Source organism: Mesocricetus auratus, unplaced genomic scaffold (genome assembly GCF_017639785.1).
Source record: "Mesocricetus auratus isolate SY011 unplaced genomic scaffold, BCM_Maur_2.0 Super-Scaffold_100022, whole genome shotgun sequence".
NCBI lineage: Eukaryota > Metazoa > Chordata > Mammalia > Rodentia > Cricetidae > Mesocricetus > Mesocricetus auratus.
This window is the reverse complement of record NW_024429203.1, coordinates 16,480,396-16,768,753: the sequence shown is the minus strand read 5'-3', so window position 1 is coordinate 16,768,753 and position 288,358 is coordinate 16,480,396. Positions and strand designations below refer to the sequence as shown.

Sequence of the window (288,358 nt, the reverse complement as noted above, 5' to 3'; positions counted from 1 at the left end):
TCAGGAGGCAGAGGCAGGTGGATCTCTGTGAGTTCCAGGCTGGGCTGGACCGATAGCCTCCAAAACAATACAGAGAAACCCTGTCTCGAAAAACCAAAAAAATAAGAAAGAATATTGGATGCTTGCCTTTCTGGGTATAAGTTGTATCAGTATAGTATTTTCTAGTTCCACCCACTTACCTAAAATTTTCATGATTTTCTTTTTCTCTACAGTAGAGTAGTTTTCCATGTGTATACGTACCACATTTCTGTTATTCATCTATCAGTTGAAAGGCATTGAGGTTGTTTTCGTTCCCTAGTTATTATAAGTAGAACGGCAATGAACACAGTCAAGAAGAGATCTGTGAGGTAAGATGTCCAATCTTTTGACCATATGCCAAAAAGGGATACACCTAGGTCCTATGGTAGATTCAGCTTTACCTTTGATAATTCTCCACATTGATTACCACAGGGATTTATCCAATTTGCAACTCTAACAACCATCAGTAATGTTTCATCTTTCTCGGAAATCATGGACAGCACTTGCTTCTGTTGTTTTCTTGATCCTAACCATTCTGACGGGAGTAAGACAAAATTTCCAAATAACTTTAATTTCCATTCCCATGATTGCCAAGGAAAATCTACATATTTCTCAGCCATCTTTATTACTTCTTTTGAGATCTCTCTGTTCAGATCCATGGCCCATTAGTGGTAGGAGTTTGTCAACTGTCGGCCTTCATGCCTGAGCAAGTGGAGTACTACTCAGAAAGTCTTTTCCTTCCTACACCTCTCTCTTATGGAGTACACCTATGTACTCTTCAAGCTATTTAAGCAATTAAGGTTTCATAGTGAAGTCTTTGATCCATTTAGAATTTTTGTACAGGATGATAGTTATGAAACTAGCTTTATTCGTCTACATGTGGACATCCAGTTTTCCCCAGTACCATTTGTTGAAGAGCTTGTCTTTGCTCCAGTGTATATTTTTGACAAGTTTGTCAAATATCGGGCTATACTCAGGTTTGGATTTTCTTGTCTATTCCACTAATTTAAATGTCAGTTGGTTTGGTGTTTTATTTTGCTTTGTTTTGTTGCCAGTACCATGTTGTTTTATTGCTAAAGCTCTATAACACTGCTTGAAACCTAATCTGGTAATCCCTCTAGCATTGTTCTTTCTTCTCAGAATTTCTTTGACTATCTTTGATCCCTTATGGTTCCATATTAATTCTAGGATATTTTTGCTATTTTTGTGAAGAATGTCTTGGGATTTTGCAGTGAATCTGTAGATTGCCTTTGGCTGGATGGTCATTTTCACAATATGAGTTCTACCAATCCTTGAGTGTGGGGAGTTTTTTCATCTTCTCATGTCTTCATCAAGTCCCTTCTTCAGATGTGTAAAATTTTAATTGTAAAGGTCTTTTGTCTTCTTGGTTAGGCTCATTCCTAGATATTTTAATATTTGGAGGTTATTGTGATTGGGAGTGTTTCTATAATCTCTTTCTCAGCATGTTTGTTATCAGTATGTAGAAAGACTTCTGATTTTTGTACGAATTTTGATTTTGTATCTATCACTTTCTTTAAAATGTAGAACATTTCCAGAAGTTTTCTGATAGAACTTTTTGGGATCTTTTATGTACAATATCAACTACAAATAGAAATCATTTGACTTTTTCTTTTCCTATTTGTATCATTTTACCTCCTTTTTTTCATGATTGTCGCTATTCTGGTAATTTTCCATTTTGTATTTCTGTCTCTTCATCCCTAGCTCTACCTCCCATCGTTAGTGTTTTTTGTTTTGTTTTGTTTTGTTTTATCCTCACCTGTGAAGATTCTGCCAGTGCCTTGTGACTTGTTTGAAATTCAGTCCATTGCCCCTTCTTTCGCTCCTTCTTTCTTCCTTTCTTTCCTTCCTTCCTTCTTCATTTGTGCCAAAAACAAGTGGAACTGAGTCAAATTGGTTGTTTCTTCTCTTCTTCTGTTTATTTTTTATTTCATTTGCTCTTCTTTTCCTGGTTTCCAAAGATAGAAACTTAGATAATTATTGTCTGATCTTTCTCCTTTTCTAATATCTGTGTGTAGTGCTATGCTTTCCTATAAGTATTTTTGTTGTTTTGTTTTGAATTTTTAAGACAGGATTTCTCTTTCTAGTCTTAGCTATTCTGGACTTCACTCAATAGACCAGACTGACCTTGAACTCGGAGATTTGCCTACCTCTACCTCTCAAATCCTGGGACTAAAGCTGTGTGCCACCACCATCAGGCCCTGTAAGCATTTAATAGTTTCTTAACATTTTTTAAATTTTTATTTAATTAAAGCTATGTTTAAATGTTGGGATAGTTTTCTCTTGTCTACACTTTACACCATTTTTTTTTAATCTCCACATGTGCTTATATTTCCAATTACCATTCTGTTGATTTCTAGTTTAACCATGGACTGAAAATAGACATTGTATGATTTCTAATTTTGAAAATCTGTGATGTTATTGTGATAATGCTCAACTTTACAGAATTTATAGTCACCAGGCAACAGACCTCTGGGCATGGCTGAGAGGTGATCTTAATTACATTCATTGAGATGGGAGGCCCTAACCATTGTGGATGGCACCATTTTCTGTCTAGGATCCTGGACTATATCAGCGGACAAATATTGTGAAAAGCAGCACATATTTCTTCCTCTCTGCTTTCAAATTAGAATGCAGTGGTGACTATTTGTTTCAAGCTCCTGCTATCTTTCTGGTCATGATGGATTATACCCTTCAACTGAAAAGCTTATTGAGCCTTTCCTCCTTTAAATTGCTTTTATCAGAATATTTTATCACAGCAATAAAAATTAACTAAGACATGGGCTGGAGAGATGGCTCAGTTGTTAAGAGCACTGGCTGTTCTTCCAGAGGTACTAAGTTCAGTTCCCAGCAACCAGCTACATGGTGGCTCACAGCCATCTGTAATGAGATCTGGTGCCCTCTTCTGGCCTGCAGACATACAAACACTGTATACATAATAAATAAATAAACGAATCTTTTTTAGAAATTAACCAAGACCAAAATTTGGTACTTAGAGGTGAAACTGTTGCTGGGATAAACCTTATCATCTATATCTTACACCATTGAAACTATTCTGTGACAAAAGCGTAGAAATATTTGCAACTTAGGGTTAGAAAGACCCTTGAATGCTGGAAGTCAAGGTTAATAGGGCGATGCTGGTGGGAACTTGAAAAATGATGAGAAAAACAAAGGAAATGGTAGCCTGGCTCATGCGGTTTCAGAATAGAATATGAATTCAATCAAGAAGTGGGTTGGGGTCATTTGTGTAATATTTTAGTTAACAATCTGGTTTCATTTTGCCTGTATCATGAGAACCTAGTTGAAGTTGAGCTATAATATAATGGAATAATTTTTTGTGGAAGAAATTTAAAAACAGGAGAGTATTCAGATTGTTACTGAAAAACAGCTCCAACTATTATAGGCACCACTAAGAGAAACCTCTTTCATTGCACTGAAGCGAATAAGAAAAGTATCCTGAGGTCAAAACTCCACTTTGCAGAGGCTCCATGTTTGGAAATCCAAATTCATCTAAAGGAAGAAACCCTCCAATGAATTGGTTCACTATTCCTCAAAGTAACTTCCTTGGAAAGTTATTTCCCTTGGGTAAGCACACAAAATACATAAAGTGTATGTTGAAGAATCCAAGCTGCACCTCAAGTTTACACAAAAAAATTAGCAGTGCATCCACACAAGAGTGGTTTTGAAAGCATGAAAGATGCAAGATTGGAGGCGCAACGAAAAGCCACTAAAATGTGGCATGGTTGGAGTTCCTGCAAAGAGGGCTTGAGAAGCCACTGCTGAGAGCACGGAGAGTTCATCAAGGAGGGCTGCAAGTGTGGACTACAGTTGACCTAAATGAGAGGCTGTGCTTGCTGCAGGTGGCAGGGCTGGAGGATTGGGGTTGACTAAGCCTTTTGGAGCTCAGCTGATTCCATCACAATGCTAGACATGGGCTAGTCTTCTCTCTGCAGAATTCTGGACTACTTTAGGTCATACAGACTCCCTGCTGTACTCTGAGTCTTTCATTGTGGAATAGAAATGTTTACCCTGTGCCATTATATGTTGGTACATCATTTGCCTTTTGTTTTATTTGAGATCATGTTAAGGTCTTTTGACCTTATGGAGGTTGGGATGGGGAGATGGTGGGGGTAATGGGAGGGAGAGGGAACTGGGATTGATATGTAAAATAAGATTGTTTTTTTAATTTAAATTAAAATTTTAATTTAAAAAAGATCTTTTGACCTTTGAGTGTTGGTACTCTCAATAGGTATGGGAACTTTTCATATTGGACTGTACATTTTATATTATAAAGTTATCATGAGCCTATAAAGGTCAGAAGGCTGTGACTTAAAAGTGGTGTGTTTGGGTATGGTCCATAAAAAGTAAAGTTAGGATGGTTAATATTAATTATTAACTTGATGGAATATAGACTCACCTGGGAGAAAGGCCTCTGAGCATTTTTTAAGGAATTACCTTGATTGTGTTAATTGATGTGGAAAAACTTGACCACTAAGACCTTGAACTGTATAAATTGAGAAAGATTAAGAGCTGAAGTTTACATTCATCAATGTTCAGTGTTGTGTGATATCTTGGTCACATTCTGACAATAAAGTTTGTTTTGAATCAGAGGGTGGAGCTAGCCACTTGCTGACCAAAATTAACCATAGAGGTTTTGGAAAACTGGGGACAGACAGGAGACAGGAAGTAGTAAGGCGAAGTTAAGAGGGGATCCCCGCCTTTTTGGATGGAGGAAGGAAAGAGACAGAAGGTAAATGGTGGCTTCTCCACTGCTTCTCTGATAAAGCAAACTTTGTTGTCAGAATGCAATCAAAATATCAAACAACATCTAGATTTCAGTTGTGACTATCTGGTTTAAACTCTGGCCACATTGGCTTCCCTGTCATGATAGACTTCAACTATGAGCCAGAATAAGCTCTTTCTCCCTTGAACACACAACAGAGGGAGCAAAAAAACTAAGTTCTGTCACTGAGAATTTGGTCTTTCATTTGTTTTCTTTATTGAGCAAAGCCCATAAATTGTTTCTATCAGAAATACATCACTTGTAATAAAAGCAAATTAGAAAGATGAGGAAGGCATAAACATAGGCCCAAAGACAAACAACATTACAGTATTAATTTAAAGTGAGCCAATGCATTACACAAAATGAAATAATGTGTGAAAGTGCAAGAAGCTCAGAATTTGAAAATATCATAAATTACAAATAACTCATAAAAACCTATTAGAAATACAGGAGAAAGTTTAAATTAAGATAAAACAGGAGTGACAGAAAAAAATAAGGACAAGAGTTAACACTGGAGGAAATACAAACTGAAAAGAAAATGTTTATGAAATAGGTTTATAAATAAATAATTCAAATGTTAGGATAAAAAAGATCTAGTTGACACAAAGTATAAATCTCAAAAAGCAAACTATTTTTAAACCAAGGGATACAGCAAATAACAGTACTTTTCCTGGTGTACATAAATCAAAATGAAATATGCAGAGGAAACATCCTACCCATGAGCAATATCCCAGAATGAATAATAAAACATAGCCCAGTGATGCTAGTGGGCATTTTTTAATTTCAGAAAGGAGGAAGCACAGAAAAGAGGAAGAGAGAAGGATGGAGGAAAAGGGAAAGAAGAAGAAGAAACTTGGAGGGGATGAGTGGAGAGAGCACCCCTCGTTCTGTTTGAAAAGATGTAGGTTGATAATGAATCCAGGAACGATGATACTCCAGCATCAAGTGTGTGTTCCTGAAACATCATTTCACCACTAGGCGAAAAAAGAAGGCAAGTTTCTTAGAGAAATTGTTAATCTTCAATTAAAAGAATAAAAAGTATAAGAATTACAATGTCTTGTCACATCAGACAGCAAGGGAAGCATTAGCAAAATGCTACCGCTGTGTCAGAAAGTATAAATGGATAGCACTGGAAGAAACCATCCTGAGTGAGGTAACCCAGTCACAAAAAGACACACATGGTATGTACTCATTCATAAATGGATTTTAGACATAAATGGATAGTGCCAGTCTGCACTTCCACTGACAGAGAGTCTGGGAAACAGGAAAGAACCTAAAAGATATGCATGGTACCCAAGAGAAGAGATATGAGGCAAGATCCTCTGAACAGATGGGGAACACGGCGAGGGGTGGGGGGAGTGAGAGCTGGGAAATAGAGAGGGGGAGAAAAGGAGGAGAGAGTAGGTCATGGGGGAACAGGAAGGTTGAGTTGGGGGGTAGGATAGGGGGAAGAGGGAATCATAGGTTAGAACACAGATCAGGCACCATTGTGACCTCTAGTGATCTAAAGGGATGACACCAATTGGCAAGCTAAGCAATAGTGGAGAGACCACCTCAAATGCCCATTCCTGATAATGAACTTGATGTCTATAACCATCCTGGAGCCTTCATCCAGTGACTGATGGAAGCAGAGGCAAACATCCACAGTTAAACACTGAACTGAACCCAAGGAACCCAGTGACAGAGAGAGAGGAGCGATGAGCAAATTGGCAAAGAATGGGCTGGCAAAACCAGCAGAGACAGCTGATCTGAACAGGGGAGAGCTCTTGGCCCCCAGACCGACAGCTGGGAGGCCAGCATGGGACAGATCCAGACCCCCTGAATGTGAGAGTCAGTGAGGAGGCCTGGACAACCTATGGGGCCCTGAGCAGTGGATCAGTGTTTATCCCTCGACTTCGTGTGTCCATAACACAAAGAGGGATGCTCTCTCAGCCTGGACTCTTAGGGGGAGTGCCTGGACCCTACCCTGAGTGAAATGACAGACTCTGGATATCCCCTATTGGAAGGAATTGGCAATAGGGTGGGAGGATGGGGGGGGATGGTGGGGGGATGCGGGAGGAGGGGAGGGAGAGGAAACTGGGATTGACATGTAAAACAAGCTATTTAAAAATAAAAAAAGAACCTGAAGAGGGTTTCAAATGCAAAGAATTAAAAAACACATTAATAAAAGCAAAACAATGTAACCGATCAAACCACATAAAGTATGTTTAAACTATGTGTCTGTAATTAAACTAAAGAGAAATAACAGGTCAGATGTGATAGCAGAAAATCAAACCATGTTCTGAAAATTAGAAAATGAAGGTGATGTCAGTGGGAAGGTTTTGTTTCTTTGTTTTAATTAACTTGCAAATCACCAGGTGTCTGAGTTATGGTTTCTACTGCTGCAGTGGAGCACCATGACCAAAAGCAAGCTGCAGAGGAAAGGGTTTATCTGCTTATCCTTCCACATTGCTGCTCATCACCAGAGGAAGTCAGGACAGGAACTCAAACAGAGAAGGCACCTGGAGGCAGGAGCTGATGCACAGGCCATGGAGGGGTGCTGCTTACCAGCTTGCTCCCCGTGGCTTGCTCAGCCTAGGGATGGCATCACCCACAGTGGGCTGGGTCCTCCCCCATTGATCACTAATTAAGAAAGTGCCTTACAACTGGATCTTGCAAAATCATTTTCTCAATTCAGATTCCCTCTATGATGAGTCTAGCTTGTGTTACGCTGATGTAAAAGCAGCCAGTATTGTAGGTTGCCTTGTGACACTTTCATAACTACTTAGTTTTGGTTGAGCCTGTCCCACACTCCTCTCACCATAGCCCCCATTATGACTTAAGCCTCTCTCCCCCAGGATTCTCCATTCTGCTTTTACATTGTGTGTGCTCTATTACCTTCTCCTTTGAACCCTCTTTTTCCCACTCATGATTGTCTCTACTCTCACTACAACATAAATGCACATACATAGAACCCTCAGAGTCTGTCATTGTAAGCCTGAGTTATCACCTTATTTGATACAATATTCTACAGGCTCACCTATTTTCCTGTAAATATTCATCATTTTATTTACAGATTAATAAAATTCAACTTCCAATTTTATAATTTCATTTTTACTTACAAATAGCTGAATAAAATTCCATTGTGTATGCATACTGCGCTGGTAGATCCAAGAACCCAATCAGGCTGGCTAAATAACACAGCACAAAACAAAAACATGTAGGAAAAAGTAAAGTTAAGGCAAGAGAAAGGAATGAAATCAGCTGAGCACTAGTGACACACACCTTTAATCTTAGCACTCAGGAGGCAGAAATGGGCAGTTCTCTGTGAGTTCGAGGCCAGCCTGGTCTACAAAGCAAGGTCCAGTGTAGAGTATAGCCTTCCTTGCCAGACTAGTTCCAGAGCCGCATTAGACCCAAATGAATACACAGGACGCTATTTTAATTATTAAGCTGTTGGCCATTTGCTTGTTTCTTACTGGCTAGCTCTGACTTAAGTATTTAATCCATAATTGTTAATATAAGTATTTCTCTTACCAGAGAAAAGGTTCCGGACCTCTTATTCCTATGGCGGCTACATGATGTCTGACTCTGCCTCTGCCTCTCTTTCCCAGAATGCTCCTTGACTCCTAGTCCCACCTATCTTGCTTCCCTATTGGCCAACAATGCTTTATTGACATATACTCAGGACTTCCCCATCTGTCCAGGACAACTAGGACTGGTACACTTGGAAAGCCTGTCTCAGAGGAGAAAAAAAAATGAATGAAATCAATGAACTGTCTGTATCCTGGAAGAGAGAATGCACTATTGCTTTGAAAGTTGGTAAATTCAGTAAAGCAGCTGAGAAGGTCCAACATTGGATCTCCCTGTATTGTTTAGCATAGCTACAGATAATCTGCAGTTATCATAAAGTAAAGACTTCAACTTAAAACTCTGCAATATCAATATCTTCATAGTTATTATGCTGTATATATTTTTAAATTATTATTAGTATGTGGGGGTGTAGGTATGGGCTTAGGCATCCATAGAGTCCAGAAGAGGGTGTCAGATACCCTGAAGCTGGAATTACAGGGAGTTATGAACCACCCAACACAAATGCTAAGAACCAAAATCAGGTCCTCTGGTATCAACAGGCAAGGGAGGATTGACCTTCTTTACAAGTTTAGCATTCTTTTACTAAACTACCAAGTTTGTCTTAGTAAAATCTTTTGAGTTTGTTTTTAAAACACCTTGAGGTAGTTATTTCAAAACTAGTTCATGGTGTATCATACATGATGAATTGGTAGTGACATGCAACAAACATCATGGCAGTAAGTATGGGTGATATTGCTGTCAGTGGCTTGAGGTAGCTGTGAACACCAGGATGATAGTGATAATCACAGAAGTGAAATAGCTCTTGAAACTGAATTATTCCAATGCTCAAATTACTTTCTGAATTTCCATCAAGACACCTCTACCTCAAAGAGGGAAATTAACACAAAGGGGTGGAGAGCATAATACACAGAGCAGGTACAAGCCAAGACTAATTGTTCCTTTAGAGAGGACCCTAGTCCCCATGTGACTCCTCCCAGGAGATTTTTCTGTATATACCTCTGTAAACAGGACCCCAGCTCCCCAGTCATGATGATTCCTTTTTCCTAATGGTGCCAGGCCCTTTGAGTAAATTTAGCACTAGACATAAATCCATATATACTATCTGTTTTCAGCATTTGTTAATTGCTGAGATCAAAGACATCCCTGAAAGTTTCCAAGGGGGCTGACTGTCATTTCCCATCCACAAAGGTATTTAATTACACACTTGAATAACTTTTTAAGAAAAATCTTTCTTCAATAGTCTCATCTTTTTATACAGTGTGTTTCTAACCATACATTTGTTTTCCTTCTCCAAGTACCTTGTTCTGTGTGTGCTGTGTTGTCTTCGATGACAATCCTGAGCCTCTACAGGTTTGATAACCACAGAGGCCATAGTAATGACAACTCACAGGAAACATATGGAGGTTAGTTGTGTTTTTATATAATTAGAAGACTACAGAAGTGAGATTTTTCAATCCAGGCTGTGTAGGCTCTCCTAGTCAAGGGTTCTGTCTTTTCTACAGCACTGAGTGAATGATGTCCACTCTGTCCTTCATAGATCAAAGCAGTCTAATCTGGAATAATGGTCATTCATAGTGGATTTTAAATATTTCATATTGCTTCTAGAAGCAGGATTTGACTCAAAAGGACTGTGTGGGATTTCCTAAAACCATATATATCTAGAAAATAGTTGATCTTTAATAACAAATGAAATATTAAAAGATCATCTTAAAATAAACCTAAATTCACTACCAGTAATAATTTAACATAAAAACTTTAATAAGCTGGGTGTTGGTAGCACATGCCTTTAATCCCAGCACTCGGGAGGCAGAAGCAGGCAGATCTCTGTGAGTTCCAGGACAGCCTGTTCTACAGAGCAAGTTCCAGGACAGCCTCTAAAACAATACAGAGAAACCCTGTCTCAAAAAACAAAAAAACCTTTAATTAGCAGCACCGATTTTCTTGTCTTCAGACCACAAACTAAGGACTTAAAGATTTGTTCTTAAAACCTGAAAAAAAAGTCAGATTAAAGGAACAAAACAGGTTTCAAATCCTATACAGAGATTTACAAATTGCTTTATTTTAGACATGTGATGCATAGATTTGACACATTAACAATAAACTTGGAGGCACTAGTAATGCACAGGTGTCAAGTTAAGGAAAGAAACCAAAGCACTTCCCCCTTGGTGTCATTTAACCAAAAGGGAGCCCAGACTTGAGATACCTTGATCTTCTTATGTCTCCATCATTTGCATCTATTGTATAAGCCTGAATCTGCACCTGCCTGAAAGCAGTCTTGTGAAACTGTCCCTGCAAGGCTATGTCTATGTCTGTGTCTGTATGTCTGCCACTAACAAAAGGGCTTTGCTCTCTTTTATTGAACAGCACAGAAACATCACATGGGGGAGGAATGAGAGATACTTTACAAAAATCTTTAACAGAGTTTTATATGGGAATATCTTGCTGACTACAACTGACCCAAACAGCAAACATTGTTTTCAGTTAGTTGGTCAGTCAGTCAGTCAATCAGTCAGTTTTATTTTACATCCTGCAGTTTCCCCTCCCTCCTCTCCTCCGAGCCCCTCTGCCCACCTCATCTACTCTTCCTCACTTTATGTTCAGGAAAGGGTAGGTTTCCCATAAGTATCTATAAAACACGGCATATCAAGTTTCAGTAAGACTAAGCACCTCCCCATGTATTAATGCTGGGCAAGGCCAACCAATGTGAGAAGTAGGATCCCAAAAGCCAGATAACCTGTCAGAGACAGCCCCTTCTCCCATTCCTAGGAGCCCAAGAGGACAAAGCTACACAACTGTAACATATATGCAGAGTGCCTAGGTCAGCCCCATGATGGCTCCCTGGTTGTCAGTTAAGTATCTGTGAGCCCCTATGAGGCCTGGTTAGTTGATTCTGTGAGTTTTCTTGTGAAATCCTCTGGCTCCTACAATCCTTTCTCCCCCTCTTCTGTAGGGTTCCCTGAGTTCCACCTAATATTTGGTTGTTGGTCTCTGCCTGTTTCCATGAGTCACTGGATGAAATTTCTCTGATGTCTATTGGGCTAGTCACCAATCCCAGCACATCCTGTAGGACAGACTATAGGTTGAAGGTTGTGTGGCTGGATTTGTGTCCCAATCCCTCCACTGACAGTCTTGCTTAGTCATAAGAGATGGCAGCTCAGGCTACATATCTGCTATTGCTGAGTCTTACCTGGAGTCATCCTTGTAGATTCTAAAAGTTTCCCTTTACTAGGTTTCTATCTCAGGAATAACAAGATTATATAGCTAACACTATGTTGTTGGGGTGTTCAGGGGACTTCTGTTTCATCTCATTTTGTTTGAGTTATTTTGTCTAATTGGAGGTTTTGTTTGTATTGATTTTGGGAGGTTGGCAGTTTTCTGTTTGCTTTTGGTTGATTTTTGGGAATGTAGGAAGGACGGATCTGTGAGGAGGTGGTGGAGGGGAAAACATGATCATAATATATTGTATGAAATAAAAATGTTAAATTAAAGAAAAGATTACAGCTATGCATTAACTTAAGTTGTAAAAGCTGCTTACATGGAAGTAAGTGAAACTGATTGCTACCTTGTTCTCTTAAAGGCAGATTAAACAAGAAGGGTGAGGGTAATAGGATAGCAGTCCTAAGTCTTAAGTGACCTCAAGGCAATTATTATTAACTCTGGCTGTGGGGTCACTGAAAAGTTCCGATCTCTGAGAATGTAAGGAATATTTTATCATAATACGTTGTCATAACATGCAATGCAAATATACAAAAATTCCTACTAACCCTGTGTTTTAAATAAGAAACTATATGTATATTCATGTATTTTGTGGATATTTTTCTTCTTTGGTATTTTTCTTTATTGTTTTGTCATTGTTCATCTGAATCTCTAATAAGTACGATACATGTGTGGCACTTTTGATTTTTAAAGGTGCAATAATTTTTTTTCAATATCCTTCATATAGCTCCAAAATCTGATAAATTAATTTTAACAAATGATGAAGTGATTCACAAAGAGAAGATAAAGAAAACAAGAGAGTTTAGCAGATACAGAAAAGACCAGGAGTAATGTCCTTCAACTGACTCTTAATTGCATCCCTTATGATTGGTTGTATTATATGAGAGGAGAAACTTTTTCTCTCTTTTTTGTTTTTTTTTTTCAAAACAGGATTTCTTTATGCAGCCTGGCTATCCTGGAACTCACTCTGTAAACTAGGCTGGTCTTGAACTCACAGAGATACACTTATCTCTGCCTTCCTTGTGTTGGGATTAAAATCATCTATTTTTAATTAAAAAATTAAAAACCTGGGTAATTTCAGATAATATGTAAATTTTAGTGTTTCAATTTTCTAAGAAATGGCAAACTGCTATCCAGCTGTCCTCTTCTTCTATGCACATCCTAAGATGTGGAGGGCACAACCTGCCCATGTCACACATTTCTTAAAGGGCAGGGTGCGCTCCAAGGCTTCACATAAGGGGCAAAGGAAGAAACCAGAGACAGCAGAAGTGAGTTAAATTCCAAGTCTCTCTGGCACATCAGTTTACTCAAAAGTCCTTTGTCACTCATATTTAACCCAGGACTTTTAGGATTTATACCACTGATCTCTGGTAGGCATGTACAACTGTGCAACATGCCCAACGTTTTTAAATTAAAAAAAAAGGAATACATTTTCCAACACTAGAGGTAATTTGTGGAATAATGTATCCAGCAATATTGATGGATGCTTCCTACAGACATGTTTATAACCTCAGTAATTGCCATTAGAAGTATGAGGATGCCATGTTTTGGATGCTGTTACTTTCTGAAACTAATAATAACCATAAGTTACCTGTGGAGCACTCACTGGAAATAATACTATGGGCTCTGGAAATGTGGACAGAATCCAGGCATCAGTGTTTTCTAAATGCTCCAAGGGGTCATGCAAAGCAGGTGACACTGGGACCACAGCCTAAGAACCTCAAGGCTTTTGAGTCACTGAGACCACTAGATGACAACTCCCATTTTCATAGAAACATAATACTTAACTGAGATTTCAATTGCTTCTTTGTTTTGTGGAACAGAGTTTTACTGTGTAGTCCTGGCTGTACTCAAAACTCGTAGCAATCCTCCTGCCTCCACCTCCTCAGTGCTGGGATTTTATGTGTGACCCATCTTGCTCAACTTTTGAGTGAATATTTTTGAATGTCATTTGCCCCATGATACTTCCACAATCGACTTTTAAATGGATGTTATGGTTTCAGATACAGAACTTGACTTGCAACTCAATAAGAGAGGAATAACTACCAAGTCATCCTATTAGGGCACCTATTTCAAATACTTATAAATTGAGTAGACGAGGCTTGAGAGATGTCTCAGTAGTTCAGAGCACTTCCTGCTCTTGCAGGGAGCACAGGTTCCTTTCCCAGCACCAACATGGCTGCTCACAAATGCCTCTTCTGACCTCCACAGACTCCTGCATGCTCATGACTCACATACATACACTCAGGCAAACACACATGCACGTAACTATTTAAAGGAAATGGCAGAGATGCAGCTATGAACTATGAAGATGCCATTGATTAGTTACAGAGTTGAGAAACAACAACATGCCTAGAGAAACAGCTGAAACACATTCCTGGCCTCCAACATGAATTGTCTGATTTAACGCCTAGCACATGCAACCTAGTAATTTGTATAAGGAGGTAACTGCTGGTCCAGAACCGCAGCTCTGAGGCATTTATGAAACTGGTAAGAAATTCAGGCCTTCCCCTATGGCTCTCAGCTTCAAAACCTGTGAAACCCTAGGCTAGCTCTGACAGCAAAGAGCAGCGGTGTGGAGAAGATGCATCTGCCATAATCAGAGTTGCCCAGCAAGTGTCAAATGCAGAAAAGCAGTTGTTCCAAGTAGGACAAGGACAGACCCTCACAAGATCCTTCTCTCCCACCCCACAGGACTCCTACCCAGACACAATGACTGCACAAAATCACTCCATGGTGACAGAGTTCATCCTCAAGGGACTAACTAACAGGCCAGAGCTCCAGCTGCCCCTCTTCCTCCTCTTCCTGGGGATCTACATGGTCACCATGGTGGGAAACCTGGGCATGATCACCTTGATTGGACTCAACAGACAGCTTCACACTCCCATGTACTTCTTCCTCAGCAACTTGTCACTCGTGGATCTCTGCTACTCCTCTGTCATCACCCCCAAAATGCTCACCAACTTTGTGTCCCGAAGAAACCTCATCTCCTATGCAGGGTGCATGTCTCAGCTCTACTTCTTCCTTGTTTTCGTCATTGCTGAGTGTTACATGCTCACTGTGATGGCCTATGACCGCTATGTGGCCATCTGCCACCCCTTGCTTTACAACATCATCATGTCTCCTGTCCTCTGCTCCCTGTTGGTGGCTTTTGTCTATGCCATGGGAATCATTGGCTCAACCATAGAAACTGGCCTCATGCTAAAACTACACTATTGTGAGGACCTCATCAGCCACTACTTTTGTGACATTCTCCCCCTCATGAAGCTCTCCTGCTCTAGTACCTATGATGTGGAGATGACTGTCTTCTTTTTAGCTGGGTTCAATATTGTAGTCACGAGCTTAACAGTACTCATTTCCTATGCATTCATCCTGTCCAGCATCCTTCGCATCAGCTCCACTGAGGGCAGGTCTAAAGCCTTCAGCACCTGCAGCTCCCACTTTGCAGCTGTGGGCTTGTTTTATGGATCTACAGCGTTCATGTATTTAAAGCCTTCCACTGCCAGTTCCCTGGCCCAGGAGAATGTAGCTTCTGTGTTCTACACCACGGTCATCCCCATGCTCAACCCCCTGATCTACAGCTTGAGGAACAAGGAGGTGAAGGCTGCCCTGGACAAAACACTGAGGAGAAAACTCTTATGATGTAAATGTTAATCTTTCTCCATATAGGAATAAGTGATTATACACACCTGTATGATAACCTCTACAAGTCTACACAACTGTGAAGATAAAACAATCATTTCCTTGTATGGTTAAGTATGTGTTTCTTCTACTTATTTTCTCTAGCTCTCATTTCCATTTGCTGATTTTTAAAGTCTGTAGTTATTTGAAAAAAAATGGCTCCCAAAGGGAGTGGCACTATTAGGAGGTGTGGCTTTGTTGGAGTTCCTGTGGCCTTGTTAGAGGAAGTGTGTCACTGTGGGATGGGCTTTGAGGTCTCATATATGCTCAAGCCATACCCAGTGTCTCAGTTCACTTCCTGTTGCCTTCATAACAAGATGTAAATCTTTCAACTCCTTCTCTAGCACCATGTCTGCCTGCATGCCATCATGTCTCACCATGATGGCAATGGACTGTACTGTAGAACAATCTTTTTGTACATTGTGGATATGTATTACACCCATTGGTTAATAAAGAGCTGACTGGTCAATAGCTGGACAGCAAAAGGGGAGGTAGGACTTGCAGAGGGGGGGTTGTGGAAAAGAGAGTATGAGGAAGAAGAAGGGCAGACTCAGGGGAGTCAACAGGAGATGCAGAAAGAAGCAAGATGAACATGCCATGCTGAAAAAAGGTACTGCCATGTGGCAGAGTGTAGATAAGAAATATGGGTTAAGGTACAAAAGCTAGTTAGTAACAAGCCTACGCTATTAGCCAAGCATTTATAATGAATATTAAGTCTCTGTGAGGTTATTTGGGAGACCTCTGGTGGAAGAGAATTGACTGGCAGTCCTGACTGAAAAAAAAAAAAAGCTCTACCTACAAATGGCATCCAACATGGCACTGTGTATTTCCACATGGGACCTGAGAAACCTTTTTAAAAGATTCCAAACACACAAAAATGGAGCCAAATGTGGCTTTCTAGTTCTGCAGTCTCTCATGTGGGCTGAGGTACAGAAATGAATCTCCTGGCCACTGCCTGGGGGAAGCACACCATGAGTTAAGCTGCTCTGTCATTTAAGTTTTGCCCATACAGACAGAAAATATTACAGATACATAGTAAAGTTGGCTCAGATGGGGAAAAAAACTCTAAACAAGTAAAGAGGTAATAGTGTGTTTAAAAATGTGTGTAGGGCTAAGAAAGAAAAAAATGATTATAAACAGTCATAGAAAAAATTTATAAAAAAAATAATAAACCACGTAGAGATGGGAAATATACAGGGAGTCTGGATCCTGTATTGTGTTGTATTGACTTTAAAATTTTTTATTATTGATGAGCAAACAACAGCTTCTGAGAGACATTAGATTATGGAAAGTGCCAAATTAAACCAGCCTATATATTTTTAAAATGTCTTAACTTCAAAATTTAAGTCAAAAATGTATTATATTTGATGAGAGAATATACTTTTATTTCCACAGGGAATGAGAGGTTATGAATTCATTACAGGTTGATGTGGATCAGGTTTAATCGGGGAATACCCCCTGAACATACTGACTATAGACTTAAAGAAGTAAATCTAGAAAAACTATAAAACAAGTAACATATTTTACCTGATCAAACATGAAACAAAAAATTATCTTTGACTGACTTGCATACAGTACATAGTCTATACTTGTATTAATACATATTGTATGTTACCTTTGAAAGCTTATGGATTTTCAGAACATGGGGACCAGACACCAATAAAAGCAAATGGCCCAGGTGATCCAGCCTCTCAGAATGCCTCTGTTACAATTTCCTCAGAGTTCTGCATCCAGAACAGCTTCAAAGATGCTGCCTGAGATGATCCAGCCACAAACACTACTCCATCCAAAACGTAACCATTACCCTCAATTTTCTCAGGGTCCTCCAAATATGCCAGTGCCCCCCAACAACAGAAAGCAGTCTAGAGAAAACAATGTCCACATTCCCAAGAGATGAATTATGGGTATTTGTTGGTCATAATAAAAAAAAACTAAACAAAAGAGTTGAATTGAAAGATCTCTTTCAGAAGGAAAAAGGGTTTTATAACATAGAAATGGTGAAATAAAATGGTAGATTGTTGACACTACTTTAATACAAAAGCAACTATTAATCTCAAAATATTTTACATTGGTGTGGATTTTAGTTTACTGATACAAATTTAAAGTTATGGTTTATACTATGTATGTTTCTAGTCTTGTTTGGGGGTATTGTGCTTATGCAGCTTATTTTAACATGTAATGTATAATTAAGAAATAAAGGTTTGTAGTTAGTCATCTATAATCAAACTTGTAATCATATTAAGTATGTTTCAAGGTTAAACAGATATATTTCGATAGCTTGTCTTCAATAACTTCAAAGACCTACAGAAAATGGCATTTAGAATGTGTAATAATCTAAGGCTTTTCATGACCGTGAGACATGTCTGCAACTGATAGCAACAATTTTCTTCAGAAGAGGATGGTAGGCATTCAAGCAACTTTTATGGAGTTTGCTTTCTTTATGGCAAGAGCTACGCATGTGAACAAAGAAACTGCCCTTTTCTGACAGTTTACTGTCCAAACTGAACCACCAGGATACACAGAAGGTGATTGGAGCTGGGCGGTGGTGGCACATGCCTTTAATCCCAGCACTCGGGAGGCAGAGGGAGGTAGATCTCTGTGAGTTCAAGGCCAGGCTGCCTCCAAAACAATACAGAGAAACCTTGTCTCGTAAAACCAAAAAAAAAAGTGAAAGACAAGGTAGGATTCCCTCCTTCTCAGATACGTCTATCAGATATACGAGGCCTGTAGGCCAAAGATGGATGCCCCAACAATACAGAAGAACCTAGGATGACTGTCCAGGCAGCCAGATGTCCCTGTTATTAGGTTACATTTCACCCTTTTGAAGTCTTTGATGGAGTTAAACGTATAGTGTTTTTTAGTTTTGATAAAATATAAATTAGGTATAAAACTTTAAACTCACAAAGACAATAGAGTATTTTCTCTAAATTTGTCAAATGCAAATGAACTGAATATTGTAACTGTAATTCTTACTTGATAGCTATTTCTGTTGTATATAATTTTACTATGTTAAAGTTTTAAAAAGACCTTCCTTTTTCATTAGACAAAAAGGGGGAAAGGCTATAGAACAATCTTTTGTACACTATGGGTATTTATTACTCTCATTGGTTAATAAAGGGCTGACTGGCCAAAAGCTGGCAGCAAAAGTTCAAGCAGGACTTGGAGGTGGGGGGTGGGGGAGAAGGGCAGAATCAGGGAAGTCACCAGGAGATGCAGAGAGAAGCAGGATGAATATGCCGTGCTGTAAAAATGTACCCCCTTGTGACAGAACATGAATAAGTGTTAACTTAAGTTTTAAAAGCTAGTTAGTAACAAGCCTAAGCTATTGGCTGAGCATTTATTTGGGAGTTGCCTGGTGGGATATAGCTGACCGGCAGTCACAACGAAAAGCTCCAACTACAGGACTGAATCCGTGAACTGTAAATGAGCCAGCTGATGAAATGTTTTCCTTTATAAGAGTTGTCATCAAGAGACAGCTTCCTGAATATAGCACCAGTAGCACAGACACTGAGATCAACAATTAATAAATGGGACCTCCTGAAACTGAGAAGCTTCTGTAAGGCAAAGGACACAGTCAGCAAGACAAAAAGGCAGCCCACAGAATGGGAAAAAATATTCACTAACCCCACATCTGACAGAGGGTTGATCTCCAAAATTTACAAAGAACTCAAGAAGCAAGTCTCCAAAACACAAAAGGATCCAATTAAAAAGTGGGCTACAGAACTAAATAGAGAGTTCTCAATAGAGGACTCTAAAATGGCTGAGAGGAACTTGAGAAAGTGCTCAACATCCCTAGCCATCCAGGAAATGCAAATCAAAACAACTCTGATATACCATCTTACTCCTGTCAGAATGGCTAAAATCAAAAACACCAAGGACTGTTTATGCTGGAGAGGTTGTGGAGAAAGGGGAACATTCCTCCACTGCTGGTGGGAGTGCCAACTCGTACAGCCACTTTGGAAATCAGTATGGAGATTTCTCAGAATAAGCATACCACAAGACCCAGCAATTCTACTCTTAGGCATATATCCAAAAGATGCACATTCAAACAACAAGAACATCTGTTCCACTGTGTTCATAGCAGCATTATTTGTAATAGCCAAAACTTGGAAGCAACCTAGATGCCCCTCAACTGAAGAGAGGATAGAGAAAATGTGGCACATTTACACAATGGAGTACTACTCGGCAGAAAAAAAAATGGAATCCTGAAATTTGCAGGCAAATGGATGGCACTAGAAGAAACCATCCTGAGTGAGGTAACCCAGTCACAAAAAGAGAAACATGGTATGTACTCTCTCATATATGGATTTTAGACATAGATCTGAGGAGTGCCAGCCTACAATCCCACAGCCAGAGAGTCTGGGGAACAGAACCTTCATCCAATGGCTGATGGAAAAAGAGTCAGACACCCACAGCTAAACACTGAGCTGAACTCAAGTGACGGAGAGGAAGGACTAATGAACAAAGGGGTTAAGACTGGGCTGGTTTAACCCCCAGAAATAGCTGACCTGACAAGGGTTAGCTCTTGAATCCCAGACTGATGGCTGGGAATCCAGCATGGGACTGATCAAGACCCGCTGAATGTGGATGTCAGTGAGGAGGCCTAGGCAATCTATTGGGCCTTGGGTAGTAGATCAGTATTAATCCCTGGCATACAAATGGACTTTGGGTGCCCATCCAACAATGAGAGATGCACTCTCAGCATGGACTCTTGGGGGAGGGTCTAGGCCCTGCTCTGGATGAAATGACAGACTATGGACATCCCCATGGAGGGCCTCACCCTCCCTGAGGAAATGTGGGGCATTGGGGGGGTTGGTGGGAGGGCATGGGAGAAGGGGAGGGAAAGGGAAAGGGAAAGGGACCTGGAATTGGCATGTGAAGCAACCTTGTTTCGAATTTAAATTTAAATTAAAAAAATAATAATAAAGATTTAGATTTGAAATGTCCACCACCGGCTATGTGCTAAGAGCTTAGTGAACAGTTGATCAGCTTTGAAGACATGACTGGGGCTCTAACTTCATGAGCAAACTAGTCTACTGATAGACACTGATGGCATCAGTATCTGTGAAATAAATAACAGAAAGATGCAATGAGGCTGCCTGCTAAGTGTGAAAAACCCAAACTTGCTGACGATTATCCCAGGCCAGATTCCACAGGCTGAATGTAGATGAGCAGCTACCACTAAGGGAGGTTTGCATGAGCTAATGGTGGAGAAAAGTAATGGACCACAACAATGCGAGCATCATGAAGTCTCTGCAGCTGTAAGAATCTTTCGGTAGGCATAAAATCCCAAACAGCACAGCAGCAACAATAGGGAAAAGAGGCAGAAAGGGATCAGATTAAACCAAAAAGGGCATAAAGTCAGGAGAGCCCAAACACTGACACATCGTCAATACTTCACAGAAATTACACCAGGGAGTTCTATAGGTATGATCAGAAAAATAGTATTTTCATATAGAAGTTAACGACAAAAATTAATCAAGATGAAATTTCATTTAAAACACTTACAGGAAAGCGAATAGTCCCCTACAGGAAACATAAAGCAAGGCACAAGAATACACATCAATGACTCTCATACATTCTTTCAAAATGATCTAAAACATCCTATGAAACTATCACAACTCAGGAAGGGACCAGAAAACCTTGCATCAGGAAAATTACAAAGCAAATAATAGAATTCAGGAAATGATTAAAGACTGTGAGCATGTTGATGCCTGAGGACTGCACAGAGCTGGGCCTGCCCCCTCACCAGCTACACTGCTCCACTCCAGAGAGCCGCCCTGCACCTCACATGGACAGCACAGCAGAGCTGGCCTTGGTGACCTGAGCTTGGGAAAGCTGGCCCCACCCCTTACCAGCTTTGGCACTCAAGTGAGCTGGCCCCGCCCCTCACCAAGGCAGTGCTGGAGAGCTGGTTCAGTGGTGTGGGTACTGGAGAGCTGGCCCTGAAGCATGAGTTCAGGAGAGTCGATCAGTCCCGCCCCTTGGCAGTTGCTGTAGGCAGGAAAGCTGACCCTGGTATCATGGGCACAGAAGAGCAGATGGGCTGACCAACTCAACCACCAGCCAGGTCTAGATCCAGGGCTTTGAGTTGGCCTATCCCAACCTCTACCCCGTCTAAGAGCTACTGGACCCCGTGAAAGGGCTGTTCCTGCAGAACCAAAGCTGCCGCATTTCCATGACGCAGGCCAACAACAGGATATCTGAGAGCAGTCCCGGTGAGGATCCAGTATTGATAGTGGAGCAGAAGCCAGAGGCCTCGAGCCAGACACGCCTCGTTGCAATGAGCATTTGCAAGGAAATCTGTTCAGGCAAAAGGGTCTACTGGTTGACATACCATAACACACCACAGCTTACATGATGAGATTTTTTTCACTTTTATTTTTTGTTATTTTTACTTTCTATTTTCTTGGGTGGCGGGGGGGGGGGGGGGGGTTGTTGCAAGGCAGATATGGAGAGACAGGGAGATAAGTGGGAATGGGGTGCATGATGTGGAATTCACAAAGAATCAATAAAAAGATTTTTTTAAAAGGCGACTATGAGCAAATTAATTTTAGCTACAAACATTGATCAAGAAGTAACAGAAAATAAATAAAATGTGTGTTAGAAGAGACTCAAAACGGAGTCAGAGGAGTAGGTGAGTGACCTTCCAGCCAGCTGGGACTGCCCCACTCCCTGGGTCCTATTTCCCTAAGATGCTTTTCTGAAACCTCAGCCCCCCAACTCATCATCCTCAATAGCCAGCGCTTCCCCCCAACTCCAGCAGACTTCAGCGGCTCAGGTACATACCACATGGGTCAGAAGAACAAAGACACCCTCCTCCAAGATCCTCCCCAAAGAACACCAACAACTAGGCACCAAGTATTTAGATATCTCAGCCTATGAGGCACCATTCTCATTTAAACACCCATGTTTTATTCCCAATTCCTGAAGTGAGTATGTATGGAAAATATAAGATAAAGACAAATCCTTTTGACTTCAAATAATGAAGAAATTTATTTTAAAACTTAATGTCATTGATAGCCAAGATATTGCTAAAATATACTTTAGTATTTTCTAATATTTTATTTGAAATAGAATTATGTCATGTCCTCACTTTTCATACTTCTTTCAGTTCCTTCCAAGAATCCTCCATCAAGCCCTGCCATGTTCCCACTCTCAAACTGATAGCCTGTTTTTCTTTACTTTTATATACATGCAAATATATGCATATATGTATATAAAAAAGAAAAACCAAGAATGAAGTAAAGAGATTTTATGGGGAAACAGTAAAATAGAAACTGGGCAAAAGGAGAACAAATTAAATCCAAACAAAGAGAACAAACACAAGATAAAAGATAAATTCGACAAACACACACATGAACACACACACACATATATATACACACACACATAAATATATACACACATATATATATACTCTAATAGAGAAGGAAAAGGAAAAAGAAAACAAGAACAAAAGCAAGAAAAATCATACATCACATAAGAAACTTACCCCAAACAGAAGAGCAAAATATATCCTGGTAAAGCTATTGGACACTTTTATGGAAAGAAAGCAGTGATGATTTGAGAACTGTAGTCCTAAATTTCCCAATTCTGTCAGAAAAGATCTGAAAACAATGATGACTCCAGAAGCAATAATCTAGTCTAGAATCTACTTTGTGTTTCTGAACTTTGGTTTCCTCGCTAAAGAAAGCAAATTTCTAAAGAAGTGGTTGGCTCCTGGTCTGAAGTGAAAAGCATGAGATGAACCAGAGCATCCTTCATACCAGACAGTCAAAAAAAGTGTGTGTGTGTGTGTGTGTGTGTGTGTGTGTGTGTGTGTGTGTCCTCTTTGAAGTAAGTTTCAGCTACTACTGAGATTCCAAACCCTATTGGCTTTTTTTCCTGCACATTCCAATTAACTGCTTACACTCTGATCCTTCGGTAGACTCTGCATTTGGGGGATATTAGTGAAAGTGGTTACTCTTAGAATATGGTCTACCCTCTCTAAAGTGTTGCTATCTGCCTGGACTATAGATTGTCTTCTCTGACCTCTGTGCCCCTTATACTTCTGTAACCTGTCATTCATTTCACCAATTGTATATTGTCAAAACCTATTTGAAACAGTCTAAAACACAGTCATGAGAAGGATGGGCATTACCATCAAATGCACGGCATCTTTAAAATGGGAAGCACAGTTCAGAGCTAAAGATTTCACTCAAAAAAAAAAAACAGAAGGAAACTGGGTATAACAAGTTGGGCAGAGCCACAGGGGCTCTATCCTTACTCTAAACAACAAAATGAAATAAGAGGCCTACTATATCTAAACAAATGCAATGCTAATTACATGAGCTCTCCTCTCTTTCCTTGTGCCCCATTTGTGGGAGTTAAGCACAGCGCTCGTGGGGGACATTCAGAACTCTCCTTAGTACTCTGGGCTTTTCCATTCTTTCTCTGAAGGCCTCCTGTACAATGTGGCCACTCCTCAATGCAGCAGGAGAGTCTACATTTCCTTTCCCTTCTCTTTACTGGAGATTTGTAGTAAGACAGCTCCAATATGAATTAGACACTGAGCAAATTTTATTGCCTTGGGCCACTGATATAACCAGACATAGCATGTAAGTATGTATACCAGTAAATGGCTATAAACAGCTCTAAAATTTCCAATCAAAAAGAGCTAGACAAAAGGTGCAGTAGTTTCAATAAATGCGCAACTATTGTGTCATTCTAAGTATTAAATTTTTATTTTATTTAATTTAAAATGGATAAAGGACATCGAACACTGTGTTTTCAGGACCTATAACACCAATATAATCAAGACAGATGCTCAATTGGTAGGCAGATCAATAGTTTTCTCTATTTATTGCATTTTACTTTGGGGGGGAAGGACACATACATGTGCTAAGATCAGAGGACTACTTGTAAGAATTGATTCTCTCCTTCACCCATATGGGTTCCAGGGATCAGACTCTAGGTGTCAACTTTGGTGGCAAACACTTTTAGCCAAAGAGCCATCTCCATGGCTCTGATGAACCATTTTCAAACTTTAGCCAGAATCAGATTGAAGCTCATGAGATAAAGGAGCTGGAATATATTCCACTGCTGTTCATTTACTAGAGCAAACGATTGAAGATTAAGAGCTTGCATTATTATATAGCCCATGTTGCCACTCATCTTGAGGGATTCCTGGCTTGGCTTCCCAAGTGCTGGAGAAGTTGCATATCTACTGAGCTGTGGGTGACATTAATGCTGCTGAGCTGGGCCCATGCTTGGACAAGCATGACTTTAGATGAAGAGTGTCTATTCAACCACTGCAAGGGATCCAGAATGTTTTAGGTTTATCTGCTTCCCCAGGAAACCCTCCAGCCTCCTAGTTTAAGAAGCATAAGCATCCTTTCCAAGCAGGGTGTTGGAAGAATGGTTCCTGTAAAGAGCAGTGAGAAAAAAAGTTTGGTCTGCCATCAGTAAGGTATGTTTCTAGAATATAACATCAGCGTTCACAGTGCACCCATGGAGTAGGATCAAGAAAAGCCCTCCCTAGATATCCAATGAGATTTGTAAAGCTGCCATGTGAGAGATAGCGATTTAAGAAATAGACACTGATAGGGGTCTCAACAAACACATTTAAGCCAAAAGAATAAGAACTTTCCCATATCAAATCCATGTCCCATTGTCCAAAATATGTAATCGGATGAGTATTCACCAGAAAAACTCTATTTAATCATTTTAATTGTTTCCGGAATTATTTACTGTATGTGTGTGAGTGTTTTGCCTGAAGAATGTATATATGTGCACCATGTATATGCCTGATATCCTCAAAAATAAGAAGAAGGCATAAGATCCCCTGGAACTGGAGCTACTGATGACTGTGAACTTCATGTAGGTGCACGGACTCAAACCTGGGTCCTCTGCTAGAGCAACAAGTACTCTTAACACACTGCACAATCTCTCCCTTAGTCTTTTTTTTTTAAGTAGTTTTATGTGTCAGAAAAACTGAACAGAAAGCAGAGTTCCACATACTCCCCTCCTCAAGTTTCTTTTTACTAAAATCTTAGTGGAGTACAACTTAAAGCATGATACCATCTGGGCATGGTGACCCACACCTGTAATCCCAGCATTAGGGAGGCAGAGTCAGGCAGATCTCTGTGAATTTGAATTGAGTCTGTAGCCAGTCTGGTCTACAAAGTGAGTTCCAGGACAGCTAAGGCTATTACAAGGACAAATCCTGTCTCAAAAAAAAAAAAAGCAAACAAACAAACAAACGTGTGTGCATATGTGTGTTATATGTGCGTGTATATCAAAGCAAATTATTATTTCACCATACAGTTTATATGAGAGAGAAACAGTTGTAATATGAGGATTGGAAGGTAAGCAAGCCAAAATGTGACATTTTAAATAAAGGCTACAACTAGCCTGTTAATGCGTGTCAATTTTTGGAGATCTAGAGCTTTAGTTTCACATGTGGAACCTAGATAGAATAGAGTTAGGGACAGAGGTCATGTCACCTCCATCAACACTCTCATGAGCCAACAGATAAAGAAGAGAAGCCCTGAATTAATTAAATGAACAGACTTTCCATTTCAGAGAGATTGTGAAAACACAGGCTGGCCTCCATTTTAGCCCTGGGTGGAACAAGATAAGGAAAAAATCTTATCCCTAGAGAATCCCTGAGCAAATATAACATTCATGAGTGTATGGACCGGAAATTTATACACTCTGACTTGCAAAATACCATGCAAACACCTTTCACAATGAGAACATAGAGTTATTTCTTTTTTTCCAGAATATAACTTGATTTTTATTTTTTCCTTTTTTATTTAAATTAGAAACAAGCTTGTTTTACATGTCAATCCCAGTTCCCTCTCCCTCCCCTTCTCCCCTGTCCCCACTGACCCCCTATCCCATCCCCTTTCTGTTCCCCAGAGAGGGTAAGGCCTTTCATGGGGGATCTTCAAAGTCTGTCAATAGAGAAATCTGAAATGGCTGAAAGACACATAAGAAAGTGTTCAACATCCTTAGGGAAATGCAACTCAAAACAACTCTGAGACACCATCTTACTCCTGTCAGAATGGCTAAAATAAAAAACACCAATGACAGTTTATGCTAGAGAGAATGTGGAGAAAGGGAAACACTCCTCCACTGCTGGTGGGAGTGCCAACTCACACAGCCACTTTGGAAATCAGTATGGTGGTTCCTGAGGGAAATGGGAATCAGTCTAACAAGAACCAACAATTCCACTCTTAGGCATATACCCAAAAGATGCACATTTATACAACAAGGACATCTGTTCAACTATGTTCATAGCAGCACTATTTGTAATAGCCAGAACCTGAAAGTAACCTAAATGCCCCTCAACTGAAGAATGGATGGAGAAAATGTGGTACATTTACACAATGGAGTACTACTCAGCAGAAAAAAACAATGGAATCTTGAAATTTGCAGGCAAATGGATGGCACTAGAGGAAACCATCCTGAGTGAGGCAACCCAGTCACAAAAAGACAAACATGGAATGTGCTCACTCATTTATGGATTTTAGACATAGAGCAAAGGATTACCGGCCTGCAATCCACACTGACAGAGAAGCTAGGAAACAAGGAGGACCCTAAGAGAGGCATAAATGGTCCCCCAGAGAAGGGGAAAGCGACAAGATCCCCATAGAGTTATTTCTAGCAGTGAAATATATGTGTGGTAACTGCTCCAAGGAGAAGCTCGGGTTTGTGTGAAAATATCATCCGGAGGCACCTGACCTGGGTTTCTGAAGATCAGGAGTAGCCTCCCTCAGAAGCAGGATTCGGAGACCTAAAGGCTTGTGTGGCAGAGTTGGAGTGTGGTTTTCCACACCCCCACCCGCTTCTCTGTCAGGAGAACTGGTGCCTAGTTGCACCAGGTAATAGAGCCTGAGAAATGTCTCCATATACCCTCTGTGATCGGTGCACAAGGATACTCAGCCTCCACCAACTAATGCTCCCATTCAGAAATATTCTATGAAAGCAGTATAAAGAATAGAGGATAATTTTGAGTCTACAGCAGACAAAAACAAACTGGCAACTAATAGCGATGAAGTATGTCGTACGGTGATATCAGGTGGATGGGGGCAATGATCATTCTTTCACCCTCATGCCTTCAGCCTTACTTGTGACCTTAGCTGCGGTTCTAGCTGCCTAGCTTCCTTGGATGCTCATCATTTTGCAAATCTGGTTTCTTAACTCTCTCTGCAGTTCTGTGAAGCACCCTATACCTTTAAAAAAAATCCCAACCTGATGATTTCACCAGGGTCAGATTTCATGTTTTGAGACTAAGAGACATCACTCCAGAAAGGAGGTTAAGAAAAGCAGGAGGGAGTGGGGAAGACATTAAAGAAACCGTCAGCATCCATGAAATGTACCTTGGAGAAGAAGAGAGCTGCATTGTAGATAACAAGGGAGTACTTTGGTGAGGACCAATACAGAAGTCCATACCTCCTGGTCTGCTAACAATCCCAGCTAGGTAAGAAGTCCTTCTGATTCCCTAAAAGTATGCCAATAATTCTGCACACACACATAATTTACAGCAAGTTATGAATAGCTACTATAAATGAAATATGTTTGTTCTGGAAGCAAAGGCCAGAGCATGCAACCGTTCATCAAGAGTCAACGGCAGGCAAAGGTTCAAGGCTTTCACAAAGTAGCTAATGCTCATTTGGGTAATGTTATGGGGTCCAACAAAAGCCTTTCCTAAGAAATGTATATAAAGTGAGCGATGAACTGTTCCTTATATTAATGTGTGCATATATGTCATGTAAATGTGTGCATATGAACGTCATATAAGAGACTGACCTTTAACCCATAACAGTCATGGGTTACGCATGGAAACGCAAATACTAACTAAACCTGTGCTAAATGCATCAATTATGATGGTGAACTTAGCTCTATCACACGAACCTCCGGGGAACATTCTCAAATAACAAGCAAACAGTAGACATCATTGCCCAACTACAGAATACAGTAAGTGTTCTGAATGAGTGTAAAGCAGGCTGAGCTTAGCTAGTGTATTTAATAGATTGGAGGGACTAAACATGTTTAATTACTGATGTTTTCAACTTATAATGTGTTTATTGTAATATAGCACCATCATAAGTTAAGGTGACATTTGCACTATGATTCCTAAATAATCAGCAGAATCCTAAGTGACCAGGAGAAGATGAATGAGAAATTTCCGGGTAGAGAAAATACCATAAATTTCTATGGAGCCACAGGAAATTCCATTGTATTTAGGAAAAGGTGGGCAACATAATGGACAACTCATTGAACAGTTGAAAGAGTGAAACGGCAAAAGTCCTCCAAAGGCCTACGTACAGGCTTGCTCGCCAGGAAGACACCTTTGTGACTCGGAGAAAGATCTAAGAGTTTGGGCCTACTAAAAGGCCTTTGAGTCCCTGAGGAAATGGAAGCGCCTGGACTCTTTCTTCTCCTGTCTCCCCCTGGCTGTGAGCTGCAGTTTTGCTCCTCCGTTCACTCCTGCTGTGGTGGGCTGCCTCTCCACAGGCCCAGAATAGCAGGGCCAAAGGTCATGGCCCGAAGAACCACAACTGTGGCCAGGATAAACCTTTTCTTCATAGTTAGCTTTTTGTTCCGGTGACAGAAAGCAAACACTTGCCCTTGCTGTCTCTCGGCATCAGTAGTCAGCGCCACTGCTCCCTCTGAGAGTCCACAGGAGATCAAAAGGAAAGCGTTCTCTCATTTGTCACCCTCGGAGGCCACTGAAGAGCAGGCACTCCACTGACCCAGGCTGCTTTGGGCTGATTCACGGTTGGACATCTTCTGCCTGCAGCCTGTTCCCTTCCTGCCTCACGCTCAGTAAATGAGTTCAGCCTGCGCTGCATCTGAGATTTAAGAACCCTCCGATTCTACAAGTACTGCGGGAAGTAGTTAAGAACCTTAACGAACGTCTTAAAATGGTCTCCCCTTTGACTCAGACATCCCTTGATCTGTGCCTGGGGTGTCCCCTGCAGTTTGGATGAATACACAGAATGTGTCCCATTTCGAAGAGCAACCACACAACCAGCAGCCAAAGATATGCAATGGCCTATGTAGAAATCCGGAGATTTCTATCTCTCCTCGTGTCCCTGCAGAAGGTGAGAGACTGTGGCCTTTCTGTCCACACAGGAGGACACAGTACTCCACTCACACTTTCCCTCCCACACAGAAACTCGGGGGAGAATAATGCCTCCTGTCTCCCTTCCCCATGCAGAATATGGTGCAGGGTTGGTGCCAAGTGGGAGTCTTCATGGAGGCCTCGATAGGACCCTTGTAACATCCCTTGTGCATGAGGCAACGGGGAAGGACTTCAGCATCCTCCACGTGACAAAGCCACGGTTTCAAGCACCATTTTCAGCTAGATTCTACAGAGCTATGCACACCTACTGAGGTGCTTACTTTACTCCACAGCTGCAGACACTGCCTTGAAGTGGAAAATGCATTGATTCTGCCGCTGCTTTTGAGGAGCAGTTCTATGCCGGTTATAGTTGGGAGGAAGGACTCGTACCGTAACCGGGCAATAACCTCTCTTGCATGGAAGCGCACACTGGGACGCATACTCAAGTGAGCCATCCTTTCTCGCTCAGTGAATGCCCTCACAATCAGCAATTCTAAGCAGAAGGAAAAGTAAAGATTGAATAATGTCATTGTAATTTTTTCCTCTGGTTGTTTTCTGCAGTTTCCCTCTAAATTGTAATTTTCATTGAAGTGTATTTTAATGCTTGCTAGGATTTACCTTTTAAAACAAATGTGCATTTATTCATGAGTGTATGTACACTCGTATGTGCATTAAAAACAAGGGATTAAGCAGCACAGGCCTGAACACCATTGCCTGCCCCTGTAGGATGACCCCCTTCTGCTACTGCCACCTGGTGGCAGCATACCTAAACTTCAAAGAAACAAATGCAATTCACTCAGTCTCCCTTTAGTCCAAAACAACTAAAAATAGCAATTTCTAAACTGAAAAGCCAGAGGTTTAATGTAAACATATATTCAAGAGAGTCATACTGTGAAATGAGATATGAAGAGAAATAATAAGCAAGATGAATTATTTAAGAGTTAGCATCAGCAAAACCCTGTAGAACCCTCCTACCATATAAGTTAAAAACACATATTTTTAAGTGATCTTGAGATAAAAGTAGTCTACATGGATACTGAGAAGTTACAGGTTTTTAATTTTAAAAATCCCGGTATTAGGTTCAGGACACGTCCCTATGAGTTATTAACCAGATAAATCCCACACACTCCAAAAATACAGCCTGTTTCTATTTGCTGCCACAATAATTAGACGGTAAGAGCTTGTAGCTGAAGATACCATACACCTCAGTGTCAGGAGACAGAACTCAAGCTAGAACTGATCTTAAAGGTGAAAGATTCTGACATCATTCAGAGGGGCAAAAGTTCTCTACACACTTTGAAAATCCCAAGTCAAGCAACAAACGGAACTGGGAGCTCCTAATTTTGTTTTTCAGACGCCCAGGCGTGGCTTCTTTAAATTCCATTCAATTGGTGTGTATGTACGCAATAAACTATTAATCAACCATTAAGAAGCACAAAAGCATGAGGCTGGGAAGATGCCTCAGTGGCCAAGAGTGCTGGCTGCTCTTCCAGAGGAGCTGGTGCGAATCCTAGTGGCTCACAACTCTCTGCAACTCCAGTTCCAGGTTTTTCAACACACTCTTCTGACCTCTTAGGTACCAGGTACAGATGTGGTGTACATACACGCATGCAAGCAAAAACTCTTATGCACATAAAATAGAAATAAATCATGTTTTAAAGAAGCACAAAGTTTACTTCACTTGCAGGAAAACAGAGGGAACTGAAGATCATCATGTAAAGCAAACTAAGGCGGATTCAGAAGAACAAACGTCACATGCTTTCTCTCACATGCGGAGAGGAGGGGTAGCTGTTTTGGAAGAGGAAAAAGAACAAGAGAGAGGGATGGCAGGTGAACATGACAAGGCATACCGTGCACCCGAGTGAAAATGTCACACAATGCATTCTAATGAAAAAGTAGAAGTAAACAAGTCATCATGTACTCAGATTCCAGGAGCAATAAAATCCATTCCTTCAAGTACAATACAGTCAGAATGTGACTATTTAGACAAATCACTTGCCCTTTTGTATGGGAGAACTTATTTTAATAATATACTTATGATAAAATTAACAAAAACCTCACATAGTGGTACACATAGTGGGAGGCTGAGGCAGGGGGATTTCTATGAATTCAAAGGCAGCCTGGAACTAAGCAAGGACCAACAGTAACTACTGAGCAAGAATCATCTCCCTCAACAAACCAGCTAGCAACTGGCATTTTAGTCAAATCAATTACTATCTCCTTGAATAAATTTAAATCCAGTCAAATGGACTCAAGCTTGAGGACAGTTAAAAGTTGTCACTTCTCCCCTTAGAGAAAAAAATGGGAGTCACAACACAAAAGCCAAGGCCCGCTTCTCTCCCCAGAGGCTCGTTTATATTCGACTCTGCACGGACACACAGGTCGGCTGTGCTTCTCTGCACTACGAGCCTCCACAGTAGCTGCCTTGTTTGCAGGGCTTGTTTGAGTTTCCTTTTTTTAAAGTGGTGGGGGAGGGACAGGAGAGGCAATGGGTGGTTTGCTTGCATTTATGTCTGTTCACCAGTGGCTGCAGAGACCAGAAAAGGGTGTTGGATCCCCTGGAGCCAGAGCGACAGCCAGTTGTGAGCCACCGTGTGGGTGTTGGGGACCAGACCTTGGCCCTCTGCAAGAGCACCACGTGTTCTCAACTGCTGAGCCGTCTCTCCAGCACGTTGTTTCACTTAGAATGTGACTACATTTTTTTCAGAGTCATTAATAAGCCTTAATCCCTTTTCTCTGCCCCACTGCACAGAAGTTACACATAGAGGAAAACAATTCATTATGACAAAGTTCAAATAAGTCCCACAAGGCTAATTCTCCTCAGGACTCGAGAAAATCCTCTGGGATTCATTAAAAGTTGACTTTTCTCTAATAACCTTCGAGTATTCTGTGCTGGCTGAAGCAACACTAGGGAAAGCTCCTGAGTTGATGTCGCCACAGAGACTGTTACCATGGAGACTTCATTTCAAACGTGTTTCAATTTTATTAGAACACACGCTAGTGTTATTTTTTCAATTATTTTTATTCTTACTGGGATAAAAGTCACATAACATAAAATTCCACCATTTTAAACATTTTAGAGTTTTCATCTGCAGGCTTTTAGTACGTTTTGGTAAACACTATTTACAAAACATTACACCATCCCTGCCCCACGCCCCCAAAAAAAACTGTGCCTGTAATGCAGCCATCCCCTGCTCCCTATTACCGCCAGTGGCCTGAACCTATTGTGGATGCTTCATCTAAATGATCTTGAAGCCTCTGTGGCTTTATGCTGGCTTCTCTGACTTAGCATAATGATTTCTTCCTTTTTATTTTTTCTCTCAACAGGGTGTCATATAGACCAGGCTGGCCTAGAACTGTCCACGTAGCAAGGTTGGCCTTGAACTCCTGATCCTCTTGATCCCGCTTGCCAAGTGCTGAGGTTACAGGCGTCTGTCACCATGTTTGACTTTGCTCCTTTTCGTAGCTGAATCCCATCCCATTGCATCTTATTTGTCCATTTATTAGTTCTTGGTCATGTGAGTTGTTTCCATTTTTAAACTGCTATAAGTAATGCTGTTTGAAAGTTAGCCAAAGATAAGGGCTCAGGACCTACTCAGGCCTCTTGTGAGCAGTATTCAGTCTAAGTGTGCCTGAGGCCTTCTGGGCAGACAAGATGACTAAGCTGGAAAAACCACCTGCCAGGCAAGCCTCAAGGCCTGAGTTCAATCCCCAGAACCAACTTAACAGTGGAAAAAGAAAAGCAACTCCACAGAATTATCCTCTGACCTCCATACTTTCATTTGTGTGTGCACACATGCATACACATGCCTGGGCAGTGGTGACACACGCCTTTAACCCCAGCACTCTGGAGGCAGAGGCAGACGGGTCTCTGAGTTCAAGGCCAGTCTGAGCTACAGAATGAGCTCCAGGGTAGCAAAGGCTACACAGAGAAACCTTAAAATAAAATAAATGAATGAAATTAGCAATGGCCATAGCCTTCTAGTCTCTCACGGTCACACAAAGCTTTGTGACGTACTGATTTACCGGAGTGTCATATTCTCCGTTCTCTCTCCTCTGTCGTCTAGTCAGTGTGCCCTTCATCCCTGTCATTATACCTTGCTTCAGGCTGCAACTAATACAGCCTTTAATGGCTTTCAAGTCCCCCTCCCTGCCCCCATTCTACAGGGTCATCTCAGCCCTGGGATAACTTCAGGCAACCCTCTCATGCACGTGCAATGGAACACTACTCACTTTTGAACACGAACCCAGAAGACACTATGCAAAGTGGACTAAGCGATGTGCAGAAAGAGGAAGATTCTTGAGGCCTCTCGTGTATGCGGAATATAAGGAGAAATTAACGGTGTGGGGACAGAGTGGAACAGGGCAGTGTCACTGGAGGTGGGAGAGGCCTGCAACAGGGACACATAGGTCAAAGGGCACAAACTTGCCGAGATATAAGATGAACAAATGTAAAGAAACAGTGTGCATCACAAAGACTGCAGCTAATAACTGTGTATTGTACAATGAAATTCTACTCGAAGACCGCAGCTAATAACTGTGTATTGTAAGTAAGAATTTGGGTGTTTTTACAATACACACAAAAAATACGTGAGATGACAGGTGTCTTAATTTGCTTACTGTAGTAGTCAATTCACAATGTATAAATAAATAATCATCTCCTTAATGGGTTATAAGGATGCAATCGGATAAAAGTAATGTGTAATGGTCTGTAACACGGCAGTGTGAATATAGTTGGAAATAATCAATTGCTTATTTTAAGATCATCGACAGCATGAGGAATGTTTCCCACACAGAGACTTGCTGTGTCTGAAGTGATATCCACCCTCCTGACCCAATCGTCACATTGCTACATGTACTGAGACAGCCAGAGTACCCCATAAATACAGGATATTACAGAATGCCAATGAAATGCATATTTTATTTGGGGTTTGTGTGTGTGTGTGTGTGTGGTGTGTGTGTCTGTATGTGAATGTGTGTGTAGTGTGTATGTAGTATGTGTATGTAGTGTGTGTGTTTGTGGTGTGTGTGTGTAGTGTGTGTGTAGTGTGTGTATGTGTGTGTGGTGTGTGTATGTAGTGTGTGTATAGTGTGTGTGTATGTGTATGTAGTGTGTGTAGTGTGTGTGCAATGTGTGTGCAATGTGTGTAGTGTGTATGTGTGTGTAGTGTGTATGTGTGTGTAGTATGTGTGTGTGTGTGTGTGTGTTCATGTGTGCAGGTGCCTGCATGTTAACACGTGCATGTGAAGGTTAGAGGACAACTTTGCGTATCCATCCCCACATCCCAATGAGGCATGGTGTCTTTCATTGTTTGCTGCTCCAAGTGACAGTCTAGCTAACTGGGGAACTTCCGGAGATTGTCTGGTCTTGGCCTGCCATCTCATAGTGGGAGCAGGGGATTACACACAGGAATTATAGACAGGCCCTACCCTGACCAGCTTTTACAGAGGTTCTGAGCTCTCAAACTCAGGTCCCTTTACTCGGATAGCACTTTACCCACTCAATCATTTCTCCACTCCTAAACAGACTTTTTAAAAGATTTTGATTGAACCACAGAGAGGAACAAAAGTTATGCCCTGGCAAGTTAGTTGGCTAAGGAAATGCAAGTATTACAAAATATTACATTTATTGCAATATTGTACATTTATTGTAAGGTAGTACTGTAATGTTACAATGTTGCAAAATAGCCATCTCCTTGAATGGAAGGAAACATGCTGTTCACCTTGAATTCCTATAACTCAAAGCTTTCACCCTTCTTTAGGAGCTCTGTTGTGCTCTCTGCCAGATACTTGTGCCAGGAATGTGGGCTGCTGTCTCCAAGACTGCTGCCAATGAGTTGCAATAGGAGAGGTATCCAGGAGAAGATGAAAGCCACGATGCTCTCTTCCTGAGAAACTGTGTGTTCCTTGGTCACTGCAAGGTCTGTCTTAGTGCTCTGAGTTCCACAAAGCAGGTTTTGTTTTTTTGTTGTTGTTTTTTTGTTTTGTTTTGTTTTTTGCAGGAGACTATCTTCTCTTTAAAGATTTGCTATGTTCTCTAACACTACATTTTCAAGTAACCTCTGTGGGAATATCCTTTAGATTTTCTTTCAGTATTCACTGTTACTTGAACATGGAGTAATAAAACTCATTCCCTTATCTTCCTATTATCTGCCGGAGGATACAAACTGAGAACTTAAGATACAGAGGTTAGAAAATGAACTCCAGGCAAGATGATTCTGGAAAAAATGATGTCTGATTGGAAATCTTGCTCCTCCAGACACGTGGTATCAATAATGCAGCCATAACACACTTGCCTGCCTATCTGTCCTTATTAAATCAAGTTAAACATGAATGCTAATTTCCTGCATGTTTTCCCACAGTGCCACACAAAGTAGGTTTTGATTTTATCAGTCTGTGCCTTGTGGGTAGAGGGAGGCATTCTGCGTCCCCTCTGCAGCCCTGCTTGTAGACACTGCTCTAGAACCACCCATTTTCCCTCCCTGTTCTCAGATATTTGTCATCTGGGTGGCAAGTAGAATTGTCTGATATATCCTATCTCAGCCCTCACATGCCAGTGGCTGAGAAATTATTTGTTGAGCGTGAAATGAACACGGTGGCCAAAATCTCTGGCAAATAATGTCATCAAAATGCCCGTGTTAAAAACAGCTCACATTTGCAAGAAGCACTGTGGAATATGTAAAAAGATATGGTCCCTGGCCTCTGGGGATGATATCAGCTGGAAATACCATTTGCACACACACACACACACACACACACACTACACCACTGAGGTGGAAAGTTGGGCTGTACCCAACATCTGGGAACCCAGCATGCTCTAGGTGATATACATTGGTTTGGGCTAGGTATATGTTCTTGCATTTCCCCCTTTGTCGTGATGTTTCCATATTGGTGTGTTAGGGAATAAAACCATGGGACAGAAATGAAAATGTTTTGAGGCGATAAGTACAGGTCACACTTGCCACCACTACCTACCTACCTACTTAGCTAACTATGGAATCCTGGCCTGGCCTTTATTAGCTAATCATGTTGGGAACCTTGATAAAATTAAGGCTTTCTCCCTAAGAGCAGACTGGGCTAAGTTAGTGTCATGGTGCTCTGGCAAGTCTCCTGCCACTAGAGCCACCCCAGGAGGACAATAAGTTAGGTGGCCTCCCGGAAATAGAGATCCTGATCAAGTATGTATCAGACAGAGACAAGGAATAGGGGTGATGGGGTGGGAGAAGAATGAGGGGGAGATGGGAGAGTGTGTGTCCTACTGTGAACCAGCATGACAGGTGTCCTGAGCTCTGGGGCTTCTCTGGTGATTCCTCATCCCTTCTCACTTGTGATAGACAGACACACAGGAAGTCCCTTCCCTCCTTGCTACATGCATGCCCCTGCCCACATCCACTTTACTGCCTATTAGCTATGCAAATGAGGAAAACTCTCCTGAAGTCTCAGCTCGTGGTAAACACTCAGTAACCGGTTGGGCAGCAACATGGGAAGTATTTGATAATGGAGTGAGGATGCCACCTTTCCCAGGATGGGATCCGCTACTCCAGGTCCACTGACCAGAAGCCAGGAAAGCCTTGCCTGTACTATTTTGTTTGTTTGCTTTTTAGTTTTAAGTTAAAGTCTCCTGTAGCCCAGGCTGGCCTCGAACTTCTGATCCTCCTGTCTCCATGTCTCTCAATGCCGATGTTGTAGCCTGAGGAGGAGAGTGAGAACTAATTGTGTCTTTAGCAAGTCCCTTGGCTATGGAGGGCACACAGCCTACAGTAATGGCTAAGCAGTTGTTTCTTTAACAGAAATGTCCGTTAAAGAAAGCCTAGCCTACCTCTGTCTCTTGCCTAAGTTATCTGTATTGAGCACCTGAATAGGACATTCCCTGTGCTTTGACTCTCTCAAGGGGTGTTTGCTGATTGATTAAGAGGCACAACTGCCCTTGGGCTGCCTCATCAATGCAGCACACAAAAATGCAACCTTTGTGTGTATGAGTGTGCATGTTCATGAACATGTGTATGAGTATGTGTGTGCATGTATGAGTGTGTGTGTTCATGAATGTGTATGAGTGTGTGTGTTCGTGAGCATGTGTATGTGTATGTGTGTTCAATGACTGTGTGTATATGTGTATGTGTGTGTATAAGTGTATGTGTTCATGACTGTGTGTATGTGTGTGTATAAGTGTGTGTGTTCATGAATGTGTGTATAAGTATGTGTGTTCATGGCTCTGTGTGTGTGTGTGTATAAGTGTGTGTGTTCATGAATGTGTGTATGTGTGTAGGCCACAAAACAATCTCAGCTGATGTTTTATTGAAGTCCTATCCCCTTTGGTAGATTTTCTTTTTGTTTGTTTGAGGCAAAGTCTGTCCTTGACCTGGATATCCTCAGGGATAATCTGGTCTCTATACTTGCTGCCACATCTGACTTGTTTAAAATTGCCTTTATTAGCTGGGTGATGGTGGCACATGTCTTTAATCCCAGCACTTGAGAGAAAGAGGCAGTCAAATCTCTGAGTTAGAGGCCAGCCTAGTCTACAGAGAAAGTTCCAGAACAGCCAGGAACTTACCTCGGAAAAAAAACTAAATAAATTAATAGTAAAAATAGATTAAAAACAATAAATAAAATCACATCTATCTATCTATCTGTCTGTTGGCGGGAGGAGACATTAGTGGAGGTCAGAAGACAACTGGTGGAAATTAGTTCTCTTCCTATCATGTGTGTCTCAGGTTATCAGCCAGTGCTTCTACTGACTGAGTGCCTCACCAGCTCATGCCTATCTTCTTCCCTCCCTCCCTCCCTCCCTCCCCCTCTCCCCTTCCTTCCCCCTCCCTTCCTCTTTTCCTCCCTCCCTTCATCTCTCCCTCCCTCCCTTCCCTTCCCTTCCTTCATCCCTCCCTCCCTTCCTTTCTACAGGTACTTGGGGATCAAACTCAGTGCTCATGCTTGTAAGCCAAACAGTTTAGTCTCTGGGGAACCTTGCCAGCCATATCAAGTCCATTCATTTATCTTTCAACAAATACTACGAGGGACAGACTATGCTGCCCTTGCCGGGCGCTGGGGTTGTACTGGTGGGCAGGACAGTCCAGCCACATCCTCCTGGGACTCCCAGTCTAATGGGAGGAAGACATGCAGAGAGTCAGTCATGAATCTGGGAAGAGTTACACAGGGAAAGTACATGATGTCTGCAGAGAGACCACCTGGGGACCTGGTCCGGTCTGGAAGGCAGAAGCAACCTGGACCAGGGTGTGGCACTGGAGCTGAGACAGACGGATGCTCAGCAGAGGGTGAGGTCCAAGGGCTGCAAGCGAGGACAGCTAGGGCTTTCCAGGTGAGGGAGCACTGAGCATATTCTGCATTCCACTGGCACTCACACAGGCCTGTGTGTGTTGGCACAGTGTCCGCCCTGGGGCTCTCAGTGAAGTAGGAGATACACGCTGGCCTCTGGATGCCGATAACTGTGGTGAGAGGGACTTTATTCTGGCTGGGCAGGGGTGCTTCCCTGTAAGAGGGAAAGGCATGTGCAGAGGTGAAGAGGAGAGCACCCTGGGCATTTTGGTTAGAGGTTAGGGCTACTCAGTCCTCTAGACTGACTGATGTTCCAGGTGGCGCCTACCCTCTCCTCTGACTCCTCTCATCTCCCCCAATGGCTATGAGGTTACAACCAAAAGGAAACTGTCTGAGCAAATGCTGACACAGGCATTTTGAAGTGAGCTGGGAGTGCCCTGCTGGGCCTGGCTGGGCCTGCACCTCCCTCATTCTCCCAGGCAGGACCCAGCCATCCACACAGATGAGGGCAATTGATTGCTTAAGGAGGTTCCCTTCCCTGCCTCAGTGCTCTGAGCCTGCTCTTGCCCACTCTCCCTGGCTTCCCTGTTCTAGCTGAACCTGTAGCTGTCTGAGAGTCAGAACACCCCTTCCAGGAGAAAGCCCCAGGCCCACTTAACAGCAGTTTCCCTCAGCCTGTCTAATTAACTTCGGCACTGTATCTGCAGTCAGATAAAATGCTCATTTCACACCACACTCACTTTTTACATTTATTTTAGAAACAATCTTATTTTACATATCAATCCCAGTTCCCTCTCCCTCCCATCCTCCCTTTGTGTTGCTTAATGTTCAGCTGATAAAAATGAATATGGTGACATCATTTGGATTTTTATCAGCTGAACATTAAGCAACACTATGCGATCTATCCCTGGTTTAATTTACATACTGACAGACCTACAAAGCGAGTTAGCCACGGTGACTTCGAAGCAAATAAGCCCAACCAGCATCAAACAGGGCTCTCAAAATGAAATATTGATTTGTGAGGCTGACAGGAAAAGAGGGCTGGAGAGAAGGCAGGAAGAAGCAAGCATCGGAGGGCTTGCTTCCCTTGAAGAACAATTACCACTGTAGTCACTGCTAGGTCCCCCAAAGGCTAAGCAGAAGGGCCACCTGGGGTCTGTGACCTAGGGAATCCTTGGGAGCATAGGCCCCAGTCTATGTAGTTCCCTAGAAATGGTATCTCTACACCTTGTCATCTGCTACTTCCCAAGTAGAAGAATGCTCTCCTTAGCAAAGTGCTACATGCGTGTACACTGGTGCGCATGTGTACACCATGAAGCAATGGTGTATCTCACTTCTGGAACTTCACTCTTACTGTTTCTCTAGTAAAGCATTCCTCCTCCCTAGTTGGTCGGCAGCCTTAGGTATCATCTTCCCCAGGAGGCATTCCCTGATTCCTTGCCCTCAAAAATGTGGACTCTGAACAAACAACAAGGTCTGGGTCTATATTGTGCTAACCCCACCCCCCACTCTCTTTAACAGTCTACGCTGTGCACATTCATCTTTGTTCCACTAGGTACCAGCTCCTTGCAGGAGAGAGTTTAGATTTGGGATAGCAGAAGTTTTTGAGAGTGGGAGGAATTACCTTAGGAAAAAAAGAATTGAGGGTCTGGGGTGTAGCTCAGGAGACAGGGTGCCAGCCTAGCATGCAAGAAGTCCTGGGTTTAATTTCCAGCTGTAATACCAGTACTCTTGCTGAGGAATTCCTGAGGATCAGAAGTTCAAGGTTGTCCTTGGACAGATATGGAGTTAAGACCAAGATGAACTACATGAGACCTTCCAACAAAACAAATGAAAAACATCTAACATTTTTATGTATCACAGAACAGTGTAACTACTAGAAAATGTTACTAGAAACACTCTGATTGAAAGATCTTTAAATTTAAGATTTATCAGCTTTGAAGTGTAAATGAGCAGGATGTGACCCCTTTGAGAAATAGAAATTTTAAAAATGAACCATGCAGACAGCCTATGGTATTAAAAAGTAATATGCTAAAATCACTGTAAGTTTTAACAACATATTGAAGATGGCAGGATATTGAGTAGATTTGAATGGAAAGTGTTCTGTCTTGAGAGAGGGAGGGAGACACAGAGAGAGAGAGAGAGAGAGAGAGAGAGAGAGAGAGAGAGAGAGAGAGAGAGAGAGAGAGAGAGGGTGGTAAAAAGTGAACAAAACTAGTGTCCTGAGAATTTCAGGTCATCAAATGGCCTTGTTGCACAAATCTGATGACTTGATTTAGATGCCAGAACCTATATTAAGGTTGCAGGAAATAACTGACTCCACACAGTTGTCCTGTGGCATCCACACGGTAACAATACGTAAACTTGTAAGAAGTGAGAGAAGGGAATTAAGAATATAATCGAAGGAATGGCTGTTTTCCAAATTTGGTAAAGGATACAAACTTACAGTCCCAAGCACCTCAACATATCCCAAGTTGGGTAATTACAAAGAAAACCACATCTAGGCACACCATAGTCAAGCTCTCTGAAATCGAAAGATAAAGAGAAAATCTTTGAAGAAACCAGAGAAGACAGGTTGAATACAAGAAAACACCATGAGATCAAGATTTACATCTCCCAACTGTCAACAAAAGCTGGGAGAGGATAAGATGGAGTTACTAAAGTATAAGCAAAAAATAATACACTGTCAACTCAAAACTTCTGTCTTCAAAAACAAAGGCAGTTGTTTTATATTATACTGTCCTAGTTAGTTTTTATTGTCAGTATGGCATAACATATATCACCTGAGAAGACAGAACCTCAGGTTGAATAATTTTCTTCATCAGATGGGCCTGTGGCCATGTCTGTAAGGGATTGTTTTGACTGACAACATAGGAAGTCCCAGCCCACAATGGGCAGTACCATTCCCTAGGCAGATGGGTAGCTGAGAGCTAGGGAGTGAGCCAGAGAGTGAGCCAGCAAGCAGAGCTGCTCCATGGTTTGTGCTTCAGGTTCCTGCTTTGAGTTCCTTCCCTGTTCCCTCAAGATGGATCATGCCCTGAAAGTATAAGACAGGATTAACCCTTTCCTCCCCAAGCTGCTTTTGGTCAGAATGTTTGATTGCAGCCAGAGAAAAGTAGTTAGAGTGATACCCCCAAGGAGATTTATGCTAAGAGATAAGATAAAGAAATTCATCCATCAGAATGATGGGGTGGTAGCTCAGATCTCCAGAGAGGATGAAGGAATGCTACAAAGACTACTTTTAAAAAGTTAGCTGTCATTAATCTTTCCCAATGGATACTAACTTTATACATCATAGCTGTATTTTACCCTAGGCTATTAAACCCTAAACTTAGAAAAATAAAAAATAAAAAAAGAGATTTTTTTACAGAAAATAAAACTTGGATATATTACCTAGCTATGTGACCATGCACAAAAAGTTAACTTCTCTGTGGTTCTGTTTTTCCATTTATAAAATAGAAAGATATATTAAACTTAAGTTCCCTTTGGTCCACATATATCATAATCCTAAATATTTTATGACACTTATTAGGAAGTAGACATGTGTGTACCACAATGTATATGTGGGGGTCAGAGGACAACTTGCAGAAGTCTGTTTACTTTTTCTACCATGTGTATCCTAGGTATTGAACTCATGTCATCAGACTTGGCTGCAAGTGCTTTTACTCACTGAGACATCTTGTTGACCTACCTACTATGAGTCTACAGTAGCTGTATATTAGAAATAGCCTCCATTTATTTAATATTTTTTAGTTTATCCTTATATATCAGACAAATGCAATGCAAAAGCTCACTCAAGAGCTGGTGAATCTCAGAAGGGTCCTAGACCCACCCCATACCTTTCTGCGCCTCATCATCAGACAATAACTCATAGTACACGCCCACAGACCACATGATCCAAGGAGATAGACAGCAATGCCTGCCCTTTGCCAAGCTTGGTACAGGGGAAGATGAGGTGCTTTTGCTATCTTGATTGTCGGGCGACTTTTCACATGTGTGAGACATTGATGTTGGACACTAGTCTCATAGTCATCTTCAGCACAGATGAACTGCCACTACACCACATCAGAACATGCTTGGCCAAGTGCAGAAGCTCACTGCTCACATCCAGCCGGGTGAAGATCATGCACAGAGGGAACTGGAACTCCCCTACCCCTGTTTCCCCCTCCCACATCTCCCCTCCTTCCGGGGTCAAGAGCAGTACATTAGTTATTCTGTGAGTGTGTGGCTCACCTTGGGAAAACCTCTCAGAACCTTCAAAAACCTTTCTGGTGGTCTGCCACAGAGAAAGACTCATGCCAGGCTAGACCCTAAGGCTTGTTGGCCACCAAGTTCTGCCAGCTTGCCGGAGGTGGAGTGGCCATCCTCAATGCCGATGCTCTGTGACATTTCAGACGTATAACCTTTCCCTGCCATTTCCCCTGTGACTTGGCTGCACTCAGCAGGCACTGCAAAGTTCTGGAGTTAGTACCTGCAGACACAGCCCTGTGAAGACCTGGGTTACAGCCACTCTGTGACAGGGACTTCCCACAGCCACTGAAGGTGTTATGCAAGACTTCCCCGGTTCTGCAGAGGAGATTGTAACTCCTCACTGCACAGCCAAGGACTGGCATCCTTTAGGAAGGGCCAAGCATCTCCCGGTTCTCACGATGACCAGAGTGTGTGTACTGGGCTCAGAGCAGCCTCAACATGAAGCAGTTGTCAGCCCCATCCATCCTTGTCCCCCCTTCTCTATGTGAAGCCACTGAGGTCCTGATGGGCAGAGGGACCTGCCTGCACAGACAGGCTTTTCCTAAGAGCTTGGTGGCTTTAGGAAGGTGGCCGTAGGCTACAGTGGAGGGGAGGAGAAAGACTATAAGGAGAGGGGGTAGGAGAAGGCATAGGTGCTGAAACCCCAAGAATCACACTCTGCTCCTGCATCCTGCCAAGGTCAGAACACATGATCAAGGGCCATCACGGGATGATGCAAGGATCAAGGGATAAGGAAGGGCACATTGTGTGGTAGACACTACAAGAGTGACAGTCACAAAGTCTTCACCATTATTTCTAACTTTACAGAGGAGCACCTGCCCTAAGAAGACATTAAGTTCCTTTAGTCCCTGTGATTCTGCCTGGGTGGGAATTGTCTCCTCAAGTGGCTCACATGGCTTTCTCCCTTTCCCCCTGCAGGGACTAAGCAAAAGGCAATCAGCTGAAGCATCTAGCTTCCACATTCAGAGGAAAACCCAGACCTGATGAGGCATAAGGGGTGTGTGTGTGTGTGTGTGTGTGTGTGTGTGTGTGTGTGTGTGTGTGTGTGTGTGTGTGTGTGTGATGAATCTGGTGGCTATTTCTTTTGCTCTTTACTTTGAAAACACCACTCACCTGCTGTTGACAAACAGCCTTTGTCTTTTGTGGATATTTCTGTGTCTACAGAGATGAAAATCTTTGCCCAGATTCAATAAGGCAGGAAATCAATGAAGGTTTTCATTTTCTGTTCAGCCCCCAAAGACAAGATGCCAAGATGCTGACAGAAGCCTAAGTAAAGACAGGGAGAGACGCCTGAGAGCTTCTGTCTGAGTTCTGTGTTCTACAAATCAGGAAAGAATGACCTTACCTGCACTGCTGCATGATGTCAAAACCAAATGTTTCCACTTCATTTTATTGAAATGTTTTAAAAGTCATACCTTTCTTTTTTTATTTTATTTTCCAGTTTAAATTTAGATAAGAAACAAGGTTGCTTCACAAGTCAGTTCCAGGTCCCTCTCCCTTTCCCTCCCCTCCTCCCGTGCCCTCCCCCCTACCCCCCCCCGTTATCCCCTCATTCTGATTAATATGGACGAATTCAACAAAAGAAAGACACCTTAATCTTTTAAAGACGGTCTTGACCAAACCTAACAGTTTGGGTATTAAATGGCTACATTGAAATACTTCTTTCCCTATTCATTTCTAAGCCCAGGCCATAAATCACCCTTATGAACACAATGACCTGTGTCTGTGACAATCTGTCATTTGGATAATGTCACCTGGTCAGGTGTGCGGTAATTTATGCCTCAAATTAGGATTCAAGTTGTCTGCAATATCCTGTTTCATCTGCACGCCCAGAACAGCAACTCCTCTGGACCAAAAATGCATGCCCAGGGCAGGAGGGAGCCTTGCCATTCTGATATTAAATTGTTTATTAATATGGAATTATATAGCAAGTCTGATACCCTTGTAATAAACATTCTAGAACTCAACAGACTTCTCTTACCCTGGTCAGCTGTATATTCCATCAGGCCTTTGGGAAGGCACCATTTGAAGAACAAAAGTGACTGGGGAAGAACAAGCAAGAGCCCAGTCTAAGTCCCAGCCACAGAGGAAGGCCACCTCTTCATTTGCCTTTGGAAACAGCAGCATAGTGTCTTGACACATCTGTCCCCTGGTCATGCTCCAGGCAACACCCAATGTTTTAGGCCCCTCTTCCTCACTTGCCTTTGTTCCCCTCATCTTACAAGGGTACAACTTCACCAATAGAATTCTTTTTCCAAAAACAGGAGCCAATAAGCTCACCATCCTTGAGGGAGAAAAGCTTGGTACTTAATATTTCCAGAAAGTTCAAGTTTCATTTTCAACCTAAGGAATGGAGGTATAATTGTGGAACTCAATTGTCTCCACAGACAAGATGGAAACAGTATCCTGCAGGGACACCACACCAGAGGGGCCGAGGAGGTAGCTTCAGAGTAGCATCAGCTGGCTACTGATTTCACAGTATCCACACAGAGAGGTACCAGAATCCTGCACGAATTTAGGGGCCCTAGAGGAGATTAAGCTTGGCTTAAAATCTCTTGGGCTATAAATTAATAAGAATTTTAATAAAATGGAAAGCATAGCCCTGGGCCTGCTGCAGTAGCTCTCTAGGTTGCTGGCATTCTATCAGCCAATCGTATAATCTTCTTTGGTGTTAAGGTAAGTGAAAACCATGTGGGCCAAAGAAAATTTCAGAGACAGAACCTGTGAGAACATCACCAGTTCTCCAGGAGGCCTTCAGGACTTCAGAAAGACCTGAACACGAGGTCTTTCAGTACCAAAAACCTGTGCCCAACTGTCTTCATATGACAAAGCCATTTTTACATGCAGTTAACAATCAAGACAACCAGAGATTTCACCCCTAATGAGCAGGAAGGGTGAAGCCAGGTCCCCCGATTCCCACTGCAGTCACTGGTGTTATGTTCTATTCTGCTTATTGTTCTCAACCCCAACCTTGTAGATGGCTTGCCTGTGATATCAATTCACCTCCAAAAGCTAGAAAAGTTATTAAAACAGCTTTCCTTCCAAAATTTCAGGACTGGAGAGATAGATCAGTCTGTAAGTGCTTGCTATGCAAAGGTGAAGACCTGAGTTTGGTTCCTGGGACAGACACTGTGCTTGTAATTCCAGGACTAGGGAGGCAGAGACAGGCAGCTCTCTGGAGCTCAGTGAGTAGAGTGAAAGACTCTCTACTTCTTGGTCTATTTTCATTAGAAAGACTCAAGTCCTATGAGAGTCAAGAAACAATACCAAGAATGGTACCAAATGCTTATTTCCTCTCTTAGATCTCTTTGAAGATGCCTAGGGATAGGCCTGTTTTTATGGTTATTTCCAATGACCACAGCTGATACGTCTTTATTTTTTCCCCAATACATGACATTCAACTGCAAGTATCATCTATGATTGTGTTCCTTTTAGCCAGCACATGCTGGTGTTAATGTCAAACATGGGAAATGGCTGTCCCTATCTGGGACAACAGCAAGACTTGAAGTATCATTCATGGTTCCCATTGGCCCATGCTTCTTTTAACGTGGACCAAGAGAAGAGGAAGTCCATCCTGATCTTTACTTTGGGTACTCACGACAGATTGAGAAGAGAGCTGAAGTGTGGCCCCAGCTGTACTAACCTCTCTGGTCTTTCTTTCTTTTTTCCATAGTTTCCTCTTCCCCACATGTCCCTGAGTGATGGTCACACTGGCTGCCTGGATCAGCAGACTGGAGTCACGCATTCCCTGCTTTCGGTAGCACTAAACACATCCTCTAGAGCAAAGCTCCCTTCTGCTCTGCCCTCATTCTCTCAGATCTCCAGAAAGGCTTGGATGCACAAGCCCTGTGGAGACTCCAGATATACCATTTTTAGAGTCAAACTCATGACCTTGTTGCATACCCTACTTCCTCCTGAATGTCCACCTCAGCTGGAGACACATCCCTCCCATCTTAGCTGGAAAATCATGGGGGACAAGCTGCCTTGATATGACATGAAGATGGTTCATGTTTCTTGGTCATGGAGTTATCCAAGGTTTATGTGCTAATGAATTTCCTATCAGTCCCACCCACACCAACCTTCCTACCAAAGCCATCCTGGGTCAGGCCCTATGGGTGTCTCAGTTAGCAAAGGCAATAGATGTATGCTAGAATTCACTACAGTTAATGACACTACGAAAAAGTGAATCTGACTTTCCAACTGAAAAAAATCCATCAGTGGCTCTCTGTCTTCATGCCCATGTCCTAAGTTCCCAGCCTTGCTTGACCTCTAAGAATACCACTAGCCTCATCTTTTTCCTTTCTGCTCTAGATGGAGACCAGAACAGAGCACAGATACCAGCAGCCTTAGCAGTCTTGGTTTTCCTCTTCCTATTTAATATTTTATTTTTAATTCTGTATATGTATGCGGTGTGTGTGTGTGTGTGTGTGTGTGTGTGTGTGTGTGTGTATAAGTATGGCCACCTGAGTGTAGATGCCCATGGAGACCAGAAAGGGGCATCAGTTCCCCTGGAGCTGGACTTAACAGGTGGTTATGAGCCTATGTGACATGGATGCTGAGAACCTAACTTGGGTCCTCCAGAAGAACAGTAAAGGCTCTTAATATCCGAGCCACTTCTCCATCCCCTTGATCTTGTTTTCCTACTTGGAGCACCTGTCCCTAAAATTCATCCTTGTTACTTTCCTATCCCATATTCATATCTGACAATTCATCATCTTAGGAAAAAAATCTTAAGTAAAGAAAAAAATCAGGCTATGTTTGAGGTGATCCCAGATGTGGGTTGGGGCTTGGCAAATACAAGCTCCTTCCCAGCTGGGGCCACAGCAATTGCCATGCCAAACCGGTGCACGTATATCAATCAATGCGCCCTGCATGCTTCCAGCCTCACCCCTCCTTGTACACACCAGTGTAGGCTTAGCAGAAGACACTGCAAGTCCAACACATGAAAAACAAAAGCCAAGAGAACCAACGCCTCCTTCTGGTCCTTCCATGGATGCCTGCCACAAGCAGAGAGATGTGCCCATCCCACGCCATGTCTCACCTCTCACCCTGGCCTATGGCCTTGCCCTTGGCCTCCCTGCTAACCTCAATGATAGTGCCCCCCTCTAGATAGCTGGCTGAGGGTGCAGTCTTCGTTGTCTCCATTTGCTTTGGAGTCAGATGGAGCCCAACTAAGCAAGTTAGTATCTGTCTCTTGATGCCAAAAAATAAAAAATAAAAAAAAAACCCTTAGTCTGGGAAGTAACCAAGATGTTGGCTTTGTACAAAGAAACAAGGTATTGTGAAGTTCTGCCTGAAGGACTGACTTTCTCCTCCACCTGTGGGCTCTCGATGCCAGTACGGGAGCCAGCAGAAAGCATGTTCAAAATGTTTGAGATGCAGCCTCATGAATCAGTAGCCTTGATCTCATCTTGGAGATGGAACCAAGGAGCCTTCCAACAGAGATGTTGTGCTCACTCCTATGTTGATCACTGAGACATTCCAGCACCCTCACAGGCTTCAGGATGACCTAGGCTCATGCTCTATTCATCCTCAAGACTGCTGTCCTTCTATCCCAACACCCAGCACATGGTTCATCTAGTCCCAGACCCCATAGGCCAGCCATCTAACAATAACCCTATGAACCAGGTGTCATGTGCTTATCGTTGACTGAGGATTAGCCCCCATCTGCCAGGGTAAGTCCAGCTTCTGCCTGGAGGGTCCCAACTTCTCACTTCAAAGGTTACACACAAGTAACTAGACCTAACCTTGTCGTGGCTGGTGTTTTCCTCTAACTGGCTGCAAAGCATTAAGCATCTGATGGGGACAGAGTTACCTAGCTGTTTCTAAAACCAATATGTCTGGCAGGGGGAAGAAGAAGCATTTGGGTCCTTGCCCTACTGGCCAGGGCTTTCTGACCATGCAGAAAGTCAACAGCTCTTTGATGCTGGTTGTCAGCTTTGGAGTCAGACCCTTGTGGTCCAGGGATGTTATATTGTGTCTGTACAGGGTCAGAGGTGATCTGAAACCTCAGACCTGAAGGCCTATCTGGAAATTTCCGGTAGAAAAAAGCACGGCAGGGTTCACCCCTACCCCATCCCACATTATATTTCCCATGCTCCCTTACAGCCAGGTTGGAACTTTCTCCTGTCCTAGTCAATGCCATTTAACCACAATCACTACAAAAAGCTTTAGGGACGTGCAGCTGTCATTTAGGACATGGGATGCTTTTCTTCCCTGTTGCAAGGGAGTACTTAATTTCCTACCTGGTCATCCTGGAAAGCCCTCCCTCAACATAAGCCCATGCAGTGTTCCATGCCAGGCATCATGGAAACAGTATAGCCTCCCTTTAATGAACATATGGACCAAGCTTAAACATTATTACGTTGTTGAAGATGATAACTACAGAGACTTATTGACTATGTCTCAGTCTGGTTTCTATTTGCATTTTTTAATTTAATTTACCAAGTTAACCTAAAAATAAAGTTTCAGCTAAGCATCTTTCTTAGAAATATTTGGAACCAGAAGTGTCTCAGATTTTGGATTTTTTCTGAGCATTTTGGAAATTTTGAATGTTTTATCAATAGGTGGGTATTGGTATCAATCCCAATATAGGATTGGGCCCAAGTCTAAATATGAAACTCATTTATTTTTCAAATACCTTTTAATCATAAAGATTTTATTTTTAATTATATGTAAACCTGTGTGAGAGTGTGGACTTGCGCCTGTGAGTACAGGAGGGCAATTTAACACAAGGCTTTACGTAACTTCCTACATGAAACCAAGTATAGTGTCGTGGACACCTTTCCTACTTGTTATGTCACTGCTTAGAAAGACTTGGGTTCTGAGCATCTCCTGGGAATCAGGGAGAGATCCGTTGAATCTGTAGAGTGTCTCTGCCATTCCAGAGAAAGCCATGCACCATGATGTGAGACTGGCCTCTAGGAAAGCCCTGAGCTCACACAGGGGTGATGGAAAAATTATCCCAGGGCTGGGAACTGGCCTAGGAAGCAAAGCACTAGCTACACAGGGGTGAGGACTGAATTTGGATCCCCAGAAATCATAAACAGGACCTGTAGCATGTATCTGTCATCACATCTCTCCTACGTGAGATGAGAGGTGGAGACAAGAGGGTCCCCAGAGGCTTTCAGACTATCTAGACCAGAGTCCTCAGCACCCACTAAGACACCCTGCTTTAAACACTGGATGGGTCTCTACTGTTAAGACAGTAAATGGGACTATGCTGCTTGGTTCTCACCAGCCACAGCTTTTGATAGGCCTGAAGAGCATCGATTAACACTGGGAATATGATGAAGTCAGCAGATAAATAAGATACAGAGAGAAATCACCTCCCAGGCATACATCTGAGGCCATGGCCACCATCACTGTACACTTCTCCTCTCAAGGGGAGAGCCTTCCAATGCCTCTCTTACCACTCAAGGGCTTCCCTCTCAGCTGTGACACTCAACGCCATCCTCTTTGTGCAGGTCTCCCTTACACCAGGCAGTCGCTTGCTATGATTTGAGGTCTGGCGTCAGATCTCCTAACAGAATTTCCTGAGGAGTGGCTGGCACCCACCACTGATTTAGAGAACCGATGACTTGTTTTTTAAAAAGAAGTAAAAAAGTTTTTAGCTATTATCAAAATATTAGCAGGACAAACAAACCAGAGTTTAGGAAAGTCTCTCCTCTGCAGGAGGAGCGAAGCAGGAGGATGTACAAGGCCTCTGGGACCAGACACACTGGGTTTGCATCCCAAGTTTAGAATTCACTGACCTGAGGAATGGCTTCACCGGTTGTGCCTCAGCTTCTTCTCGGGCCAGGATGCATGTGTGTGTATGGACAAGGAACGTACCCCACCATAGGTATTAAACCTAGGTCCTCACACTCGCAAAGCAGGTACTTTAGTGATGGGGCCGCCCTCTCAGCCTCCAATCATCTCATTTAGTTAATCATCAAGGAAGCCAGTTACCCAACACGGCGAGAACTTACCTCAGGAACAGCAGCCAACCCTCTTAGACCCAGAGCATTGTGGGCCAAGGTGATGTGGAGGACATTGTAGCAAAGGGGTTACAGCAGTACGACAAATGCCAGCCTAGCAGTTTGTCACATCCCCCTTTGCCAAACCACCTCAATCACAGAAGCTAAAAGATAGATGTAGTCAGGGGAGGGGGATGAATATTGTAAAAGAAATATGAAGAAACAATTGTGTGTGATTCCCTGTTGGTCCAGTAGAGTCTTACCAGGCCAATATGTTTCCCCAGAGCGCTCCCAAAGCAGCTGTTTAAAGTGAGAGGGAGAATTGCACAGACTTTTACTGGATCCTGAGGTTGGAGCCTTAAGTAGAGTCACAATCATACCATATGTCTATTTGTGTAACTGTTCAATTATGGGGATGACAGCAGGGACACAGATCTTAAGGAGCTTTTGATGCCATGGTGCTTCACGACAGCCTGTATTTTGTTTGTTTGTTTGTTTGTTTGTTTTGGTTACTGTTATCATGAGGCTTCACATAGGCCTTCTCCCTCTGCTGTCCAATTACCTGGGGCTCTCTTCCGACAGGATGAGAGCAAGATGAAGTCTTTGTGCCTTGAATCCTGGGCATTGCAAAAAGCTGCTTTTGCTGACTGTCTTCAGGACTAGTGTGTTTTCAGTCCTTTGTCTCCATGCTGGGATCTATCCATCCCTATGAATACTGGCCTCTTAGGTACAATTCTTACAACTGACAGTTTGGAAGATGAAGCAATCTCTTCAGTGTAGCACAAGAGTGACAGAGCTGGGATTGGCACCAGGTGATCTGATCTTCCCGAAGCAGGACTACCAGGAGAGCCATACATGTCATGGTAAAGTAAACATACATCATAAAGAAGACAAGAAATCTAACTGATTTACCATTAAGAAAAAAACATGGGCCTGGAGAGGTGCGTAATCACTTGTTATCTTTGGCTCGGCAGGTCCCATCGCCCTTTTCAGCCCCAAAGAAACACATGGATGCTCTGTTAGTTATAAAGCTGTTGGCTATTGGCTTGGGTTTCTAATTGGCTAGCTCTGTCTTAATTATTAAGCCATCTCTATTAATCTAAGTATTTCCAGGTGGTCTTATCTTACCAGGATATGCTGGACTCGCAACTCCTTTGCCTGCAACATGATGACTGCTCAGCTTCTACGAAAAGAGAGCAATTTCCTGTTTGTCCCTGATTACCCTGATTCTGCCCAGCTACATCACTTCCTGTCTGGCCAATCAGCCAATCAGTGTTTCATTCATTAACCAAAAAGAGAAGCATATACATAGAAGAACACTCCCCATCAATCACTTGCCATGCAAGCATGAGAGCTTCAGTTTGAATCTGCAGCACTCACATTGAAAGCCAGATGTGGCCACATGCAAACAGCCCTATGGCCCCAGTGCTGTGGGGTTCTGAGGCATGAGGATTACTGGGCTTGCTAGATGCCAGCCTAGCTCCAGACTCAGAGAGAAACCTTTTCTGAAGAGAATATGATAGAGAGTGATAGAGTAAAGCACCTGGCGTCCTCCTGTGGCAAAATTGAATAAGCGCGCACACACACACACATACACACACACATATATGCATACATACACCACACATACACACTCAGAGATACACACATGCTATACACAAAGCATTCCTCTTCGAAGACATATGTGTAATCTCAATTAAAGAGGTATTTCACTTCATTTTTCTCTGCTCCTCATTCCTTAAATATGGGTGCTTTTAAGGTAATGTTTACTTTCAGTGGTATATAAAAGGATTAGTACTCTAGTACATTTTGATGAATTATAAGAACCTGTGATTGTAAATCTCACTCAACTCTGGCTTTTTCTTTCCTCTTTCTTTCTTTCTTTCCTTCCTTCCTCCCTACCTCCCTGTTCACATGTCCTTCCTTCCTTCTTTCCTTCCTTCACTGTTTTTCTCAGGAAGTATCTCTTATAAGCTTGGTTAGCCTTAAACTCCTGATTCTCCTGCCTCTGCCTCCCAAGTGCTACAACTACAGGCATGCCTAACTAGGAAAAAGATGTAAAACAACACTGCAATGTTCAGTTGCTTTTTACGTTCATTTGGAGGAACATCACCAATGACTGCTTGCCAGAAATTCCAAGTCTGCAAACTCAGACATGATCCTCCTTTCTGCACACCAAGGACATCATCTGGGAATGGCTCAGAGCATATTAGAATATGCATGGAAACCATGCTTGGGAATCAGAGTGACTTTGGTCCCAACCGTGGCTCTGCCACTGCCAAGGCAACTGTCAGTGATGAATCTGTGTACACTTTTCTCTGGATGTGAAGTCTTTTACCTAACATTAAGATAATAAGGCACATCCCAAAGGTCGCTAATAAAGCCATTTCTGATCCCCTAATTTAAAGTATCACACTCATATTACAATGTGAACTTCTCATCTTCACCACCATGAATAGAACCCTAAAGAGTCTTTCCTAGGGTATGAGGGCTATATGTGAAATTAAACAAAATAATGTCCTCTAATTCATTTGTGTGTGTATGTGTGCATACATGTTCACGAATGTTAAGGCCAATGGTTGACATCTAATGTCTTTCTCAATTGCTCTCCATCTTCTGTTTTGAGACAGGGTGTCTCACTGAACCTGTAGCTCTCCACTTAGCCAACCAATGAATACCGGGAACCCTCCTGTCTTCACCACCCTGATTCTGGGACTACAGGTGTGCGTTTCCATACCAGGCTTTTTACACGGTTGCCAGGGATCCACACTTGGGTCCTCATGGCTCTGCGGCAAGCACTCTATTGACTGAACCATCTCTCTAGCCCACAATTCTGTATTGTAAAATATAAATTATAAATAGTGTATACAATTTTTCTTTAGGAAAATAAGGCATATGAACCCAGAGGGAAATCTCTGGAAATGGTAGCATGAAGTAGTTAAGAATGTTCATAATTTGGATAGGAGTGTGATGGTTTTTATTTCTTGTTTTTTACACATATTTATCATTTTACATGCATGACAATTGCTTTTGCTATTTTAAATTCTTAAAAAATGCAAGGATATCTTATTGAAATGTGTTGTATTCATCTTAGATTAGGTCATACAATGTCACTGTGTTCAACTTGCCAGTAACTACCATGTCTGAGTTTAATTTTTTTATTTTTAAATTTGTTGCTTATGCTTTTAATGTCTAATCATAAAAAAGCCTGCCAAACACAAGGACATCCCAAACTGTCCCACAGTGGCTGCACCATTTTATATTCCCATCAGCAATGTATGAAAGTTCTCCCTTCACACACTGGTGACTGCAAGATAAATTAGCATAGGGGTGGAAAAAGGAAATACATTACAGTGTTTGTTCAAAATTAAATTCAATGAGCAATTTAAAATACTGCTACTATTAGTCCTCTGGTAGATGTATACATCCAAAGGAAATTAAACCAGCATATTGAAGAAATGTCTGCATTTCCAGCCTATTCACAGTAGCTAAGACAGGAAATCAACTTAGGTGTACATGGATGGATGGATGGATGGATGGATGGATGGATGGATGGATGGATGAGAAAATGTGGTATATACTCTCACTGATATTTGTTATTACCCATCCTTTTTTTTGTTTCAATTGCATGCGATTGCTCATGGAGGCCAGCAAAACTCAGATCCCCTGGAACTAAAGTCACAGGCAATTCTGAGCAGCTCACATGAGTGCTGGGAATCTAATTGAGGTCTTCTGAAAGAGCAATATATGTAGACTACTGAGCCATTTTTCCAGCCTGCCATTCCTTTTTATTATAAGCATGTTACTGAATGCAAAGTGGTATCTCAACATGAGTTCACTTTATAAATTCCAAATAGCTAATGGTATTTAGCATCTTTCCATATGCTTATTTGAAATATAAACCCCTTCTTTGGGGAAATGTCTGAGTTTGTCCATTTTTAGTTCTATTATTTTTAGCATCAAATCTAAAAATTCGCTGCCAAATCCAAGGTCAGGAAAATAGTGATGCTATCTTCTCAGTTTCATAGCTTCAAAATGATTTCTTTTTAAAAATAAAACCTCAACCTACCTTTTTGTTTCAAGTGCCTCAACAATCTTCTTGGCATCCACAAATAATTACTATCAACAGTGAGCCTTGAAGGGCTGAAAAGAGTGGTAAACCAATATAGTGCTCTGAGAACCGAAGCTTAAACACGAAAGTGGAGAGGCAGTGAGAGTGGCTGACACTTTTCAGGAAGGAAGGGACATGACAAGGAAGTGAAGGACAGCCAGACTTCTTGAGACCACAATACAAAGGACAGAGAGAAGAGGGGGACCCAGTTCCCTAGTTAAATCAGTTTCCTTTTGTTCTGAGAATGCTGTGTGCTGTATCTATTTACACATTTTAATGCTGCCCTCGTCTGAACTTTGCTGAGCTCCTCTGAACACAGAAGGAACGCTCTCGATCGCATCCTCTCTTCTTGGCATCCTTATCATATGAGGACAAACTATGTTCCAAGAGAAATTTGCCCAATTTTTTTAAAATACAAAATACATGATTGATTCTTCTCCAGGAGAACACTGTGCCCAGCCTAGTCTCAGATGCTGGCGTTTCAACAATCCTGGGGTTTGAGCCCAACACTCAATTTGTTGGATCCAATTTCATATGCAAAGTAAACTCAGCTACTGGCATACACATGCAAAGTGCTGAATCTCACTTCTCTTCATATTTTCTTCCATTTTCAATGTAAATGTACCCACAAATATAAATACAATTTTCATAAGCACACTGTTGGGAAAACACACGAGTTGTGGGTGTGTACAGTTCCTTGTTCTTTATTATTTTCTTTCTTCGGTGACATGTGACCAGATGAGGCACCTACAGCAGTTTCTTCATGGCTTCCTAATGCTTACATCTGTGTGACAGCAATGAAAGTAGCCAAGTCCCATCGATATTTCTATGCACAGTCTGTTTGGGTACACACTGTATGTGCTGTGCTGTGTGTGTGTGTGTGTGTGTGTGTGTGTGTGTGTGTGTGTGTGTGTACAAAGCAAGCAGGGACCAAACCCAATTGTCATCATAGATTAATCCCTCAGTATGTCTTCTCTAACACAGCCTCTAAATTACTGATAAACTTTGTGTTGTAGAATAACACAATCTTGTGCTGAGAATAGCATGTCTTGCTGCACTTCTTCCCTGTAGTTGCTGGACCAAAGATTACATGCTGACTGACAACCAGTGTCATCACATATTGTCAGGTCAGCTTTCTAATTAGTTGCAGCATTTATTTTCCTTTGTGTTTTCTTTATTTTTTATGTATACAGTTGTTTTTCCTGCATGCAAGTCTGTGTGCCACATGTGCACCTGGTACCCTTGGAATCCAGAAGAGCACATTGGATTACCTGAGACTGGAGTTACAGGAAGTTGTGAACTCTAAGGTGGGAGCTGGGAATTGAACTTGCGTCCTCTAGAAGGTCAACCAGTGTTCCTAACCAGTGAGCCATTACTCCAGCACAAGTTATAGTATTTGTAAAGGGGATGATTGGATCAACAGTAGACATTGAAACTTATACTAAAACTATCCTATTTTGATTTAGTCTTGATTGATTCCTTCTCTTATGCAGTCCTTAATCAGTAGTCCTTAATGTCTTATCAATTATCTTCCCAGCATCTTCATTTCACATAGGGCAAATCCAGAGTCCTCAGCAGTAGCTCTGGGCTTTTTCTGTGTCTTATGCATTCATGCTTCTCTTCACTTCTGCTCACTTCAGAAAAGACTGGGAACCACGCAGTAAGATAGCTAGTCCTGTGCCAAGGGCCACATGTAAGGAAGTGAGGCATTTCACCAGTCACAGAGGCCTTCTGCCAAAAGCCATGTGAGTGAGTCATCTGGGATATGACTCTTCCAATACCAGTTCAGCCCTCAGGGTGAACAAAGCCAATCTCTCTTTTTTCTTTTCCTATTTGATAATCCAACATTGTAGAATTTATTTTATTTAGCTATTTGATAACTAACCACATTTATATGTGACTTTGATACTTTTACATCTCAGAACTATTCATTGTCTTGATGATGATGATGTTTGTAGGACTCCAGATTGAACAACAGTATGTATGATAGTTTCACATCTTTAACATATTAAGTAAAGTCAGTGTAGAATGAATACATGAAGCAAAACCAAGAGCTCATAGAAAGATTAAAGCAAAAGCGTAAGGAAAGTCCAAAGACTGTAGTGGTAAGAGCTAAAGAATTTGTCAACTTACAACTAGTGATAGGTATTATACAAATTATTTTAAATTCTTTTATTTCTTGTTCATTTATTTATTTTACATCCTGATCACAGCCCCCCACCCCCTATCCTCCCTTCCAACCCCTCCCCCCATCACTCCCACCTCCCAACCCCTCCTCTTCTGTCTCCATCTAGGAAAGCACATGTGTCTATGAGTATCCCCTAAACATGTCATATCAAGTTACAGTAAGACCAAGCAGCTCCCCATGTGTTAAGACTGGGCAAGGCATCCCAGTATGAAGACTAGGGTCCCAAAAGTCAGTATAAAAGAGTCAGAAAACAGCCCCCGTTCCCGCTGTCAGAAGTTCCACAATAGGACCAAACTACAAAACAGTAACATATATGCAGAGTCTATGTCAGTCCCAAGCAGGCTCCCTGGTTGTTGGTTCAGCCTCTGTGAGCTCCTATGATCCTAGGTTAGTTGATCCTCTGAGCCTTCTGGTGGTGTCCTTACCCTCCTTTCTCCTCCCCCTCCACAGGATTCCCAAACTCCACCTCATGTTTGCCTGTGGGCCTCTGCATCTGCCTAAAGCCAATCTCTTGAATGTAACCTTGTGAGCAATCTAGCTCCCAAATTCTTGAGCTATGGAAAGTGGAAATGGTACATTCACTGTTTAAAGCTATTAAGTAATTTATTTCACAGAAATAGTTAATGCACATATAAAAAGATACTTAAATTCATTAACTATCAAAAGAAATGCAAATTAAAAATAAATTACTATAAGCCAGTAACCTTAGAAGACATAGGGATTTAGTCTCCTAACTAAATTCTTCTGTAAGACCATAATGGGAAGTGTATATATCACCAGGAATTTTTATTCTGGGTGAAGCTTCTGCTTCTGGGCAGCAATTCATCATTGGCTTTGGTTCAAGAAGGCCTCTGTCAGGGAAAAAAATGAGCCATCAAAGGCTTAAGTTGTTGTTACAGGGGTGGAATGACAGATGGAAACTTGAGGAGCTTCAAACACATGGTCGGTTTTCCCCATGGGACATTTGCAGGATGCTGGCAATGTGTGAACTGACTACTGTGCAGAACCCTATGCAAAGTGAAAGCCCCTCCACCCTGCTGTGTGAAACGCCTTCCACCCTGCTCAGGAAGCAAAGGCAGTCCTGAAGCCAGGGATAGCCCTAAGCTCTCTCCCGCAAACTCATTGCCCTTCGAAAAACTAGGGCTACTTTTTGAAACCACCTATAATTAGAAGCTAAGAAGCTGAAAGAAAATCCTCTCAAGGGAGTAAAAATTTCTCAGTTTTTAAAGTTGACAGACATGTCAGTCAAAAGCCTGGAGAGACCATACTCCAGAATGTGGCAAACTAATGCAGACTGTCTTAAGGCCTCTTCAACACTGGCCTGACAGGGCCTGTTCCTGAGTAGGTAGTGACCAGCATCTCCAGTTGTGTGCCTAACAGAAGAAACATGACCTGCCTCTGGTGACAGACTAGCTAGAGCATCTGTGATTCTGTGGGTTTTTTCATACACAGTGTCCAGCATAGACTTAAAATTAAAATTCAGAAATGCAAAGAGTGAGGCCATATGACAACCTTGCTCAGCTTTCTCTCTCTGTAATGGATAACAGCTATGATCAACTTATAAAGAAAAAGAAAGGTTACTTTGGCTCACCATTTGTGGACATTTCCATCTATGAATGAATGACCCCATTACTTTTGGTCTTTAAGACGCATCATGTCTAGAATCTGTGGTAGACTGTTTGCCTTGTGGTCATAAAGGGGCGTGGAGGGAACAGACCAAGAGGAAGAGATCAGGCCCCTGCAATCCCCCTTAAGGGTGGCGCCTGATAACTTCCTACTAGGCCCACTTCTTAAGTTTATACCTCCATAGTTATACAATAACAAGAATCAAGTTTTTTACATGTGGACCTGTGACACACTCTAGATAAAACCATAACATCAGTAAACAAAAGAATAGACAGTAAAAGTGAATCCATAGATTGCCTATATTCTGGAGTTATTGATAAACAATAAAATAATTCTAATTAATATGGTCAATAATTTTTAATTATGTAAGTGTGGAGAGTTCCCATAAGCAAATATTAGCTGTAAAATAAAGGATAACTATGCTACACTCCACAGACCCAGAGAGACTAGGTAACTAAGAGAGTTGGGGTGAGGGGAGCATTCAGATTTCCTTGGGAAGGCGAAGTTGAGATTTTGTGAGTGGACTGTGGGTGAGTGAGGATGAGAACATGAGCTATCAGGTTGGGGGGAGCAGAGAGGGAGAATGCTAAAAGAGGCTACTGGAAAGGGGGCATTTCAGGGTCTGGTAAAAACCTGGCACAAGGAAATCTCCCAGGAACTACAAGGATGACCCCAGTTAAGACTCCTAGCAATAGCAGATCCATAGCCTGAATGAAAATCTCCTGTGACCAGGCAAGACTTCAAGTGAAAGAATTGGGACTCCAACCCAGCCACATAACCTTCAACCTAAAATCAGTTCTGCCTATGGGATGTGCAATGGTAAGGGTAGCTTAGAGATTGAGGGAATGGCCAATCAATGACCAGTCTAGCCAGGAGAATAAGCCTACCCCTGACACTGCCTGGAGCACCAGGACCCACTGGCTGGATGACTCAGAGACCTAGGATAGAACCAAACATGACTGAAGGGGGAAAAATGTCAATGTTAAAATGCCAAAAGATACTCTACCATACTTATAGATTGGTGCCTGGCCCAGTTGTCATCAAAGAGGCTTCATTCAGCAACTGATGGAAGCAGATGCAGAGACCCACGGGCAAGCATTCGGCAGACCTTGGGAAATCATGAAGAAGAGGGGAGAAAGAATTGTAAGAGCCAGAGGGGTCAAGAACACCACAAGGAAATCCACAGAATCAACTAACCTCGGATCATGGAGGCTCACAGAGACTGAACCAACAACCAGGAAGCCTGCATGGGACTGACCTAGGCTCTCTGCATATATGTTACCATTGTGTAGCTTGGTCTTCTTGTGAGACTCCTAACAGCAGGAACGGGGGCTGTTTTCTGACTCTTTTATACTGACTTTTGGGACCCTAGTCTTCATACTGGGATGCCTTGCCCAGTCTTAACACATGGGGAGGTATTTGGTCTTACTGCAACTTGATATGCCATGGTTTGTTGAGATCCATGGGAGACCTGCCCTTTCCTGAACAGAAATGGAAGAGGACTGGATTGGGGTGGGGAAGGATAGAGGGAGGGTGAGTGAGATGTTGGGAGGAGAGGAGGGAGGGGAAAATGCAGCTGGGATATGAAATAAAGAAGTAAAATAAATAAAATATTTAAAGATTATAATTAAAAAAGTATGGAGAGTTCCACTGGAAAACCATGGTCTCCAAAACAGAATTAAAAGGGGTTTTTCTGGTTATAAAAATGGCTCTAATCTTAACAGAAAGTAAATTACAGGAATATGTGAATGTATCAAGTTCCATGTATACATTTAAACTTTGTACATCCAATGGTATGTAAAATTTACCTCAAAGTAAATAAAATGTAAATAAACACAAATTTAATGATGTACATGCTGAAGTATTCAGAGAAATAGAATGTTTGCAATTTATTTTGAAATAAATATTTTAAAAGATGGCTTGGTGGGTACAGGATTGATAGATGAGTAACAAAACATGCAAATAAAAAAATTAAAGATGGCAGGAATTCTTTCAGCCTTGCTGTATATGTCAAATTATATAACAAAATATTGATATGAGTATGCTATTAATAGTATGGCAATAAAGTTGGCTTTGGGATAAGAAATGGATAATTTCCTCAGTTTTTTTCATTTCTCCAATATGGTTTAAAGTAGTATATGAATTTCTTGACAGTCCTTCAAAATGTGAGGCCTAGTCCCTCTTGGTTACAAGCTGAATTCAATTGCCTCCTTCTAGTAAACAAACAAAAATACAGAAGCATCAGGTAAATACACACGTGAAAAATAATATACCTTGACGTCCATTCCAACCCTATGTATTTCTAGATGGACTCCAGGCACAAAGAGAAATAGGATGCAAAAATATATTAGAGAACACTTGAGGATTTTTTTTCTTAATGCTGGAATAACTGATAGGCTACTACATAGAGCACATAACGTACTTTCAGTTCTGTTTTGGGTTTTTTTTTTTTTTTGGTTTTTTGTTTTTTGGGTATTTTTTGGGTATTTGTTTTGTTTTGTTTTGTTTTGTTTTTTTACGAGACAGGGTTTCTCTGTATTGTTTTGGAGGCTGTCGGTCCAGCCTGGCCTCGACTGTTTTGTTCTTTTAAGATGTAGCTTGGGGCCCTTTTCCTCCTACTGGGTTGCCTCATCCAGCCTTGATGGTTTGTGCTTGGTCTTACTGTGTTCAGCTGATCTCCCTGGGAGGCCTGTTCTTTTCTGAAGGGAGGAGGAGTGGATCTGGAGGAGAGAGGAGGTAGGGGCACTGGGAGGAGTGGAGGGAGGGGAAACTGTTGTCAGGGTGTATTGGATGAGAGAAGAATAAATAAAAAATAAAATTTAAATGTAGTAGAATGAGAATTTCAAGACATCAGAAAAGAAAATGCAACCAATGGACAACAAGAGAACATTGAATAAAACATATTTCTCAAAATAGTTTCAGAGTATTAAAATATAGAAAACCCAACTGAAACAAGCAACCAAACTCTTAAGCACACACTTCATAAATAACTGGCATCTAAGTGACGGACTAGTCATCAAAGAAATTTCAAGTTAAAACCACAATGTATTACATTCCAAAATGTCTTAAAATTTTTTTCATTGAAAAAAAATAACACTGACAGAGAGGGGTGTGCCTCTTAGGATTCTCAGACACTGTGGGTGAATGTATGAACACCCACTTGGAAAAATACAAAGGTGAGTATATGCATGGCATTGTGACCAGCAGTCCTCTTCTAAGGATATATCCAAAGTAAGTACACACATATGCCCGTCACAAGATGCATATTACAAGGTTCACAGAAACATCATTTCAATGGTCAGAACCTGGAAACTCAAATGACTATCAGTCTATGAAAGCGTAGATATATATACATTTCTACAATAAGATTGGATAGATATCGGATTCACATAACAAAATACCTTTGGATGAATCTCAAAGGTATTTTTAACTGTGAATCCAAATACCAAGAAATTCATAGAATTTCATGAATATAGAGTACAAAAACAAGCAACAAGCTGGATAATTTCCATAGACATAGGAGTCACATTTGGCAGCAAATAAATCTTTTCCCTCTAAGCCATCTCAGAATACAAAGTAAGAGCTATTCTTTCTTTTTTATGGGGTGGGGAAAGGGATGGAGGTTACAGAGAGTGGTTGAACCCAGGGCCTCACAAAAGCTAGGCAACTGTTTTACCACTGAGCTATACCCCTGGCCCTTCATCTTTAAGGTATTAAAGTCGCGAAACTAATCTATGCTACTAGAAGTGAACTTAGGGAAAGTGAGAACTATTAGAAGAAACATATTGAAGTATCTGAGGAGTCAAATGTTCTGCTTCTTGTTCAGATAAAACATTATTGATGGGGGATATCCTTCTGTTCGCATGTTTCTCTTATTGGTTGATGTATAAAACGCTGATTGTCCAGTAGCCAAGCAGGAAGAATAGGCGGGGCTACGAGATAAGGAGAATTCTGGGGAGAGGACACACAGTCTCGAGGTGGACTCCATGCAGCCCCCCAAGGAGTAACACGCTGGAGCCTTCTACAGTAAGATAAGGCCATGTAGAAATACAGATTAAGTCTGGGTACCCGGGGCCGCCATTCCCTCACTTGGCGCCTTCGCCTTCTAACATTTGTGCCAGAACCGAAAAGGAGCCTGCAGTTACTTGGTGAGGAGAGGTGGCGAACCACACCTGCCGAGATGTCTATCGGTGTGCCGATTAAAGTCTTGCACGAGGCTGAGGGCCACATTGTGATATGTGAGACCAACACTGTGAGGTCTATCAAGGGAAGCTCACTGAAGCAGAGGACAACATGAACTGCCAGATGTTCAACGTCACAGTCACCAACAGAGATGGCCGAGTGGCACAGCTGGAGCAGGTGTGCATACGTGGCAGCAAGATCTGACTTTGCCTGACAGGCTGAAAGCCGCACCCATGTTAAAGAGTATGAAAAATAAGCATCAAGGTCCGGGCCTCGCCAAGGGAAAGCTGCTATCCTGATGGCCCAAGTGGCTGAAAGAGGAAGAGGACATGGAATGGGGCGTGGAAGCGTCTCCCAAAAGCGAAGATACCTTTCTCTATGGAAGAGAGCTTTGTCCTTTTTCTCCTCTTAGGTTATCATAGATTGGAGGAAGGTTACATGTGCACATGTCGTAGGTTTTCTTTTGATGTTCCTCTTTGTATCGGAGAAACTGTTAAACTTAATAAAATTGGTTGCTTTGTGGTTTAAAAAAAAAAAAGAAATACAGCCTGGCGGTGGTGGCGCACACCTTTAATCCCAGCACTCGGGAGGCAGTGGCAGTGGATCTCTGTGAGTTTGAGACCAGCCTGGTCTACAAGAGCTAGTTCCAGGACAGCCTCCAAAGCCACAGAGAAACCCTGTCTCAAAAAAAAAGAAAGGAAAAAAAGAAAGAAAGGAAGAAAGAAAGAAAGAAAGAAAGAAAGAAAGAAAGAAGGAAAGAAAGAAAGAAGGAAAGAAGGAAAAGAAAACAAACAAATACATAGATTAATAGTTATGAGTTAAGGGTTAATAATTAAACAGAGCGAGTCTGTTAAAAGCCTAAGCCATCAGAAAAAGGGTTTATAAATAATATAAGTCTCTAAACCACTGGGAAATCAGTTTATAGTTTATAAATAATATAAGTCTCTGTGTGTTTATTTGGAGCAAAGTGGTTGTGGGGCCAGGCAGGACAGAAACTCTGATTACACATTACCAAACTGCACATGTAAGCATGTTACATGTATATATAGTATACCTCAAAAATACAAATAAAGACTATATGTGTATAACATATACCATAAATACTGACAAAAATGCATATAATTAAAAGATACAAAAATGAGAATCCAGAAAGGATAGTGGAGGACAGAAAAAAAGCATTCCTTTTGCAGTCTAGATACCTAAATCATTAGCATTCATGGGGCAACTCTAAATTAAGGTGAACCCCTAACCAGTGAGATGGGGGAAAGGCTGGCCCAATCTAAACATCTGTGACAACAGAAATAAAAGTGTTTATAGAGACTCATATACTACATATATCTAAAAAATGAAAAACTACCAACAAGCTAACAGGTTGTTGTACATGTTCTACCTACCTAGCTTCACACAGACAGACACACACACACACACACTTCATAAGGATCACCAATGTTAGGTTCAATTTAGAATCATTGTATTATCCCAGGTCTCTATCCCAGTACAGCAAAGTTCCACACTAAAGGAGGGGGGCTCACAATTGCATGCTTGGGCATGTCAGGACTTTCAAACTCCAACCATACTTACTAAGTAGCTGTTCCTTAGACCTTGAGTATAATATACCCACACAGTCAGACCTTCAGAAGGTGTGCCTGAGCCTGAGGAAAGGGCCCTGGAAGCAAGCCAAGGCCTGTGGGTAAGCAGTTTGAATAGCACACAGGCTCTGCATAACACATAGTGGGTGCATCCCATCAGTCCACATGCTCCTTACCCCCAGAGATAACACAGCCAAAGAAAGCCAAAAGGAGGCTACTTAAGGGCCTTCATTTCCACGTTTAAGGGCAAAACTATACACAAGATTGTCTTGTTCCCCAACCCAACCACATATCAACTTGACTGATACTTGTACTAGCCCACTTGCTGTTAGGATGACAAAATAACCACATACAATCAACTTAAAGGGAAGAAAGGTTGAGACAGGGGTAGAGATCATCGCACCTGAGGCCTCCTCACTGCAAAAGGGATAACACAAAGGGAGGGTATGTTTACTTAGCTCATTGTTCCAGAATCAGCCATCACTTTGCTCTGTAGTATTGGGCCTGTGGTGCCACAGTGACTCGTGGCAGAAGTACACAGGGAAATAAAAAAAAAAAAAAAAAAAACCTGCTTGCTTCATGGTGGCCAGGAAGCAAGGGCAAGACAAAGGGCCTGAGGATTCCAATGCCCCCATCAAGGACGTGCCCAGTGTCCTTTTAATTGCTCCACCTCTACTCCAGAGTGTCACGGGCTGGTGGTCAAGCCCTTCCAACCTGGGCCTGCGAACAGTTGCCAAAATGTAGGGCATACCCTGTGCTCTTTACAATTTAGCTAGTGTGTTCTCATACACACATCCAAGGCCCGTGGTTTCTGACAGACTGAACCCTGAGAGAAGAGAAAACTTAGACAAAACAACTTGTCTGAAAGAATACAGTTGAAAAATAAGCACTGTTGGATCTCCAGGGATAACTTTTCCTTCCAAAGTTCAAAGGTCATGCTCTTCCCACTACTCCACACTGTACTGTCAGGCCTCCCTCAGTTTCCTAAGGAAAGGGCAAGCTCATCAGAGCTGAAAGTTGTAAATACACCATTGAAGGAAGACCAGAGTGGAGGAAGGACAGTTAACATCAAATACAGGACAGTTTCTTGGAAGAAGTCTGGCCCTTAAGCAAAACTCATCACTGGGACAAAGCCTGCTCTATAGGGGTAACTATCCTCACTGAATGCTGGGGGCTCCGTTCCCATCCCAAACCACAAAATGAGAGCCTTCAACACATTTAAGCAATCTCCACCCAAATTCCACACCAATTACATGGGGGGCTGAGCACACGGTTCCTCCTTCTCTCGACCACTCGGCCGAAAATACCATATTAATCAGAGGGCAGAATAAAGCCACAGGGCTTAGTCTGCTGGGAGACAACCCAGGCAAGCAGCCTGGCACCAGCCACACGTGAAGCCTGACCCTCCTCCAGTGAGGACCCACCGAGGCTACGCCTCCCTCCAATTGCCAGAGTGCCTGGCTCAGAGCCTGGACAGTTTTGCAGAGAACCATTGCCTGGTCCTAAGCATAGACGTGTGAGACCGGGGCTGTGGCACTGTCGGCTACAAACTAGCTGTGTGAAACTGTCACCGCTTCACCCCACTTTCCCCGGACTGCTAAGGGTAGCAGCGTCCTCTGCACCCCATAGCTCGGCAGCAGCATGTCTCTCGCACACACAGCTGCAGAGTATATGCTCTCTGATGCCCTGCTGCCTGACCGCCGGGGCTCTCGCCTCAAAGGACTGCGGCTGGAATTGCCCCTGGACAAGATCCTCAAGTTCGTTACGGTGGGCTTCCCCTTGCTGCTGATGTCTCTGGCTTTTGCCCAGGAGTTCTCATCAGGTAAGAGAGACCCGACTTCATTCCACTGTCCACTGAGTGAGAGCCAGCTCCTGTCTTAAGTAGGTTTCATGGCTTTGGGCTGGACTGGATTCCCGAGAGGCAGGTCAGGAGTGAGTCTAGGGCGCTGGCAAAACAGAAGCAGAACCTGCTGCTCTCTACTACCTTGAAAAGCTTACAATGAAAAATAATTAATTGCAGTGAACCCAACAGCAGGAGGGGAGGGTGTACGAGCAAGGGGAGGGTGGAGAGCGTGAAGGAGAATGTGCTCAACATGCTATATACCTGAAACTAAAAAATAAAATAGAAATTTAAAATAACAATTAGTTGTCACTTTAGCAGTCACACATTTTATGTCAAATCAATGATATAACTATCACTTTGGCTTCCATAGATAGGAAACATTGGGACTTTAATCTTTTCAGAACTTGAAATCCCTTCCTCTTAGCCCACTGAGAACAAACTTTTTCCCCTGAGCTCTCTTCCCACCCCCAATGGCAGAGTTAATGCAGCCTTGCTCAGAATTGCTCAACAAACCCCAGTTCCTTCTACATGACCCTAGACATAAACAGACACCAGCACACGCATGTTTGCAGTGTTGTAGTCACTGGATTCCCGCAGAAAGCCTGCTGCTCCCTACTACAGTCAGCTGGGCCCCTCAATTTCTCACTGCAGTTCCTGGGGTGTTCCTCCTCTCCGCTTCTTCACCCGCAAGATTGAGAACAGGAAGCTAGATCCTCTCGTCCAAGCCCATTTTCCTTCCCATGTAGGAATTCAGTCCTTAGTCATCTGCCTTTTACAAACCAAAAGAGCCATCTTCTAATCTGGGTATGGTGCACACACCTGTAGTCCCAGCATTCTGGGGCCTGAGGCAGGAGGGTGACAAGTTTGAAGTCAGCCTGAGCCACATAGTGAGACTGTCTTGAAACAAAACAAGGCTGACAAGATACCTCAGCAGGTAAAGGCACTTGCTGCCCCAGTCCATACATGGTGGAACTATGGGGGGAAGACAGAAGCAATTTCTCCTACAGGTCGTCTGCTGGCCTCCGTGAGTGTGTCTCAGCCTATGCACACACATGACGAACACGTGTAATAATTTCAGAAGTGTTTTTAAAGGACTTCATCTCTCTTGAATGGAAATGTCACTATCAAACATCAAGATTTTTGGTGGTAAACTGCCAAGTACAAGGAGTCCCTGGTGGCTTCCTGTGTGGAAGCCTGGGAGAACTTGAAATAAAAGTCCTGTCAGACCTAAAAGACCAAGTCAGCTCATTGGTAGCACAGGCCTAACTGTGTGTGCTATTCCATCATGACCTGTCCTCCCATGACACAGCAGTACAGGGCCCAGAAAGCTGAAACTCGGGAAGAAGGCAAGGCCTGCCAACCATGGAAAGTTACCAAGTCATAAGGATGCTCCCTCCCCCGGAAAATTCTTGAATGCTTGGTTTCCCTCTGCTAGAACCAAGGCTGCCTCAGAGCTATGCTCCTTTTGCAGGGTCTCCGATCAGCTGCTTCTCTCCCGGCAACTTCAGTGTCAGGCAGGCTGCCTATGTGGACAGCTGCTGCTGGGACTCCCTGGCTCACCATAAACTGGACGAGGCTGGCCAGCAGAAGGTGAAGTCTCTCTGGCCTCACAAGGTAAAACAGACACAGGCCTTATCGGAATGGCTTCCTGGCTCGGGAGTCGGGGGTAGACTGAACCACCGTGCTCCCTCCCACTGCACCCCACCCCTGCCCACTATGCTCCCTGCCACCTCGCTCTGTCCCTGCCCATTCATTCTGGCCAATGGCATTCATAGTCCATGGATTCTTCAAATGCCTGCTGAGCTCAGGTTTCCAACTTTCAGCTGAGTGGTAGTTTTGTGCCTGTGGCTGAGGCTCATTGACAAGCAGTTTCAGATGGTAAACTTCATTGGAAAGAAACTCAAGTGTCAGTATCTAGTCCCAAAGAGAGGTTCATTTCTTAATTCGAGGGGAGGGCTAGAATACAGCTGCCGTCCAGCCTGACTGCTAGCCCTCTGGGAACTCTGCCGAGGCCCCTATTATTTAGAGCTCGCTCAGTGTAGATCCCAGCATTTCCTACTTCACTCCTCCCTCCCTCAGGGTAGTTCTCCTGCTTATAGTGGACCCAAGCATCGAGTGGTTTAGTCTCTCCAGAGACAAAACTTCAAGTCTTCCTTTGGGAACAGGAAAGGGTGGTTGCTTGAATGTTGTACATTGTAGGAAAATCTGCAGGGTGGCAATTCACACCGCCTTTTCAGTGTCCTGCTTCAAACCAACTTATTCCCTTGTTGATTTTTTTTGTTTCACTGTGTTCACTGTGTCCCTAATTCCTGAGTCTTTCTGGTTCAGAGTTGCAGACAGTTTGTTCTTGCCTGGACTCCCTGCCTTTCCCCACACCGTGTCCTGCATCAGGCAGTTCACTTTCAAAATTTTGCTGCTCTTGCCTCCTCATCATCTCCCATTCGCTTTGTCCTTACATTTTGTCTTTGTTCTTCCTTGTCACCCTAGAAGACAAACCAGATGGCTAGTGGAGAAAGTTCAGGACGCCTCTGTCACTGGCAGGTCAGCAGACTGATGAGGAGACTCATGTTAGGAAAGGTCAAAATGCCTGACCATCAGCGTCTCCAGAAAGCTCTCAAAACCCAGATTCTCTGGCTCCACCCCATTCCCAGTAACACACTCTGTAGAAGTGAAGGCCTTATTTGAGGTGATGTTATGTCTTGAATAGGAGTAAAATGGTTATAATTTCACCTGAGGCCCAAGTTTACCCATTCTAGTCCTTTTTGTAGATCACAAAACATTCAGACATACGATGGACGGACAGACAGACACACACGTACACCAGATGTACCCTCCATCTTTTCCTCTAAACTTGGCACTACAAACACAAAGCAATTCAGAAGAAGCTTCAGGTCAAGGGGTCACCAGGAGGATAAGCTCATAGCCTCCCATCCTGGCTCCATATCCTCACTCTTCTGCCCGCTGAGTGTGTGGTACTGTGTGGGTGCCGCAGCGTCCCCCACTGTAGAACAGACATGGGAATGGCACCCCACCCATAGCATGCTCGTGAAAAACAAGTGGAATAAAGTGGAATAATGCACCACGGGCTCCTCTGAGGGCTGTTGGCTCATAGACACATCACCCTTGGTGTTCTCCATGAATGTGTGCCTATCTTCATGTGAGGGGGTGGAGAGTCTTTACAAGTACCAGTGTAGCTAAGAAGACAAGATCTACACATCCCTAAAGGTCCTTTCCATTATCTGCAAACCTGAAACGACTCCCAGAGAATTCCAAGAGAGTGTCAGGTGGTGTCATTCAACATTGCTGAGGATTCAGAGACTAGAAAAGACCAGCATAGGACAGGATACATAGAAGAAACAACGTTTTCTCTCCCCTGGGACATCAGGAGCATAATTTCAGGCTAGATGCTCAGTCTGCACTGTTGTGGCAGAGGAGGCAGAAATCTTCCTACCAGATGCTCCCTGTCCTCCATTCCTTTTCTGTTTCCATTCTTTCTCTTCTCCTTGGAGGCCCAGACAGACCCATAGGTCAGAAAACCCATAGACCATGGATCTGGGTGACACGGAGCTATGATGTCTCTGCCAGGCTCACTGTATTATTCCACGTGGGCAGAGAGCTTTGAGTGGTCAACTATGTACACTCTCTTCCATTCCAAAGTTGGAATAGGAGAGCAGTGGATATCCCACTTAGCTGTCATTCAAGGCCCAGCACCCTGGGCTCCCTCCTCAGCCTTCTGTTCCTTGCAGGCCCTCCCCTACTCTTTACTGGCCCTGGCTGTGGCCATGTATCTGCCAGTGCTGCTGTGGCAATATGCAGCCGTGCCAGCCCTCAGCTCTGACCTGCTGTTCATCATCAGTGAGCTGGACAAGTCCTACAATCGCTCCATTCGCCTGGTACAGCACATGTTGAAGATCCGGCAGAAGAGTTCCGACCCCCACGTCTTCTGGGATGAGCTGGAGAAGTGAGTTGCCTGTTCTAAGTTTTTCTAAAGAACTCTGTGGAGCATTAAACTGATACCCATGCATGATCATCCTTATATTTTCTCTATGCCATCCTTCTCAAGAGAGCGAAGTACTCAGTTCATCCTTTATTCCTGGAGGGGATGACCTTCTCATGCCTGTAGAGAAAAGAGGACTCTGACTCTAGTTTACTGATGAAAACACTGAGCTACAGGGATGACTAGCTCTAAAATATTATTCTGTATACTATTCTCTTGCTCAGAGACCTCAGTTAACTCCCCCATGCTTAGCAAAAGTGTTGAAAATCTCAAATATCTCTCCAAGGCCTCAAGTATGTCAGCTAGTTTTCAAACTTCTACTTACAATTTGAGTATTCCTAATCTCCAAATTGAGCAATGCTCCAAAATCCAATTTTTTTTAAAAAAAGTAGCATTGGTAAAGTAGTTCAATTATTCCAAAACAAAGCTATAAAACTCACCAAAATCTGAAAGACTCCCAGACCCCAAGGGTCTGGACAACAGAAATCTTCTATTTTGCCTAAGTTTCCCCCTGATCCTTGAGCAAATTGTTGGTGGAGTTAGTCATTTGTCTATCTAAGTACCAGGCTTACATAGTGTGTCCGTCTGTATGCGTGTGTGTGCACACATGCAAGTGCAGGTGTTCAGGAGAGGGGGCAAAGGAAACAAAACTATACTTCCAATGTGGGCTAAGCGTCTATTGAAGGAAGGCAGACAGCAAGTAAGCAGAATACACACATAAAATTCGTTTTAGTAGCTGACAAACATTATGAAGGAAGAAAAGGTAACAGAGGGGAAGAGAGCTGGAAAGCTAAGAGATAAGAATGGTGCAGTTTTTAGCAGAGCAGCGATGGTGCACGTTTTAATCCCAGCACTCGGCAGGCCGAGGCAGGGGGATCTCTGTGAGTTCCAGGCCAAAACCCCCCATAAAAAAATGATGGGACCATTTTTTAAATGAGCATGGCCAGTGGACACCAGTAAAAGGGGACTTCGGCTAAGATTTGTGGCTGTATATTCTGTCTCATGCTCATGTGTATGCTATGTCCTCTTAAAAAAGTTCCCCTCTACCATTTTGGAACCCATATTAAGCCAATATTCTCTCTCATGGTTTCTGAACACTCTAACTTCCAGTTACTCCATCCCCCAAGCTTCACAACTGCTACAGCTCACCTGCCTTATGTGCATTTAGCAACAAGTATCCATTTTACTGCAGATGGCACATCTTAACTGCTCTTCCCCTCAAGGTAGAGCCGTTCTTACCTGTACCTCACCAGCATGACTCTCAACAATGAGTTAACTATTAATTTGTACAAAACGAATGGACTGGCCTCAAAGTCATACTCAGAACACAGAATTCCATTGTTTATATTCCCAATCATAAGTTTATAGCTTTGTAGATGGTACTTCAGCTTTGAGCTCCAGTTAACCTTGCTGGGCAGGAACTCACTTGGACTGTGCCCATTCATAGTGTATTGATCGCCCCTAGATTTAAGACACTGTATTTAATATTTGGAGAACGGAGGCATATTCACACACCTCCTCTTTGGGAAGAATTGAGGTTATGATTAAGGAGGGTATATGGATTTTCATGGATACCAAAAACATCATGCTTGGGGCTGGAGAGACAGATCAGCAGTTATAAGCACTAGCTGCTCTTGCAGAAGACTGGAGTTTGATTCTTAGCACTCACATGGCTGCTCACATCTGTAACTCCAGTCCCAAAGTTACACGGACAGATGTGCAGGCTAACCACCCATGTGTGCAACATAAAAATAAAGGTTAAAAAATTAATGTTGTATAGATACACGGACCTGCTAGTCTCTCATATTAATTTTGGGGTGTGGTTCTAAACGATGCTTCCTAACAGTACCTTCTTTCTTCCCCTGCCCAGGGCCCGGAAAGAACGGTACTTTGAATTCCCCTTGCTAGAGCGGTACCTGGCATGCAAGCAGCGCTCCCATTCGTTAGTGGCCACCTACCTCCTGAGGAACTCCCTCTTACTCCTCTTCACCTCGGCCACTTACCTATACCTTGGCCACTTCCACTTAGACGTCTTCTTCCAAGAAGAATTCAGCTGCTCCATCAAGACAGGGCTGCTACATGCTGAGACCCATGTGCCAGATCTGATCACCTGCAGGCTGACCTCCCTGTCTGTGTTCCAGATTGTTAGTCTCTCCAGTGCAATAATATACACCATACTGGTTCCGGTGATAATATACAACATTACACGGCTGTGCCGGTGGGACAAACGACTCCTCTCCATCTATGAGATGCTCCCAGCTTTTGATCTCCTCAGTAGAAAGATGCTGGGATGCCCCATCAATGACCTCAATGTGATCCTTCTTTTCCTCCGAGCTAACATTTCTGAGCTCATCTCTTTTAGCTGGCTGAATGTCTTGTGTGTGTTGAAAGACACAACCACCCAGAAACACAACATCGACACAGTGGTGGATTTTATGACCTTATTGGCTGGGCTAGAACCCTCAAAACCTAAACATCTCGCCCAACAGGCGTATGATGAACACCCATAGTTAAGAAAGGAACCATGGGGAGATAAGTTTTGTATAAAGTAATTCTCCTTCTTCACAAGCTATACAGAGTAAAAGACCAAAACAAATGATGATGATGATGATGATATCCACTTGAAATTAATAAGGATGGACTTGGCTTAATGTCCTGTATTTATAAGAAGATAGAATCAATGCATGAAAATTCAAAAGTCTAGAAGTGTCAAAGAACTGAAAAATTAGGTACAGAGTATTCTGAGAACAGTAAACTGAATGACTAAATTGAAATTAAGTCTAGACATAAAAGCTATTTATGGAAGAAAATTCTTATAATACCCACTAACTCTAAAAGTCATACTTGCCTCACCCCAATAAGCAGGTAGAAAAATTTAGTAAGAGACTAATAAGGAGGTGAAACCCCTAGACACACCTTGATTTTGCCTGTTCATCTTGCCCTGTAGTCATCTTCAGCCTTGTCAAGCCTTCCATGGCCTTCAAAGTGAGACAATAATTTCAACTCGTAATCTGCTCTTGGGATGTAAGGACAGAAATATAGGCCATGAGCGGAACCTTTTAAGAGGCAAATACACTTTTTAATATATAAACTGAAACTTCTTTTCCACAAGGTCTCAGATTGTGGACTATGAACATTTTCACAAGGTTTAATAGTTCAAGGGATACTACCCCTTCACTTACAGCCGACAACTGAAGGCTAGTAGGTTGCTGTCAAGCCTGATGACCTGCATTCAATCATTCAGTCATTGGGGCCCAAATAGTAGAAGGAGAGAACCAACTCCTGCAAGTTAGCTTCTGATATCCACATGCAAATCAATAAAAAATGAGTAAAATGAATAAATGAATAAATAAATGTTAAACATAAAAGTCACATTGATCCATGTGTGCACATTCTCTGATCCACTACTCTACCCTCACATCTAACTGCCAAAGCTTTCCTCTGATTCCATAGACCGTGGTCTACCCATAGTACCACGTTGTCTCTTAATGAATATTTTTTACTCTGTGTGTTATGTATTTCTTGAGAGAATTTTTACATAAGCCATTTAGATCCCTCTTACTATAGGTAAGTAGAAAAGTCATGTTGCTTCTGAGAAATTGTGGCCTTGGCCACAAAGATGTGTGTCACACAAATAAATAAAAAGTCAAACAACATACATGTAATTGTGCAAAAGACAATATAACCAGAGCTGGAACAGTTAAAACACATTTGAATGATGCTTTCAGGACTGAGGAGATAGCTCACAGGGAACAATTCTTACTGCGCAAGTATTAGACATTAATTTCAGATCAACATCTCTCACCTGAAAAGCCAGGTGAGGCAGTGCACACCTATAACCCCAGCACTGGGGAGCCAAGGCAGGCAGATTCCTAGAACTCAATGGCCAGCCAGTCTAGCCACTACGGCTCCAGACTCAGGGAGAAAAAAATTCTCAAAAAGTAAGATAGAAAAGCAACTGGAGAAGACACTGAGAAAATCAATCCCCATCCTCCCTGTGTATCTACACAGGTAAATGTGCTCTCACACCCAGGTGAACACACACACAAATACACATACACACCAAAAAATAAAAAATAAAACAAGACAGTGCTTTCAAAGAAGCCATAACTCTTTAAAAGATGGTAATAAATAACCACAAAGAAACATTGTATTCAGTGTGGCCTAACCTTTATGAGACTATCAGACACATACGCTAAAATGTTAACTCATTCAAAGAGGCAGCATTATGGGTTTCTTGGGGGGCTTTTTGTTGTTTTTGTTTGGTTTTAGTTGTGGTGGTTTCTTGTTTGTTTTGTTTGTGTTTGTTTTGGAGGTCAAAAGTTTAATATGAACAGGATCAAGCTCAAAATAAAGGGTTTCTTTTGTTTTTGTTTTTTCAAAGATTTGCTTTTCTTTTAACTTTTAATTGCCTTGAGTTTAGTTATTATGGGGGACAGGCTTGCTCATGTGAGTGCAAGTGCTCATGTAGGATCCCCTAGAGCTGGATTAGAATTACAGATGTTTGTGAGCCAAAGGAGGCAGTGACTGCGAACTAAACTTGGGTCCTCTCTTATTCATTCATTTATTCATTTATTTATTTATTCAGGAGCGATAGAAATCAAACCCCGGACCCTTCACTTACTAGACAAGTGTTCTACCACTGAGTTAGACCCTAGACCATGGATTAAAAAAAAAAAAAACTCCCTAAACTGGATACTATTGTCGATGCCATGTAGTACTAGAATTTGGGAGAGACAGGAGGACAAGGAATTCAGGATTATCTTCCCCTACATAATGAGTTTAAAGATCCCATTCTCTAAAAGCCAACAAATAAATAATACCGTCTTGATTTACAAAATGTGCAAGGAAAGTGTGTTAATTGTAAAAGAGGAAGTCTTTAATGAAGCAGAAACAATAAACATGGTTGTGTATATTCTACTGAAGTCCATTGACCAAAACAGCCTGCAGATTAAAAATGGAGGCTGGGAGTTTCCTCCTGGATGACAGGAAAAAGATGAATAATACAAAGTCAGATCTCAGAGTCCTAACAGAATGAAACATAGCTAGACAGCAAATCCAGCAATTAAAAATAACGTTTTGTTTTTGTTTTGTAGTAAAAATCAAGCACGATTTCTTTCAGGTCCCCAGATAACATTTCAGTACATATTTTCTGAGACAGTGCATTCTGTAGACTGTCATAATTTTGACAGCTTCCAAAACCAGAACTACGGGCTGCCTTAGGTACATTTGTGAAGGCAAATGGCACCTAGAGCTTCCAGAACCAAATCTACAGGGCTACCTTAGGTACATTTGTAAAGGTAAACGGCACCTGGAGCTGCACCATTAGACACAATTACTTCCACCAAAAGCAGCTTGTAACCTGGGCAGTTACAGGAGAATATCTACAAGCTTTTTCTCTGTGTTAAAACCCATTTTGTCGCAGGATGGTGGTGGCACACGCCTTTAATCTCAGGAGGCAAGAGGCAGGTGGATCTCTGTGAGTTCAAGGCCAGTTTGGTTTACAGAGTGAGTTCCAGGACAACCAGAGCTACACAGAGAAACCCTATCTTGAAAAACAAAATAAACAAAATCCATTTTGTCAAAACTGCAACTTTTTTTTTACAGCGTTCAGAGACAAAGTACCTGGGTCACTTACTGAATTGTTTTTATTAATTTTTCTTTAGTAATTCAATGAACTGGCTAATTATGTAACATCTTTCTGAACTTTCATGTACAATCTTAAATGTCTTTATTTTGATAATTTTAACAACAATTCCCTTCTGTATCAGGACACTAGTTTGGAAATCCCACCCATCTCATTACTTATATAGTTTTGAGAGATAAAAAAAAAAAAACACTGAACAAGAGGCTCAGCCAACTAGTTTTGTGGCACTACTAAAAGAATGTAAGTCTGCTGTCGGGTCTAGAGTCATCTTGCACTTAAATATTTGCCCATCCTTCAACTGACCCTAGTTATAAAGATTAAACGATTTTTAAAAATGGGGGTATGTGCATAGAAACACTCTTGGTTTCATTCAAAAACCACTGAAGGCCGACTTCATGCTCTAACATTTTACTAAAGCCGCTAACTACATCCCACGCTTTGGGACAATCAAGGTCTTTTTCTCTGTCTGGGAGCTGAGTTCCAGCCCTCATACTCAAGTCTCCTAAAACCCAATAAAGCCTGCTCAGAGCAACTGGGAAAAGCAGGTGTTGCCTGGCACCCGCCTGAGCGCAGCGAGTACGGGTTTTGTCTGAGGGTTTAGGGTTTTTGCATTCGGGTGTGTCTTCTTCTGTTTACTAAGCACGCTAATACCCGGGGAAGACCTCAGCGTCTCCCTGCTACCCCGAGCCACACCCCTCCACCCAGCCCTCCTCTAGGCCCGGACCACCCGCAGCTCCCGAACCCGGAAGTTATACGTGTCTGTATTGTTGCGCAACTTCCGGCGGGGCTCCTTTGGTTACCGACGCGGAAGTGCCTGGGAACGCCGGTTGGTTCTACGTCCCCTCCATGCCCCCCGCGGCCCGAAGCCCCCGAGCTGGGGTGGCATCATGAGCCTGCTGGGCGACCTGGCTTCCGAGCCGCGCACCCCGCTGTCCCACAAGGCCAGGATGAAAAAGCTCCCGAAGAAGAGCCAGAACGAGAAGTACCGCTTGAAGTACCTGCGGCTGCGCAAAGCGGCCAAGGCCACGGTGTTTGTGAGTCTGGGTTCGGCCGCTCTCCCCCTGGAGACTGCTTTCCCCCCCACAGTATCCGTCCAGCGTTAGTTCCATCACGTACTGGCCCCCTATCCTTGCATTAGTTGTCATTTCTCTAGCCCCGTCTACTCCCCTGTAAATGAGGACTGCAGAGAGTGCTCCGCCAGTAAGCTGCCATCGTCACCTTCTTGCTGCGTTTCATTTTCTAGATGAGCCAAGCAGTTAAGTGTCATTTAAGGCAAGAACACTGAAGCCCTGACAGGTGGTTTGCCCCGACTCCAACGTGAATGTCCTGATTAAAGTTTTATTTACACTACACAGCCTGTTTCCTAAGTACACCCCAACCCCAACGCTATGGCTGATGCCTTGCTTAAACAGGCCTCTGAGTCTTTCAGAGATGCCCGGGTTGCAGCTCCTTTTGACGAGGCTTCTAAGGTGTTTCTGCCTTCCCTCTACCAAGTACTGGGAGTGGAACTCATCACATAAGGAAGTCACACCGCAGCCTGTTGCTGAGGTGTGTCGCCACTTCCTGCCTTAATTGCAGGGGTTTCAGATTTAGTGAATGAACTGCCTTGCCAACCAAAACCTATTAGCGTCTGATAACTCTAATAATTAGACTATTCTTGGTTTAACCAGAGTCACCTCAGTGCTTGGAAATAGGTTTACACATTCCAAATGCTCCCACACATCTGAATCGGTGGTTTAACTCTTCTTTCTACAAAATTTCAGTTAAACATATTAGGCCTTCTGGATGCATCAGGGAAAGTTTTGACGTTAAAGCTGGCATTTCTAAAACATTAACATTTGTGTGTGTGTTGGACAAAAATAAGAAAAGTAAATCAAGATACGCAACACCTCATTTACCATTCGTTCCCTTTTGTCACTTCATGTCAGAGTTGCCTAATGCTTAAAATTTGTTCCTTAAGGATGATGGTTCTTATAAGAATATGAAAATCTTGTGAAGCCAGAGGATGTTTTGAACATTGAAATGGCAGTTCCACCTATGAAAGCTCCCAAATGGGCATTTCCTTCAGAATTGATTTTTTTTTCTTTTTGGTTTTTACAAGACAGGGTTTCTCTGTATTGTTTTGGAGGCTGTCGGTCCAGCCCGGCCTCGAACTCACAGAGATCCGCCTGCCTCTGCCTCCCAAGTGCTGGGATTAAAGGCGTGCTCGACCACCGCCCGGCCCAGAATTGATTTTAAGATAGACTGAGTCATAAGTAAAGGATGATGATACTAGAGATTTTACACATTATTTAACTTCTCATCCTTTTTCTCTCTAAGGTATTGTCCTATAAAATACTCTGGATTAGATGGTCCTTGTCTAGGTCAAGACTGTTGAGCATGGCTAGTCCTTAGAAATTTGATAAGTTCAGGTCTAAGTAGTATATCCTTTCCTCTGCCAAAGGCTACACTAATTGGAGTGACCACATACCTCGATTTGCCTGGTGTATGTATGCCAACCCCAGTGTGCACATTTTTCTGGCATATGTGTTGAAAGTACCTTTGTTCATTGAAAGGTGTCCCTTCATTGGATAAGAAACTATGTAATTACTCTGCCTGCAGTAGAACCCAAACAGTTTGCCTACAGGTTATTTTAAAGAAATTCCTTTTTATTATTAATGTGTGTGTGGTACCAAGCACATGTAGAGGTTAGCAGACAGCTGTCAGGAGGCATTTCTCTCCTTCCACTATGGGTTCTGGGGATCAAATGCAAGTTGTTTGGCATGGAAGATGTCTTTCCCTGCTGAGCAATCTCCCAGTCCTGTAAAGATGTACTGATAGCTTGTGCACAGAGTAGAATAGCATTTCCCTTTTCTTCTGAAAGCACAGAGGGGTTTTGTTAGTTTGAGATACAGATCTTGTTCCCAGAAAATAGCTTCATTTTTAAATTCGTTTTATGTGATTACAGTTCATTTTTTTCTTAAAGGAAAATGCCGCTGTTTGTGATGAAATTGCTCGTCTTGAGGAAAAATTTCTTAAAGCAAAAGAAGAAAGAAGGTAAGCTAGCTTCATTTTGTTGTTGTTGGTGGTGATTGATATGGAGTAGTTTTTTTTGTTTTTGTTTTTTGTTTGTTTTTTCATCAATTGATTCTTGCACATTGCATAACCCCTTGGCCACTTGAGAAACTCCAAGCCTGTGGTGTTTCACATCCAGGTTGGGCTCTGATGACAACACAGTTCTTCCTCTCTTCTTCCTGTCAGAGCCTTCTTGCTCCACGTAACAAGTTATCTTATTATCACTTCCCAATTTTGAAAACCAAGGGGTAAAAAAATGCTGCTTCTCATTCTACAAATATTGAGTCTGTATTTCCCTATGCAAAGCACAGTGGGTATGTGGGTACCTCTAATTCATATGAATACCCTCCAGACCCTAAGGCCTTCCACTCTGAAAGAGCCCTGCTGGTGCATGAAGCTCTAGTCATTATCTTGAGTTCTTGAGCATTGATTACCCTCTGGCACATCATTGTGACCCTATTGTGTGAGTGTGATGATCTTTGTTTGGCATTCTGTAATTCCCAGTACTTAGGAAAGTAATAAATTGAAGAGAAAAAAAGACCTTCATGCCTCCTCCCTTCTTCCCTGTCCCTCCTCAGATACCTGCTGAAGAAGCTCCTCCAGCTTCAGGCTCTGACAGAAGGGGAACCACAGGCTCCCGCCCCTTCCCACAGCTCCAGTTTGCCCCTGGCTTATGGTGTGGCCGGCTCTGTGGGAACTATCCAGGCAGCTGGACCCAGCGCTGGGGCCGAGGAACCCTTTGGGAAGAAATCCAAGAAGGAGAAAAAAGAAAAGGGCAAGGAGAACAACAAACTGGAAGGTATCTTAAGAAGACATTGCCTCCGTGGCTCTACTGATGTCCAAGCCCTGGTAGACTAACTGGCACACGGGGCCTCCTGTGTTTCCTAAAGCCCCTTGAGAAGCCCGCATGTTATTGGAGCCACTTAGGCCTGATAGATGGGGAGAAGCAGCCTGGGGCCTCCGCCCATCTTATGCCTGGGCAGTCACTTGACTGCACTCACCACACCCCTTCCTACAGGCAGGGTGGCCTTCTGAGCACACTGCTAGCTCAGCAATTCCTGGTTGCACAGTTGAAGAATACTTTACAATGGAAGACTTTTTAGCACTGCAGTGCTTATATTATGTCAGTAAGCAAGTTAGATATTTGGGCTGTGGGGGACAAGCCCCATATGGCTATTTAGTGAATACAAATGGTATCTCAGTTACAGTGAGTGGCTCAACTAGTGATTTTTCAGTTTTACAATTTTATGAAAGCAGGATACATTAAGTTAAAATTGGACTCTGAATTTTGATCTTTTCTTAAGATAGTGATGCTCTGGTATTAACTAATGGCATCAAGCCATATCTCTATGCAGACACACACTTGTAGAAATACTTAATACTCCACAGTGTACTCAGTTGCCATGATATTTGTTAAGTTAGATTTATTATGTGCATTAACTTACAGTATTTTCAACTTATGATGGTTTTATGGTATAAAATGCCATCATAAAGAGCATTTTTCTGCCTTTATCATTCACATGTAAATTTCCCCTCCCCTTGTCCATGGAAGGGACCTGAAGTGGGTGACCCCAGATTTACGTTTCAGTTCTGAAGAAAACATCCAAGAAAAAGAAAATGGAGGGAGGTGCTCGCAAGCTGGTTCGGTCCATTGCCCTGGATCCCTCAGGACGGCCTGTGTTCCCCATCGGACTAGGGGGTCTAACAGTATATAGCCTGGGGGAGGTGAGTGAGACCAGCACATAGACAGGATAATCAGAACCGTGGGAGTGGGGTTGAGCCTTCCCTGTTCCCACTGGCAGCAACCCTTTGCTGACCCATACCAGCCCCAGAAACTCTCTAGGCCCTACGAAACCAGGTCAGTTTTGTCTGCTCACAGCCATCACTTTCTGTTTGATTTGTCACTCTTGGCAGTCCCAAAGTGGCTCTAACGGCTACCATAATAAAGCCATAAGTGACCTCAACTCCGGATTGGGGAATCTTTTGTAGATCATCACCAACCGACCTGGCTTCCATGATGAGAGTGCCATCTACCCTGTGGGCTACTGCAGTACTCGAGTGTTTGCCAGCATGAAGTACCCAGACCAGAAGTGTCTGTATACCTGTCAGGTCAAGGATGGTGGTGTGCAGCCTCAGGTACTCATGCCAGTATGATTATTTTCCTTCTTCTTGTTCAGTTTTTTTTTTTCCTTTCTGTTTTGAGAACCTCCTTTTATCCTTAGCTTTTTAACTGTGTACTTATTCTGACACACTATAAGATACCTTGTAATCTCTGTTTGTACAACACCAAGATGCAGAAAAACTGGCAAGCTCTGTCACAGCTGTAGGGCTGGGTATTTGCTCTGGGATACAAATTTGTATTTAATTTGCTAGGTGCTATCTTTTCCCTTAAGCCATGGTAATTTTACCACTCATACCATTACTGTTTGAGACTAAAACAAGCTGGCTTAGGTTAAGTGCAACTTCATTCAGAGACGATATTTGATATCTTGTGGCTTCAACTAAGATACGAAGACCCTCAGGCAAAAGCAGTTTCAGAGTTCCTTGTTTCACTTTCTGATAGAGCTGCCAATCAAGAGACGTGAGCTGGAGGCTTAGCAAGGACACTTGAGTAGGAGAACCTGAGCCTGCCTAACTGGGTGGGGAACTGTATCACTGTCGGAGTCTGACACCATCTTAACCCCAGAGCGTGCTCCACAGAAAGTGCTAGTAGGCAGGGTTACCACTGTGCAGTGTACCACGTTCTCAATATCTTGTAAATGCAGTGCACATCCATTCAGGGTCTCAGTAGAATGTTAATGAAAATCACAACATGATTCTTAATTTCCTCTGAGAGATAAAATGCTAAAAGAAAAAAGAAAAATGTAATGTTTTTAGGTCACTAATCAAACAAGATTCTATTTTTAAGTATAATAGGATTTATTTATGATAAAATTTTGCTTGAATTTTTCCCCCCAACATCAGGTGACTTTAGTTTGATAATATCCAATATTAGCAAAGATGAAGAAAAATAAATACGCAGTAAAAACTGGGGAAGTATCCTTTGGCCAAGAATATTTCTAGGTACCCTTACGTTTCCCAGAGAAATAGAGGTAACAGAACAATGTATCTCGTTTCTGTAAAGTGCCGTTTGTATTTGAACTTGGACTATAAATAGAAGGGTATGGAGCAAGTTCAGTGCTGGCCAAAAGTCAAGCAAGATGTAAAGCATCGAAAGTCACAATTTTCTGTTTACTTGGGTGTGATTTTTAGCAACATTGTAAGACGCTTTTGTGTCCATCTGGCATGTGCGGCAGCTTCAGCTCTAGAGCCTGGGACTGACTGACTGTAGGAATCCTACAACTCTACTTCTCCCCCTTGCAAATTGACCTCATTGTTCCTGTCATTCTCAGTTTGAAATTGTTCCTGAAGATGACCCCCAGAATACCATCGTCGGTTCTTCTGCCGATGCCTGTTATGAAGAACTGGTCAGGACCATCAGTGCTGCAACGTAAGTTGGCCACCAGCTTGAGGCCACACTAAAGGGGTCACTGTTGGCACAGCTGAGACCTTTTCTTTCTCAGTGCCTTATAGAAGCCTAAGCTATGTCCTTCAGGCTAGCCTCGGAGTATATCAGGAAAGTTCAAGTGTGGTGTGTGTTCATACCACGATCCCATTTTCAAGCCTGTCGTCATCTCCCCCTAAGCTCAAGTTAAAGTCTCTCCTTTGCTTAGGGGGAAACTGATGCCTAACCTACTCTCATGTGGTGCTGAGTTCTTCGGGTTTTCTCATCCAGTCATCCACAACCTGATTCAGAGCTGTCCAGAAGCCCAAAACTGTGTCAAGTAAGTGTGAACAAACCATTGCTAGACGCTCAGTTGCCAGCGGACCAGTGTCCTACACTGGCAATCACGTCTTTGTTCGTGTGTGCGTTTCTGCGTCAGAGGTATGCTTGCTCCGTCACCGTGTCCACAGCATTGACCCACTTACCCATCTAGACCGGTGAGCGGGAGCCCATTACCCAGTGTGCTGCATGCTAGGTTGATTGCTCCATATCCAGAATGTTTGATGAAACGTGCTTCAGATGTGATTTATTGGTGGTCATTTTGGGTTTTATATGTGGGCCAGGCATGGTGGTACACACCTCAAGTTCCTATACTCAGAAGACAGAGGCAGGCAGATCTCTTGAGGTTCTGGTCTTTAGATCAAGTTTGGACAGGGGGTGACTTTATATACACAAGAGGTAACTTGGGGGCAAAACTAAATCCAAACAGGAAATCCAGTTGTTTCCTGTTCACATTACACATATACCCTGTACAGTTTTTATATAATATTTTCAGTGCACCTTCATTTTAACTGTGACCATTCCATGAGGTGTGGAATTTCCCATCTATGGCTTTTCATGGTTACATAAAATGTTTTGGAAATACTTTGAATTCTCAAATTAAGGCTGCTCAATTTGTGCCATTTTGTGTGTGTACCATGGAGCACTGTCACCTGTCACCAGAGGCTTGCCTGCTCAAGTTTGGGTTGTCTCTCTTAACTGATGCTTTTTAGATATATAGTGGGGAAGACCTAATGGTGGAAAAAATGAATCTATTTGATAGGCAGGGTTATGGATAACAGACAGCTCTCAAGAATGATTCCCTTCGGTCCACAGTTACCAGTGGGTGAAGTCTGATGCATGCAAACCCAGCAAGCGGCAGCTGTCCCAGGAACTGACAGAGAATGACGCAGCTATGAGCCTTGACGCCTTTGAGACACAGACCTTTGATGATGACCATGAGGACTCCATTCTGCCAGGTATCTTTTAACTTTGCCTTTTTGGTTTGAGAACCGACCATCTTTAGACTGTGGTACCCTCATCACACACTGGTGGGCAGTGAGCCGCATGCTTCACTGAGCCAGCCATAGAGAGTGCAGAGTGAGGGGGATGGGAAGCGTGCCTGGGGCCCCCATGTCACTCACAGAACCTGTCCAGAGACTTCAGTGTCTCATTCTGTCACTTAAGTCACAGAACAGAAGTGGTAGGGTTTGCTGAACAGGGAATAAAACTTAAGGTGAAGTCAAAGGTCAGTGGTGGCTTTTGGCCCTACCTATGTTGCCTGGTTTATTTCCCATAAGCGGAAAGTGGTCAGGGCTCAGGAGTTTAGGTTCATAATGGTTTATATGTATGACAATTCACTACATCTTTTCATTTTCTTTCCTTTGTTAAATAAATACCTGTCTGTTTATTTTACCAACCCAGGGCAAAATAGGATTGATTTTTACAAGTATAAGGAATTTAAGAGGCTGTGTATTCCGCCAAGGCAGTCATGAGATTCCAAGGCAGTGGTGCAATTAAGGAATTGTTTTTTCCAGGGTCTCTGGACCTGCCTGAGCTTCAGCATGAAGCCTTTGTGTCATCTTACCAGCCAGAGTTCCTGACGCACGAACCCTTGGTGGACACTGACCTACAGCACCTGAAGTCTCCCTCACAGTGTAGCCCAATGCAGTCTTCAGACTGAAGAGGGGAAGAGGCCGCTTCCTTCTCATCATGAGCTTTTGACCTAAACTAAAACTTACTCTATGTGGAAGAAGGCAGCAGTCGAGAAGGAGGGATGATATTAACACACTTCACCGTGGATGTTCCCGTGCTGACAGTGTACCCTGGGATAAGCTTCAGTTGCTTTTATTTTTAGTAATAAATATCTCTTGACAGTTCTGCTTATTTTTAATCTTCTTGTAGTCAGAATATGACCATGTTTGCTTAGCTCTCCCTGAAGTGAACCTCCATAAACCTACATCTGTTTGGGCTGCTATGATAAAATACCATACACTAGGTAGCTTATAAACAAGTTTATTTCTCAGTTTGGGAGCCTGGGAAGTCAGAGTTCAAGATGCCTGGTTCCTAGCTGTCTTGCTATGACTACATGTGGAAGGGAGTCACCAGGTCCCTTTTATAGGGGACTAGTTCTATGCAGAGCCATTTTGACCTACTCTCCTCCCTAAGGCTGTAACTATAACATCACTTAGGGATTCGGATTAACAAAGTAAGTTCATGGCAGCTGCTGATTCATGAAGTAAACAGAGTCTAACAACACGCTACACTAAATTCTAATTCTAGTCAGGAATGTCAGGAATATTATGCCACCAGGCCCTGTAACCCAGGCCCCAGCTTTATTTTCTTGTCAGTCAGTAGGACAAGTTCTCTGCTTATCTTCAAACTGGGAACTCATATTTGTTCATCTTTGTTGTCAAATTTTGCACTCCTTTTGAGGGAATAAAGTCCTCTAACTCAATTCCTTATTAAAGAATTCACTTGTACGCAATGTTAACACAAATTCAGATAAGACACAGTTGAGGATTAGTTCCCTTCCTCCATACAGACTCATTGTCGTTTCATTTTGACCATACTCTACACAACTGGACCTTCTAGGCCCTACATACAGCTTTAAAGGTGGTGGGAGGGGGGTCTGTACCACCTCCTGCATCATGCACCACACTAACTTGGGCCCAAGTTCATAGCTTCCTATCTACCAGGCTGAAAGAGGAGAGAACACCAGTAACACACGGTCTTGTTTTTGTCAAGTTATTACAGCATGCTCCTTTTATCATACAAAAATACTGGTGCATTGGATTACAGCCTGAGTAAAGGCAAACTAAACATTTCATTTTTAAACCAAGCATGGTGGTACACACCTTTAATCCCAAAAAGGAAAGGCAGGTAGATTTGTGGGTTCAAAGCCAGCCAAGACTAGGAGTGAGATCCTATCTCCAAAGAAATTTTTACAACAAGGTGGATTAACACAAGTTCATAACTTTTGAACTACAAACTTTAATCCACTAACTGCATAAATTTAAGAAGTTGCTGGGTATAGCGGCCCATGTCTTCAATCCTTGCACTTCAGAGGTAGGATCTCTTGAGTTCAAGGGCAGCCTGATTTACACAGTTCCAGGACAGCCAGAGCTACATAGTGAGACCTTATCTCAAAAAGAAAAAAAACAAAAATTTTGAAAGTCAACATCTACATCTTTTCAAAATAAAATAATTTGAATAAATTCACATCCCACTAAAATATATCAGACATGAAAAGTTAGTTTCAACTATAGTTTATATGTATTTATATATGATATATATGTAAATCATGCAAATATGTAATATGTATATATGATAATAAAATATATGGTATATATAACATAATTATATATCATATGAAATACAAGCCAGGCTTCTCTTTGAGTGATGACTCAGGGCTGTTTTTTGGGGGTTTTTTGTTTGTTTTGGGGGGGTGTTTTGGTTTGGTTTGGTTTTTCGAGACAGGGTTTCTCTATGCCTTTGGAGGCTATCCTGGAACTAGCTCTTGTAGATGGTTTTTACTGACACTCTCCTTTAAGTTTCAGACAGTTAAAATTATTCTCATTTGGGGAAATACACAATCCTCACCCAATGTTTTGGACTTTTCAAACACTAAAAATGTGATTCATCCTTGGCTTCATTACTGCATACATTACCTGAGACAAAGTTTGTACTGTATGTACCAATTATTGGTGTTAAAAGACACTGGGTTGGGGTTCTAGTAGCCTCCACATTAGAGCAACATGGGCATGTGTGCCAGTGATGAACCAGCCTAACTTCATTTTAAGTATAGAAGCCACTTTGTTATAAGGTCAGAGTAAGTTCATTTCTGTTTGCTGCAATTCAACCTTGACCATGCTCTAGCCTGTTTCTGGAATTTGACTCACACCCTGAATATATTCTGATAAGATGTTCTACCAAATAATTTTTGAAATGTTCGGCTAAATTTCCTCTGGAAATCCCCCAATCCTTGAAAACCCCCTAGTCTTATAGATTTTTTAGACTATATAAGCCTTTCCATCTCCTGTGTTGATGCTGTTTTCTCTATTTCCCCTATTTAGGGAGACAGCCCTGTCTGATATAAAATAAAGCTTGTGTAATTGAACCAAAGAATTTGGGTGGTAGTCCTTATTCTCATTTGGTGGGATTAACACCAGGGTTTGGCAGAGGGACAGGAAGGTAGATTTGACTTTTTCATGGGAACTGATGGTTACGGAGCTTTTGTTCTCATATGGCCAGATGCAGAGAGGTCAAAGTGTGGGCATTGGGAATTAAATGCAGGCTAGAAATCCACACAAGTCAACAGCCCTTGCAGAATGTATAGTTTGGGGTTTTGGTTTTGGTTTTTTGGTTTGGTTTGGTTTGGTTTAGTTTTTAACCAAATAAACTCCTGACACAACATCTTTCTCGCTGCTTTGAATGGCACAGAGCCCCACAGTGATGAGCAATACTCACTGCTTACGTTCCCACTCCTCACATCAAAGAACAAAAGCGCTATGTACAGATGACACTTGTACTCCTTTCCCATGCTTCAAGACCCTTGTAAGTCTCTAACAATTTGACTATATATACAGACACATCATTAATTATAATACTTTTATTTCCAATATCTTTATGGAGGTGTTCAAGAGTGTTTCTCTAGATAATTCTGACTGTCCTGGAACTCACTCTGTAGACCAGCTGGCCTTGAACTCAAAGATCTGCCTGTCTCTGCCTCTCAAGTGCTGACATTAAAGGTGTGGGCATCATACTTGGCTTATAATTTCTAGTAGATGCAATTTTCAGAGCTGCCATCTGTCTGTCATCAAATGGTAAATTGCATGATCGCCTTTGCCTCACCTGTACTCGTTCTATAAGTTTACCATGTAGCTTTCCTGTCAGCCTAAATTCTTTCCTCAATGGGGATTAGCCTTAGTTGAACTTCTATCTCTCAGGGACCTGAGACTTTAAGGACCTATTTGCCCCAAGTGCATCTACTTTCATGTGTTCCTATGCCTGTGATTTCTCCACCCTTTGGGCTCTCGCTCTTTATTCCTTAAGGCCAGTGCTTTGCACCTGCCAAAGTGCCTAAACATAGGACTGATTGTCTCGAAGATTCATTTTAGAATAAGATTTGGGCTGAAAACAGATAGTTTGGGGGAACTCAATGAGGATACAAATATGTGGTGTGTCTAAGGTTACCTGAAATATCTTGTCATGGGGTAGGAACATCTGATAAAAGATTCTGCTCCCTAGATGGAAACTTCATAGCATTCCATAGCCATTTTGGGGGTTTTGTAAAGAACACATGAAGCACCAGTCTCCGGGACCTTTAAAATCTCTTGCAAGCCTGAGAGTTCAGCTTTGAATGAAGGGCAGAAATAGGGCATTCCATTCCCTCTACCAGGGAAGTGGGTGAGGCCCAATGTTGTAGTTAGGAATTAGATCAGCACAGAGCTTGAGCTAACTAGAGGACAAAGATGAGCATCTCAAGTGTCTGTCAGCCAGTGCTCATCTCAGAATTCAGGAACAGTCATAGGCCATCTGGGAGCTATTCAATGAGGCTTCTATTACTTGCCGTCATCATTTAAACTCCTAAATGTCCAAATCTAAAGAAGTTGCCCTTGTAAAGAAGCGCCTGATGCCCCTGTCCTAAGTCTGGGGACCTGCTGTGTGATAACAGCAATGAAGGGAGGAGCTGGCAAGGTACTGCTAGGGTGGTAAATGGCACATTGCTTATAGTCACAGGGCCATGTGGTCCAGGCATAGCGAACACCAACTACGGTGCCAAGACAAGCATTGACACCCAAGAGCAGGGTCTTGGTAGAAAAACTGTTCACAGGAGCTGGAAGCCATTTGCACTGATGGTCATTGCAACAGGAGATCTAATAAGAGAAAAAAAGAATGGCCAGGCAAGTTAGAAGGGTCTACCAAAAAAACTGGGAACTGCTCTTTCAGGCATACTAGAAAGGAGGGAAAATAAGGCCACTCTGAGCCAAAGACCAGTTTCCTACAGTAATCAGAACCTGGACCAGATGGGTCTGTTGACAGAGCCACAGTAAATAATAAATGTTCATGTAGACTAAAGGTATAGCTTGGTAGAAGAGCACATGCCTAGCATGTACAGGGCCCTGGGCTTGATCCCAGCACCAAAAAGAAAGTTTAATGTCCAAGTGATCAAATAACTGAAATCAATTAAAAACTATTAACTTTCCAGAGAGACAAGGAAAAATAGTCAAGCACTCAGAGACTGGACCCCCAAACATTCTCCAGTTGACCCTTCCCTCCAGATGCCAAAGCCAGCACCAATGTGTGAGCTACCAACCCAGCTGTGGCTCTCTGGCACTCCCAGAGGAGGTACTCAGGAAGGACAGGTCACAAAGCAACCTTGGCAGCTGAACTGTGGGCATTAGAAAGCAGTCCAGAGAAGACAAGTGACCCAGACCCTAAAGGTGAAATTCTACCCTAACTCCAACCGTGGCTTCAGGGCTGGGTGAAAGGCAGACCACCAGCCGACAACGGGGAGAGTAAAGATCTCTCCACAGTCTCTAAATTCACCTCAAACCCATCAGACACTGACCAGGCGTCTGAGGTATGTGGACTCCTGGGAGCTGCAGCTCTAAACTCCTGCATAAAGGGTACCTGTCACTGTTATCATCTCCTGCAGTGTCCTCCCCTCACAAGCCACCTCCCAGCCTAGTATCCTCAGGATGCCCAAAGCCAGCCGTCTAGGAATGTCTCTCCTCTCAACTATAAGCGAGTCTAATTCATCTCTTTAATCAGTGACCCCAATTCTACAGAAGTGATCCCTGCTGGATAGTGGAAGAAAGTGGACTGCCTACATTCATTCATACTAAGCTGGAAATCACCAAGCTTAAGATTTTCAAGAGAAACGCTAAACTCTAAGAACTTCAGACTTTAGCAGCATGCAACAACAACAAAAAGACAGCTAAGGTTTAGGGGGGTTATTTTAGAGCAATGATCATTTAACAGATAAAGTACGAATAAGGCCATTCCCTGAACCAAGGTGACTGAGAAAGGAAATAGGAAAGGAATATGGTTTATTAGGGGTGAATTTTCCCTTCCCTGGTTGCTCTATCAAACTTATGTCCATACCAATGAGTCAGCGGTTGTCCATTTGTCCCTCTGAGGTAAGTTCAGCCCCACCCCAGCCAACCAGCAGCTGTTTCATCATCCCACTGCGGTGATGGGAAGGGCCTCAGTGGGGTAAGTCGTCCGTGTTGTTCCCCCCCCACCCACCCCCACTCCTCACCCCCAACCCCACTATTCTCACCTCAAATGACTTGTTATCTTGCCTCTGCACCTGGATTTCCTGGTCATACATAAGGTTGAGCAACCCATTGTGAGCCAAGAGTTCTATCTTCTTAGGTAGTGGTCCTTGAAAGGTCAAATTTGTCTCACCATAAGCCAGAGCTCGAGCCCCCAAGTGCAGCCGGTAGGCCACAGTCTGTTTATCGCGCGGGTGGATGCTGCAGCATAAAGAACACGCGGAGAGCGATGGGATGATGGGATTGAGCTCCACAATAACCACATGTTATACGGCAGAGAGTATTCAAATCACTCGAGAGGGGATAAAATGAAAAATTCTTCAAAGGTGCACTTACTTTTATCTTATGTGCATGTATGTTTTGCCTGCATGTATGTCTGTGTATCACATGCACACGTGGTGCCCATGGTGGCCAGAAGAAAGTGTCACATCCTCTAGAACTGGAGGGACAGATAATTATGAGCCACCATATGGGTTCTTGGAACCATACTGGGATCCTCTGGAAAAGAGGCAAGTGTTCCTAACCACTGAGGTATCTCTCTAGTCCCTAAAACATTTTTTTTTAAAGAGGAAGGAGGGACAAGCAGCGGTGGCGCACGCCTTTAATCCCAGCACTTGGGAGGCAGACACAGTCGGATCTCAGTGAGTTCAAGGTCAGCCTGGTCTGCAGAGTGAATTCCAGGACAGGCTCCAAAGCTACAGAGAAACCCTGTCTCAAAAAACAAAAAAAGGAAGACGAGGAGGAAAGAATTTCTGGGTGTGGAGGCCCATGCCTGTACAGCAGCACTTATGAGGCAGAGGCAGAAAGACCACAAGTCCAGGCCAGTCTAGTCAACACAGTGAGAACCTGTCTCAAAATGCTAAGAAAAAAAAAAAAAAACAAGAAGAAAAAAAGAGAGGAGAGGAAAAGAAGAGAAGAAAAAGAATAAAGTTGGGTGACATCAGTAGTCAGTGGCCAGTGACCTTAGGACCAACAGTTAGTGATAGAGAGAGATGAAGCTCTGACCTTCAGCAGTGGCCTAGCAGGAAGAAAAGGAGAGAGAAGGGTTGGACTATTGGTTGCCGCTTAGTTATACTACGCATCAGCCTTCTACGCTGGGATGGGATGGGCTGCAAAACCCCGCCTAGGGCAGCTATCATCTATTGCCTGCCACTGAAAGCCATCCTTCACCTCATCAGATGTTCATCATTTGGGTCTGTCTGCCTTTTATTTGTCATTCAACAAATATTATCAAGTTTCTTCTATGATCTAAAGGTCATGCTTCAGACTCCATTTCCTATTTGAAATCCTATCTCCTACAGCTAGTATGTAATAACTCATTGGTGCGGGCAACGAAAATGCCACCTTTCCCTCCCATGGCCTACGCTCACTAAAGGTGATTATATCCATGATTTAGTTAGTGATCCAATGTAAGCAAAAATGACTTGTGTGGTATGGTCTGTGTTGTCTTGACACAAGCCAGAGTCATTTTAGAAGCAGGAACCTCAAGTGAGAAAATGCTCCCACCAGATTGGCCTGTGGGAAAGTGGTGGTGCACTTTCTCGGTTGATAATTGGTATGGGAGGGTTCAGCCCTTTGTGGGCAGTGCCACCCTGCCCTGGTGGCTCTGGCTTCTGTAAGAAAGCAGGCTGAACAAGTCACAGTGAACAAGCCAATCAGCAACATTCCTCCATGGCCTCTACATCAGCTCCTGCCTCCAGGTTCCTGCCCGCTTCAGTAACTATCCTGACTTCCTTTGAGGATGGACTGTGATGTAGAACTGTATGCTGAAATAAATGATTTCCTTTCTAAGCAGTTTTGATCATGGTGTTTTATAACAGCAACAGAAACTTTCACTAATACACATGGTTTCCAGATGACAGCACTTACTTCCCAATGTAAGACTTAAAAGTAACGATGGAAGGAAGATAAACTTGGAGACTCATTTCTTCAGAGATGGTACTAGGGCTTGGGACACAATAGATAAGCACTCCACTACTAAGCTACATCCCAGGTCTTTGGAGACTTTTGCTCTAGATCTGTGAACAACTCTAAATAGCAAAGTCTATTGATGAGCATGAGCATGACATAAGTTTTTGTTGTATCAAAGCACTGAGGTAGGTGGCAAGGGCGTCTTGTTTGGTTGATTGGTCAGGGTTTCTGTATTTGGGGAGGGTGCTTGGTTTGGATTATTGCAGCACATCCCAGTAGAGATGATACATAGTATGTGTAAGCTCCAACCCATAGTCCAATCCATCCCATAACAAGTAAACATCACAGTGAAAGACAGCAGGCAGGAACATTCACTGCTAAAGCAAAGTTGAAGAGGCAAGCATACCTGCCAAAAGGTGAGTCCCGATCACAGAGATCCATAGCGACAGCCATGAAAGTATTGGGCATCTTCAGGTTAGGGACAAAGCCAAAGTCTGCTGTTTGATGCCAGCGGATCTCAGGAAATCCATAATCTGACATGTTCGTTGATACATATGAAGACAGCTAGAAAAGAAATATGCTGTAGTTTTTTGCTGCACTGGACCCCTGGATGCATCTGACCCACACTGGTCACTGGATGCCGCTCACCCACACTGCTCACTGGATGCCGCTCACCCACACTGCTCACTGGATGCTTCTCATTGACACTGCTCACTGGATGCTGCTCACCCACACTGCTCACTGGATGCTTCTCACCCACACTGCTCACTGGATGCTTCTCACCCACACTGCTCACTGGATGCATCTGACCCACACTGCTCACTGGATGCCGCTCACCCACACTGCTCACTGGATACTTCTCATTGACACTGCTCACTGGATGCATCTGACCCACACTGCTCACTGGATGCTTCTCACCCACACTGCTCACTGGATGCTGCTCACCCACACTGCTCACTGGATGCCGCTCACCGACACTGGTCACTGGATGCTTCTCACCCACACTGCTCACTGGATGCTGCTCACCCACACTGATCACTGGATGCTGCTCACCGACACTGCTCACTAGATACTTCTCATTGACACTGCTCACTGGATGCTGCTCACCCACACTGCTCACTGGATGCTGCTCACCGACACTGCTCACTGGATGCTTCTCACCCACACTGCTCACTGGATGCTGCTCACCCACACTGCTCACTGGATGCTGCTCACCCACACTGCTCACTGGATGCTTCTCACCCACACTGCTCACTGGATGCTTCTCACCCACACTGCTCACTGGATGCTGCTCACCCACACTGCTCACTGGATGCTTCTCATTGACACTGCTCACTGGATGCTGCTCACCCACACTGCTCACTGGATGCTTCTCACCCACACTGCTCACTGGATGCTGCTCACCCACACTGCTCACTGGATGCTTCTCATTGACACTGCTCACTGGATGCTTCTCACCCACACTGCTCACTGGATGCTGCTCACCCACACTGCTCACTGGATGCTGCTCACCCACACTGCTCACTAGATACTTCTCATTGACACTGCTCACTGGATGCTGCTCACCGACACTGCTCACTGGATGCTGCTCACCGACACTGCTCACTAGATGCTTCTCACCCACACTGCTCACTGGATGCTGCTCACCCACACTGCTCACTGGATGCTTCTCATTGACACTGCTCACTGGATGCTGCTCACCCACACTGCTCACTGGATGCTTCTCACCCACACTGCTCACTGGATGCTGCTCACCCACACTGCTCACTGGATGCCGCTCACCGACACTGGTCACTGGATGCTTCTCACCCACACTGCTCACTGGATGCTGCTCACCCACACTGCTCACTGGATGCATCTGACCCACACTGGTCACTGGATGCTTCTCACCCACACTGCTCACTGGATGCTTCTCATTGACACTGCTCACTGGATGCTGCTCACCCACACTGCTCACTGGATGCTTCTCACCCACACTGCTCACTGGATGCTGCTCACCCACACTGCTCACTGGATGCTGCTCACCCACACTGCTCACTGGATGCTTCTCATTGACACTGCTCACTGGATGCTGCTCACCCACACTGCTCACTGGATGCTTCTCACCCACACTGCTCACTGGATGCTGCTCACCCACACTGCTCATTTAATCAGGTATTTTCTGAACATCTCATTCTGTTCAGGCAGGACCTTTCCAAAGATGGACAGCAAAGTCTCCAACAGCCACACGGCATTTTTTTTTCCAATGTATTGTGAGTCTTATTCTTCCTCCCAATCAATCCAGACTCTACACTGTGGTTTGCTGATCAACAGAATGTGGACAAATTTTTATGCAGTTTCTGAGTCTTTGCCCAGAGCCCTTTGCCTATGGCTTTGCCTTCTTAAAATCACGCATTGGCCATGGGAGGGAAAAAAAATGTCCAGCTACTCTGCTGGAGAGATTGGAAATAGAGGAGGCTTTGGACAAATTATGGAGACAGCTAGAAATAGCAGCTGAGGTGCCAGCCATGTGAATTCTAGATCCTGTAGTCAAATTATGGCCACACAAGCAACACCCAGGACAGAGATGAACCATCCCAACATAGCTTAGCCTAGCCAGCCTGTGGAATATAAATAGACACAATAATGTTTTAAGCTACTGAGCTGGGGTAATTTGTTACAAAGCCACAGGGAACTGACAGGTGAGTATGCCCTATAGGGCTGGCACTACAGAGAAGCAAAAGAGAATCCACCCTGTATATGGCAAATTGCAAAAAGACTCCAAGTCTTCACCCCTTCTCATAGCCACACCTCTTGAATGTGACGCTGCAGTTCCCCCTATTACAAGAAACAGTATAATTGTCAACCTGTTGATTCTGAGTTCAGTCACGAGGCTTGCTTTGGCATTTTTAGGAGCTGAGATTAATGTGTGCCTAGCCTAGGTTTCAGGAGACCTTACCTGGTTCTTCCAGTGATTCTGTACTTCAGGTACCACCTAGAGGAATGTGACTTGGCTAGCCTACTGCTCACTAGACAGGGATGAGAGCGGTGGACAGAGCTGTCCATCTAACAGCTCTGCTTCCACTGGAGCTGAGGCCTGGCTAAGCCAAAGAGCACTGTGGGGCCAGAGAGGCCTAGACAAGATCATCCAACCCCAGGTTCCTGGGGTATGCGAACTATAACATAAAGGTTATTCTGAGTCATGGGATTTGGAAGTGGTTTGTGACAAAGCAGTAGCTACCTAGTACAAGTACTTTACAGCTTTGCTGGAGGGACAGATCTGAGCATAACATCATAATGGTAACATGCAGCCACATAAAATAGTATGGATGGAAAGCCAAATTAGTGGTACAGCAATTTGAGTGTGCATTTCAAACAGACAGCGATTACTATTGTACAAAGACATAGTCTCATAAAATATTTAGGAGTTTAAAAAAAAAACAGAAAGGCAAAGAACATATGAGAGGCCATCCAAGGGGCCCTGCTTGGATGAAGAAGAATTGCTGTCTGAGGAGTGGGTGCAGACCACCTGCATGGAGTTTCTGATGGAAAGGCAAGCTGGGGAAGACAGCTGGCCAAGGGTGGGGACACGGTTGATACTTGCTTCTGTGAACAATGAGAGCCACTTGGGATGTGGTAGCTACACAGCCCTGTGGCTCAAACCCTCTGAACTGAGAACTGGAAACCGCTCAGCCTTAAAGGGATTTCAGTTCAATGGACGCTGCTGGCACTGCTGACATAGGAAAGGCAAGTGGTGGAGACATCATGGTGGCCGCAGAGAAACTGACAGCCCATCAAGTGTTATGGTATCTGCTGCCCTCCTTAGCACTGAATACCCACAAAAGTACACATTCAAGACCTGGTCCCCAGTGAGTGCCGCTAAAGAGATGGAAGAATCCCTAAGAGATGGGGCCTAGTGGAAGGAAGATAGGTCATTGGGAAGTGATTTCAAAATGGGTATTAAAACGCCAGTCTCTTTCCCTAACCACTTCCTCCAGGTACCACAACGTGAACAGGCTCCTCTGACACATGATCCCACAACGGTGACAAGGCCAACTAGACACAGTCTGGAGTCTCTGACCAAAACCAGCCTTTCTTCCTTTTAGGTTGAGTTGTCATTATGATGGCACACACAGACAGACAGACACACACAGACAGACAGACAGACAGACAGACACACACACACACACACACACACACAAGCCAGACCTACCTAGAGGAGTAATAATGGGAATGGGATGCTCAGAAATGAAACAAACCAACAGGACCAGGCAGCCAACTGGACACAGGGCCCAAGAGAAAGGATTAAGGGCTAGGTTAGAATCAGAAACATTAGGATTATCTTCTTGGGACCTAGGGCAACTCACCAAAGACAACCAGAATGTGTGGAAAGGACTGTTCCAGAAAGAGCCTGTGAAGAGTCAACAGCTGGCACAGTGTCAGTCAGTCTGTCTACTTATTCTCTGAATGAATGCTTCCTTGATTCAGGCAGCAACCTCACCAAGAAGATGGAGTATGGAACAAGACACAAAGTGATATTTTTTTTTACAAGATTACATTCCAGAGGAGAGGACATGACGATAAACAAAATAAGATAAATGTGATAACTTACTTCATCCTCATGAAAATAATAAGTATACTGGAAATATATACATATATATTAATATTATGAAAAGAGTGAGTTCCGAGGCTGAAGGCTGAACAAAAACAGCAGCGTAAGAGAGCAAGCTATGTGGGTATCCAAGCATGTCAGGGGGAACCCTAAGATAACATACACTAACCCATATCCTTATACGACATTACACGTTTGGTGGTGGGGGCCCGGAGCTTGTTTCTAACCCGCAGACTGGGGTAATGGGATGTCATTCCTATGATTGCATCCTGTCACATGGCAAAGAATGCATTTGTAGATGTAATATCGATAATCAGTTGACTTCACATTCACCAAAAGGGAAGGAATCTTGGTGAGTCCAACCAAGTCAGGTGTGCCCTATCAGAGCAAACTTGCCCTCCAGGGATTTGACTGCCATAAGTCCCAGAGAAGCTTCAAGGGAATTCATTTTGCCAATGATCACAGGAGCTTAGATGAGAACCCCAAGTCTCAGAGGAGACTCCAGCTCTGCCTGGCACCAGGGTCCTCCTAAGCCAACTGTGCCAGGCTCACTCTACACGGGAACTGGGAGATAATAAATAAATATATGTTGGATGGCTTTAAGCTGCTAAATATAGTATTATGCAGCAAGAGAAAATAGAGTAGAGAAAATACTTCCCAGGCAGGAGAAAAAGAAAGTGTCAGGAATTAAAGTCAAAGTATGCCTTAGTATACTTAAGGAAAAAAGTGACCCAGCCTGTATGGAACAGGCAGAGAGCATTAGGAAGTGAGGCCAGGGGTGATGGGAGCAGAGCATACATGACCTTCTTGGCATTAGCTGCAAGTCAATGGGGGAGGGGGCGAGGAGAGGCACACAGGAACCCTGTCTGATATACTGAGAATATCCTAAAGAGGAAGAGTCAACATGGAAACAAGAAGGAAGGCTTTTGATGGGAGACAGTAAGTCCATGGAGCGTCTCTGGCTAGTGAAGGAGCAGTTGGGGTAATCAAGAAGTGCTCTAGACCCCATACAGTGAGCAGCAAATGGACTAACTGCTTCATGCTGGAAGTTGATATGCTCCATCGCTGCGAAGCACAGGGGCGCCCGGGAGACACTTTACCTAGCCGAGGTACTGAGTGCCAACGATTGCTGAGTGCCTAACCATAAACTCGATGCTTACACCAATCCCTCAAAAGTCCAGGGTGCTTCGAGGAAGAAAGGGAGGAAATAATGTAAGAGTCCAAGGAAGGGTACACCTTCAGAGGTGTGAACCACTAACTTCTAGATATAGCATGGTTAGCACACTCAAACTCACAACAGCTGTGATTACCTGCACAAGATCTATACAAGACTGGGCTTGTCAACACTCGGTCATGAAAAGGGGAGGGGCATGTAGAGCCCCCACCCCCAACCCTCCCTGAGGATTTGTATGCAGCCAAAGGTTGATGAGAGAGGGAGAGACATTTCCTCCAGTGGTGTAGCTACTGGTAAGGTGTCCATGCTCCTGTAAACAACCTTCACCCGTGATCCTACACTAGGGCGGACACACACACACACACACACGTACGCACGGGTGCGCACACACGAAAGTAGAAGAGGAGCAACCTGGAAAGAGGAGGAAGATTAACAGGAGATGGAGAGAGGAATAAGAGAGAGCAATGGGGTAAGTATAGTCAAATTGCTTATGTGTGTGAAGAAAAATGTCCTAATGAAACCTGTCACTACATATAGCTACTATATAGTAACAAAAGATCACATAAAAAGAAAGAAGATGCCTTAGTATCACTGTGACACACATGTTCCTGCTGATTTTTTTCTTTCTGAGTTTTCTGGTATTTTCTGATGATTTAGACAGCATCTCATTCTCAACCCTAGTTCCTGCCAATGAAAGTCATCAGCCTCCTCTGTCTCTCTCTCTCTGTCTGTCTCTCTCTGTCTCTGTCTCTGTCTCTGTCTCTGTCTCTGTCTCTCTCTCTCTCTCTCTCTCTCTCTCTCTCTCTCTCTAATCATGATCTAACAATAAGTCAGGCCACAGGTTGGCCAGCATCCAAATTGTTGTCTGACTCTATTTCAAAATGCCTGACCCCACCAGAGAAGCTCCATTCTAGACAAACTGTCCCACCCAGTCTCACTCACCACACTGCCCAGAATGAAAGAAAAAAAACTGACATCATCCCTATACACAAGTCGGGATGAAACTCTTGAGGATGTTTTCTACTTCTTGAGTGATGAAAGAGAGACAGAGAGAGAGAGAGAGGGAGAGAGAGAGACCACATGCATGTATATGCACATGCACCTGTACACACACACACTCACACACACACACACAGAGCCTAATGAATCCTCCAATTTCATTCAATGCAAAGATTGCAAATGGAACCACATTCACCAGCCAGTGTCATAATGGAAACAAAATAACAAAGCCACTGGAAACAGCCTTAAAGCTCAACAGGCAGACAGACCTGCTACAATCAGCCCCCCCAGGCAAAGGCCTTTCTTTCTTCAAAATGGCAGTCAGCTGGGAATTCCAATCGTCTGGTTTCACAGACGGCACTACTGCACACTGGCCACGTGGGGGCACCATCATACTCCACACCCAAATGAAATGCTTGTGTTTTTCCCAGTCTGAAGCCCAGTGAAGCGTGGTTCAGTCTCCCGTGGTGCTTCTTACAAATACAGAGGCTAATGAGGACATAGAACTGCCAAACAAAAAACCCACAAAACTGGTCACATTCGGAAGATGTTCCAAGTAACAGGGAAGTTTACAATCTGTTCCTCCAAGGTCCCCCTTGGAGGCCCAGTCTCCAGATCTTTCTCTCATGCTTCCAGCCTCCTCTCTTCCAGTAACTCGAGTCCCCCACCAGCTCTGGTCTCCTCCACAGGGCTCCAGGCCTGGATCTGTGACTGTGCTCACCATTGGGTTACTTCATCTTTCCTAACAAGACAGCTACCCTTTCAGATGTCCTGACTTAGCACAAAAATAATAAATGCTAACATCCAGCATGTTTTCATACAGACCAAGTTATGCACTACTTAAAAAAACAGATGTCTGACAAACTGTTCAACATCTCAAGGAGTGTCATGGCAGAGTTGGAATCCGAGGCGTCTAACTCTAGACCCAGGCGCTAAAGCACTATGTTGGGGTGTCACGTTTACTGTTTCCCTTTGAATTCACATACTTATCTAAATACATGTGATGATATTACAAGTAATGGCATGTTTTTGCTGGTGATAAAGTTAAGGCTAAGGGGCAAGGGACTTCTATAAACTAAAATCTGAGAGAAAAGATCAGATGCCACGTTTATGAATGCCCCGTGCGTATTTTCATTTGAATTAGAGTCACCTTCGAACAACCAAGTTCACAGGCTGAGAGAGAAATAGTAATACAGAACCGGGTACGAACATAAAAAAGAAAACAATCAGTAAGCCATGTTAGGTGAAAGGAAGTTAATAAAAACCTTTTCTCAAAAACAGTGTTTGGGGGCTGGGGAAGCGGCTGTGGGGGTAAAGTCTTCAGATCCACAGAACCTGCATAGCCCGCAGAAAGTCAGGCTCAGCAGCAAACATCTGTAACTCCAGCATTTCCACAACAAGAGAGGAAGCAGAGACAATAAAGCCCCCAGAAGCTTGCAGACCCACTCACCTGGTGTATAGGCATCAGGACCCTGTCTTAGAGTACAAAGTGAGGACTGTCACTTGTCCTCTGACTTCTGTATGCACAGTGTGGAATACACAGAAACACACACCACAACACAAACACACAGAGACAAACGTCTTCTCAAGGAAGGTATGGCAAAAGAAGACAAGGCACCAGAGACGGAAGGGCAGTGAGAAGAAAGTATCTATGGTTCACAGGGTGACATCTGAACCGAGACAGCGGCCATTCCACTGATGACTGGACCTTCTTTTCAGAGAACTTAATCGTGTGATTTCCTAGTTCATAAAAGCCAGAACTACCACTCCGCTAAAAAGTCTAGGCATTTAGATAGGTTGAGAACACACTTTTGATCAACTTGACCCACATGTTTATTCCTTTTATCTAAGGGTGAAGGCAGAGTATTTCTGACTAGCTTCCTCTAACAGAAAACGTGGCTTCTTCTCGTGACAATGTTTTCATTTTGTGTTGTAAGCCATTATTTAAAGAGTGTCAATCAACTACATACTAGAAACACAAAACTGACCCCAAAAACATAGCCATCCATACAACCACATGTAAAAAAAAACAAGAGTGTAAGCGATTTCTTAGTAGAAATGCATTATCTAGGAAAAGGGCATCTAGCCCAGACTCTAAATAGTCACAAATAGTTTCCTAAAATCCAGGCTGAGAACCAACTAGGAACATGTAAAAAAGAAAAATTATTTCAAACGAGGAGTGTGTGTGATGCTTGGAAGTCAGAGACTATGGTAAATTCTAAATGTCTACAGGATAACAGCAAATCAGGAAGACGGGGAAGTGAGCATGGTTGGTTGATTGATCAGTTTGTAAGGAGGCCTAGTGAGGCAGCAGAGTCAGCCTTACCAGGAGAGGAAACACGCAGCATGGGACAGTCCACACTCTCACACATAGTTGCTAAAGGTACACATTTACACAAAGTCATAATTTTAACAAGAAATGGGAATGTGGACAAAGTCTTTGGGGGCATATCTTTTGACCCAGCTGTTTCATTTCTGGGAATTTATCCTAGGGTAGTAATTAAGCTACAAGAAATCTGCTTTCAGGAAAATAACACAGTTTGTAAAAGCAAAATAAGAGAAACCACTCAGTACCTGCCCATTGAGAACTCGTTTAAATATCTTCCAAAGTATCCATATTTCAGAATAGCCTGTAATCATGCCAAGTTATGTTGAAGAATATTGCCTATTGGCATGAAAATGCTTATAATATTCTATGAAGAGAATCAAAAACTATACAAAAACAGAAGTATGCTTTTTTTTCTTGACGTCTCAATCATTTTAGCTTTATGGTGGTGGTAGTTGGGATTTTTTTGTTTGGTTTTTGTTTGGGTGCTTGTTTCTTCTTTTAAAGTTTCTCCAGTAAAACTGGAATGCTTTTATAATAAGAAATACTAGTTGTTTATTGACATCTTTAAATGTTAATCATCTAGTAAATTCACATGAATTAAGGGCTATATACAGCTTGGAGTTAGCACACACTGTGAAAACAAAAGTGGGGATGCCAATTCCTGGACAGAGATCTGCATAGCACACACCTTCCACACACTGCACACATGTTCATGAACGGACTTCCTCTGAACACATACCTGCACAAACCCAAACGGGAAGAAACGCTCTGTCTGCCCCTGGGAGCCATAATGGAAGGTCTGGCGCCAGTCATCAATGAGTGCAGGGAACATGCATGAGTACAGGTCCCTGTTATAATTCGCATTGTTCTCCCCTAAAAAAAAAAAGTCACCAAAATTTGGTGTAGATTTTTTAAATGCCCTACATTCTTCTCCTCCCTACCTCCATGCCCTGAGGTAGTGGCCTTGGAACTCTCAAGACTGGTATCGTCACTTGCTTTGCCAGAGGTATCAGCAAGCAAGATGCAAGCAGAAACTTCAAAAGAGCCTCAGCTTTGGGCGTGGCTCTCTCTATGTTCCTGGGACTCTGGGACCATAATGGAAATGAAATATAAGTGTGAGCCAGCCTGCTGAAGGACAGGTCACCTGAGAATCTCAAGGCCCAGCATACAGTCCCCAGTCAATGGTTATGACAGACAGGCCAGCCTAGGTCCTCTGGCCACCAGATAACTTAGCAGGTAGGCAAGGACAAATAAGAGACCCCAGACAAAACTAGCTGAAGCATCACAGACAGGAGAACCACTCTGCTAACCCAGAGAAGAGAGAGCTAAATAAAAGCATAAAGTCACTGGGCTTTGAAGCCATTAACTTCTTGGGGCACTTTGTTACCCTGCAAAAGCTAATTGGCACATGGAGAAAGGCAAGCTCACCCTGGTACCATACCACCCCTTTCAAAGTCATGTTGCACAGTGGATGGATCATGGCATTCCAGAGGACAGAGTGTGTTACAGGTCTAGTCACAGAAGGCAGTGGAACAAACCTGAAATCAGAAAGATGACCAAGGCCACCAGATCACAAGACAGTCAGCCTACCCACGTTCACTTGGACAACTCTCAGGTGAAAACAGCACAGAGGAATCCAGTCCATTGCATGTCACTTGAAAATATGGGAACCATCTTGGAATTTTACCTCCAGGCTCTTCTGAGTCAGTTTTGTGTGAGTCCACAGTGAGCCGTGCCAGTTTCCAGATAGAGCCATTGAGGTGAGAGGGAGGGGTGATTGACAGGCAATAAATTCAGCTAACTGCTACTCAGGAGACAGATGCTTAGACTAGCTTAAGTGTCTCCCTTTTGTGAGCAATGCCATGATTATCTTCCATATAGCTAAACCAATGTGTACATGCTTAATTCTTTTTTACAAGACAAACTCCCTGCAATGGCATTACTGAGTCAAAAAGAATATAATTTTTAAACTTTGGATATGGTCCCAAATTTCTCTGTGCATTTGACTTTGCAGTCGCTCTATTTGAGAATGCCCATTTTTCCACACCGTTTGCGTTTTCACTCCCGCTCCTCAGAGATCTGAAGGACCTGGCTTTTTTAAACCCGAGTAGATAAGACTCTCCCTCCTACTCTACTAAAGGCCATTCTTTCTGTCCACACTTAATGTCTCCACCCCACTTACACCCAGGCAAGCCTATATCCAAATATCCAAACTGTACTAAGAGAAAGCTCTCCTCCTCCCCAACACCCCCCCTTCCCTTCCTAGACAGAATGAGACAGTGCCCACAAAAGTGGGGTGCAAACCATTGATCTCCACTTGCATACAGTTTCGGTTGTGCTGTGTTTTGTTTTTAACTAACTCATTCTTTCTCTCCCCCAATATTCTTCCCACCCAACTTTTCCCAAGCAAGCTTTCATACTCTGCATACTACAATATTTTTAAGTACATATTTAGACATTCTCTCCTGTCTGGCTGTTTACTCTTGAGCATGAGAGCACCGTGGTCAGGAGGCGCCCAGGCACTGGGGCCAGATTAGCCTACTTATTAGCCCTATCCACGAGCTAGTTATTGATCCTCTGTGGGACCCCACGTCTTTAACCGTGGAACATCAGCGGTATAGACATTTGGGAGGCACTTTCAAGAACTAGATGAACTAGTGCGTGTACAGTACCCTCCCTATTTAAGCTGTCAGCAAGGACTGAGCCAGTGTCGTTACTGGGTTAAATGCTCAGAATCCCCTCTTGACATGTACCCAGATGGCTACAGTGCTCACGGCAACAGCATGTGGCCTGTGCATGGATAAACTCTACACACTCAGGACAAATGTGGACATTCAGTGTACACTTACCTCCCCAAAGGACACAAGGACCCCTCACTCTTACACTCATTCCTCACGGGCTTTATCTCGGGCTGAAGAACTCTCTCGTCCCTTGTATTAGGGACTCCACAGGCTTTCAGTGTCCTTCTAGATGACCAGACTTCAATGGGTGTCCCACCCCAACTGGAGGAGACCAGCCCAATGGGATACTGCAGAGTATCATACAGGTAACGGCCAAAGAGCCAGCATACTGCTGACATGTACGTGAAATTTCCATGGCCCAAGTTTCCTGTGCAGAGAAAGAGTTACAGGGAAAGGCATGAGAAAAGCAAAGGAATACAAGCTGGAGCTGTTAGATCAGTCAAGGTGAGAGCAGTGGCCATGAGCCAGCCCCGGGCTCCTTTCTTAGACTTTCAGAAGCAGGGTAAGATGTGGGGCAGAGACAGCATTCAGTCAAGGATGAACCATGGCGAAGGGGGTAGGGGGGCAGACCTACAGTAACAACCACAGTTTGTTTCTCTTGATTGCACTTCAGTTTCTTTGGTTTTTTCAATTGCTCAAAATGTCTTTTCCCACAACAAGGAAACAGAGCTCTCAGGCTGCCATGAAGGCAAAGGAAACAACTGTGTTACATTTATGCAATCAGAGTTTCGAGGTACCCTAGACTCTCAGGCACCTTGGAATCCAGGAATATTCCTCTTCCTCAGAAGGTAAGTGGTCCAAAAACCCATCAGGTCCCTTTTCCAGCCCTTGCCTGCCGTTCCTCTTGTCCAGCCATTCATGTAAAGCAGGCAGCCAGTAGGGAAGAGATGAGCTGTATTTTTTTTTCTGGGTGATTTTTATGACCAATCCCAAGATATTGCCACATAAGTGCCGAGAAACCCAGCAGAAAAAGGAGGCACAGAAGCCATTACCAGCTTTGCTCTGCCACCAGTCAAATCTGGTTTTTCTGTTCCTACTGCGCAGTAGCCAACAGAAGCTGGGATATGTGAGCTCCATAGTAGAGGAAGCTGATGGGGGGGGGGCGTCCAAAACACACACAGCAGCAGGATTGATTCAATCAGTACTTAGGAAAAGCTACCATAGATGAGGCGCTGGTTCAGTGCTGTAAAGGACTCAAACCCAACAACCGATGGTGCAAAAGCAGAAAATCAAATCAATTTCAGATGAGTTAGAATTGATCGAGTACCTACTATGTGCCAGGAGCTACCCAACAGTTGAGACACAGCAGCAATGAAAGAGCTGCAAAGAACATCTCCTAATCTCTAAAGCTTACTGAATGTGTCGAGTGATTAGCTAAATAAAATGACAAAATGCAGTGTGGTAAGAGGTACAAAGAAGTCTTAGGCAGAGTTAACAACAAAGAAAAAATATCAAATGAGTTCGTAATAAGTTCATTTTTTAAAAGCCTGGTTTAGGGGCTGCAGAGGTGGCTCAGCAGTTAAGAGCACTAGCTGATCTTCTAGAGGACCCAGGTTCAATTCCCAGAGCCCACATGGTTGCTCACTCCTGTCTGTAACTCAAGTTCCAGGACTTCTGACACCCTCACACAGACATACATGCAGGCAAAACACCAATGAGCATAAAATGAAGTATATTTTTTAAAGCCTGGTTTGGACCGACTTCCTCCCCTCTCTGTGCAACCCCGCCAAGTCACTTCCTGCAATAATTCTCTGTGTTTCCCTCTATAGTGGTCTAAATGACATTGGCCCCCACAGGAGTGTCTATCTGAATTTTTAGTCATCAGTTAGCTGAACTGTTTGACAAAGATTAGGAGATGTAGCCTTGGCTGGGCAGTGGTGGCACACACCTTTAATCCCAGCACTCAGGAGGCAGAGGCAGGTGGATCTCTGTGAGTTCCAAGGAGTGGACTTTGAGGTTTCAAAAGCCCATGCCAAACCTATTCTCATTCTCTCCCTCCCTCCCTCCCTCCCTCCCTCCCTCCCTCCCTCCCTCCCTCCCTCCCTCCCTCCCTCCCTCCCTCTCTCTCTCCCAAATCAGATCAAATTTTCTGCAATGCAGTCAGAGGGATGTGGGAAGAGAAAAAGGGAGAAATTGTAAATCTAAGAGAGACCTGGCCCACCCTTCCCTTCTCACCCACCCCTGAGGGCTGCATTGTCTCCTTCAGGTTGCTACGGAGATGCCACTTAGCTCAGTTTCTGATTGCAAACACTACTACATTCCAACCCCACTTCCTTGTCTGCTCCCTTTTCTGGTAGAGTTGATTCGTTTATTTTGTCTCCCCCATCATACGTGACCCATGATATCCGAATCTCTTCTGTCTTGAGATCTGAGGTATCATATACCATCCAAACCTGGGCTTTGGATAACATATACCAAGAGCCCTTTGAGCAAAGGATTCATCCAAACATCACAGGAATCCACTCAGTTCTAAAATTCTCTCAACAACAGAATCCCAATACTGTGAGAATAGATAGCACCCCACACTTAGCATTTTTATAACAATTGTTTATTAACTGGAGGTGTGGGGGGTGGCGGGGACAGGGCCAGTTACACCCTTCCACCATGTTGGGTCCTAAGGGATCAAACTCAGGTTGTCAGGCATATAAAGAAGCTCTCTTACCCACTGAGTCATCTCCACAGCCCCTAAGCACCAGATAGTATGTAATTTACTAATTACTGGATGCCTGTAATTTTTCACAGTAGACTACAGGCACATGAGGTCAGGTGTTTTTACCTGTGCCATTCACCGATAATACCCAAAGCACTTAAAACAGTGCCTAGCATATAGCGGGCACTCAGGGGTTTGGTGAATATACTAATACCTGAAAAGGAAGGAACAGATAATGTCTCTGAGATAACGCATATACACAGTAAGAGAGAAAGGGCCTAGAAAGAACACGGAGACCACATTTGAAAGAAAGGATTAAAGAAGCAGTGAATGGGGAGGGGGTGTTAGAAAGAAGAATTACCACACAGGTTAGGAACATGCAGAAGCTAAGCTCAGGGGGCAACAGTGCCCAGTGTTGCAGAGGTCACTGAGTTCATAATGAGAGAAGTAACCTTGAGGTGAACAAATTGTTGAGGTAGAAGAACCAAATGGGAGGACTAAAGAATGAGCAGTGTTGCTGGGCAATGGTGGCCCACACCTTTAGTCCCAGCACTCGGGAGGCAGAGGCAGGTAAGGGAATCTTGGAGTTCGAGGCCAGGCTTGTCTACAAAGGGAGTTCAAGGATAGCCAGGGCTCCACAGAGAAACCCTGTCTCGAAAAAAACAAAACAAAACAAGAGTGAAACATGTCAAGGCAGTGAAAAGAATGAAAACAAAAGACACTATAGAAAGTATAAAGCAACAGAAAGTGATGCAGCTTCATGAGAAGGATGCTGGTTGCCTTTGGCTTTGTTTTATTTTGTGAGAATAAAGAACAAGGCTAAACCCTGTCTGTTATACTCTGTGTCCTTGGACTAGTGCAGAGCTTGTGGCCGAGGAGACAGAGGTATGAAATAAGGACTCTGTGTTGAATGGAGAGAAGGGGCAGGATAAAACCTGATGAAAGAAGGCTCTGGAGGAAGCTGGCTGGAGCAGACCCAGTCACTCTGAAAGGTAAGCTGTCCCCAGACACAGGCATGCGGTGGGGGATAGGGAGAGTTACCATGACGGAGGAAGACGCTGACCCGCCTCATGTTGAACAGCATCAGTACTGTCCTAAAGTAAAAGATACCCTTTCCTGAACACCAGGGAAGACTCAGGGCAGATACTTGAGAAGAAACATGAAACCATGATCACCAGGAATGGGATGGAATCCCAGTAGAAATAAAAGGCTAGTTCTGTAACAACAGGCAGAACCAAACTGGGGGTTCTGCTTAAGCCACTAACCCATTCCCTAGAGATGTGCAGGTTGAAGCACTCACATACCTGCAGTGGGCTTGGACCATGACAGGTCAACATTATCAAGGTCCTCCAGCTCCTCCTCTGCCTGGACGAGGGAGACAGAGAAGATGCGCACAGACTGGTAGGCAGCAGCATCAGAGAACTCCTTCGAGGCGTTGAAGACCTAGAAAGATCAGAGAGTCAGTTAACCTGGCAGATGGCAAACTGGCTTGCAGCTTCTCAGTAAACACTTCTTCCAGTCCTCTGAGCTCCTCCTGACACTTGGATATACTGAGACTAGATAAATAACCAAATCACTGATGGGCTGGACCAAAAACACCGCATCCATTCTGACCAACAGAGACCATGATGATTCATGTTTCAGGAGACAGTTCACTATCAATGAAACCTGAAATCCTCCACAGTAAGTCTACACTGGACAAGAAGAGCTGTGTAGGGATGAGGCTAAAGAACACTACAGATTATATCATTATGTTTTCCACCCATGGTTCTGGGGGCTGGACCTAGAGCCTAGTGCAAGCCAGCTAAACCTATCACCAATCTACACCTCCCATCCCGTAGATTACTCTAATTTGAAACTAAACGCTTGTTCCCTCTGGTAACTGGCATCTGACAACACAAAGCATCTGAATTAATTTCTTTTAACAATGGTGTTTAGGGAGTGCCTGTGGAGACAACAGAGACCATGACTTATGTAATCTATATACCATATATAAAAAAAACCAGATTACCGAGAAACACACGTGAGAAATGACTGTGGAAACTAGGCTATTCTCATCTTGGTCCTGGGGAGTAGTCACCAAGGAAAAGGCTGGCAAGAGAGGGAATCTGAAAAGCGCTGCCCAGGGGAAGGTTCAGGAGAGTCCCAAGGAACTTAAAAAAAGCAATGTGTCTACCCAAAGATACCGCATTTCCCCAAACCACTTCGCAAACCCTCATGGCACAGTGATCTGGTGTTATTCTGGGCAAGCTGTCCGTACCATGTTGAGTGGTTTACTCGTTAGGCCTGTTAAGCCTCATTCCTCTACATCTTAGGAGCACCCTATTTCCTTCCACCTTGGTCTCTTGCACTGTTGTTGGGTTATTGTTTTGGGTTTTGCCTTAGGGTTTCTATTGCTGTGATGAAACACAATGGCCAAAAAGCAAGTTCTTATAGAACCCAGGACCAGCAGCCCAGGGATGGCACCACCCACCGTGGGCTGGGTCCTCCCCCACTGATCACAAAATGAGAAATGCCTTACAGCTGCATCTCAAGGAGACATTTCCTCAGCTGCGGCTCCTTCCTCTGAAGACTCCAGCTTATGTCAAGTTGACACACAAAACCAGCCATTACAGGTTTTGCTGTTGTTTCCTCTATGTTAGAAAGAAAGGATGGGCAGTATCTTGGTTTGCTTTTGTACTTGTGTACGTGTCTGCTCTTGAGTTCTCTCCATCCCCCAGAGCAGTCCAGCTTCTCCCAAAACAAAGGACCAACAGGATCATCAGGAAGGCCAGTAACCACTCGCCTCAGGGAACAGGCTCCCCAGCTGAGTCCGGCTGCCACAGCAAGGCACAGAGGCCAGGGTACTTTGCATTGGCCCACAGCCACAGCCACAGATACAGCAGCTGCTTCGCTTTCCCTCCCACCCACCGCAGAGAACACAGCTGGCCTTGCAGCCCACGGTCCAGGAGAAGCGAAAGGCTAACGCCGCCGCCGGGGCGCCCCCACGGCATCTCACTGAAAAGTGCTGCCCCTAGAAGAACCTCTGGGTTGACCACTGTGCTGGCTGCGGCCAACAGCATAAGTAGATGCAAAGGAAATCGCTCTTGGGTCACTGTGGGAGCCACAGCCTGATGTGCCTCCTGGGTGGCAGCAACTCCAGCCTGTCGGGGTCTCTATACTCAGGGCAGACATTACACAGGGTCTCAGGAAAATGCCATGGAAGTCCTGATCTGTCTTCAAGATCTTAGCTAGCAGGATTAATGGAAAATAGTTGGCAAAGAGAAACAAGTTGATGCGCTCACAGTGTACTTTGGCAAGGAAATTATTTTTCAGCAGTAAGTACCTGTAAAAAGTCACCTCCTTTGAAATTCAGTTCTGCACTGAGCACGAAGCATCGTATGTTGCTTCCATGGAAACAGTGGATGAAGCTGCTTTCATTCTCTCCACCCACACTAGCTTCCGCACTGCCTGGGAACGCAAGCAGCTCACAGCAATGGGACGCCAGCTTGGGGAAGCAGGGTGGGAGAACATGCTACTTGTCTCTCAGCCCCATTGCTGAGTCTGCCTGAGTAGTGCCAGGGCAGTGGAGTCAGGGGCCTGGCATCCTCCTGTATTGTTACCAGACCGTGGAACTCGATCCAAAACATTAGCTGGAAGGCTTCCATCTTTTCTCGCATTTGCCAGAACTGGAAAGCCGGGTGTTGACATAAATGGGGATGGGGAAAATTCCTGCTATACCTGGTGACAATTACGTCTGAAATTGGCCCCCTTTCTCAATCCCACTGCCTTTTTGATGGAAGCATTTCCTCTGGGATATTGGCAGCAAATTTAGGAATAAAGAGATTTCAGGAAGATTTTCATTTAAATGACACTCGGTTTCCCCGCTGATGAAAGGGAAGCTTTACTCCATCTGCTGAGATGAGACTTCATCTCATCAAACATCTCTGTGTAATTATTTCCCTACCAAGTATTTAAATGAGGATGTAAATGAATACCAAGGTATTTGAAGTCATTACCGCTGCCTGGGCTGAGGGAGAGCACCGCTGTCTCTCCAGGGACCAGACCAGTCCCCATCAAAGCAGCTGCTCACCAGTGTTCATTTTGTAACCTTTATACCACATTCTTGAATTAATGAAGATACGTCAAGAATCTATTTCCCTCCGAGGCTCTAAGCATGGGGTCTGAGAGGGGGAACAAGACATGTGTGTGAGTGTGTATGTGACCGTGTGCAAATGTAGACATGTGTACATGCCCACACTCACACATGTGGCAGACAGACATCTAGTAACTGACATAGAAGAATTTGGAGATTTAGAACCTTGTTTTCACTTCTACAGTATCATTCCCAAGGTTGAGGTAATGACTGTATATAAGCCATCCACCAGACTGCTAAGAGTCTCCTATTGGAATGTGGTCCCATCCCTCTCTTCTGTATATTTAATTTCTCTATATGTAAATAAGAAAGAGGGGCGTGCCAAGTGATTGAAAATTTGGGCTTCTTGTCTGATACTGGCCATCTTTTCCTGAGCCTCACTAGAAATATCTGAGTCTTAAGACCTACCCTGAGGTGACAGATGAACATTTAGACTTTTCTCCATTTATAAACATCTCACTCGGTGTTATAAATAACATTCAGCTTTAAAATTCCTTTTTACCCTAACAAGATGGGCATACAATCTGCCATTTCCTTCTTTGAATGTGAAGAGGGGTAGGTTATAGTGAGAATCTTACCTCCTCAAAAAGGCACATGGAGGGAAGAGAGGCAGACCCTGTGCTTGTGTGCACTGGGAATCTGTACAGAGAAAGGAGCAAAAGCATACAGGGGAGCCATGTAATGCACCCTTCCTATCAAAAACAAGCTTCTGCAAACTGTTAAGAGACTGGAAGATGTGGCTTTTGGTATTATCGCACCTAAAATGCTGCCTTGCAAATTAAGTGCACCATTGAAAGAGAGAAAGAGGGGGGGGAGAGAGAGGGGAAGAGAGAGGAGAGAGAGAGAGAGAGAGAGAGAGAGAGAGAGAGAGAGAGAGAGAGAGAGAGAGAGGGAGAGGGAGAGAGAGAATTAACACATATATGTTTCAGATAGAATCCTCATCTCTGCCCCCCTCTGCCTCAGAGCTCTCAGCCCTGAGTTAATTCAGAAGATGCTCAAGAGAAAATTCCAGGCAGAAAAAAAAAATGTGTTTACACTTAGCAATCAAGATCTGATTTAGCTTGACAGAAAATGGGATGGGATCCCTTGGCATAGTCTGCTATTGAGAAAGTTACTATATAGATACAAACAGATCTGGTCCATGCCTTTCTGTGAAAACACAGAAGTACAATTAAAGCATGATGGAAAGCACTGCCTTCCCTAATGACTTAACAGCAATTCCACTTCTGCACAAAACCATGCCTTCTATTAGGATAAAACCTCACCTCTGTGTCCATTCAAACATGCCAACAAGGTCCAGGCCAAGTTCAGCTTAATAGGTATTTCCATTCAAAATACTTTCATACATTTAATTAAGGCAGGACGTAAGAGTTCACAAAATACTGATTAGAAAAATTTATATACAAGAAGTTAGATTTTTGATTTAGTAATCATGGGTAAAATGGAGTAGGTATGTCAGTCTTTTGAATAGCGTTGTTTAGCAATACGTTTTCTTTAAAAAGGAACAATGAAACTATAAAGAATAAACACTGGCTGGGCGGTGGTGGCGCACGCCTTTAATCCCAGCACTTGGGAGGCAAAGGCAGGTGGATCTCTGTGAGTTCGAGGCCGGGCTGGTCTACAGAGCTAGTTCCAGGACAGCCAGGGCTACACAAAGAAACCCTGCCTCAAAAATAAATAAATACATACATAAAAGTTTTAAAGTATATAAAAGTACTCAAGCTTATATTTTTTAATGATTTGTTTTATTTTATGTGCATTGGTGTTTTGCCTGCATGTGTATCTGTTGGATTTGCTGAAACAGGAGTTACAGACAGTTGTGAGCTGGCATGTAGGTGCTGGAGGGGAACTGAAGCAAGGTCTTCTTGAAGAACAGTCAGTGCTCTTAACCACTAAATCATCTCTCCATCTAGTTTATACTTTTATCAAAGAGAGAACTGAAAGGAAAACATAGCTTGGCTGTACAGATTCCTACACCTCAAACTTAAATATTTCTCAAAAACAAAGATAGTCGAGAAAGGCAAGAAGAGATAAATCAACTAGAACAGGCAATTAGTTTGGAGGGCAGACCTAGGGATAGCAGTGACCTTCAATCTCTTCAAAGAGAAAACTGAGTATATAAGCACAATTAGTGCCAACCAATAACTACCAATTTAATCCACAGCTTACTTCTTCAGGTTTCTAAATGAAATTCTTTAATATGAAAGCACTCAGATTAGATCTTACACATGATAAGAATTAGTAGACAGAAACAGCCTTCCTTTTCCTTGTCACTATTTTTCCTTCTTTCCCCTCCTCTCCATTATCGTCGACATTTACTGTCTCCAAATTACCTGTAACACAGTCATCTGCATGTTACTCTGCCCACTGCACAGCCAGACATCTCCAAATAAGACATCGTGAACCTTTAGGGTGAGATTCATAGCCCCCAAAGTCTGTTGTGCCATCACTTCGAAGGGTCCCCCGGGCTTCATAGGATCCAGTACCACCATCCAGGTGTTGGAGGGGGCTGAAACAACAGACTCCAAGGAATTAGACATCCAATCACCTAAAATGAAGCTAAACCCCGAACACACTCCATCTGTGGCTATTCCCAGGCTCTGTGACAAACTGTACTCAAAGCTATAGAGATTGGCCAAATTCCAGGCCAGGGGGATGGAGCTGTCGAGAACAGCAGCCCTCTTATACTTAATCTGTACCAATCCTTGCTAATTTTTATCTAAGGCGTTTACAAGAAAGACTAGTTACCCAGTTATAATCCTAAATTAGGAGAGACAAAAATACACATAGATTAAAATTCAAGGACCGTTAGTTAAAATTTTTTTAAAAACCATAAAATAGAAATTCTCATTACACTACCCAACTGTCAATATTACCATAATCTAATCTTTCTGATTTACATGGCACCCTGCACTAACTTGCAATTATCCAACCAAATGTGAGCAGAGGCTAAGAACCACTTCCCTTTACTAAGCAGGCTCATCCTTGTCATCCACCACTACCTCCTCTCACACTGCTAACAAGTATTAACCCTGCCAGTGGCACCGGGCTCCTCCCATTAACAAGCAGGTGTATGGAGAAACCGACCATCAACAAGTAGTGGGGAGCATATAAACTCATCTCTGTGATGAGTTAACCTGCCCAGTTGAGTATTTCAGAATGACATACGAGACTTGAGGAGAAGCTATGAAACACCCTATTTTAGAAATCCGTAACTTGCTCCCTGGAAACCACACCTTCCACACCCTTCTTCTCAGCCATTGGATCGCTGCTGTCAGCGTCATACTCAGAGATTTAAGGGAAATGTCTTCCAAACGGTAAAAGTATGCAAAAGGAGAAAAAGGAAGAACCAGCAAACATGGAAAATGCAGAACGGGGAAATCCAAACGTAGAAAAGGCAGAGAAAGCAACATTGTAACATGCAAATGTCAAACGTAAACTGGCTTATCAGTTGCCATCAGGTGAATCTAAATTCAAAGGGAAAGAAAGGAGAGATCTGGCATCAGAGCATTGTAAAGTTATTCCCCTAGTCTATGAGAGGAAATAATTACATAAATACCACCCAAATGCCTACTCCATGCTGGTCACTGTCCCAGATTCTCTCTAGCCAGAGGCAACTAAGCAGAAGCCGATGCACACTGGGAAATTAGGAAAAACCGAAGCCATAAAAGGTTGCTTAGAATGCTGGAGGAAATGCCTAATGTTTGGCCCTCTGGAAAGCAAAACCAGCCGAGCTTGCTGCTCACCTCCAGGAGGTCAGCTAAGCCCAGGACCACGTGCTCACTATTGTATTTTTCTGACCAATAGCCAGGCATCAGCATATAAAAAGCATAATTCAACCTAAACCAGAAAAATCACTGTTTTGGAAACAGTGGGCAGCTAGTACAGATTGTGTCGCACAGGTGTGATGTGCTCCGTATGGCTCACACTTCTGAACAGGCAGACGTTCCAATCTGTCCTAATACAGGCTTGCCAAGGTCTTTCCAGGCTTCCCGCACTGACACAACTCCCTGAGGCTCTGTCCTGCCACCAACACTGCTCATGTGTGCTGACAGGGTCAACTGCCAGAAAACCCAACTCGGGACTATGTCTTAGGCTTCTACTATCATCCAAGCATTCAGAGGGAGTAACTGGGTATTTTCCCTTAGCTTTTCGGGACACATGGCTGGTGACAAAAACAAAAAGCCATAAAAAAACCTCCTCTGCCCAGCACTCCCAACAAGTGTCAGCATCTACAGTGGTTTGAATAAGATTACCCCTCATAGGCTCATATGCTTGAAAGCTTAGGGAGAGAGACATTAGGTGGGCCTTGTTGAAGGAATTGTGTCCCTGGGAATGGGCTTTGGTGTTTCAGATGCTCAAGCCAGGCCCAGTAGCTCTCTGTTCCTGCTGCCTGCCTATCCAGATGTACAACTCAGCTCCTTCTCCAGCACCATGTCTGCCTGTGGGCCACCATGCTTCCTGGATGATAATAATGGACTAAACCTCTGAACCTGTAAGCCAACCCTAGTTAAATGTTTTCCTTCCTAAGAATTGCCACAGTCATGGTGTCTCTTCACAACAATAGAAATTCTCACAAAGACATGTCCAACAACAAAAACACAGGAAGAAGAATTGGCAAAAACAACACCACGGTCTCACTACTGCCAGAAAATGAATGGACTACAGGTAGGGCCTACAACCTGAGGAAAACCGAACCTGGTGACTGAGCACTGATCTCAGCATCTTTTGTACAGGAGAACATTGCCTTCGACTTCTCAAAAGCCTCCTTCTCGGCCAGCTATCCCAAGATCTTTGGATTTCTAGTGTTTTTCCTCTCTCATTTAAGAAAAGAAGAAGAAGCCCCGACACTATGGGCGACAAAGCAGGAGAAACTTGGCACGCTGCAGAGAGTTCGCTGATGAGCACACCCATTCAAGAGACCACTCACACACATGACAGGATCTCTTCCTGTGCGTACACTGTCTGCAGGAAGGGTGCAGCACCTGAGATGTCTTAGACCAAGGGTGGAATTCTAAAGTCAGAAGCCACCACATTTCACAAGGAGAAATGACTAGTCCTTGGATTGTCAGTTCAGAACAGGGTGGCTGATGGGGAGCAGGCCACAGGCCACTTACTAGTTTTTACAATGTTAACACATCAAGTCTTCTAGGATGGGTCCAGATGGTAAATCTGAGCCAGAAACCATAATTCATCCAACATCCAATGGGCTTTCTGCTGATTCTTGGCCATCTGAGCCAAAGTTGCTTTGGTCTTGCCTTCTGGACAACAGTCATTTGCTACCTTGTTACCTCTTGTGGCAGTCTGGACCCAGGATCCTCTAGGTTTTCATTTTCAATGCATTAAGATGTCTGTTTGCTTACATTCTTTCTTTTACCATCTAGGAAGACTAATCTCTTTGCTTCCTACTTAGCCTGCATACATTTGACCAAGCACTCCATCAAACAAATGACAAAAATAAACTCCAACCCTGGGCTACACTGAGAAGAAATCCATGAAAATTGATGAGGGTTTTATGTTTTCATGTGTAACAGCATATTTGGCGGCTTGCCCCTGACTACTGATCTGAATATTACAGCCAAGGGCATATGCAAAGAAAGAGCTCTCTCTTTCCCTTTTCTCTCTATCTTTCCCAGATAATTCCAGCCTCAGGATGGAAACCACAATCAAAAGAACAAAATGAAAGTAATTTGTGTAGAGACATGATTAATCATACAGTGTTTTCTTCTTTACTAATCACATCAGATGTTAGTGAATTTTCAGGTTATTGTGCCCAATCCCAAGAAGGGGGGCAGGATACCCAAAGAAGGCCTTTATCTTCCCAAGAGAAAACCTAGGGCTAAAAGAAACGGCTGTCTTCACTTCTCCACACAGAACTTGGACTCTCTGTCAGCTGCAACATGACGCTGTGGCTTTTAAATGTGGCTAAAAGGCAAATAAGACATTACTACCTAAGCCATCCCGTACTACCTACATTTCATCTGTCGCTTAAAATTCAAGTCTACCATCACCAAATAAGAACAAAACAAAAACTAAACACTTTATGTCAATAAAACTGCTTATGAAAACTACATAAGCTATATAGCATGTTGTGGCAGACATACCTTAAGATGTGTTCTAAAGTTACAGGCTTGTATTATCCTCTCCCCTCCAGAGCAAACAGAATCTGTGACTCGCTTTCAACCAATAGTTCTAGTCTCTCTTGAGACTAGGTTATATTATAAGAAGGAGGAAAGTTTATCTCATCTCAGTCAGAATGTCCATCATTAAGAAAACAAATGACTGGAGAGATGGCTCAGAGGTTAAGAGCACTGATTCCTCTTCCAGAAGTCCTGAGTTCAATTCCCAGCAACCACATGATGGTCCACAGCCATTTATAATGAGAACTGGTGCTCTCTACTGGCATGCAAGCAGAACGCTATATACATAATAAATAAATATTTAAAAAAAAGAAAAGAAAACAAATGACAACAAATTCTGGTGAGGAATCTTTGTGGACTGCTAATGGAAATATAAACTGGTTAAGTATCTTTGAAAATAATACACTCTAGACAGGCGATGGTGGTGCACTTTTAATCCCAGCACTTGAGAGGCAGACGCAGGTGGATCTCGGAATTTGAGGCCAGTCTGGTTCTCAGAGTGAGTTCCAGGACAGCCAGGACTACACAAAGAAACCAAAAAAAAAAAAAAAAAAAAAGAAAAGAAAATACACACAAAAAATCAAAAATAGAATGACCATGATCTAGCTATGCCTGCAGGTGAGTTCCAGGGTATATACCTAAAAGAAGATGAATTGGGGCTGGAGAGATGGCTCAGAAGTTAAGAGCACTGGCTGCTCTTCCAGAGGTACCTGAGTTCAATTCCCAGCAACCACATGGTGGCTCACATCCATCTATAATGAGATATGGTGCTGTCTTCAGGTGTGTGCATACATAATAAATAAATGTTTTTTTAAAAAAAGAAGATGAATTGGCATATCACAGGGATAAACTTGTACATCTGTGTTTCTGAGGCACTATTCACAATAGCAAAGATAAGAAATCAGCCAAGATATCATCAATAGATGAAGAAAATGTGCTATGTACCTACATACAATAGATTTTTATTCAGACATAAAAAGAATGAAATTATATCATTTGTAAGAAAATGAATAAAATTAGAAAGCATCATATTAAGCAAAATAAACCAGACAAGGACAAATAATATATATTTAAATAAAATACATTTAACATAGTAATTATATATGTATATAGATATGTGAGACATGAAAGCAGAAAAGACTATTTAGAGGCAGAAAGAGATAAGCAGTTAGAGGCAGGGGGTGGAAGATGGGTAGGGGAAAGAACATGAGCAAAGCACAATGATAGGTATATATAAAATGGCAATAATTAAACCCATTGTCTCATAGGCTTTCAAAAAGTACCTGGAGATAAAGCTCAGTTGACAGAGTACTTACCTAGCATGTACACAGCTCCGGATTCACTCCCCACAACTACATAAGCCAGGTGTGGTGGTTCATGCCTATGATCCCACTCTTTAGGACAGTGGTTCTCAACCTTCTAAATGCTGCAACCCTCAGTACAATTCCTCATGTCATGGTGACCCCCAACCATAAAATTATTTCTGTTGCCACTTCATACCTGTAATTTTGCTACTGTGATGAATCATAATGTAAATATCTGATATTTTTGATGGTCTTAGGTGACCCCTGTGGAAGTGTCATTCAACCCCCAAAGGGGTCACAGCTCACAGATTGCTGCTTTAGGACACAGAGGCAGAAGGACCAGAAGTTCAATGTAATTCTCAGCTACATAACGTATTTGAGGACAGACTAGGCAGAAGTCGCAGGGAGTCTCAGAAGCCTTCACTTTCAGTCTATCTCACGAATCACAGAGGGGCTGGAGAGATGCTCAGCAGTTACGAGAGCATGCTGCTTGTGTAGAGGGTCTGAGCTTGGTCCCCAGAATCCACTCTTGCACATCTTTATCCCTTACACAGAGACGCCTTTATTCTCACCTTGAACCTTCATCCTCACAGCCACACTCTCTCAAGCCCTCATCGTGAATATCTGCATATCATAAGGGCCTGTTAACAACTCTACCAACCCTATCTGATGGCTGTCAAACCCCTTCTGTCTGCTTGTGTACTTTTATTGCTTAAAATCTATAGATCCAGGGTTTATGTGCTTTAGCAAAGACGAGCCTCCATACTGTCCCATGGCCTGTCATCCACCACCAGCCACCTAGCCCAGTATTCTAGACCAATGCAATTAGATGGCGCTTCTCCGGTGTTACACATGTACTCCTGCCTCTGTGCCTATACCCAGGATGTTCCTGCTACTGAATCTGTGCTTCCTCTTTCAAGACCAGTCTTAAACTAAGCTCATTAGCCTACTGCCATGCTAAGCTCCCACACACACTGCTCTTCCTTACTGAGGCATATATCTCACATAGCTAGAACTGCTCTTCATTTTCCTGCCTCCTCTAGCCTTCCGGCCTCATTAAGGAAGAGACTGAATCAGTTTTATGCATCATTTTATCACCAGTACCTTTGCACGGTATATGGCACATAGTAGCTTCTCAATAAATATTTGAATATCTGAGTAAATGATAGTAACAGTAACAATAATGACCACACAAGTTAATGTGCCGAGCACTGTTCCAACTATTTTATATGTGTATTTTATATGTGTTTACTCATTTACTCCTCACTGTAATCCACTAAGAAATACTACCACTTCTACTTTATACATGGAAAACATACTGTCACTAAGATATTTGATCATATGCCCAAATTATATACCCATAAATGAGTCAGAATCATAACCTAGATGGTGAACTCCAGAGACAGTTATTTGCTAGATCTCCAATTTTACTCTTTCTTTTAATGTTAAGACTTTTTAAAAAAATGTGTGTGTGTGTGTGTGTGTGTGTGTGTGTGTGTGTGTGTGTGTGTGTGTGTGTGTGTGTGAATGTACACCGTGTATATGCAGGTGCCTGGAGTAACCAGAAGAGGGCATCAGATCCCCCAGAACTGGAGTTTACAAGGAGTTACGAGTCATGCAGTGTGACTGCTGGAAACTGAATCCAGGTCCTCTGAAGGAACAGCAAAAGCTCTTACCCACTGAGCAATCTCTCTTGAGTCTAGAATGACTGTCTCTCTGGCATGAAAAATTCAGCACAAATATGATCTTCTGTGGCAGCTTTCCCATAGCAACCAGGCTGAGGGAGATGTCTCTCTTCCTTATCTCATAGAACTCGACACATAATTTACCAGTGTTCATCAAACTTCTGCATAATTTGTTCTGTTCAACAAGGTACTTAGCAAAAGGGACTTTTGCTATATATTTGTTATTATACTCAAATAACTTTTACAGATGGATGGATGGATGGAAGGATGGACGGACGGACGGACGGACAGACGGACGGATGGATGGACAGCCTGAGCTAGAGCTATAAGCATTTATTTTCAAATAATCCAGCAGGTGGCAGAAGAAGACAACAACTGAGCAGAGAATGGGCGGCCTTACCGTTCACACTGGTCACTTTCTTCATGATGGTGTCCTGACCTTGGCACTGACCTTGGCACAAGGTCACTGTCACTGTGGCTCCAGGTGTACCAAAGCCCCAGATCACCGCTCCTGAAGGCTCCTTCTGCAGCACCATGTAATTATCAATATATGAGGCAAAGCGAAAACCAATACCTAAAAATGTTGGCAAACACTTAGGAGAATATCATCAGGGAGACTGAGCATCAAGAGATCTGGTAAAACAGGAAGCAACACACAGTCCCTATACAAAAGAATATGAATCTACTCAAGCCTTGTAATCTTCCAAAACTGGGTCTTGTTACTCTTAACTAGATAGCAACATAATAAGAACAGTTTCCAACAATATGCATCACAGCATAACATGATCATTAAGGTAAACTCAGGACCCAGGAAGCAACCAATGAACATACTCTCCTCCCCTCCCCTGCGTAGCTCCTGGTCAACCCCACACCGCACACCCTTGCTCTAAAACTTGGCTCTAACACTTAACTTTTCTTTCTCACATCACTAAAATGAACCGTCCATGTACCTCACAGATGGTGTTTATAAGAAAAACAAATCACTTCCTTCCCCGACTCTCCCTCACTGTGCCCACTCCTAGTAGCTAGTAGGGAATAGAAGGGCAATGCCTATATCCAACACAATTCTCTAACTCCGTGCCCATCTTTCTCTCCTCCTTTCCACCCTACCATTGCCAAATCCCTTCAAATCATTTCTCTTAGTGCTTACTGTTGGTATTTTGTCATTGTTGTCTGGTTTGCTTTTTTTGGTTTTTGATGACCCGTCATACCACTCTAATGACCGTGACAAGTCTCCCTTCCTGGTAAGTGCAGATAAATTCAGGACACAAAAATAAGATCATGGAGAGACAGAAGGTTAAAAAAATCTCAGTGAAAAGGTCTTGTCACCATTTTACAGGCAGAAGAAAGAGGAGGCATACTTGCATACTGAATTCTGTGCTAAGAGTCACTAACAAGACTGAATAAGAATTCACTTTAACGAGATCACTTCTATTTTTAATTCATAGCCTATATCGAAGTACTTTTTAAATAACAAGCATTGATCCACATGATCCCAGTGAGCTCACAGAAATTTAACTAGGAAAATCATAAAACTTGCATCCCAATTTGTCTCAAAAGGAAAGATTTTTTTAAAAATCCTCCAAACAAAATAATTTACAAAATTAAGGGTGTTCTGTTTTTTGTTTTTGTGTCTTTTTTAATAAAAGTGATAGGCAGGAAGGAGAATTAGAATTAACAAAGCTGACATTTTCTTCCCTGGAAGCTACAAAAGATGGCAGGCTCCTTAGGCTATACTTAACAGGGCAGTAGAGCTAATGGGGGTCTCCTCACAAGCTTGAGGAGTAGCAGACTAGTCCCTAAAAATCCTCAGCTCTCTTTCTCTCAGGAGTTCGTTTGATCATGAAGCCTACACGACAATCAAAGTTCATCCAGAAGGCTTACCAAGCTCAAGATGAATGTATCATGAGCAAAATACTCTGGGACCACAACATCCCAGAATTGCATAAGCAGGTTGGCAGCCTGCTGGGGGAATCGGGAGGCACATGTGTGGGAGGGCCCTGTCTTGGATAGATACAGAACAAAAGCTGAAAGCAAAGGCATAAATAAGAGCTAAGTAGAGAGAAGGCTGGAGTTGGGAATGGAGTGAAGGAAATGTTGCTTACATATTGGAGTATGCAGCCAGTAGTCCATGGGCTGGGGAATGCCTTTTCCAGCCAGTCTGTGTTTGCTAACACACATTTATAGAACCTCTTTGTGAATGGCTCTATGGTGAGCAAAAGAATTTTAGAGGTGGAAAATACCTTTATAATAATAGTATAAGCATGTTATTTACTGATCAAGAAATATAAATACATTACTCATCAAGGGATTAGGAACCAAATAGATGAAACAGTTTTTAAGACTAGTTAGAACAGCTGTGAATTCAGCAAATATCTGTTTATTGATACCTACTGTATGCCAGGCACTATTTTGCACACCGAGGCTATAACAGTGGAGAGAAAATACTACCCATAATAGATAAAAATTCTTCTGCCAGGGATTTTACAATCTACTAGGCACTTATGCATCTGACAGAGTGATGAAGATACTTGAGACAGTATTTTCTTTGGCCTTGGAAGGTAGTTTACGGCAGAACTGGAATCCATGTCATCTAATTCCAAAGGTACTATAATTTCGTTTTTGTTTCAGCTAGATAGTGATGATAATGCAAAGAAAAACGATATACTCTATCCTTACCAAGCTCACACTCTAAGCTGAGCAGTGAAACACGGAGCATTGGACAGAAAAGAACCGCATAAACAACTAGGCATATTCAAATGGGAACTTTTTAAGGTGATGGATTTCTCCCTTCATTTGGGAATTGAAATGGAAAATAAGAATGAGTTAGTAGACTAACAAAAATTTTAGGATAGTGGTGACTTCTGATGGGAACTCAACAGATGCACTAATGAGGAGTACTAATGGCAGTATCAATAAAAACACAGTGTTGTAGTTCTCAAACAGCGTGGTGAGTTCATAGGTACTTCCATTGTTAGATGTAACTTTTTATTACAAAAGGAAAGTGTTAAGAGAAAACTGTTAGGCTATGCAAGGAAGAAGAAAGGGAGAGAAATCTGCAGCTGAATGTCAAGAGCTAATCAAGGTCATGCAATATTACCCAAAGGAAATAAAACAGTGATATTAAATTTGACAGGCCTTAAGGGAAAAACTAAAAAAAATTTTTTAAAGTAGCTTTACTGTCTTTACCTTTTCCCTACCTCCTATGATAGGTTCTAAAGGTCATGAGAGGGATGAGAAAGGGGGAATGACCACTGGCTTTGAAACTCTGAAAACATATTGATGGGCTGGATCTGGGTCTGTCTGGTGCTTGAGCAGAAGACAATCATGCCATTTCTTCTCACCTCGACCTTCAAGAAGTCCAAATTCCTAGCATTCTAGCCAAGAGCTCTGCCACTGAGCTATAATCCCATCCCCCCAAATTTCATTTATTGACAGTCTTTGAGGTCCAGTCTTTCAGTGATCCAAAGAAGAAAGGGGTGGGTAGATCCTGCATTATCACTCTGCATTATCATACTTTGAATGAACAGACAGATTCCTATCTTCTGGTATCTCCTTGCTGTGGGGCAATGTCCAGCCCGGGTTAGTCAGATGACAAGCTCTGACCTGCAGAATGGCCAGTGTGACTTTACCCCTTCCCCAGTGTGATGAGCCTTAGCCCTCCACCAATCTCTCTAAGCTGCACCAAAATTCAGAGCTGAACCTTAAATTATTCTAAGCTAGTGAGGGGGTTGAATTTCTTAGCCCTAATAACCACTTAAACTAGTAAAATTTAATTCCCTCAAGGCACCCATCCCGATAGAAGCCCTCCCCAAGGGCACCACTGAGGGGGCAGGTGCTGAAGTATTTTGGATGACTCAGTCACCTGTTTCCAAATATTATCTAACTAGCTTCGCCCCCTTCTCTCGGAGATCTCCTGAAGGCTTCGGTCTGGGCACAGTGGAGCCTCCCTAATTTGAAAAACCGAAGTCTCTCTCTGCCCCTATGCTGTAAATGAAGGGCGGTGAGTGGGGGATAAAGACATCAGACACCCAGCAGTACCTACACGCCAGGCCTAGGGGGGAACGAACGGTTCTGACTCACACCAGACCTTGAGAGGGAACGAGAGCCAAGATTCTGCAGGAGATCTGAAAGGTCAGAGTCCCGCAGAGCAGTGTCACCTCACCTGCACTTCTGCTGGCTCGAACGATTACGAGCAGCAGCAGGCCAAACACAGACCCCAGGGAAACCATACTTGCGGAAATCCGTGTCCTCCCGCTAGACTCTGGAAGGAGCCCTAGGCAAGGGCGGGGGCGGATGCGGGGGCGGGACGGGGGCGTGATCTGTGAGTGGTGGGCGGGGACTGGGCGGAGCCACACAGCGGGCCCCACCCTCGAGCCTTCAGTGCGCCAAACCTTCCGCTGCTCAGCACAAGGCTCTTCCGGGCCGCCGTAGCTGAAGAAAAAAAAAACGGTTACCCAGCAACGAGATAAAACAACTGGAACCATCCGCACCAGCTTGAAGAGAAAGAAGAGGTGAGGCAGTTTCCCCATTCCCCCCTCTAACGTGGAGGCTTCGCCTTTTCCGTCGTGTGTCCTAGTCTCTCGGCATCCCCGACACACCGGGGACTCCTGGAGTAGATAGGGAGCCCGGAAAGCCCTTTCTTCGCGAATCTGGAACGTTAGGTCGTCGACGTCCCGCCCACGGTTTGACCTGTCCTCCCGTCTACGGCCCGCACTCCCCCCGCCCAATTGAGGGCTTTCACACCCCTCGAAGATTCAATATTTAATCACCTGTTTCCGCCCAAAAGAGAAAGGAATACTCTCCACAGGTCAGGCCTCGCTAAACCTCGAGTCCTCCAGCCTAGGCCCCTCCCAGAGACCCTTCGTGCCTCTCAGGGTACCAAGTGTAATCACGAAGCAGCCCTTACTCAGTGATCCAGGCGCTCTTTGTTACCCACCTATAAGCCAGCCCTTGAGTTACACAATAGAAGGACCAACAAAAGCAGAAAATAAGACGCCCCAGATTTCAAAGGCTTCCGAAACCACGGCCTCTTTCCGAGCCCCATCCCAGAATACAGCGGCGCTTGAAGACATAGGCCGTACTGCAGAAGTGGGGCTGAAAAAGAAAGTGAAATATTATTCAACAATAATGATTTCTAGAACCAAGACTAGTTTTTTTTGTTTTGGTTTTTTTTTTTTTTTTTTTTTTTTGCTTGTTTCGTTGGTTTTGTTTGGTTTGTGGGTTTTTTTTTTTTTTTTTCCCAGACAAGGTTTCTTTGTATAGCCCTGGATGTCCTGGGGCTTGCCCTGTAGACCAGGCAAGCCTAGAACTCATAGATCCACCTGCCTCTGGCTCTGAAATGCTGGGATTAGAGGAATGCTCCATCGTGCCCTGCTAACCAGTTTGCTTTTTAATTTTAAGCGTTAGTTTCTTCTCAGCAATGTAAAAAGGCTTATACTGGCTTCTCAGCAACCATTGTCTTTTAAATTAGTTCGAGCTAACAAAAACAACCCTCACCTTTTAAAGACAGGAAGATGAAGTACTTAATATCTAGTGAAAACTGTGGTTGTCTAACTTTAAAAAACAATTGATTTGCCCAAATTCGTGGATCTGCATTTGTAATGCTATAATTCTTTGGCCACGGTGTCCCACACTTTAATCCCGGCACTTGGAAGACATATAAGTAGGTCGATCTCTGAGTTAGAGAACAGACTGGTCTAAATAGTGAGTCCCAGGACAGCGATGGCAATGTAAAGATACCTACCCTGTCTCAAAAGGAAAAACAAAGCGAAACAAAAACCAATGATTCACGATAGAATTCAAAACTCTGGGAGAAATGGGAGACATGGTAGAAGTCAATTTTGTTTTCATTTATCGAGTGGCATGTGTGCAGAGGTGTAATTCTGGGGACACAGCCTGCCAATGGAAGCGCAAAGGACAGTTGTGACAGTCATTTCTCTCCCTCCACAATGTGGGTTACAGGGATTTCATTCCAGTCTACCTTTACCTACTGAGACAGATTGCTATCAGGCCTAAATTGTATGAACTTTTCTTTGTAAAGCCCAAAATATGTATGTCTGAGAAATAATTTGAGTTGTGACTGTGAATTGCTTTTGTCGTAACTGTGATTATATAATTTAAACTAGACACATTAAAATTAGATACTTTTTTACTGAATCTTCAGGTACCATAGGCAATTCTTTCCAAGGAGATGTCGATTCCTTTCTCCAACACCCACTACCGAATTCCACAAGGATTTGGAAATCTTCTTGAAGGGCTGACACGGGAGATTCTGAGGGAGCAACCAGACAATATACCAGCTTTTGCCGCAGCGTATTTTGAAAACCTTCTAGAAAAAAGAGAGAGTAAGCTCTTTTTAAAAAAAATAGGAATTTTTAACTAAACTAAGCATTCTGTTATGGTAAAACTTATGATTGAGGAATATACCTATCTTCAGCCTGTGACCTCCACACATATGCAAACACAGGTACACACACACACACACACACTCACACACACACACACACACACACACACGAACACCAAAACACATTCATACACAAAAAAGAAAACAGTAACAACAACAAACAGCAAAAACTTAAGATCATGTACATTGTCCAGAAAACCTTTATGAAGCAAGTGCTTTCAAATACAGTTCTTGCTATTTGAAACAGTATGGGCCAGTTCACTCCGCAAGCCAGGCGCAGGCCTTTAATTCCAGCACTTGAGAGAGGCAGAAACAGGCAGATCTTAGTGAGTTCAAGGTCAGCCTGGTCTACAGAGTGATGTCTAGGACAGCCAGGGCTACACAGAGAAACCCTGTCTGGAAAAACAAACAAAAAACCAGGCCATTCTCACTGTATTTCTCATATACGTGGTGTGGAAGGAGGAAGACCTGTTCTATGCATCCCTGCTAGCTGATTGCCTGTTCTTCCTGAAAGGATAATTTGCAGTTTTCTTTAAATCTTGAGTCTTCTCATTTATAAGTGTTATAAAAATAATTCAACGCTCCTTAGATTAAATAAATTGGTTCTCGCTGCAGTATATGAAACTGTTCTTCAACGAAGGCACAGAAACAAACTGCTTTGGCAAGTGAGTTGCCAGCTAGGGAAGGTAATTTACATTCTATGTACTCTCCAGGTCCCATCCTGCAGAGACTAAAGTTCGTGCTAATAGTAACTATTTGATTTCAAGCCAAAGTGAAGCTCCTATACTTCCATTCATAAATACAGTTTCCAAATCCCAACCTTGAAGATTGGTGATGAGGGAGTGATTACAATCATGTTTGTACTGAAAACCATCGTGTTATATAAGTTTTGTTATCATTACTTTGGGCAAAGGAGATTAGAAGTAGCCCCAAGTAAATAGGCATTCCTTTGTAAATCATTTTACTGAGAGAGGAAACCCAGATCAGGGCTGGAATCTAAACCACGCCCGTACACACTGAACAATTCCACCCCCGTCCCTTAGGATCCTACCTTTGAAGAACTGGAAATTTCACCCATTTCCTGACTACTGCTGGTCTGTCCCATATCTAGTCGTGGTGAATATTTGCTGCAAAGTCTACATCATTAGCGGGGAAAGACTATTAAGATCGTTGGATACGAGTACTAGTTTTGTAAACATGAATTTTATTATTACAACATGAATTTTGCAAACTCATGCAGTAAAATCCTTCGGTCATTAGTTTAATTTTAGAACTCAGGAACATACCATTAAAAAATATTTGAGTCATTGTTACCAGGTCACAGTAATAAAAACAATTGATGATGATAAACAATGACTAAAAACCATTTGATAAAAACTTAACCACCACGCCCACTTCCACCTATGTGAACTTCACATGAATTCCCAACTGATGCAGTGTAAGAATTTAGCCTTCCCAAGCAAAGGCAAAATAAGTCATTGTGATTTCTAGTCTGATCTCCCATACTGCAAGATTTCCCTTGTCACCATTTTTCACAGGTAGTTTTCCTCTCCATTCTTTGTGATGGGAAACCTGTTAATAAACAATGTAAATGGTGTGTCAAATCAGTAGGAGAATATGGACTTCTTAAATTATACTGAAATAAGAATAGAAAAACAGAAGAGCATCAGTTCTTTATATCATACATACATATAAATTACAAATTGACTCAAAATTTAAATATGAAAAAACCCATATAGATGCTAAAAGAAAATATAATTCATCAATTAAGAAAACATCTTGCTTGCTAAGTTGCCTTCTTTGTTTAAAACCCAAATGCAACAAGGGAACAGATTGATAGAATTGACAGCATAAAAAGTAAAATTGTATGTGACAAAGCAGCATGAAGAAAACAAAAACACAAATAACAAACTGAGAAAAAATTGCTTGCAATTTACATTCCAGTAAGTTAATAAACCTAATAAAGAGCTTGTAAAAATAGTGTGTTCTAACACATTTATACCAACAAACAGTTCACACAAAGTAAACACAAATAGCCTTTAACATGAAAATTTTGTCAAACTGGGCCATAATAACAATTCAAATCATAGTTTCACTCAACTGGAGATAGAGAGATGGTTTGTGGGTAAAGAACACTTACTGCTCTTCCAGAGGACCCAAGTTCAGATAGCAGTGCCCACTCCTGGCCGCTCACATCTGCCTGTATCTACAGTTCCATGGAATCTGACTTCCTCTTTGTTTCCATAGGCACACACACAAATACACATAAAGAAAAATAGAAGAAATTACACTCAACTACCAACAACCACACCTGCATCATACGGTTAGAGAGGCAAGAGTTTGACAGTATGGTTTGTAGATATGGCTAAAAGACATAAGCCCTATACCCATTCCTACTAGAGATGTAAAATAAAACCTAAAGGAAAGGAATTCTGCAGTATCTGCCAGAATTCCATATTTATTTAACCTGCATCCCAGAAGTTCCACTTCTATGCTTTTTATTATAGTATTATTTGTGAAAACAACCCAAATATTTGAGGGGGTGTTTTAACTTTGTACTGGCCCAACAACAAAGCAAATCCATCTTTAATTAATCCTTCTAAAATTGTGAACCAAAATGAATTGTGAACTCCTCTTTTAAGTTGATCTGTCACAGGTATTGGTGACAGTGTTCAAGGCAGACCAATACATAGAGATATTCTTGAAACTTTGTAACTGTATATTAAAGAATAAATCAAGTAAACATGCTGCTGTTACTGGGAATAAAATTTGGAGTGTAAGAAAAAATAATTTTATACATAGTTTAATAAAAATCCTGTAATCTTGAACTTGAATTTAGAAATCCCAATGTGATCTTAAAATGGAGGCAGCTCAGAGAGTGAAGGCACCTCGTGAAAACCCAGAAGACTGAAGGTCATCTCCAAGACCCTCATGGTGGAAGAACAGGGCTCCTGAAATTTGTCATCTGACTTCCAATCATGTGCCATATCATGTTCTTGCCCATAGAGGTATAGAGACATGCACTCACAAACGCACAGATGCACACACGGTTTTACAGTGTACTTTTTAATGGAAGTAGTTTCTGGCTCCATACATTTAGAAACCTCAAAATCATGACTAACCAAATGTTAGTGGATATATATCCCCTATGTCATCATGTCTGAATAGCATTTCCCATGAACCAGACTTGCAGTGAGTTCTATACACATGGGATAAATAATGTAAGACTGGGCTTTCCATCTAGGAAACAAGCTCCTCATGATTTCTGGGGTTGCTAGAGGAGAATCCAAGCACTTGAATAAGCCACCACTGACCAAATAGTGAACAAAGAGAAAATCGAGTAAAGTAATAAAACTCCATGGACCAGCATTCACCCAAGTTACTAAATGTTTGTGAGTTCATAATGCTCAAATCAGACACAGAACTCATCATTATCAGGCCACCTAGGAAGGTTCTGGGAGCCAGGATGATTATTCTGAAAGCTGGTAAAGGAATCAAACCTGTAACTTTCCTTTTTTGTAAGAGCCATATTTCAGGGTAACCAAATGGTTGGCTGTTTTCTTTCTTGAGTCCACCTCAAAATAAGTACTGATTAATTTAGAACATTATCATCTTGTACCCCTAAATAAGTTAAGGACCAATCATCAGGAGCCCATAAAATTTATTTAAAAGCTAGAGAGAGCAGGATATGACTTATCTTCTGAGATTAAGTAGCACTATCAATGAGTATTTTTGCCAAAACAATCAAACCTAAATCAGATGAAGCCTGCAAATCGAACTACCAGTCTACAGGGAATTCAAGGGCAAGTGACCCTGTTAAAATCCCCTGTGGAGACAGTCAGAAATATCTGCACTGGAAAATTCCAAGGGAAAACTGGCCCAATTTCATCAACAAACAATTTGCACAGAAAAAATGATGGTGAATTTTCCACTACAAATTCTTTAAAAGGCAAAACAAAAGACATTGTGTGTCCATTTTGAGCCTCTGATATGACCAAGCTAAATAACTATATTAGACAGTGGGGACAATTTTGGATAGTTGGCTAGATACAGGATGATTGTAAGGAGCTGTTAATATTTTAGATGTGACAATGGTACATGCTTATATTTTAAAGTCTATTTTAGAGATACAAATTTAAGTATCTGTAGATTAAATTAATATGGTGCTTGGAGCTGGTCTGAAAACTAACCAGAAGAAAATGTGTAGGTAAAATGATTTGATCGCTGTAGTCTCTAGGTGATACACACATGGGCTTGCTAAGAGAATCCTACTTTTGGAGTTTGAAATTCGTCATGATAGCAAATTAAATTATCTTGGATGGAAATGCTTGTTGTTGATGGTAGCTGTCTACATAGTGTGTGTCATTTGAAAACCCTCCCTGTTTTTCACTTTTCCAGTCTCCTTACCATATTTCTCGTGCTTTTATGCATGTTTTATGTGTCTATTTATTTAAAATATTGACATTTGTTCTTTCTCTCCCATTTCCTTATGAGTAAATGTCCCTTAAAGACTCATTCAGTGTTAAACTAGTCATCATATATTTAGTAATTATTTGTGGAGCTGGAGAGATGACTCAGAGGTTAAGAGCACTGATTACTCTTCCAGGGGTCCTGAGTTCAATTCCCAGCAACCACATGGTGGCTCACAACCATCTACAATTTAATCTGGTGCCCTCTTCTGACATGTAGGCAGAATACTGTATATATAATAAATAAATAAATCTTTGAAAAAATAATAGTAATTATTTGTGCCTGAGGCACTGGAATGTTCAATGTCAGGAAGATTTTAAGCTGTCAGTAAAGAACCTATGATTTGAAACAAGAATCTTGTGTTCCTGTTATTGTTCTTGATTTACTATAATGAACACAAAATAAGTATAAAACTATTTTTGTTATTTAGAGACCAGCTTTGATCCAGCAGAATGGGGGGCTAAGCTAGAGGACCGCTTCTATAACAACCACGCATTCAAGGTATAGTCCTATGAATCTGCCAGATGTGGCTATATTTTTTCTATTCATAAAAGAAATTGTTATGGTCTCCCCAATTTTTGAGAAGTGTGACAAGCATTATTAAAAACTTAACAGAACATCTTTATAATGAGAACTCTTCTCAATGATCTGAATTGAGTACTGATACTTAGGATGAATTTAAAGATGGCGAACGGGAGAAGGAGCTTGATCAACACACAGTTACTCCCCTCCCTGTTATTCTTTAAACTTTATTGAACATCACAAAAGAAAACCATTAGTCCAACTTCTTCATTTCCCTGGTACAAAAGGATTACTTTGGTGTGTGTGTGTGTGTGTGTGTGTGTGTGTGTGTGTGTGTGTGTGTGTGTGTGCCCGCCTTTAATCTCAGGACTCGAGGCAGAGGCAGGCAGATTTCTGAGTTCTAGGCCAGCCTGATGTACAGAGCAAGTTCCAGGACAACCAGGGCTACACAGACAAACCCTGTCTCAAAACAGCAATAGCAACAACCACAAAAGACAATAAATTAAAAAATTTTAGAGTACTAGTACTATTCTAGACAGCCTGGGAAATACCATTTTCTCAGATGTAGACTCAAGCGACATTGACAACCTCCAGGTTTTAATGTTCTCCAGTAGATTTGGAGAATGTTTTTGTAGAAGCTGTTACTTTGCACTCAAAAGTGAATTTCTATCCATTTACTCCTGCATGTATGAGGTGGTTCCTTTTATTTCTAGTTTTACCAGATTATCTTTATCAGATTATTGTTTTTGATTGAAATGAAAGAGATAATGTTGGAAATGTTATGTCCTTGTGTCACATAGAAATTCAAGGAGTTTCTTTTACTTTGGGTTTTCAGGGTTTTAAGTTATTCATTTACATATCCTCAGTTTCCGGTTTTCTGTGTTAGAGTTTCTTTCTGAGGCAGCGAGTGAGCAGTGTCTCCTTTATAGAAGACTGGACTACTTATGTCAGGACAGGCTGAGCTGACTCCTTCTTTGTACATATATCTTTTCCCAAAGTGAAACTGACTTCCTCCGTTTCACATAGTATTGTATATTAATTGCACAAATTAATGGTTGACATTTATATGCATGCACATAAGGTGCTTTGATCATGTTTATCCTCTGTTACCATCTCTTCCCAAATCCCCTTCTCTTCTGCAATAATGACTTAGTCTTTAATGTATAATTGTCACTAAAGTCAACCTGGCTTCCTACTAAGTAATACACTGACTGCTGTTTTATTGCTATTGTAGAGACTATAAATTTCTTTTTCATACTGTCCTCAAGATTTATTACCAAACCTTCAGTGTGAGGCAGTGATTTGTTCCCTCAGTTTTCATTCCTTTTTTTCCAATACAAATTCTTGTTTTAAAAAAAAACAAACTTATATATCTTTAATTCCTCATGCTTCTCAATACTGTAACTTCCAGTTTCTCTTATGCAGCTTGGTCTGTCCAGAGTTTGCTATCTTCAAAACAATGCCTTTATGGCCCTCTCTTTTCTTTCTAGGACCAAGAACAAACTGAGAAATGTGAACAAGAAATGGCCAAGTCATCAGGAAGAGAAGAAACACCAGTTACAGCCTTTGTATGTAGTATTTTTCATTTACTTTTGTATTCCTACACACAATGGCATTACTAAGTTCAAAGTTGTGTACAAAATATATATCAGCATACCAGTTATTATTGAAATTAGAATCATGCTTTCTAGATGGTTAACATCAGTGATAAGCTGGCAGATTATTTTCATAAACCCATTCTTCCCTTTAAAAATCTAGATCAGACAATCTTTCCATGGGAAAGAGGCAGACAGATCAACTTGGAACCTTATCTCATCTTTCAAATTAATATTCTCCTTTGGGCAAAGGTTAGAGATAATTAAAGGAAAACAATTACATACCACCAAATAAAATGGCCTTACACAGTATGACTTACTCATGTTCCCTGCAAGTTCTTCTATAGAAATGCTTGCCTGCCTTGATATTCTACATCCAAGCCACACTCAAATAGGAAACTCCACCCACAAAGATACTACCTATCTCTATTCAGTGGTGTGCTAAAGCCATTACTTGGAGATAATTGTGTATAATGCAACAAACATCAATTTGATAACTTAAAACCAGTCATCTAAGTGTATTGAGACTAAGATAAACACTACAAACCAGAACTTTGGTGCTATTTAGGAGGGCGATATTTTTTGGTTCTATTATTTCTCTGTAGAGCCAGTTAAACATTTACCAGAACATCACTGCCTATATTCTTCATAGTCCAAACTACGGAAAACCAGGCTTTCCCTGGTAGTGGTGGCAGCAGCACAAGCCTTTAATCCCAGCATTTGAGAGACAGATCCCTGTGAGTTTAAGGCCAGACTGCTCTACAGAGCTAGTTCTAGGACAGCCAAGGTTACACAAAGTAACCCTGTCTCAAAAAAAGGAGGAGGAGGAGGAGGAGGAAGAGGATCAGGTTTTGTGTAAAAGAATTGATTCTGTACGATTTTAGAGTTCAAACCTTTGAGTTCTTTTTCGTGTCCTAGTATCTCAGTTAGCAATTTTGATACCTAAAATGAACATACCCTACTGAGATACAACCTTTCCTTACATTATTTAACTATTCTAGAATAATACTGATACAATCCAATTAGTCTAACAGTGGCATCAGATGTAATAGGAATTCAGGGATATAGAAAGACAGAAACATTTCCTTATTTTTCTTATAGATGCTCTTTTATAAGCTGTTATAAGTTTGTGTTACTGTTTCATTGATTTTTGACTTAATAGTAATTCACTTGCCCATATTAGAGAATCATCTCAAAGAATTTTATGCCAGTCTATTTGTACTTAAAGTTTAAGAGCTAAACTTAGCCGGGTGGTGGTGGCGCACGCCTTTAATCCCAGTACTTGGGAGGCAGAGACAGGAGGATCTCTGTGAGTTCAAGACCAGCCTGGTCTACATGAGTTAGTTCTAGAACAGCCTCCAAAGCCATGGAGAAACTCGGTCTTGGAAAAAAAATTTTAAGAGATTAACTTAACTCATTGTAATGGAGGGGATTGAACAGCTCAAAGATCCGTCAATTGTTTACTGAATGACTAAATCTCTGGTGAGTGATATCAGTACAATGGAACACAGTGGCTATGTCCCTCCCATTAAAACTGAACAAAATTATATATGAAATAATAGCAAAGCAAAGAGAATCCGAATATGTTGGTTCATGGGGAAAGTAGCTGTAGAGCACTCCAATTAGTATGGCTTTGTCTTAAAATGAAAAACAAATGTGTCTCATGTAAATGGACTCATAAATAGAGAAATATACACAGAGACACATAACCTACAATAATGGTTACTTTTTAGGAGCAATATCAGGGGAAGTGAAAATGTTTCAACTTTTCACTACAAGTGATAACTTGAGGTTTTTTAATGTGTGCTTATCATCTTTGTAACTTAACAAAGAAATATTAAGGGCCATATATATTTTCATTTCATATATTCATACATTTAGGATCCATGAATTTTGCCATCTATACCTAAATTTAAAAGCAAAAGAAGAAACCGTATGTCCCTGTTTAGCCAACTCTGATAAGTCCAATATTAATAAACTGACTTTCTCTTTGATGTTCCACCTTAAATGTGTGATTTTGACTGTCTAAACATTTAGAAATTAGAATTAACATTTTTATCCATCTTACATAATCACAATTACTTCAAGACAGCACATGTACTGATGTTAACACTGACACAGTACTTCAAGGATTCTTTCTTGCTTCCCCACCCTAAACACAATGTTATTTCTCAGGCAACTTTAAATAGGTGCTGTCTGGGAACAAGAGAAAAGAAGCTGGCAATGATCTTGTATTAAGACATATTAAAGAGTGGCAAGCTGAATGCCTGCTCTTTAGGCATTCAGCCTTTGGTACACACACAATGTGATAATGTCTAAAATCCCCCCAGGAAGCAACAGCCCTCAAATGGTTGCATTTGTAAATCAGTTAAATCTATACATTCATTTCTGCGGCATCAAAAAAAGCAGCATTCTGGAAATGTCTCTCACTTTGTCTCCTCTCAATGAAGGAGGAGTCTGCTGAGGAAGAAAGAGAAAAGGAAGAGTTCGCTGCTCTCAAAATCCAGTCAGCCTTCCGGGGACATGTAGCCAGAGAAGAGGTAAAGAAAATGAAGTCAGACAAAGGCGACCAAGAGAAAGAAGAGGACAACGAGTGAGGACACTGGCTTTACCCCCAGGAAACATGAGAAAGTCATCAAATCCATCAGTGTTGCGATTGTCATTTTTTCTCAGTAAGGAAATGTGATGTTGTGGAATAACATTTGTTGCTGTTGTGAAAATCTGTCATGAGCATTTGTTTAATAAACATGCCATTGAAGCACACCCTTTGAATTTCCCTGGGAACAGGGTTGACTCTTCTTTTCCCCAGCCTGGGTCTAAACACCTGGAATTGAGCTTCGCAGTACCTGAGGCTCCAGACCTCGGGTTACGTGGTCTGATAGCTGCGAGTAAAGCTGCTCTGCTAACCCTGGAATCTGAGCTTCATGTTTCTCCTCTGCTGATAACTTCGCTTCCTTTGAAACACACTCTGCTTTCTGTTTTTTTCTTGGTGATGGTGGTAATGACCCTGAACCCTGACTGAGCTATGTACTGAGCCCTAAGGTTTTTTAATGGTTTGAGTTGTTATAAAGGTAATAGGATTGTACCTTCCCCAGTGATGTTCAGTTGCCATAGCAAGCAATCACTCACTGAAAAGGTATGGGTCATCATCTTCACATGCTGGACTAGTGGTAAATATTTGCTGCATCAGCCACACAACCTATAGTTTTTGTTTGCTTTGTCTTCTTGAGACAACTTGAGTCTATAGCCATCCCTAAAAGTCTCTTTTGCTGATTACTATTACTCCAACCACTAGACACTGATGGCCCTCTTAAACCCAAGCACAGGGCTCCTTTTTAATATTCACCTGTGCATGTCATCCAGTCTCATGACTGCATAAACCTCTCCGTGTAATTACCAGAACTTGCTTCCCTCCAACTCTAACCTTGTATAGCCAACTGCCTACCTATCATTCCTATTGGGATGTAAGGTTTCTCAAAACAAACTTGCAGAACAACTCCTGATATTGCCACATCTAGGCTGTAGTTCTCTTGGTGTTTTCCTCCTGAGAAAATAGTGTTCTATGTAGTCTGGAGAATGATCTATGATAGCTATACTTTCAGTTTGAATAAGTGAGTTTATTAAGTATATATGTCTAACATAAAAGAATAAATAGGGGTAGATGATAGAGGTAGATAGACAGACAGGAAGGCAAGCAGGCATGCAGACATTGAATGCTTAAAACCCCTAGCAGAAATCAACTAGTAAGTCCCATTGAGGCAGCCAGCTAGAGTTCCTGGTAGAGAGAATCCTGGGCAAGAGCAGTGTCCCCTCTGGTGAGGCTTCTAAGTGAAATCACAAAGTGCAACAGATACAGATGGCATCATCAAATTGGGCATTCACTCCATCCAGCAGAAACCAACTAGAGAAATTGAGGCTGTCAGTTGGAGTTCCTAGTTGAGCTTCCTGTCCATGGATGAGATTTTCCATTGGTGAACTTCTTCTGGTTTCTCCCTACATGGTGGGACAAAGAGTAGTAACATCCACTGGAGATACTTTGCCTTCTATCTAGCTGGTTTCAAGGGAAAGGTTTTACTTGTGGGCTGTTTTGAGATTCTCTTCTCTCCCTGTCACATAGTTATGTGGCAGCCCATTCTCAGACAAGGGATACTTTTTCTGTCTTATTTTTGTTTTTTGGAGACATGTTCTCACGATGTAGCTCTAGCTGTCTGGAACTCACTATATAGACCTATATAGAGCAGGCAGGCCTTGAACTCACATAGATTCACTTGCCACTGCCTCCAGAGTGCTGGGACTAAAGGCGTGCACCCCTACACTTGGTTTGGAGGACACTTTTGAGACAGACATGTATGAAAATGGAGGGCGGGGCAACCAGCTTCCAGGGCTAGCTTCTCATTGACTTCAAACAACACGTGATAACTTGCTAACATAATGTACATTGCAAATTGCCACTCTATTCTTCCATTCTTCCTGTCCCAAATCTCCATATTCACCCTTAACTTATCACTTTTCCCCCATCAAATCTGTGGGGTCTACCTATAAAGTATACCCAGAAGCTAAACACATCTCACCACTCCCATTGTAGCAGATTGATTCTAGTTCCTATCATCTCTTTACTCCACTAGTTTTAATATCAAGGCATACCATGTGCTCTAATCTCAGAGTCACCAGTGCCTTTGCTGAAAACCCCAGACAAGCCCTTCCCATGATGGCTGCAGAAGCAAAAGCAGGAAGACCACAGGCAAATATTTCAAGTGTTTGCACTTGTCACTCGTTCTCTATCCCATTGACCAAAGAAAGTCATTTGGCCAAATACAAAGTCAAAAGGATAACCCCTTGCCTATTTGCAGCATAGCAAAAAGACTCTTATGCAAAACACTTCTAGTTTAGGGTAGGGAGTAATGGAGACCAATTTAACTTAACGATAGTCTGCTTTTTCTGGGTTATAATTGCATCCTCCCCACATGCAAAATACATGCACTCTTGATCCTAACCCCCCAAAAGGTCCATTAAATCTTTAAAGCCTAGGAGCCTATGATCTCTACCAGGTCCAGGTATGCCTTTTCCTGATCGAGGAAACTTTAAATTTAAAAAAAAAAAAAGCAAATAGCAGTCACAATGATGGAATTCTACTGAATAATCAGGTTCCTGTGTAAGGTGAAAGGTAGAACACCGTTTTATGAATAGACACCTGATCTGTCCCCTGTTCCTGGATCCTGTGTTTTCCTCCAGTATTTGCAAAGGACAAAGGGGTTTCTCAAGCAGCTTCCTGTTTGTAGGAAATCGATGCGCCAAGGGGCTGTTTGTAACTTACATGGGTTTTTCTCTCTTCCAGTTGAAGTTAATACTTAAATGACTTCTTGGCTTTCTTATTTTTGTTTTGTACGTATGGGTGTTTTGCATGCATGTATGTATGTGCACCAACTGTGTGTCTGATGCCTTTGAAGGACAGAAAAGATGCCCTGAAAATGGAATTAGAGATGGCTGTGAGCTGCCACATAAGTGCTCAAAATGGGACCTGTGTCCTTTGCTGAGATGTCTCTCCAGGCCTGGTGGTAATACCTGTGCCAATAAAATTATCTTTAAAATTAGTGACGTTCCTATGTATTTGACTACCGTCAACTCTATGTACTAAAAACTGGAACATCTTATTTTTTCTTTTAAGATTTTCAAGAATTGAAACCAAATTTCAATAAAACTCTTGTCTGCAATATCTAACTAATCTCTCTGCTTCTACTCTGTCTTCGAATTCTCTACACACACACACACACACACACACACACACACACACACACACAATGATTTAATTACAGAGTCTCAGAAGGGTATGCCATTAGTAAGAAGGAGAATCAGGAAATCCAGTCATCTAATTCAGTCAGAATCTGAAGACTGAAGAGAACCAGGTGTAATTAATGTAATTAGTCCAAGGTCAAAGGCCTGACATCAGGAAAGTGCCTGTGCTGTAAGTCCTGGAGTTCCAAAGGTCTCAGCCCAGGAGCTCTGGTGTCTAAGGCCAAAAGAAGATGGATTACCCCAGCTCTATGAGAGAGAATTCACTCTTCCTTTGCACTTTCATTCTGTGGAGGCCCTGTGGTGAGGATATACCTACCTCCCTTAGTATGCTTGCTGATTTACATGCTGAGCACCACTAGAAAAAACCATAAATATGTTTGGATGAGCTGTCTGGGCATTCCTTAACCCAGTCAAATGTGTACACAAAATTACACATGCATCCACCCCCAAAACCTCCGGCCCTATGAAATGTCCCTCTGCTTAGACCCTCAATGGCTTCTCATTACACCGAGAGTACTAGCTGAAAACACCATAATAGTCCACAAAGGCCTTTGCAGATCTGCTTATTTCCAGCCCCACTTTGTTTATTCACTGGGATCCAGACACACTGACATCAGCATCTTCCTCAGACATTCTAGGCTTGCTTTCATCTTAGGGATTTTGTGTGTGTTGTTCCCTGAATCTCTGCGGAATGCTTTTTACCAGATACCATCTCAGTTCAGGTCTTTACTCAGGCAATGAAAGAGACCTTCTCTTGGAATAGCTTTAATAAATAAATAAATAATAAAGTAAAACCCTTTTGACTTTTGAAAAATCTTAGGGTTTCTACTACTGTGAAAGGATGCCATGACCTCAGCAACTCTCATAAGGAAAATACTTAATTGAGGGGGCTCAGTTTCAGTACATTATGGCAGGGAGCACAGTGGCATGTAGGTAGTAGCTGAGAGTCCTTTCAGGCAACAGGAAGTAGACTGAGACACTGGAAGGTACCCTGAGTATAGGAAACCTCAAAGCCCGCCCCCACAGTGACACACTTCCTCCATACTCATTCCAACACAACCACATCTCCTAATAGTGCCACTCCTTATGAGATGGAGGGGGGCAATTGCAGTCAAATTACCACACCTTCCTTTTTCAGTTTATCTTGTTGGTTCTAAACATCACCCAGTATATCTTAGAGAAGTGGTAAGAATAAAAGGAAAATGCTAAGATAATAGGTGAAAGGTTAACATATAGAAATTTGGGTAGGCTTCCATGATTTTTTTTTCAGTCAATTAAAAACCAAAGGCTTTTTTTATTTTCTCAGGACCACTCCCCAAGGATAGTGAGGCCTTCTATGGGGGATCATCAAAGTCTGTCACATCATTTGGGTGAGGGTGTAGGCTGCTTTCTGTGTATCTGGGCTGAAATAGTATCCCTCCATAGGGAATGGGCTCCCAAAGTCCATTTTATGCTAGGGATAAATACTGGTTCCATTGCTAGAGGTCCCATAGACTGCCCAAGCCTCCTAACTGGCACCCACATTCAGAGGGTTTGGTTGGGTTCAATGCTGGTTCCCCAACTGTCTGGCTGGGGTCTGTGAGCTCCCACTTGGTCAGGTCAGCTGTTTCTGTAGGTTTCTCCAGCACAGTCTTGACTCCTTTGCTCATCTCTCCTCCCTCTCTACAACTGGATTCCAGGAGTATGGTTCAGTACATAGCTGTGGGTGCCTGCTTCTGCTTCCATCAGCTACTGGATGAAAGCTGTATGATGGCAATTAAGGTAGTCATCAATCTCATTATCAGGGAAGGACATCAAAGGCAGCCTCTCCACTACTGCCTAGATTCTTAGTGGGAGTCATCCTTGTGGATCTCTGGACATTTCCCTAGTTCCAGATTTCTCTTTAAGCCTATAATGGCTCCCTCTATTAAGGCATCAGTTTTCTTACTCTCCTCTATTCCTCCCCTGACTCAGTCTTCCTGATCCTTCATGTCCTCTTCCCCCCTTCTCTCCCATGATTTTTTAAAATTGTCAACTTGACACAATCTATAATCACCTAGAAGAGAGTCTCAGTAAGGGACTGTCTAGATTTGGCTGGCTTGTGAGTATATCTGTAGGGGTTTGTCTTAATTGCACTAATTGATGTAAAACACATATCCACTCTAGGCAGGACCATTCAATTAGGTTTGGGTACTGGACTGTATGAGTGGAGAGAATGAGGCTGGGGAGAAGGCTTAGAGCACATACAGCTCTTATAGAAGACCTGAGTTTAGTTCCTAGCACCCACATCAGGCAGCTCACAACCGTTACTCCAGCCAGCTCTAGCTCCAGGGGATCCCAGACCCTTTTCTGACCTTTGCAGGCACATGTACTCCTGTGCACATTCCAACTCAGAGGCACACATCTACACATAATTTTAAAATAAATGGTTTTAAGAGCGCAGAAAACAAGCTGAGTAGTAAGCGTGCAGCATCCATCCGTCTGCTGGTGATTATGGACGTCATGTGACCAGCTGTTTCTGCCACCCTGCCTTCCCTGTCATGGTGAACTGCATCCTGGGACTGTGAGTTAAAACAAACCCTCTCTTGTGCCAAAGTTAATTTTTGTTGGTATTGTATCCCAGCAGCAGAAAGGAAAGTAAGACACCTGCCACATAAATTGTGCTGCTGATGGTACTTATTAAAGTTGCAAACACAGGAGAGGCTCAATAAGACTTGAGCTTAAAAAAAAGAAAAAGAAGAACCATGTAAAGGGGAGGAACTTAAATTATTTAGAAACATTGTATGTTGTGCAAGAAATCAGCACCCACAGGTTCATAGGGAGTGGCACTATTAGGAGGTGTGGCCTTGTTGGAGTAGGTGTGGCCTTATTGGAGGAAGTGTGTCACTGGGGGAGGGTTTTGAGGTTTCAAGTACACAAGCCAGGCCCAGTGACACACACTCTTCCTGCCGCCTGCCAATCCAGATGTAGAACTCTCAGCTTCCTCTCCAGCACCATGTCTGCCTGTGTGCTACCACACCTTCCACCATGATGAAAATGGACTAAACCTCTAAACTGTAAGCCAGCCCCAATTAAACGTTTTCCTTTATAAGAGGTTCTGCAGTCATGGTGTGTCTTCACAGCAAAGAAACCCTAGCTAAGACACACAAAGTATGCGCTGTAGAAAGAAGTTCAAAGGCTATCAACATGAATTTTTCATTAAATATTACTGGCAGTGTACCTGAACAAATGGAGCCACCTTTCCAATAAATAAAATCCAGAACACCCTAGAGAGCCCTGTTCTTTTGTAGTGTGATATGGAGCTTAGTCACTGTATCTCTGAAACAGAAATTAACCAGGATAAGCTCCTAAACTGTTGCTGCGATTCTGCCTCTGTTCATATTATAGCATGCACTTTTTCTTCTTTCTTTTTTTTTTTTTTTTTTTTTTTTTTTTTTGGTTTTTACGAGACAGGGTTTCTCTGTATTGTTTTGGAGGCTGTCAGTCCAGCCCAGCCTCGAACTCACAGAGATCCGCCTGCCTCTGCCTCCCGAGTGCTGGGATTAAAGGCGTGCGCCACCACTGCCTGGCTACTTTTTCTATCCTTAAGAAAACTGAAAAAAGGTTCTGCTACTTAATTCCTCTTAGTTAACCCATTATTTTCTATCAAATCAACTTGATTTGTAACATTTAAAAAAAACAAATGTGGGATGTTGTTGGCTGGTCTGTGGTTGGTTGGACTGTAGTTGGTTGGTCTATGGTTAGTCAATCTGTGGTTGGTCAGTCTGTGGTTGATTGGGCTGTGATTGATTGGTCTGTGGCTGGTTGGTTGGTTAGATGAGTGGTTAGTTGACTAGTCATTAGAATTCCAAAAATTCCAAATAGTGATAATGCTATAGATTGAATTGCAACCAACCCCTATTGAAACATCAAATCCCTAATTGCCTGGATCATAAGATTTGATCATAAAACCTTTGAGAAGTAATTAGAATTAACAAGTTCATGAGGACAGGGTCCTTCTTTTCTCCTTAGTGCTACTTGATGCCAGCCTTCAGAACTATGAGCTAAATACACTCCTTTATTAGTGCATATCAGATGTTCTAAAAAAAGAAAATGAACTAAGATAGTCAGACTCAACCAGGGGTGATTTCCTACTTCAAGAGACATCTATCAATATCTGAGACATTTTCTTTATAACATCTCAGGGCAGGGAGGAAGAGGGTTATAAATATCTGAGGTAGACGCCCAGAATGCTTTCTGAACATTGTACAACACTCGGGTTAGATGCACCACCACCATAAAAAAATTATCCAGTCCAAATGTCTATAGTTTAAAGGTGGAAACCCCATGAATTTAGTGTTATGAATGTCATGCAGTTCCAAGGGAGAACTACATTTCAGATAAAACTGACCAAGCAGGAAGTAGGGACAAAAGAAACATACCATGTCTGTTTGTTTAGTGATTATGTTAACAACATACTGAAGAAAACTAAAATCATTGGACTTCGACTTGTTAACACAAATTTCCTCATTTTAAACATTTTCAGTAATCTATAGCAGACTGGAAACTCCTGTGCTATAAGTCCTAGGCAACGGAATAGAAAGGAGATATGGAGATAGAAAGCAAAATGTGCAAAGATATGAACCATCAGCTAAAGACAGCAACTAGATCTGGGTGTGCACAGAAACACAGCCAGCCACAGCCTGCCTGGATCCACCACCTGGGAAACACAGGACTGAAGTTGGCAGAGGATGAACAAGACATAGTAAGTCAGGACTTTTCCTAAGAAAACATGGACATTCCCTAAAAGATGAGACATGCATTCACAAAATGAGCACAGAGAGGAGAGGCAGGGGTGAAGGAAACAGAAAAAAAGCACAAGCCATACAGAAATATTTGATAAATGTGATCATATGAAAATTTGACTTTCATATATTAAAAAAGGAAACGCCATAAGCAAGGTAAAAAACAACAACAACAACAGAATGAGAAGAGATATTTTCAATTCAAACTGCATAAAATTAACAAAAAAACTAGTGTACAGAATACAAACTACATGAATAAAGACTACATGGAAAGAATGAATACTAAACTTGTGGCATTGATTATGGTAGCAGAGGAACAAGAGAAATCAGGATACGAGCAGATCACAGAAGCACACATATAAAGTGTTTTGTTTCTCTTTTTTAAAAGATTTATTATTTTTAATTGTGTGTATGTATGGGTGAGGGTTATGTGCACATGAGTGTAGGTACCCACAAAGGCTAGAGCCGTTCATCAGATCTCCTAGATCTGGAGTTATAGGCAGTTCTGAGACACCCAACATGAGAGCTGGGAATCCAGCTCTGGCCTTCAGCAAGAGAAGTACTTGCTCTTACAGGCAAGTAATCTCTGTAGCCCCTGTTTTATTTCTTTTTTTAAAATAAAATGAAATAAGCTGGTTATAGTGCCATACACCTGTATTTCCAGCACTCACAAAGGCTGAAGCAGGCAGAATGTCAATTGGAGGACAGCCTACCAAATTAACTAAAATGGTGTTGAGCAATAATGAGCGAGTCTGGGTGGTGGGAACATGAATTGTTATAACTTCCATTCTTATCTATATACTTCAAATATGTTTCAGGAAATAAAAAGTGGTAAAAATGCCTACAAGTCAATAAGAAGAAAAAATAGAAAACTGGGCAAAATGAAAGAACAGAAAAAGGAGATTTAAATCTAGTGAACATATGGAGAAATGATGTTAAGGCTCCCTAGCAAGGAAATATCAATTCAAACCAGGTACAATGAGGCATGCCTGTAAGCCAGAACTGGGGAGGCTAAGGCAGGATGATCAGGAGTTCAAAGTCGTCCTTAGCAATATCGTAAGTTCAAGGCCAGCCTCAGCTAAATGAAACACAGATTTATGGTGGCTCAGTGGGTAAGAGAACCTCATGTTCTTGCAAAAGACACAGGTTCAGTTCCCAGCACCCATATGGCAGCTCCCAATAATCTATAAGTCCATTTTGAGGGCCTCTAATAGCCTCTTCTGGCTTCTGTAACATCAAGCATAAACATGGTGGATATGCATACAGGCAAACAAAAGATTAATACACATAAAAATAAACTTTTTAAAAAGGAAAGAAACTCACTATCAAAAAGGAGAACACATGCCAGGCGGTGGTGGCACACGCCTTTAATCCCAGCACTCTGGAGGCAGAGGCAGGCGGATCTCTGTGAGTTTGAGGCCAGGCTGGACCAACAGCCTCCAAAACAATACAGAGAAACCCTGTCTCATAAAACCAAAAAAAAAAAAAAAGAGAGAGAGAGAGAACACAGATCACACCTCCCTTGTGGTTTGCTTAATGAACTATGCTTCCAAGAAAGAGAGAAAGGGGGAAAAGGAAGGGAGAGGTGTATCCAGACTTTCTTCAGACTGCCAACACCCAAATAATGACACAGAGACTTCTTACTAAGTATGAAAGCTTGACTTTAGCTTAGGCTTGTTCCCAACTAGCTCTAAAAACTTAAATTAACCCATTAATATTAATCTACATTCTGCCACATGGCTCATTACCTCTCCTTCATACTGTATGGCTGACCTGCTCCACACCTCACTAGTGAATCCCATCTTTCTTGTAGCCAAAGTTCCTGTCTCTCCCCGGAAGTCCCTCCTAGCTTTTCCTGCCTAGCTATTGGCTGTTAATCTCTTTATTAAACCAATCAGAAGGTGCCTTGGTAAAGACACATTTTCATAGTGTACAAAAAGATCATCCCACAACAGAGAGGTGCCATACAAATTTTCATGTACAGCCTGGAAAAAAGTTTAATTTCCCATAAATTGATGTCATGAACAAGAACTCATTTATACTGTTCTTCAGGATGAGAGTTGCCAAACTTTTGACAAAATTTATGATGAGCATACTAGGGGGGCTTTAAGGAAGCCAGCTGTATGAGTCACTGTTCAATTGCTGTGAAGAGACACCATGACCAAGGCATCTCATAAAAGGAAGCCTTTAATTGGGGGGACTTGCTTACAATTTCAGAAGCTTAATCCATTATCATCATAGCAGAAAACATGGCAGCAGGCAGGTGTGGTGCTGGAAAAGTAGCTGAGAGATACATCCTGCTCCACAAACAGACGGAGAAAGAAAGGCTGGGCCTGGCATGGGCTTTTGAAACCTCAAAACTCATTCCCAGTGACACACTTCCTCCAACAAGGCCATGCCTCTTAAACCCCGCCCCAAAGAGTGCCGCTTTCTGGTGACTAAGTATTCAAGTATATAAGCCTGTGGAGACCTTTCTTATTCAAACTGCCACACCAACATAACATCCTCCTAATCCTAAACTGAACCAACTGAGGAGGAAAACAATGGCCCTCACAGGCTCTTATATTTGAGTGCGTGGTCCCCAACTGGTGGAACTATTTGGAAAGGAGTAGGAGGTGTGGCCTTGTTGGAGGAGGTGTGTCGCCAGGAACAGGCACTGAGGTTTTAAAAGCCCACACCATTCCTGTTAGAGCTCTCTGCGTCATACTTGTGGATCAAGATGTAAGCCCTAGATGGGTGGTGGCGCACGCCTTTAATCTCAGCACTTGGGAGGCAGAGGCAGGTGGGTCTCTGTGAGTTCGAGAACAGCCTGGTCTACAAGAGCTAGTTCTAGGGCAGCCTCCAAAGCCACAGAGAAACTCAGTCTCGCAAAAAAAAAAAAGACGTAAGCCCTCAGCTACTGCTTCAGCACCATGCCTGCCCAGCTGCTGCCATGTTCTTTACCATGATAGTCATGGATTCTAACCCTCTGCAACCATGAGCCCCAAATTAAGTTGCCTTGGCCATGGTGTTTTGTGAGCAATAGAAAAGTGACTGTGACAAGCCCTTTTTTTGTTCTTTTTTTTTTACTTTTTAAAAAGGTGTGTGTGTGTGTGTGTGTGTGTGTGTGTGTGTGTGTGTGCCTCACACTGCTGAGTAGAGGTCAGAGGACAACCTGTGGGAGTTAGTTTTCTCCCTCCACAATATAGGGCTCCAGACATTGAACTCAAGTCATCAGGTTTGGTGGCAAGTGCCCCTACCTACTGAGCCATCTCCCTGGCCCAAGATGCTTAGAAACAAAATGTTTAGATGGAGCTCCAACTGGATTTGATATGTCATCAGTATTTCCCAGTAATAAACCATGAGACTCCATTCCCCTATGTGAGTACAGATGTCGCTGGGCTTTGTGTCTCCTTGTCTTGCGGGGGGGGGGGTTGGGGGAGTATGAGAATTGGTTTTGTAGGGAGGCAAAATGCATGAAAATCCTGAGTGTCCAGATTTAGTAAGCCATCTTCTCAGCTTCAAGGCCACTGTCACTGGCTCTGTGACGCAGGGGCTGCTCTCTGCACACCACATGTCTCCTTTGCTTGCTGGACCTCTTCTAGGCTCTGACAATAAGACGCCCTCAGAAGAGACTACAAGGCCACAGGGGCTATGCATACCTCCCATCTGCTTCCTGTTTGCTTCCTGTGCCTGACAGTGCCACCACCAGCAGCAGCTCAGCCTAGAAAGCACGTACATCCAGTTTGCAACACTCAGCCATCCGCCAGGACCTTCAGATGCCCAAACTTCAGCTCCAGGAGAACCCTTTCCTAAGCAAGTTTTAGTAATTCCAACTTCTTTGTCCTTTTATACCAAGAATTGACAAATAACTGCTTCCAGCCATGTTTGTCTCTGTAACAGCTATTGTCACCACAGCATTCTCAGTCATGTGACAACAATTCTGTGCACCTGGTTAATAATTCTTAATATTGAAGTCTATAGCAAATAGCAATTTCTGAGTCCCAGTAAGACTGTGATTAACTTAAATGAAACTCAAAATAGCAGATTTTGTTTTAACTTGCACATTGAGATAGACAATTGAGCATGTGCACCTAATTCTCTGTCCTCCATAAATGTCATTATTTTAAAAGCTAAGCCTGGTTTGCACAACAGAAAAAAGAACAACACCAACACTTTCTGAAAGCAGGAAACCAGATTTATCTAGCAGAACAGGGACGCCTGAATCTCAGACCCTTGGTGGGGAAGTCTGAGAAACAGTTTGTGCCACAAAGTTCACAAAAGGGACTAGTAGGTGTCAGGTGTCAGAGCAAGAAGTAAAAGGCGGGGGAGGGGATGGCCATTTTTAGAAATGGATAATCGAGGCTGTTGGAAAGCCAGTTCTGCTCCTTGACTCTTTTTCCTGTGTTTACTCCTTGCCCTGACAGACAGCAGGAGTTTACAATCCCAAGAGTAGCATGATCTCTGAACTAGGGGACAAGATGCAGACCTTATAAAGACAGGAAGGCCATGCCCAGTGTCTTCATTAGGGTTTCTACTGCTGTGAAGAGACAGTATGACAATAGCAACTCTTGGAAAGGAAAACATTTCACTGGGACTGGCTAAACAGTTTAGTCGTTTAGTTGATTGTCATCATGGCAGGAAGCATGGTGGCATGTGGGCAGTCATGGTGCCAGAGAATAGCTGTGAGTTCTATATCCCAATCCACAGGCAGCAGGGAGAGAGAGCCACCAGGCCTGACTGGGACATTGGGAACCTCCAAGCCCATCCCCAGTGACTCATGTCCTCCAACAAGGCCACATGTCCTAATCCTTTCAAATTATGCCATTTCCTATGAACCTGTTTCATTCAGACAACCACACCCAGAGAAAGTGAGCTCATTCAAGAGCTCTGTACAGATGCTTCCCAGCTCCCTTCCTCCCCAGAGGAGATACTATGGTGTCCCTGGGCAGGAGAGATGGTGCAGTGATAAAGGCACTCACTCTTCTTGTAGGGGACCACTTTGCTTCCCAGCAACTACTTTAAGTGGCTCACAACCACCTGTGATTCCAGCTCCAGGAGATCCTATGTTCTTTTCCAGGCACTTACAGGTAATACAGTACACACACACACACACACACACACACCGTTGTCAAAAGGCCCTTTCCTGAAAAGCTAACCTAAGGGAACAAGGGGAAGAAAGAAGGGAGAGGATTTTTTAAAAATCTACATTTTGAGAAGGGAGGTGAAAGATGGTTCAGTGGCCAAGCGTGTCCTGGCGCTTTTCCAGGGGACCCCAGTTCAGTTCCCAGTGCCTACATCATGGGGCCCACTACCACCACCTGTAACTCTAGCCTCAGGGGGATCCAACATGTCTGGCCTCCAGGAGTCCCTTTACTTATGAGCCCATACCCCCCCACACACACAATAACAGCAATAAAAAAGAAAAAAATTGAAGAACAGAAAAATGGAAGAGGATACATTATGGAGGGCTGGTGAGATGGCTGAGTGGGCAACGGCACTTGCCACAAAGCCTGACAGCCCGGGTTCAACCCCTCTGACCCGGGCAGTGGAAGGAGAGAACTGACTCTCAGATGCTGTCCTTTGACCTCCACATGTGTGTCATGGCACGCACATGCCATGTATAACACACATGCACAACAAAGAGAAGTGTGAGTTTTCTAAATGAATAATTCAAGAAATAGTTGCAGAGTCGCCTCTATAAATTGTCTAGAATAATGGATAAATGCAGATCCACTGCAAGTAACATGCTATAAATTAGTGAAATCTGACTAAGGCAAAAAGAAAATCGTGCTTGTTTCCAGGGATAGAGAAAAATTAATGGTTTACACACAAAAGCCAAGTAAACAGGCCGGGGGGAGGGGAGGTAAGCGGGCAGATCTCTGAGTCCCAGGTCAGCCTGGTCTACAGATTGAGTTCCAGGGCAACTGGGGCTACATAGAGAAACTCTGTCTTGAAAAAAAAAAAGACTGCTTTGACAACATCTCCCTAGTCCACTGGAAATTCCTTCACATTTCTGCAAAGAATCACCTCCAGCCAGGAATCTGCACCCCACCAAACTATCTCATAACCATGAAAGCAAAACAGGCATTTCCAGAAATGCAAAGATCATTAAATGTTTTCTATTTTCCCTTCCAAATCTTCATCCTGCCTCAGTTGCTATGAAGAGGTGAGCTGTACTAATGGAGTCCTTGGAAAGCAGGGGGCAAGGTGGTGTTGATTGTTCTGTTGGCTATGACTCTGGTTTCTATGGATCCAGCATCTATCAACAAAGGCCATAACTCTGTCCAAGCATCCTTTCCTATAACTACTCTCTCTATGTCCTAGAAACTTCTCCCCCTCAGTCTTTTAGCTCAGTCTGTACTGTCTGCCCCATCCCTTTGTTTACTCTGGTTCATTAGGTTATTGTGACACTAACACTGCAAAGACACTGTGTGTTTCTATAATCTCCAGGTCCAGGTCCACTAGAGCTTGCTTGAGTCAGATGAGCTCAGCTAGACATCATTACTTCAAGCTTTAACACCTAGAACAACCACGTTTTGCACTGTACATAATGTGTGGTCGGAGTTACTCTGTTCCTAGGTCTTTCATCCTCCTTGGCAGCCATATTTCTCTAATGACTGTGGCAGAGTCTCATGAGCACAAATGAGTACAGATGTTCCTGGACTTACAATGGGTTATGTCCAATATATCCATCGAAGTTGAAAATATCATAAATGGAATGACCCTGATATCCCTAGTCTACTGAGCATCACAGTTCAATTCACCTACCTTAAATGTGCTCAGAAGCCTCATATTAGCCTAAAGTTAGGGAAATCATCATCCTAAAACCTGTTCTACAGTCAAAGGTTGGATAGCTCACAACTTGCTCTTATGAAAAAATTAAAATGCAAGCACCACAGTATGCTGCAGGGACTCAGTTACTGACCTCACTATCATCGCGTGACCAACAGGAACCTGCAACTGACTGCTGTATTGTATCACAAAGAGCTAGCCTGGGAAAATAGGAATTTCTGCTGAATCTGTGTCGCTTTCACACCATCGTACAGTTGACCATTTGTAAGTCAAATCACCACAAAGCAGGGGCTATGTTAGTTTTCTTTCTCATCACTGTCATCAATTTACTTGATGTGGAGTAAACTTACGGGAGAAAATGTTTGTCTTAGCTCACAGTTTCAGATTTCAGTATTTCAAAGCAGAGAAAGCACGGCAGAGTGCATGGCTTTGTGAGTGTGTGAAAGGTTCCTCATTTCATGGAAGGCGAGGCAACAGAGCAGTCAGAATAAGGTACTTGTCTGTAATCTTCAGGGGCCCGCCGCTAATGACCTACTTCACCAGCTTGGTCCCCCCTTCCTAAGGGTTCCACAACCTCCCAAGATAGGACCACCTACTGAAGAACAAGTATTCAAAACAAGAGCCCATGCAGAACATTTTACATTCAAATAAAAATAGGAATTATCTACCTGTGTATCTCTTAGACCTTAAATTAGAAACAGCATGGTCTCACATCTCACCACCCACCTTTGGCCTCAAAAAATCCTATGGCCAATACAAAAGATACAATCTACCCACACTGAGGACATGAGAGGGTATGGAAGCAGAGAGATCTGAAGAATTAAAGTCCATTGTTCTGGGGATGCAGAGAGATGCTCAAGAGTTAAAGAGAGCTTGCTGTTCTTTTAGAGGGCCAGTTTGCCTCCAGAATCTACACCAGGCAGCTTACAACCATTTGTAACTCCAATTCCAGAGGATCCAATGTCCTCTTCTAAACTCCACAGGCACTCTCACACACACACACATACATACATACATGCATACATACATACATACAGACATACACACACACAGAAATAAAACATACAAATATGTTTAAATCAGTTGGGATTGGAAAGATGGCTTAGTGTTTAAGAGCACTTTCTGCTCTTGCAGGGGACCCAATTTATTTCACACATGGTGGCTTATAATTGTCTATAACTCCAGTTACAGGGAATATGATGTACTCTTCTGGCCTCCAAGGGCAGCAGGTACATACATACAATACATATACATACATACATACATATCAGCAAAACATCTATACACATAAAATAAATCTTTAAAGAAAATAAAGTCTATTACTCAATCTGCCACCCCTGCTTACATCTTTATAAATATTTCCTTTATTAAATCCATCTCAATTACCCCTATTTGAGTGTGCCATATGTTGCCTTCCTGGCTGCAGATAGATGCAGGGATAGGTACCAGGAGGGGCTCAAGAAAACACACTCTCAAAATAGTAGTCTGATATTTTGTTGCTCTCATGTATTTGAGAAGTACACAGCCACTCTCCTCACCAGGAGAAAGTAGAACGCTGTCAACCCAAGGTACTCGGTAAAATAACAGTGACAGCCTATCACTGGTGGCAGCATGGAGCGAATTCAGGTGGAGGGCAACAGAAATAAAGTGACTATGGTACTTAGTTGCCATGGTAACAATAGTGATTGTAGAGACTATAGTCAGCTGATGGCTTCTGATGGCTCTAAGGACTGCAAACGAGGGAAAAAAATATATCAAGTGACTTAAATGCACAACTCAGAATCTGACAGGAAGTCAGCAGTCTCCATGATATCTTTAAAAGAAACCATCTTCTTTGGTCATTGAGCTGATATAAATGAGGGTCAAGACTAAAATTTGTTTTAATAATTGCAGGGTTAAAAATTTTTTAAACAAAATAGTGAAAGACTGGAAAGCTGGTGGTAAATCCAGTCTAAAAGAAAGAATCTGAAGAGATACTTGTGTTCCTTTCTCTGGCATTCAGACCACAAAAACAATATCCCCAAGAAATTACAATTTTCCCAGGAATCTCATACTAGGAAAAGAATGAAGCCTAATGCCAGCCAGAGGAAGAAACTGTCTCCTAGAAGGAAAATAGATTTTAAACTGTTCTGGCATACCTGGCTGGGCCTACTTAGCTATTCATACCTTGGCTCCACTACTTAAACCTCATGCCAGGGCCCCGAAGACAGACTAGGAGGGCTGCCGGCCATCCTTGCCCCTTTCCCCCATGTATAAATTATATAGGTTTCCTTTTTCTGCTTTTCTCTATTTCTTGTTTGTTTAATTGGTCTATTGAGAACAGAGGGCCAAACCTGCTTCATTTATAAGCTCTGACTGACTCAGGCTGCAAACAGTATGACAATTAAACGATAAGGCACTTGGTTAGCATGGGGAAGGTTCTGCATTAGATCCGCACCGTTGGGAGGAAATACCTCAAAATCTCCAGCTTAAGTTTCCCACAATAAGCTAATTGTACTAATGGGAAAGAATGAGACCTTGGGATATTGGACAGAGTCATACAGACACAAGTAAGACCAGAATCTGAGATGAAAATCACCCTAAATCTCCAACAGGAGGTTATGGCTGCTCATTTGCAATACATTTAAAAATTCTGAAGACCATACCTTAGAAAAGTGCCATAATGAAATGTGATTTTCCTAAATATCTACTTCCAGGTCATCCATTGCTTCCAAACCCACAAGGACAAATCTTGGTATAACTCTAATCAAGCAAGCGAAAATCATGTATGATAACTTCAAGTCACTGAAGAAAGAAATTGAAGAAGGTATCAGATGATGGAACGATTTCTCATAGTAAGTGTGGTCATCCTACCAAAGCCAATATACAGATTCAACACAATCCCCATCAAAATTCCAATACAATTCTTCACAGACCTTGAAAGAACAAATTTCAGTTTCATAAAGAAACACACACACACACACACACACACACAAATAGCTAAATCTATCCCAAATAATACAAGAACTGCAGAAATTATCACCATCCCCAATTTTAAGTTGTACTGTAGAACCATAGCAATAGAAATAGCATGGCAGTGGTACAAAAGCAGACATGTTGATCAATGGAATCAAATTGAAGACCCAGACCTAAGTCCACACAGGTATGGATGCCTTGTTTTTTTGTTTTTGTTTTTTTGTTTGTTTGTTTGTTTTTGATTTTACAAGACAGGGTTTCTCTGTATTGTTTTGGAGGCTGTCGGTCCAGCCTGGCCTCGAACTCACAGAGATCCACCTGCCTCTGCCTCCCGAGTGCTGGGATTAAAGGCGTGTGCCACCACCGCCCAGCTGGATGCCTTGTTTTAAAAAAAAAAAAGAAGCCAGAAATACACACACTGGAAAAAAGATAATTTCGCCAGTAAAATGGTGCTGGTCAAAATGGACAACTGCATGTAGAAGAACCCAAATAGATACACACTTAGCACACTGTATAAAACTAACTGCAAATGAACCAAAGACCTCAGCATAAAACCAGATGCACTGAACCAGATAAAAGAGAAAGTAAAGAAAAGCCTTAAACTCATTGGCACATGAAAAGATTTTGTGAACAGACGCAAATAGCACAGGCACTAAGATCAACAATTAATAAATGGGACCTCATGAATCTGAGAAGCTTCTGCATGACAAAAGACACTGTCATTCAAAGTGGCAGCCTACAGAATGGGAAATAATTTTTTACCATCTACAAATTCAGTAGAGGGCTAATACCCAAAGTATATAAAGAAATAAAAAAAACTAAATATCAAGAAAACAAATAAGCCAATCTAAAAATGGGGGTATATATCTATACAGAATTCTCAACAGAGAAATTTCAAATACCTATGGAACACTTAAAGAAATGCTCAACATCCTTAGGAAAGAAATGTTCAACATCTTTAGGCACCTGGAAAATGCAAATTAAAACTACTTTGAGGTTTCACCCTACACCTGTTAGAGTGGCTAAGATCAATAAAACAAGTGCTGGTGAGGATGTAGAGTAAGAGTACTCATCCATTGCTGGTGAAAGTGCAAACTTGTGCAGTCACTGTGGAAATCAGTGTGGCAGTTCTTCAGGAAGATGGAAATAGATCTTCCTCAAGATCCAGCTGTACAATGCTTGAGCATATACCCAAAGGATACTTCATCCTTTCAGAGAGACACTTGTTCAACCATGTTTATTACTCTTACATTCATAATAGGCAGAAATTGGAAATAACCTAGATGTCCCTCAACAGAAAAGTAGGTAAAGAAAATGTGGTACATTTATACAGTTGAGTATTACTCATCTGCTTAAAAACATGAAATCAGTTGGGCATTGGTGGTGCACACCTTTAATCCCAGCACTCAGGAGGCAGAGGCAGGTGGATCTCTGTGAGTTTGAGGCCAGCCTGGTCTACAGAACAAGTTCCAGGACAGCCTCCAAAGCAATACAGAGAAATCCTATCTGGAAAAAAAACAAAAAAAAGAGAGAGAAAACATGAAATCATAAAATCTATCATAAAATAAATCAAATTTAAAAAGCCATTCTGAATGAGATATCCCAGACCCAGAAAGACAAATATAGTATGTATTCACTTATATGTGAATATTAGCTATTAAGTCAACGATGAGCTACATCCTGTAGAATCATAGAGTTTAGACATACAGTAAGGGACAAGGGGTGACAGAGAGATCTTGTTAGGAAAGGAGGAAAGAGTAGATAGTTATGGATGGATGGGGGATAGAATGAAAGGACCAAGTGGGGAGGGGAAGAGGAGAGGAGGAAAAGGATGGGAAGACTGAGAAAGACAGATAAAATTAATGGCCATTTGAGGGGTAGCATTGCAGTCTAATACAGTAGAATCTTCCTAAAATATATACATATATGAAGGATATCTAAATGAAATAACCAAATAACGGGAGAGACAGAGCCCCAACTATATATCTCCTGTCATCAAATGAACATTCTAGTCCCAGGATTCAGTTACATCTAATTGAGTCCTTAGTCAAAGGGGTCCTATGAGAATCCCCAAACAACCTAGCCTGTTGCCAAGACTATAGGTTGCTCTCCACAAACTGACACCAAGCCCCCATTGCTAAAGACATTCAACATGGAGACGTCAAGCTGGTTCCTACATAGAGCTTCACTCCTACGTTCTAGCATCTTTGGTACAGGAAGATAGTCTAGATGCCACCAAAAGAGAAACATAAACACCATTCCAGCCACAAACACGTTAATCTACAATGATGTCCTGCCTCTAAGATATACGAGAGCAATGATCAGCCATCATCAGAGAAGCTTCCTCCTGCAGCAGATGAGAACAAAACAGAGACCCCAGACAGACTTTATGAAAAGAGTAAGAAACCTTGGAACACTCAGCCCTAAGTGGGATGTCTCCATAAAAATCCTCCCCCTCAGAGCTCATGGAACCCTGAAGAAGAGAGAGTGTAAAAGTCAGAGGGGATGGAAGACACAAGGAAAATAAGGCCCTTTAAATTAAAAAAAAAAAGCTTACATGGACTCACACAGACTGAGGTAGCATTCACAGGCCCTGCACTAACCCTCACCAGGTCCTTTGCAAATATATATGGTTTCCAGTTTACTGTTTTGATAGGATTCCTGAGTGTGCACACAAGTGGGTCTCTGCTTCTTGTACCTTCTCTTGGGCTCTTTTGTTTGTTTTGTTCAATTTTGATGTGCCAGCTTTTGCTTTATCTTACTGTATTTCATCTTATTATTATCCCTTAGAAGCCTGTTTGTTTTCTAATTAGAGACAGGAAGGAAGTGGATCTAGATAGGAGAAGTGGAGAGAAGTAGACAGTGGAAACCATAATTAGGATATATTATGAAAGGAAAAATCTTTTTTCAGTAAAAGGGGAGAAAAGAAAACACGCATGCTTAAAAAATAAGAAAAGAAAGAAAGAAGGAAGTTGAACTGATTCTAAAAATAAAACCTGAAATGCCATCTTGGTTGACTAATGAAAGGATCCTTCTTAAAAGCAGGTCCCACCAGGCAGTGGTGGTGCACACCTTGAATTCCTACTCTTGGGAGGCAGAGGCAAAAGAATCTCTGAATTTGAGACCAGCCTGGTCTACAGAGTGAGTTTCAGGACAGCCAGGGCTACTCAGAGAGACCCCATCATGTGGGAAAATAAACAGGCTCAAGATGGAGTTTTGGTCTAAAATCAGTGGTATTTATATTTCTTTTGTGATTTCTGGCCCCAGAATGTATATTTTGAGCCAATTTTTAGTAGTAGGAGACTCCTATATAGATTCCACGATTCATAGAGTGGGGTCTATTATGACCTGAAGCTCTTAGAATCATCCCAGCCCAACCCAGTCTCCTTTACTAATGTAGTAACTCAAGGCCACCGTCGTAGGGGATCTCAGACTATCCTACTTAGTGATGATTACACACAGGTAGAGTTGAGATTCCAACCACATTTCTGCTTAGTCTCCTTAGTGACTCTTTCAGCCTCCACAAACTTTGTAGAAAATTCACTTCCAAGAGGCATCTTTGATGACTGATTCTGGATGCATTAACTTTGTGGAAGCTGGAATGTGGGTAGTAGCTTAACAAAATCTTTTTCCTATCAGTCCTATCACCAAAGATAATCAGAAACAACTTCTTGTAGCAAAGAGAGAAGTATGCTACCCTTCATACCTCAGCCTACCCTAAGATAGTCTAGAGATACCCTGAGTGACTCAAAATGCTTGAGAACATTGCGTTGGTTTACTTATATCGGTAAAGATCCAAAACATCAAAGTTCATGTCACGATACAGTTTCTAACATAAAGAGCAAATGATTACTCACCATATGGCTCCTTGTCCATCACTTATCCAACCTTCGTGCCGGCTTAACTCAAACTGTATGGGCTTTTTTTCTTTCTTTTCTCCTCCTCCAGGCGGCTGCTGAGATTTATAGTTTGCCTGCTCTGGGGTCTCTCCTTTAAAGTCTAATAAAATTGTCCACTTTGAATAGACTTTATTTTGCTTGGGGGGAAGTGGGGAGGCAAATGGTTCCATCTAGAAAAGGAAAAAGAATAGATAAGCAGGCTGTCTCTGAAGACTTTAGAAGCAACGTGATGTGTGACATATGTGAAAATTTGCTTTCACCCTTTGCTTTGGAAACTCCTATGGGGTTGCCAGTTCCAAGTGGGATCCAGAATAAGGACATTTTTTTTTGCCAAAGATGCAGGCATGCTCTCCTGCCACCCTTATGTGTAGCAGACACCACAGTTTACACAGACAGAGATCAGAAGAGGCAGGGCAGTCTCTGCCATGGATGTTCTGACCAGCCATAGTGAAGGGAAGCTTCCGAGTGAAGGAAGTGGTGTGGGACCATGTGCCGGAAGGAAGTCAGTCATGGACATGACATCAGACAATAACCTGAAATGAGGAAAAGGGATTTAACATCCCTCTGGAAACACAGTGTGGTGGCCGTGGCCACCTTCCGCCTGATATATCTGAGGATCGTTTATTTTATGTTTTGAAAATTTGTTTTGGTTTTTTGAAACAGTGTCTCACAGGCTAGCCTTGAACTCATGGCAATTCTCCTGCCTCAGCCTTGAAACTGTTAGGATTTTGGGTGTGAGCTACAATGCCCAGCTATTTAACTTATTTTTAATTATCCCTAGAAACATGAAACTATACATAGTTATGGGCTATCACGTAATTTTTCAAGATAAGTAAACATAGTATAATGTTTAAGTCAGGATAAACTTTGCTCTCAAACATTCAACAATTATGATGACAATATTTAAAACTAGTATTTTGGGGAGTTTTTTTGGGTTTTGGTTTTTTGTGTTTTGGTTTGGTTTTTAGTTTTTTACTGCGTAGCTCTGGCTGTCCTGGAACTCACTCTGTAGACCAGGCTGGCCTCTAACTCAGAGATCTGTCTGCCTCTGCTGCCTGGATGTTTCTTTTGCCCAGGTGTGGGGATTAAAGGCATGTACCACCACTGCCCACTTCAAAATTAGTATTTTAAAAGACATTTCCTACTCCAAAACAACTACAGTTCCCTGAAAGACAGACTTCCTTGTAGGAGCAGGATTTGGATGTCTAGAGCTGGCTTCGAAGAATCTTTTTCTTTTAATATGTATTTGTTTATTCATTTGCTTTATGTATATGTGTATATGAGTATTCACTTGCCTGCACATATGTGCATCTACACAGGGGCCAGAAGAGAATGTTGGATGGATCCTTTGGAATTGGATATATAGATGGTTGTGAGCTGGCTTGTGTGTGCTGGGAATCAAACCTGAGTCCTCTGGAAGAGTAGTCAGTTCTCTTGACCACTGAGCTATATCTCCAGGCCCCTAAGACTCCTTTTTATTGGTCCCCAAATCAGCACTTAGAGGTCAGAGAAAGGGGAGAGACAGATGTCCAGCCTCTGCCTGTGGCCAAGTTGAAAAAGTGGCACCACGCACCCACCTTCCTGATGTTTGTGAACAGATGGGAACACCTATGTTTGCCCCCCCCCCATGTACTGAATCCTGTTCCCCATGAGATGGCATTTTAGCTCGGGGTCTTTAGAGGCAGTTCAACCCTGAGGGTGATTCCCTCATGGGGAGACCTTATCAGAATAGAAGCCTGGTAAGCCATGCCTGTAGTCCCAACACTGGGAAGCAGAAACAGGAGGATCACTCACAAGTTTAAGGCCAGCCTGGGCTACATAGTGAGCTTCAGGCTGATGTGGGCTTCACAGTGAGACCTTGTCTCAAAGCAAAAACAAAAGCAAATAGAGCTGACTTGTGCTCTGTGTCACCTCATCACCATGGGAGAGTACACGGAGAAGACTGTAGTCTGTACACCAGGAAAACAGCCCTCTCTGGGGACACTGGGTTAGCTAGTACCTGGATCTTGGTCTTTCAACCTCCGGAACTGCTAGACATAAACAGCTGTCATTTAAGCCATCAGTCTCCAGTGTATCAGTGATAGCATGGGCAGCCATCAGTCTCCAGTGTATCAGTGATAGCATGGGCAGCCATCAGTCTCCAGTGTATCAGTGATAGCATGGGCAGCCATCAGCCTCCAGTGTATCAGTGATAGCATGGGCAGCCATCAGCCTCCAGTGTATCAGTGATAGCATGGGCAGCCATCAGCCTCCAGTGTATCAGTGATAGCATGGGCAGCCATCAGCCTCCAGTGTATCAGTGATAGCATGGGCAGCCATCAGTCTCCAGTGTATCAGTGATAGCATGGGCAGCCATCAGCCTCCAGTGTATCAGTGATAGCATGGGCAGCCATCAGTCTCCAGTGTATCAGTGATAGCATGGGCAGCCATCAGTCTCCAGTGTATCAGTGATAGCATGGGCAGCCATCAGTCTCCAGTGTATCAGTGATAGCATGGGCAGCCATCAGCCTCCAGTGTATCAGTGATAGCATGGGCAGCCATCAGTCTCCAGTGTATCAGTGATAGCATGGGCAGCCATCAGTCTCCAGTGTATCAGTGATAGCATGGGCAGCCATCAGTCTCCAGTGTATCAGTGGTAGCATGGGCAGCCATCAGTCTCCAGTGTATCAGTGATAGCATGGGCAGCACCGGCAAATAGACAGTGGATTGTGAGTGTGCTTTCTTGGAAACCTGGTTTTATTCTGCTGGTTTTTAAGATAAATATGTAATTATTAAATTTTGGGAATTTCATACATGCATTTGATCATATCCATCCTCTCCTGGATGCACTTCCACTCAGACATACTTCCCCTAACTCCTGCCCCCTGAATTTCTTCTCTATTTTTTTAAGTAGCCCACTGATCACTGATTCCAATTTGTGTTACTCATAAACCCATGAATATAGGGCCACACACTGGAACATGGTTTACCTATCAGAGACCGCACCATTAAATAAAATTGACTATTCCTCCCCCAGAAGCCATCAGGTGTCAGTAGCTTCTCAACTAAGGGGAGGGGCTTGTCAGTTCTTACCCTGTCCATGCTGGAGTATTGACCAGCTTGATTTTGAACAGGTCTTATATAAGCAACTACAACTGCTGTGAGTTCAGGAGCATAGCAGTCCTGTCATGTCCAAAAGGAATCATTTCACTCTACCGCTCCCTACAATCTTCCTGCCTCCTTTTTCACAGTATTTTCTGAGCCTTGTGGGGAGAAGGGGTGAGTTAGAGGTCTTACGTGTGGCTGAATACTCGACAGGCATTTATTCTCTACATTTTGAGCAGTTGTGAGTTTTTGCACTAATGACCATTCATTGCACAAAGAAACTGCAATAACCAATCTACTGATATAGAGATGCAAATGTGGATGGTTAGTTTGATGCTATGCTCATTCAGCAAAATAATAGTAATAGTTTTACCCCTGGATACTAGCCATGGATTTCTAGGCAGATTTACAGTATCGGACACAAATTTCCTCCTGAAGAGCAGGCCTTATATCCAATCACAAATCAGTTGGTTGGCCCCATAATATTCACACCACTGTGGCACCCAGGAGCATATCTTGTCATGCTTGTCATTATAATTCACAACTCGGTAAGATTTGTGATGACTTTTGTACTCCAACAGCCGGCAAAGCTGCTTCAGAGAGGAAGTTTCCTGGTCAATATCAGCTTGATTTCTCATTGTCCTGTGTTGTGGGGTATTTGTACACTGTGTGAAGATATATTGCTGTGATTGGTTTAATAAAGAACTGAATGGCCAACAGCTAGGCAGGAAGTATAGGCGGGACTTCCAGGCTGAGAGAGGAAGTAGTAGGAGATAATTCAGGCACAGAGGAGACTAAACAAGACATGGAGGGGGGGAACCCAGATTACAGAATGAGAGAAATGTAAAAAGCCACAAGGCAAAGTGTAGATTGATATAAATGGGTTAATTTAAGTTATAAGAGCTAGTGGAACAAGCCTAAGCTAAGACCTAGCTTTCATAATTAAGAAGTCTCTATGTTGTTATTTGTAAGTTGGATGCCAACAACAAAACTTACTACAGTACTCTGGCCATGTTTTATGCTGCCTTTAACAGCAAGATCTTACCATCTGACTCAGGATGGCAATCAAAAGCAATAATAATAGTCTGTATTATTAGGAGGGGTGTCTCTAGGGTACCCCTGACCAACAACTGGAGGTATGCTGATCCACACATGGCACTAGCCTTTTTGTTTGGCATCCTATGACTTGACGCACAAACTGAAGTCCATGTACCCTATGGCTTCAGCTGTCATCTCCACCTCTCCAAGAAATGTGTTAACAGTGATTCTCTGACCAGCCGAGCCTGTGGTGGCTAAGAAGAAAAGGGCACAGTAAAACTTCAGAACAGTTAGCAGCCTTTGGAGTGGGAAAGCAGGAAGGAGTGTGGTCTGGTTGCAATGCGGAGGCCCAGGCAGCAAGAGCGTGGTGCTTGTACCGTTTCCCAAAGGAGGGAGAGTAGCAACCATGTTCCCAGGCCCTCCTTACAGAGCTGCTGCATGGACTGAAAAGTGTGCAGAGCTCAAGCAGAGGCCAGCTGCAGCGGGGGCATCAACAGTCAGACCATCCCGGAGCCAAGGTGGCAGAGGCACCCACACTCGAGTGCACGCCCTTCTGGGACTGCGATGACACCCCAGGGAGTTCTAGGCAGCATAATGATTTGTTGCTCCCTAACCACACAGTTGTCATTGGTGGCAGCAGTGGTGTTATTGTTGTGGGTTAGTGCTTGGCAGCCTCCAGGCGCTGTGCTAGCTGACTCTCAACAGCGGTTCTCAGCAGCTCTCTGCCAACCCCTGGGCACAGCCTCCCCAGCACCTAAGTCCAAGGCAGCCTGGCCTCCTCCTCCTCTTCCTCCTCCTCCTCACCCTCCTCCAGCACCCAGGCAGTGCACAACCAGAGAGGGGGCAGACAAGATGCTGAGGTACTAATTGTATTAATGAAAATGGCAAACACACATCCTTTCCATCTGGCAGCACAAAGGAGAGGCTGTTGGGGATGCAATTACCCACTACAGGAGAGAGTAAAATATTTGTCAGGTTTAGCAATAAAATTAATATCCCCCAATTACTAGAGCCTCACTAATGAGATGAATACAAATTGCCTTCCTTAGTTGCAAGAAGAAGAACCTGTCACATAAAATCCAAAGTGTCACGTTTTGTTTTGCTTTTTCTAAACCTGGGAATCTCTGCCACTAAGACAGGCATTTTGCGTGCCTGATAATTCAGAATAGAGAAGCTAGAGATGACGCTTTGGAGGCTGCTGGAGTCCCTATCATCATAAAAGAGGGCTCACAACTGGCCACATCTCCAAGACAAGATGGCTGAGGACTGCAGCACCGTGGCCCACCTAGCCACTCTCCCCACTCTGTCTCCCAGGTCTCCTGCAGTCGGTGCTACAGTAGCCCATTTTCCATCAGATAATGCAATTTCCGACATATTTTTCCTTTGTGAAATTTGTATATAGCAAAAGCTGGGTTTGCTTTGAGCAGAGCATATGCTTCGTATTTATTGAAATAAGTTTCCTAGTTCCTTAGCATTCTGTTCACTGATATTCCGTATGTTAAAAATATCTCTGCTTTTCCCCTGATACTCAGTAGTAGGCAGCCACAGTTTTCCTCTATAGTTTTTCTGGGCAGAAACCAGAACATGTTCTCTCCAGCCCGAGGGAGTTTTCTATACCTTGGCAGAGCCTGACCTGATTTCCCACCCATGAAGAGAAATACGATTTTCTTACTTTCCACCAGTTTCACAGGCAGCTTTATTCCTGGGAGCGAGTACCTCTGTTTCCGAGTGGAAAAATCAAACACCTTGCTTCTCACTATGGAAGTCTAGAATTTTAAATCCCTGATGCATGCATAGAATGTGTTTGTGCAGGAGGTAAAGAGAAAGAAATCTAAAGTCCAGTGCTTTTGAGACGTCGGGAGATGTGGTGAGCTCAGCGGGTTCACACTTCCCAGAAGGGGTGTGCTGATTCTCTGGGGACCTTACAACCTAAGCCCATTGGTAGGCTGTCTCCGAGATTTCCCAGAGGTCCAATGCAGAGCCCCTATAGATGCAGGAGCCACAATCTCAGCAATGGGACATTGACTTTTACAACTCCAGCAACAAGGAAACTGCGAACCTACTCACTGTAATAGAAACTAGAGTTAAAATGGCAGGATCAAAATCCAAACTCACAGCTCTGTGTACAAGACGGAAAGACAGTCAGGCATAGACTGGGGTGGAGGGGGTGTGGAGTCATAACTAAGAGAAAAGAACAAATTCCTTGGAAGAGATTTCGGTGAAATCTGCTGGAACACACACACACACACACACACACACACACACACACACACACACACTCCTACCTCCTCAAAATCTACTCAAAAGAATCCTTGCAACCCTGCTGTCTTGATCAAGTGAAGGCGCTGTCCAGAGTAGGGTCAATGCTTGACAGGTTCTCTTCCTAGACCCAGCCTCAGAGAGAACCCTGAAGCTGATGGAACATCCACTTTCTGTTTTACTCTTTTGTCAATTGACTAGCCATAATTTGACGTATCCTTTGGCATGTAAACAATTTCAGCAAATGTCTATTGTGTGTACACTGTGCTGGAGATACACAGATGAAAAACAAGACAGAGAATTGACACGCCCAGATCAACCCATCAAAGCTGATTCAGCCGGTTATAAAAGCAAAGCCATTTTTATGTGGGAAAGAATTGTAATCACAGTTCCATCTTGGGCTACCTGGAAAATAGCATTCCCTGCCTTGGCAATAGCAGTTGAATCTCCCACCTGGTCTGTGAGCAGCTGCAACCACAAGTAAGAAGTGTAGAAAGCAATATTTGTTGAGTGCCTATTGTATGTCTGGCTATACTGTTTTTTTTCACATAGATATTTGAAATAAACTCGTGGCTCTCCTTTACCAGCTGAAGAGGCCAATACTCAGGAACTAGGGAAGTTGTCTAAGACCACATAGTTGATAACCTAAAATCTGAGTCAGTCTACAGACACTACAAGTCCTTATTCCTTCTAGTTATCAGACGATCATCTCCATTTGAGGCTTTGGCCAGGATGGATGAGGCAGAACAGGGAAAGAAGAACTGAAGACACTCTCAGGTGCCGTGGGGATGTCCACTGGGAAGTGAAGCATGCAGCTATACATAGAGAGATCACACATAGGCCAGTGGCTCTGAAACCAAACTCTGGATACACCAGTTTTCCTGATTCATTTATTTTATCTACCCCTGGAACCTATAGGAGCAACTGTGTGCCCAAATCTCCAGTATCCAGTTGGAACTAAACCCTTTTCTCCCTGGTGTTTTCTAGGTGAGATGCTGTAGGAGTACTTCAGAAGCAAGCCAGGGTGTGAGTAATGAAGGAATTACTTATGTAACAGGGATCCACACCATCTAGGGTACACAGACCTCTCTGGGAATCAAGGAGAGCCCGAATCTTTTCTAAGTTTCTATCCCAAGTCCATTCACATTTGGGTTTGGCCTCTTGAGCAGGTCATGGTCATCTTCTCCAGTGTCCTGGACAAAGAAGTGGCCTTCCTTCCTTTTCTCCAGGACAGAACCCCCCAAGGCGTGCCAAGAACAACCACCGATGCTCTTGTCATTACTCCCAGCTAATGCCTCTTTCGATTTCACATTCTCGCTTTTACATGGCACCTCTCTGGGCTCGTGCCCACTCCTAGTTTCTCTCTCAAATGTCTTCAGCCTTTTTGGAAGTGCCTAAGATGACTGTTTTTTTCCCCAGGGGCCCAGCAAGGTTATCATGGCTTCTAATTATCAAGCTGTGAGCAGAGGAGGGATGTCAGCAGCTTCTACTTAAGATGAAATGTCTCAGCCTGGAACCCTGTTCTCCAATTCCTCCTCCGCTGCTAACTACTTCTGTGTCCTGAGAGATTCACTTACCTCTCTTGACCTCAGTTTCTCCCTTCGTGGCAGGGAATTAAACCAGATGTCTTAGAGAGTCTTTGCAGTTTCCTGGTGTTGGTTTCTTTACTTAGGAACCTGAGCTGCCTTACATCTTCTTTCATTCCATCACTTCGGAAATAACAAAGCTCTGTGGGTCGATCGCAGTGGACCACAGAAGCAGGCACACAAACCCAGGCCCCTTCCCAGCATCCTTCTAGCCACTCACTGAGTAAGGCCTCTTCCAGCAAGTTCTCTGAGGGATTTGGCTCCAGCCACCCAACTGGGGAGGTTATCAAGGTTATCACTAGGGCACTGCTCTCTGACACCTGCTCCTTACCCTGCACCTTCTTCTCGCCACACTTGGTCCTCTGCCAATCCAGGTTCTAGGAGGTTTCTTCTGCCCAGCAGGTGGCTGCCTACTAATCAGTCCTTCCCAGAAGTTAGAGGAGGCCAGCTGGAAGAGGAGACTTGCTCCTCACCCCAACCGCCCGCATCTCAGCCACAGGACAGTTTCGCTCTGCTCCGCACGCCCTGCGTGGGCTGGCTCCTGTTGCTAGGAGAACCTGACCATTTACATTTCCTGCTGTTTTTATTTTAGATTAGCAGCCACACTGCTGCAAGAACACGGGGTATTTTAAGAGAGACAGAAAAAGAAAGGGTGAAGGGAGAACCTAATGTGAGCCCTCCTTCTCAACGTACTCCCAAATGCATGGACCAAAGCGATAACCACACCAGAACCCAGCCCAGCCACCCTCTTGCCTCCTCTTTTTGTCCCCTTAACAGCATCACAGACCAGTTCTGACACCTTTCCCAGAACCTTCCAGCCACACGGGAACATAATAGCATAGTTTTCATCCAGGAAACGCAGATATCAAACCTTGAGATCCACCTAACACACACAGTACCAGTTTCCTCTTGTTAAAAAAAATCAACCAAATAGAAACAGTCTGAGATCCCAAGCACCTGATGTCCAGGCACACTTGGGCTTTCTCCTTCGCCCTGGTTGCTTCTCTCCCTGGTCTCCCCAGAGACATGTGTGACTTTTCCTGCGAGTTGTCACAAAAACTTGTGTTACCCTCCTAGGCTACCTTGTAACCTAAAATCCCAGGTCCGTATTCCACTGCCTTTTCATGAAACCGATAGTTGAGTCTTCTGTCTCCGTGCTTCTAGAAGCTGATGTCTAAGTCACTTTTCATGCTAGCTCCTTTCTTGCTCTTGTAACGTCTTACTCATAGTAGGTGTTCCTTAACACTTTTTAAACTTCAATGGGATAGTTTTTGTTTTATCATATATACAATCATATATGTATTTGGTTTTTCAAGACAGGGTTTCTCTGTGTAATAGCCTTGGCTGTCCTAGAACTAGCTCTGTAGACCAAACTGAACCCAAACTCACAGAGATCCACCCCCCTCTGCCTCCAAAGTGCTGGGATCAAAGGCATGCGCCACTACCACCTAACCATCTTATTGTATTTTGTTGTGTCATGTTTTAATATTATCTCTTAGAAGCCTATTCTTCTCTAATGAAAGACAGTAGTGGAGTGGATCTGGATGGGAAGGGAGGTGGGGAGGAACTGGGAGGAGTGGAAGGAGGGAAGCTGTAATCAGGATATTGTGTGAGAAAAGAACCTGTTTTCAATAAAAATAAACCGGGCAGTGATGGTGCATGCCTTTAATCCCAACATTCAGGAGGCAGAGGCCGGAGGATCCAGAACAGCCAGGGCTACACAGAGAAACCCTGTCTCAAAACTCCAAACAAAAAATTCTAATAAAAAATAAATAAATAAACTTTACCCATCCCCACCAGGCACACACAAACCAAGCCCCACTAAGAAGTGTGTACCATGAAAACTTCTCCCTTCTCTACCACTAGAGAGTGCTCTCCCTGGGGAGGAAGAGATTTTGAACAACATGATGAAGATATGATACCATCAGAGAGTTGCAAGAAGGCTCCTAAGATAGGGTCTGGGGAGAGAGCATAGGGGAGAGTAACTAAGGACGGCTTTTTAGAGCATACCCTTGGAGACGGACTGAGAGTCCACTCCAGATGTCTGCTGGAGTCAGACAGACTGGCTAGGAGAAAGAGCCTGCACCGAGCACACCCCTCCCTGCGGTCCTAACCAGACAGACTTTCAATTCACCCTCCCACGTCTTTCCCAATTGTAGCTTTTCCGAGGAGGGAGAAATGTCTTCTCTTCCTTTGTCCATCTGTTCCAGATGTAGGGAGCAAAGTGCTGCTAGAATGATGGTAATTATTAGGGACCAAACAGCCATTTCTAGATACAAACCACAAAGCCCCCTGCCGAGCTACGCTCCTCAGCGAATTAAGCACCTCTTTTGTTCTTATCGTTATTATTGCCATTGTTATGTGACAGTTTCATACATGTATAATGTATTCCGTTCACTGTCAAGCTCCCCATTATACTCTTCTATCCCTCTCCCACTCCCACTGAACCCCCTCCTCTTCCTAGCAAGTCCTTCTATCTCCAAGGCCTTTTGTTGTTCTCTCTCACGTGTGACCCAGTGAGATTAATTAGGGTTGCTTTCGTGATCGAGAATAGGGGGTGATTTACTAAAGCATGGACAATTTACTAATGGCTACACCAATGCAGAAAATGATTCCCCCTCCCTCAGCATGTGATAAAGACTCCTCGGCTGTCGGTAGGACCTCTCATATCCGTGGTGGAATGTTGACAGCTCCTATCTTGTACGGATCTTGCACAGGTAATAAATCAGAGCCTCTGTGAGTTCATGAGTCAATGGCCATGTCATGCCCAGAGGACAGTGTTTCACAGTGTTCCGCTACATCCTCTAGCTCTTACATTCTTTCCATCCCCCTTAAAATGTTTCCGGAGTCTTGGGATTTATGGTTATATAGATGTCCTATTTAGGACTGAACTCTCAACAGTCACTTATTCTCAGGAAGTCTATGAGTTATGAGTCTCTACATTAACCATTGTTTACTTCCATCAGAAGCTACTCTGGCCAAGACAGACAGCAGCACCAATCTATGGGTACAAATGAAGCTATTTGGAAAGTGATTTGACAACATGTCCATTAGCAAAACAACAATCATAGGTTGACTGCTAAGACCTATGACCTCTTCAGTCCTGGACTTGGACTTTAGAACTATTTTAAAGTTATAGGTATGAGTTCTCTCAAATACAATTTGAAAAAAAAAAGCAGTTGATAACATGCATAACAGTCATGCCACTGTTGTATTAGGGAACATATCTGGCCTGGCAAGTTGATACTGTAGTTTCCAGGGTTCATAGCTAAGTAAGACAAACATTTCCTTTGTAAGCCTCCTTTCAAATAACCAAATCAGCCGGGCGGTGGTGGTGCACGCCTTTAATCCCAGCACTCGGGAGGCAGAGGCAGGCGGATCTCTGTGAGTTCGAGGCCAGGCTGGACCGACAGCCTCCAAAACAATACAGAGAAACCCTGTCTCATAAAAACCAATAATAATAATAATAATAATAATAATAATAATTAATCAAATAACCAAATCCTGGTCAAAAACTAGCCCTGCCAGCCTCACTTAGGACAACCAGCTTCAAAAGCCCAATTGTGAGCTTAGGAGAAACTGATGGGACTTGAACCAAAGCAGCCAGTTGAAGGCCAAGGGCCTCCCTCCCAAGTCTTTTCTGGGGACTTGGAGTTGGAATCCTCCTAACATCTCTCTCCCCAGCATCTTTTCTGAGGCAGAGGATAGCAGAAACTTCTGGTCATTTACACTTGCTTCTCCTTTTGCTCTTCATTAACAAAAACACCAGTTTTATGTAGAGCTGCATGTAGTCAGCTAGACGATTGTACTTCCCGATCTGTCTTGTAGGTTTCTGTTACTTCCACCAGTAAGTTCAAAGAGAATTTCTAAGGAAACTCATTCACCCGTTTACCTGCTTCTCTGGCCCATCTCTATTTCCTCTTCCTGCCTAGAATACAGAGTTTCAACCGGGGCTGCAGCATCATCTTACACATGGGTGCCTCTTCCGGTAAGTGTTACATGTGAGAATGACACTAGATATACCAGCCCTACTAGAAATCCACAACTGTCTCCAACTACCTACCTATGAGCACAGGAGCAGTTTTGCAAGCAGTTTCCAGAGTCTGGTAAACCATCAAAGTGATGCTTGAAGTTCATGCTCAGAACCTCACCTTACTCCAGAATATACAGGTTTCGGGAATGTGCTCTGGACTTTGCCAAGATGTCTTTTGGTCATGAGACTCTACTGGGTACACTGGCACTCCTGGTCTACTGCAGAAGGATGCTGGGTTCCAAATATTGACCATTTATATAGTTTGTATAGTTTCAAATATTGACCTGTTTATATAGACCATTCCTGTTGCTTAGCTAATTATTCTGTTGTTGTTTGTGGGTTTTGCTATATTGGGTATTAACCTAGGGCCTCTTGCGTGCTAAGCAAGTACTTTACCTCTGAGCTACAGCCACTGTCCTCTTTTGAATTTTTATTTTGATACAGAATCTCACAAAGCTAAATAAGGTGGCCTTGAACATATATGATCCCCCTGCCTCAGCCTCCCAAGTAGTTTGGTTATAGGCCTGAGCCATCAAGTCTGGGTGTATGTTGTTATTTTTTTTAATCATAAGAGCTTTGTATAAAGAAAACAAATAAAGAAATTATCTTATAAAAGTGAAAGGAGAGCCGGAAAGTGGTGGTGCACGCCTTTGATCCCAGCACCCAGGAGGCAGAGGCAGGTGGATCTCTGTGAATTTGAGGTCAGCCTGGTCTACAGAGCGAGTTCCAGGACAATCACAAAAACCTGCAGAGAAACCCTGTCTCGGACACAATAAAATAAAAAGTTAAAGGAGCCGCTACTATCCTGACTCCTCAGATCACTGTTGTTAGAACTATTCTGGAACCATGTCCTTTGTAATCAGTCAAGCCCTACCTGCTCTCTCAAATGCCAGCACCCAGACCATCCCTGTCTCGTGACCCTCACCACCGCATCTCCTGCTTCCTTTCCCTCTGCAGCTATTCTCTCTGGGCTGCCAATCCCATTCCAGAGTTACTTTATACCTGTAAGGAAATTAGCATTTATGTTGGGACAGAAAGTGACACTGTTCAGTTCTCACTGTCATTCTGCTCTTAATTAATATTTAACCTCAGAGAGATTGTGTAGCAGACGGAAGTGGCTGATGGGAGAACAAAACCCTGCCTGGCTCTCCTTGTCAACACTCCCTCCCCCACTTCCAACTTCTCTTCTTGCGTGGAAGGGTTCTGAAGGACCCAGAGGCCCGGGGGGAAATGGAGAGGAGTACCAGGAGCACTCTGAGGACCCTCAACTGCACTTGTGGTGGATTACTCCCCCAGATCTCACAGAGTGCCAATTCTTCTACCACTAAGTGAGAACAGCTGGTACCCAGCACCTGTCTCTCAATGCCCAGAGCTAGACCCAGGCCTGGCACACGCCTAAGGATGAAGAGATAAGCAGGGGGGAAAGAGAAGCAAGGCAAATGTGCCCCTCAACAGATTATATTTAATGCACTATTTTTAGTTGCCTTCAATCCCTCGGGGCTGTCAGGGCGGTTGCAGCCCCACTCCCCCGGGAGAGGAAATGACAGGCATTATTACCCAGCCCAGGAACACTGGTGCAGTGCATGCGTGGTGGGTGGGGGAGGTGCTGCCTTGCCAGCTCCAAAATTTGGGAACTTAACTTCCAACGGGAAATCGAGGACACAGAGAGGCAGCCACAGGACCACCTCCCCCGTTTGCAGCCAGCCAGCCAGATCAGCCCCGCGTACTTGTCCACTGGGCCCAGACCAGGAGTGTGGGAGTCTCTTCAGTCCTCAAGTTGTCTCAAAAAGTAGGTTATACAACATCCTTCACTGCCAAGTTCTTCCTGCTCTCTAATCTTAGCCCTGCCTCCGGTCTAAGCCCAGTTCCCTTTGCTCCACATGCAGAGGCAAGGGAGGACAGCTGGCCATCATCCCCCAGCCAAAGCCCTTCTTTGTCTCCAAGAAAATGATTCAGTTTCCTCTCAGCCCTCTCCTCTCCAACCTGAGTCATCCGAAGTCTTTAACCTTTCCACGTGTCATTTTTTTTTTAGCTCTTCTCCTTGTCGCTTCTCTAACCCTGCCTCGAATATGTCCCCAAGTTGCTCCTGGGAACCTGAAGAGACCCTAGACTTCCCTCAGGGAGCACCAGAGCTTAAATGGAGACACTTGTTACACGGCGTCCTGGAGAGGTTCTCTAATTGCCGTGGTTATCCTGTCTCTCCACAAGATCAGCGGCTCCACGGAGGCTGCACCTCCTCACCTGGTTCTTGCAGTCTCTCTCACCTCCTCTGCACCCAGCTGAGTGCAAGGCTTATAACATGGGGCACATAAATTTTCATGATGTCTGATTTGAAATGAGGTGCACACGGAAAATTTTGGGCAAGGTACTTATAATATACCGATAAATTATTACAGATGCTTTTCAGCCCCAGTTACTACTATTGTGGTGCACACTGGACAGACCTTTGGAGAATGCTTACATTTTTAACTTACAGAATTGGAAACTATGTAAACCATAGCAGCATATGACATTCATTCGATAAATATTTATTGAACTCCTACCATATGTCAGGCACTGTGCTGAATGCTGGAGTGTGGGAATGAAAGGCCAAACTCTGCTTCTGCAGGCATTGACAGCCTCCATGGGGGGGGGTACAATGATCAAACAGTGTAAGAAATGAAGTGCCAGGGGACACTGAGAAGCAAAGATATGGCCGTGGCCCTGTATCCTAATGATTCCATCTTGCTAGAAATTGATGGAGATGGCTTTAACTGCCCATCTTTTCCTGGGGTTGACCCACTGTCTCCCTAACTCCACGTGGTCCTGGAGTTTTTGTCAGAATGGTGGGTGCTGTAGTTTGGATCCTGAATGCTTTCTGAAGGCCCATGAGTATTAGAGTTTTGATCTCCAGTCAGGGGCATTTTTGAGAGACCAGTAGTTTCTTCCTAGTGGGAGGAAGTCAGGTCTCTGGATGCACCCTCTTGGAGGGACTAATAGGATCCTGACCCTTTCCTCTCTCTGTTTCCTTGCCCCCATGGGGTGAATGGGCTCTTCTACCACACAATGGCCACCACAATGCACGTCCCTACCACAGACCCAAAGCCACAGGGCCAAGCAAGCATGGTCTGAAACCTTTGAAGCAGCTAAAAGCCATTTCTCCTTATGACTGTCTTGGTACTTTGTCATAGTGACAGAAAGCCGACTAATATAATGGGCAAATGCCCAAGGAGTACTTAGGGCCCTTCCACAAAATATATGAATAGACAGAAAGATAGTCTCTTTTCTTTTAAAGGTTAGAATGTCAGCAACTGTCTTTCTTATACTATACCTATCTAAGGGCATAGCCAGCAGGAGCCTCTGAGGGAACCCTTGCTGAAAGATGGGGAGAAATATGAAAGACCCAACATCATTCCAAGCCATGGGTCCAGCCATCTCATCCCAGCTAAGCATCCTAATAAATGCCTAGTTTTGTTTAGATTTGTTACTCTAGGGCAATAGTTCTCAGCCTTCCTCATGCTGCGACCCTTTAATACAGTTCTTCATGTCATGGTGACCCCCAACCATACAATTATTTTTGTTGCTACTTCATACCTGCAATGTTGCTACTGTTATGAATCGTAATGTAAATATCTGATACGCAGGATATCTAAGTTGTGACCCCAGGCGATTGTGCCCACAAGTTAGAACCACTGTTCTAGAAGGAAGCACACTCTTCAAAATACCCTTGATGACAAGGTGGCCTCTCCTAGAGGGGAGCAAGGGGTTGAAAAGTTTCCTGATGTGCAAATGATCTCTGACGCTATGATGTAGAGGTTAAGGAGAAATTGTCAAGGCAGTAGAGATGAGCAGATCTAAGTGACTGGAATTAAAGGGAACACTAGGTTTGCTACCCATCTCCTGTATGCCCTTCCTCAATCTACTTAGCCATTGCTTCCCCTTGAGGCCTTGCCTATGAATATATTCCCTTCATTGGATTATCTTGAGCATGAGATGACCTGATATACTAAGATGAGCAGACATTCTTTAATCACTGTCTAACACCTTTCCACTGTGGGACAGTGCTCTCCCTCCAACTCCATGCAAAATGTTCTGGAAGACACTGCAGGTAGTGCAATCCATCTGACCACATGGGCTAGTCAATTATAAAATTCCGTCTCCATTACCACAAGGGTTGACGTAGGCAAGGCAAGGATCCCCATCTAAACCTGAGAGACCTCTCCATGGAGTTTTAAATGACTATTGATGAAATCAGTATTGAAGAATTATATTTCCTCTTGGATCCCAAGTTTATAATGACTTCAGTATAAAGTGGTCAGTAGTCAGAGGTCCAGGGTAGGTGCTGGCAACAAAAGAAGGCAAAGGTGACAGTCACAGAGAAAGAGGTAGTGATGGTGTTTTGCACTGCTATGCTAGTTACTCCTTCACAGCCCTCCATGTGGTGTGGCAAAGAAGGCTGCTGGAATGCCCAGCCCTTAGAGGTAAAGGACAGTGCATTGGTGTGATGGCTCAGCGGGTGAAGGTGCTTGCCACCACACCTGGTGAATTGTCCCGAATTAGATCCCTGGATTTGACCCTGACTACTCCCCACATGGTAGAAGGCCTGAGCCTATTCTAACAGGTTGTTCTCTGACCCATTCACATGTGCCATAAAGGAAAGTCCCTTTCTCCAGTTGGGCATGATGGCACACGCCTTTATTCCCAGCTCTCAGGAGGCAGAAGCAGGGAGATCTATGAGTTCAAGGCCCATCTGGTCTACAAAGCAAGTTCCAGAACATCCAGAGCTACACAGAGAAACAGTGTCTCAGAAACAAGACAAAACAAAAAGTCCCTTTCTTAGGGCTGGAGAGATGACACAGAGTTTAAGAGACTTGCTGCTCTTCCAGAAGACCTGGGTTCGATCCCCAAACCCCCCACAGCCACCTATGTGGGGGCTCAAAGTTCTAGGGGATCTGATACCCTGTTCTTTACCAGGCATGTACATTGTGTGCATACATACATGCAAGCAAAACACTCATGCACATAAAATAAAAATGTTTAAATCATTTAAAAAGATATTTCTCTATAATCCATCTATATGATATATTGTTACATATTGTATCCACATATTATAATATACTATTATATTATTTCATATATATATATACACATATATGAAAATTTGGTCTCTGAGCACCCTTTCACAGGCATTTACCCATTTTGCTAAGCAGCTTCCCATTGTTATAGCAGAACAGCTGAAATAGTTGGTCGTAAGGAAGAAAGGTTTCTGGCTCACAGTTTCAGATGCTGCAGCTCATGCTGGCTTGGTCCTGTTGCTTTAGGCTACTGGTGACACCATACTTAATGGTAGAAGTGTGTGGTGAAGGGGGTCGGTTCACCTCATGGTGGTTGGATTGCTCACGAAACTCAACCTGGGCCCTTCCAGAGATTGGATGATTATGCTAAGATAAATTGGATTCTATCCCTTCTATCCAAAAGAGTCTTGATGGACGCAACATGGATGCACAGAATAAGCAGATGGAATCTAATAAATGTTCATAATAAGGCAGACGGATCCCTGTGAATCTGAAGCCAGCCTGGTCTACAAAGCGAGTTCCAGGACAGCTAGGACTGTTACACAGAGAAACTCTATCATGAAAAACCAAAATAAATAAATCCATAGATATAATTATTGTAATAATATGTTAAAATAACAAAATAATAATTTAAAATAAATACTCATAATAAATATTTGGCACACGAAGTGCTCCCAAAAATGGTTTGAGACCTTCTACACTCACAGAATCTATGCTTTAACTTAAGGTAAACTTAGAAGCCCATGTGCCCATGCATGCATGCAGGGTGCATGTTGGTTTATAATTAACGATAATGACGGTGCCAAAAATAATAATAAACAAGAAAGAAGCAAAAAGAAGCACACCCCCTTCCGGTGTCCCAGAAGTCTCAGTTCACCTATATAAGCCAGTCCTATCTAGCAGTCAAAGGTAGTGTCCATTTCAAAGGCAACAAGTCCACATAGCGAGTCTCTATCATTGTGGCGTTTAATTGCCCCTTCCGAATATTGGAATAACTAGATTGTTGGCTGTATATGGATTATCAAGTACTCTCATTGCCTGAAGAACTGAGAAGGTTAGAAAAAACAGTGGCTGTGCTCTGCACCAACATCATTCTGCCTTCAATCTGTCTCCTCCCAAAGCTAACCTTAAAAAGGCTCTGGTTTTATTTAAAGAAGTAGCAGACAGACCTGATATCTGGCTAGGGATAAAATGCTCAAAGCCATTTCTCTTAAGGGACACCTCTTAATTGCTGGCAGTTCTAATTGTAGCAAGCTTGTGTCCCAGACACAAAACATCTGGGAGAGGTTATAGATGCTATAGGAATAATGAGACACTGGGAGACAAGGCTTTGAGTGTGACTTGCAGAAATGGAGTGCTCACCTCAAATTCTATGATGATTCCTTTAACAACGCAAAACTAAACTAGAACAACCAATTAGAACAAGGCTGCATGAGGCTGCATGCATGAACTCCGTCTGAATTGCTAGTTGTCCCTGGGATTTTCAGAGACCACCATCAAAGAATCACTAGACCTGACCTGCACATGTGGACCCCATCCCATGAAAACAATAGGTGCACTGTCGTGATCTGACACCTCTTAGCATACTGTAATGTATCAGGGGTACACTTCATGCCTTGTACCCCGTGGAACAGGATGTGTTGCATCCTTTTTTAAGGACCAAACTTCTCATTTTTTCTCTTTCAAAGAATATATACAATATAAGACTGTGTAAACCCAGTCTGCAAGGAGACTAAAGGACTGTTGAAACATTAGTGAAATCTCTTGGTGTCTCAGGGTCAGAAGGAAACATGGTTTTGCCTAGCATGTCTTCTCTCTAAGCAGCAGGAACATTCCCACTAACAACCCAATCCAGAAACAAGTCATGTTCAGCTCTCCTCACACTCACCCCACTCCAACACACAACCCAGTGAAAGAAAAGCAAAAAAGTAACACAAATACATCAACCCAAACAATATGAATGCATACACTTCGATGTTCTGAAAGAACAGCTGAATAACAAAAGCTTAAGTTTAATAATCTCTTATCTCTCAGGGCTCTAGTCTGAACAAAACCTGCACAAAATACAGAATCAAGAAAATAAATTCACTTCCCAAGGTTGTACAGTAAGGGTGTGTTAGCTAGATAAAAGTATTATTTTTACATATGGAAATACATTGGCTCAAATAATCAAATTCCTACCACGAGCCCATCCCAAGGCAGTGTGAAATGCCTTTCATTCTGGGTAGTGCCCATAAGGAAGCTACAGTGACTGAGTTCTAAGTGTTTACCTCTCTCATGGCCATATTACACAGTGGCTGATGCAAACAACCCTGTTACTATGTCCTTCCTCCTAAAGCTCAAGGGTAAGGGATGTTTCTATACCAACGGGTTTACTGTGACAAGCACTTGTGACATTTCAGCAAAATGATTTGTGTGGATTCAAAGACATCCTTGGTAGGCGTTAGTTCCAGTATGCCTAATAATCAGTAGTCACACCTTAGTCTTTAGTCACCGAACAGGATGCTGGCTTGTCCTAGGAGGCAGAAGCCATTGCATTGTAATGCTTAGTTTTTATCAACTTGACACAAACTAGAATCACCTAGGAAAAGGAAACCTCAACTGAATGTGAGGAAGTGCCTCCATCAGACTGGCCTGTGGCCATGTCTCTGGGGGAATTTTCTTGATTGATTATTGATATGGGAAGGCCAAGCCCACAGTGGGTGGTACCACCCTCAAACAAGTAGTCCTGGGTTCTATGAGAAAGCAGCCTGAGCGAGTCAGTAAGCAGCACCCCTCCCAATTCTGTCTCAGGCTTGAACTCCTACACCAACTTCCCTCAATGACAGACAGTAAACCATGGGATGAAATAAGCTTCTTCCTTCCCAAATTGCCTTTTGGTAGTGGTGTTATCCTAGCAACGGAGAGCAAACTAGGCACCCATTAATATATGAACTTACTCAAGGAATATGGGATTGGTAACATCTCTCTAGTCCTGACTTTTTAAAAATAAAGATAAAGGTTTCTGAGATTATCACTGGAAAGAGACTCTTGAACTCTGAGGCAAGATTCTCTTGTGGGACACTCTTAGGCTCACTGCTTCCAAACTGGCTGCCTCACCTTGGCCTCTCTTGTGCAATACCTGAGATACAATTCTACCTTGAACATCCCTGGTCATAGGTGACATGCTGTTGGAATGCTTAGCCAAGCAAAAAAAAAGGGGGATATTAAAACTAAAATAAATATTAAACCAAGTCAAGGGTACAAACATGGCTTCTTCCTGGCTTTCAGGCCTTGACATTTTTTTATCTGCCATGCTCCCATGAAGCGGCCAGCTCAATAAGGACATCTGAGAAACACATCTGCATGTGTTGGCTCATCAGAATGGAAACCTGCAACCATACTGCAGAGCCATGAAAATATGTCTCCTTCAGAAAAGCTTGCCTTCTTAATTTTTTTGTTCGTTTGTTTTGTTTTTTGTTTCAGTTTTTTGAGACAGGGTTTCTCTGTGTAGCCTTTCCTGTCCTGGAACTTGATCTGTAGACCAGGCTAGCCTCAAACTCAGAGATCCACCTGCTTTTGCCTCCTGAATACTGGGATTAAAGATGTGTACCACCACCTGGCTCTTATTTCATCTTTTTTAAATATGTATTCATTTTATGTGTATGAGTGTTTTGCCTGCATATATGTATATGTACAACATGTATGTAGTGTCACCAGATGTCAGAAGAGGACATCAGATCCCTTAGAACTGAAGTTACCAATGACTGTGAGCTTCCATGTGGGTGCTGGGAACCGAATTTGGTTCCTCTGCAAGAGCAGCAAGTGTTCTTTTTATTGAAGAGGTACTGGACCTCCAACAGAACCATGTGTCACTTCCAGTAATGTCATGTCTGATTACTGCAATGGTCAGTAATGTAAATCTTCCTTCCTCTTGACATATACTCATTAATTTCAACCTTTATTAATTCAATGATTAGGAAAATATTTATTGAGTATCTACTATATCCCATACAGTGTGCTAAAGCTACAATGATCAGTTCTAATTTTTCCTTATTGTTTTACTTTTTTTTTTTTTGGTTTTTACGACACAGGGTTTCTCTGTATTGTTTTGGAGGCTGTCAGTCCAGCCCAGCCTCGAACTCACAGAGATCCACCTGCCTCTGCCTCCCGAGTGCTGGGATTAAAGGCATGCACCACCACCGCCCGGCTTGTTTTACATCTTATATTTTCCCTAAAATATATATATATATATATGACAAATGAAAATTGTATATATTCAAGTATACAATGGGATGATTTGGTATATGTGTACTGTTGGCTAATTTTATGTCAACTTAACACAAGCTATAGCCATCTGAGAGGAAGGAACCTCAACTAAGGAAATGCCACCATAATATCAGGCTGTAGGCAAGCCTGTAGGGCCTTTTCTTCATTAGTGACTGACGTGGGGGAGCCCAGCCCATTGTGGGTGGTGCCATCCCTGGGCTGGTGGTCCTGGGCTCTATAAGAAAGCAGGCTGAGCAAGCCATGGTAAACAAGCCAGTAAACAGCACTCCTCCATGGCCCCTGCATCGACTCCTGCCTCCAGGTTCCTGCCCTTTGAGCTCCTGCCCTGACTCCCTTCAATAATGGGCTATGATGTAAAAGTTTAAGCCAAATGAACTCTTTCTTCCCCAACTTACTTCCTATCATGGTGTTTCATCATAGCAATAGTAAACCTAACTAAGATATGTACATTATAAAATGATTACCACAATCAAATTAACTCAACCCACACACAGTTTATTGGTGTCTGTGTGGTGTATATTTGAGTGTCACTCTCTTAGGAAATGTCACCATGTTGCATTGGGTCCCCAGAATTTGACCTCTTTCCCTATAGAACTCATAATTTAATAATCATAAGTTTCAAAAATAAGCACTAAAGAGGCCTTATATTTCATACACATATCGTTGAACATTTACAAATAAAATAATAATAAAAATTTTGAGACATAAATTCAAAGTTTGGTGATGAGTTGAAAATTACTGATTATGAAGGATGGGCACAGAGGAGTTCATTATATACTACATGACTAGCTTTTGTATAAGTAAAAATCAAAGGCTTTTTTCAAGTATTACAAAAAGGCAACAAATTCTAACTGACCAGTAAACCGCATATTTATAGACCGAAGCATATGATCAGAACAACCACTCCAAGTTAACGGGACCATCACCATGGTGATGCACAGGGCTGCAACACTGACCACATTGACACAGGCCAGGGAATGCTTATTCTGGGTGATTTTCAGAGGATCCTCATCTCATGGACGAGTTGCCTCCAGGCTGCCCTGAGCTAGACAGCAACATCAGAGTGGTCAGAACCCTCATTTGGAAAAGTAGATTCACCGTTGCTCGAACCAAGATTGTTTTGTTTTTACCTATCAAGCTAAGTGACAAAAGGAGCAAAGGTCCTTACATGGACTATGGGAATGATATGAAAATTATAACTCGTTAAGTCTTTCTGTAAAAATTTAAATTTCAATTAAAAGGCTGCTGTGAATGCAGCCCCATAGACAGAGTGCTTTCCTAGCAAGCACAAATCCATGGGCTCCATCTGCAGGACCAACCACATAAACTAGGTTCAGTAGCACATGCCTGTAAAGCTAGCACTCCGAAGGTAAAAGCAGAAGCCCCAGCAGTTTAGGCTCTGTGGCTATCTATAGCAAGTTCGAGCCCAGCCAAGTCTACACACATGAGACTCTGTCTTTAAAAAAAAAAAATTAGTTACAACAAACATGTGTCTGAACCTCTGACTGATGAGGCTATTTTTAGGCTGGTTCAGAAGCTTATTATTCAAATAATATCAGCAATTAAAATGTTCGTGTTGGGTAAATGTTCCAGGAAATGTGTTAGCCCAGCAGGTACACACACTGGTCATCCAGCTGAAACTTTTACTGATGCAATAAGCAGGAAGCAAACTGCCGGGCAGTGGTGGCGCACGCCTTTAATCCCAGCACTCGGGAGGCAGAGGCAGGCGGATCTCTGTGAGTTCGAGGCCGGGCTGGACCGACAGCCTCCAAAACATTACAGAGAAACCCTGTCTCGTAAAAACCAAAAAAAAAAAAAAAAAAAAAAAAAAAAAAGCAGGAAGCAAACTGAAGGAAGGGAAGAAGAAATCTCTAAATAACGGGGAGGCTGAACACTGGGGTAACAGGCACGATTTGGTGTGCTCCTCATGGTCTAGACATGCTCCAGTATAAATGGCACTGAGACACTGAACTTCAAACATAAAACCCCTGAGCACAGAGATGGAGATCAAGATTTCCATCATCAAGGGTCCTCCAACCAGAGGCAGAGATGTTGTGAGTTCAGTGACATGAAATGAACATTGTGGCTCACAACATGTGCCCCTCCCTCCAATGTCCTCTGCTCTCTCTCAACCCTCTCTCTTCACTTTCGTAAGTCCAAACCTTGCTCCAAGTCAGCCTCATTCAGAATGTCTTTGTGATCATCCAAATTCTCAAATCCCATAATAATTACTATCTGTGTCATCCTTTTGTACCCATCCTTTATTACCTTTATTTTAGGCACAAGAAGTAAGAGAGACGTTGATAGGACTAACTTTTTAATCATACGCAACACCACTCACCACATCAAACCCAATATGATGTGAGAGGTTGTAGAACGGTAAGAATGCACATGTCAGAGTGCTGTGTTCGTAGATACTTACTGACATTATGTCTTCCCCCAATGACTTTCTAACTCAGTTTTGAGACAGGGTCTCTCACTAGACCTGGATTTCACTGATTAGGTAGGCTAACTGGACAATGAGCTCTAGGCATCTATCCGTCTCTCCCCTCCCCAGCACCCACCTTTTACAGTAAGGCTGGGATCCTCGTGTTTGCAAGACCTGCACCATCTCCCTCATCCTATACGGTGCTTTTGGGAAGAAAACCAATGTGCTGCAGCCCCAGGTTCATATCACACTGGAGACCTGATGCCACGCAAATAGGGCATTTCACACTATCCTGGCCCCAGAAAAAGGATTATAATGCTAGTGCATCTTAAAAGTGCCACACTGGGGTGATGCCCATGGAAACCCTTTGAACACACTAATTGGATTTAGTTTCAGTATTCACTCATCACTCTTGGTTCTTTCTCTGCCCGAGTCTGACCTGAATATCCACTGGGAATTCCAGGGGCTCGAGTCCCTAATACAAAATGACATATTCGGGGCTGGGAAGATGGCTCAACCGTTACAAGCATGGACTGCTTTTACAGAGAACCTAAGTTTGGTTCCCAGTACTCCTATCAGGTGCCATACTCACAATTGCCTGTAACTCCAGCTGCTGAGGGATCTAACACCCTCTTCTGGTCTCCATGGGCGCCTGCATTCATTTGCACATACCCACACAGAGACCTATACATACACACATAAAAAATTGTTTAAATAATTTAGAAGTCGTTTAAAATTACATGTATGCATGTAACCTATACAGATCCTTCTGTATATTTTAAACTTTCTCTAGCTTATGCATAAGACTTAATTCAATGTAAATGTTATGTAAATGATTCTTATACTGTATTATGGAATGATGACAAGAAAGGAAGTCTGAACGGTGTAGATGAGTTTATTTTTCCTGAATATTTTCAGTCTGCAGTTAGCTGAGTCCATACCTTCAGACCCATAGACATGGAGGGTGAACTACATATTATACAGTTCTAGACTGTGTCCCTGTAGCATTCTTCACAGATCAAGTTCAGGAAATATTTACTATTCTTGATGATGTTGTGGACTGTAAGGCAGCTGGTGATGAACAGGGACTGATGATAAAGATGACTTCATGGTCACCTACAGTCCAGCAACCCTGAATTGTCAGTTTGAACACCATGTGCCCTCTTCCTCTCCCTTCTTTGTGACATGTGGGTTAAGGGTGGAAAGAGCCCTCCAGTCTGGCACAGGCCCCTTTAAAAATGTACCCAGGCTCCTCCTCTGCCAACCAGGTTGCTAAAAATACGGCTACAGCAAAAGCTGAAATATTTGCAGAGAAAACTGAATTTCCTGCTACCCCCACTCCCTCCACTCAAATGGGTAAAACCCTGACCTTAGAAGCCCCAGCGCAGCTCTGCCGAAGGCACAAGCCTCCAGTTTTCCCACCCCTTCTTATTATGGAGTCTCTCTGTGGGTTTGAGCGGGGATGTTATGTTCAGAGAGGGCCCACTCCCAGGAGGGGAAGCCACAAGTATTGGCAAATAGATCATCACATGACGCCTCAGCGCTTTTTTCCCCCTTGCTTACTAGGGCCAATCATCTGCAAACTCCTCTCCACCTGTCCCAGGAAGGGTGTGTACTGGACCACAGAGACTCTACACTCATTTATGTTTTAGCCTTTCAATGGGCTAACCATCTCTTCTGCCAGCCTTACCTTCTAGTCTTTATCTCTGCAATCCTTTCTGGCTCCAGCCCAGGGCCATAGCTCACCCTGACTCACTGCCTAGCCTGGCCTTTCTGGAACTCTCCTTTCCAGGTCTGCAGTCCTTACCTTCAGCCGCTGTGGGAGCTGGCAAATGGGCAGGGGAGTTGAAACTGGAAGAGTTAAGTATGTGGCCTGGGCCATAAGTAGTTCTCTAAAACTTGACCTCTGACACCAGGCCCTAAGGTTAAGCAGGCCATGGAAGGAAGCATGACCTGACACCACTTTGCCAAAGACCAGACTCACGCAGTCACACACAAGGGCCTCAGACTGCATCTGTCTCCAAGCTCTCCTAGAGAGCCACAGGTAACAGCCCCATCAGCTCACCTTGCTCACAAAGTTCAGGCTCCTTGTCCAGAAGAGGGGCTTCCTAAGAGCCTCAATGTGTGCTCCAAGGCAGTGAGGGAGTCCAACCGGAAGAAGTGGTGGATGTCACAGTGCCACAGCCTGCTCAGGGTGTTTCTGGAGATATATGAGCAGCCAGTGCTGCATGCCTTCGAGTCTGCATGTATGTGTCACTCGCCTCTGTGTGTTTGTACTGTGAATGTGTCTGTCTTCTCATTCTGGGCTCTGCCTTCCTCTCCGTCTGTCTTTTCCTCACCTTGAAGTCTGCCCATCCCCCAGGCCAAGCACTGAGGCCAGTTCTGTGTGGGCACTTCAAGTGGGCTGTTGCTGAAATGGTTGTTTTCTGGATGGAACTGACAGTTGCTGTATCTGGTATCCCATGGGTCTGCCAGTGTTCAGACACTCTCACCCCACACAAAGGTGTCTTACAGGAGGAAGGGAGGGAGGTGCTGTGTAGGAGTTGGAAGAGGGGGATAAAGACACCCCTCCTTTCAGTTCTGACCAGCAGGAAGAAGGGCCCAGAGGCAGCAGAGCCTGCAGAGCGATGTTGCCTAGCAACTCGGGAGACTTCACTGCAAACTCACCAAATCCCAGCTTCCTCAGCTCTAATTTGGGAAAAGCAGAGTCCAGATCTGATATCCTCTCTGACCCTCAGGTTCCCCCTTCCCTCTCCCTCTGGATTCTGGAGTAAAAGAACCGGGGAAGTTGGCAAAACCAGGGGCTCCAGATGTGTTTGTCATTTAGGCAAGGTCCTGAGTTCCTAGGACATCCTGCCGTTTGGTGGAGGTGGGGGACTAAAACGTGCCAGAGACAGATTGGGGAACAGATTTGCTGTTACAGGGGTGGGTGGGTCCCAAACATGCTGGGAGAGACACCCCTACACCCCAACCCTGGAATCCCAGCCAGCCTCCATCTCAGCTTAGAGCCCCAAACTGGCTAATCCTGTCCCCAACCTGAGTGGACATTGGCCTATCCCTCCTATTCATTCTCCCCTTAGGAAGGAGAGCCATGGCTCAAACACTCAGTGAAATGGGCATCCAACAGCCCCACTGTTGTGGCTGGCCTGTGACAGTGTTGCAGCTCTGCTACTTGGGGTGCCCTGACCTGCTCAGGACCAAAGGGTGTTTCTTCCTGTCTGCTCTAAAACCATAGCCTTCCTTCCTTCCCTGTAGTCTCAGAGACCTTAGCTGAGGAGGACTTGAGTTTTCTCAGACATGTTCCAACTACCTGAATAACATGCAACACAGTCAGCTATACTACCTTGGAAGTTAAGTGACCACAAAAAGAGCAAATCGTCTACCTCAGACGTCCCTTCCACATCTCTGCTTCCCAGCCTCTCCCCAACCCACATCCTTCCCCAGCATGGGCTCAAGGGACCAATACTAGTGATAACCCCACAGTGCTCGAGTTGACAGCATCTTTTTTCTTCCAAAGAGCAAGCGAGAGGGTGGCTAAGCTTTGCCTTATTTTGAGACAATGAATCAAAAGGTAATGAAGTCTAGTGTGTGGAATGGAATAGGATGGATGGGTGTGCTAAGTCTGCACCGCTGTATAGGTGCATTCAAAATGGGTGCTGGGCATAAGTGATTTTATTTGATGCAGACGGGTAGAAGGAGAGATCACAGACCATGAATAGATACAAAATAGGTACCTGGTCAGTGATGACTGCAGACACTTAGAACTCATCAAAGCACTGAGAACAAATGACTGTTGAATGCCCAGCAATAGATGTGTGTGTGTGTGTGTGTGTGTGTGTGTGTGTGTGTGTGTGTGTACATATACAATCAACCCTTCTAAGGCTCAGAAAACATCGTGGAAAGGGGGTGGGAAGAATGTAAGAACCAGAAGAAGGTATGGAATTCTGACTTCCAGGAATGACTTGACTTTTGAACTTGTAGCAGCTAGGTTACCTGTACAAGACATGCTCGAGATTGGGCCCATCAACACTCTGTCATAGAAAGGGGGAGGAGCTCATGAGGTCCCATTTCTCCCTTAAGATTTATAGGCAGTTAATGGTTGGTGAGGTACCCGGAGAAACATTTTTTTCAGTGGTGAGTCACTAGTAAGATGCCTACCTACGTTCCTGTAAACAAACCCTCACCCACGCTCCTGTAAACAATCCTAACAAAATTCATTGGGTTCCTCCCCCCGCAAAAAAAAAGACATGATAATAAAAGGAATACTTGTGGAAAGAAAAGATGGGGATTATCAGAAGAGGGGAAAAAGAGGGTAACCAGGTGAAAATTATTTAAATACATTATGCACACATATGAAAAAGTCATTATGAAACCCAACTATTACGTAGAATCAATATATACAATGTTTTAAATAAAATTAAAAAAAAGAAAAGAAGTATTTCATGCAGATTTTGCCAGTAGCGGGAATGCAGATATTTTGTCTGTGTGCTAGTGCCCAATCTCAAAGCAGGAAGTTTGCAATTAACCTGGGCCTCAAAGGGTGTGTGTACAAGGCCCGTGTGGTTGTTTTTGCATATTGTGTCTGCTGTGTCTGTATGTGGGAAGACAGGCACACTTCACAGAGCCGGGGAGTATGTATGGATGCGTGAGGCTTGAGGCTTGAAGCGTCTGAGTCGCTATGTACCCTTCCTGCTGCTGTGTGTATAAACAGCTTTCTACGGGGCCAGAGTGGTGAGGGCAGTTTCTTTGCAGTTTGTGGAGCTTTTCTTTGCAGAGAGGGGAGATAGAGCAATGTTTGGGACTCTGGGTTGTGAAAGTATAGGGAGGCGGATGGGGTGCGTGGTTTTCTATCTATGAGCGGTAAAGCGTGCTGCGCCCAGATGTGTGTTTCTGCCCTGGATGTTGGGAGCCTTGTGCCCAATCCGACATACATCTGCCTGGCAGTCTGTGGTTTAGAGCAGAGGGATTGAATTTGGAAGATGGGGTGTGTAGGAGGAATGGATGGAAGAGTGTAGGCGGAGGGATTGGGGCACCAAAGCGAGCAAGGCGGAGAGAGCGGAGAGAGGGAGTGGTCCTCGCTCCAGCTCTTCCCGCCCACCCTACTAAAAGTGCGTCCTGATTGGCTTCGAGGCCGCAGGGCTCAGGTTACATTCGCAAGAGTTGCAGAGCGCGGGAGACCGGACCCGAGAGAGAGGTTGGTTCTGCCAGGGTTCTGATTCTGGTCGGGGAGTGCGGGACAGCCCCTGAGCTGCTACCCAGTATCGTACAGATCCACCCCCACTCTGCGCCAGGCTCCACCCCAGCCAAGGACCCCCAACACCGGCATGGACTGCTGCACGGTAAGTCCATGCTTGAACTCAGCTTGGTCTGGGACAAGGGGCACCCCGACAACCCCTGGAGGGTGAGAGAGGGGTGGAAGAGGGTACGGAAGACCTAGGAGTCATGTGGGGAAGGAGGATGCTGAAATATTGTATTGGGTGGTGGAAGACGCCTGTCTGATCCGAGCCAAGCCCCAGGGGAAAATGCTCCCCAGCTTGCGGGGGCGTCTGAGAGCCCAGGCCAGGCAGTCTAGGTTGGATCGGGAGCTGAGCAGAGCTTTCCTGCAGGAAAGCTGCAGGTTAGGCGACAGGTGGAACTTCTCCCAGGGAGACACTGGAAACTATTGCTGGTGAGCAAGTCCTTTCCCTTGGTATTTTTTGGCCCACGCCATTTCCTATCCCGTTGCTGCCGTCGTGGGACCGAGGCAAGATCTTCACGACCTTCGAATGATTGTCTAGCCCTTACACGGCTAAGGCGGGGAGAATATACCTGGTCGCGGTGGTGATGGGCCGCCAAGAGCCTAGTCAGTGTGGTTCTGGGGAGGAGCTGGCCCGGCCCCCAACGCCTTCTCTTTTGAAAGGTGCTGGGTGAGTGACCGTGAGAGAGCCCTGCTGGCGAGGGGAAGAAGTGTGTGTCAGCGCCCACACGGAAACTCGATGCTGCAAGTGCCTAACGCCAAAACAGGTCCTGTTAAAAGGACTTGTATGACCGTGCCCAGCATAGGACCAGGCTCCTGGCTGGGTAAAAGAGCAGAGTGACCAGACCTATATAAAACGTGCTTATTCTTAACTCCTGTCTGTGGAGAAAGACGACTCCACACTCCTGGTATTCCCTTTCTGTCAGCCTGGCTAAAAATGCCAGAAGGTACTTAAGGAGGGCCCCCCCACCCTTCACCCTCAGTGTGCAAAAAATAAATAAATGAGTTTGGAAGAAAGGAGTAGCCCAATTCTTTAAGAGGTGAGACTTTCTGGTGTCTGGGTGCCAAAAGGCAGCGAGAATTTAGGGGCAAGCCGTGGTTGAAAATTGAAATAACAGCTGCCAGTTCTGCGAGGCAGGTCTTTCACAGTTGTACAAACGGAGGTCTAGAGATGTGGTTTTTCCCAGGTAGGCATCTTTGACAAGTGTGGAGCCCTGTCCTCTCAAAAGGCTGTCCTCTGATCCCTCTATGAAGGATACTGTTTTCTATTCCAGTAAATGCTCGTAGCCAGTGTAGACCAGAAAAACTGAAAAAGAAGCATGCCAATCACATAAGTCACGCCCCTCAAAGAAAACTGACAGACGGTTCCAGGGAAGCTGTTTGTCGTTCTCTAAAGAACAATTTGATTGCTTATTTATTTACTTACTTATTTTTTTGGTGCTGGGGATTGAACTCTGGACCTTCTGTGTGCTAAATATACACTCTGCTTCTGAGCTACACACCGAGCCCAGGAACCACTTTTTGACTGTGAAAGAAGAAATGCAGGTCTTCAGTCTTGATTGAGGAAGAGCTCCTCATCCCCAGCAGTGTTTTATTAAGAAAAGAAAATAAATAGATGGCAGATTATGAGCTATGAGTCAGTGGGGGGGAGGGGTAACTGCTGAGCAAGAAAGAATAGGATGAGAAGGCAAGAAGGATGGGGAAGAGTCCGGAGACATGGTCCAGGGAAGACATGAGTGAGTGAAGACTGGGAAGCTTGGAGAGGGATGGAGTTTCCTTCCTTTGGGATCTGCAGTGTGACAAGGGTGAGCTGTGGGGCTCCATCCTGCGAGCCCTGCCTGCCCCTGCTAGTGTTTGTAAATATCCAGGAAGCCACTGATACATGGCAAGTAGATAGCCACATAGTACATAAATGATGCTGCTAGATAATAACTGAGGGTGTGCTTGACATGACTGACATCAGTATCCCCTAAGAAGAGCAGCTACCCACCCAGTAGGGCTACCAGAGGCAGTGAATGCCCCGGATTCTGGGACACCTCCTCCAATGGACCCTGACACAGAGTCCTCTGTGTTCATGTCCCAAGTCCAGTGGACCAAAGAGCCGGACAATGGCCAGTGTCCATCTGAGTCTGTGGTGATGGAGGGAAGCAGGAGGAGGGGGCAAAGGCAAGAAGGGTAGAGGGCTGGGGAAGGAGAGATGGACAAGCAGGCACCTTCCTGCCCTGTGCTGTAGAGAGCAGTGCTCCTCTTTATGTCTTTCTCTGGGGCTCTCCTCCATGACCAACCCACCTGATGTCTGGGAAGAATCTAGTCTTTCCTTACTTGGCCCCCAACCCCTCGGTAAGCAAGCTTGGACAGAAATGGGGACGAAGAAAGCAAATCTGTCCTTTTTTCAGGGAATGTTTTTAAAAGAGCTACTATTCAGTGTTCCAGTGGCTGATTGACATAGCCAACATACCTGACTTTCCTGCGTTCATTTAATAGGAAAAGGAAAAGAAATCTGTTTTGATGTCTCACTCCTTTCTTCCTTTTCTTATTTTATTTTATTTGTAGTCTAGTTGACTCCATACCAGTTAACAGCATAGAAGTGACTGCCTACCCCAGGCAGTGGGTGACAGTACAAGCCTCTGGACCAGATCATTTCACTATTTTTTTGCCATGCAACCTGGGAAGTTATAAAATGTCTCTGAGGTTATTTCTTCACTTCTAAAATGGGGATTACATAGTATAAAGTGTGCCAAGTGCTTAGCACAAGGCCTGACACAGAACGGGTCAGCAGACAGGCATAGTTCTTAAAGCTGCTCAGCGGTTGGCCTGGCCGGGTGGTGGTGACGCAGGTCTTTAATCCCAGCATTCGGGAGACAGAGACAGGGGTATCTCTGTGATTTCGAGGCCAGCCTGGTCTACAGAGCGAGTTCCAGGACAGTCTTCAAAGCTACAGAGAAATCCTGTCTCAAAAACAAACAAACAAAACCCCAGCTGTTCAGATTTGGGAAACTAAAGGATACCATTCGCCTGAGCTAAGCTCTACTTGGCACTGAAGAAAACAAGAGTGTCAGAAGCAAAGTGATGTGCCCATCCATGGCTCCTCTGTTTTTGGCAAGTGAGTTCACCCACCCCAGATGTCCCCAGTTCATTCAGAGCCCCTCAGCACAGATGAGCACCAACCAGTCTTGGTTTCAGGAATCAAGACCAATGAGCAGACTTTGGGTTCTTTTCCCTTTTCCCTCCAGTTCTGCTTATGGGCAACCATGAGCATCCTGTCCTAAGGAATCAACCTGATGGAGCAGACTCAAGTGAGGGGCAGCATAGCCTTAGGCTAGGCCCTGTGGGGGCGGCTTTGCTTGATTTTGACTGAGGTTGATGGCCATAAGGTCAAGCCTTAGGGTGGTTGGAGACAAATACTCCTTTGGCACTCAACCCCCCAATGTCCACAGTGTCTATCACTGCCAAGGTCAAGGAGAGAGAATCTGGAATAGGTTTTTATGCTTGTTGTCCTCTTTCAAGATGTGCGTCCATTTCCTGAGACCATTCCAAGAAAGACTTGTACTCAGAGAATTGGAAACCTGAAGGAGTTGACTTGAATTTTATGTGAAGATAAGATGTCATGAAGAGTCCCAGAGCTAAGAAAGACAAAAGACAAAGGATGTTTTAGGCCTATCCATCTGCATTCAGACCAGCCTCTTGGCAATTCCTTAAAATTGTGTTTAAATCGATTGAGAAGCATCTTGAGCACAAATTAAGGAACTCTGAGGCCCAGGAAATGAGGACAGCTGGGAAAACATGATGAGAGGGAGTCATTTGTAAACTTGGGCTTGGGCTTGGACTTCTGGAGTAGACAGCTAAGCTTACAGGCTGGGAATGGTAATTCACACCTATATTCCCAACACTCAAGAAGCAGAGGCAGGAGAACCATGGGAAGTTCAAGACTAGCCTGGCCAACACAGCAAATTGTATGTCACCCAAGGCTACATGATGAGTCCTTGTCTCAGAAAATAAATTAAAATGTAAAAAGTATGTCCCGAGGGCCAATCAGTCAAGGGCAGAGGACACTGAATCCTTACCAATACCCTGCCCATTTCTGACAAACAGATAGTTGATGGTCAAGATGAGGCAGAAGGAAAGCTAACTTACAGTGTGAAGTCTTGGCCACCTGATGTGAGGAGAGAGAGACGGAGAGAATAGTGAGCACTCTTGGTCAAGAAATAAAGACAAAATCCCAGAAGCCAGAGGAGGCCCATCAAGAGAAAATGCCCTTCTGACATCATAGCAACATCTTCTCCCCAGGTATATTACTGATGCTGCAGTGTTAAGTCTCTGGAATTGATATCACCAACCTCCTTGTCCTTTCTTTAATCTTGTTTTGTCTGGAGTGGGGTGGCGTGTGTGTGTTTGAGAGAGGATCTCATGTAGCCCAGGATGGCCTCCGATTCCTGATCTTCCTTCCTTGGGCTTCATAGCTCCAAAGAACAGGCATCTGCTACCATGTCTGGTTTTAATCCTTTCTATTCCCACGTAGAGCAGGGTGACAGAAGAACAGAAATTGAACATGAAAACATGCCCACAGCATTCTGTAGGTAGAGGCAGTAAGATTGTGAGTACAAGGCTTGTCTGGGACACAAGTCATTTGCTAAAGGAATATAATTAAGTGGTAACCATTGCCCATCATGCACAAGGCCCTAGATTTGGTCTCAGCTCTCTGATAAACAGCAGGAATAAGAGAAAGTAAAAGAAAGGGAAGAGAAGGAACATTGGCTTTAATTACATCACACATTCCTTAATGATGGAATATGTTCTGAGAAATGTGTTTAGACAACTTCATAATGGTGCAAGCATTACAGGGTATATTTACAAAGCTAAGATGGTTTTGGCATCACTAGTTGAAATGATCATGTAGGACTGCCATCATATATAGTATGTATCATTGACTAAACCATCGCATAGCACATGACATATTATTAGGAAAAGCTGTGCAAGGTTGTTGTTATAGGACCACTTTGGACTTACATAATCATTTTACATCACCTTATTGTTTTTCAAGACAATCAGAGCATAGCTATTGTTTGCTGATCAATAGATTATGCCACTGGATGCCATGCAATTTACTCTTCTGCAGAACCCGTAGAGGTGATTATATCATCCTCATTTCCTCAAATGAACCAGTTAAGCCTGGGGATGCTCAGATAACTCCCCCAAACCACACCAATACAGCAAAGAGTACAACTTAGCTATGCAGCTGGTTGCATTTCCTTTCTTAGGCATTAAAATAAACTCTAGAACTTGACATCCAAGGTTCAAATCTACCAGCTACTGATAAGTGCCTGGGACCCCAGGTAGGTTTTGTTTTGCTTTGCTTTGCTTTTGACATTCTAATCATCAATGACATCATGATAAACTCAAATAAGAATGAAAGAGTGAGCTGGGCAGTGGTGGCACTGGCCTTTAATCCCAGCACTCAGAGGCAGAGACAGGTGGGTCTCAGTGAGTTCCAGGACAGCCAGGACTATTTCACAGAGAAACCCTGTCTCAAAAGAACTAAAATGCCCGGAAAACACAGCTGTTGGTCCTGGGGCAAGGTAAGCTTCAATGCTTCAGTGTAGCCATTGGCCTAACTCTTTCCTTCCCATGAGGACACTGACTAAAGGACTTCTTGTCTTATGTTTCCTTTTCTGTTACTGTTTTTTACCTCTTTCTGGTGTTTGAGTTCAACTTGGGGCACAGTAGGAAATGGTAAGCTCAGTGGAAACACAGATTCCAGGCCTCTCTGACTGAATCAAGGAGCAGTGGCCCATCTTCTGAAATTCTTGAGCTCTGGTGCAGTACTATGGGGTGGGAGGGCAGCTCTGTAGCAGATATTCGTGTCCACTCCCTGGGGAATCCTGTACACAGAAAGGCCCTTCTGAGCTGGAGGCATCTTCTCAGAGCAAAGGGTGGTCACTTTCAGAAGCGCCGGCTGCTCTTTCTCTGCCCTTCCAGATTCACCGGTCATTCAACTCCGCAGCCCCCTGAAACTAAAGGTTACTTTCAGCAGGGTTAGCTGACTTTCTCCTTTCTCCACCCTGCCGTGCACCTCTTCCTGTGTCCGCCTGGCCCTGAACCTTCTCGGTGGCTAGGAGATGTGCTCGCTCGTCTGCCCCCTCCGGGGCTTCCCGCTCTGCTTCTCCCACCGCCCTCGAGGTCCCCCCTGAGTCCTCCTGGGCTCTAGTCTTACCCCACGCCCTCATAATCTGGGCCTTATCAGCCTTAAGAACCCCTGTTCCATCCTCAGGAGAGCGCCTGCTCCAAACCAGACGACGATATTCTAGACATCCCGCTGGATGATCCGGGAGCCAACGCCGCTGCAGCCAAAATCCAGGCGAGTTTCCGGGGCCACATGGCGAGGAAGAAGATAAAGAGCGGAGAGTGCGGCCGGAAGGGACCGGGACCCGGGGGACCGGGCGGAGCTGGGGGCGCCCGGGGAGGCGCGGGCGGCGGCCCCAGCGGAGACTAGGCCAGGTGAGGCTGGCTGGAGAGCACGGCAGGCAAGAGGCTGTCGTTTTCCAGACCTACTCGGGAAAAACTGGGAGTGTCTAAGGTTGGGATGGGAGTAGAAGAACGCGAAGGGAGTCAAGGGTGGGGACCTGGGACACCGAGACAGCTGGGTGAGAGAAGGCCTAGGATGCTGACTTGCCTAGCTAACACTCACCGGTCTGTCTCTCTCCCTCTTTTATGCCTCACCTTGGACCGAAGAACTGAACGTTTTCGAAGGTAATTAATAAGACTCCAAAGCTGCAGAGTGTACAGTGCTCGGTGGGAGAAATGACCCAGTTGCTCAGTCTTTCTCTCTGCTTGCCCTCAACCCCTCCCTGCCAAGGAACATAACTTTGAAGACCCTCTGGTATGTCCAGACGCCTGAGGCTGCAGCAGAGACACACTTGAACCAACACAGACACGCAGTCGGTCACCCTCATTTGGCTGCACAAGCGCAGCCGAGGGCCCTAAGCACACACACACACAGAGGCTGACTCACGTACATGCCCCGGGGCTCATTGCAGCTCAGTGAGTTGGGGAGGGGGGCTGGGTGACACTCCCCGAAAGGGAGGGGGGAGATGACGCTAGCAGAGGGCAGATTCTCAGACATTCTCTCTCCTTAGTTCCAGAGGACAGATGATGCCGCGTCCCCTTCGCAGTGACAAGACTTTCCTACTGTGTTTGTGACCCCCTCCTTCCCACCAACCAGCCAGCTTCAGGAGCCCTCCCCCCGCCACCACCCGCCCCGCCGCGTCCTAGAGACTCCCTTGGCTTCGTCGCGGCGTTGCCAAGTCCGTACCCTTTTAGTTAGCTCTCCAGTCTAACGTGGTCCCCTTTCGCCTTTTCTCCCCACCCTCGTCCCAAACCCCATACTCGCAAAATTGTCCTTTTGCTTCACGCCCACCTGTCCCTGCGCCCAGCATGCAGCTCTGCCTCCGCAGCCTCGGTGCGCTTCGCTGCGCCTGCTGCAGAGGGCGCCCGATGCGTCGCCCAAGTACTCTCGGGAGAGGGGGTGGGGGGGAGAAGAAATGCAACCTCCAGGTCCTTTCGTTCTATGGGCAACGAAAGTGGGCGCCCCGCGTCTTTGTGCCGTTTCCACCCTAGCCTAGCCTCAACCCCTTAAACCCGGGGCCAGGAAAGAGGGGAAGAGGGTTTTCATGGTGTCTAACGATGCCCCTTGCTCTGATGGGAAGGGAAGTCCTATCCCACACCTGCCTGTCACCCCTTTTCCTTCTGAGAGCACCCCCTCCCGCTCTCCTTTGTTTATGCAAAAGCCTCCGAGCGCCTGGAGACTCAGTAGGAGGAGTCTTCCGCAGCCCTGCCCCCAGATAGCCCCTACCCCGCTGGGCTCCTGGGGTTGTGGCTGGAAGGTTTTTAATCTCTGCGTGTGCATGTTACCACACTGGGTTGGAATGTGAACAATAAAGAGGATTGTCCAAGTGTTCAGAGGGTGCAGGGTGGGAGACGGGAGGGAATGGGAAGTGAGGGGCGGGGTTTGCATAAATCCACTAACGGGAGCCAAAACAAATGGGATAGCAGGACGGGAGGTGTGCAAATACACCTAGGTTGAAACCTATCCTTTAGACCCAGCTGAACTTCCTGATTGCAGCATCATCTCTGGGATTTCAAACCCATTTCTTCCCTGACTGAGTCACAGAGAGGAATTCACCACACCAGTAACAAGAAGGCAGTAACATGGTACCCAACAGCTTTAATCATTAACACTCCCCATCATCACCCTCAGGGATCAGAAGTCAGACAACCATAGAGAGTTTGGATTTGGTCGTCACCGTGCTGGTGGATGGAGTCTTCTCCAGGAGTTTCTTGCTGTAATCGGCCCTCATAGAAGCTGGCTCAGCAACCCCAGGAGCAGTGGCATCCTCCCTGAAGGATACAAGCAAAGACATACAGAGGCTAGAAACATCCTCTAACCCAGGAACATTTAGATTTTGCTGTCCTGAGAATCATCTGCAGAACTTTGTCCAGGCCCCGTCTCCACACACACACACACACACACACACACACACACACACACACACACTTTGCCTTGGGAGGCACAGAACATGGCCTAAGTCTGAGTATTTAAAAAAGTTCCTGGAAGATTTCTCCAGGTCATCTGAGGGCCACATTTTAAGAACTGTCCTGAGAGTTGAGAAGATGGCTCAGTGAGTTAAGTGTCCCATTTTTAAGTAGAAGACCTTAAAGTTCACTGAACCCCAGAATCCTTGTAAAATAAGTCAGGCACAAGTTGTAATCCCAGAACTGAAAAGAGGGTGACAGGTGGATCTCTGGGGCTCACTTGCCATCTAGCTTACTTGGTCAGCTCCAGAGCAGTGAAAATGACTCCAAATATTTGTCCTCAGACTTCCACATGGGTGACAGAGCACATATGCCCCTCCACACCGGTACAACAAGAACACACAATAAATTAAAAAATAAGGTGGACAACCTTCTTAGAAAGGCCAGGGTATCTTCTGGCCATATACTTGCACACTGACCTGCACAAACAAACACACGTGTACATATAGCCACAAAAATGAAAAAAGAACTAGTACTTGGGAGCAGAAACATGAGGGTCTATGTGAGTTTGAAACCAGCATAATCTACAGAGAAAATTCCAGGACAGCCAAGGCTACCTAGTAGGACTGTATCTAAGGAAAAGAGAAATGCTATACCAATCCCTGTTCTGACCCCATGCCTTGTAGCAAAAGTGTCAAGTATATAACAAAGAGAGCTTTGGCCTTTGTGGTTGCCCTACCCAGAATAACTCATCTCAGAACAAACGCAACTCCTGGCATCTACGATCCTCTTACCTCCAGTACCTCTATATGACACACACACACACATACATACATACATACATACATACACACACACACACATTCAGTGAGGTGTGTGTATATACTATACACATTAAGACAGAAAGAAGCCAGGCAGTGGTGGCACAAAGCCTTTAATCCCTGCACTTGGGAGGCAGAAGCAGGTGGATCTCTGTGAGTTCCAGGCCAGTCTGGTCTCCAGAGCGAGTTCCGGGAGAGCCAGGGCTACAGGGAGAAAACTCTGCCTTCCAAACAAAAAGGACAAAACAGAAAGAAAACACATTTTCATTGTGGAGAGGAGGATCAGGGCAGTCCTGCATGCTGAGCCATTCCTACCCTAGATTGTGAACCAGTCCCTCCACCCTGTCCCAGAGCTAAGCACCAGCTCCCTCCCTTAAATGCTTTTAGTGACATCAGCTTGAAACCGGAAGACATCCACTTTGAGCCCAAGATCTTTCATTCTCTGCACCACCCCCAGCTCCCCTGCTCACCGAAGGTCACTGCCCCCATATGTCTCCTTGGGCTCCTTTTTCCTCTCTTTCTGGAACCTGATCAGGCAGAATGCAGCGACGGACAGCAGCAGCACACCCAGGAGCACCCCAATCAGAGTCCCGGCCACTCGGCCTTCAGATGAGTCTAGGGACACACGACCCTCAGAGTTGTTGCAGAAGTTTTTGGCCCACCCTCAGGCAATGTCACATAGTCTCCCCAAACCAAGCCTTTCAGGGCCTCTACCCAGCATCCCCTACCAGTCACTGAGAGGTTCAGCTCACAGGAGGCACTGCCCATCTGGTTGCTGGCCACACAGCGGTAGGTGCCAGAAGAGGTCAGGGAGAGATTGGTGAGAATGAGCTGGCCAGACACTTCATCTAGAGAGTGAGAAGGAAGTACACTACCAAGCATTCAACTCACAGTCAGCCCATACTACTACTACAAAAGCTCAGTGTACTTAGTCCTTAAAATAATCTACCAAGAAAGGTCTAAGCCCATTTGATCGGTGGGAATCCTGGCTCCAAACAGGAGTTATTTGAGAAGACACAGAGAGGAACTCCAAAGCCACTGCAACTTCTGCGCGCTTGCCACACCGCACACAGCTGCCTTCTCCCGGAGGAGGGACTGCATATACAGGAAGGTAATAATAGGAAGTGGGTGCTTACTAGATGAGCTCAGATCCTGGACGTTAGCAAAAGTCTTAATAACTAGACTCCATCCTCTAGAATAACTAAGCTGATCCAACTGCTTTTCTGAGCTCTGCTGTCTCATAAGGCAGAGAACACTTAGGAAATGATCTAGGGGAGGAGACTTGCTGGACAAAGGGGTTTACAGGGATGGTAGCTACAGAACAAAACAGGGCAGGATGTATCTGGAACCAACAAAAGGAAGCTAAGGCTGCAAAGAAATCCACCATGTGTAACCCAGTTCATGCTACACTCTAGTTTCCTCTCTTGCAAGTTTGGAAGCAATTCGTGAGCCTTAAGGTATCTCCAGTGACGCCAGGCAGTCAGTGGTGGTGCACACCTTTAGTCCCAGCACTTGGGAGGCAGAGGCAGGTAGATCTCAGTGAGTTCGAGGCCAGCTGGGATTGTTACACAGAGAAACCTGTCTCTAAAAACAAAAACAAAAATTCTTCAATGACTAGACAGGTAGGAACTGTAAGACTTCCCTGTCTCCTGCTCTCTTCCAGGCTATAAGGACATTTAGAAGTATTTCCCAAGCACCAGGAAGACAGACAGGAAGGCATCAATACAAGGAAGGAGGAGGGAAAGAGTCTTAGTCATGAACTGATATGGGTGGGGCATGGGGTTTGGAGACCTGACCTTAGGTCTCCAGGCCCATCTTCCAATGCCCTGCTCTCTCACCTTGAACCATGCTACCAGGAGGAGGTGTAGGAGAAGATCCAAGACGTTCCCAGTTGTACACCGGCTTGGGCGCTCCCTCAGAGGAGCTGCATCTCAGTGCAACAGAACCCCCCACGGAGGTTTGTCCGCTGTGGCTGCATGAAGGGTGACTGGGGGGCACTGCAAATCCATAGAAGAACCTCAGTGGTCCTCTAACCCCAGAACTGATGAGTTCAACATTCCCCGTTTGAACACCTCTGCCAAGTCGTGATGTGAACCTCAGAAGTGACTTCCACTCCTGGGAACTCTGAGTCTTAGAAAAGTCTTGCCCCCGCTGAGCCCAAACACGTTGTTAATAAAACATCCACCGACCGGTTTCAGTTCTTGCCAACTGGGGCCCACAAAGGGAAATTACAATTTCTCCTCCAGGTGAAAGCCTATCAGATATTTGAGTATACAGGACACACATCATATCATAGGCCTTCTCTTTTTCATATAAACATCCCTGTCTCTTTCAACACTTCTTACTGCTCAGCTCTGAACACACTCTGATTTCTGGTGAGGTGGAAGCTGGGAACACAATGTGGTACTTGATTAGAGAGGCTCTGCTCCTCTAATGGCCCCTTCCCTTCTTTGTCAGGGACACTGGGAGGGACAGTTCACAATAGGAAGTTCCTGAATGAATGATAGAGATAGTAGAGTCTGACTCAACCTCCCCCCATCACTTGTATGACTGGTTCTGTTTCTCTCCTTTTCTCTCTGTGCGTTTCTCTCTGCCTGTGTTTGTCTGTGTTTCTCTCTGTCTCTATCTCTCTCTCCAACACGTTGATACTAGACCCTGAGATAGTGTGGGGTGGAGTTGGCGCATGACCATCTAGATTAAAAGTCTTGGGAAGGAGACCATCGTTGGTGGCACACGCCTTTAATCCCAGCACACAGGAGGCAGGCAGATCTGTGAGTTCAAGGCCAGCCTGGTCTACAAAGCAAGTTCCAGGACAGGTTCCAAAGCTACACAGAGAAACCCTGTCTCCAAGAACAATAAGAGAAAAAAAAAGTCTTGGAGAGGGGTAATTTTTTTTCTTGAGGTTCCCTGTGCAGCTGGGTAATTACTAGGGCTGCAATTTAGAACTGAGGGGGTCTGGTCAGGGTCAATGCACACTTACAGGGTAGGAGGGTGGCTATTGCATCCCCAACATGCCTTACCTAGCACAGTAAGGTTGATTAACCCCAACCCATTGGTGTAGAAATCGGGTGGGTTGTTAACGTTGCAGAGGTAGGTGCCAGTGTCTGAGGGGCGGAGGTCAGTCAGTTTCAGGGTAGCTACTCCTCCTGTCGGGGGGTTGTGGAGAAGGCTGGCCCGATCTGCTTTAGAGCCCGTGGGGTACAGGTGGTCATTGGTGAAGTACAGAATCTGAGAAGAGACCCAAGGCATTCATGTCTCCTATGTATACTACACTATCAATCACACCACTTGGGTTCAGTGACTTCACTAACTGAAACGGGTTATGTTTGCCTAGGGGAGTCGGACACACGCGCTGTAGGAAAGGAGAATGTAGGGTCAAAGTAGTTGAAGCCCCAGAACGCGAACGTTCTCCCCACCCTCCATCCTGGGTGAGTTCTCTGCCCCTGGCCAACCCCAGCAGGCACAGCGGCCCTCCACTCACAGGAAGAGAAGCAGAAACAGGCTTCCCAGGAGGCACAAAGCTCCACTCCAAGGCGAAGTTGTCTCCCACCGACGTGCTGTAACTGCAGCTCAGCTCCGCTGTCTTGCCCTTTGGCATGCTCAGTGGCTCGGTGGGCACAGTCACCTCCACGGCTAGCCCTGGGACTGAGGACCCCAACCCCACTGATGTGGTGGGTCTGTCCCACACTAGCGTGGTCGTTTAGAAACTGGGCCTTCCCTTGCTACGGGTGCAACCCCCTCCTTCAATTCAACCCTTCTCTCCTGAAACTTGAGGTTTCCGGGAGGGAGGAGCCCACAGCCCAGCCCGATTTTTGTGGGTAAAAGGTCCAGGACTGGGCCAGGTATGTGGATGTATTGACAAAAGGAAACAAGAAAGGGCTCTGCAGTGGTAAATCCTTAGATGGTGAGAGAGGCTGGCCAGCTTGTCTCCCTGCTCGTCCCTCCCCGCCTTCAATGCCCCCTTCCCAGCCTGGCACAATGGCTCCTGGCCTAAAGGACTGAGCGAGCCAGGGAGGTCCGGCCCTGCCCCCAGCTCGCTCTCGCCTTGGTTAGGCCCTCCCGGCCTCTCCTCACCGCTCAGGCACACGAAGCCCATCAAGGATCCACAGAGGAAAGTCCCCACCGGGGCCCAGGCCATGACCACGACCGTCTCCTGGTCCTGTCGTCTGTTGGTCTGGAGGGTGTAAGGCTCTTGGAACGCCGGAAAGGCAGCCACCTTGTGCTGGGCAGGAGAGAGACTGGCTATCTCAGAGCAAACAAGGGCAGAGGCGGGCACCCTCAGGGAAGGGAAACGCTCCTCCCTCATTCTTCTTCCTCCCTAATTTCCCCCTAGTTTCTGAAGCTTTCAGGTCTTGGAGAAGGATCTGGGCTTGGGGAGAGCACCCTAAAGACAGGATTCAGACTTGGAACTCTGTAAGGAAAGTTTCTTCATCAGGAAGCAGGAAAGAAGGCATTCTGACGCCCACCGACAGATGATGTCACCCCGGGGGCCGTAGACAGCAAGCATGCATCTCTGGGAGCTAAGCTGTCCTGGACTCTAGAAATTCTCTTCCCACCACGGGCTGGGGTAAGAGAGAATCTCTTCAGGGAAACTACACCCACTTCTCCATTTGAGGACCACTGGGGACAGAGAAACCATTATCTGAAGAGCCCCCTCCCCGTCGGAAAGAGCAGGATGATGTTAGGACAGCACCACATCCTAAATCTTCCCTCACCTGGCAAAGGGCACTGCTACCCAAAGAGTAGGAGGGTGTGTTTGCTAAGGATGCAGAGGCATGGGGCTCCCCTAGGCCCTGGAGAGGAAGAGCAATGGAGTGTGTGGAGACCAAGCCCAGGGCACCAGCAGCAAGTGTCCCGGTTCATCATCTCCTCGTTGTTCAGATTGGGTTAGGGGCTCCTCAGCCTCAGGCTCTCGGCACCTTCCCTTCCATATGAGGCACCTTCCCTTTCCATATGACGGCGAATGGCCCTTCTACAGACTCCAGAGGAATTATAAGCCTGTAAGCCCTGCAGCTGTGGAACATTTCCTGGATGCACAACCTGAGTGGGTACAATCTACTTCATAGCCTCCTGCAACTCAGTTTCTGCGAAGCCCTCGTTAGCAAAAGTGATGTGATTACCAGTCCATGAAAATGCAAAGTATCTTTATTGAAACTGGCAAAATAAAAACAAAAACACTGATTTCGAGTTAGTTTTTGAAAATGTCTTTCCTATACCCTGCTCCAACAAAACCTAGGCAAGCCAGCAGGTCAGGCTATATATTAATACAGGGAAGTGGACTGGAAAGCAAAGGGCAGGGGTAGGCAGGGTGTTTATAGAGATCACAGAGCCACGGGCCTCACTGACTGGCAGTCTCCTCCAGAGTCCTTGGAGGGCAGCCAACCTCAGCATCATCCTTCTGGCTTCATAGAGAGAAGCAGGGAAGAGATGGACCACCCCCCACACACACACAGAGAAAATCTCAGGTCCATTTCCTTCATTTCTCCTCTGCCCCAGATTTTGGTCTTACTGAGACCCACTTTTCCAACAACAAAGGGATGTAGGGGCAGAGGACTGGAGGTCTAGAGTGTGACTATCCTTCCAAGATTCCATCCTCTGTGCCACGGGTGATGTTCACAGGAAGGTGAGATGCCAGCCTTAGTCAATGAGTGCCTGAGCCATCACACGAGAGACCCAGCCTGACTCTGAGCAGGCACCATCACAGGCACAGCGCCCATTCGGCCCAGGGAAGAAGAAGAAACCCCACCGGGGCTCAGGGACACTGGCTGAGGTGGGGGCCCATCGGTCCTGGGCAGTCGTGGGGAGGACAGGGCCTGGCTAGAGACACTGGGTGTGGGGGTAAATCTGCCAGGTCTTGGAGGAGCAGCCTTGGGTGGCCGGAGAGCTCGTGCCGAGGTGACGGAGGAAAGCGTCCCGTTCTTGGAGATTGTATCTGCACCTTTGGTCCAAGGCAAGGTCCGGGGAGGAATGGCATCTTCCCTGGTCGTCAAAGAAGTGGCACATCAGAAGCCAAAACGAGAAAGAGTTCTTACATGTCTGTCTTACTGTCCTACCACACACATGCACCAACTCCCTTTCTCTCTTTCTTTAAATCTTCTCTTAGAAATACTGTTACAGCTACCGCCCACCTTTCCATTAAAAACGGGAGAGGCCTGCATTCCCAGACTCCGGAAAAAAGTCACAAGAGTTCCCACCCCCTCAAAGACCAGGGGCACCTACTTGATATCATTAGCCAGCTCCTCCAAGGTCTTGTTTCGGCGTTGGTACAACAAGATCAGTCCAGCCAACAGCACCAACCCGAGCAGAGTGCCCACAACTGCTCCAACAACCACAGCAGCCTTAGACTCTGAAAAATCCTTAGTGTCAGAGGGAGGGACACTTGTCTCTACCCCCCCATTTTCTCTGTTGGGTGAGGGGAAGGAAAGAGAGAGCTGTCAAGTAGAAAATGGCCAGATGCTGAGCAAACATTTGACCCTGCTTTTGACTATGTCAGTTCCCAGTCCTGATTCAGTGAGACGCCTCAGCAGACAGGCTTCTTCCCCTCCTGTAAAGCCATCCACTGACCATGCCTCTTCCCCACACTTACCCCTCACTGACCTGTCATCACTTCCAGGGTCACGTTGCACTGGGCGAAGCCCACTCTGTTTTGGGCCCTGCAGACATAGACTCCAGACATGGAAGTGGAAATGTTGGTGAGCTTTAAGGATCCACGGATGGCATCTATGGATACAATTTAGGTATCAGTCCAAGGCCCAGCTTTTCCCTTAAGAAAACATATATACCATGCCCTATTTCTAGAATGCCCTCTTTGAGTGTCTGAAAGTTACTGCTTATCCGTGGCCTTATGAGCAGGGTGAATGTGGCAGCACTCTGGACTCTGTAGACAGGCTAGCTCAATGCCTGCTCCATTTCTATCCTACAGTAGTTCCAGCTGATGTCTAAAAGGAAGTGTCACACAGAAAACCAAAGCATCGTTTTGACATTTGTTTCTGAGAGGCAATGTGAAAGGAGGAGGAGACAGAACATATGACTAGGAACTAGAAAAGATGGGATGCCAAACATCCCATGTGACCCTTATGGGTCCCCACTTCTTCATCTGTAAAGTGGGCACAATGCTCCTTACCTGGTGGGGTTGAGAAGATTGTATAGACTAACGGTTCTGATCCTTTGGCTATTGAGCCTGTGCTGAAGCCCAGTCTGAGCTCTTCGAATGTACTAGCTTATCAAATCTTCACACACACACACACACACACACACACACACACACACACACACACACACAAAACCTTATTCACTGAGCCCTTTTAAAATTATTATATACTTGGGGCTGGAGAAATGGCCCAACAGTTAAGAGCACCAACTGCTCTCCCAGAGAACCGGCGCTCAATTCCCAGCACCCACTTGGCAGCTAACAACTGTAACTCCAAGATCTGACACGATCAAATAGACATACATGCAGGTGAAACACCAAATGCACATAAAATAAAAATAAATAAAAACTTTAAAAATATCATATGCTTATTAAAATGCTCAAACGCAGGGCTGGGGAAATAGATCAGTAAAGCGCTGCCCAGCCATCCTAGCCAAATCAGTAAACGTAGACCCCAGTGAGAGACACTGTCCCAAACACTAGGGCAGATAGCTCCTGAGAACTACACCCAAGGTTGGCAGTTGACCTCCACATAAGCGCTCAAGCATAAACACTCAACCTATACTTGAAAAAAGTCAAATGGGGGCCAAGCAGTGGTGGCACACGCCTTTAATCCCAGCACTTGGGATGCAGAGGCAGGCAGATCTCAGTGTTTGAGGTCAATCTGGTCTATAAAAGGAGTTCCAAGACAGCCAGGGCTACACAGAGAACCCTGTCTCCGGAAAAAAAAAAGCCAAATGGGCCCCATGGGCTTAATTCAGTATTAAAATTGATGTTTAATGTGTGAAAGACCCTGGGTTCCATCCATAGCACTAATAAATAAATAGGTCCAAGTAGAAAGGGAGAAAAATAAAAATATTTATACCCACACCTACACCCAACAGTTGTTAACAGTTTGCTATACTTATGTTGTTTCTTCCTCTTCTCCCACTGACATGTTAAAGTAATATTTTGGGGCCAGTAAGATGGTTTAGTGAGTAAAGACACTTGCCACACAAGGCTGGCCACCTGAGTTCAATCCCTGAAGCCCACACTGTTGGGGGGAAGTCCTGTGCATTTGTCAATAAAGCACTGCTGGCCAATAGGAATCTAGATAGGTGGGACTAGGAGTCCAGGAGAACTCTGGGAAGGAGAAACACAGAGAGTCAAGATGTAACGCCATGGGGTAGGAAACCCGGAAACCTCTGTGGTAAGAGAAATACTTAGATTAGCAATTATGGGATAAATACTTAAGTCAGAGCTAGCCAGTAAGAAACAAGCAAGGCCAACAGCTTCATAATTAATATAGCCTCCTGTGTGTTTATTTGGGACTGATGCAGCTCTAGAACCAGGCTGGCGGGAAGGCTTCTCTCAAAGGAAAAGGTTTCCCTTTATACCACACAAAAGTGGAAAGAGAGAACCATCTCCACAAAGTTGTCCTCAGGCATGTGTCAAGACACACATGCTCACACACCCATCATGTACACACACACACACACACACACACACACACACACACTAATAATAATAGTAAAGAACTTGTTTAAAATAACACTTCAAATACATCTTTAAAAATATATCCATTAAGCTGGGCTTAGTGATGCCCACATTTCATTTCAGTACTTTAGAGGCAGAGGCAGGCATATCTCTGTGAGTTTAAGGTCAGCCTGGTCTATATAGTGAGTGCCAGGACAGCCTGAGATATATAGTAAGACCCTGTCTCGAAAAGAAAAAAAAAACTCCTATTATTTTATACAATCAAAAAACCACTGCAAAGCCTCAACAGTTAGAAATGATCTTCTAAAGTTATCTAATGGTTATATTTAAAACATTCCAGTTGCTGAGCATAGTGGTGTAATCCCAGTACTCAGGAGGCTAAGGCAAAAAGGACCCTTAGCTTGAGACCCGCCTTAGCTGTATAGTAAGTCTCTGTCTCCAAAACAGAGGTGTGTGACTCAGGGTTAGGAGTGCCTGCCTTTCATATACAAGGTCCTGAGTTCAACTGCCAGCATCACACACACACACACACACACACACACACACACACACACACACACACACACAAACCCCCCCAATATTTTTTACAGCTAGTGTGTATAAATCCGGGAATGGAAGCATAATCACAAAGTTATTGAGTGCCAGGACTGAAATTTAAAGCAGGCTGCTTAGCTCCAACCATCAGTAACAGTGTACCTGGAAGTTCTTGGAAGCATTGGACATAGTACACCTAATATGACATCTTTCTCACCCTCATTCCACACCTTCCTGCTGTCTCTTTCTGAAATGCCTTGTCTGTGAGACACCTCTCATCCTCCCCCCTCCTCAGTGACCTCCAGAAAGTCCCTTACCTGAGGCTGGTCCAAAGAAGACCTGGGGAGATGGGGCCAGCTTCTCCCACTGGTATTGGGCAATAGGCTTACTCCTTGGGGACTTGCAATTCAGGGTCACATTGGTCCCCACATAGGGTACGCCCTGGAAACTACAGGATGGAGGAGCTGGAGGAACTAGAGGAGAGAAGATAGATTAAAACCCATACCCTAAGGACCCACTGGCTCCCCTCCCCCAGTCTCTTTTGTCATTCGGAATTTCATCCCCAGGTCTTAGACTCAGCCACTTGAGGGAGAGGTCCCCCTGTCCTCCCTGTACTGGGGTGGGAAGGAATCGACAGATGTACCCTTTTTCCTCACCCAGCACTTGGAGCTCTATGCTTTTGCTGTTGTGGTCCGGTTTTGGGCCTCCACTGTCTAGAAAGCTGACAGAACAACGGTAGGTTCCAGAGTCTTCCTCCTGGAGGGCCTCCAGCCTCAGAGACACGTTCCGTGTTGAGACAGAGTGGACAAGGGATACTCGAGGTTTACTTGACAGGGCCCCATTGAAATAGGACAACACCTGGTGGGGACAGGACACCTGTTGCTAGTCTCTGATGCATCTGTTCACACAGGCTCAGCCCGGCCCCCTCCTCCAAAAAGGACTTCTTCACAGGCTGGACCTGAACCCAACCTTCTGAGTCGCTTTGCATTTACCCGTCTTCCCAACCACCTCTCACAACACCTGGCAGCTTCGCTTTTCCATGGGAACCATCTCTTCCGCTCTTATGGTAGCTTCTGAGGTGAATACCGCAGAGGGGGAAGAAAAGGCAATGCAAGAGGAAGAGGGAATGAAAGAAACTCAGACTGTAGACTGTAAGATGTAAAAGTTCTACTGTTAGAGGACACGTCTTTAAAATAAGAGAGAAAAGACTTTTGTTTTCTAATCTTAATAGTTATGCTGCTGCTGCTGGTGGTGGTTGTGGCACATGCCTTTAATCGCAGCCCTTGGGAGGCGGAGCGGTGGGTCTCTGAGTTCGAGACCAGCCTGGTCTACATAGTGAGTTCCAGGATAGCCAGGGCTACACAGAGAACCCCTGTCTGGGGTGGGAAAGGTGAGGGGAGTGTGTGTGTGGGGGGGTTGTATGGTTGGGAGGGATGGCTCAGTCTCTGATGTGCTTGTCCTGCAAACGTGCAGACCTTTACAACTATCAAAATGAACAACCAAAAACAACAACAACAACAAAAAAAAAAAAAAAAAAACCCAGCATGGTAGAGAGAGCACTTATAATCCCAAATCTAGAAAGTCACAAACAAGTGGTCTCTGGGACTAGCCCAATGGGTGAGCCCCAAGGGTAGTTAGTGTGAGGCCCTGTCTCAAAAACAAGATAGGTAGTGCCTGAAGAATCACACCAAGGTTGACTTCTGGCTTTCACATGCATATGTATATGAAAATGTACACACATGTACATACATCAACATGCACACACAAACATGCATGTTCACAAAAAATGTAAATGGGGGGGTTGAATTTCTCGAGAAGCTAAACTAGTAGAGTGCCTGCCTTACCCATGTGTGTGGGAATCCATAGGCCCATACCCAGCACTGCATAATTCCAGCACATGGGAGACAGAGGCAAGGAAGTTTATGGACAGAATAGACTCTGTCTCAAACAAAACAAAACAAGACCAGGCATGGTGGCATACACCTTTAATCCTAGCCTACAGGAAGGCAGAAACAGGTGAATTTCAAGGAGTTCAAGGCTAGCCTGGTCTACAAATTGAGTTCCAGGACAGTCAGAGCTTTAGAGAGAGACCTTGTGTCAAAACAAACAAACAAACAACAGAAAGCAAACAAACAAATGGAAGACAGAATACCAAGATCAAATGACTTCCCTGAATACAAGGCATCCATGCAAGTAACAAGAACTGGCATCAGCTTCTGGATAAAGAACCACTGAGTTCCAGTCCTGTGTAGTGGATGAACAGTGGGAGAAGGAGGCCATACTGTCTTCCACAGATATAAAGAGTTAAGGGGGTTGGGAACGGCAAGATGACTCACTGGATTAAAGCACTTGCCACCAAGTCTGATGATCTGAGTTCAATCCCTGGAATTCACATAAAGATAGAAGGAAAAATATACGCAAACATCATGATGACGAAGACGACGACGACGACGATGATGATGATGATGATGATGAATTTTGGGGCACATGCAAGCCCCTAAATACACAGACAAGATGATAAATTTTGAAGCCCAGAAAATGTCAACACGTAATATGACATGTGGGGCTTTTAAAACGGGTGCCGCAGGCCATGGCGCCCCTTGCCGTTAGTCTCAGCATGCAGGAGGCAGAGGCAGGCAGGCCCCTGGGAGGCCAGCTGAGTATACAGGGTGAGACCAGGTCTCCAAAAAGGAAAAGGTTGTGTTTTACTCTCCCCATGTTCCTCAGTCCTCAGCCCTACCCTCGCCCCCACCCCCACACGCTCCTCTGGGTTTTTACCACGTTTCGGGTACTGAGTTTCACAATGAACAACCAACAGCGATACTGTGGGGCCGCTTGCTCTTCCCTCTCTGTTGGCTTTGCCCTCATCCTCTGCCAGCTCATCCCCACATCCCTAGGTGGTCATCGGCTAAGAGGGCTAAGAGTTTCCCCTCACCTGGTCTAGCTCCTTCCCTTTTTGTTCCAAGAACCAAAACAGGACGGGCTCCTCCCAGGGTTGGGACGAAGGCTTCTCCTGTGTCACCGTGTACCAGGTGGGGAGCACCACTTCCTGTCCCTCTACGGCCTCCAACTTGCTGATGCCGGTGGGCATGTGCAGCTGCAGCTTGGCCAGTGCGAGGGAAGCTGAAAACAGAGCAAGGAAGCGTCAGCTCCCAGGGCTAGCAACCTGCTCAGCCCAAGGACCCTGCCCTACATCTGTCGCTAGAGGCCAGAGGGACAAAGCCTGGAGGGGTGCCAGAAGACCTCTTTCCCAAGGTCCTGCTCCTTCTCACTGGCGTGTAGAGCAGGGGTGGGACCACATTTCTATGTATTCATTCTAATCCAGAGGTACAGAATCTGAGCAGATTCCAGGCCGAGGAGGGTCGATTCAGACCGGAAGGCAGACCTACTTTTGATCCACACCCCGCGTTACACACTTGCTCTTCCAGTCTCCTCAGTGAAAGGCGAGGGAGAATAGAGGTGCCGGTCCAGGTCACCCACTCCTCACGCCCGAATGGCAGATGTGGGCGGCGGCGGGGGCGAAGGGGGGCTGCTGTGCAGTTACTCATTAACCCCGCGGCTCCTTCTGAACCCCGGATTGAGAGCGTGAGTACTGTGCTTCCCAGCTCCCTCGTCTAGCCGGTGACTAGGGGAATCCCAGGCCTCCGCTCAGTCCCACTGACTGAGACCCCTCCAAATCCTCAAGAACGCTTTTGGGTTCCTGGCTATCAAAGCAAGTGCCGCTGGGTTGCGGGGAGCTTCGGGGAGGAAGCTGAGGACAATCTTCTCACAAGTACAAAGCTTCCCCAGGCGCATGTCCTGTGTTCGGGCGGACAGGGGTGGCAGCTACAGTTAGGGAAACACTGATGGCAGTTACAACGCCAAGAACACTTGTCTTTTGCCCTTTGGAGGGGCGAGCGGGTGTCAAGTACTAAAGTCTTTTGAGAAATAACTTTGGGTAAGTATAGAACCGAGCCTGGGGACGCTGACCGCTCTGGTCCTGAGCCCTGATCTTCCCGGATCACAGCACTCGGCACTCAGGACTAACTGCCACCTCGGGGAAGGTGACCTGGAAGCCAGAGCGCAGAGGCCGAAGACGGTATGTGCTGGCAGAGCCGGGAGACTCGGTGCCCACCGAGCCAGGATGCGCGCCTCCCCCATCGCTTCCCGGCCTCGTCTTAACTCCGGACCCCACCCCTATTCCTTGTTCTTCGTGGCAGCCCCCACCCCTGACATTTCCTGGCGGGTCCCTGCGGTAGGAGCAGGAAACTTGCGCCCGCCGATAAGGCAGAAGACAATGAAGCCGGGACCGCTAGACCGGAGGCTCAGCAGGCGAAAACAACCCCCGCCTTGAGAAGCTCCGCTTCCTCCAGGGACTCCGCATGTAGGCGCACCTGGAGACTCCAGGCGGCAGCCGCTCATCCCAGCCTTCTCAGAAGCACTCGCTCTAAGGCCAGGGGAAATTGTACCCAGAAGGACCCCAGCTTGGCGCGCCACGGGTGCCCTATCTGCCTCCTCCAGGTTTTGCATCTGTAGTTTGCAAAGTGAGGGGCGGGCGGGAGCGAGATGCAGCTCCTTCAGTGAGATTTCCCAGCCCTCTGCTCTGTCCTTGCTTGGAACCGAAGAACCCTAGTTGGTCAGACCTTTTGGTAACTGGGTGCCACAAGGATAAAAATGGGGAGTTGCTGGGTTCCAGTTAAGGATTCCTGAGCAGCTCAAGAATAGCATCGTTTGGCCCAATCTGAGACCAGAGTGAAAGAACAGGCGAAGGGCCTAAGCCGAGCACAGCGAATGGTCCCTGCTCCCCAGGGCTACTATTTTTAGTTTCCCTCTTTCTCTGAGAAACTCCCCTTGTGGGCTTCTCACGCTCCAGGGGCAGCTCTGAGCCACGAAAGAGTACTTGGAGCAGGAGGGTTTTTGTGCCTTCCCCAGGAGCGGCGAACACATTTAACCCCCACCCCAGAGGTCAAGAAGGGTAACCCTCATGACAAAGATTGCAACTTGGGGTCTTTGGTTGGACAAACTAAGACGCAAAGCTGTAAAGAAAAAAAGGAGGAGGCCACGGGTGACCCGCAGAGGATGCCTGCGGTGCCCAGGCGCCAGTATCGGCTTTTCCTCCCTTGCTTGGAGACCGACACTGCCCCTTCTAACACAGAAGGGTCCAGTTGAGGAAAAATGCAGAAAAGAAACAGAAACTGAGGTTGAAGGTGCAAAAGTAGAGTGAAGGAGCAGAAAACTCTCAAGCTTTGGACTGGCTAGTGAGGGCCGGAAACCCATGAGACTCATATATCTGGGGACCTTAAGATTTCATGTCCTCAACACCACTGGCACACAGACTGAGATTATGGGCAGGAACAAAGAAGTCCCCATCAATGTGACTGAATTTTATCCTACATTCTTCCAGGTCTCGCCTGCTTTAGCATCCTCTAGCCTGAGAAAGGAGTTAAAGCAGAAAATGCCAAACCCAGACAGCAAACAGCCCAGGGAGTAGCTAATAATGGACTTGGTTCTGGCTGGGTCTTTTCTCTCCAGATAGAGCACTGGGTCACCGTCAACTCCTGCTAGATGTCCTAGGAAGCTCCCCCGAGCACTTGCTTCAGGAGGTTTCCTTCCTCTGGGACACTTTGGCACCCTCTCCCTGCTTTCCTTGCTTCTTTGGACGTGAGAAAAGATAAGGATGATGGTAGACCTGAGAATGTGCTATGTGACTAGTCTCAGCATTTGACCTCTTCCCGAATTTCCTGTGTCCAAATGACCTCATGGTCAGGCTTTGGGGGCATCTCCTTTGCTTTCCAGGGCAGGAAGCCATAGAGAAAGAAAGGAACATGGTGGGGGAAACGCTGTGACGTAAAATACTGGCTGGAAGTACTTGCGTCAAGACTGAGGACCAGAGACATTCCCCCAGGGATCTTTCGTATCAGCTTGAATGTGTGTGTGTGGGGGGGGTGCGCACTGGGATTAAGTCCTTAAGCTCTTTAGTCACTGTCTCATCTAGTGCCTCAGCTTATCCAGCTGTGATGAGTGGGGGTCGTGAGTAGACGAAATAGCTCCCATAACTCATCCCAGAGGTCTTGCCTGGAGATATCTTTATACCCCTTCCCAACACCGCACCCCACTCCGAAGCTGGGAGCTGTTCTGGCCATAGAAGGGAGGAAACATAGCACCAACCAAGGAAACCCCGAAGTAGAGGGTGATGAATTAAGACAAGAATGTCAAGCAGAAGTCCCATCACAACCACTCCCCAAAGTCCTCCCTAGGATCTAGGATCGGATTTCTCTGATCAAAGACCCTCCAGGCCCGAGGTTTGACTCACCAAAGGTACTCAGTCCCAGGAACAAAACCCGCAGCAAGCTGGTCTCGGGAGTTCCAGCCGGAATAATCATGGCCCTCCTTGGCCCGGAGTAATCAGGACAGCTAGGGGCACGCACTGTCTACAGGTGCTATGGCGATCGGCGGCAAGTCGAATGTGCACAGACACCAGGCTATTGACAAGGGTGGCTCCAGCCCAAGTCTGCGGGTGTGCGGATGGAGAGGTGGGGTGGGGACCAAATGGACGGGGGCGGGGCATTCAAAGGGGTGGAGAGGTCACCGTCCCGCCGGGCGTGGCGCGCTAGTGACCCGCAGCGGGGGAGGAGAGCCCTCCTCGGGCTCGGATTGCTGGATCCCTCTGCCTCTGCCGGTTTACTCTTCACACCGGGGTTGGCGAGGTCGTGGTACCCCCAGGAACCAGCCCTGGGAGTCAGGCACACCTCCCGCGCAGGCGACGGGCGTTGAGGTGACAAGGGAGGAATGGAGGACTAACCTAAGTCTAGGAGCCACCCTCACCCGACACTAAAAACCCAGTAGCTGCGCCACAGGCTCAGCAGGGAGGCCTTCTCGGAGGAAGAGCCTTGCAACGTGTTGGAGTGAGAGGTCATGTGGGCCAGGCGCAGACGCCCGAGGTAGGGGTTCGAACTTTCGCCCAGCGCCCTCTCAGTCCGACACAGGCTGGAGGCTTCGGGGGAGGAAGTCCAAGATAGCCCAGTACCACAGGCCTTCCTTCTCCTAGGGCGAGAGAGGGGCCGGTTCTCCAGGGAGGGCTTCCAGAAACTGAGGCCCGAGGGAGTCCTGGCCATTTGCCATACTGGTGCAGACAAGGAAGACTGACTAAGGAAACTGAGGCGACTGTCCCCAGCTCCTCATCCACGAGCTGCTCCTAGGCTTAATGCTGACTGAGGAGGAGGGGCAGCTGCAGGGAGAAGGGAAATAAATTTCTTTTCCTTCTGTACAGCCGCCGGTGTCTTCGCTGCTGCCCATCCTTGCAGGGAACGGCTTAGGCTGGTTCTGATCCTTTAATTCCCAGGACTAGATGATTCCTCTGTGATTTTAATTTCAGCCCCACATCCCTCCCGAGGCTGCTTCAGCAGGACACGCACCATTTGCCTTTGCCCAACAGTCAAGAAATAACTGGAGAAGATGCTCCAAATTATTTGGGCAGAGCTTGGCCACTGAACAAAGGTTTCGGAAATCGGAAAGGAGGAGGCATAACCACGGATGCCAGGTGTGGCCTGTTCTGAGGGAACCGACTGTCAGGTAGTGGAGGCAGCTGGGCTCCTCGCCGCACACACTCCATCGCTCCAGCATTGTGCAATGGCTTTTCCTACCTGTAGTGCCCCTGAACCTCCTTCCCAGCGTGCCAGCCTGGCTGCTCTTCAAATACCCGTCATGCAGTGGCTCTATGAAATCCCTGCACAAACACTGGACTGCTCCTGACATCTCTGGAATCTATCTACCCCTTGGCAACTCAGCCAAGTGCAGATACTTTCAAACTTTGGGACTGTCAAAGGCTGGTTTGGTTTCCCTAGTCTACTAAATTCTAATTCTTCTAGATTTCAGAGTATTATAAGCGCTTTTTAAAAACGTGTATGGGCATTTTGCCGGCATGTGTTGTCTGTGCACCACGTGTCCAGACCGGAAGAGGGTGTTGACTACCCAGGGGCTGGAGTCCTAGTGCTTTGTGCTGCCATTTGAGTGTTCAGAATCAAACCGTGGTGCTCTCTAGAAGAGCATCGAATGCTCTTAGCCTCTGAACCATCTCTCCAGTGCCATAAAACTCTTGCAAAAAGCCCTCATGTGTTTCTGGACCAGAGTTGTCACTCCAAATGGCTCCTCCCTGGAAAAGGGAGTACAAAGCCCTGGCTCTAGCCCAGTGACACTGACGCATCTGATGACTCAGGTGTGTCCATCCGGGTCCAGAAGCTGCTTCCAAACAGTTTACTTCGGGGGGATCTAATGGGAATGACTGTCTCCATGTGACACAGATGCAGTCTTCTCAGGCTTTTACCAAAAGGAATTTTCCTCACTGTCTCCTGCCCCAACTACTTCTGACCCCGAGGAAGTCGAGATGTTCGTGAGGAAGCTGTTACACGTCACAAGCTCTGACTCACTTTTTAGGGCTGACAGCTTTCTGTCGTGTAAAACTCGTGTCAGCACACACCAGTGCTAAGAACTGCTTACACACACCTAGTTCACAACTTCATAGCTTTCTCTCAACTACACTACATCTCAGATCTTCTGAAGGATTTATAATCAGGGCTGGCGAGACAGACTGGGCAGAGGACAAAGGTTCGGTTCCCGGCACCACATGGTTTACAATCATCCTGAACTCCAGTACTAGGGGATCTGATGCTCAATTTGACCTCCAAGCACACATGTGGTACATACACATACATGTAAGCAAAGCACTCATACATGTAAAAAAATTAAAGGAATTCTAAGTCTTTGAAAAACATTTGAATAAAGAGCCTCCATTCTGCCTGGACCATATAAAAAGCATACTTAAGGCCTTAATTAGTCTACTTGTTTTAGCAATGCTCAGTTACCAGACAGTCTGTTATCTTTCCTAGAATACCTATCTGCTTGACCAGGTTGTCAGTCACTGTCCTGACAATCCTCCGTTTCCAGTGCTCAGTTTGGTCCACTTTTCTGACCTTCCAACCATCTCAAATGGAAACTCGGGCTTGATCTCATCTTTGCCCTCCATCTTGATCACAGGAGTTTAACAATGCCACACTCCTAGTAATATTATGCAGGAAGAGGAAGTCCTCACCAAATGGTCCTAAACTATTCTGCCCCATCTAGTACCTACTGGCCAAATTAGGGAATACATAGATAATAGATAGATATAGATTCAGTATTAATGTTAGTTCTGGGTTGGTCAGTAGCTGTACTGGAGATAATATTCCTGGTGATGTTTGTTCCTCCGGTTTGGCACTGATAATTATGAGATTACTGCTTTCCGATCACCAGTGTACCCCAGAACCAAAGGTTAAACTCACAAGAATCTCCCAAGGCCCCTACCTACACACACTGCATGCTGAGCAGGTGCTGCACTGACAGTCTCAGGATATTTATGCTCTCCCTCAAGTGGCACCTATTTTTAGCAGCTTACATCAGGAAAAAAAGGTAACTCCATAAGCCCAGACTCAACATAAACCATCCCAGTGGCTAGAAATACTCTAGATCACTAGGAAAATATATAAACATCAATTAGCCAAATCGTATCAAAATAAGGAGGGGGATCATTGATTTGACTTCACTTTGTGGGTTGTGGGAAATAATGTTTTAATATGCAATTTTATTTTACTTTTAGTTTTTGAGACAAGGTTTCTCTGTGTAGCCTCAGCTGTCCTGGAACTTAAGAGATCCATCTGCCTCTGGCTCCTGGGTGCTGGTACTAAAAATGTGTACCATCACCTCCTATACTGTGATTTTATTTTCAACAGTACAGAAAATCAGAAACTTAGTTCTTATCTGGGCTTGCTGCCCATTTAAAGTGGAATGCCTGAGAGGTGTTAAAAACAAGTAACCAAAGGAGCAAGTTCTTGCCATAAGACCAAGTGACTTGACTGCTATAGACTGTTCTCAGCCAAGTGTACTAGCCTCCCAGTGGAGTGGTGTCTGACCCACCAAAATCTCAAAAGAAGCCTGTGCATGAGTCATTGCCTAAGGGACTGACACCTTCCAATTTCGTCTCTCACAGACCACTTTTCAAAGACATTAGTATTGTGTTTCTATTGGTTCCTCACTTTCTTAGACACGGTGAGATGGCATCAAGTCTGTCCTTTCAGTACTTATATTCCAATTACTGAGTAAAAAAGATGCAGTCAAAGTGCCTTGCAAATTTATACTCCTAAAGTCAGAAGGAATATTACTGCAATCATTTTCTAGTAAGAGATACAGTATAGTTTCTAATGACCTCTGGAACTTTGACAAGAAATGACTATGGTCATTGCTAATATATAGAGAAAATAGAGCCTTTTTTGTTGGGTTTGGTCATTCTTTTCTTTCCAGGTTTGGGAATTGAACCCAGGGCCTTGTGAATTCTAGATGAGGACTAGTAGTGTGCCACACCCCAGCCTTGGCTTGTTCACTCTTGCGCAAAGCCGGATCTATTCCCCACAATCACTGCAGCCACTCTGGTACAGAAGCTCAACCAGCACACCCAAAAGGTCAGGAATCCCTTTAATTTTTTTCAATTTAAATGGCAACACAACCATAAAAGTTGGTACATCACATAAACAAAATTCTTTGCAAGCAACACTGATTGGAAATAGCAAAACACTTGGTTGGTGAAAAATGAAGTTCTAAATTATATACAATAGTAGCTAAAGGTAATATTGAAAAACAGCCTTATTTACTGTGACTCAAGATTTACTTGCCATTATCTATTGCTTATTTACCAAGGTTGTAAGTAATACTTATAGAGATGTGTAAAAATGAAACGTGAAAAAAATACAAATTTCAATTTCATATGAAACTCAAAGTATAAGTTTTGTCCAATATGGAATGTACCTACATTTGTTTATATCAGGGCTCTAAAATCCATTTAAAAATCGATGTTACCTTTTTTTAAAAAAGAATTGACCCACCATGCAAGACCTGCTTGCTCAAAATGAGCATTTCAGGTGAGGTCTGCTTTTTCTGCCCAGAGTCTACTATGATTCTTTAGAGGTTGCATTGGTCTCATCGTGGAAATAGTTCCCATGAAGAGTCTGATGGCAGCATCTGGATGTGGGGTAGTCTGGGTAACGGAACTAGGGGGAAGAATGCACACGCCCAAATCCTTATGAAGGATGACACTCAGTTGTTAAATTTTAAGGGGTATCCAATGGCTTTTTCCAGGCACTCAACTAATGAGCCAGCGGACAGAAAATCCCTCTCTACTTCTACAAATTTGATATAGATGGATTTAGGGGAAACTCCAGGATCCACAATACAGTTCTGAGACAAAAACCCATTAATGCCAACCCAATCTTTACTGAAGGTTTTGGTATTTGCTTGAAAATGTAAAAACAAGCACTGCTGCAGAGTCCTGACCTCAGCAATACCGAGGTAGCAGTAGATGATTCGGGTGGGTTCTACTTCCACCTGTAACGAGGCATGTGCTGAGAGGGTTTCCAGGCCAACCTGGCCCTCTTTTCCTGGGTCCAGGGCCTGGCGCTCCACATCTGGTGAAAGAGGCCTCTCAATGCATTCTTCATAGCCAATGGCATAAAGACCTGGACTTTTTGGAATCCCTCCTGGCAGTAAATACTGAACAACATTCCCACCAGTTGGCTTGGAGTGGGCAATTGGTATCCAGTCAATTTCCATGTGCAGCTCTAAGCACCTAGCTTCACTGATGGTGATCTCTAAAAATTTGTAGTAAACGTTCTTCCAGTTCATTTTTTGCACTCGAGTCATAATTATCCGTCCCTCAGGCTTCTCAGAGTTGAAGTACTCCCGAAGACGCTTGCCAAGGGGCACCTGTGAGCTGATCTCAGCGTAGTGGTAACGGATGTCCTCTTTCCAACGGGTGTTATAGCCAATCCCAAAAATGGCCAACTTATTGGAAAGATGGAGCCTTGAAAAGTCTGTCCAGCTCTGAAACAGTTCCCATTTCAACTGTACTGACTCCAAAATCTGTACAATATTCTGCATGCTGTCTCGTTTCCTAGAAAGAGAAATTAACAGTCAAATTCTCTAAGTGTCTTGAATAGCAACATCTAACAGAATTTTCTATGATGGAAATGTTCAATGCCCAGACTGCCCTCTATAGGAACCACTAGAACTTAAAACACAGTCAACAAGAGTAAAATGTTATATTTAAACACCCACACCTCTGAAGGTCACTAGAAGGTCATTGCATTAAATGTCAGAAATATTCCATCAAGTTCCTGGAGTTAAAAACAAACAGCTTGCCGGCCGTTGGTGGCGCATGCCTTTAATCCCAGCACTCGGGAGGCAGAGGCAGGCGGATCCCTGTGAGTTTGAGGCCACCCTGGTCTACAGAGTGAGTTCCAGGACAGCCTCCAAAACAATACAGAGAAACCCTGTCTTGAAAAACCAAAAAAACAAACAAACAAAAAAAAAACTGCTTTACATGTTCACTGTATCAAATTTACTAAATATAAATACTTAAGCTCCCAGGATTTCAGGAACCATGAATTTTTGGAAAAATTATTACTGTGTATATGTATGTGCCATGTCTCTTGTGTGGAGGTCAGAAGAAAACTTTGGAGTCATTTCTCTCCTACTTTTCCATACATTCTGGGGACTGAACTCAGTCCTAAAGACTTGAACAAGCACTTGACTACTAAGCGTTGTCACTGACTTCATCCAGGGTCATGAGAGTTTTTTGTTTTTTGAGACCAGGTTTTTCTGTGTAGCTCCGGATGTCTGGGAACTCATGCTGTAGACCAGGCTGTCCTCAAACTCAAGAGTCCCACCTGCCTTTGCCTCCTGAGTGTGGGATAAGGGCATATGCTACCACTGCCCAGCAGATCACAAATTATTTTTTTAGTAGCTATTTAGAGAGGCTCAGTCTCAAAAAAAAAAAAAAAAAAAAAAAAAAAAAGGAGGCAGGGCTGGAGAGATGGCTCAGCAGTTAAGAGTACATGGCTGCTCTTCTAGAAGACCTGGGTTTAATTCATGAGGCAGCTCACAACTGTCTGTAACTCCAGTTCTAGAGCATCCAACACCCTCACACAGGCAAACTGTGCACATAAAATATCTTTAAAAACTGTTTCTTAAGTATAGCCAACTTTGATATAGTAAGACTGGCTTATTAGATATTAAGTTGGCAATCAAATTATTACATGCCTTAAAATCAACTGTAAGTTTAACCTACAAAAGTGCTTATAACACACTCACAATAAAGAAAAGGGGATTTCTAAAAGCACTTTTTTTTAAATTACTAGTGTGTGTGTGGGGGGGGGGTGAGTGAGTATATGCAAGTGCTGGTGGCCGCCTAGGAGTTAGAAGCAGCTCTGAGCCTCTAGACACTAACGCTGGGATCTCGGCTTGAGACCACTGTAAGAGCACCAAACAATCACTAAGCTTTCTCTGCAGCCCTCTGCTAATAAAATCTTTAAAGGGCCAGGGTCCTTCAGACTTTCCTTTTAAAATTTGTATCTTCTAGGAGAAGAGCTTTGGAACATTCTGGAGAGGCCTTACAGGGCCATTCTGTATGTCCTCTTAGTTCCCTGGCCTATCTTTGCAAAATGCAAAGCGCTGACACTGTGTTATCAACTGTTCCTAGGGACCTAAGAGTGCCCTGAGTTTATCCTTCACCCATGAATCTGGCTTGCAGTCTTCTCGAGTGACCACAGAATCACCTAAATATAAGCACTGACTTCCCTGGGAACAATTTCTCTCCTCAGGGGACACGAAGGCACTCACTCCATCACTCACATTATTTGACTGTGATGCTTTGTGAGGTAGACCCATTTCTGAGGGGGACAACACTTGAAAGAAAACTATCTTTCATAACCATCAAATCATTTAAACTTCTCTTCCTTTAAAGTTTTGTATATGTGAATGTGTATTTGCCATATGCATACCTGCATGTGTGTTCATGTACAGAAGCCAGAAGAGGGCATTTGAGAGGCGGCGCCAACCCTAAAGATGGTCCTAGTCCCATCTCCTTCATTGCTAGCTTTCCAAGTGAGAAGAGGACCAGACCATGCCCAGTTTTCTTACACGGGTGCTGGGATCTGAACTCCCATCCTCATGCTTTTAGTGGAGGTGCTCTTAAGCACTAAGCCATCTCTCCAGCCCTTAAAATGTTTTATTGATCTCAGGAAGGACCACACTTAGGACATGGAGTAGAGAGCAGAGACTTTTGTTCATGTTGCTCATGGAAATATCTTAATGCTTTGCATACAGCAGGTAAACACTTAGAAAATGAAAGTTAAAGATCAGGTGTTCAAAGGTGTGTGGGTTGATATCAGGGTCTTTGATTGGATTCCACTGGTTCACCTGTCTGCTTTTGTGCCAATACGAAGCTGTTTTCATGACTATACTCTAAAATAGAGCTTGAAGTCAGGGATGGTGATGCCTCCGGAAGTTCCTTTATTGTACAGGGTTGCCTTGGCTATCCTGGGTCTTTTGTTTTTCTATACAAAATTAAGGATTATCCTTTCAAGGTCGGTGAAAAATTATGCTGGTATTTTGATAGGGATTGCGTTGAATCTGTAGATTGCTTTTGGTAAGATTAACTATACAATGGAAGAAAGAAAGCATCTTAAACAAATGGTGCTGGAGTAACTGGATTCTGGCATGTAAAAGACAACAGATAGATCCATATCTATCACCATGCACAAAACTTAAGTCCAAATGGATCAAAGACCTCAACATCAATCTAGTCACACTGAATCTCTTAGAGGAGAAACTGGGAAGTACCCTTGAACGAATTGGTACAGGAGACCACTTCCTGAACATAACACCAGTAGCACAGACACTGAGATCGACAATTAATAAATGGGACCTCCTGAAACTGAGGAGCTTCTGCAGGGCAAAGGACAGAGTCAACAAGACAAAACAACAGTCCACAGAATGGGAAAAGATATTCACCAGCCCCACATCTGACAGAGGGTTGATCTTCAATATTTACAAAGAACTCAAGAAGCAAGACTCCAGAACACCAAAGGATCCAATTAAAAAATGGGGTACAGAACTAAATAGAGAATTCTCAATAGAGGAGTCCAAAATGGACAAGAGACACTTGAGAAAGTGCTCAACATCTTTAGCCATTAGGGAAATGCAAATCAAAACAACTATGAGATACCATCTCACTCCTGTCAGAATGGCTAAAATAAAAAAACACTAATGACAGTTTATGCTAGAGAGGATGTAGAGAAAGGGGAACACTCCTCCACTGCTGGTGGGAGTGCAAACTTGTGCAGCCACTTTGGAGATCAGTATGGAGATTCCTCAGGAAAATGGAAATCAGTCTACCATAAAATCCAGCAATTCCATCTTAGGTATATACCCAAAAGCTGTACCCTCATACAATAAAGACATCTGCTCAACTATGTTCATAGCAGCATTATTTGTAATTGCCCAAACCTAGAAAGAACCTAGATGCCCCTCAACTGAAGAATGGATAGAGAAAATGTGGTATATTTACACAATGGAGTACTATTCAGCAGGAAAAAAAAATTGGAATCTTGAAATTTACAGGCAAATGGATGGCACTGGAAGAAACCATCCTGAGTGAGGTAACCCAGTCACAAAAAGACAAGCATGGTATGCACTCACTCATACATGGATTTTAGACATGGAGCAGGGCATTGCCAGCCTACAACCCCACAGCCAGAGAGTCTAGGGTACAGGGAGGACCCTAAGAGAGATATGCATGGTAATCCGGAGAAGGGTTAGGGGATGCGATCTCCTAATTGGATTGGGAGGGGGGAGAAGGGGAAGGTAGAAGGAGATGAGAGAAAGAGAGGGGGAAAAGAGGAGGGGAGAGGAGGACATGGGAGAGCAGGAAGGTTGAGCCAGGGTAAGGATAGAGGAGAAAAGGATGGGAGATACCAGAAAAGAGGGAGCCATTATAAGTTGGAGGAGAGATCTGGCACTAGTGAGATCTTCACAGGTCTACAAGAATGACACCAACTGGCATTAAGGCTACCTTAAACGCCCTCCCATGATAATGAGAATGATGACTACCTTATATGCCATCCTAGAACTCTCATCCAGTGGCTGATGGAGGCAGAGGCAGACACCCACAGCTGTGAACCGAATTGAACTCCAGTTGCAAAGAAGAAGGATGACCAAAGGAATCAAGATCGTGCTGGCAAACCCACAGAGGCAGCTGACCTAAACAAGGGGGAACACATGGACCCCAGACTGATGACTGAGGGGCCAGCATGGGACTGATCTAGACACCCTCCCACCGAACCTGGGTGACAGAGAGGAGGCCTTAGCAAACTGTGGGACCTGGAAGAGTGGAGCAGTATTTATTCCTGGCATACAGAAGGGACTCTGGGAACCCATACCATGTGGATGGATGCTCTCTCAGCCTGGACACATGGGGAAGAACCTGGGCCCTTCCTGGGATGATATGACAGACTCTGAAAATCCCTCATGGAGGCTCTTGCCCTCCCTGAGGAGCGGGGGTGGGGGGGGTAGAGTGGGGGTGATGGGTTGGGAGGATTGGGGGAGGAGGGGAGGGAGAGAGAACTGAAAGTGACATGTGTAAAAAGCTAAATAAAAAATATATGGAAAAAACAAAAAAAGAAAACAAAAGTTAATGAAATGATTAGGTGAATATTCTTTATGAAGCATAGATCAGTTAGTTACTGACTAACAAAGAGACAGAGAGACAGAGACAGAGTGAACAAAACCCAACCCACTGCCCAGATCAAGATATGTTTATTATATTCAGAAATTCACATTATGAGTACTAGTCAGACACTGCAAAGAATTTCAGAAGTACTAAACTGAGAAGTAAATGGCGTACTAGAAGAACCTTCTACTCCTTAGTTGAGCTGACACCCAGAGAAAGAGCAGCAGAGGGCGGGAGCATACCAAAGAGTCCTCCTGGCCTTAGCACAAGGGCATTTCAGAAACTTGCAACAGTCTGGCACCATAGTTATCTGGGTAGTTCCTGAGAACTGCACACTTCTATTTCTGAAGATCCAATGCCAAAAAAGTTCTGGGGTTTAAGGCTAGTGACAAGTGGCAGCTCATTTCTTCCTGTCTCTAACATCAAGATCACACATGTGGATAGCACAGAAGGCATGGGTGCAATGAATTCAGTTACCAGGAAAATAAATGAGGAGTGCTCTTCATTTAGCCCCACATTTTATTTTTTATTTTTAATGGCTTTGATAAGGAACTCACTGAAAGCCACTAAAAGGAACTGCAAATGTAACAGACGGTATTAACTCTGAGGGAGGAGAACAGCTGGCCTGTGAGAGGCTCTAGCCTGGACTTCTCAGTCCTTCCTCCATGAGCTGCTTTCTACATGCATAAGCAGGTCACCTAAGAGCTGTCTTTCTGAGTCTCAAACTGCAATACTATGAAGAATCTAAACGTCCTTTGGCCCTCTACCATTTCACCCAGCTCCATTTAAACTCAAGTCCTTGTGGCTCATCCTGTCTCTTAGTAAGCATGTCAACACAGTGGAACACATATTTTCACGTAACACTTGTTTCTTCTTCCTGTATATAAAATTCGGCATTTCAGGTCTCCAGTGGTAGAGTGAGGGATGAACAGACATGCTACCATGGTGGTAAGGCTGAAGTCGCTCTGTCATGCCTAGGTACCCATGATCCTCCTGGGTTACTAAACTTAGACACACTGGTGCAAAAAAGAAGCATCTACTTACTGTGCTTCCTCAGAAGATTCTTGTTTTATTTTTAATGTTCTCTTTGAAACTGGCATTTCATCTAAAAAACAAAGAATTTTGAAACAAATTATAGTTTCATGAGTGGTGGCATACATTTAAGTGAATAAGTAGCTCTATTTACTTCCCTGTACCTGGCTTAAAAATATAACTTTATATAATGAGATGCGAACATTTATATGCAAGATCAGAAACCAGGCTCCCCAAGTATAAAATTCTTCAAGGTCACCAGTGGATTTCAAGCAAGGAGCTTAAAGCTTAATTTCACTGCAAACATGATTTTAAAAGAACAAGAATGAAAATTCTTCTGCTCTATTTAGGTTTTCTACGTAGGTTTTATAGTGCAAGTAATTATTCTCCAAATATGAGGATCAGCATATTCTGCATGTTATTTGTTTCCCAAGGTCTGGGCGATTTAACTCTTTACAGCAAACAGGGTTAGCAGACACTGCAGTCTACGCCTTACTAATCTCATCAGATTGAAAGGCGAGGCCATTTAGCATCTATTCTTATTCTTCCCATCTTCATTTTCTTACATATGGCTGATAATCTTAACAATTTGAAAGTCTCTTTTTTTAAAGGTTTATTTATTAATTAATTTTTACATTCCAATGCCAGTTCCCCCTCCCTCCTCTCCTCCCACCGCTCCATTCCCCGCCCCCCCCCCTTACCCATTTTCCTCTTTGGAGAGGGTAAGGCCTCCCCTAGGAAGTCTACTAAGTCTGTCCCATCATTTCATTGAAGCAGGACCAAGGCACCTCTCCACCCCGCACCCCTGTGTCTAGGCTGGGCAAGGTATCTCTCCATACAGAATGGGCTCCTCTAAGTCAGTTTGTGCATTAGAGTTAGATCTTAGACCCACTGCCAGTGGTCTCATATATTGTCCCAGTAACAACATTGTCACCTATATTAAGGGCGTCTAGTTCAGTCTTATGCAGGTTCCCCATTTGTCAGACTGGAGTTAGTGATCTTTCATTATCTCAAGTCAGCTGAATCTGTGGGTTGCCCCATCATAGTCTTGATTCCTTTGTTCATATTATCACTTCTCCCTCACTTCCATTGTACTTCAGGAGCGTGGCCCATTGGTTAGCTGTGGATTTCTGCATCTGCTTCCATCTGTTTCTGGAAGAGGGTTCTAGCCTCTCTGGGGTTGTGGATTGTAGACTGGGTATCTTTTGCTTTATGTCTGATATCCACTTATGAGTGAGTATATACTATATTTGTCTTTTTGGCTTTGGGTTACCTCATTCAGGATATTTTTTCTAGTTCTGTCCATCTGCCTGCAAAGGGCCTAGGTCCTGCCAGGGATGATATAACAGGCTTTGAAAATCCCCCATGGAAGGCCTTACCCTTCCTGGGGAGTGGAGGGGGGATGAAGTACGATATTGGGGGAATTGGGGAGAGGGGAGAGAGAGGGAGATGGGAGTAGCATGTGTAAAAAGTTAAATAAAAAATTATTATCAAAAAAAAAAAAAACAATGGCATCCTAAAAGTTGAGAGCCTCTTTCCTTTTCCCTTCCAATATTTGGGAGAAGTTATAACAGTAATCATAGAAAATATGTTAACAGTCTACCCTTTTTCTTTATTTCTCTGTCACTAGGCAAGATTTCTCTAATTTTTTCCTTAAGGAAGGGAAACAAATTTATACAGCCAATCCTGCCTGCATCTTCTCAGGGGTCACCTGAGCACCTCACGAGAGGGAAGGGCATTTATTCCTAACATACTCATGAACTTGCTGCTGATGTACACAGTATATAGCTAAAACCTGACCAGTACTTCCCAAGTAAGAAAGTCAAAACTGGAATGTCTGACATACAGAGATGCAAGCAAACAAAAACTATGAGTACCCTCTTAATTAAGCCACTCAAATGTAGAGTTAAGTAGCTGGACCAAGAGTCAGTACTCTTGGCAGAAATCTTAGTGCTAGAAAGAGCAGGGTATTTTGAGTTGCATAAGACTCTGTCAGTGAACGTCCTTGTATGACTCAGATTAGGAATTGTTCTACCTATAGAGAGGTTAGTGGTACCCCACTCACCAAGTACTACTTGGCAATTGGATGCTAAACCCAGGATGGCCATGTTGGTTCAAAGAGTTCAGCAATATGCCTGTGCTGAAAGCACTAGAAGCTATCACAGATGGTAAATACCAGTGCACATACCAAGAACACACACACAGAAAAAAAGCACATATATTGGTTTTCTTACCCAATTCCTGATCTGTTGGATAGCCATGGAGATCCTGACTGTGGTTTCCCCAGTCCTCCTGTGAATAGTCCTCCATAGTGCTGCCATCTGACTCCAGCTCCTGGTACAAGCCACTACTGTTAATAAGTACAGGCTGGCAGGGCTGAGCATCCCATCCTCCCTGACCAAACACCTGTTCCAACTGTTCAAATGTGTAACTGCTCTTTCTTTTCCCAACACCATGTTCTTTCACCCGACTGTAACACCTGCGAAGGGTCTAAGACACAAAGTCTTTTGTTATTCCTTTAAAGCTGTACTTCCTCCTCCAGATACGGACCACAGATATTAATTACTATCAGACAGACACAGACAAACAAACACAGACACATCATTACAGGAATGCTAGATTTCAAATTCATTATTATATTAGAACAATACTAATTTAGCATTTACTCAAACATGTTATAATTCAAACAATTATTTTGCAATTATCAATTAAAACAACAAGAAACATTACAACATTATTGCATGTACCCCAGACACATATTTTATGCCCCCTCCCCCATTTAAAAAAGGGTAAGGGGGAGGAAAAAAAAGAAATACCAGCCAGCCAATAGGATGCACACCTGCCACAGGAGAGAGAGCTGCTATGGTGCCCAGAATTGGAAAACGTGAGGGAAGGAGGACAGAAAGAAGAATTTCCCCAAGTGAAGAAAAACTTCCTTACCCTTGGCTAAGGAGTACAGGGGAAACCAGTTACCTAGACAAAGTAGCTAACAAAACGGAACCCTTACAGGGTCTGTGTTCTTCATTAATTCACTTTGTCATGGTAAAACTTCTACAGTTTAAGCAGACAGCAACTCAATAATGTCCTAAGTCCCTGTCCCCAATATCAGACACAATAACTACGAAGTAGTACATTAATACCTACATTTTACTCGTCTGCCAACAGAAACTGCCAACTAAACAAATCAACAGTCTTTCTTACCCTTCCTCTGTCACTAGACACACAGCAAATAAATACCATTATATAAGACAAAACCTGGGTAACATCATTGCCTTGTTCAACTCTTTTTACAGTCTTTGTTTCTATTACATATTTCAAACTAGCCCAGTTTCCCAAATTTAATGGTACACACCTCATGCTATCTTACTTAATACATCAAAAGATAAATCAAGGACTTTGTCTCAGCTTAAATCTCCAATAACATTCAGGCTTATGTTTCTCTGCCTCCCTTTCTTCCTTCTAATCACTCTTCTATTTTATGGGGTTTCACTAGGAATTTTGAGAGATAAAACCCTCTTTCCCTGGTGGCTCCTAAACATTCTCTAACTTAACCGCTAAAACTAGTTTATCTCTAACTTACTGTATAAGCATTATCAAGACAGAGAGATTACATTCCATAAGCCAATACATGACCAAGTCTGGGTCTTTAGAGCATCTCCATGAGAGTGCAGTACCTTTAAACTAAAGCTGGCAGACAATCTACAAGACACTTTCACAAAGACTTTTTAAATCTGTCCCTTGAGGCCAGAAATCCAAATAGCCAAAAAGAGTAATAAAAGCATGAGACATGATCGTCTCCCTCAGACACAGTCACCCACCCTGAAGCCTTGGCCGCCCCAAAAAAGCATCTCCCTTCCATAGCATCTCTCTTACTACCTCAAATGATACCTTACAGAGAACCAAGGCTTCCCATAAACTCTTTAAAAATCATCTCAGCTTTCTTTTTGCAACAGAGAATCATGACCCCATAGGCAAAACTTTCTAGAATCCAGAAACGTAAACTTGGAAAATGTGTGTCATGGTCAAATCTCCCAATGGAAAGAGACAAGCACTGCAAATCTCACTTGACTTTGCACAAACTCCCCTTTCCCAGCACCCTCTGCCCTCCTCAGAGATCGGAATTTGAATTGCAAACAGCCCCTGACAATTTATTTTTATCTTACAATGTCTAGTTTCTGCCTCCAAGAACACCCAACCACTCTTGATTCCTAACAACTGTAAATAGAGAGTCCCAATCCTGTCCCTTTCCCCCTTCTGAGACCATAAATGGAGATGGAAAGCGTACCCTTCTCTCACTACTTATTGGCTGCCTACAGAATAGCATTCAGAACACCAAAGTCAGTCAACTGGCTCTGTCTCCAGGGTTACACCAGAAGCCAAGGAAAAAAATTAATGTTTCCTTTCCAAAAAGGTGTCATACTTATGAGGAAGTGATAGGCACAAGCAAATCTACCGATTTCTTTCTATATTTGTAAACATTTATTCTCTGGATCAAAAATAAATTCACAAAATTTTGATAATATACATGGGGAGGAACCAGAGAAAAGACATTGTTCAAAGCCACCAAACTGAGCTTATAATTTCTTTTGGTTATGTAATTGTGAGTAATGAAATCAGCATCTCTGACAACTAAGCACACCTCCTAGTTGTAGTACATACCTGTAACACATATTTACAATGTGCCGATGTACTGAAATGACATTAAAAAGATTTCCAAATCAGTGTTCTCTCCTTCAAGATACAAATACAGGTAAGCAGTACCTTGTAAATCTAACAAACACCAAAAACTCAAGGACAGTCTGTTTAAACAGGGCACATCCATTAAGATGGTGGGGGTGGAGCATTGAGGTGCACGATTCACACACCCGCTTAACTGCTACCCTAGGACCCACTAGAATTCACTTGAGAGCTTAGACATAGATAAAAAAGGACATTTGGAGACCTTCCAATTCTTACCACCCACTGAAAAGATTATACAATACATTATCCTCTAAATGCTTAATCAAAGCATATAATTAAAAGACTGGGTGGCTGCATCAACAATCCTAAATAAATCAACTAAAATCTTCTCTAAATCAGGCATCATGATTCTCCAGAGTCCAAGAAAATGAGGCTGCAGCTCCCATTTGAGTCAACTACCAAATCCAACAAGATACACCAATTGGCTTTCTTGGTGAGTCACGGTCTACTTAACATGACATAATCTTGCTTCATTTACCTCACCCGTCTCAGAAATGTATAGCAATTTAATCTCTAACTGGAAAAACTTAAAACTACTAAAGGCTATTCTGTGAAATGACAATAGTCAACCTCTTTACTATGAGAAATATCTCTGGTAAGCTGATTGCACACTTTACTCTCCTCCCTGGAGGAAGGGCTGTAAGACTATACTATCCACCCAGACAGAGGTCATGAGGAGTCGAGGAAATCTAAACAGAACTAAATAGGGTAACTTCAGGGGGCCACACCAGAGTTGTTCCCAGTACCTGATTCAGAAACGCCAAGTGAATGAATGCTTATCAATCCACCATATCAAGTGCCTGGATTTCAGGACTACAAATGGAAAAGAACCAGAGAAAAGGCTTGAGGGTTGGGTGCTCCATTACCAAAGCAAGGGGAAAAGCTGGCTGACAGCTGACAATGTACAGGACAGAGGGAAAGTCTTGCCAGAGTTTAAGATTAAAAGAAAATCAGAGAATAAAAAGATGACATTCATTGTGGATGAATGTATGAGGAGTCTACGGGGAGGGAGGCAGGTAAACAAAGGCAGGAGTTTTAGATTGGCAGGATTGAGGGTTTGACGGCAGCAATGCAGAGAAAGACCCAGGGTTACAGTACACGTAACATTAAATACAGTGCACAATGCAGCTATCTTGCCAAAGTAAGTAAATCCAGTATTGGGTTGTATAAGCAGAGGAATCACATGTAAGCTATGAAGGTGGCTCTTCCTCTCTATTCAGCACCGGTGAGGCCACAGCTGGAGCACAGCATTCAGGTCTGGGCATCGAACCAGCTACAAGAGAGGGAAATTGTAGAGTTCAGAAAAGGGCAAATTAAATAATGAAAGGCTTGGAAAATAAGATCTACAAGCAGGGCCAGTGGTTTCAAAGCCCTTCCTGACATTATCAAGTTACTCAGGGTGAGACTGAGGTTTTCCACTTCAGTGTCCTCTAATCTCTGCTTGCATTCACAAGTGGGAAAAGCTAGTTCCTCCCTGGTTTGGGAACACAGGAGGAGAACTAGATAGCTCATACAGGCATAGGCCAAGGATTCTGCTACTGGCTCCGTACTTTTCCCACTTCATATAGTAAAATAGTCACCATGACAAAAACCACTGTTCTAACAGAGCTGAGAGCGAGTGGAACAGAGCATACAGTAAGGAGGAGCAGAAATAAGTCATAATAGCCGTATAAACATGCTGTTTAGAAAACACTGGCTTCATTGGGCTAAGATGTCAGATGAAAAATAAAGTGAACCTGCAGGGAGGACAGCTTAGTTATAATAGCAGGAAACAATGTTATAAGAAAAAACAAACAATACACAGCTTTTCAAATGTAGTTGTCAAACTGGCCATAAAAGCATACCCAAATGGCCAACTAAACATGACAAACCCAAAATTCTCACTCACACGATCAAAATGTGTAAGTGTCAGAATAACACTTCAAACTGAGCATGGCAGTTCACATCTATCCCAGCGTGCAAAGCAGAAAGACTGCTGCAAGTTCAAGGCCTGCCTGGCATACAGTGAGACCATGTCTGTGGAAACAACCCCATCAAACAAATACCTCCAGCTAAGGTAAATGAGTAGTCTCTGTAAAACAGAACTGTTTTCTCTAAACTCCTATTACAATTACTACTAGTGACCCCTACAGCAATGAAACACCAAGTTTAATAAAAACTCAAAAAGGTCTAAGGACACAGCTCAGTGGAATACTTGCTTAGCACATATAAGGCCCTGAGTTCAATCCTAAGAAACACACTCACACATTCTCATTCATTCATTCATTCATTCATTCATTCTCTCTCTCTCTCTCTCTCTCTCTCTCTCTCTCTCTCTCTCTCTCTCTCTCTCTCTCTCTCTCTCATATGGGGGCTGGGGGGTGTAACTCAGTTGGCAGAGTGCTTGCCTAACATGCTAACAGTAGGTGACATATGCTTGTAATCTCAACACTGGGAGTCAGAGGTAGGAGGATCTCTGTAAATTCCAGGCCAGCCCCCAAGACAGAACTAAATAGAGCAATCTGTCTCAAAAAAGAATGGGAAAAAAAAAACAAAACAAAAACAAAAGCATAAATTTACAATCATATCTTTTGACATACAATTGCAAATTTTGGGTAGAAAGTACCTAAAACAAATCTTAGTACATTAATATCTAGCAAACTGACTTCCTAACTGACTAAATTCTTTAAAAACAAACAAACAAACAAACAAACAAGCTGGGCAGTGGTGTGCATCTTTAATCCCAGCACTCAGGAAGCAGAGACAGGCAGATCTCTGTGAGTTCAAGGCCAACATGGTCTACAGAGCGAATTCCAGGACAGCTAGGGCTGTTACAAAAGAGAAACCCTGTCTCAAAACAAAACAACCAATCAAACAAACCAAACAAACAAACAAAAACAAGAACTAAGAAAATAATATAGGAAATTTGTGTCACCCCATCCCCCCCTTCTATAGAAAAGTTTTGGCAAGTAAAAACCTTCTAATTCTAAACCTTTTGCTTTCCCTATTTTTTGTCCAGGAGAAATTTCTTAGCCTGGCAGATCATGGATACCCTCCTGAAGAAAATGAATATCACAAAACTTCACTCGATCTCCCAGGAGCCCACACATCTCTGGTTCAAAGCTGCTGTGCTACACACAGCACACAGGCTGTTCTTCCATAAAGAACATAGTGTGTACTGGGAAGTCTGAGGTAAGTAGACTTAATCTGCCTGACAGGCTTCCGGAGAGATTCTAAAGGCTGGCACAACCAGGGTCAGCAAGAGGGAACCAGCAAACATGGTGACCTGAGTGTAATCCTCTCAGAGCCAAAGTCTCGCTATGTTGTCAAGGCTGGACCCAAAGTCAAGAGATCTCCCCACTTCAACGTCTTACAAACTGGAGCCAAAGGCATGCTATGCAGCACCCAGATTTCCTGGTTTTTTTTTTTAAGAAAATTTCAGTAAAACTCACAATAAACAAACAAGTAAATAAAAACAAGAGAGGACAGTGTCTGATTCAGAAAAAAAGTCACGTATTGCTTGGTTTCTCAATTCATTTTAATAAATTATTTAAGTAAAAAAAATTTATCCTAAATGTGGTGGAGCATACTTGTAATCCTAGCACTGTAGAGGCAGGAGAATAAAAAAATTCTGGGCTATCCTTGGCTATATAACCAAACTTTATCACAATAACAAAAAGAATATACAAAGATCTCATGTCACTTTTTTTAAGGCACTTTTTTCTATGTAATAAGCAACAATTTTTTTCTGACGTGGCAATATAAGCAATATTTCAAAATTCATTCTGGAAATACAAGTCGGCCTAGGTTACCCAAGACCCCATCTCAAAACAAAACTAAAGAACTCCAACAAAACTGGCAGGTACTATGGAAAAGCTTGGCAAACGCTGTATATGCCAGACTGGGAATGGCCCCTCGGGCATGTTAGGAAAGCACTTAGAACAGAGCCTACCTTGGAAGGGAACGTTAAACAGGGTGGGCATCTGTACAGGCTGGTGCTCCAGGAAAAGCATTCCTTCAAAGCTGCTGTCACAATCTTTTTCCAGGTGCTTGTTCTCGCAATACTTCTCACTGGGGGCTCTGACTCCAGTGGTATTCAGGTAACATTAAAACTGTCATTAATTTACTAATAGGTGATAATGAGGGGGAAGCACACTCCCAAAAGTACTTCTAGCACAGCAGAGGGAAACATTCCTCTCCTTGTAAGTCTCTATAGAGACTGAAGAAATAGCTCAGTAGTTAGGAACCAGAGTTCCATTTTCAGCATCTAGACCAGGAAGTTCACAATAACCTGTAACTCCAGCTTCAGGGGATCAGACACCCATCTGACCTCCTCAGACACATACACATAAGTAAACAATAACAAAATACTCAAAATGTAAGTCCGCATACAAGCACTTCATATGAAGCAACAATTCCGCAATCATGCCCCCAAACTAAGGCCACTACCCTAACAACAAAACCCCAAAGAACCAGAAAAATCCTGACCAGCTTGTATTGTAGTAACATTACCTTGCTGCTGAAATTCAAAAGAAGCCTCTACTCAAAATTTAAAAGTGAAGCCACTGACTGGGTCAATGAGAAGGCTGGGCAGGTAAAGATGCTTGCTGAACGGGCCTGACCAGCCACCTGAGTTTGATCCTCAGAACCCATATAAAGAATAGGAAGAAGCAATTGCACAAAGCTGTACTCTGACACCCACATGCACATTGTGGGGCACACCCAATAATGCTTTTTAAAAAATGAACCTGAATAGTAGGCCACTTAATCACTTTCATATGCTATCCATGTGATTATCTCATTTTGTACTTGTTTTTCTTTCTCTTTCCTCCTTCCTTCCTTTCTTTTCCTTTGAGACCATAGTCCTGGCTATCCTGGAACTCCTTCTACAGATCAGGCTGGCCTCTGCCTCCTAAGTGCTGGAATTAAAGATATGTGCCACCACTACTACCAACTGTACTTGTTTTCTTACTGGAAACTACATCTAACAAACAAAGACAACCTACAGTGTTTCCATTAGTAAGTTTATGTATTTATGAAATCAACCCTGACATGCATAAAAGCTCATCTAAAAACTTAAGGCACTAGACCCCTCCAACAAGACATCAGTCCCATGGTTGGAGAGATAGCTCAACAGTTAAGAGCACTGGATGATGTTGTAAAGAATCCAAATTCAATTCCTGGCCCCCCACATAGTGGTTCTCTGCTGACTCTAATTCTAGTCCCAGAAGACCTGATGTCCTCTTCTGATCTCTGAAGGCAACCAGCATGAACATGATGCAAACATACATTTAGGCAAACATGAACACACAATTTAAAGGAAGAAAAACAAAAGACTTCTAGGCCTAAACATTAAATCAAGATTTAACCAATTCTAAAAATGGGTGGGGTTTTTTTGCATTTATACAGTATAAACTATAAACCATAACTGAATGAGGGGAAGAGATCTCTTACCATTTCTATGAAAACTTAATAGAAAAGCAAGTTATAAGTTTACTCTAAGTTTCTGCCTTGGGGCAACCTAACTTTATTTAGAAAGCTGGAAGAAATTTAATGATCACCACAGGACAGGGTGGGTACACCCCTGTAATCCCAGCACTGGGGAGTGGAGGCAGAAGCATCATTCACTCAAGGTCATCTTCAGTTGCACAGTAAGTTTCAAACCAGCCTGAGCTACATAAGATCCCATCTCATGGGGGGAAAAAAAGGGAAAAGAAAAAATTGTATTGTTAGACAGTTTTGTCTGGAACAGAAATTATAGTGTACTTACCCAAACCTAATAGGCATGGGTCTATCATTGCACATGAGGGGGCATTCTTACAGTAATGACTAAGTTAATACACTATACAATGATTGTGAAGCACACACCTAAACTACCAGTAGCACACACACTATCATATTCAAGTATTATGCACTGTCCATACTTAAATGTGGGACTATGTGATATCTTTTTTGTTGTTCTTGTTTTGTTTTGTAAGACAGTCTCACTCTGTAACTCAGACTATCCTGAAATGCACAGAAATCCTCCTGTATCAGACTCCCCTGTTTATTACTTTTTGTCAACTTGACACAGTTAATATCTGACAAGAGGCAACCTAAACCGAAAAACATGTTTCTATCAGGCTGGCCTTGTGGGCATGCCTATGGGGCAGTTTCTTGATTGATGTGGGAAGGCTCAGTCCACTATGGTCAGCGCCACACCCAGGCAGGTGGTCCTGGATGGTATAATAAAGTAAGCTGACCAAGTCAAAGGAACAAGCCAGTAAGCAGTGTTCCTCCATGGTCTCTGCTTCAGGTCATGTCTTCAGGGTCCTAAATGAGTTTAGGTCCTGACTTCCCTTCATGATAGATTGTAATCTATCATGGAATTGATAGATGAAATAAATTCTTTTCTCCTCAAATTGCTTTTGGCCATGTTTATCAAAGCAACAGAGAAAAAGCAAACTAGGAAGTGAGCCTTCATCTTGGCTACCATATACTTTGACCGACTGGCAACAGAGTAGGTTTATTCTACTAGTATCACAACATGCTAAGTAATGTTTTATCACAGGACATAAGGATAGCTACAATGACTTGACTAAATGACAACAAATTTTTGAGTCCATTATAATGGAACTTATAGGACTGCCTTTGTGTACACCTCCAATGTTGATAAAAGTGTCATTGTGTGGAATACAACTTGTACTCATTACAGTTCATCTCATCTCCATTGTTATCTCTAAGAAGACAAGTCCCCAACCATTTATTCATATAGCAAATAATAGAAAGCACGAGGAAATGGCCATAGCCTATAACATCCTTTGGCAAGTAAGCTTCAGACTTACCTGTTTTTATAGTCAAAAAGGAACTATACCTCATAGATGTTTCTTCTGCTGTAATTCAAGCTCCTTTAAGAGGAACTGATAGCCTAAGAACCACCATCATCAACATGAAGATGTGAATGAATGAAAATGAATCTTCTACAATAAAGGCTTTAATTTTAGTTTCACGTTTTAAACTCTTCCTTAAAAGTTCCAAAGCAGAATTGTGTTTGTTGTTGAGTTTTGCAACCCAAAACTCACCATGAGTTTTGACACATATAAGGAGTATGATACAGTTCAAAGTTATGATGGCACTGATAAGAATGTAGCTAGGAATAAAAGGTTTATGGGGAGCTGGGAAGATGACTTAGCAGTTAAGAACATTGGCTGCTCTTCAAGAGGATCCAGGTTCAATTCCCAGCATCCACATGGGCGCTCTCAACCGTCTTTAACTCCAGTTCCAGGAGGTCTGACTCCCTCTTCTGGACTCCTCTAGAAATACATGAATATGATGGACTTAAGTTTGTGTGCAGGCCAAATATCCATAATAAAATCTACTTTTTAGGCTGATAATTTAAAAGCATAGGTGATGAGAAAACTCAGATGTAATGGTTCATTCAACCTTCCACTTTTCATGGGATAGATGAAATGGCCCTTTTGTTAAGGCTCTGCCTTGGACATATCTGCAGTTGATATATGTCTCACTGTAAATGGATGTTCAATGTAGCAAGCAGTATATTGCCACATTAAATCTTCATAGGTTTCACTTTAAGAGTTAATGGCTTTAATGTCCAACTGTGACACAGATTTGCAAACAGCAATCTTAGAGTCAAACATTCCCTAGTGATGCGGTACCAGTTTTCATTTTACAAGAATTTTTGAGGGGCTCAAACCCAAATGACTCTAGAGAGTAACTGTACTTCCCTATTCAAGTACACAACATTATTTGGAATCAATACATAATTTCAACTGAGATAGATTTAGCATCATAATATAAGAATACAGCAGGCAGTAAGATTCCATAAATCTGAATGATGAAAAATAATTCTATGAGAAATAAGGGCACTTGCCCAGTGTATAAAAGGACCTGGGTTTAATTTCAGGCACGCACACATGCATGGAAAAAAAATAATACTAAGAGGACTAGAGATGTAGCTCAGTTGGTAGAATGCTTGCCTAGCATGCATGTAGTCCTGGGTCTGATCTCTAGCACTACTTAAATGAGGCATGGTGGCAAATGCCTATAATCCTCACATTAGAGAAGAGACCAGAAAATCAGCAGTTCAAGGTCATCCTCAGCCACATATGAAGTATGAGGCCAGCCTGAGTTAAATGAGACCTTCTCTATGGGAGCTTGGGGGGAACAGAAAAGAGAAAGGAAAAAGTATGTAAGCACAGTGGTACATTCATCTGGATGCTACTATATGGTTTGGGTATTACATTTATGCTTTATGCTCTAAAAACATTACTGTAGTTGTCAAAATTTAACGAAAGTGGGCTGTTGATTCGTAGGAGGAAATAAACCAAGTTGTTATAAACACAGGGTCTGGAGTGAGAATGCTTATTCTATTGTCGCCACCTGTTAGCTTTGTGACATTAGTCAAATTAATCTTCATGCCTTAATTTCTACACCTGTAAAGCAGAGATGAAGGCAGGACTTCATCATAGATTTCTTGTGAACATTAAATGAGAAGTAGAGCATTTAAAGCAATGTAGCTAGTTGCCTTTACTTAACACATGTTAGCTAGTATAACTGTTACAAGATGATAGTCTCAATGTGTGTACACTGGGGAGCTTATAAGCAAAGGTAAACTCAAGTAAATAAAAGTGTTTTAGCAAAGGCACACAGTAAGAATAAAAGTATGAATGACACCTTCATCTGAACCTTACTGCCAGGAGTGACCCCAGCACTTACAGAATGGTTCAAGTTCAAGGCCAGCCAGGACTACATAAAAAGATTCTATTTCAGCACCCCTTCATCTTTACAAAAAGAACCTTACTACAGCAATCAACATCAAGAGTTGCCAGAATAGGGGGCTGGAAAGATGGCTCAGTGGTTAAGTGCTGCCAGGAGGTGGTGGTGTACACCTTTAATCACAGTGCTGGAGAGGCAGAAGCAAGTGGATCTGTGAGTTTGAGGCCATCTTGGTCTACAGAGCGATTTCCAGGACAGCCAGGGATAACAGAGAAACCCTGTCTCAAAAAAAAAAAAAAAACAAAAACAAAAAATAAATAAATAAATAAAACAAGAATCATGCAGGAAAGACAAATGGAGGGCAAACGGAGAGTTTCAACTAACTTATACCAACATGCTATAGAAATTCTACCTTTATTTTCTCCCATCTTAGTATTGAAAAGACCCCTTTAAGATAATTTGTTTGATGACATAAGCTTAACACACAAAAGGACTTCATACTAGATGAGGGTTTGTGACATTGCTATGCAAATATATTTTACCCAGAATCAAATTTCACAAACATCTAGCTTCGTTAGCTAATCAATCCTAACAACTTATAAGATTAGTGTGAATATAAGTAACACACAATTAACACACTGACATGAACAAAAAGGGAAAAGGACTGTAATAACTCCCTGCCAAGTGAATTAAGCCACAAGAAGCAAACATGAAGGAAAACTAATCACAAATGGTGAAATAAGATACATAAATAAGCCAGGAGATGGAGGTGCACATCTTTAATCCCAGCACTCAGGAGGCAGAGGCAGGCGGATCTCTATGAGCTGGAGGCCAACCTGATCTATAGAATAAGTTCCAGGACTGCCAGAGCTACATAGAGAAATCCTGCCTTGAAAAACAAAAATGTTTTTCAGATGTAGAAGAATCACCCATATATATTCTTGGAGTTCGATAGAATAAAGCTATGGCATTCCTGTTTTGGAGCTTTTCAATTTTTAATGATTTATTTATTTTCATTTGTGTGCACTAGTGTTTTGTCTTGCATGTATGCCTGTGTGATGTGTCTGGTCCCCTGTAACTGAAGTTACAGACAGCTGTGAATCCCCATATGGGTAACTGGGAATTCACCCTGGGTCCTCTGGAATAATGCCCAGTGTTCTTAACCATTGAGCCATCTCTCTAGCCTGGGATTCTTATTTTTGATACATGAAAATATACTGAAATTAAAAAGTTTGCCAATTTTGCTGAAAAATAAACATTTTAGGAATGTGTGGCTATGCTATAGTGAAGAAATTAAAACTTCTTCCATTTTTTTCTTAGTTTAATAGTATGGATATATTGCTTATATAAAGGGGAACCAACGTTTTAGCTTGTTCTAATATGGGCACAACCCTGATCTTTCAAAGCCCAACTGTCGTCTCCTAATTTGAGGAAGAGAAGGAAATTACCTGGTTTGGCTCAAGACTGGACACTGCATACATAGCACATGCATCAAGAGGAGGTGGGTGCTCTGAGCTAGTCACTGACAGAACAATAACACAGCAGTTTGCTGCTCAGTGAGGCAAATCTCAGTGTCACCTGGATGCATCCAACGCAAAGAATTAAAAAGCATGAAAACCATTCTCAACAAAACAAAAGCCAACTGACCTATTCTTTATGTAAAAGTGCAAGGTATGGTGTTCAAACTGAATCCAATAACACACTAATAGAAATATCACATCTGTCCTGTGCTAATTGTTCTTACTCATTTTTGAAATAAGGTTCCACTGTGTAGCCAAGCTGGGCTCAAACTCTTCTGCCTCCTACTGTCAGGTACAGGAATTACAGGAGTAAACCATTTGGTTTGAATTAGCTATTTTAAAATACCTATTTTCTCAGGCCTGAAGTATGTGGGACCATGATAGAGTGCCTACCTAGAATATGCAAGGATTTAGGCTCAATCCCCATCACTGCAAGAACAAAATTATCATCATTTTCTATTACAATATAGGACCTGTAATTTGTTTTTTAAAATCAGTTTTGTAACCAGATGTGGTGACAGACCTGTAATCCCAGAATTTAAGAGATGAAGGTGGGCCAACCAGAAGTTCTGCCATCAGTTACATAGTGAGTTACCTACATACTGAAGGTAGCCTGAGCTAGAGATACTGTATTTTTTTTTAAAGTTAATTTTTTTGATTGATATACTAGAGGCATCTTCAATACTTGGCATATGAAAATGGCTCCATAAATCTTTGGTGGATGAGTAAATAAAAATTCTTTAAGATTGTGTGTTAGGCGTTCAAATACCACATACAAGGTTGACTAGGACTAACACATTCTTTATAAATTACAACCCAATCTTTCCATGGAGATAAAAATGCTTATAAATTAAATAAATAATAAAAAGCAGTTTTTGACTGATAAGAACTTTTATTTTGGTTTTATTAATATCGCTTACAAACATAATTGACTTATTTGAATAATTGAAGTGATCTAAAGAGAAAGTACTGTGAATTTCAGAAGTTTGAGCTATTACAATGAAGGAGTCTCACAAGACTAAGGAACTACAACTAGAAAACACAGAAGTAAACAACTTCCTGTCTACTCTATCAATTATACTAAATCAACAATATTTGCTAGTTCAAATATTATATTCATTAACAGAGATAAGAACACATACAGAAACACTTGAAATGGTAACTGCTATTCCTGAGAAAAGATACAGATTTATTATTTCACTAAGGCCAAAGAAAAACGTAGTATTTCCACAGGCTCTCAAGGACTCGCTAAACTACAAAGAGGTGATAACTACAAAGATTTCAATACATGTCTTTTTCCAAGTGCAGACATCTTCCACCAGTATTAAGAATAGTGGGAAGGCTCAGCACAGATTACAAACTCCAGATAACTGAGGCATATGAATAAGAGGCACTGGCTCATTAAGAATCCATTTTAAACACATATGGAAGTTCCTGCAAAGGCAAAAGTAGGCAGAATAGATAGAGCATGGTGCATTAATTTCTTCTACAGTGACAAAATTAAGGAGTACGTCCTTATTCCTATAACCCTAAAAATTGTTTAAAATCTAAAGCACTTTCAGGTTTGGTGGTACATGCCTTTAATCCCAGCACTCAGGAGGCAGAACCAAGTGAATCTCTGAGTTTGAGGCCAGCCTAGTCTACAAAGTGAGTCCCAAGGCAGCTAGTTACATAGTGAGATCCTGCCTCAAAAATCACAAATAAATAACTAAAGCACTCACTAATAGTACTTGTTAGTTATTTTTGAAACTCAGAGTTCCTTCCCATTTTATTTCATTTTCTAAACATGGAATTCATAGCAGCAGGGGTGGGGTATGTGTGCCTTTTCCATAAGGGTAAAATACAGCTAATGCAGTGGTTCTCAACCTTTAATCAAGTTCCTCATGTTGTGGTGACTCCAACCATAAAACCATTTTAATTGCTGCTTCATAACTGTAATTTTGCTACTGTTATGAATTGTAACATAAATACCCTCATATGTGACTTCTGTGAAAAGGAGGTCATGACCTACAGGTTGAGAACTGCTGTTCTAATCCAGTCTGATGACACACTTTTATAATCTGAGCATCCCAAAGGTAGATACAGGAAAATTGTTGAGACTTCAAGGTTGACCTAATCCTCCTAGTGAGCACTAGGTCTGTCAGAACTATCTTGCCTCAAAATAGTTTAAATGTATTTAAACTGAAATCTTAGATGTTAATTTAGTCCTTACCCTCTGGTAAAAAGGTTAGGATAATCAATCTTCTGTTCATACAGACAGACTGGAGGCTAGAAGAAAGTAACTTCCTCCAGGTGGTGGTCATGCACACCTTAGTCCCAGCACTTGGGAGGCAGAAACAGGAGGATCTCTGAGTTTGAGGCTACAGAGTGAGTTCCAGGACAGGCGCCAAAGCTACAGAGAAATCCCGTCTCAAACAACAAACAAACAAAAACAAAAACAGAAAACAGTATCTTCCAGGCCAGGACAGGACTGTCCAAACATGGTGTCCTATTTCTATTTCACTCACTGGGCTGTGAGTAATGAGGCCTAAAACTTAGCCATGGAGTCCCATGAAGGTCATATGCGACCATAGCAAAGAATTGGCAGAAGTAGACAGGCAGTTCTAGAACAATCCCTCAACAGCTGTGCCAGGTATGAAGTCAGTTCTCTTTTCCCAAGCTTCCATTGCCCGTGCTCTCACTATCTGCCTAACTCACTGCAAGGACAACTTCAAAATCAACTCCATGCCTCCACTCTTACCCTTTCTATTCACAAGACTGCCAGTGTCTGCTATAAAATGAAGGGCAGCCATGTGAGCGTGCGGCTTCCGATGCTTTGTTAGACGAGGGTAAAAGCCCATTTCCTGCATATCACCTGACCTCCAGTGTGTCACCAGTCTCCTTTCTTCTTATTACTACCTTCACTTCACCAAGTGTTCCACTGGAGAATCTGGGACTTCACACCATGTTGTAGTAACTCTAGAAGAGCACAATGTGGGCAGATCAGCAGGCAGGTAAAGCACTTCATTTGCTGACCTAAGTTTGATTCCTAAAACGATAGGCACCAGGCACACATGAGATGCACAGATATATGTGCAGGCAAAATGCCCAAACATATAAACAAACAATTTTAAATATAAATAAAAAATTTTAGCAAGAGCACAAGTCTGTCAAGATGGCTCAGTGTGTGAGGGGGCTTGCCACCAGGCCTGACTGACCTGAGCTCAATCTCTGGGATCCACACTGATAAAAGGAGATGACCAACCCCCAAACACTGCTGTACTGACCTGCACATGTGTCATGGCACTTGAACACCCAAGCACACGCACACACGCACACGCACATGCACATACACACTAAATAAATGTAATAAAATTTTCAAAAAGAGCAGAATGAAAAATGTTGGCCCCATTTTTATCAGTCTTTATCAAGGGGACCTCAAAATATCTTTGGGCTACTCCAGGACCCTTCAAACAGGTCCCTGCTGCTGCAGACTCTCCCAGGCAAAGGCTGACACCTACCACTGTTCTATCAATGTACAAGAGAGCAAAGAAGCACAGCCACAGAGTCGCTAATATGTAACACACTGGTTAGTGAGAAGCATACACATAGACAGAAGTCAGGCAGGCCTCTCTCCCAAGTGTAAAACTAGGGGGTGTGGAACATGGAAGAAAGGGCTTATCCCTTTGATGAATTCTAAGCTGTCTTCCCTTCCCCTGTCCCTGCAGCTCTTCTGTTCTGCCTTCTCTAGAGTATACTCCAAGTGGGGACACATGGCCCTGAGATGCCTGCATCCTCCTTCCTTTCATTTCCTCATACCAGCTATAAGTGTAAAATGTCTGGAGACCTACCACTGTACTAGGGATAGAATGGCTGAGCAGAGCCTCAGGTTGAATTACCAGGAGAAGCAATACTGGCAAAGACTAGAGAGAAGGAAAAGCAATGTGATGACGTCAGGGGGCAACAAAGAGGGCATAACAGGAGCAGGTTCCGTCTGTTAGATGTTTCCATATTCATAGTTATTAAAGAGGCTCTGAAGCTGGTCTGCCTATGTTCAAATAGGACAGAACCTATTGGAGTAAAGTGCACATAGTGTCAGCAAGTTAATGTTTGTAAGACACTTAGAACAGTCTGTGGTACCTGCTCAATGCTACATTTATCGTAGCAATATACAGAGCAAGCTATATAGTGTAAGTGACATTTTGTAAAACTTATTTCTATTATATGTATGTACATGTTATAGTAACATGAGTACTAGTCCCCACAGGAAAATATATTCGCCTTGTGGGTTGTAGTCAAATAAAGATGTGTAACTCTGGGTTTTCTTAAAATCTATTTTAAGAAACGCAATCATAGGGCTGTGCACACCTTTAATCCCAGCACTAGGGAAGCAGAGGCAGCTGGTCTCTGTGAGTTCGAGGCCAGCCTGGTCTACAGAGTTCAGGACAGCCAGAGCCGTTACACAGAGAAACCCTGTCTGGAAAAATAAAAACAAAACCAAACAAAAAAAGAGATACAATCATAGATATTTATACAGTTCAATACTACAATGTGCTAGTCATCACAAATGTTACCTAGAATTGGTGCATTCACTCAAATGCCCTCATAAAATTACCAGTTCATTCTTTCAGATGCTTCTTTACATAACTACGAGGCAGTCAGCACAGATCCTAAAACACACCTTCACCACAGGCCATGTGCTACACAGCAAATTGTTCTTTAATTAAAAGGCACTGCTTTTTAAATAATCACTAAAAATTTTCTAACAGAGCCATTCAATGGTGGCATATGCCTTTAATCCCAGCACTCAGAAGAGGGAGGTGGATCTCTAAGTTCAAGGCCAGCCTGGTCTACAGAGGTTCAAGGACAGCCAAAGCTGTTGCTGTTACAGAGAAACCCTGCTGGGGTGGGGGGGTAACAATTTCACTATTTAGAAGGATCCAGGTTACACTGCTCCTGAGTACCATGAAAGTCCTCATCAGCTGTCTTCTGCCCAATTAAGCACCACACAAGCTTAGTATCAATGCCAAAACCATCGAACACGCTTTACTATCCAGTAACTGGTTCTTTAGTGTGTAACTCTTTTAAGGTAAAGGCACACCACTGTACTTGTCAAACACTTACTGTAAATAGTGAAAAATTAAGGTCTTTATTTCAGATCTTATTACTTAAACAAACACTGGCTCTCAAGGAGAACATCCCACTGTTATCAGGCAAGAAAGACATCCAAAAGCTACTGAGGGCTTTCCTCTGTTGATTGATCAAGGGACCTAAAAACCTTAGGGATTAGTGTCAAACCGTTGTTTATTTTTAGGAATAAAGCTTGGTCTCTGAATTTGGAATGATCAAAGTGACAATGGGTTTAAGACACTGCTTCTTTCAAATGTAACTAGAATATTCTTTCTCAATAAACCTGCTAATACTTAGCAACAAGAATATTATAAGGATTTAGTTTCAGAGCACATTATTCATAAATTTCACAGCCATCTTCATCTTCTTCATGCCAACCAGGCTTAGTATTTTAAGCTTCTAATAATTTCCTTTAAAAATGTTAAATGTTTTCAGATTTATCTTATCTCATGGTATTATTGTTACCCATATGCATACAATATTCTTACCCAGTGCCCATGAAGGTCAGAAGAGGGTTATCAGATTGCCCAGAAGTGGAGCTATGAACACCAGGAAGATCAAGATCGCCCCCCCCAAAAAGTTTAAAGCAAATTAATCGAAACTAAATATAATTTAAAATCCAGTCACTTTGGCACACTAGTCACATCCCAAGGGACCAGTAGGCACATGTAACTGATAGCAATCAAACTGAACTAACAAATACAAACATTCCCATCATCACAAAAACTTTTATTAGATGGCAATGTTTATACTACATGGTTTGTTTCATATTTTTCCTTTTTGGGTTTTCAGACAGGATCTCCCCCAGGAGGTCAGCCTCTCTACAGGGCCAAGAATGACCTTGAGGTCTTGATCTTCCTGCCTCTACCTCCCAAGTGCTGGGATTCTACTGTTCCACCATGCCCCTTTGCTATCCTGGAGAAAGAACCCAAGACTTATCCATGCTGGGCAAGTGACTCTACTACGGCAATATACCCAACTAGCTACACCTATACACTTGCTCAATGTCTCCCTTTTACTTTTCTTGTTTGTTTTGTTTTTTTATGGTGGTTAAGACTGAATCTGGACTCTAAGTGAGTCCAAATTCAGTTTTATTAAGTATAGAAACACAGCTACAAATATATCTATGAAGGTGGTTCCAGAAAGGTCTGGGGAAGGAAACCAATGCTGGTGGCATCATCCCCATGTGATGGGGGTCTCGGGCTGAATCAAAAACAGGCAGCTCGATGAACAGCAGCACTCATCTCTCCGCTTCCTTAGTGTAAACACAATACATTCAGAGCTGCCTTAAATTCTTGCTGGCATGACTTCCCTTCCATAATGGACTACATCTGCAAACTGTGAACCAAAATAAACCTTCCTTCCACAGTTGCTTTTTCAGAGATTTTGTTACAGCAATGGAGAAAGTAACTAATGGAGGGTCTCTCTGTGTATTCCAGATTAGCTTGGCACTTTTCATGCAGCTCATGCCAGCCTTGAATTTGCAATCCTCCTGCGTGCTGGAATTGCAAGTGTAAGCCACCAGGCCCAGATACACATTTAAACTGTACTCTTCATTAAATAAAAAGAAAAAAAAAGTCAGGCTATAACTGAGAATCCCATTTATCCACAGTTCTAGTGGGAGCTTGTTAACATCTCTTTAAAGCTGAAAGTCCTAGTGTAAGATTCATGAGACTGATAAGGCTGTGATAACTTAGCCCAGGAGGACTTTGACCTCTCTATATAGCAGGCTGGTCTTAACCTTCTGCTCAACCTCCCTAGTACTGGGAGTATAGGCATGAGCCACCATACTCTGCTCAGAGGAACCGGGTTTTGGTGGCTGTTACTGTTTCATACAGTGCTATGGATAGAACCCAAGACCTTACAATGCTAGACAAATAAATGTTCTACCACTGAGCCACACTCCCAGATCCCAAACAAGTAAGCTTCCAAGTGATAAACAAGCTTTCAAGTGACAGGAAGACTGGGAGAACAGAATTAGAAAATGTAACAAATGATAAGAGAAAGATCTAACCGGATCTATTTATGTGGTTTACAACATTCTTGGAGATCTTTCAACACAAAGAAGAAGAAAAGTCTTGTCAAAAACACCAAAGAAAGTCCTCAGGGATCAGTAGTCCATTAAAATGCTTGTACAAGAAGAGCAGCATCTTTTGGCTCCAAGTTGTCTCAGCTCTATTGGTTCTCTCAAACAGAAGGCATATGCTAAAATAAAAGTCCAAACACATTGTATTGTGATTTAGTTCCTAAACTAAAAAAAAAATGTATTTCAATGTACAAATCTAAGCAGTGTCCCAAGAAAACTGTTATGTTTGCTAGACAGAAGACTACTCTGACAGTTAACCAGCATGAACACAGAAAAGGCAAGTTTGTTAGGTCACACAAAGTCACCTTGCCTTTCAACTGCAAGCAAAGCTAGACATATACATCTGTTCAGAAACATAAAGCCAAGTCTCAAGAGGCAAATTTTTGGCAAACGTCCAAAACTATGAGACTTGAGAACAAGGTTTGCAGTGCATCAGATTAACTGACTGAAGTGTGTGTGTGGCATCTGGCTCAGAAGTGAATGCTTTCATGAATTCTAAGTCAAGACAGATCTTTCAACTACTGAGGATGCATGGAGAAGACGGCTCCCCCTTTGAAGTTACCACACTTACAATTTGCTTTAGTCCTATGCCACTTAATCAAGTACTGCTCAGTATAGCATCATTTATGTTTCATACATCTTCTCAACTCTTCAGTGTGTGTGTACAAGCTTCAGCTAGAGTGAAAGCACTTAGATTACAGAAACTGTTTGTATTCTAACAAGTAGCAGACAGTCCCACTCAAGGTCCACTTGGTGAGTGACATAGGAAGGAAGAAAAAGTTTATAGAAAAAGAAAAAAACCATGGAAGGTAAACAACACAACACCAAAAGAAAAAGAAAAAAAAAAATCAGCCCTCTGAATTTGTTTATCTGACTCCAAAATTGGGCTGGAATTGTTAGCAAACACATTTTCTTCTGACAAACAAAAATGCAAGAAAATTTCAGAGTAAACAATCTGTGTAACAAAGCAGTTTCAAACACATCTATTTTATATATATAAAAAAGAACAAATACCAATATCACAGCAGACATCAAATGAAACTCTGCAACTCTAAACAACACTTATATCTTTCAATTAAAATTTGTAGGCTTAGAAATATAGTCACTTGAACAATATTAAAAAGTTGAACTTCAGGAACAAAATCCAAAAGTTATTAATATTTATAATCTTAACACTTTCATTGTACAAATAACAAGAACACTCCAGAGAAGTAATATACTTAAAGAAAGTAGTTAGGCAAGGGGGGGCTAGGAGAGGAGTCAGATTTCCCATGCCTTCTTATGAGGAAGGTTGTTCTATGTTAGAAATTATCTAAATGGTGTCGGGCAGTGGTAGCATACACCTTTAATCCCAGCACTTGGGAGGCAGAGGCAGATGAATCTGGTTCTCTGTAAATTCAAGGCCAGTCTGGTCTACTGAGTGAGTTCCAGGACAGCCAAAGCTACATAGTGAGACCCAGTCACAAAAAACACAAAAAGTGAGGGGGGAAGGAAGGGAGGGAGGGAAGGAGGGAGGGAGAGAGGGAGAGAGGGAGGGAGGACCTAAATGGAAAACAGATTATTATTCATCTCTTTTCAAATCAAGAAGAAATTATTTACTAGAGATGGGCACAGTCCTATAATCCCAACACTCACAAGGTAGAGAAGGATCAGAAGTTCAAGATCAGCTTCAACTATACATCAAGTTCAAAGCCAGCCTAGGCTACATGAAATCCTGCTCAAAAAAAAAAAATCTTACTGATATCTAATCTCTAAATACACCCCTCACCCTTTAATATGTATGGGTATTTTGTCTGCATGTATGTCTCTGCCCCTGGAAGTTAGAAGAGGAAATCAGATCCCCTGGAATGAGATGTTTGTGAACCTTGTGTGGGTGCTGAAGAGCAGTACTCTTCTTAACATCTTTTCTATCCCCTTTACTGACTTTACATAACTGAATACTTACAGGAACTTCAAATATATTACAGAAGAAATATAATTGACTCACATGGTATTCTTTCTCCCTGCAAGCCTGTTATTAAGGCTTCTGTTGATTTGTTTTTCTAAGAATAGTTTATTGAGAACACCACAAGGGAGCAATGGATCCCAAAGTAATTACAGAATTGCCTACATCCTGTTAAGGTGTTTTGTTTGCTCTGCAATGTTGAGAATGGAACCAAGGGCAATTCCTCATACTAAGCACAAGCTCTAACCCCCTAGCCCAGAGCTGACATTTAAAAAGCTACATTAGCCGGGCAGTGGCAGCACATGCCTTTAATCCTAGCACTCGGGAAGCAGAGGCAGGTGGATCTTGGTGAGTTCGAGACCAGCCGGTTCTACAAGAACTAGTTCCAGGACAGCCTCCAAAGCCACAGAGAAACCCTGTCTCGGGGAAAAAAAAATTAAAGAAATAAAAAGTTACATTACTCTATACAAGAACTCCCTGGTTTGGTGGCTGGAGAAATGGCTCAATGGTAATGAGTACTTGCTTTTTCTTGCTGAGAACCCAGGGTTCAGCTCACAGCACACCATCCATAACTCTAGTTCCAGGTATCCAATCCCCTCCACCTAACCTCTGCAGGCACCAGACACACACATGGAGGTGCACACACACATGCAGGCAAAACACTCAAAATACAATAGCGTGTGTTGGTGGCACAAGCCTTTAATCCCAGCACTTTGGAGGCATAGGCAAGTGGATCTCTGGTTTCAAAGCTAGCCTGGTCCACAGAGCAAGTTCCAGGAAAGCCAGGGGTCTACACAGAGAAACCCTGTCTCAAAAACCACTCCCACCACACCCCCCAAACGAGATAAACTAAATCTTAAAAAAAAAAAAAAGAACAAAAAACTTTCTGGTTCTCTTTGTTTTGTACAACTAAACACAAAGGTATTACTGACTGGATTTTTTTCATATTTATTTATGTGTATAAGTGTGTGTGTGTGTGTGTGTGTGTGTGTGTACCATCATTCCATGTATGTATGAGTGCCCACAGACACCAGAAGAGTGCATTAGATGCCCTGGAGGTGGAGTTACACGTGGTTGTAAGCTGCCCCATATGAGTGAATACTAAGGAACAAACTCTGCTGCTGCAAACACTTTGAGATATCTCCAGCCCCCTGCATTTCTTTTTGCCTTTGTCATCAACACAATGGTGACAAGAGGCTTTCAAATTACTGTTCTAAGATGGCAATTTTAAAAACTGGAACCCAAAGATTTGTTTTTAGGTCAAAGACTCTAAGAACTTAAGGTTGTGTTTATCCTAAGTACGATCTGTATTCCCTCATTAGCTATCACATAATTATTGATTTCAGTGGCTGCATTTGCTTCTGTGCTTAAGATGGCATTTATAGTTTTCTAAAGGGACAAAGCTTGGGGATGTATTAACAATTTTGTCTTGGTATTTGTCCACAGTGTTGGAGATTGACTCCAAGGCCTTGTAAAAAACAGGAAAGCACTCTGCCTCAACCCTTTGAAGCTTAACTTTAATGCAACATTTTTTTCAAATTTGGCTCCAAAATCTGTATTTTTAACTTTAATAACACTGTTATAAACTCTTATACATACAGTCACAGCTTTTATCAACTTGACACAAACTTAGACACACCTGCGAAGGAACCTCAATTCAAGAAATGCCTCCATCAGACTAGTTGTAGTCTGTAAGGCATTCCTTAGTTGCTAACTGATGTAGAAGGGCCCCACCCACTATAGGAGATGTCATTCCTGGGAAGGTGAGCCTGAGCTATTAAAAAAGGCTAAGCTGAGCAAGTCAGGAAGCAGTGTTTCTCTAATTCAGTTCCTGCCTACATATTCCTTCCTTGAACTCCTGCCCTGTTGTAATTGTTTAAATGAAATGGCCCCCATGGGTACATGTATTTAAATGCTTGGTCCCTAGTTAATAGATCTGTTTGATGGGGGAAGGATTAAGATGTGTCATGAGGGGTGAGCTCTAAGGTTTCAAAAGCCCAGCCAGGCCATTTCTTTCTCTCTCTGCCTTCTTGAGGATCACTGTAAGCTCTTAGCTACTGTTCCAGCGCCATGTATGCCTTCCTGTCACCATGATGGTCCCAAATTCATCCTCTGAAACTGTAAGCAAGCCCTCAAAATTGCCTTGGTCATGGTGTCTCTTTACAGCAATTTTAAAAAGTAACCAAGAGCCGGGCGTTGGTGGCGCACGCCTTTAATCCCAGCACTCGGGAGGCAGAGGCAGGCAGGATCTCTGTGAGTTCGAGGCCAGCCTGGTCTACAGAGCTAGTTCTAGGACTGCCTCCCAAGCCACAGAGAAACCCTGTCTCAAAAAAACTAAAAAAGAAAAAAAGAAAAAAGTAACCAAGATACCTGGTTTCCCTCAATAATGGACCATAACCTGTAAGTCAAGTAAAAAATAAACCCTTTCCTCCCCACATTGGTTTTGGACAGTGTTTTACCACAGAAACAAAAAAAAAATGCCTTCCAAAATTCTTTCTAAACTTCACTTAGTGAATGAAGCATTCAGTGCCTACTGTGTGGTAGTGTACTGATGGACAAGACAGACCAGAACTTGCCCTTAAAGAATCTTTAATTCTGGCAGGAAATAGCAACATAACGAGACAGTCTGAAACCATTTAGAATGAAGCACTTTACAAATCATTTCTCAGCCCGCCTTGTCTGTTAACTGTTGCAGTGTATCAGAGAACCATCATCTCAGAATCTCAAAACACTAAAAGTTTGAGGTCAACTTGGTCTTACCTGTCTGAAAACAGGTAAACTGATCCTCTAAATTCTTCAGAGGCTCAATCTCCTTTCTTTGCTTTAGATTTCCTTCTCATAACTGGACAATGACGCATTCCAACTAGATATTCCCTGGTTGTTTGAGAAACAATTTTATGGAGAGATTTATATTCAGCAAGGTTTTGATAGTACACTTTGAAAGTCCTATGAATAAAAATCAAGAAAACAGGCATAGTTTAAAAATGCCCAAGACACTCTCTGAATTCCAGAAGTCTGTGGACAGATGCTATCCACAACAGCGCAAAGAAACTGCCCGAAACAAACAAGAGTGACCCTGAATAGAGAGTAATGAATGAAATCCGAAGAACAATAGTTTTTCACTATTACATATTATTTACAATGACATTCTTGTTTAATGGAGCTCCATATGAATCCTCAAATGTACATTATCAAATAATCTAACTTAACTTTCTAATGGGTGCCAAATTCCTTGAACAGTTGGTAATAAAATGAAATAGCCAATTCTAGACCAAGTTTTCTAAGTAACAATGTCTTCAAATGAACATCACAGCAGCCAAGACTTCATGAACCCTGGCACAATTTCACTGATTCAGTGTGACTGACTATTCTTACAACTGTTCTTATTGGGTTCTATGGTTGTTTGCTAATCTGATTCTTCTCAGTTATGACTCCTTAGGTCGTTTCTCATTCCCCAGAAAAAGTGTCTGAACTATCAGAAATAAATACTGTAAGTACTGTGAATGTTTTCAATGAAATCTGGGAGAAACTTTTAGCAGACTTAAGAATGAGGGAGAGAATGTAAACGTAACTAAAACACAGCTCCTTGTCTGCAAAGACAGATACGAAAGCCTTGACACATCATTAGAAACAGCAAAGCGCTACGAGGGCTGACGGTAAAATTTAGCCCACATTAAGCCTCCGCATTTAAACATGCAGATGCACAAGGATGGCCAGCCAGATGCACAATGTTTTACTTGTCAGCATCCGGCACCGTAACTAAAGCAGTGAAAACTGGGTGTCAAGAAAGGGCTTCCTCAGAAATAGAAGCCTCCCGAGATCGCCAATCCAAATTCCAATGCAACCCTCCGTCAGACTAACATTCAAAGTGTCCTCCACCTCCACGATAACAATACACAGCTGTCTTTCAGTAAGCCTTTCCAACTCTTCAAAAGCATCTCAAATCTTGCTAGCCCTTACCACCTCAAGTGACAAGCAATGTGACTGACACAAAAAGCCGGCTGTCCCAAGGCTCTTCCTTAAAACTCCATCATTTACGGAAAAAAACTTACACTGGGCGTTCATCGGGCCCCTGCTGCCCTTCATCGACCCCATCCCAACTGGAAAGCTTCAGCCTAAGAGCCCCTCTACCTGGGAACAAAGCAGTAAGGGCGACAGTGCGGCCCCGCGCACAATAAGAAAACTACCAAGTTCAGTGCGCAGGAACATCCTCAATTGGCAAGAAAGAGGGGCGGCGGCAGACACGCCCAACTTCAAACTCGGGAAACCTACGGGCTGGCGGCCAACTGGAAAGAAGCGCCCCTTCCCAGCGAGAGAAGAAAGAAGCGGAGGAGACGCGAGGGGCACCCGGGGCCCGGGAGGGGAGCCCCGTGCTCGGCCCGGCCCCCGCCCCCAGGCCCGCTTCCCCGCCTTCTCGGCCTCTGGTTCGCTGTCCCGGGCAGGGCGGCCGGTTACCTTGATGCGCTCCCGGCACTGGGATGGGGTCCGTTCGTAGCCCAGCTCGGCCAGGGCCCGGGACACGCGCTCGTACATGGCCGGCCCGGGGGCCTTGCTGCCGAATACCGTGCCGGCTCCCTCCAGCTGCTGGTACCGCGCCTCCACCAGCCGCTCGTTGCCCCACACAGCGATGAGCGCGTTAGTCTCTGCCGGCGTCCACGACATGCCCCGGCAAGCGGCGGCAGCGGCCGCCGCAGCCCCGCCACCACCGCCGCCGCCGCCGCCGCCGCCGCCGCCGGGCGAGAAGGAGACCGAGGACGAGGCAGCGCTGCGGCCCCCCAGCCCCAGCCCGAGACCCCCGGACGCCGCGGTCCCCGAGCCCGCCGCGCTGCCCGGCCCGAGAGGGGAGGCTCCCCGCGGCGTGGAAGGGTCGGACAGTGATGGGTTCCCGTCGCTCAGGTCGCCAGGAGAAGCCGGGGAGAGCACCTCCATCTTCGGAATTTTGAGCGGCGAGTTGGCGGGCAGCTCCGAGCCACAGGGCGCAGCCATCTTCCAAGCCGCCGCCGCTGCACCGCCCGGAAGTGACGCGCCCGCGCATCCGGCCACCGCGGTCTCCGGGGCTGCCCTGGGGCCTGGCTCGGGGCTGAGCGGCTCGCGGCGTGCTGGGGCCGCGGAGGAGCTGCCTGTTGGGCTCCGGCGGCTGGCGGATCTCCACTTTAACCCGCGAGCGAGCCGCCGGCGGCCGCTCTCCTCCGGGCGGGGACCGGGCGCGCAGTATCTCGGAGCAGGGAAGGGTGGGGGCATGAGGGCGCGGGAGTGAGGGGCCGAGTGAAGCCTCCCCACTTCCTCTCCAATCTCAGCCCCCACAGCAGGGGTGAGGCCCGCGAGGGGTTCGAGTTAAGGACGAATTGGCTATTTCTATTTTCCTGTCCCTTCCCCTGTGTCTGTCCTCCCTCTAAGCCCGCCTTTAGGTGGAGAGACTGATGTCCAGGGTGGAGACGAGTGAACCCCACAAAGGGTGTGTAGGGGAAGGCCGGAGTTGTGGACGAGGCTTTTCAGAGCAGACGGGAGCTAGAGTGTGTACGCTTTAGCTTTTCAAGAAACTCATCCATTATAGTAACCGATTCCACTCACGTGTTCTGCTGGGCAAACAGCCTACCACGGAGCCACACCCACAAGCCCTGGGTTCCACGCCTAGTCTGTTTTCGTGTTGCTCTGGGTAGGTGTAGCCAGGGACAGTCACTAGATGTCTTTTTTGTTTTTGTACAGTTGATATCATGGGGGTATGAAAGACCTCCAGAGCCCAGCAATAGCTACTCCAGTATCTCACTTCTCTGCGATTTGGAAGTGGTATAAAAACCCCCGGTTTTCCATACGCTCAAGTGCAAGGAAATGAAAAGAACTGCTGGTTATGACAGCTCTTGTGACCTGGTGATAAATTAGCACGCATCCGTCACTCCTGAATGTTTCCATAAAGTCTTGAGCACCAAAGTAACACGTAGCTGTCAGGTATATCCATATTCCTTTTTTGATTGTATGGTTTTGGTTGGTTGCTTTGTTTTTCGACATAGGGAATAGCCCTGACCTTCCTGGAACTCGCTCTGTAGACCAAACTGACCTCGAACTCAAATCCACCTGCCTCCTGAGGCAGCCAATTTTCATATTCCATTATTTCTTAAAGCTGGAAATCTTAACTTTGTGTATCTAAACTAATGTTTATCTTGTACCGTTAACTTTAAAACCTCTGTAGTGGCTCAGCAAGGTAAAAATGCTTGCTGCTAAACCCAAACACCGAAATTTCATCCTTGGGGACCCACCTGGTGGAAGGAGATAACCAACCCCCATTTGTTGTCCTGTGACTTTCACACGTGTAACATGCCATGCAAATTCCCACAGATACACACCAAAACAAAAATTAAACTTCATTTTAAATATGTTTGGTTTTGCCACCTTTAATCCCAGCACTCGGGAGGCAGAGGCAGGCGGATCTCTGTGAGTTCCAGACCAGCCTAGTCTACCAAGCTAGTTCCGGGACAGGTTTCAAAACAATACAGAGAAACCCTGTCTCGAAAAATGTGTGTGTGTGTGTGTGTGTGTGTGTGTGTGTGTGTGTGTGTGTGTGTGTGTGTGTGTGTTTGGTTTTATTTCATGTGTATAAATGTTTGCCTGCATGTGTGTGTGGGGGGTCTCCTGTGGTGCCTGGTACTGGTGAAGGTCAGAGAAGGGCATCAGATAGATCTGGAAGTGGAGTTACAGGAGGTGAGCCGTCATTCCCAGTCTGAGTCCCCTATCAGTGACTACTGAGCATCCCTCAGGCCCCACACAAGATCTTTTTTAAGTTTAAATCTCCAGATTTTGTTTTGTTTCAAAGCAGACTTGAACTGAGGCAGCCAGCTAATGATATTATGAATAGACTATGTGGTATGTTTATTTTGTTCGTGTGTGTGTGTGTGTGTGTGTGTGAGAGAGAGAGAGAGAGAGAGAGAGAGAGAGAGAGAGAGAGAGAGAGAGAGAGAGAGAGAGAGAGAGATGGGTGTTTTTAACTAACAAATTTATGTTAGGTTTTTGAAGGAAAAAAGCTGAGGTCAGCCACAGTTACAGAATGGCTTTGGTAGTTGTTGGAAAGCCAAAGGATTATGCAATAATCATCTTAAAATGCCACCATAGCCAGCTTTAATCCCAGCACTCAGGAGGCAGAGGCAGAGGCAGAGGCAGAGGCAGAGGCAGAGGCAGATGGAGTTCTGTGAGTTCAAGGCCAGCTTGTTCTACATGAGTTCCAGGCCAGAATTTCATAATGAGACCTTGTCTCAAGTACACACATATATACACATGCTGCCACCATAGTTTGTTAAATTTGCAGAATAAGGAAGTCTAAAGAAGTTACAGAACTTTTTATTTGAACAAGTTCTACAATAGCCAAGGATGACCTTAAACTCCTTATCTTCCTGGCTCTACATCTCCTGTATTAGTGGTTCCCTTTATCTAAGAGCAAGATGCGGTCATCTTGGATAAGTCTATGAATTCTAAAGTCTGAATGCCTGGCTTCAAATTCTACATCTATGACCTGCAACAAGTTCTTCATCTAAGGAATGAGGCTAAGCTCACAGCATTATTGAAAGAATTAAATGTTTTAATACAGGAAGAATCCTAGAGTAGTAGACAGTTTACACTAAACATAATATGAGGGCCTAGTTGTTTGGGTTTTTTCTTTCTTTTTGTTTTTTGAGACAAGAAGTTGTAGAATATTATTTTAAGATGTGTTACATTTGTTTATGCTGTGGAACATTTGTTTAATGATGCAAAGATGTGTTGCATTCTTTTATGTTGCATTTGTTTAACTCTGTGAAGCCGTGCTACTTTGCCTGTCTAAAACACCTGATTGGTCTAATAAGGAGCGGAACTGCCAATTGCAAGGCAGAAGAAAGAATAGGAGGGGCTGGCAGGCAGAGAGAATAAGTAGAAGGAGAAAAAAGGGATCAGGAACAAGAAAGATCAAGGAGCAAGAGAAGGAAGAGGACATCAGGGGCCAGACACCTAGCTGTGCAGCAGCCACGAGTAAGAAGGAAAGAAAAGATACAGAAAGAGAGAGAGGTAAAGCCCAGAGGTGAAACACAGGGGGGAATTTAAGAAAAGCTGGCTAGAAACAAGCCAAGCTAAGGCTGGGTAGTCATATGAGTGGCAGGTCCCCCAAAAGAGTAAAAATAACCAACTACAACAAGGTTTTTCAGTGTATCCCTGGCTGTGCTGGGTACACAGGTTGGCATCTAACTCATATAAATCTGATGGGGGAAGTCCTTCTGTGTATATGTAAACAAAGCACTGTTGGTCAATAGGGAAGCAAGACAGGTGGGACTAGGAGTCGAGGAGGATTCTGGGAAAGAGAGGCATAGTGAGTCATGATGTAGGACTCAGGAGAAGTAACCTGCCGGGACCCTTCCTCTGATAAGAATAGACCACATGGAAACACTTAGATTATCAATTATGAGTTAAATACTTAAGTCAGAGCTAGCCAGTGAGAAACCAAGCAAACTGCCAACAGCTTATAATTAATATAGCATCCTGTGTGTTATTTGGGAGCTGAGGCAGCAGTGGGACCCAAGCGGCTAACTGCGTCAGGGCCCAAGTGGCTGGCAGGAAGAGAACACATTACATAGATCACCTATCTCTGCCTCCCAAGTGCCTTTGCCTCCCACGTGCTAGGATTAAAAGTGTGTTCCACCACTGCCCTACTAGGCCCAGTTTTTTTTTAAATATAAAGTATTTAGCATACATGAAAGGGAGAGGGACACTCTTAAATCATATACAGAACAAGAGATTCTAAAGACTTTTTAAATTCCTGCTTTATTTTTCTCTTAATGTAGGCCCACCAACAATCCTCCCTTCTCCGATTGCCTGATTCTGGATGATTCTCAACTCTGACTCACTCAGGAAGCCTTCCGAGATAAAGCCGACTGGGAGTTCTCACCTCCCACAAACTTCAGTTACTATTTATTATTTCTGTATTATTCCTCTTTCTTCCTGTACCTTTGGGTCTACCTAATAAGAAAAAGCTATATCGAGATTAAAATTTGCCGGAGCACCCTAAAAGTAAAACTGTGAATCCAAATGATGGTTGTAAGTAGATAAACATCTATGTGTAAGGTAGTGTATGGAATGGGAAAAGTATAAAACAATACACACTACCTGCCTGCTTTCCTTATTTACACCCTCACTTTACTCTTTCAATCACTTCTCCCATGATCTATGTCAAGTGCCTGGCTTTGAATATTAATTTGCTTTGATTTCATGCATATATATGAGTGCCTGCATGTGTCTGGTACCCAAAGTGACCAAAAATATTGCAATTACAGAGGTTATAAGGTGCCATGTGGGTGCTGGCAACTGATCCTGGGTCCTCTGCAAGAGCAGCAAATGCTCTTAACTATTGACCGATCTATTCAGCCCTTTCCTGGATTTCCTATAAAGACTCCTCAGTTAAGCAGGTCATGGTGCTTGCTGCCTGGCCTCCTGAGTTTGAGCTCCAAGACCCACAGGTAGAAGGAGATAATCAAGCCTCTCAGGTTGTCCTCTGACCTCTATATGTACTCTATGACACAAGGATGTTCACACATGAGCACAGAAATAAACAAAGATATAAAATAAATAGCAAGGACTTTCCTGAAATGGTTAGAAAGAAGTCCTCTACCAGATACCTACGCATACAATAGGGGTTTTCTCCTAATGATCAGCCCTGAATATCCTGGGGCATTGATTCTAGGACTGTGGTTCTCAATCACATATCAGATATTTACAATTCATAACTAATAAGCTTATAGTGATGAAGTAGCAACAAGGAACTTTATGGTTAAGGGTCACAGAATTAAGGAGGTTGAGACCACTGTTCTAGGACCCACACAGGACACATAGGTCTCTCATATACAATGTGGTAGTGTGCATCAAGATGTAGTAGAAAGGCCGGGCATTGGTGGCGCACGCCTTTAATCCCAGCACTCGTGAGGCAGAGGCAGGCAGATTTCTGTGAGTTTGAGGCCAGCCTGGTCTACAGAGGGAGTTCCAGGACAGCCTCCAAAACAATACAGAGAAACCCTGTCTCAAAAAACCAGAATAAAAAAAAGATGTAGTAGAAAATGCCTATAAGCCCAACATGTAAGGGATGGAGGCAGAAGGATCAGAAGCTCAATTCAAGGTCAGCCTTAGTTATATAGTGTGTTTGAGACCTGCCTGGTTGATAAAGCCTCTCCCCAAAGCCATAAGATTATTAAATGAAATCTCAATGTCAAGGTTGGTCCACCTCTTTGTGAGTTGTTGGGCAGGAGGTCCCAGAGATCTCCAAAATAACTCACGATGTAGCCACTGCTGCTGGTTGCCCACCACAACAAGATGGTAAGACCCTACTGTGAGGACAACACAGAGAAATCAAGAGACAATATAAAAAAATCAAGTTGGAACTGAACTGGAAGCTTCCTTCCTGTTGGCTAGCTTTCTTGTGCTTGAAAGTGCTACATAGGCTGCTGGAAATTTTTAAATCAGTCTGACTCAGCTACGAACCCTGCATGCTGTTCTGCTGACTTGCCCCAGGCAAGATGTACTCACTGATGCAATAGTGGAATGGCCATTATGGAGGTAACCAGTCACTCTGATTGGATATGAGCCTTCGTATGAGGAAATTCAAGTCTAGTACTGTACCCTTGGTCAAAAGCCCATGGATCGAAAGGTCATGGGCTGTTGTTGTCTCACTAAATGGGCATAATGTCAAACTGACTTCTAAATACTTATCTATAAGCCCATAGATTAGTGGGGTCGTCAGTTTTGGAACAATCTTTTACAGTAGACAGTGGTTACCTCTGAGATTTGTTAGTCAAAGTACTGAGTACAATCCTTGTGGAGTAGCTGGAGTGATGGTTAAAAGCACTTGCTGCTCTTTCAGAGTGTTAAATTTCAAACAGGAACAAATGGCTGAGGTGCCTGCTTAACATATCAAAGCAGACCTGGCCACCAGGCTCCCCCAGCATCCCTCAGTCCCAAACTCCATCCTCTACCCTGAACCCTTCCCTATAATCCAGCCATTCTGGTTACCCCACCATTTTTTGTTCGTTTGCTCTGCATACTACTGAAAGACCCCTACCCAGGACCCCCTAGGAAAAGAAAAGCAAGGCCAGGCCGTTGCCTAATGAAAGAAACCCAGACCAGGTGTCTCACCCTCAAAACAGGATGTCTGTGATCACTATAGCAGTCATGGGACCCGGATAATAATTGCTGAAGCGTGATGGGAACTTTCATATGACAATACCAGGACACCTAGTCCTTGGCAACTACCCTTGCCCCCAGTTGTGTCTATGATCACCATAGTAGTCATGGGACCAGGATAATAATTGCTGAAGTATGCCTGGGTCTTTCATAAAGTAATACCAGGAAACTTAGTTCGTGGGAACTACCCCTGCCCCCAAGATGCCTGTTACTTATGTAACCATTGAAACTCTATAAATATTGTACTCCCTGAAATACCCGAGTTGCAGTAGCATCTGCAGGCGCCTGTGTACTCAATAAATCACCTCTTGCATTTGCAGCCAGTGGTCTGGCCCCGGTTCTTGGGCAGAGGGTTCAGTTCAGTGCCCGGCGCTTTGATGTCGAGGTCTTTCACTACTATGCTTCCCTTCTCCTCCCTCTCTCTTCCCCTCCCCCTCTCCTCAGAGTCATGACCCTTCTGGATTCTCCCAGATGTGTCTCTTCTGACTATGCTCTCTCACATATCTCTAATAAACTTCTATGTATTTACTTGGGCCTAAAAGGCTGCAGGGCCTGACAGACAAAAACCTCTGTCATCATTTGGTAAATCGTATAAATGTATACAATGGTAGCCTCTCTAAACAAAATAATTCTTTGGAAAAATATCCACACCATGGAGAAGCCAGGAATTCCAATGTACCCTCCTAATCACACCAAGTCAGGAAAGTTAGAGATGTACTAGACATACCTGCTTCCAAGGATGAGATGCCTACAATTCAGATCCAGAGCCTGAGGCCATTAAAGTCACCAGTTCAGTTAATAAATACAGGTGCAGTATAATGGGAAAAGAGTAAGACATCGGAACCTTCCCTTTTGGGCACATTAGGAGGGGAACAGACCCACATAGTAAGACTAGGAAATTGCAGTATAGTGTGTGCTCCACAGAAGAAGTCCTTTTCCCAAGGTCAGGCATTTGGATAAGGGTCTCCATTCCCTTGGGCAGTGGGGTGTTGTGGAACGGTTTTCTGGGCAAGACATGACATTGCATTCTGGCACTCACAGCAGCTGTAATTATCTGCTATATAAGTTACTTGAGTGTTGCTGTGACAAAATACCTGCAATTTATGACAAGAAGAGTTTATTTTTGGCTCGTGGTTTAAGAATCCAATCCATCACAACAGAGGAGGCCAGGAGGCATAAATTTGCCTTCAACATTCCAAAAGCAGAGAGGTAAATGTTTGTGCTCGACTTTCTTTCTTTCCTTTCCTTTCCTTTTTTTTTTTTTTTTTTTTTTTTTTTTTGAGGGGTGGGGTGGGGGAGAGTAACAGGGCTTCTTGTAGCCTTGTCTAAAACTTGCTATGTAGGCTAGGCTGGCTTTGAAACTCAGAAATCTGCGTGACTCTGCCTCCCAAGTTCTGGGATTAAAGGTATGCGCCACCACTGCCCAGCAAGCCTTATACTTTTTATTCACTCTGGGATCCCAGTGGATGGAATAGCATTGCTTACATTTAGGGTGGGCCTCTCCACTTCAATGAACCTAATCTAGAGAATGCCTGACAGATGTGCCTGGAGGCTCTCCAGTGATTCTAGATCCAGTCAAACAACCAAGACTTTTGCACCAGCACAAAATGGGCCCATCCACATTTTGCCATGGGGAAGAAAAGGGATTCACAAGACTGGACCTTTCTAACTCCTGCCAGTGAATGGGAATCTATTTATGACAGCCCCATCTTAATTGAGAGTGACCATGGGGCCTAGCCTCACCCCTCATGGTTCCTCCCTTCGCTGCATCAGCCACCTAGGCAGAGGGACAGTCTAGCCAGTTTCTGCCAACAAACCCTGCTGCCAGATATACTTTATTTACTTTTTGCCTTTTATTTCTGTCTCTAATTTCTTCTTCTACCGACTATGTTGCGCATAGCTTGTTTGCATAATGGTGGGCATTTCCAGGGCCCGGCAGGGTACACGTTTCACTCGGAAACCCTGCGCTGTTCCATCTGCAGCAGCTTTCTTGTCACTGGCAGTTCTTAAGTCTACTCTGTCTCTTTAAATGTCCTGTCTGCTCGCTGCGCGTGAGAATCAGAGATCACATCTGCTTCTTCCTTTTCTCTTTTATCCAGTCCTGTTTAATATATCTAGGTGTATGTGTAAATGTAGCTGTCTAAAAAATGTAAGCCAGCTTAACTCTCTATGTATGTGTATCTCCTTCTAGACAAAGGAGGCAATAAGTCTCAAATATTTCTAAATTGTTATGTATTCTTATATGATGATAGAAACTTTTATTACAAAGGGGGATTTTTCTTCATTTCTTTTTCCTTAGTAGGCATAAATTTTACCTACTAAGTTAAAACCAGTTACAGTCAGGCTGGAGGACTCTGAGTAAAACAGCTCTCCACAGCCTCTTAGCTTGGATCCTGTTCCCCAAACAGATCCTGCACTAATATCATTGTAGCCATACTAACTACAGATTAATTAATTACAGGGATAAAGTCTTACCTAGCCACCTATTAAGGCAAGTAACAAGATAAATTTTGTCTGCTGAGATATACTAAACAGACAGCTCTCAAATGCTCAGAGCTCTAGAGAATATGGCATTTTTTATTTGTTTTGTTTGTTTGTTTGGTTTGGTTTTTCAAGGCAGGGTTTCTCTGTGGCTTTGGAGGGTGTCCTGGAACTAACTCTTGTAGACCAGGTCTCAAACTCACAGAGATCTGCCTGCCTCTGCCTCCCAAGTGCTGGGATTTTAAAGGTGTGAGCTGAGACTATGGCATTTAAAATGTTTTATTTAAAAACTTTTCATAATAGCGCAACAGAGGAAATGGCGCCACCCCATTTCCTCTAAGAAGACTGGTGGACACTGAAGAAACTCCACCCACAGTGGTAATGCTAGCCACTGAGCAAACTTGCATTACGCTGGCCTGCCCCTGCCACCTGGCAGAATGCACTCAGGCAGCACTCTGGTCAGCGCAGGGTTCCATGGCTACTTATTCCGCAGGCAGGTGCAAAGGACCCTTTAAAAGAAAGACCCCCCCCCCACTTACACTCTCTTCCCTGCTCTTTTTCTCTCCCTTTCCTGCTGTTCCCCTGGGGAAGACAGGACTTTTCCTGTCGCCCTCTTCTTTTTTATCCTCTCTCTGTCTCTGTGTCTCTTTACCTTTGTTTCCTTTCCCCTCTTCCCTTTCTAATAAAACTCCTCACTTAAGCTCTGTCTGCCGGGCATGTTTGTCCCCTGCCTCAGTCACCTCACCTGCCATGGAATCTGCCAAGGTTTCCCACATGCTTTATCACAACAGCCATGGAAGAATTCCCAGGACGTGGGTTGCCACCTGGGGCCATGTTTGTGTTCGAGGGCCATGGTGCCTTGGTGTTGATCTGAGTGCCCAGTGCTGCCATCTGGGGCCATGGTGACATCTAGGCCCAGCTGCTGCTGAGGAGCATGTCTGGGTCTACCACATCTGGGGTTCCGTGTTGAAGTCCATGGCCTATGTTGCCACCAAAGGCCACACAGAAGCCTGGGGGCTGGGACGAAACATGTGGCCTTATTGGTGTCCGGGCACCATGCTGCCGCTGGGGCCATACAAATCTGAGTGGTCTGTGCTGCTACTTAGTACCATGGTGACATCCAGACCCTGCTGCTGCTGAGGACCATGTATGTATGGGTCGATGGAAACAGGGTCTGTGTTAAAGTCCCAGGCCTCTGTGCCATCAAAAGCCAGGGGTCTGGGCTTCAACCTGTGGCCTTGTTAGTGTCTGGGGGCTGTGCCACCACCAGAGCCATTCTGATCTTGGTGGCCTGTGCTGTCACCCAGGGCCATGGTGTGATCCAGCCCAAGCTGCTGCTGAGGGCCATGTCTGGTTCCTCGGTCCTGCTACAGCTGGGGTCTGAGTTGATGTCTGTGCCCCTTGCTACTACAGGGGTCCATAGGAACCATGCATGATGAAATCAGACGGCCATGTTAAGCTGGCCCAGCCCTTCGCTGGCCCTGGGAAAGCTTGCCCTGCCCCTCACTGGACACTGCAGCGAGACGGCTGGTGCTAACCCTGACCCTCATGGAAGAACTGGCGCCTGCACTCAAGAGACATGGCCTCATCCTTATCACGGGTGAGGGAGAACTGACCCTGACCGCGTGGGCATAGGGGAGCTGGCTCTGCCCTTCCCCTAAGACGGGTGGCCTTAGTGACCTGGACTGGCCAGCTCAGCTACCACTCAGACCCACAGCCAGGTCTTGCTTGAGTTGGTTCATCCTGACTCTACCACATCTAGGACCTGCTGGAGCTCATGAAGGGGCTGGTCCTGTGGAACTTTCCCCGAAGGATCTCCGTGGTTCAGGGCGGCCACAGGATCTCCCTGAGGAGTTCTAGTGAGGATCCAGTGATGATGGTGTACCAGAAACCAGAGGCCTTAAACCAGACCAGTGACTCATTGCAATACACATTTGCTAGTTAAACTGATTGGACAAAAGAGTGCACTGTGTGTCACACCTGGATTCCTAACTCCACTAGGAGGAATGAAGCGGTGTGGAGAGGTTGGAAAGACGGACAGAGGAGCAAAGAGGTTTGTTTGTTTTCTTGCTTGCCGGCTTATTTTGGTTTGATTTGAATTATTTTTAATCTTCTTCTTCTTCTTCTTCTTCTTCTTCTTCTTCTTCTTCTTCTTCTTCTTCTTCTTCTTCTTCTTCCTCCTCCTCCTCCTCCTCCTCCTCCTCCTCCTCCTCCTCCTCCTCCTCCTCCTCCTCCTCCTCCTCCTCCTCCTCCTCCTCCTCCTCCTCCTCCTCCTCCTCCTCCTCCTCCTCCTCCTCCTCCTCCTCCTCCTCCTCCTCCTCTGTTTGGAACCTGTCCTGGATCTCTGTTTGGAACTTGTAGACCAGGCTGGTCTCAAACTCACAGATATCCTCCTGCCTCTGCCTCCCGAGTGCTGGGATCTAAGGCACGCGCCACCACTGCCCTGCAAGGGCTTACATCTTGATCCACAACTACGAGGCAGAGAGCGCTAATGGGAAATGGTGTGGACATTTGAAACCTCAGTGCTTGTTCCTGGTGACACACCTTCTCCACCTCCGCCCAGCTCTTTTTTAATCTTCTTAGGGAGGGTACTGCAGGAGGGATGTGAGGGGTGGATATGGTGGGACTGGTAGGTGATCCTGCTTGGAATACAAGGTGTGAAATTGGCAAGAATCAATTAAGAAATTATGTTTTAAAAAAAAGGAGGGCCTAGGCCCTGCCCAGAATGATATGACAGACTTTGGGAGATTCCCCCATGTAGGGCCTCACCCTCCCTGGGGAGCAGAGTGAGATGGGTGGGGGGCTGGGGGGTTAGGGGAGCCAGGGAGGAGGGGAGGGAGCGAGAGCTGGGATTGACATGTAAAACAAGTTTGTTTCTAATTAAAAAAAAAAAAAGGCTGAGGCACTTGGGAGGCAGAGGCAAGTGGATATCTTCGAGTTCCAGGCCAGCCTGTTCTACAGAGTGAGTTCAAGGACAGCCAGGACTATTACACGGAGAAACCCTGTCTCAAAAATTAAAAATAAATTTAAAAAAATCAAACAAACAGGGTCAGTGAGATGGCTCAGTGGGTAAGTGCTTGCCACACCTGAGCTTGATCCCAAGGACCCACAAGGCAAAGGAAAGAACCAACTCCCAACTACTTGTCTTCAACCCCCATGTGAGTACTGTGGGCATGAGTATACCCATCCACACATACATGTTATACACACACCTCATAACAATAAACACGTTTTAAAAGATAAAATCTGTGATCCTCAGCTAAGCAAAGATATTTTAGATAAACAATGAAAATAATGATAATCCTAGAAGAAAAATTTGATAATTTAGACCGCGCGTGCGTGCGTGCGTGCGTGCGTGCGTGCGTGTGTGTGTGTCCATGTGCTCAAATGTGTCACTATGCTCATATGGAGGTCAGACAACCATTTGGGGGTGTTAGTTCTGTCCTTCCACAATGTGGATCAAAAGTACTGAACTCAGGTAAACAGGCTTGATGACAGTTGTCTCTAACTACAGATAAGGCCTTAAAATTCTGCTTTTAAAAACACTGTTAAAAAACATAGAAGAGGGGCTGATTGAAGAGTACTGGCTACTCTTTCAAAGGACCCAGATTCAATTCCCAGCACCCACATGACAGCTCCCAACTATCTGGAACTCTAACTCCAAGGGACTCAACACCCTCATACTGACATACATACAGACAAAACACAAATACATATAAAATAGAAATAAATAATAAATGAAAATAGAAAGAAGCTACAAACTTATGAAATATTTGTAAATTGTGTGTATATTAAAAGAACTTGTACCCAAAATATGTGCAATGATCTTAAATCTTAGCAACACAGAAGAACTTAATTTTTCAAATGGGCAAAAGATTTTGACATACATCTTTACCAAAGGAAGTATACAGATGACAAAGAAGCTCATGGAATGATATTAATGCTACTGGTCACTGGGAATATGAAAATTAATTAAAGCCGGATAAGATCTTATTGTACATATATCAGAAAACCTAATATTGAAAGGGCTAGTCACACTGGCTGATAAGAGTGGAGTGCTCACACACTTCTGAGATCATTAAAGGATTTCACTACTTTGAAAACAGTTTGTCAGAATCTTAACAAGTTAAACATACACCTACCATATGCCCCAGCCATCTGATTTCTAGGCATTTCCTCGAAAGAAAAGAAAGCATATGTCCATTAAGGATATACATGATGTGTTGCAGCTATACTTGACGGGACCCTAGCCAGCCAGAGCGTGGCAAACATGGCTCTGGCAGGCCTTGCCCTTCTCCCCGGTTCCCTCTGCCTTGCTAAAAACCCTTAGATTACATTCCTAAAGCTAACTCCCAAGGTCCCTTCCCTTATTTGGTCAATCCCTCCTTCTGAGGCTGGCCACCAAGGTCCAGCTATCAAAGTATTGAAGTCCAGCAATCAAACCCCCCTTTGGCTCACCTAATTAACATGTTCAATTAAAACTAAACACCCCATCCTAACACTGGGATTCCCTTTGTACCTTTATAAACGGCCATTTGTCTATGGACCACCTGTCTCCTGTCATCCAGAGGCAGTCCTTTGTTCCCCTCTGGGACAAATGCCTCTCCCCCTTCCTCTTGTTCCCTTCTCTTTCTCCCTCTTCCTCTAGCTCCTGTCTTTGTCTCTTATTCCCTGCATTTTGTCCCTCTGGGGAGAATAGATCCCCTTTATGCTGAGAATTTGGTCTTGGGGGTTCTGAGCCACTACTGATCCTTTCAATGCTTGTAAAACTGGAAAAATCCAAATGTTCATCATTGAATGAATGTATAAACAAACTGTGGTCTATCCACACAAGGGACTACACCCAGCACAAAAAAAAAAAGAAAAAAAAAAAGAAAAGAAGAAGAAGAAAAGAAAAGAAAAGAGTGACCCAGGTGTGCATGTGCATAATCCCAACACTGGAGAGGAAGGAGGAGAACCATGTGAGTTCAAGGACAGCCTGGGCCACATAAAGACAACCTGTCTCAAAAAGGCAAAAGAAAGAAAGCAAGCTACTTACACATGTAACAATGATAGATGGCAAAATCATTCTAAGTGAAAGATGATGGGCCTGGAGGCACATGCTTCTTAATCTCAGCATCTAGGAAGCTAAAGCAGAAGGATCCCCACAAATTCAAGGCCGGGATGACCACAGAATGAGTCTGAGGCAACTCCTGGCTACCTACACAACAAGACGGAGACTCCAAAATCCAAAATACCGGTCTGCGCATGGTGGCACACGCCTTTAAATCCAACACTTGGGAGGCGGGGGCAGGTGGATTCCTGTGAAATTTGAGGCTAGACTGGTGAGTATAGGGAGTTTCAGGTCAGCCAGAGTTCATTGGAAAGACCATATCTCAAACAGCAAGAAACAACCCAAAACAAAATCTGAAATGCAGGTGGAATAGTTGTTCTCAGTGGTACACTCATTGGTGAGCCATGATCAGGTGGCCCTGGTTAAACTCAGAAAGTGTCAAAATAAATAAACAAACAAACACATAAGTAAATGATAGTGGGCAAGATAGTGGGGGAAGGGCAGTTGTTAGGGGACAGAAGGAGACATGAGAAGGTAGAGAGGCGTGATCAGAATGTATTTACACATGTATGAAATTTTAACAAAATTTTAAGCCCAGTGGTGGTGGCACGTGCATTAATCCCGGCAATCAGAAGGCAAAGGCAGGTGGGCCTTTGTGAGTTTGAGACCAGCCTGGTCTACAGAGTGTTATGATAAATCTTGAGGGGAACCTTGGTGGGTCCCATGGCAGGCGAGGGTGACCTAGGTGGAAGGACAAACAGAGCCGAAGTGAGAAGTTTTATTAGAAAGGGAAAGCGGGGCAAGGAAAGAGGAAAGAGGTCAAGAGACACACAGGGAGCAGACAGAAGAGAAGAGGGAGACAGGAAAAGTCCTGTTTGCTCCAGGGAACAGCAGGAAAGAGAGCGGGAAAGAGAGCATACTGGGCAGAGGTCTTTCTCTTAAAGGGCTTCTTTGCATCTGAGCTGACCAGGGCACTGCCTGAGTGCATTCTCCCAGGTGACAGGGGCAGGCCAGCATAGTGCCTAAATCCTTACACAGAGGAAGTTCCAGCACAGCCAAGCTCCAGTCTGGCAGGCATAGCTCTGGCAGGCCTTCCCATTCTTGCCTAGTCCCTCTGCCTTGCTTAAAAACCATTAGATTCCATTCTTAAAGCCGGTCACCAAGGCCCATTTTCTGTTTGACCACTTCCTCCTAGGCTGACTCCCAAGGTTCAGCTATCAAAGTATTGAAGTCCAGCAATCAAAAGCCCCCTTTGGTTCACCTAGCTAACATGCCCAATCAAAATACACCACCCCATCTTAGCCCATCCTAACACAGACCTCCTCTTTTTCTCTTCTTAAAAATGACAACTGCAAGGTCATTTTCTGCTCTTTTTCTGCCTGAGTCAGAGAGCAGCCACTTTAACTTTCTTCCCAGCCTAATACAGGATCTCTGTGAAAACAGGTGTTTGGGTGTGTTTTTTTTACCTAATCCAGGGTCTGGGATGGGAGGGAGCCCCTGCTTGCAGGGGTGGTCTCCTTCACTCCCTCCCCCAAAGAGTACATACTTTATGATTTAATTCATTCAAAATTCTAGAAAATACAAATTTGTCATTTATGATGACAAAAAGAGCAATTCTTGGGGAATGGTGAAAGAGGGGGTACAAAATCAGGAAAGTGAAAATACGAAATGTACAAGGCAACTTTGTGAGGGTGATCGTGACCACGTTTTCACATGTGTATGCACTAGATCAACAGTTTTCACGTTCTGGCTAGTTGGATAGCTCAGTGGTGCTACGCTTGTCTCTCAAGTATAAGGCCCTAGGTTCAATCCCCAGTACTACCAAAAACAGAAGGGTGATGATGAACCACTGGCCTGGGGTTGAGCTGATACTACATTTTGGGCTGGAGAGATAGATGGCTAGGTGGGTAAAGAGCTTGCTATGCAATCCACATGCATGAGGACTTGAGTTCAGATCTCCAGAACCCATGTAAAAGACAAGCATAGTAGCAGTTGTGGAGCAAGCACATCGAGGTCAGCACTTCTAGACTCGTATGCACACATACACACAGTGACAAAACTCAAAGAAAAATGGAAACGTCAGAGCACACACTTTCAAAAGCTTCAGCTCCTTGTATGTTAATTCTGTGTCAACAGAGCTACTGTTTTTAAAGCAGTTCTGGAACCAGCAAGGTGGCTCAGTGGGTAAGTGCAGTTGCCACCAAGCCTAATGACTTGAGTTCAGATTCAGGGATCTACATAGTAGAAGGAGAGAGCTGTCTTTCATGAGTTGTTCTCTGACATCCACAGATATCCCAGGGATGGGACTGGGATCATCAGGTTTGGCAGCAGGCACCTTCTACCGCCTCACCAGCCTTTACTTCTTTATAGTTTCGCCTCTTCCAGAATAATTCTTACCTATGTTTAGCCGCATGGCTTGGTACCTTTTCTCAGTAAGGAATTCTCATCTTGTTTCCTCTGCATCTGGCTGGCAACTGTTCTCTCTGCCTTCCTCTCCCCAGCATTCTCCTAGTCTGGTAGCCTCACCTATACTTCCTGCCTGGCTACTGGCCAGTCATTATTTTGTTAAACCAATAAGAATGACAAATCTCTGCAGTGTACAAGAGCATTATCACACATCAAGAAGAATGTTGAGTTATTATGTTTTTGAAGATTTTGATACTTGTCAAAACTTTTCTATATAAATTTTCTTATAGTTTATATTCTTTTTAGCATTGTGGAGAAATATATCTATCCCACAACCTACTGTCAATCTCTTACCACCACCTCCAGGGAGTTCATTTCCTTTTATTTCTGAGTAGTATTGTCAAATTGGTATTACGAAATACTTTAGAAATGGAAATCACTTTCTTTTATTTGCTGAATATAAAGAGAAGTCATGCTTATGCTATCATTTTAAATTATTTGCAAATTGAAAGGCTAAAATAGTATTTCATTGTTTAATTTGTATTTATTCAATTGCTAACAAGAGAAACATTTTGTCAGGAAAAAAGTATATCTTTGTGGCACTTAAACGACATTAATCCGATAGGTAGGTGAAAAAGTATTAAATTGCAGCATGGTTGTCTTAGGGTTTCTATTGCTGTGGAGAGACACCATGGCTATGGCAACTCTCATAAAAGAAAACATTTAATTGGAGTGGCTCGCTTTCAGTTCGGGGTTTAGCTCATTATCATTTCAGGAAGCAAGGCAGCGTGCGGGCAGACATAATGCTGGAGAAGGAACTGAGTCCTACATCTTGCAGGCAATAGGAAGTAATCTGAAACACTGGGTGTAGCTTGAGCATATATGAGACTTCAAAGCCCACCTCCACAGTGGCATGCTTCCTCTAATAAGGCCACACCTGTAGGCAGCTGGTCTGTAAACCTGTAACAGTGGCCACATCCCTTTGGGTGTGGCTTCAGGCAGACAGAAGCAGAAGGAGGGAAGTTTGAGGCATAGCTTTCCTTCCCTCAGTCTTTCTGGTGGGTCAGTAGGGAAACGATCCTGTGGTTCTTTGTGTTTTTCTGTGTAATTGTTCCCCAATAAACACCCATTTATCATTAATCTTTGGGTTAGTGAAGTCATTACAACCTCGCCTTCACACACCCACTCCACGAAAGTCACACCCCTTAATAGTGCCACTCCCTTTGGGAGCCATTTTCTTTCAAACCACAGCAATAGAATTCATAAAAATCAAAAATTTGAGCTGTTATCCTAACAGTACTTCGCTAGGCATTCCATCAACATGCAGGAAAGAATCTATGTCTTTTTATATATTTTTTTATTTATTGGAGGGGAGGAACATGCACTACAAGGCTCGTGCAGAGGTCCACCATGTATGTCCCCAGGAGGTAGAGACAGTAATGAGCTGCCTGACTCAGGGCTGAGGATTGAACCTGGGTCCTCTGGAAGAACAGGTCAGGCTCTTAGCCATCTCTCTACCCCCTAATTAGAAGTGCCTTGGGCAGACCCAGTTGGGGCCCCTCAACCCAGGTAGAATCAGGGATCCAGTACTCAGGTGGGCAAAGAGTCAGTGAGTGACAAACAGACACAAACACAAGAGAGTGCTGAATCTGAGTGTAATTTCTCAAAGCATGCATCAGACTTTTATAATCATTACATGAGGAAGTAAGGAAGTTAATTTTGTGCATACATCAAGGCACATTGAAATCAGCAAAATCAACACATAAGGCACATCATGAGACTAGAAGTTCAAAATAAAAAAAGATAGTTTTGTATATATGTCAAGGTATATTGAAGCCAGCAAAATCGACACATAAGGCACATCATGAGACTAGAAATTCAAAACAGAAAATCAAATACATAAGAACTGGCAGTAGCTATGAAAGACCCCTAGCCAGGACCCCCTAGGAAAAGAAAAGCAAGGCCAGGCCGTTGCCTAATGAAAAAACCCAGACCAGGTGCCTCGCCCAGCTGGCAGGATGTCAAACAGGATCTGTGGTCACCAGAGCAGTCATGGGACCCGGATAATAATTGCTGAAGCGTGCCAGGGTCTATTATGTGGCAATACCAGGACACCTAGTCCTTGGCAACTACCCCTGCCCCCAGTTGTGTCTATGATCACCATAGTAGTCATGGGACCCGGATAATAATTGCTGAAGCATGCCGGGGTCTTTCATGAAGTAATACCAGGAAACTTAGTCCGTGGGAACTACCCCTGCCCCCAAGATGAGCCAATGAAATGCCTGTTACTTATGTAACCATTAAAACTCTATAAATATTGTTCGCCCTGCAAGCCCGGTATGCTCTGCACCCGAGTTGCAGTAGCATCCGCAGGCGCCTGTGTACTCAATAAATCACTTCTTGCATTTGCAGCCAGTGGTCTGGCCCCGGTTCTTGGGCAGAGGGTTCGGTTCAGTGCCTGGCGCTTTGATGCCATGGTCTTTCAGATCTGTCTGAGATCAACCTATTCTTAGAATTACTTCCCCTGTCTTATGGGCACATGCCCCTGCCATAGTCTCAATTCTTGGTCCAGTGCTTAACCCACCACTGGCCTGTCTTCTCTAACTTTCTGAGTATACTATTTTGCTGTGCCTTGGATAACAGACACCAAGGGGGTCTTGCTCTAACAAGCCTTCCCATGAAATTCAGGGTGTAGTACAGCACATGTTCTCCTCCTGTATTTATCCACCTATTACCTTCTTCTTCATAAATTCCAGTATAAGGAAGGGGAGCAGCCGTTGTCCTAAACATTTGGGGAAATTCCCTATTTACTGGATGAACCCACCATCGACCCCTGATTTTGTTAGTTCTGTTTCTGGCAGGGAAGTTGGAACACCAGTGGTGGCCAGAAGAGGAACATCCAATTTTACTGGACCTTCAATCAGATTGGACCCTTGAGGCATACTTATTCCTACAAAAAATTAATACCAAAAAATATGGGATACAGAAACATGCATTGGTTATTGCTAGAATAAATCTGGAACATATCCTTGATATGGGACACCAGGGACCTCCAGGAGACAAGTTTCTATGAAATTTTTGCTTCAGGCCTGCAACCAAGTTTTTAGGCTTGTCATGCAGACACCACTGGAGTGGGTGTGGCAAGAAGGAGTTGGATTCAAACTCACAGAGATCTTCTGGTCTCTGATTCAGGAGTGCTGGGATTAAAGGCAAGTACCACGAAGCCTGGCTAAAAATTTCCTTTAAAAAATTTTTTAAATCTTCTGGATGGTGGTTGAAAGGACCAGAATTCAGCACCCCAAGACCAAGTTCTCAGCACAAAGGAGATTTGTTTGCCCTAGACGAAGGGCGGGAGATAAAAGACAAAGACAGAGGAAAAGAGAGAAGGGAAAAGGACTGCCTCTGAATAGAGAGGAGACAGACATGACCCATCAGTAAATGGCAGGTTATAAAGGAAAAAGGAGAAACTCCATGTTAGGGTGATTTAATTTTAATTGGCTATGTTAATTAGGTGAGCCAAAGGGGGCTCTTGATTGTTGGACTTAATACTTTGATAGCTGAGCCTTGGTAGTCAGCCTCAGGAAGAGGAAATGGCCTATTTAAGGGAATACACATTGGTGGCTAGCTTTAAAAATGTAATCTAATGGTTTAGAAAGGAAAAGGGGAGCCGGGCGTTGGTGGTGCACACTTTTAATCCCAGTACTTGGGAGGCAGAAACAGGCCTCGATCTCTGGGAGTTGAAGGCCAGCCTGGTCTACAGAGCAAGTTCTAGGACAGCCTCCAGAACAGAAAAACCCTGTATCAAAAAAAAAAAAAGAAAAGAAAAGAAAGGAAAAAACAAAAAGAAAGGAAGAGGGAATGGGGGAAGTGTAAGACCTGTCAGAGCCATGTTTGCCATGCTCTGGCCTGTTAGAGCCTTCAGTGGTGCCATTTGGTAGGCAGAGGCAGGTGAATCTCTATGCATTCAAGACCAGCTTAGTCTTGCATTCAAGACCAGCTTAGTCTACAGAGCAGGTTCCAGGACAGATAGGGCTACAGAGAGAGAGAGAGAGAGAGAGAGAGAGAGAGAGAGAGAGAGAGAGAGAGAGAGAGAGAGAGAGAGAGAGAGAAAGAGAGAGAGAGAGGGAGAGAGAGAATCATAAACGGTTTCTAGCATTAGGAGTTTACTGTAGCCAGCACCATTAGGACCAGGCAGGTGAAAGACATGCACATGCCCACCTGGGCTGCCAGCAGCATACTGGGCGGTAAGGTGCTGATATGGTGAGCGATATATAGTGGGGTGTGGGAGACAGAGAGGCAGAGTGGTTCATGTTTTATGGAGAGAGGCCAATCTGAAGAGATGAGGGTGGTAAGGATTGGGCTGATATGGGAGGCCTGCTTGTCATCCTGTGACATCTGTACCGGATTGCTGCCAAGGGCCACATTGGGGTCATGGCCCTGCCGCAGCCGTGGTCTGCATTGATGTCCATGGCTCCTGTTACCACCAAAGGCCTTATGGATGCCTGGGATCTGGGCACCACCTGGGGCCATGGTGACATCTGGGCAGGGCTTCTGCAGAGGACCATGTCTGGGTCTATGGTCCTACAACAGCCAGGATCTGTGTTGATGTCCATGGCCTGTTTTGCCACCAAGGGCCACAGGGATGCCCAGGTTCCATACCACCACTTGGGACCATGTTGGAGTCTGGGGACCACACTGCTGCTGGGGTTGTTGCTGGGCCCATCCACATGGGAGGCCTGCACTGCCACCCCGGTCTGTGGTGACGTCTGGACCCAGGTTGTGCTGTTGGCCATGTCTGGGTCCATGGTCCTGCTGCAGCTGGGGTCTACGTTGCCTATGTTACCATGGGACCCCATGTGAACCATGTGCTGAACTATGCATTGAAACATTTATTGGAGTATGACAGCAGTGCTGGATGACCCCATCCCTCAATGGCCCAGACAGAGCCTCCCTCCACCTCACCAGAGAGCTGACCCTGCCCCTCACTGACCCTGGGATAAGGGACCCAATTACCCTGACATGAGAGAGCTGGTCTCACCCTTCATAGGAGAGCTGCCCTCCCACTCCACCCCAATTTGGGAAAGCTGGCCCCATACTCCACCATGGGCATGGGAAAGCTGGCTTTCCTCCTCCCCTGAGAGGGGTGGTCCCAGCAGCCATGACTGACCAAATCAGATACCACCAGGTACACATCCAGGGCTTTGAGTTGGCACTCCCCAACATCTACCCCATCTATGACCTTCTGGATTGTTTGAAGGGACTGGTCTATGGGAACCATAGCCGCGGAATCTCCATGACTTGGATAGAGTTTCCTTGATTCTCTGTAGTAGCATGTTGGTCTGCCAATAGATTTAAGGTACCAGCATTAGGGTGTGGCTTCAGTGTGTGGACAGGATCCCTTATAAGGAAGAGGAGGGGCCTTGGGAACTCTCTCGGGCTGTGGTCTGAGCATCCTGCATAGCAGAATCCTGTGCCTCCAGGGGCAGAAGAGGGAGGCATCTATTTGCCTTCATTGTGTGAGTGCTCCCCAAATAAATATGTTATTCTTTTATGAACTTCCTTTACCATGCCTTCAGTTGTCCAGTACTGATGGTGTACCAGAAGCCAGAGACCTTGAACCTGACCAACAACACATTACACAATGAGCATTTGCAGGCAAAGCTATTTGGACAAAAGGGTCTACTGCAGCTGGATAGTGGTGGCTCATGCCTTTGATCCCAGCACTTGGGAGGCAGAGGCAGGAGGATCTCTGTGAGTTTGAGGCCAGTCTGGTCTATAGAGTGAGTTCCAAGACAGCCAAGCCTACACAGAGAAACCCTGTCTCAAAAAACAAAACAGCAACAAAAAGAGGTCTACTGCACGACACACAGCAGCGCCCAGTGCCTAAGACAAATGAGGAGGCGATGGAGAGGTAGGAAAGAAGGAAGAGTGAAGTGTTTTGCTTTGTTTTGTTTTTGTGCTTGCCTTTTTGTTTGTTGTTTTCAATTAATATTCTTATTTGTATTTTTTTATTTTTAAATTGTCTTGCGGGGGACCACTATAAGGGGGAGGGCAATACAAAGGGACTGGGAGATGGGTGGGATTGGGGTACATGATATAAAATTCACAAAGATCAATAAAAAATCATGTTTAATGCAGGGTGGTGGTGGTGGCAGTGGTGGGGCACGCCTTTAATCCCAGCACTCAGGAGACAGAGGCAGGTGGGTCTCTGAGAGTTCAAGACCAGCCTGGTCTAAGAGAGCTAGTTTCAGGACAGCCTTCAAAGCCACAGAGAAACTCTGACTCAAAAAAACAAACAAACAAACAAAAAAGAGTTTACTGTATTTCTTCTTATTTATTTAGGCTTTTTTTTTTGACAGGGTTTCTCAGGGTTAGGGTTAGTCCTGGCTATCCTGGAATTCACTTTGTAGGCCATGCTGGCCTCAAACTCACTGCAATCCACCTGTTTGACCTCCCAAGGGTCAGTGTCATAGACCATTTCCTGTTGCCTTCTGATCAAGATGTAGCCTGCACCATGTCTGCCTGCACGCTGCTCTGCTCCCCGCCATGATAATGGACTGAACCTCTGAACTGTAAATTGCACCAAATCAATGAAATGTTTTCCTTAGAAGACTTGCCGTGGTCATGGCATCTTTTCACCCCAATAAAAACCCTAAGTAAGACAGGTTTGATCTGGCTTTTGTTTGTTTTTTAAAATTTGTTTATTTATTTGTGCAGACAGCTATTTAAGAGCCACATAAAAATGGCAGTATGGTAAATTCTGAGTGGTCTCTATATAGTGAGGGTTAAAGTATGAATGAGGACTCTGAACAGCCAGGGAATGAAATATAGGAAGGCAGTTTTAAAAACCATCTTGAGTCAAGTGTGGCGGCTCACCTGAGGGGACACTAGCCCACTCAAGCATGAGGCTCTGGCAGGCCTGGCCCTTCTTCCCCCTCTGTCTTGCCACAAACCCTTAGATTACATTCCTGAAGCTAGACCAAGATCTATTCCCTTATTTGGCCACTTCCTCAAGGTCCAGCTATCAAAGTATTGAAGTCCAGCAATCAAAAGCCTCCTTTGGCTCACCTAATTAAGATGCCCAAATAAAACCAAACACCTCATCCTAACATGGGGTTTCCCCCTTTATCTTTATAAACCGTCATTTTCCCATGTACCACATCTCTCTCTCCTCTATCCAGAGGCAGGCCTTAGTCCTCTAGGACAAATACCCCTGCTCCCTTTCCTTTGTCCCTTCCCTTCTTCCTCCTCCTCTGTCTCCTGTCTTTTTCCCTTATCTCTGCCTTCTGTCCCTCTGGGCAAATAAATCTCCATTGTGTTGAGAACTTGGTCTTTGGGTGTCCTGAGCCAATGTCATTTTCCCTATAGCACCCCTTTAGTCCCAGCACTTGGGAGACAGACACAGGCAAATCTCTGTGAGTCCCAGGCCAGCCTGGTCTACATAGTGAGTTCCAGGACAGCCAGAGCTTCTTCGTGTTCTTTAACAGTTTCCTCTAAGATTGAAACATTCCGTTTTGCATGGAAGCTCCTTAAACAGGAAGGTAAAAGACTCAACGTCCAGGGAATCCCTGCAACTGACCAGACTCACTAGGCCCCTTCTTGCCAGCGTAAACAATAAAAACTGCAGAGACTCAGACATCAGACCAGCAGCCTGGAAGAAGCAGAGACTAGCTGAACAGCATAGAAGAGCTTTAGACCAACTGGGGGACACAAAGGTCACTCTTTAAAAGCATGTTAGCTGCCTACAGGCTGTGTAGTGCTCCAGGTTCCTGGCTTTGAGAGCTATCACAGTGCTGGGAGGGCTTTGGAGACTCAGCTGTCTTTGGGTCATTTCTGCTCCTGTAAGTAACCCTTCACCCATGTTTCCTCGAGAAATGGAAAACCAGGCTGCTTCCCTCTGAGTCTTAAAAGCCATCTTATACTAAAGACAAACTAGGGTCATTACTATTTATGATTTAAACCTCTGTTTTTCAAGGATTGGGCTATGCCCCACTTGTAACCTTAACCACAAATGGTTCTGTACTGCCTGTCCCAGGAATGGTAACCACGTCTTTGTTTCAAAAGCTGTTTATAACAATCTTGCAGCCCTAACTTTGGTTCAAAAGGTTATATGACCACCTTGTTGTGTCCATGTCCACCTTTCAACCATGTCTTTGTTTCAGGAGGTCCTTAGGACTAATTGTTATGTTTCTGTTCTACTCCTGTGACCCTGCCTATTTTCCCCACCAAATCACCCATTGGAAACTCCCTACCCATGAGCTATAAAAACCTTGTCTCTCTTATATCCCACTTTAAGGGTAGGCAGCCCATGTACACAGATGAAAAAAAGTTTGCCTTAATTAATTTGGTCACGATGGTTTGGGTCGGTGGTCTTTCTCCTCCCAACTTTAGGGTTAATCCCAATAAAACTCATTGGTTCACCAATTTGTACTTTGTTCTGTCGTGGGAGCCCCATCTGGAGCAAGCAGACATGTGTATTGAATCTCCCTCAGGAAAAGCTTTGTCACATAACACATAGTGAGATGCTGTATTGAAAGGAAAGAAAAAAAAGCGAGGAAGGGAGGAAAGGAAGGAAGGAAGGAAGACTAAACAAAGGAAAAATAGAAATGATATGGAAGTCACACTCGGTGCCTCCCACAATACTGTGACACCACATCAGCAAGAGGATGAAAGGAGAGAGTAGTCAAGATGTCTCAGGAGTAAAAGGCATTTTACATGTAAGCCTGATGGCCTGACTCTGACCCCAGAATCCACCATGGAAAAAGAGAGCCAACTACTGAAAGTTGTCCTCTGACCCCCACATGTTTACCATGGCACATGCTTCCACACTCACACATGTACTGTTCCCACCTACACAATAATATGTAAACTACGTTTTAGAAAAGGGTTGGTTGAGCTGGATGTAGTGGTACACACCTTTAATTCCAGCACTCAGGAGGCAGATGCGGGTGGATCTCCATGAGTTTGAGGCCAACCTGATCTACAGAGAGAGTTCCAGGACAGCCAGGGCTACATGATGGAGAGACCTTGTCTCAAAAAAAGGAGGGGAGGGGGTGGTGAGCTGGGTGTGGTGGCCACAAACGCAGGGACGCAGGCAGAGGTAGAAACAAGGAAACCAATGTGAGTTGAGGCTAGCGTCGTCTACAGTTCCTGGTCACCCAGGCTATACAGTGAGACCCTTTCAAAAAACTCAAAGGTGAGGCTGGTGGGATGGCCCAGCAGATAAGCGTCCATGCCCTGAGTGCCTGAAAATCTGAGTTCCATCCCTAGAACCCACAGTGGGAGCCGAGAACCAACCTCCAAAACTTGACCTCTGACCTCCACACACACCCACACACTTGTAAGTAATCATAGTTCTGTTGTTTTGTTTTCTCAGTTGAGAATGAACCAAAACTGGGAAGCATTCGCCGCGAGTACCTTCAGATATACACCAAGAAGCTGACTAAAGTACACCAGAAGCACAGGGCATTGGCCACACTGTGAAGTGCAAGTGTCCATTCTATTCATTCTGCTGCTGTGCAATAAGATTATTTTTAAAATTAGGATAGAAAGAGGTATGCAGTAACACTGGTAATCTAGGTCAGGCAGTGGTGGTGCACGCCTTTAAGCCTTTAATCCCAGCACTTGGGAGGCAGAGGCAGGCGGATCGCTGTGAGTTTGAGACCAGCCTGGTCTACAAGAGCGGGTTCCAGGACAGCCTCCAAAGCTACACAGAGAAACTCTGTCTCAGAAAAAACAAAAACAAGCAAACAAACAAAAAAAAAACCCACAGGTAATTTCAGCATTCATGAGGCTGAGGCAGGGGGATTTCTGTGAGTTTGAGGCCAGCGTGGGCTTCACAGTAAGTTCTAAGTCAAAGAATAAAACCTAGGCAAAAGAGCAAAACACTGTCTCAATAGTGAAACAAAGCACAATGAAAAAAGAAAGATAAAAAAATTAAAAAGACTCCCCAAACACTTTGAAAGCAGTGCTATGGGGGAAGTTCATAGCACTAAGTGCCCACATGAAGAAACTGGAGAATAGTTATACTAGAGAATTAACAGCACAGCTGAAAGCTCTAGAACACAAAGAAGCAAACTCCCCCAGAAGGAGTAGATGCCAGGAAATAATCAAATTGAGGGCTGAAATCAATAAAGTAGAAACTAGGAAAACAATACAAAGAATCAATGCAACGAAGAGTTGGTTCTTTGAGAAAATCAACAAGATAGACAAACCTTTGTCCAAACTTACCAAACAGCAGAGAGTGAACATGCAAATTAACAAAATCAGAAATGAAAAGGGGGACATAACAACGGACTCTGAGGAAATTCAGAGAATCATCAGGTCATACTTTGAAATTCGAAAATTTAAAGGAAATGGATGACTTCCTGGATATCTATCACTTGCCAAATTTAAATCAAGAACAGATAAGCAATTTAAATAGACCTATAACCCCTATGGAAATAGAAGCAGCCATCAAAAGTCTCCCAACCAAAAAAAGCCCAGGTCCAGATGGCCCCAGTGCAGAATTCTACCAGAAATTCAAAGAACACCTTATACCAATTCTTCTCAAAGTATTCCATGCAATAGAAGCAGAAGGGTCTTTGCCAAACTCTTTCTACGAGGCTTCAATAACCTTGATCTCCAAGCCACACAAAGACACAACTAAGAAAGAGAACTTCAGACCAATATCCCTCATGAACATTGATGCAAAAATACTCAATAAAATACTGGCAAATCAGATCCAAGAACACATCAAAACAATCATTCACCACGATCAAGTAGGTTTCATCCCGGGGATGCAGGGATGGTTCAACATAGGAAAATCCATCAACATAATCCACCATATAAACAAGCTGAAAAACAAAAATCACATGATCATCTCACTAGATGCTGAAAAAGCCTTTGACAAAATCCAACACCCCTTCATGATAAAGGTCTTGGAGAGATCTGGGATAACAGGAACATACATAAACATAATAAAAGCTATATACAGTAAACCAACAGCCAACATCAAACTAAATGGACAGAAACTCAACGCAATTCCTCTAAAATCAGGAACAAGACAAGGCTGTCCACTCTCTCCATACCTTTTCAACATTGTACTTGAAGTTCTAGCCAGAGCCATACGACAACAAAAGGGGATCAAGGGGATACAAATTGGGAAGGAAGAGGTCAAACTTTCACTATTTGCAGATGATATGATAGTTTACATCAATGACCCAAAGAACTCTACCAGGGAACTCTTACAGCTGATTAACACCTTCAGCAAAGTGGCAGGCTACAAGATCAACTCAAGAAAATCAGTAGCCCTACTACATACAGATGATAAAAGGGCTGAGAAAGAAATCAGAGAAACATCACCCTTTACAATTGCCACAAACAACATAAAATACCTTCGGGTAACGCTAACCAAACAAGGGAAAGACCTGTATCGCAAGAACTTTGAATCTTTAAAGAAGGAAATTAAAGAAGCCCTCAGAAAATGGAAAGATCTCCCAGGCTCTTGGATAGGTAGGATCAATGTAGTAAAAATGGCAATCCTGCCAAAAGCAATCTACAGATTCAATGCAATCCCCATTAAAATCCCAGCACAATTCTTCACAGACCTTGAAAGAACAATAATCAATTTTGTATGGAAAAACAAAAGACCCAGGATAGCCAAAACAACCCTGTTCAACAAGGCAACATCCGGAGGCATCACCATCCCTGACCTCAAGCTCTATTATAGAGCTATAGTCCTGAAAACAGTTTGGTACTGGCACAAAAATAGACAGGTAGACCAATGGAACCGAATTGAAAACCCTGATATTAACCCACACACGTATGAACATCTGATCTTTGACAAAGCTAAAAATATACAATGGAATAAGGAAAGCACCTTCAGCAAATGGTGTTGGCATAACTGGAGGCTGGCATGTAGAAGAATGCAGATCGATCCATGTTTATTGCCATGCACAAAACTTAAGTCCAAATGGATCAAAGACCTCAACATAAATCCAGCCACACTGAACCTCTTAGAAGAGAAAGTGGGTGGTACCCTTGAATGAATTGGTACAGGAGACAGCTTCCTGAACATAACACCAGTAGCACAGACAGTGAGATCAACAATTAATAAATGGGACCTCCTGAAACTGAGAAGCTTCTGTAAGGCAAAGGACACAGTCAGCAAGACAAAAAGGCAGCCCACAGAATGGGAAAAAATATTCACTAACCCCACATCTGACAGAGGGTTGATCTCCAAAATTTACAAAGAACTCAAGAAGCAAGTCTCCAAAACACCAAAGGATCCAATTAAAAAGTGGGCTGTAGAACTAAATAGAGAATTTTCAATACAGGAGTCTAAAATGGCTGAGGGGCACTTGAGAAAGTGCTCAACATCCTTAGCCATCCGGGAAATGCAAATCAAAACAACTCTGAGATACCATCTCACTCCTGTCAGAATGGCTAAAATCAAAAACACCAAAGACAATTTATGCTGGTGAGGATGTGGTGAAAGGGGAACACTCCTCCATTGCTGGTGGGAGTGCCAACTTGTTCAGCCACTTTGAAAATCAGTATGGAGATTCCTCAGAAAAATGGGAATAAACCTACCACAAGACCCAGCAACTCCACTCTTAGGCATATATCCAAAAGATGCCCATTCATACAACAAGGATGTCTCTTCCACTATGTTAATAGCAGCATTATTTTTAATAGCCATAACTTGGAAGCAACCTAGATGCCCCTCAACCGAAGAGTGGATAGAGAAAATGTGGTACATTTACACAATGGAGTACTATTCAGCAGAAAAAAAAAACAATGGAATCCTGAGATTTGCAGGCAAATGGATGAAGAAACCATCCTGAGCGAGGTAACGCAGTCACAAAAAGAGAAACATGGCATGTACTCTCTCATATATGGATTTTAGACATAGATCTGGGGAGTGCTAGCCTACAATCCCATGGCCAGAGAGTCTGGGAAACAGAACCTTCATTCAGTGGCTGATGGAAGAAGAGGCAGACTCCCATGGCTAAGCACTGAGCTGAACTCAAGAAAGCCAGTAACAGAGAGGGAGGACTGATGACCAAAGGGATTAAGACTGGGCTGGCTTAACCCCCAGAAACAGCTGACCTGACAAGGGTTAACTCTTGAATCCCAGACTGATGCCTGGGAATCCAGCATGGGACTGATCAAGACCCCCTGATGGGGGTGTCAGTGAGGAGGCCTAGGTAATTTATTGAGCTTTGGGCAGTAGATCAGTATTTATCCCGAGTATTCACATGGACTTTGGGCTCCCATCCAACAATGTGAGATGCACTCTCACCCTGAACTCTTGGAGGAGGGTCTAGTCCCTGCTCTGGATGAAATGACAGACTGTGGACACCCCCATGGAGGGCCTCACCCTCCCTGGGGAAATGAGGGGATATTGGGGGGGCTGGAGGGAGGGCATGGGAGGAGGGGAGGGAAATGGAGAGGGACCTGGAACTGACCTGTGAAGCAACCTTGTTTCTAATCTAAATTTAAACTTAAAAATAAAAAGACCCCCCCAAAAGCACAACATGGATGTATGTGTGTTGTGGAGAATTGTCTTTACCCGGGGAAAGGTCTGACTTTTGTGCATACCCCTCAGAGCTTCTCTCTGAACTTTTGAAATTCCCTGAAGGTAGGAGGAAAGAAAGCAGCCTGACAATAGAAGGTCTATGATTGGAAACTGAGTTCCCCCACAAGGGTAGTACTTAAGTCAAGCCTGCTTTTCTAACGAAGCTTCAAACTGAGGTCTGGACACTAGGGCTAGGGGAGGCTCCTTTTTTTTCCCCAGATTTTTAAAATTAATTTATTTTTTACATTCCAATCCAAGTTCCCCCTCCTTCCTCTCTTCCCACTCACCCTATTTTCCCCTCACCCCACCTCCCCACCTCCCATCTGCTCCTTGGAGAGGGTCAGGGGTTCCCTAGGAAGTCTACTAAGTCTGTCCCATCATCTAGTTGAAGCAGAACTACCCCTAGTGCCTAGGCTGAGCAAGGTATCTCTCCACATAGAATGGGCTCCACAAAGTCAGTTTGTGCGCTAGTTAGATCTTGGACCCTCTGCCAGTGGCCTCATATATTGCCCTAGCCACACCACTGTCACCTGTATTCAGGGTAGGGCAGGTTTCTTGTGGCCCTTACCACACATCAAAGCTGAGAGGATGAAACAGTTCCCGGGACATAAAATGTGGGACCTCCACTATAGGTTCTCTAACTTTGGCTAGTTGTTTGGTTTGGTTTCTTTAGTCAGGGTTTGGCCATGTTGTTAGCATCCAGGGACATCTGACCCCATCTCTTGGGGACCTGGCAGAGTGCATCACCCCTGCACCACGGCAGGCAGTACCCTGGCTCTGCATGCAGATGCAAAAGGTCCCTTTAAGAGACAAGCTCCCGCCGGCTAGTGGTGGTAGCACACGCCTTTAATCCCAGCACTTGGGAGGCAGAGGCAGGCAGATCTCTGTGAGTTCGAAGCCAGCCTGGTCTACAAAGTGAGTTCCAGGACAGCCTCCAAAGCCACAGAGAAACCCTGTCTTGAAAAAACAAACAAACAAACAAACAAACAAAAAAGTCGGTGGATCAAGCCAGGTGGTGGTGGTGGTGGTGGTGGTGGTGGTGGTGGTGGTGCACGCCTTTAATCCCAGAACTCTGTGAGATCGAGACCAGCCTGGTCTACAAGAGCTAGTTCCAAAGCCACAGAGAAACCCTGTCTCGAAAAACAAAAAACAAAACAAACAAAAAAGTCAGCGGATCTGCCCTTAATGAGCGAAACAGGAACCCTTTACTTATTTAGGAGGCATCATGATCTTTCATACCATCAGGCTTTCCCAGGGGAGGAGAGAATTGGTAGACTTCATTAGGCCCAGAGTTAGGTATCTAAGAACATTTCTAATTCACAGAGTAAACACTGCAAATTGTCCCAGAGTTGGTGCCAAGCATATCTATACTAGCATGTGTTAAGTTCTTTAGTAAACCATAAGATAACAAGGCAATAAACCAAGGGGACAACAAAACTGGTGGATACCAATTTCAAGAAGAGAAAGTGTAGCTAAGTAAGATATATCCAATCCCTCTCATCCCATGAGAAGTATGAGTTAGAAGTACAGAGAGATGCCACTTTCGCTATCAAAGTGGCAAAGGAAGATTTTTCGATATCATACCATGTTGTGAGGCATAGGAAAATCTGGTCTGGTAGCCTCACACGTTGAAGGTGCATTTCAAAATCAATACAACTTCTGTGAAGGTTAATGTGGCAATGTCTCAGGAAACTGCTAACATATTTGACTCAGCAAGTTCATCTTTCAGAACTTACCACAGCTCTGTCCACATGTTGGCAAAGAGCAATTTGGTACAAGTTGGAAAACACTGACCCAGTATTTAATAACTCTTGTATTGGGATTGGTATCACTTTCCTTACATCTTGGACCTGAGAAAGCCCTGTGATTCGATTCAGTTGTATCTGTAAAATGTGGCAGAAGGCATGTTGTGCCGGAGCCTAACCTCTACAAGCGTGTGTCTTCCATTGTCATGGCGTTGGAATTCTGCCTGTGGACCAGCTGGTGCTCAGAACTGGAAAAACACCAAGGAGGCTGTGAGGGAAGGCTGGAGGGATGGCGGAACAACAGCTGCTGGTGCTGGGGAAAAGACAGGATAGTGCTGATGCTGAAGAAAGGGCAACTCGTGTAGGCAGTCCTCACGTGCCTGGCCTTTGGCAAGCTGAGGGAGAAAAGATATCTAATGATCTTTCAAACAGCTTTTTGATTCATTATTGTACTGCGGTGTGTGTATGTGGGGTGTGTGTGTGTGTGTGTGTGTGTGTGTGTGTGTGTGTGTGTGTGTGTGTAGGTATGTGCTTACCATAGCTAGCATGCACGTTCAGGTGGCAGGACAACTTAACTTTAGAGCCATCTCATCAACCCTGTCTTAAATGTTTAAATAAGGAGATAGCAGGGCTGACTATGAGCGTTTCATTTGGTAGCCCCTAACTATGCATAATAATACATAGAAAAGGAGAGATGAGCAAAAGAAGAAATGATTCCTTTCACAGGTAGAATTTGGAAGAGGTTTTTATTTATTTATTTATTTGCCAAGGGTTTGCTGGTTTGGAAACCATCGCTAAATTTCTCTCAGAGTCATGGGTTGCCTCTGTAGCACTGAAAATAAAATAAATAAACAAGCAAAGCAAGAGACCGAACTGAAGATAAATAAGCAAATAAACAAAACAAACGAACAAAACACCCCAATTCACATACGGGATGGGGGCTCAGAACAAGAACCGGCCCTGCAGCAGTATCTGGGTACACTTGAAGTGGCCTTGCTGCTTGGACCATGTGGCAGTAACCCCTTGTTACTAGAGACATTTGTCATAGATGTGCATGCCACGTGGAGTCTCTCACAAACTCCATTAAGTAAGTTACAATAGTTGGATAGTGGTGGCACACATCTTTAATCCCAGAACTCAGGAGGCAGAGTCAGGTGGATCTATGTGAGTTCAAGGCCAGCCTGGTCTACAGAGTGAATTCCAAGATAGGCTCCAAAGCTACAGAGAAACCCTGTCTCGAAAAAAAAAATCAAAAAAGAAAAAAAAACAGTTATAATAAGGAGATAAAGAGACAGTTCCATGGTTAAGGCACTTGCTGCTCTCAAAGAGGACCTGAGTTCAGTTCCCAGCACCTACATGGAGGCTCAAAATCCTTACCAGGGAAGTCACTGCCTTCTTCTGGCTTTCTACAAAGCACTGTGTTTATGGAATGGACTTACATGCAGGCAAATCACTCGCACACATTTAAGAAGTTATAGTAGTTACAGCATCTCGGGTTCTGTAAGTCCACTCCACACCTCACTCTTATTTAAGGGAGATGGAGATGCAGCAGATGGAGCATTTGAAGATGAGCATCCCAACTTTGCTCCTCCAGCAGAGTAGTCTGAGATGAGCTTTACACCATCTCCCGAAAGACTTCCCTCCAGCTCCTCACATCTACTGGCTTTCTGCCTTTATGTCACACATCTGTTTCCTTACTGGCCTCTCATTTCCCCTATAAACTTCTTGTGCTTAAAACTTCGTTTCAGTATTACCTCTCTCAAAGACCCACCCACTCTACCAGAAATTAGAAGGTAAAATATCTTGTTCATCTTTGAAATCTTCTCAAAACAGAACTTTCTCCAAGAACATAAAATATTGCTTCAAAGGGTTTAAGCAATATCCTGAATTACTGGGGATTCAGTGAGATTTTTGTTATGTTTGCCCATACTAATAGATGACAGTCAAAGGAGAAAAAATGATGGGTCTGGAGAGATGTTTTAGCACTTAAGACAAAAACTGTTTGTGCAGGCAATTTTTGTGTTTTGAGGCAGGGTTTCTCTGTGTAGCCCTTGCTATTCAGGAACTCACTCTATAGACCAGGCTGACCTTCAACTGAGAGATCCGTATGCACCACCACCACCATCACCTAGCAATCAGGCTGAGATAGATAGATAGATAGATAGATAGATAGATAGATAGATAGATAGATAGATAATCATCAACTTGACACAAGATAGAGTCTTTTGGGAGGATGGATAATGGTAGATATTGATTGTCAACACTACAGTCTCTAGAGTCACCTAGGAGACAAGCCTATGGCATGCCTGTGGGGGTTATCTACATTAGGTTAGCCTCTGGGTGTATCTGTGTGGCATTCATTGTGTTAGGTTAATTGAGGTAAGAAGACCTACCTTGAATATGGCAGCACCATCCCAGAGGCTGCAGTCCTGGATCGAATCGGAAGCAGGGAGTTAGCTGAGCATTGGCGCTCCTCTGAGAAAGCGGTATGGTCGGCCTCTGGGGCTCTTCCACCATGCCAGGATGAACCACGCCCTCAAACTGTGAGCCAAAATAAGCATCCTTAAGCTGCCTTCCTCGGAGTATTGTATCTCAGCAACAGGAAAAGTAGCCAAGACTATAAGCCAAGACTTAGGGAACTGGGAGAGCCATAGTTCCAAAGCAGCACCTTAAAATCCCAGACATTAACACTTTCAGCAGGCAATCCTCAAAATGCTTGTCACTTCCTAGTTTAAAATGAGCAGAAGAGCAGCTTGGGGTCCTAAACTGGTCACAAAACCTAAGGGTGAACCGATGGCATTGCACACAATTAGCTGTGGCTTCCTGGCCCAAAGTTAACAAAGCTAAAAAGTAAACCAAGTCTTAAATATTGCAAGCTATCTCCTCCCTCAAGGCTATATCTCCTAGAACTCCCTAAACAGTGCCCCTAACAGGGGACCAAGAATTCAAACACAAGCCTGGTGGTGGCAGTATTGGCCTTGGCGTCAGCAGCATGCACCTTTATTCCTAGCGCTTAGGAGGCAGAGGCAGACGAACCTCTAAGTTTGAGGTCAGCCTGGTCTACAGAATGAATTCCAGAACAGCAAAGGCTACACAGAGAAACCCTGTGTTGAAAAACAGACAACATCCCCTTAGTCATTCCTCTGGTCTCCATTTGGTTTGTTTTCTTAGAAGGTGTCTCGAGGATGAGTTTCTACCCTTAGGCTGCCTCACCCACAAACTGAGGCTCAACCTGATGCCATCCACACACAGTCGGTTCCTTATTAACCCCTGGATGACCTGCTGTAAGGTGGGAATTCTCCTGACCATCTTCCTTGGGTTTAGTTCACAGAATGGCTCACAGAGAACTCAGGGAAGTATCTACTGGCATCTACTGATTTATTATAAAGGCTGCTACAGAGGATTCAGATGGACAAACAGATGGAAGAGAGGGAAGGGGCAAGCATGTGGGTTTTCAGACACCTGTCTCTGGAAACCTCCACCCATCCAGCTATTCTAAAGCTCCATAGACTCTTAGAAGCTTCGGTAAGTAGGCATGATTGATTATATCATTGGCCAGTAGTAATCAGCTCAAACCCCAGTATCTGTCATCTTCTGGAGGTTCATGGGCTGAAACTCCCAACCTTCACCTATACCTCAGCCTTCTCTGTGAGCAGCCTCAGGATGATGCCCCAGCCACCTCAATAGCTCACTAAGGATTCTTTTTGTTTGTTTGTTTTTGTTTTTCCAGACAGGGTTTCTCTATGTAACAGCCCTAGCTGTTCTGGAACTCGCTCTATAGACCAGGCTGGCCTCGAACTCACAGAGATCAGCCTGTCTCTGCCTCCTGAGGGCTAGGATCAAAGGTGTGTGCCACCACCTGGCCCACATTAAGGATCCTTATCATTTCCAGAGATGCTAAGGGGTTTAGGAGCTTTGAGTCAAGCGAGAGAAGACAAAATAATAACAACAATAATAATTCACAATAACAGAGGTAAAGCAGCCGGAAGTCACAGAGGTGGGGCCAGCTTCTGTTCACGCAGACGTTTGGGGTTGGTGGTTCCTAAGAACGTCCATTCACTAATGCTTTGTGTTTCAGCAAACATTGTCCAAGTGTCATTTCACTTCCTTTGTTAAAGGCAGTACTACCATATGTCGCTCTGCCCTGCAACGCTCTGTGTTATGCAAAATGGTGTTTTTCCGGTCTGTGCCTTGCCCCGAGAGACTCCATTTTTACAAACAGCTTTTTACTCCATTCTGAGTGCAAACACAGAGACAAGATGACTCCGCACCTTGGCAGACCAGTAAACAACACCAGCTGTTCAGCACCACCCACAGGCACAGAGTGATAAACAACTTATTCTTGAAAGCAAAAAAAAAAAAAAAAAAAAAAAGGTGCCATTTCATACATTTTCAAATTGGTACTAAAGGAACACATGGAGATATTAAAATCATTAGGAGAGCCAGGCCTGAGAACTTACCAGGCACACCGGGCTGAGAGGAATGGGAGCGACTCCTCTCTGGGCTCCATGAAAAGAAGCACTGTCATGTGATCGCCTACTATGTGATCTAGGAACTGATAGGCAGGGAACACCCGAGTGCCCCAGGGGCTTCAGCTCAGCTTGTTTCCTGCTGTTGATTGGTCCTACTAGGATCAATCTGTCTGTCTGTCAGTCCATTCATTCCTCTGGATCTGCCAACCAGCTATCCATCCTTTTGTTCACCTGGACCCAACCCTGTCTCTGCAACCTCTCCTACTTCTGCAGCTTACCTCTGAGCCTGCAGCCTGACTCAGTAGCAGTAACGGCTTCTCTGAGGGTGGGTGGGGTAGGGGGATACACATTTGGGTCATTTATCTATTTATTCTTTTATCAATAAAAACCCAGGAGCCAGATATTAGGGAAAAACTTGATTGATCAGAAACATGGCAAAGAATCAAGCAGTGACCTCTCTTTTTTCCCTCCTGGATCAGAAAGACCAAGCCTCTTTCTAAGACCCTCCCTATTAATTCCTGTGTCTCTCTATATGTTCTGGGTCCTCCAATACCTCTATGGCTAATTTTGGTCAGCTAATAGCTAGCTCCACCCTCTGATTCAAGGTAAACTTTATTGACAGTCTCAGGAGTGTCAGAATGTGATCAAAATATCCCGCAGCCAATTTATTATCTTATATCTGCAGAGACTCTTTGAGTCTCTACTTGAAACTCCTTGAACTCTGTTAGGGTCTCCTTAACCCTTTGCAGCTGCTACTATGCAGAGAGAGAGAGAGAGAGAGAGAGAGAGAGAGAGAGAGAGAGAGAGAGAGATTCTATGACTTGAGAGAGTTAGCAATTTTGGGGATTAGAATAAATTATAGGCAGAGTTTCTCTGTGTCTCCGCAGCCACTCCCAAATAACAATTCAGAGACTTATTATTAATTATAACTGCTCGGGTGATAGCTCAGGCTGGTTACTAGCTAATTCTTTCATTTTAAATTATCCCATATTTCTTATCTACCCTGTGCCATGTGACTGTACCTTCTTTCCACACAGCATCTCTTGAGACTCCTGAGACTCCATCCTTCTTCCTCCCAGCACCCTGTCTGGCTCTCCAACCTATACCTCCTGCCTAGCTACCAGCCAGTCACTCTTTTATTAAACCAACCTGAAGGCACCTTGGCAAAGACACATCTTCACAGTGTACAAAAAGACTATTCCATAATACTTGCCCCTT

The 288,358-nt window shown here is 43.8% G+C and overlaps 9 protein-coding genes, 3 long non-coding RNA genes and 1 pseudogene across 27 annotated transcripts; 7 read left to right on the top strand and 6 right to left on the bottom strand.

Annotated features, from left to right (window-relative positions):
• The first annotated feature begins 14,320 nt into the window (after positions 1–14,320).
• Positions 14,321–15,289, top strand: LOC121133494 (olfactory receptor 151). The gene has a single exon (XM_040730141.1). The coding sequence runs from the start codon at positions 14,321–14,323 to the stop codon at positions 15,248–15,250; it is 930 nt and encodes a 309-aa protein (XP_040586075.1). The 3' UTR covers positions 15,251–15,289.
• Positions 15,290–62,989: 47,700 nt separating this feature from the next.
• LOC101834263 lies at positions 62,990–63,403 on the top strand (annotated as a pseudogene).
• A 2,724-nt stretch (positions 63,404–66,127) lies between these two features.
• Panx3 (pannexin 3) lies at positions 66,128–73,822 on the top strand. The gene is made up of 4 exons (XM_005069342.4): positions 66,128–66,402; positions 67,895–68,037; positions 70,170–70,384; positions 72,291–73,822. Exons 1-4 carry the CDS (start codon positions 66,222–66,224, stop codon positions 72,928–72,930), a joined length of 1,179 nt encoding a protein of 392 aa, XP_005069399.1. The 5' UTR covers positions 66,128–66,221; the 3' UTR covers positions 72,931–73,822.
• Positions 73,823–76,847: 3,025 nt separating this feature from the next.
• On the top strand, positions 76,848–84,803 carry Tbrg1 (transforming growth factor beta regulator 1). 2 transcript variants are annotated; one of them, XM_005069341.4, is made up of 9 exons: positions 76,848–77,101; positions 79,033–79,103; positions 79,700–79,920; positions 80,710–80,846; positions 81,111–81,257; positions 82,514–82,611; positions 82,835–82,945; positions 83,761–83,903; positions 84,462–84,803. In XM_005069341.4, exons 1-9 carry the CDS (start codon positions 76,955–76,957, stop codon positions 84,605–84,607), a joined length of 1,221 nt encoding a protein of 406 aa, XP_005069398.1. In that variant the 5' UTR covers positions 76,848–76,954; the 3' UTR covers positions 84,608–84,803. The 2 variants fall into 2 exon arrangements, with proteins under 2 accessions (XP_005069398.1, XP_021082375.1); XM_021226716.2 differs by lacking the exon at positions 76,848–77,101 and adding an exon at positions 77,296–77,322.
• On the bottom strand, positions 80,531–124,186 carry Siae (sialic acid acetylesterase). Of its 2 annotated transcripts, none has more exons than XM_013112941.3 (10): positions 124,031–124,186; positions 120,266–120,439; positions 113,070–113,245; positions 107,906–108,044; positions 104,060–104,318; positions 102,639–102,748; positions 101,950–102,083; positions 92,524–92,681; positions 90,212–90,407; positions 80,531–81,965 (listed from the first exon to the last, which is right to left on the bottom strand). In XM_013112941.3, the coding sequence occupies exons 1-10, from the start codon at positions 124,095–124,097 to the stop codon at positions 81,927–81,929; spliced, it is 1,452 nt and encodes a 483-aa protein (XP_012968395.1). In that variant the 5' UTR covers positions 124,098–124,186; the 3' UTR covers positions 80,531–81,926. The 2 variants fall into 2 exon arrangements, with proteins under 2 accessions (XP_012968395.1, XP_005069293.1); XM_005069236.4 differs by lacking the exon at positions 80,531–81,965 and adding an exon at positions 87,521–88,802.
• Positions 124,187–124,252: 66 nt separating this feature from the next.
• Spa17 (sperm autoantigenic protein 17) lies at positions 124,253–135,624 on the top strand. Its single transcript, XM_005069339.4, has 5 exons — positions 124,253–124,379; positions 126,032–126,212; positions 131,175–131,245; positions 132,757–132,834; positions 135,312–135,624. The coding sequence occupies exons 2-5, from the start codon at positions 126,059–126,061 to the stop codon at positions 135,456–135,458; spliced, it is 450 nt and encodes a 149-aa protein (XP_005069396.1). The 5' UTR covers positions 124,253–124,379; positions 126,032–126,058; the 3' UTR covers positions 135,459–135,624.
• A 17,263-nt stretch (positions 135,625–152,887) lies between these two features.
• Positions 152,888–183,195, bottom strand: LOC121133500. The gene is made up of 3 exons (XR_005870352.1): positions 182,862–183,195; positions 157,004–157,215; positions 152,888–152,975 (listed from the first exon to the last, which is right to left on the bottom strand). It is a non-coding gene; the product is annotated as an uncharacterized LOC121133500 (long non-coding RNA).
• Positions 183,196–185,866: 2,671 nt separating this feature from the next.
• Positions 185,867–193,984, top strand: Nrgn (neurogranin). The gene is made up of 4 exons (XM_005069338.4): positions 185,867–186,135; positions 192,301–192,527; positions 192,762–192,779; positions 193,166–193,984. Exons 1-2 carry the CDS (start codon positions 186,121–186,123, stop codon positions 192,520–192,522), a joined length of 237 nt encoding a protein of 78 aa, XP_005069395.1. The 5' UTR covers positions 185,867–186,120; the 3' UTR covers positions 192,523–192,527; positions 192,762–192,779; positions 193,166–193,984.
• Positions 190,773–192,373, bottom strand: LOC121133472. The gene is made up of 2 exons (XR_005870324.1): positions 192,244–192,373; positions 190,773–192,043 (listed from the first exon to the last, which is right to left on the bottom strand). It is a non-coding gene; the product is annotated as an uncharacterized LOC121133472 (long non-coding RNA).
• Positions 193,985–194,236: 252 nt separating the features above from the next.
• Vsig2 (V-set and immunoglobulin domain containing 2) lies at positions 194,237–200,359 on the bottom strand. The gene is made up of 7 exons (XM_021226713.2): positions 199,457–200,359; positions 198,864–199,027; positions 198,403–198,610; positions 197,221–197,379; positions 196,111–196,230; positions 195,853–195,997; positions 194,237–194,426 (listed from the first exon to the last, which is right to left on the bottom strand). Exons 1-7 carry the CDS (start codon positions 199,686–199,688, stop codon positions 194,297–194,299), a joined length of 1,158 nt encoding a protein of 385 aa, XP_021082372.1. The 5' UTR covers positions 199,689–200,359; the 3' UTR covers positions 194,237–194,296.
• Positions 200,360–200,509: 150 nt separating this feature from the next.
• Esam (endothelial cell adhesion molecule) lies at positions 200,510–211,054 on the bottom strand. Its single transcript, XM_005069335.4, has 7 exons — positions 210,835–211,054; positions 207,478–207,665; positions 205,199–205,400; positions 204,860–205,015; positions 201,980–202,102; positions 201,602–201,728; positions 200,510–201,361 (listed from the first exon to the last, which is right to left on the bottom strand). Exons 1-7 carry the CDS (start codon positions 210,902–210,904, stop codon positions 201,043–201,045), a joined length of 1,185 nt encoding a protein of 394 aa, XP_005069392.1. The 5' UTR covers positions 210,905–211,054; the 3' UTR covers positions 200,510–201,042.
• Positions 211,055–215,007: 3,953 nt separating this feature from the next.
• Msantd2 (Myb/SANT DNA binding domain containing 2) lies at positions 215,008–251,784 on the bottom strand. Of its 14 annotated transcripts, none has more exons than XM_040730070.1 (5): positions 227,631–229,158; positions 226,804–226,834; positions 224,379–224,478; positions 222,157–222,217; positions 215,008–216,495 (listed from the first exon to the last, which is right to left on the bottom strand). In XM_040730070.1, exons 3-5 carry the CDS (start codon positions 224,452–224,454, stop codon positions 215,643–215,645), a joined length of 990 nt encoding a protein of 329 aa, XP_040586004.1. In that variant the 5' UTR covers positions 224,455–224,478; positions 226,804–226,834; positions 227,631–229,158; the 3' UTR covers positions 215,008–215,642. The 14 variants fall into 14 exon arrangements, 11 of the variants coding, with proteins under 11 accessions (XP_040586004.1, XP_040586003.1, XP_040586002.1 ...); XM_040730069.1 differs by having other exon boundaries at positions 224,379–224,634; positions 227,631–229,157; XM_040730068.1 differs by lacking the exons at positions 226,804–226,834; positions 227,631–229,158 and adding an exon at positions 250,694–251,267.
• A 117-nt stretch (positions 251,785–251,901) lies between these two features.
• LOC121133470 lies at positions 251,902–255,357 on the top strand. Its single transcript, XR_005870323.1, has 2 exons — positions 251,902–252,184; positions 255,037–255,357. It is a non-coding gene; the product is annotated as an uncharacterized LOC121133470 (long non-coding RNA).
• Positions 255,358–288,358: the final 33,001 nt, after the last annotated feature.

Coding starts and splice junctions, on each gene's coding strand:
- LOC121133494 (XM_040730141.1), top strand. CDS start 14,321: ATGACTGCACAAAATCACTCCATGGTGACAGAGTTCATCCTCAAGGGA.
- Panx3 (XM_005069342.4), top strand. CDS start 66,222: ATGTCTCTCGCACACACAGCTGCAGAGTATATGCTCTCTGATGCCCTG. Junction 66,403..67,894: donor TGCCCAGGAGTTCTCATCAG/GTAAGAGAGACC, acceptor CTCCTTTTGCAG/GGTCTCCGATCAGCTGCTTC. Junction 68,038..70,169: donor AGTCTCTCTGGCCTCACAAG/GTAAAACAGACA, acceptor TGTTCCTTGCAG/GCCCTCCCCTACTCTTTACT.
- Tbrg1 (XM_005069341.4), top strand. CDS start 76,955: ATGAGCCTGCTGGGCGACCTGGCTTCCGAGCCGCGCACCCCGCTGTCC. Junction 77,102..79,032: donor CGGCCAAGGCCACGGTGTTT/GTGAGTCTGGGT, acceptor TTTTTCTTAAAG/GAAAATGCCGCTGTTTGTGA. Junction 81,258..82,513: donor ATGGTGGTGTGCAGCCTCAG/GTACTCATGCCA, acceptor TGTCATTCTCAG/TTTGAAATTGTTCCTGAAGA.
- Siae (XM_005069236.4), bottom strand. CDS start 124,097: ATGGTTTCCCTGGGGTCTGTGTTTGGCCTGCTGCTGCTCGTAATCGTT. Junction 108,045..113,069: donor TGCAGATGACTGTGTTACAG/GTAATTTGGAGA, acceptor TGATCTTTCTAG/GTCTTCAACGCCTCGAAGGA. Junction 88,803..90,211: donor AAGATAACAAGTCATTTGAG/GTGAGAATAGTG, acceptor TTCTCTTATTAG/ATCTCCTGTTGCAATGACCA.
- Spa17 (XM_005069339.4), top strand. CDS start 126,059: ATGTCGATTCCTTTCTCCAACACCCACTACCGAATTCCACAAGGATTT. Junction 131,246..132,756: donor ATAACAACCACGCATTCAAG/GTATAGTCCTAT, acceptor TTTTCTTTCTAG/GACCAAGAACAAACTGAGAA. Junction 132,835..135,311: donor AAACACCAGTTACAGCCTTT/GTATGTAGTATT, acceptor CTCTCAATGAAG/GAGGAGTCTGCTGAGGAAGA.
- Vsig2 (XM_021226713.2), bottom strand. CDS start 199,688: ATGAGGGAGGAGCGTTTCCCTTCCCTGAGGGTGCCCGCCTCTGCCCTT. Junction 197,380..198,402: donor AATCAACCTTACTGTGCTAG/GTAAGGCATGTT, acceptor ATGGATTTGCAG/TGCCCCCCAGTCACCCTTCA. Junction 194,427..195,852: donor TATGGGGGCAGTGACCTTCG/GTGAGCAGGGGA, acceptor TGTATCCTTCAG/GGAGGATGCCACTGCTCCTG.
- Esam (XM_005069335.4), bottom strand. CDS start 210,904: ATGATTATTCCGGCTGGAACTCCCGAGACCAGCTTGCTGCGGGTTTTG. Junction 205,401..207,477: donor AAGGGAAGGAGCTAGACCAG/GTGAGGGGAAAC, acceptor TGTCCCCACCAG/GTGTTGTCCTATTTCAATGG. Junction 201,729..201,979: donor GACCCTGGAAGTGATGACAG/GTCAGTGAGGGG, acceptor AGGATTTTTCAG/AGTCTAAGGCTGCTGTGGTT.
- Msantd2 (XM_013112968.3), bottom strand. CDS start 251,224: ATGGCTGCGCCCTGTGGCTCGGAGCTGCCCGCCAACTCGCCGCTCAAA. Junction 224,635..250,693: donor AGTGCCGGGAGCGCATCAAG/GTAACCGGCCGC, acceptor TTTGTGTCTTAG/ACCCTTCGCAGGTGTTACAG. Junction 222,218..224,378: donor TCCAACAGATCAGGAATTGG/GTAAGAAAACCA, acceptor TTTGTTTTTTAG/ATGAAATGCCAGTTTCAAAG.